Genomic DNA, 260,006 nt, shown 5'->3' with positions numbered 1-260,006 from the left:
CGCCGCCGCCGCCTCCCGGACTCTCAGACGTTCCTCGCGCTGCTCGGCTCTTCTCGGCTCCCGCCGCGTCGCTCTCCAACCTCCCGTGGCATCTCTCGCTTTTTACTCTGTTACTTTTTTTTAAAAGAATCGCCCTCCCCCCCGCCCCTGGCGGGAGTTGACAGACATAGAGCAGGTTCCTTCCAGTCGGTCACCGACTCGCAAACTACCTTCCCCGCCCCCTCGACTAAGGAGGGAAAGAAGAAAAAAAAAGTCCCGCTCGGGGGAAGCAGCTGCGCATGCGTGACCTAGGCTCCAGGCCCCGCCCCGATTCTTGAGCAAAAAAAAAGGAGACGTGCCTCAGGGCATTTTCCTGAAATAATAAATAACAGATAAGATTATCTCCACTTTAGCCACAAACAGAAAGACTCGCTGCATCTGAAGCAGAAAATAGCATCCTGGCTGATGGGTGAAAATTAAATAGACAACAATTATTGCTCCTAGAGATATTTTTTTTAAAACCGCGAAATTTCATTCTGCAGAAGATTGATGAAAAAGTTTTTGTAACTTGTTAATATCTTTTTTTCCAAATCTCCAATTGCTTTCAACTGTTTGCCATTAGTTTTCTATAAAGCATGGTATGTTCAGTCTCAACCTCCTCTCAAACAAAGTTGGTTGAATCGCAGAGGATAAAACTCGTCGCCCGCATGGATTGGATCCACGAATTTTAAAATAATCTAGGGAAGGGATAACAGAGGCATTGCTGTACATTTTTAATAACTTGTTAGAAAAAGATGTAGTGTCAGAGGACTGGCAGATGGCTAACGCAATACATATAAGGGGAATAAACCATCTCCAATCAACAACACAGGGGTAAGAAAAAGTAATGGAAATAAGAATAGAAAATCATTGAGAAAAGAAAAATATAATAATACATAGCATGGATTTCAAAAGGGGTGATCTCACTCAAGAAACCTTATTGAATTTTTTGAGGAGGCGATAGAGAGAGCAGACAATTGTAATGCAGTAGATGTAATTTATCTGAATTTTCATAAGTTGCCCTTATCTGAATAAGGGGAGAAAATGCAGAGCCGGAGAGAAGTGACAACAGAATAGATTTCTAGCTGAAAGCAAAATACTGTGGATGCTGGAAATCTAGAACAAAAATACCTGGAAAATCTCAGCAGGTTTGACAGCATCTGCAGAGTGGTATACAGTTAATGTTTTCAAGTCCAAATGACTCTTCATCAGAACTAAGGAAAAATAGAAAAGAGGTGAAATATAAGCTGGTTTAAGGGGGGGTGGGTGGATAGAGGGCCAGTGATAGGTGGAGATTGCCAAACGATGTCATAGACCAAAGGACAAAGAAGTGTTGACGGTGGTGATATTAGCTAAGAAGTGTGCTAATGACATTAAGGGTAGAAAGCAGGACAAGCAAGGGACAGATAGCCCTAGTGGGGGTGGGGGGGGATCGAAATAGGCTAAAAGGTGGAAATACATTTAAAAATAATGGAAATAGGTGGGAAAAGAAAAATATATATAAATTATTGGAAAAGGGGGGAATCGGAAAGGGGGTGGGGATGGAGGAGAGAGTTCATTACCTAAAGTTGAACTCAATATTCCGTCTGGAAGGCTGTATTAACCAGCTTATATTTCACCTCTTTTCTATTTTTCCTTAGTTCCGATGAAGAGTCATTCAGACTTGAAACATTAACTGTATCCCTCTCCACGGATGCTGTCAGACCTACTGAGTTTTGCCAGGTTTTTTTTGTTCTAGATTTCTAGCTGACCTCAAGACAGAAAGCAGAGAGTGGAAGCAGAGAGCATTTATTCAGAGTGGCAGAAGGTGGGAAGTGGTGTTCCACAAGGCCTTGCACTGGGGCCATTACTGTTCACAGTTTCCATTAATGGTTTGGACTTTGGAATCAAAGACACAATTTCTAAATTTAAGCATGACACCAAATTGGGGTTGGGCAAGTTGATAGTCAATACTGAGGAGGACTGCAACAAATTACACAAGGACATTAATAAACTTACAGAATGGATAAATAATTGGCAAACAAAGTCCAACACAGATAAATGTGAGATAGTACATTTTGATAGCAAAAATATAGAGGTCACATTTCATGGAAGGTGAAAGTCTAGGTGGGTTAGAGGAACTAAGGGATCTTGGTGCACAACTAAGTAAAAGTTGTGGGTTAGTGAGGCCATAAAAAAACAAACCAAGGATTAGGCTTTATTTCTCAAAAAATAGAATTGAAAAGCAGGAAAATTATGATAAACCTCAAAGGACTGTGTGCAATTCCGAATGCCATATTATAGAAAGCAGAGAGAGGTATAAAAAGCAAAGAGTGGCATTAGAGAGGGTGCAGAGAACATTTACAAGGATGATACCAGAAATGCGAGGGTATACATATCAGGACAGGATGAACATGCTGGGTCTCTTCTCTTGAAAAAAGGATGAGGGAAGAAAAGACGTAATGGAGGTCTTTAAAATTATGAAAGGTTTTGATAAAGTGGATGCAGGGAGAATCTTTCCACTTGCGAGGAACAGCATATCTAGAGGCCATCAATATAAGATAATCACAAAGAAATCCAGTAGGAAATTCAGAAGAAGCTTCTTTATCCAAAGAGTGGTGAGGATGTGGAAATTGTAACCATAGGGAGTGGCTGAAGCAAATAGTATAGATGCATTTAAGAGGAGGCTGGATAAACAGATGAGGGAAAGTTATGATGATAGAATTTCTTTTATTTGTTTATGGGATGTGGGTGTCACTGGCTAAGCCAGCATTTATTGCCTATCCCTAATTGCCCTTGAGAAGGTAGTGATGAGCTGCCTTCTTGAACCGCTGCAGTCCCTATGGTGCAGGTACACCCACAATGCTGTTTGAGAGGGAGTTCCAGGATTTTGACCCAGTGAAGGAATGGCGATATATTTCCAAGTCAGGATGGTGAGTGGCTTGGAGGGGAACTTCCAGGTGGTGATGTTCCCATGTATCTGCTGCCCTTGTCATTCCAGGCAGTATTGGTCATGGGTTTGGAAGGTGCTGCCAAAGGAAGCTTGGCGTGTTCCTGCAGTGACCTTGTAGATGGTACATTCTGCTGCCACTGTTCATCAGTGGTGGAGGGAGTGAATGTTTGGGGAAGGGGCCAATCAAGCAGGCTGTTTTGCCTGGATGGTGTCAAGCTTCTTTAGTGTTGTTGAAGCTGCACTCACCAAGGCAAGTGGAGAGTGTCCATCACACTCCTGACTATCACCTTGTAGATGTTGGACATTCTTTGGGGAGTCATGAGGTGAGTTACTCACCGCAGGATTTCTAGCATCTACCCGCTCTTGTAGCCACAGTATTTATATGGCTAGTCCAGTTCAGCTTCTGATCAATTCTGCCCCCCAGAATGTTGATAGTGAGGGATTCAGTGATGGTAATGCCATTGAATGTCAAGGGGTGATGGTTAGATTCTCTTTTGGTGGAGATGGTCATTGCCTGGCACTTGTGTGGAGCGAATGTTACTTACCACTTGTCAGCCCATTCCTGGATATTGTCCAGGGTCTTGTTGCATTTGAACATGGACTGCTTCAGCATCTGAGGAGTTGCAAATGGTGCTGAACATTGTGCATTCATCAATGAATATGCCCGCTTCTGACCTTATGATGGATGGAAGGTTATTGATGAAGCAGCTGAAGATGGCTGGGCCTAGGATACTACCCTGAAGAACTCCTGCAGTGATGTCCTGGAACTGAGATGATTGACCTCCAACAACCATCTTCCTTTGTGCTAGGTATGGCTCCAACCAGCAGAGAGTTTCCCCCCTGATTCCCATTGACTCCAGTTTTACTAGGGCTCCTTGATGCTACATTCGGTCAAATGCTGCTTTGATGTCAAGGGCAATCACTCTCACCTCACCTCAGGAGTTCAGCTCTTTTGTCCATGTTTGAACCAAGGCTGTAACGAGGTCAGGAGCTGAGTGACACTGGTGGAACCCAAACTGGGCATCTGTGAGCTAGTTATTGCTAAGCAAGTGCTGCTTGATAACACTGTTCGTGACCCCTTCCATCACTTTACTGATGATGCAGAGGTAATTGGCTGGGTTGGATTTGTCCTACTTTTTGTGTACAGGACATAACTGGGCAATTTTCCACATTGCCAGGTAGATGCCAGTGTTGTAGCTGTATTGGGACAGCCTGGCTGGAGCACAAGTCTTCAATACTATTGCCAGGGCCCATTGCCTTTAGCCATTTCTTGATATCACGTGGAGTGAATTGAACTGACTGAATTTGTGATGCTGGGGACCTCCCGAGGAGGCCAAGACGGATCATCCGCAGCACTTCTGGCTAAAGATTGTTGCAAATACTGGGCTCCAGCATCATTGAGGATGGGAATATTTGTGAAGCATCCTCCTTCGGTGAGTTATTTAATTGTCCATCACCATTCACCACTGGATGTGGCAGGACTGCAGAGCTTAGATCTGATCTGTTGGCTGTGGAATTGCTTAACCCTGTCTATCACTTGCTGCTTATACTGTTTAGCACACAAATCGTCCTGCGTTGTCTCTTCACCAGGTTGACACCTCATGATGATCTGTAAGGTATGATTCCATTAGTATGGCTGTGTCAGGCTGTTGTTTGACCGGTCTGTGAGGCAGCTTTACTGCACAAGTCGTGATGTTAGTAAGGAGGACTTTGCAGGGTCGACAGGGCTGGGTTTGCTGTTGTCATTTCCAGTGCCTAGGTCAATGCCAGGTGGTCCATAGAGTTAAATTCTTTATTGACTATAGCAGTTTAAGAGTCAATCACATTACTGGGGATCTGGAGTCACAGGACGTAAAGGATATTAGTGAACCACAATCAACAATGATATCATGGTCTTTTAATTCTAGATTTTAATTGAATTCAAATTCATCTGCTGTGGAGGGAATTGAACCCAGGTCCTCAAGCATTACCCTGGGTCTCTGGACTACCAGTCCAGTGACAATGCCACTACGCTATCAAGGAGGAGGCTTAAGTGCAACATAAACATCAGAATGGGCTGGAAAAACTCAGCAGGTCTGGCAGCATGGACGGAGAAGAAAAGAGTTGATGTTTCAAGCCCTTCAACAGAACTGAGTGAATATTAGGAGAAGGGTGAAATATAAGCTGGTTTAAGGTGGCGGTCGGGGGGTGGGGGGTGGAGAAGTGGGGGGGGTGTGGTTGTAGGGACAAGCAAGCAGTGATAGGAGCAGATAATCAAAAGATGTCACAGACAAAAGAACAAAGAGGTGTTGAAGGTGGTGATATTTTCTAAACAAATGTGCTGATTAAGAATGGATGGCAGGACACGCAAGGTACAGCTCTAGTGGGGGTGGGGTGGGGTGGAATGGCTAACAAGGCATAAAAGATATAGATTTAAAAATAATGGAAACAGGTGGGAAAAGAAAAAGCTATATAAATTATTGGAAAAAACAAAAGAAAGGGGGAAGAAACGGAAAGGGGGTGGGGATGGAGGAGGGAGTTCAAGATCTGGAGTTGTTGAATTCAATATTCAGTCTAGAAGGCTGTAAAGTGCCTAGTCGGAAGATGAGGTGCTGTTCTCCAGTTTGTGTTGGGCTTCACTAGAACAATGCAGCAAGCCAAGGACAGACATGTGGGCAAGAGAGCAGGGTGGAGTGTTAAAATGGCAAGCAACAGGGAGGTTTGGGTCTTTCTTGCGGACAAACCGCAGGTATTCTGCAAAGCGGTCGCCCAGTTTACGTTTGGTTTCTCCAATGTAGAGGAGACCGCATTGGGAGCAACGAATATAGTGGACTAAGTTAGGGGAAATGCAAGTGAAATGCTGCCTTACTTGAAAGAAGTGTTTGAGCCCTTGGACGGTGAGGAGAGAGGAAGTGAAGGGGCAGGTGTTGCATCTTTTGCGTGGGCATGGGGAGGAGCCATAGGTGGGGGTTGAGGAGTAGAGGGTGATGGAGGAGTGGACCAGGGTGTCCCGGAGGGAATGATCCCTATGGAATGCCACCAGGGGGGTGAAGGGAAGATGTGTTTGGTGGCGGCATCATGCTGGAGTTGGCGGAAATGGCGGAGGATGATCCTTTGAATGCGGAGGCTGGTGGGGTGATAAGTGAGGACAAGGGGGACCCTATTATGTTTCTGGGAGGGAGAAGGCATGAGGGCGGATGCGTGGGAGATGGGCCGGACACGGTTGAGGGCCCTGTCAACGACCATGGGTGGAAAATCTCGGTTAAGGAAGAAGGAGGACATGTCAGAGGAACTGTTTTTGAAGGTAGCATCGTCAGAACAGACGCGACGGAGGTGAAGGAACTGAGACAATGGGATGGAGTCCTTACAGGAAGCAGGGTGTGAGGTATTGTAGTTGAGGTAGCTGTTGGAGTCGGTAGGCTTGTAATGGATATTGGTGGACAGTCTATCACCAGAAATTGAGACAGAGAGGTCAAGGAAGGGAAGGGAAGTGTCAGAGATGGACCATGTGAAAATGATGGAGGGGTGGAGATTGGAAGCAAAATTAATAAATTTTTCCAGGCCCCAACGAGAGCATGAAGCGTGAAGGACGTCCAATCCCTCTACACCTCCATCCCCCACCAGGATGGTCTGAGGGCCCTTAGCTTCTTCCTTGAACAGAGGCCCGAACAATCCGCATCCACCACTACTCTCCTCCGTCTGGCTGAACTTGTTCTCACACTGAACAATTTCTCCTTTAACTCCTCTCACTTCCTCCAAATAAAAGGTGTGGCTATGGGTACTCGCATGGGCCCCAGCTATGCCTGTCTCTTTATAGGGTATGTGGAACATTCCTTGTTCCAATCATACTCCGGCCCCCTCCCACAACTCTTTCTCCAGTACATCGATGAGTACTTCGGTGCTGCTTCATGCTCTCGTCGGGACCTGGAAAAGTTTATTAATTTTGCTTTCAATCTCCACCCCTCCATCATTTTCACATGGTCCATCTCTGACACTTCCCTTCCCTTCCTTGACCTCTCTGTCTCAATCTCTGGTGATAGACTGTCCACCAATATCCATTACAAGCCTACCGACTCCCACAGCTACCTCGACTACAGCTCCTCACACCCCGCTTCCTGTAAGGACTCCATCCCATTCTCTCAGTTCCATCGCCTCTGTCACATTTGTTCCGATGATGCTACCTGCAAAAACAGTTCCTCTGACATGTCCTCCTTCTTCCTTAACCGAGGTTTTCCACCCACGGTGGTTGACAGGGCCCTCAACCGTATCTGGCCCATCTCCTGCGCATCCGCCCTCACGCCTTCTCCTCCCTCCCAGAAACATGATAGGGTCCCCCTTGTCCTCACTTATCACCCCATCAGCCTCCGCATTCAAAGGATCCTCCTCCACCATTTCTGCCAACTCCAGCATGATGCCACCACCAAACCCATCTGCCCTTAACCCCCCCCCCCCCCCCCACCCCCCGGCGGCATTCCGTAGGGATCATTCCCTCCGGGACACCCTGCTCCACTCCTCCATCAACCCCTACTCCTCAACCCCCACCTATGGCGCCTCCCCATGCCCACGCAAAAGATGCAACACCTGCCCCTTCACTTCCTCTCTCCTCACCATCCAAGGGCCCAAACACTCCTTTCAAGTGAAACAGCATTTCACTTGCATTTCCCCCAACTTAGTCTACTGCATTCGTTGCTCCCAATGCGGTCTCCTCTATATTGGGGAGACCAAATGTAAACTGTGCGACCACTTTGCAGAACACCTGCGGTCTGTCCGCAAGAAAAACCCAAACCTCCCTGTCACTTGCCATTTTAACACTCCACCCTGCTCTCTTGCCCACATGTCTGTCCTTGGCTTGCTGCATTGTTCTAGTGAAGCCCAACTCAAACTGGAGGAAGAGCACCTCATCTTCCAACTAGGTACTTTACAGCCTTCTGGACTGAAATTGAACTCAACAACTTTAGATCTTGAACTCCCTCCTCCATCCCCACCCTCCTTCCGTTTCTTCCCCCTTCCTTTTGTTTTTTCCAATAATTTATATAGATTTTTCTTTTCCCACCTATTTCCATTATTTTTAAATCTATATCCTGTTAGCCTTTCCACCCCACCCCCATTAGAGCTGTACTTTGAGTGTCCTGCCATCCATTCTTAATCAGCACATTCGTTTAGATAATATCACCACCTTCAACACCTCTTTGTTCTTTTGTCTGTGACATCTTTTGATTATCTGCTCCTATCACTGCTTGCTTGTCCCTACAATCACACCCCCCCAACTTCTCTCCCCCTACCTTAAACCAGCTTATATTTCACCCCTCTCCTAATATTCACTCAGTTCTGTTGAAGGGTCATGAGGACTTGAAACATCAACTCTTTTCTTCTCCGCCGATGCTGCCAGACCTGCTGAGTTTTTCCAGGTAATTCTGTTTTTGTTTTGGATTTCCAGCATCCGCAGTTTTTTGTTTTTATCAGAATGGGCTGGTTGGGCCAAAAGGCCTGTTTCTGTTACAGCTATCCAGTATAATCATATGTAATCCTACCGCATCTTACCGCACAGAAGGAGGTCATTCAGCCTGTCATGCCTCTGCTGGATCCTAGATCTATCCAATAAGTTCCACTCTCTCTGTTTTTTTCTTTCTCCTTTTCTAAGTATTTAAATATTCCACCACCCTAACAGTATTTTCCAGACCCTCACAACTCATGTATAAAGAAAAATCTCCTCACCTCCCCTCTACTTTTGCCAATTACCTTAAATCTTGGCAAGTGGTTACTAACCCTCCTGCCATTGGAAACAGTTTCTCCCTATGTTTTATTAAAACCTTAATAATTTTGAATATCTCTATTAAATTTCACCTTAATCATCTCTGCTCTAGAGAGAACAATTCCAGCTTTTCTAACTGTGTTTGTAACTGAAGGTACCAGGATGAAGGACACTATGTGTTGTTTACTCATATCTTGAAGATAATATCTTGAAGAAAAAAAATGCTATGCCTCAAATTTAAAATTCTTGCCATTGTATTTAAATCATTCAATAGCCTTACCGTTCCTATTTCAACTCTTCCAGTTCTCTCCATTCCTTGGACCCCCAACCTCTTTGTCTCACCACTGGTAGGAGCACCTAGAGCCTAATTATTTTCAAGTCAACTCCATGTCCTCCAGGTTGGGTCCACTATACAAATGCTGCCCAGCAGTGCCCGCCAATTATAAAAGACTTCTTTTAATTGGTGGACACAGCATTGAATGGACTGCAGCATCGCCTTCATTCAGCAAATCTTTGGACAAATTCAAGTTCATGCAGAGTGAAGAATGGGAGGCCAGCATGGAGAATGTTAAGATAGTTGAGTGAAAGTAGTTTAGACAGGGTTACATCCCTCAATGATTAATTCCAAACGGCAGAAATAATTGCCTTCTTATAATTGCCTATGAATTGTATGATACAGTCACTGCAGAATAGTACTGCTACATTATTGGTAAGATAATTAAATCAAAGTACATATATAGAGAATACCTGTAATTTGTTGGTAGTGTATATAATTGCTGTCATATATCATTGCTAATTAGTTTATTTACTTTCAATATAACATCTTATGATCTAAGACTTTAAAAGCCTGGTTACTATTTTCAACACCAATGCCAATTACTTTGTGTCATATCTTGAAATTGTATTAACAGGTCCGTGTATCTTATCTAATCATAAAATTTAAATTGTTTGTAAATAATCTTTTGCTTCACATCTCAAAATTGTGTAAAAGACACAGTAAATAATCGTCACACAATAATGTACAAAAAAGATCTGTACTGCTGTTTCTGTTTTGTAATTTTCCTTATTTATTTCCCTACATTAGATTCTATGTCCACGCTGCCTGCAGCAACCATGAAGCTAGATGGTTCTGTTTGATGATATCCCCAAAGGACACTGTCCGTCCTGCTTCTTGATTGTTCCACTGAAGGAATAACTGAGCAGTGCAGGAAAGAATTCCACCATTGGTTCTCTTTTTCTCCCCAAAACTGGCAAACCAGTGGAAAAAGGCAAGAACAGTTTTATTTTTAGCATTTTGTCCTTAGAAAGAAGGTAATCAAGCTCTAATATTTATTAACTGCCTATTCGTAAGTTAAAGACACACACTGAAAATATTGCATTATGACAGAATAATTTTAACTTTATGATTCGCATAAAGTTGAGCTCATCACATCTGCACCTATGAAGCGATATAAGAGCATTGGAAAATGCTCCAAGTACAGGAAACAAGGACAGTCAGCTGGCAGATTAAAGACTTATGAAGAGCCTAGGGTATTGGTAACTCTGTTGTTTTGAAATCATGAAAGGAATCAAAGGGTCAGCCTTGGGGAGGCATTTGTGTTACACCATCATCAAATAATCTGCTGATATGAACTGATATAGGTTCACATGGGTAAATTGCTAGCTGGGTAAGGTATTTAAAGGGCTGCTGGCATCCATGGTCCCATACCTCAGCACAGATCATTGTGAAGAAAGAAATTTGAAGAAGAAGCTTGTTAAACTATGGTTGAGATGTCTAAAAACTTTGCCATTTACTGTTGAGCAAAGGGACCAGGATACACAGAGAACACCAGAAGAGCACAGGAAGCATACTGGAGACAATTCCAGAGGTAGGATAGGGAAAAGCAATGAAGGGATTTGTAAAGGTCAGTGAGGATGGGGGGGTGGTGTAATGGTCAGGCATGATTTAATGTGGACATGGTGTCAGTAGCATTGTTTTGGATAAGTTGGGAGCTTGTGGGAGGTTGGAATACTGGATGAGTAAGACATTGGAGAAGTGAATCTAAAGATGATTTTTAAAAAGCCTGAATGAAGGCCTTCATTGTCGTGGGTGAGGAAATTGTGGAGGTGGGCAATGTAATTTTTGTTCAAATGAACAAGTAGCTAGGGAAAGGAATGGAGTCAGCGACAATGGAGTATTTTTTGGGGGGCTTTGAAGGACAAGCTGTGCAACGGAATATAGGTGGTTGTTAGTTTAGGGAAGTGGTGGAGAACTAAGTGTCATCCTCAAACATATTCAAGCTCACTGAGTTATCCTCAATGATGATGTCATTGAGGGGTAGCAAGTAGATGAAGAGAAGGCTGAAAATGGAGCTTAAGTGAAGTGAATTAGATTTATCTGCATAGCTTCCACAAATATATACTTTTCATTACATGGATTATTTTCATTACTAATAAGTTATTAATTGGAATAGTAAGTGCTGAGTTTTATTTTGGATATTATTGAAATAATTAGCAGTTTGACAAGTTATATTTAATTTTGGTTTGGACTTTGGCTCCTCCTACAGGATATTCCAATGACAACAGCCATGAAGCTATATTTAACATTATGAAAATATAATCTATTTCAGGGAAGGAAGAAACTGTATAACTGGCACCAGATACCTGTCTGCTTCCTTAACCATTGCTAACTATGCATGAGTCTATTCTTGCCAAAAAGATCAGGGAAAGCAATGGGAACATTCTTTTATTCCTTCTGTCGATCTTTTCTTTTTAATGCCAGAGGACAGCAGGATCTGCCTACTATTTTTAAACGTTTCACTATAATGTGTTCAGGAGTATTGTACAGCTGTGCTTCCTCAATGAAAACAGTTTTTCCCATCAGCAATTCCCATTATATGCCTGGTCTAGTATCGTTGTTCCAAAAGAATCTCTCTTAAATTGCATAATAGAAGCTTGGCAACCATAGTGGAAAATATGAACTGTACTTATAAAACTCCAGCATGAAAACTTCAAAAAGGTATTAAGTACATAGTAAAACAAGATTTGGGACCGCACTCATAGCACTTTCATTCTCTTGGTGTTCAGATGTCTTTTGTAAACTTTACTCTGGTATATAAAGTCATTCTAAACTTTTTTTGCACGTTATTTGCTTCTGATGCATTCATAGGCTTTGTTAATTCTGTATTTATTGCATGAAAAATTTGCTAATCAAAATGCAACTTGCAATTATGGTCAAAACTATTTAGTGCATTGGCTGGTTTTACACAGGATGTGCTGTTTCATACTTTATGAAGTGCATACTTTAACACATACACTCTATCTGCCGCCCACTAATGTGAGCAAGTGGGTGAATAAAATGGGTTTTCCCATTGTATATTTACAATTACTTTTTCTCTCATAATAGGCCAAAATAAAATCTAGCCTATGAAGATTATTCCACATTGCCACAAGACTGCTTTTCCAATTGGCCTTTACTTCAAACATCTCACTTCATTTTCCAAAGCAATAAAGCTGCTGTGGCAGTGACCTATTTACATTGTTTACTGATGCCCACAAGGTGTTGGTACTTTTGGCTGTATTGTAATGGGAGGTTCTGTGTAGAAGCCAAGTACTTGGAGAGAGGCTTGAATTACTTGGACTGGTCATGCACATCTCCAAGTTGTTATTTATTGTACAGAGGCAAAGGGCTGGGAACAGGTCACCTGCTTGTCTTTGCTGCTTAGAAAATACTAAGAAGATGTGAATTAATTTTGAAGTTAGAAAGGGAAGTTTCACCAGTTTCTATCTCGATGAGTTGCTGTTAATTCATTCATTATTGAAATATTGAAGTTGTAAGACTTGAACTTGTAACAAGAACTGATGCAGCTCCTCAATCATATAACTCAGTGAAGACTAGTTTGTACATAATGGAAAGTTTGCATACACATTAAACTTTCACCAAACCATTGAATTGAGATAGAAAGTAGTGCATTATTTTACAGAGGTATAACATCCCATCTTCTTTTTTTAATTTCTCCTTTCTCCTACCTATCTCTATTCCTGAAGGTGTTGAGCCTTGCTGGGGAATAATCTGACCATTCTTCATATGTGAACAACATTGTGAGGGATGGCAATTATCTTCAATTTCTCTTCTACTCATGTCTCTCTCTTTCTCTCTTTCTCTATGACTCATGTTTCTTTACAGATTTGTTCAAATTTGACATTTTTTAAAATGCAGCAAGATGGAAGTAAATATTACCAGGTCAGAGCTGGATTCTGTGTGCAAAAAGAGAGTGATGCCCAGGATGAGTCAGCGGATACTGTCCACGAATTGTTGCAATATACATGATTGAGACTAATTATGGGTTATGCCTTTGCTCGGCAGGAAGCATGGGTCTCAAACTGGATTGAGGGAACAGGGCCTGGGGATGGAAGGTAGTAGACACAGACTCTTGAATTTTATAACACAGTAAACCATTCCACATTTTATAAAAACAAAAAACTGCGGATGCTGGAAATCCAAAACAAAAACAGAATTACCTGGAAAAACTCAGCAGGTCTGGCAGCATCGGCGGAGAAGAAAAGAGTTGACGTTTCCAATCCTCATGACCCTTCAACTCGAAACGTCAACTCTTTTCTTCTCAGCCGATGCTGCCAGACCTGGTGAGTTTTTCCAGGTAATTCTGTTTTCATTCCACATTTTATGCCTTTTAAGTTATTTATTTAATCCAATTTCCTTACCCCTTTTCTGAAATTAAATTTTATTTCTTGAAATATTTACTAACTTCCTGTTATTTTGCATAGATCCAATATAACATTTTTTATGTCTGTAAAAAAGCTATTTACACTGTTAACAATGACAGGAGGTGGACAGAAAGTGAACATCTTGGCATTTTCAATCAACCAATATATTTAACACGAGATAAAAACAAAAAAACTGCGGATGCTGGAAATCCAAAACAAAAAATGAAAAATACCTGGAAAAACTCAGCAGATCTGGCAGCATCGGTGGAGGAGAGTACAGTTGACGTTTTGAGCCCTCATGACCCTTCAACAGAACTAAGTAAAAATAGGAGAGGGGTGAAATATTAGTTGGTTTAAGTAGAGGGGGTGGAGAGAGAAGGTGGGGGTGTGGTTGTTGGGACAAGCAGCAGTGATAGAAGGAGATAACCAAAAGATGTCACAGACAAAAGAACAAAGAGGTGTTGACTCCCAGCGCTACCTTGACTACAGTAGGCTTAAGCCTACCGACTCCCACAGCTACCTCGACTACAGTAGGCTTAAGCCTACCGACTCCCATAGCTACCTCGACTACAGCTCCTCACACCCCGCTTCCTGTAAGGACTCCATCCCATTCTCTCAGTTCCTTTGCCTCCATTGCATCTGTTCTGATGATGCTACCTTCAAAAACAGTTCCTCTGACATGTCCTCCTTCTTCCTTAACTGAGGTTTTCCACCCACGGTAGTTGATAGGGCCCTCAACTGTGTCCAGCCCATCTCCCGCGCATCCACCCTCACGCCTTCTCCTCCCTCCCAGAAACATGATAGGGACCCCTTGTTCTCACTTATCACCCTACCAGCCTCCACATTTAAAGGATCATCCTCCGCCATTTCCACCAACTCCAGCATAATGCCACCACTAAACACATCTTCCCTTCACTCCCTCCTGGCAGCATTCTGTAGGGATCGTTCCCTCCGTGACACCCTGGTCCACTCCTCCATCACCCCCTACTCCTCAACCCCCTCCTACGGCACCTCCCCATGCGAATGCAAGATATGCAACACCTGCCCCTTCACTTCCTCTCTCCTCACCGTCCAAGGGCACAAACACTCCTTTCAAGTGAAGCATCATTTCACTTGCATTTTCTTCAACTGAGCCTACTTCATTCATTGCTCCCAATGCGGTTTCCTCTACATTGGAGTGACCAAATGCAGACTGGGCGACCGCTTTGCAGAACACCTTCGGTCTGTCCACAAGCATCACCCAGATCTCCCTGTCACTTGCCATTTCAACACTCCACCCTGCTCTCTTGCCCACATGTCTGTCCTTGGCTTGCTGCATTGTTCCAGTGAAGCTCAACACAAACTGGAGGAACAGAACCTCATTCTCCGACTAGGCACTTTACAGCCTTGGACCGAATATTAAGTTCAACAATTTTAGATCTTAAACTCCCTCCTCCATCCCCACCCCCTTTCTGTTTCTTCCCCCTCCTCCTTGTTTTTTCCAATAATTTATATAGATTTTTCTTTTCCCACCTATTTCCATTATTTTTAATGTATTCCACGGATCATTTATCTATATCTTTTATGCCCTTTTAGTCTTATTTCACCCCACCCCCACTAGAGCTACCTTGCTTGTCCTGCTATCCATTCTTAATTAGCACATTCTTTTAGATAAAATCACCACCTTCAACACCTCTTTGTTCTTTTGTCTGTGACATCTTTTGGTTATCTCCTTCTATCACTGCTTGCTTGTCCCTACAACCACCCCCCCTTCTCTCTCCACCCCCTCCCCCCCCTTAAACCAGATTATATTTCACCCCTCTCCTATTTTTACTTAGTTATGTTGAAGGGTCATGAGGACTCGAAACATCAACTGTACTCTTCTCCACCAATGCTGCCAGACCTGCTGAGTTTTTCCAGGTATTTTTTATTTTTTATTTAACATGAGATCAGATCAATCTTCTGCTACAATGTTTTGGTTTTATTTATGCCTCTGTTGCTATCATACCTGCCTGTTTATGTTATGCAGTGACATGTTGATTCATTGCAGTCATTAAAAAAAAATCAGCTTTTGCAAAGTACAGAGCTGCACAAAATAGCTGACACATTTACTATATTATGAACAACATCTTTTTAATTGACGCCTTTGGTGATGACAAATGTTTAGCATTATTTGACCAATATAGACAGTAATACATAAGTATAGTATAAGTGATGACAACTGTGTATAAGATTAATACTACTTTAACTTAAACTGCAGCAAACTAGGGGACACAGCTTTGAATTGGTAAAAAGTAATTTTAGGACTGACCCCAGGAAATTCTTATTGATACAGAGTGATTAATGTGTGGAATAAAGTTGCAGATAGAGTAGCAGGGGCAAGAATTCTGGAATCATTTAAGAAGCAATTGGATTCTACAATGGGAGGATCTTAGGATCTCTTTTGGTATGACCCATCCCCAGGTGAGGTTCCCCATAGTTGTTGATCCAGGTGAGACCCCTCAATTTGTCACCATCTGGCTGTGACACCTCCAAATTGTTATGCCCTGGGTGAAGAGGGATGAACTGCTCTCCATCTTTATTCAGCGCCCCCCTCTACTCCTCCTCCTTCTCCTACACCCCCCCCCCCCCGCCAAACCCCACCACCACCACCACCCACCCACCCCCCCCCCCCCCCCCACCCCCCCGCCCCACCCACCATAGCAACAATTTGTAATCTCAAAAGGATTCTTTTCATGGATACCTTTTTCCCAGACCCAATCGTTCTGGTTTTGAAGGAGCCAATTTGATCAGGCTTCCTTGAGTTAACGTTAAGAGTAAGTTTATTAACTACTAAAGGCAAAAAAGGACAAAACACATGCATATACGGTCATACAGGTTAAAAGTAAGAATTTAGCTTGAAGTAAGTGAATATACATACGGAACAGTCCTTGACATGTGAGGAGTAGATGATTGGGCATTGCAGCTGTTGCAGTTCAAGATTCCAGTAGAATTGACTTTGGTAGGTGAACAAAAACAAAAAATTGCAGATGCTGGAAATCCAAAACAAAAACAGTTTTGTTGAAGGGTCATGAGGTCAACTCTTTTCTTCTCCACCGATGCTACCAGACCTGCTGAGTTTTGCCAGGTAATTCTGTTTTTGTTTTGGTAGGTGAATAGTCGGTTTCAAGGTTCCTGTAGTGTTCACTTCAGTAGGTGAATAGTCAGTTTTGAGGTTCCAGTAGAATTGATTTTGGTAGAGGCAGAGAGAGAGATCAGGATACCTGCAAAATGGCGATTTGCAGGGGTACTGTGTGTGGCTGTTATTTCTGAGTCAAGCTTCTAGCACTTGCTCTATCAGAACATCCACCAACAGGCAGACACCTGGGCAGCTTTTCAGCTCACTTTTAACCCTTCTGTATATTCCAAGTGGGAAGCAAATTCACAAATCTGTCAGGGCATTGCTCACAGGATTTCTTGATGAGATGATACTCATCATCCATTATGTCCTATTCTTCCTACTGGAAGGAGCAATTAGTTTCTGCATGTCTTTAGAAGTAGTTGGCGGACTGACCTCTACCTCGTGGAGGCTGAGCGTCAACTCACAGACACTTCCTCCTACCTCTCCCTGGACCATGACCCCACCACTGAACATCAAGCCATTGTTTCCAGGACTGTCACTGACCTCATCTCCTCTGGGGATCTTCCTTCCCAGCTTCCAACCTGATAGTCGCCCAACCTCGGACGGCCCGCTTCTACCTCCTACACAAAATCCACAAACAGAACTGTCCCGGTAGACCGATCGTGTCAGCTTGCTCCTGCCCCACAGAACTCATTTCTCGTTATCTTGACTCCCTTCTCTCTCCCCTTGTCCGGTCCCTCCCCACCTACATCCGTGATTCCTCTGACACCTTACGTCACATCAACAATTTCCAGTTCCCTGGCCCCAACTGCCTCCTCTTCACCATGGACGTCCAATCCCTCTACACCTCCATCCCCCACCAGGATGGTCTGAGGGCCCTTAGCTTCTTCCTCGAACAGAGGCCCGAACAATCCGCATCCACCACTACTCTCCTCTGTCTGGCTGAACTTGTTCTCACACTGAACAATTTCTCCTTCAACTCCTCTCACTTCCTCCAAATAAAAGGTGTGGCTATGGGTACCCGCATGGGCCCCAGCTATGCCTGTCTCTTTATGGGGTATGTGGAACATTCCTTGTTCCAGTCCTACTCCGGCCCCCTTCCACAACTCTTTCTCCGGTACATCGATGATTACTTCGGTGCTGCTTCGTGCTCTCGTCGGGACTTGGGAAAAATTTATTAATTTTGCTTCCAATCTCCACCCCTCCATCATTTTCACATGGTCCATCTCTGACACTTCCCTTCCCTTCCTTGACCTCTCTGTCTCAATCTCTGGTGATAGACTGTCCACCAATATCCATTACAAGCCTACCGACTCCCACAGCTACCTTGACTATAGCTCCTCACACCCCGCTTCCTGTAAGGACTCCATCCCATTCTCTCAGTTCCTTTGCCTCCGTCGCATCTGTTCCGATGATGCTACCTTCAAAAACAGTTCCTCTGACATGTCCTCCTTCTTCCTTAACCGAGGTTTTCCACCCTCAGTCGTTGACAGGGCCCTCAACCGTGTCCGGCCCATCTCCCTCGCATCCGCCCTCACGCCTTCTTCTCCCTCCCAGAAACATGATAGGGTCCTCCTTGTCCTCACTTATTACCCCACCAGCCTCCGCATTCAAAGGATCATCCTCCACCATTTCCGCCAACTCCAGTATGATGCCACTACCAAATACATCTTCCCTTCACCCCCACTGTCGGCATTCCGTAGGGATCGTTCCCTCCAGGACACCCTGCTCCACTCCTCCATCAACCCCTACTCCTCAACCCCTACCTATGGCACCACCCCATGTCCACGCAAAAGATGTAACACCTGTCCCTTCACTTCCTCTCTCCTCACCGTCCAAGGGCCCAAACACTCCTTTCAAGTGAAGCAACATTTCACTTGCATTTCCCCCAACTTAGTCTACTGCATTCGTTGCTCCCAATGCGGTCTCCTCTATTGGAGAGACCAAACGTAAACTGGGCGACCACTTTGCAGAACACCTGCGGTCTGACCGCAAGAATGACCCCAACCTCCCTGTTGCTTGCCATTTCAACACTCCACCCTGCTCTCTTGCCCACATGTCTGTCCTTGGCTTGCTGCATTGTTCCAGTGAAGCCCAACGCAAACTGGAGGAACAACACCTCATCTTCCAACTAGGCACTTTACAGCCTTCCAGACTGAATATTGAATTCAACAACTTTAGGTCTTGACCTCCCTCCTCCATCCCCACCCTCTTTCTGTTTCTTCCCCTTTCCTTTTGTTTTTTTTCCAATAAATTATATAGATTTTTCTTTTTCCCACCTATTTCCATTATTTTAAAATATTTTTAAATCTTTTATGCTCCCCCCACCCCCACTAGAGCTATACCTTGAGTGCCCTACCATCTATTCTTAATTAGCACATTCGTTTAGATAATATCACCAACTTCGACACCTATGTGTTCTTTTGTTCTGCTGTTTGTGACATCTTTTGATGATCTGCTTCTATCATTGCTTTTGCCTACAACCACACCCCCCCGCTCCACTTCTCTCCCTCCACCCAACCGCGCCCCCCCGCCACCAACCACCTTAAACCAACTTATATTTCACCCCTTCCTGGGATTCACCTAGTTCTGTCAAAGGGTCATGAGGACTCGAAACGTCAACTCTTTTCTTCTCCGCCGATGCTGCCAGACCTGCTGAGTTTTTCCAGTTAATTCTGTTTTTGTTTTGGATTTCCAGCATCCGCAGTTTTTTGTTTTTATTTAGAAGTAGCTTGTCTGGCAACAGGGTGAGGTTCCATTACCTCTTAGTGAGTCACCCTGCAGCATTCCAGCCAGTGGCTTGTGTGCATTTTTAAAAACTCAGGTCTTATTTTTAAAGTCCAATATTTCCGGATGCAATTCGATGTTTTATCCTTCATTATCATGACACTTCCCCTCATCCCCGGAATGAAATGAAATTCATTCTCATTTCATTACAAAAAAAGGAAAAACTTATAAACAAAGTGTCTGAGGGCAAGTACTGTTTCTGATGCTTGTTGAGCTTTTTAGGGAAGTACCCAATTGGTCTCTCTATCCCAGATTTGTCCTCCTGTAGAAGAACAGCCCCTACCCCGATGTCACTCACATCAATGGCTACTTTAAATGCCTGATTAAAGTCCAGAGCTGCAAGCACGGGCTCACCTATTGAAATGGCCTTCAGCTTTTCAAAGGCTGTCTGACATTTCGCTTTTTTCTCTAATAGGTCTGTCAGCGAGGAGTCTAAAGTGCTAAAAGTTGGAACGAACTTGCGATAGAACCTACACATCCCCAAGAACCTCATGCTTTCCTGTTTTGCGGTGGGAATGGGGAACTAGGCAATGGCTTGTACCTTGGCAGCCGTGGGCAGTATCTGTCCTTGACTGACAATGTGTCCTAGAAAAATCACTTTAGCCTAAGCAAACTCGCTCTTTGTGAGATTGACTACTAGGTCAGCTGACTGTACTCTCTGGAAGAGAGCTTCCAGTTGCTCTAAGTGGTTTTCCTGGGCGTCGCTGTACACGAGGAGGTTGTCCAGATACACGGCACAACTGGACAAGCCCGCCACTACCTGGTTCATCAACCTTTGGAAGATAGCCAGGGCTGCGGCTGATATGCTGAAGACTCAGTTAGGTCACATCCAGGTTACCCATGACTTCCTGGAATACCTTGGACATGTAATTTGGGCCCTGATCTGACTAGATCTTGGTGGGTAGACCATAGCTGGTAAGAATTGGGTCAATTCCCTCACCACTATTTTGGCAGATATGGTTCTCATGGAAACCGCCTCTTGGAAATGGGTAGCCAAGTCCATGATGATAAGGATATACCTGTGGCCCCCTTTTCTGTTGGGTAGGGCCCCCACACAGTCCATTAACACCTTGCTGAATGGTTCCCCAAAAGCTGGCATGGGAATCATGGGTGCAGATCTTATAGTAGGTTGGGGTTTTCCCACAACCTGGCACATGCGGCAGGTTCTGCAAAACCTTCCTACATCCTTGTGGAGGTGCACCCAGTAGAAATGCTGGCTGATGCAGGCTTGGTTTTTGTGTAAACCGACATGCCCTGCCATTGGAATTTTGTGAGCTACCCGCAGGATTTTCCCATAGTGCCTCGGCAGCACCATTACCTGGAGAATCACTGTCCAGTCCTTGATTGCAGGTCTCATCAGCACATCATTTTTAATGTAGTAGCATTTGGGGACTGCTTCTGCCTCAGCCGCGTTGCGAATAGTCTGAGCTAATGTTTTTAACTGTGGGTCAGCTTGCTGGGCTGCTACGAAGGAAGATTTATTTATCACCTCCTTAGGGTCTTCTAAACTCCTGAAAAAGGTTTCAGGAGGGTTTTCTGTCTGCAATGCCAGTTTAGCTTCCTCTGTTGAGGTCTGAGGGCCATAGACCGAGTTACCACACGGTTGGAGAAAACGCCAGGCACTTTCTCCTGCAGCTTTTCGGTATCCTTGACCTCAGTGGGCTTTCTGAGACCACTAGAGATGCTATTACCTTTGATCCTGCCAGGTCATTGCCGAGGAGCAGGTCAATCCCATCCACAGGCAAACAGGGATGAGTCCCACTGTCACCGGCCCTAATCCGAGGTCGCACTCCAGATGTACCCAGTATAGGGAAATGGGCATGTACCCTCTTTCAATCCCCTTTACCAGCACCCCGGCATTTAAGGCACTCTCTGGTGGGAAGGTCATGCCTTTTCCCAGCAGTAGATTCTGGCTGGCCCCTGTATCCCTGAGTGTTAATACAGGCTTACTCACCTCACCCTGGAGAAACGTGGCCACCCTTCCTTCGGATACAAAATCCTGGTAACACTCAGGGATTCGTTTAGCCTCATCCACACTTTCAGGAGTGCCCCTACAGGGATTCGCAGCCGCAGTCAGAGCCATAGCCTGGTCTACTACGCTCTCTGACTGACTCCCATTTTCTGTGCAGGGAAGATGTATCCTGATAAATCCCACTGGTTTTTCCTGTAGCGTCAGCAATTGGCCCGGACATGCCCTATCTTCTGGCAGTTAAAAGCCAGGCTTCTTGGCTTCACTTGTCATTTCAGCACCATCTTTTGTGTCCTGAAGAGTGCCCCCCAAATTTCGCTCTCTCCCATGGGTGCTCAGTTTCCTATCACTCTCCCTGCCCCACTATCCTTCCCAGTTGGTTGTGGGTGATGAGAAGAGGGTCTCTTCTGGAACAAGAGTTTGTGGGTCAACACATAATTGTCGGCCAGTGTGGCTGCCTGTCTGGCTGCTGTGGCCCCCTGCTCCTCTAGGTGTGTCCTTATTTGAAAGGGCAGGGAGTTTTTAAACTCCTCAAGGAGAATTATTTCACAGAGGTTTTCATAAGTGGCTTCTGTTTTAAATGCCTGCACCCACTGGTCAAAGGCAAGTTGCTTAAACCTTAAAAATTTCAGGTACGTCTGGTCAGGCCGTTTCCTGAGGGTACCAAATTTCTGATGGTACACTTCCGGCACTAACTGGTGCACACTTAATATAGCCCTTTTTACTGTCTCATAGTCAGTGACACCTTCCTCAAGCAGGAAGGAATAAACCTTATGAAGCCTTCCGTCTGCAGTATTAGGGACTACTGTTGGACTGGCCACTTTAACTCCTGTGCTAACCACTCAAAAGATATAAAGAAGGCTTCCACCGCTGCTTCATCAAACTTAGGGATTAGATGAGCAAACTGGGTTGCCTCAATCCTTAGGTGTGAGCTAGTGGTGTCCTCAAGGACTCAGCGAGATGCCTGCACGTCAGTTCAAGCTGTCTTAGTTGAAACTCTCTTTCCTCTCCCCTGAAAATCTCTCTTCCCTTCGTGCCCTTTCCTTTTCTCTCTCCTGAAATTCTAATTTCCACGTCTCCAATTTTAATCTCTCTACTGCTATGCTATCCATTTCATCATCCTCAATTTCCACCAGAGGCCACCCCTTGTAAAATTTCAGGTTTTCTGGCTTTCGGCCGAAATTCTAATCCTAAATGCCTCGCTGACACTTTTAACTGTTTGAGGGACAAAACTTTTAGATCCTCAAAATTAACTGCATCTGGTTCTGGTAGAAAGGTACTGGCATCAAAAGTGAACATTTTAACACTTCAGTAGTACAGACTCAAAAAAGTCATTTTGCAGTTTCTAAAAAATTGATTTCAAAGGGACAATTTACTTTCCCCAATCAAAATTTGCTAATTTGTCTGAGAGAAAAAATATTCCAGACTCCGAGCCCCCCATTTGTTCATATCCTGGACAAGCCCCCAGTCTGTTACAACCTACCTCAGGGTGAGGTTCCCCAAAATTGTTGATCCAGGCGAGACCCCTCAATTTGTCACCGTCTGGCTGGGACACCACCAACTTGTTATGCCCCGGCTAGAGAGGACCCAATCATTCTGGTTTTAAAGGAGCCGATTTGATCAGACTGTCTTGAATTAAAGGTAAGAGTAAGTTTATTAACTACTAAAGGCAAGAAAGGATAAAAACATGTATATAGTCATACAGGTTAAAAGTAAGAATTTAGCTTGCAGTAGGTGAACACTATTTTATATATATATATATTAAGAAAGGTATATGGAAAAGTCCTTGACTTGTGGGGAGTAGGTGATTGAGCATTCTGGCTGTTGCAATTTGACATTCCAGTAGTGTTGACTCTGGTAGACAAATAGTTGGTTTTGACGTTCCAATAGAGTTGACTTCAGTAGATAGAGAGCGAGCGAGAGAGATTAGGATACCTGCAAAATGGCGATTTGCAGGGGGTTAGTGTGTGTGGCTGTTACTTCTGAGTCATATCTTCAGCACTTGCTCTTTTAGAACACCCACCAACAGACAGACTCCAGGGCAGCTTTTCAGCTCACTTTTAACCCCTCTCTATATTCCAAGTGGGAAGCAAATTCACAAATCTACCTGGAAAAACTCAGGTCTGACAGCATCTGCGGAGAGGAATACAGTTAACATTTCGAGTTCAACAACTTTAGATCATGAACGGTCTCCCCCATCCCCACCCCCTTTTCCTAATAATTATATTTTTCTTTTCCCACCTATTTCCACTATTTGTAAATGTATTTCCATCCATTGTTTTATCTCTACCGTTTGGCCTATTTCGATCCCTTCCACCCACCCCCACTAGGGCTATCTGTACCTTGCTCATACTTTCTACCCTTAATGTCACCACCAGCACATTTCTTACCTAATATCACCACCGTCAATACCTTTTTGTCCTTTTGTCTATGACATCTTTTGGCAATCTCCACCTATCACTGGCCCTCTATCCAGCTCTGCCTGTCCCACCCACCCTTAAACCAGCTTATATTTCACCTCTTTTCTATTTTTCCTTAGTTCTGTTGAAGAGTCATACAGACTCGAAACGTTAACTGTGTTCATCTCCACAGATGCTGTCAGACCTGCTGAGTTTTTCTGGGTATTTTTGTTTTTGTTTTGGATTTTCAGCATCTGCAGTTTTTTGCTTTTAAGTTCGCAAATCTGTCTGGGCATTGCTCACAGGATTTCTTGATAAGGTGATACTCATCTCCATTATGTCCTATTGTCTCTACTGGAGGGAGCAATTAGTTTCTGGATGTCTTTGAAAGTACCTTTGTCTGGCAACAGGGTGGGGTTCCATTTCCTCTTAGGGAGTCATCCTGCAGCATTTCAGCCAGTGGCTTGTATGCATTTTTAAAAACTCAGGTATTTTTAAAGTCCAATATTTACGAATGCAATTCAGAGTTTTTCCTTCATTATTATGACACTTTGAATGGATGAATTTAAGGTGTATCCCAAACACATCCCCCACCTTCATAGAGTAGTTAACAAAATGTAATCTTTACAAATTATAGTCTAGACACATAAGAATTGATATAATTTTATTAAAAATATTCAACAGAAAACTAAACACAATGCAATAATCTTAATATAAGGGAGGATCATTTAACTAAAGTGGGTTTTGTAAATGCAGATCCTCCAGAAGTCAAAACCCAAATTTAGCTTAATTTCTACATCTTTGCAGACCTTTTGACAGAAGTCTATCAAATTGAATGAATCACATGTAATGAAAGATGCAAAGTACTGAACTTTTAGATTTCTTTTTTAAAAACCTTTTAACTCGTACACAGAATTAGTTTCGTATATACTACACAGTTATTTTTTCTAAATTAAGATGTTGCAGATCTGAATCTGTTCAAAGAGTTAACAATTCTATTGTTTTGAATCACAATCCCATATAAGCGTTCCAAGGTGCTACTTCTTTCGACCTCCTCGTTCTTTGAAGGCAAGGTGGATAACTGAACCACTGGTCACGTTGTAGTAAGCCAGAGAGTTTGAATCTTTAATAAAAATGCCCTAAAACAAAAAAAAACATATTTGTCAGATTGCGAAGAGAGTTTAACAAACCAGAGTTAAAATTTTGTGTCTCTGGACATCTTCTAAGAGTCATCTGGACTGAAAATGTTAACTTTGTTTCTCTCTCCACAGATGCTGCCACACCTGCTGAGTTTTTCTAGCATTTTGTTTTTATTTCAGATTTCCAGCATCCACAGTATTTTGCTTTCATCTTTGTGTTTAACAAACCAGAATTCAGCCTCTTCCTCAATTAGAAGTTACAGCAGCACCAAACAGTCATTCCAGGAAAGCTGTAAACTCTCTAGCAATTCAAGTGGGAGGCAGAAAACACAGTAAAAATGTTTCAAACTGATAATCAAAAAGCATAGAATCGCAACAAAAAACTTAATGTTACGCATTGAAATCCAAGTAAGAGTTAGGCAACATTTTATACTAACTCAAAGGGCATAGAGTAATTTCTCACTCTTGGATCACAGTGTATGCCACACATTTATGCCATAGGAATATTAGACTTAGGAGCAAGGGTAGGCTATTTGGCCCTTTCAGCCTGCTTTGCAATTAGATAAGATCATGGTTATTCTGGTTGTGGTCTCAACTCCATCTTCTATCTGCCCACCATAACCCTTGACTCCCTTGTCTATTAAAAATCTAACTCAGCCTTGAATAAATTCAATGACCCAGCCTACTCTGCTTTCTGGGGAAGAGAATTCCACAGACTAACAACTCTCAAGAGAAAAACATTTCTCCTCATTTCTGTCTTAAAAGGGAGCACTCCTATTCTTAAGTCTAGTATTGTCTCCCCACAAGAGGAACATCCTCTCGATCTTCATCCTGTCAAGCTCCATCCCAATCTTGTATGTTTCAATAAGAACAACTTTCATTTTTCTAAACTCCAATTGGTATAGGCCCAACCTGTTCAACCTTTCTTCATAAGCCCTTGAGTGAACCTTCTCTGAACTGCTTCAAATGCAATAATATCCTTTCTTAAATAAGGAGACCAAAACTGTGCACAGTACCCTAGATGTCTCACCAACACCCTGTACAACTGTAGCAAAACATCCCTACTTCTATATTCCATTCCCCTTGCAATAAATGACAATATTCCATTTGCCTTCCTAATCACTTGCTGTGCCTGCATATTTTGTGATTCATCCACCAGGACATCCAGATCCCTCTATGCCACATAGTTCTGCAATCTCTCTCCATTTAAATAGTATGCTTTTCTATTCTTCCTGCCAAAGTGGACATGTTCACATTTTCCCGCATTATACTCTGCCAAACTTTTGTCCACTCAGTAAACCTATCAATATCCCTTTGTAGACTCTATCTCCTAACAACTTACTTTCCTACCCATCTTGCTGTCATCAGCAAATTTAGCTACCATACATTTGATCCCTTCATCCAAATCATTGATATAGATTATAAATAGTTGACACCCCAGTACTGATCCCTGTGGCACTCTACTAGTCACATCTTGCTAACCTGAAAAAGACCCATTTATCCCTACTCTCTGCTTGTTAACCAACCAATCCTTTATGCATGCTAATTTAATACTTCCCTACGCCATGTGTTCTTATTTTGTGTAGTAACCTTTGATATGGCATTTTATTAAATGCTTTTTGGAAATCCAAGTTCACCCCATTTACAGGTTTCTCTTTATCCATTTAGCTTGTTCCTTCCTCAAAGAACTCTAATAAATTAAACACAATTTCCTTTTCACAAAACCATGCTGACTCTGCCTGATTCCATTATGATTTTCTAAATATTCTGCCGTAACCTTAATAATGGATTCTAGCAACTTCCCTATGTTAAGCTAACTGGCCTATAGCTTCCTGCTTTCTGTCTCCCTCCTTTCCTGAGTAAATGTGTTACATTTACTATTTTCTAATCCGCTGGGACGCCACCAGAATCTAAGGAATTTTGCAAGGTTATTACCAATGCTTCTATTATCTCTGCAGATACTTCTTTTAAGACCATAGGATGAGGCCATCCGGTTTTGGGAACTTGTCAGCCTTTAGGTCTAATAATTTTCCTAGGACCTTTTCTCTGGTGATGATTGTTTTAAGTTCCTCCCTTCCTTTCACTTCTTGATTTTCAAGTTTGTTTGGAAAGTTTTCCAAGTCTTCTACAGTGAAGACAGACAGAAAATGCCTGTTCAACACCTCCACCATCTCCTTGTTTTCCATCACCAATTCCCCAGACTCTCTGTCTTGAGAGTCAACACGAGATTTAATTACTTTTTTCCTACTTAAATACTTGAAGAAACTCAACACCTTTTTTTATATCTAGCTAACTTTCTCTCATATTCTTTCTCCCTCTTTTTAAAAAGTCATTCTTTGCTGGTTCTTAAAATATGACCAATCATCTGAAGTATCTTTGCAAATTTGTACAGTATTTCTTTCAATTTTATAATATTCTTAACTTCCTTATTTAGCCACAGGTGGTGCATCCTTCTCAAAGAGTCTTTCTTTTTCACTGGGATAAATCTTTGCTGAGTTATTAAATATCTCCTTAAAAGTCTGCCACTGCATCTCTATTGTGCTAGCTTTTAACCTAGTTCCTCAGTTCACTTTATCTGGCTCCAGCTTCATTCCTCTTTATTCAGGTTTAAAACACTAGTCTTGGACCCACACTTCTCCCCTTCAAGCTGAACGTGAGATTCTATCAGGTTATGATCGCTGTCACCTAAAAGCTCTTTTACCATTAGGTTATTGATTAATGCTGTCTCATTGTTCATTATCAGGTCTAGAATAGTGTGCTCCCTGATTGGCTCCAGAAAATACTGTTCTAAGAAATTGATCCGAATACACTTTATGAACTCATTTTCCAGGCTTCTTTTGCCTATCTGATTCGCCCAATCTACGTGTAGATTAAAGCCACCTATGATTAGTGGAGTACCTTTCTTATACACACCATTTATTCCTTCCTGAATACTCTGTCTTACAGCGTAACTACTGTTAGGGGGGGCTTATAAACTACTCCCACGCGACCTCTTACCTTTCCTATTTCTTATCTCTACCCAACTGATTCTACATCTTGCTCTTTTGAGCTATGGTCATCTCTCCTTGCTGTACTAATGTCATCCTTAATTAACAGAGCTACCTCGCTTCCTTTTCCTAGCTTCCTGCCTTTTTTAAAAGTCAAATACCTTTCTATCTTCAAGTTGGCCTTGGTCAACTTGCAACCACGTCTCTGTAATGGCCAACAGGTCATACATATTCATTTTTATCTGTGCTAACAATTCATACATTTTGTTACGAATGCTGCATGCATTCAGATACAGAATATTTAACTTTGTCTTTTTACCACGTTTGTAACCTCTGCCTTATCTGCTGGTGCAGTCTTAAGTTTTTATGCTCTGTCCCTTCCTGCCACACTCTGGTTATCATTACCCAAATCGCTACCGTGCTCTATTATCTCAGTGTTTCCCTTTGACTTGCCACACCTCCTCTCAACGATCCTTTCCCCACAAAGTCCTTTCTACCACCCTACTTATATATCACATATTTATGAATACATAGTCTTACAGTTATTATCTGACAACCATAAGTTACTAAATTTTAAATATACAAAGCTAAAAAGCCTCCAAAAGTATTAGCAGCAACAAAAACGTGTATAGAAATGCAACTAGAACCATTTTACCTCAAATTAAAGCTTGATGCTGTACATGAGATATGCAATACATACCTCATATTGAAGCTTCTGTTTGCCAGCAGGCATTCCTGTAGCCTCATGGATTTTCACCTTGACAACAGACACCTGTAAAAAAAATAAATAAACTGATAAGCATATCAAGAACACTTGATTGCAAGTCAAAAAACAATACCAAAAGTTCATGTAAATGACTGATATGACTGATGAAGCCAATTTTGGAACAGTGTGAGCAATCCAATAAGGAATACAGGAGAACCTTTTTCACCCAGAGTGTGTATTTAGAATGTGGAATTTGCTACCAGATGGAGTAGTCAAGGTGCATAGATACATTTATTGGGCAGCTGGATAAGTACACAAGAGAGAAAGGATTAGAAGGATGTACTCATAGGGTTAGATGAAATAAGATGGGAGGAAGCTCATGTAGAGCATAAATGTCAACATGGATTTGTTGGCCCAAATGGCCCAGTTCTGTACTTTAAACACTATGTAACTAAGCACAGTAGTGTGGGTGACAGGGCAAACAAATATGGAAGTGGTCACCTTGAAAGATCAAATATTTGTTCCTTTTTCAATGCATTTTAATTATTATTTAATTATTATTTTGCTACAAGAAATCAATTAGAACCCATAATGTCATTTTTTCACGTGTTCATAGCATATCCATACCTGGTCCGTTAGAGGGAGGGTGAAAACGAGGACCTGGCCATTCAGCTTCCATTCAGACTTATCCTGCATGTTAGGTACCTGTATCTTGACTGTGACCGGACCCTTAAAAAAAAACAATTGATCACATTTGGAGTTGCAAAGTTGCTTTATTGAATAAAAATGTAATTTTGTATGCCTTCTATTAAAAATGCAGTTACTTTCTGATATGCATGCAACAGTGTTACACAACTAAAAAAGAAACACCAAAAGCGTACATGCAATGTGCTCTTCATATTACTTTGAGAACGCTAAGTGCTAATCTTGAAATACAATGCAAGTTACTTGAAAACAATTCCCAAAATGAAACTGAACTGTTGGTAGAAAGCATGTATGTAGATATTGAAATAAACTAAAAATAGAAGAAAGTTTATATTAAAAAAAGATTAGTTTGTGCTAGTATAAACAACTTGGTCATTTTCATATGATGCATTTTTAGCATAATAGTGGAATCGCTAATGCATAAACAGAAACTTTTTTTTTGGGAAAAAAAACAAGTGAGTATACATTCAATGGAAAGACCTTTCATGGTTCAAAAACATACATCCATGAACAACAGAATGCTGGTAGAGAAAACTATCAATCTAACAGCATTTTAAATAGATGTTTAGTACTAAGTAAATGAAAATGATAAGTTTGTACAAAATTCTGGTTAGGCCAGTTAATGTGTACAGTTTCTCAATATAGAAAGGACATGAAATCCATAGAATGTGTACATTATAGGTTGACCAGAATGAGGGTAGAAATGGGAAACTAGTTAGAAAGACGGATTTGAGATATGAGACTACTTCAACTGCAAAAGAAAGGGGATTTAACAAAAAGAGTTTTTTTTTTAAATGAAGAAGGATTTTGATGGAGTGAATAGGGAAAGACTACTTCATTCAATTGGGGAGATCAGTGAGAGTCATCAATTTAACAATTACACTAAGTTAATGGAAGAGTTTCGGAGAAATTGATTTAAATGGAGTGTTGTTGGGAGCATGACCTGATTTGTCACAGAGAGTGGATGAAGTAGAGATAATTATACCTTTTAATGGAAAATTGGATGAATACTTGAAAAAGAATGAGGTACAGGATGGGTGGGAGTAAGAGATCAGAACAGTAGATTAGTTTTAGATTGCTCCAGCAAAAGGTCAGCATAGACATGATGGGTTGAATTCTATGGGTGTTTTTAAAAACAATGTGATGAGTCATTTTTAAAATTTGAGCAAGAACTTTTGATTAAAAGCTAATAAAGTCTAAATTATTAAATTCAGTATTATTATGGATTCATAAATGTATTCAGGTACTGCATGTTCCTTCCCTAATGTAAAAAACGTGGTGAGTGTGGTGATGAAAAAGCCTCAATTTGGTGAAAATTCAATGCAATGTTTTGTTGTTAACTAGTGCCAACTTAGGTGAATGAAAACATTTGTTAGCTCACTCAGCAACTGACAGATTAGACAAGCAAGCTCATGAACACTACCCAAACATGTATTTAAATTTGAATTGAACATTATTTGACTTGATTTTTAAACTGTGGTTAAAATATACCTTGCTTCTTCGTAGAAACTCTTCCTCTGGGATAAGATTATCCTCACTTTTCATCTTTTTGGCTGCAGGCTCATCTTCTAGTGGTGGTGGTGGACGAGGAAGTGAAGAAGGAATCGGGGCAGGAACCACTGGAGGTGCAGGTACAAAAGCTGAATGTAACAGCGAGAGAAAAGAGTCACTTTCCAACTTCAAAGTTCTTTTGAAACATAATATCCTGTCTAATATTAGAACATAAATAAACCATGTATGTGGTTCACATTTTGTACAATACACCTGAAGATGTCACACTTCATGTCAATTTTGTGTCATGTGATGAAACCCAGTTACCTGCAACCCATGGCTCAGAAGGCACCTCACCTCTAAATCTATATCAACCACGTTAATTTACCAAAAGCACCAATTTCATGAATGCAGAGCAATTATATCACCTTAAAGGGGCAATAAATGACATTTTAGCAACAACATACCTTGTGCATTACATGGTAATAATGTCCCTCCTCTCAAAACAATGCATTCTCTAACTTACTGTAAGAAACATTACAAGGAATGAATGTACATCTGTATAGCACCTTTAAGAACCTCAAGATGTTCCCAAGTACTTTACATTTAATTAAGTACCTTTGAAGTGTAGTCAACGCAGCAGCCAATTTATGCACAGCATGCACCCACTAACAACAATAGCATTAACAATCAGATAAGCTGCTTCTAAAAGTGTTGGTTGAAAGATAAAACATTGACCAGAACACCAGGTGAATTCCCCCAGCTGTTCTTTGCAAAAGTACCATGGGGTCTTTTATGCCCAACTGAGGGGGCAGACAAGGTCCCAGTCTATCACATCATCCAGAGGACGGCACTTCTGAAAATCATACACCCTCTCAATACTGCACTGAGATGTCAGCCTGGATAGCGTGGGTCAGTCTCTGCAGTGGGGCTTCTAACCTTCAAGAGGTGTGTGTGTAACACTGTCCCAAGTCTGACATCTTACAGCAGATTGCTAGTTTTTCTTTAAAAAAAACCCCTTTCTTTGTTAGTTTCCCTTGCTGCTGCTCAAGAGCAAAAACAAAGTATCTCTTCCAATCTGCTTCTGTTCTATTCCATAATTCTCAACAGAGATCCAATGAAGACCATTTTTCCATGTCAGATAAGCGTACTACTAATGCTGTCACGTTCCTTACATCGACATGTTGAGAGAGTGCTGGTTGGAAACTTTGGCTGAGAAATAAACAACAGAACATTTGGATTCATATTCACAAACAGATTTATAATAGAAAACTGTAAAATCTTTTAAATAATTTTACTTGCTGGTACCACCATTGGTGGTGGGCGTGGAGTTAAAACTGGTGGTGCCGATGGAGGCATTGGTACTACGTTGATTCGAGGTCCAGGGATCATTGGGGGCATGGGAGCTGTTAAAACAGGTCCAGGCGCTAATCGAATAACAGGAGACATTGGTGGCCTGGGGAGAACAGGCATTGATGACATAACATTCCGTACAGGAGGAGGCATCTGAATAATGAAAAAAATACTCATTACAACTGTACTTTGTGTATACAAAAATATTACATCTTCATGTTCTTCCTGTCTAGAGAGCCATAACTCTTGTCACTTCTAACTGTGTTAATAAAATGTGACAAATCAAAACATGCAACTACTGCATCACATTTTCTTTTGCAGTTAGGTAAGAGGCTAGGTAGAGGATTTTCAACAACCGTTGTTAAACATTTTCTGCTTGTGAGATAAGTCTTCTGTATTTTATGAAAGATTGAAAATCTGAGTGAATTCAGATAACTTTTTTAATGGCTCATTCTCATTGATTTCCTCTGCTGATGCTGGTAGAGGAAATCAATAAAATTCTTACTTAGTAAATGAGCTACATGATACCAAGTACTGTACGTATTGTAATAGAAACTTGATTCAGAAACAATCCTGTATTTGAAAGTACAAAAGACAAGCAGCAGATGGTACCGATCCATTTATTTAATATCGAAAGGCAAATCAACAAATAATTTGGTTTAAGTGTAGACTCCTAACTGGCATAAGACTTATACAGTAGGAAGCTATGATTTTTGTGTACATTATTGTTTCATGTAATCCTGTAACAGAAATGCTTGTTTTAACCATTTTTAAAACAGCTGCTAAACTTACAGAAGGTGGTCGGGGCATTGATGTGATTGGTGGAGCATTCATCGAAGAATTTGATCCAGATGAAGGAGGTGGAGGTTGGGGTAAATCAGCAGGTTTGCTGGGTCCAATTTTCTCTTTGGTATCATCCTCTGGAACCAATCCCTTGGCCTTGTGGATAGCTTCAATCTGCTCCTGTAAAGTGATGTTGGCTTGTGCAGCTTGTTGTGTACGTGCCATACTGCCAGAATGACCATCCCAAGTAACCTTTGTCACAAGAAAAAACAATGAATATAATCATTACTTATTGGCTTTTCCTAATGTATTTTGCAATTACAACCAATAAACAGCATGTTTGCAATATTGAATAATCAGTTCAGAGCAGACTTAGTTTGCCTCCAATTTCTGAATTAATCTTGATAAACTAATATTGCCACCTACTTTGACTGAGGCAATAGACAATTACTTTTATTTCTTAACGTTTTCCCAGACTGAACAAGCAGACCACGTCCATTATCAGCTTTCTGCATTACACCATCATAGCACTTTCCATAGTTTAATTTCCTTTACACAATGTATTCTGAATACAATACATCATTCCTAAAATTCAGAGAAGACTGTCAATTACAACAGTTACTCATTCCCATATAATCATTACTGTATCAGTGGGAGAGAATAGTTACTGAGCGAATTTATATGCATAAACTGCTAGGTCTTTGTATGCAGGTTATGCAAGAGAAAGATTACGGTTCATTTGTGAAATTGCAGTACCAAGAAGCAACAGGAAATTTGCTTACTCATCTGAGCAATGAGTAAGTTACCAAAGATTTTCTCAGTAAAGGGTATTTATACCTTCTCTTCTGGTTTCTGAATTTCTTCTTCCCCAATCTTCTTACCGATAGCTGTTTCTTCCACACCAAAAATATCAGTACGCCGTTCAGCCAGCTGCTTCAAACTACTTTCAATATCCAGACCTGATACAGAAAATAGCTCAAATCAGAAGATAGTTCTTTCCCAAAATATTATGTAAATACGATATTCAAAACTTTCAGAATTTTTCACTAAAATTACTGATTTTGGGACTGACAATATAAAGCTTTTCTCCAGTGATATCGGGAGGGGGCAGCATTTTTCATCATTAGTCAATGGAACAAAATTTAACATCACATCAGGGCAGACAAAACTGTGTTTCTATTAATTAGCCATTTTAAAGCACAGAACACATTAACAAGTGGCAAATAGCTAGAGTGTAAAGATATTTCAGATTGTTCAGTAGAATACACTTTTATCTTTAAAGGGGATTAAATGAAAGATTAAAGTGCTTGCGATGTAAATTTGGAGTTTAAACTATGATGTGGTGACCAAGTTCTCCAGTGGAAAGGACAAAAAACATTAAAAAGGTGCTGTTCATTAGCCGCTACTGGCTGGCTACAAATCGGCACTGGCAGGTGTAGGGTAATTTGCAAAATGTGTACTCTCAACCAGGTATGATATGGGAAGACCAAGAGGAAAAACTGGATTTGTGCCAAGACGAATCTTTTAGAAATATATATAAGTGAACTGAAAATAATTTTGTACTGCTTTTTAAAACAGTATATACATTATAGTAACAGGTGGAAACAAGTAGACTCAATTGTTAAGTATGTATGAGGGAAAGGAATTACCTAGAACAATAATTACAGTTACAACTGAGAAACAAAAGAAACAACTTTTTATTTTGACAAATAAATCAGAACTATTACTGGAAACAAAGTTCCCATTTTGGGCAGTGCTTCCTACAGGACCACCAGTGATACCTGCCTGGAGCATACACTTCATCTTCACTCTGTTTCTCTCTAATGGAACGTTCACGTTGCTCCAACCAGCGAGGATCCAGCAGCCCAATACGCATATGCTCTTGCATTTTGCTGGCAGGAATCTTTTCCCCAGTGATTGGAGAGATGAGATATTCATCAGGTGCGGGCGCACCAGTCACTGGTTTTGAAGCTAAAGGAATATAAAGACACATGTATGTTTATTTGTTAGTTTAATCTATTCAGTAATTGAGTAAAGGATATAGATATGGGTACACATATTGAAGTACAAAGTAGATTTATTTCTTCACATTTCAAAAGGTAAAGTACAGACACCTTGAATTGCCAAATCAAGCACAGGTCAGAAACAAGGCTGCAAAATTGTACAACTCCTATATTATTGTATTTGCATCTATAAAGTACAAATAATGCAGAAGCATTAATGAAACATTAAGCAACATATGTTTAAAAAAAATCACTTTTAAAGTAACTCAAGGTTATGCAGCTGCTTTACCCAGCATGTGATATAGTAAAATATGTAGATGTTTATGATATCAAAAAGCCAGTCCAGTATAGAAACCCTAAATTTAGCAGGTTTACACTTTAAGAAGCAACACTGAATTCTTGTGTCCTTATGCAATAAGGACTTTCTAAATAACCTAACTGACAATCTGTCAACTGTACAACTGAACATTAGATATGCACTAATGAAATAAATATTTTGAACTTATATAAAGCACCATGCCTTGTCTCTCATAAATATGTTAACATTTTTTCACATATACATATTTACAGCAATAACTTGCTTCAGAGTGATGTAGATATGGTTAAGCAGATTGTTGTAAAAGCCCAATTGGTTCATTAGTGTATTTTAGGGGAGGGAATGTGCCAGCCATATATGTTCTGGCCTACATCTAATTTCAGTCCCACTCTGCATGATTGACTTGAAATGCCTTAATGGCAATGAGAAATGGGAAACAAATGCGGCCTTGGCAGCATCACCTAACTTCTAAGAACAAACTGTTGCTTTAAAAACTGTAGATTGTTTGTTTTTCTGGTGGTTAGTTTCATTAACTATTGGTTTGGACATTGCAGGAGCTCACTCTTCTCCCAATTGTACCATGGTGTCCACCTGAAGAGATTGATGGGACCTTATTTGGTGTGAAAAACAGCATCTGCAGCAATATAGCAGAAGTGTCACCCTGAGCAGTGTTAATCAATACGTTGCCCACTATTCACATATGGATAATTAGGAACCCCAATGTAGCTTGTTGTATTTTTAATTAGTAAGTAACAGACATTACTGTTGGTCAAGTGACCACAATATTAATTTGCAAAGTGCATACTTGTGTACTTGAACCTTTGTGTGTTAGCTGGAAAATCGTTAAGATGAAAAGGGTGTGTAAGTGTTTCTCGATCTTTGTGAATACTTTACTGCCTTGGTTACTGAATGATGGCTGATGTTAAGTGAACGTACACATGAAATACACAAGCGCCTGTAAGGTGTATTCTCCTGTGGCTAGTCAGCAATATTATTAGCCTATACTCTCAAGTCATGTTAGGGGGCTTGAATCCATAACTTTCTGCTCAGAAGCAAGGGTCTTAAAAACTGAGTTAAGTTGACATGTGTTGATATTTTATATAAAATTCACCATTGCTTGGGGTGGAGGGGGTTGCGGGAATATCTTAGTGCACAGTATTGGCATTTAATCATTTGGAGCAACAAAGAGTGGTAGCAGCTGGGAACTGGAAGTGTGTGCTGAAGGCTGGGGAGGGCAGATAAACTGGGAGCTGTACCAAGAGGAGGTGAAGCCTCGAACCATGCAGGGGACAAAAGTTGCAGCATACAACTGGGGGATAGGGGAATTAAAGGCAACAATGCCAGCATGAATTTGGAGAGGGGAGTAAGAGTGCTGGGCTAAATACTGGAAACCAGGATTTATTATGTGACATTGCACCATGACAAATCATTTGCTCCAACACTGGAGTAACTTCAGAACCAAACAGCTGGAAATACCTCATTATCACACACAGATCCTTTGATCTCCAGCACCGAAAATATACACTTACAGATTAGTAGTTAATGAAAAATAAACCAGCATGGCGTCAGTTTTATGAAAGCAAAATACTGGATGCTGGAAGTCAAATAAAAACAGAAAATGCTGTAAAAACTCAGCAGGTCTGGCAGTATCTGTGGAGAGAGAATCAGATTCAATGTTTCGAGTCCATATGACTTCTTCAGAGCTAAAGAGTAGAAATGTGGTGGATTTTGTACTGTTTAAGAGGGGGTGGAGCAAGATAGAAGGTCAGGGATAGGTGGGAGCTAAGAAGAGATTGGCAAAGATGTCATGGACGCAAGACAAAAGGAGTGTTAACGGTAGTGGTAAAGACTAAAGGTGCTGACTGTGGCATAAAGGTAAGATGACAGAAGGTGTTAACAGCAGAACAAGAGTCAGTGCTCTGTGAAAGCACAACATAGAAACAAGCGACAGATGGCCCTGTGGGGGGAGGAGGTGTTGGGGAAAAGGGGTTAAAAAGTGAATAAAGGAATAAAACAAAATGAATTTTTAAAAATTGGATTAAATGGAGGAGAGTTCATGGTCTGAAGTTGTTGAACAGAATGTTAAGTCCAGAAGGCTCTATAGTGCCTAATCAGAAGATGAGGTGTTTTTTCTCCAGTTTGCATTGGGCTTCAATGGAACACTGCAGCAGACCAAGGACGGACATGTCAGTTTTATACATGAAAGTATGCAAGGTCCAAGTGGGTTTTATTGCTCATGTCAACGGCGGCTTATTCTCGATAAACTAATGGCTTTGGATGCCTACATTATTTATTTGAACAGAATGCTTTAAAATTCTGATTATATTCATTTTTTTCCTCGCTAACGTTGCCAGATTTACCATTGCGAATTTTGCAAGAGACTGTAGTGGCTCATGCCAATGGAAGTTGGCCCAGAATTAATGGTGGTAGGAGTAAATTATCGAAATTTAAAATGCAATAAGAGGTATTAAAATAAACTGGATATATTTCATCATAAATAAGTAGCATAAAAAATATAAATCAGTCCTGCCCCGACAGGTTTTTCACTTCAGAGACGTTCTGGTTGTAGCTTACTTGCAAGTAAGCACTGTGTAAAATAAAATACTTGCAAGACATGGCTTTTGACTTTTCAGAGTTCCTACTGTTTAGGCTGATATGTCTCAGTGATCACTGATTTCTCAATGTTTCTACTATAATTTTATGCTAGACAGATCAAATGGATAGGGAAATAATACAACATGATGGGGAAATATGATGCATGAGTAGTTGTAATATTAATTGCACAAGATTCAGAATAAATAAGTGAGTAACTTAATGATAGTTTTACAATAGAAGACAGACTATACTATAAACTAATTTTTAAAAAATGGCCAGTTTTGTAGGGCAAATGCATTCTGTCTCACGCTCCATTCCATTCACTTTTGCCAGGAAAATAATGCAAGAAAGTGAACATAACCACAGCAGATAAATCACTGGTTTTCAGACCAATCAAAAGCACATATTTAACTTAAAACTTCCCTTAGTCTTTGTACACTCACCTTTGGGATCATAGTCCTTCCTAATGATAACCTGGTCTGGAGTAGGAGGAAGTGGTGGAGGCATTGGGTTATCAGGAGGTGGTGGGGCTTTCTGATTTTCTTCTTCTTCATCTGATCCCTAAGTGAAACAATTGTACGTAAATTTAAATGTGTAAAAATAAACACCTCATTGACAATAAGTTAAACTATAAAGTTGGTATTTTCTCTACTGTTTTTCTGTTGTGTTCCTACTTCGGAGAAAGACTTACAGCTCCCATATATCTAGCAATACCATTCCTGATATGGTCACTGGAATATGGATGCCACACGCCTTACTGCTTTGAACCTTTGACCTAAGACACAGTTAAACTGAAGAACTCATTATATAGTGATCCAAATGCACAAAAAAATGTGCCATATTGTTTACTTTAAATTATGTTTGTGATTGTGTCATGCAAACTAAAGTTATCCCAAGAAATTTTAGGCTTGAGCTCTCCCTGAAGGAAACTAATACTTAATCACATTGACAACACCAATTCAATAATGCAGTCCCTTTGCTAGCAGACTCATTCTTTGGATAATATCACTCCAAAAGAAAGTTGCTTGGTGATCCTCCAGAGTTGGCATAGTGTCAAACATCCAGGTGAGAAAAGTTTTAAACTCACAATGTATCTAATCATTAAAAAAAATACTTGCAACAGAATCCACAAACAGAAACCTAGGCCAAGCAAAACTCCATGTTTGTTCTGCATTTGGATCAGCTTGTTTTCTAAACTTTACCATGTAGGTATATCAGGTATATTATGTTTGCTTAGAGACATTGAGCCACTTAACTGAAGTCTTAAAACTGATCTTAAAACACTGAATGATGAATTAATATAAACGTTTACTTGGCACCAGTGTCAAAAGAAAGATATATTTTGAAACACAAAAATCAACTCAGTCCTTTTGAAATACAATACGATTTGTGGTACAAAGTACATTTTCAAAAGGTAACAGGATTTCAATGTGACACCATAAATATCAAATATCTAAAATTTCAATGGGCTTTCAAAGTTTGTTACAAGTAAAATTCAACATTAAGCCAGTATCAGGTTCTCATAAAAACGTATTTATTTCAAAAACAACTCATTCTGTTAACAGACTAGCTCCTTGTGCTGGTTGACTCAATTGTTGTGATTTGAATGAAAGAGAATATCAGTGACTAATACGATCTGCTAATAACTTGAATGTATACCAGAATTGAACGTTATCACTATTACTTATTTCACGATTCACAAGATATTTTAAAACCAGATTAAACAAAACTTGGCATGATAAGAGTTATTACTTTTCTTCTTTTCCCAACTTTACCAATGGACAGCACCAATAGCTTTGCATCTTACTCGCTAATTCTTATTTTATAATCTGTAATCAATTAGATTTTCAATAGTTCGGTCAGTAATCCTAGTAGCGATTTGCAAAACTGACAGTTAACTTGCTAACATTCCCTTCTTAGGTAATTAAACTGAACAAGGAAATAATCATTAAAATTATCTTTGCATCAATAACCAGGATCACCTTTAGTATCATACCTCATCCATATCCTGTACTTGTGTATCTTGATCCAATTGTGATGGGGTCTCTTCTGGCTTATCCTCTGTCTCTTCAACTTCTTCATCAGATTCCACCTCCATTTCAACCTCCTCACTCTCCCCAAACTTCTCATATCTCTCCTGCATCAAAATACGAGCTCCAAGCTCTTCCGGTGTAGTTGGTGGAGGGAAATGCCCTGTAATTAGAAAGGTTAATTACCTGATGAACTTAGTTGCTTTACATATCTACTTTTTACCATCACTCCACCAACAAAAGAGTATCATTCCCACTGCAGAATTTCTACTTTAATCAGATTCACAACAGTATTTTCTTCTTCGAGGGGAAGACAGGGGCATAGTGGTGACATCACTGGACTAGTAATCCAGAGGCTCAGGCTAATGCTCTGGTGACAGGGGTCCCACCACGGCTGAGGTGGAATTTAAATTCAATTAATAAATCTGGAATATAAATTTAATCTCAGTAATGGTGACCATGACAACTGAAATCATTTGTTGCAAAAACTCATCTGGTTCACTAATGTCCTTTGGGGAAGGAAATCTGCCATTCTTACCCAGTCTGGCCTACATGTGATTCCAGATCCACAGCACTGCCCTTGGAAATTACCTAGCAAACCATTCCATTCAAGGGCAATTAGGATGGGCTACAAAGCTGGCCTTTCTAGCAACGTCCATATCGCATGAAAGAATAAAGAAAAGAAACAGAAGGAGAAATTCTGTCCCATTAATGGCCAATAGGAGTGCACTTCTGGTGATCAGCATTCAGTCATCCAAATTTACCAAAGAAAAGCATCATATGCAATGAATTACTTTAAAACGCAGTAACTATTGTTATATAGACAAATTTGGCCGCTACATTGTGCATGCCAAGGAGTTTGGTTGAGAGAATATACAGCAGAACTCCTACTATTTTTAAATATTGCCATTGAATCTTCACCAATGGAATAGGTAGATGGGACCTCAGTTTAAAATCTGATCTGAAGAACAATATCACAGCACTTACTCAGTACAACACTCGATCTCTACTGTAGTTTATGCACACAAGTCCTGGAGCAAGGCTCGAACCTATAACCTTCTGATTCACTGGCTAGTAACTAAGCCAAAATGACAGATAACAGAGTGCTCCAAAAACACATAGATTTCTTGAAAAAAAACAAACTATACTGATAGATGCAATATATTCCACAATTTGTGCTGACTGCAACAGCTACTTGTAATTATAAATAAAATGTAGAAAAACATCCCAAGGACCATCAGAGGCAAAAGGAAAAAACAGATCTTGTCAAAGAACAAATTAGGAGGGATGTCCAAAATTTTGTTTAAAGAGATGGTTTTTAAGGAAGGTCATGAAGGGAGGAAAATGAAGGTGTTTAGGGAGGTGTTGTGTAGCATAACATCCGGGTGGCTGAAGATATGCCCAAAATTGGTGTGATGAAGGGATGGGTGTACAAGAGGCCAGAATCAATAAACACAGTTCTGGGAAGGTAGGGGGGTGACATGGATGGAAGAGGTTACAGAGATGAGGAAATATGAGCCAGTGGCATAATTTAAACACAATGATGAGTAGATTAAGTTTGAGTTGGGAAACTGGAAGCCACATAGGCTGGTGAGGACAGGAACAATGGGTGAGCAGGTCTTGTTGTGGGATAGGTTGCAGGCAGTACAGATTTATATGGGTTGAAGTATATAGTGAGTACAGATCAGGGGCTGGCTAAAAGAGCATTGAGGAACTCATCATATATGATGGTTTCAATGACATAGGGGTTGAGGGAGGAGCGATGGCAAGTGATCTTATGGAGGTAGAAGTTGGAAGGCAGTCTTTGTAATGTGAAAGGAATGAGAGTCAATAATTCAGCTTGGGGTCAAACAGAACACTAAAGATGCAAATAATCCAACTGTAAACTTTAGGCAGGGACAGGATTGGAGTTACTGTTCAGCAGACAGAAGTTGTCCCAGGATTGAAGATGATGGTTAGATTCTTCCCAACATTTAGCTGCATGAAAGCATTATTCATCCAAGACTTGTGTTGAAAAAGCAGTCTGATAGCACTGAGACAGCAAAGGGCAAGAGAGATGATGGGGCCATAGAGCTGGGTATCATTAGTGTACATATGTAAGCTGATCCCATGTCTGGGATTTCAGCCAGGGCAACATGTAGCTGAGGAAGAGAAGAGCACCAAGAATGGATCTTTCATGGACTCTTGAGGTGACAGTGCAAGTGTGCGAAAAGAAGCTATTGCTACAAATAGTCTGGTTACATCTGATTAGGTTAAGAGTGGAAGCAGTTTCATCACACTGGACAGTGAAGGAGGAGGTCATTGGAGGAAGACAGTGGAGCAGGAGGAGAAGACAGGTTCAGAAATGACAATGCATCCCAATCACAGTGAACATCATTACACAACTTCATCCAAGGCTATTTTTGTACTAGAGGACGGGTGGAAATCTGATTGGAGGGATTCAAATAGGATGCTGTGTGAGAAACACACTCAAATTTGGGGGGAAAAATATATTCAAGGATCTTGGAAGAGGAAAGAGAGATGGGAATTATTTACAATGTCAGCTAGCATGGGAGGCAGGTGTTCAGTGGAAATGGGGTCAAGTGAGGAACAGGCGAATCTCATAGATGAGCTGAGTTTGGCAACAGCATAAAAAAATGGTGCAGAGAAACTGGAAATGGGTGGGGTTCATGGCTAGGATAGATGAGGTACTGAGGATAGGTTTGGCTTAGATTGGGAAGGGGCAAAATAAAGAAAAAAAACTTGAATGCATTGTTTCCATCTTTCTATGATCTCTGCATACTGTTGAAGGCAAGGTTGGAAGAGGTTGGAGACAGGGGTGTAAGGAGTTGCCTGGTCAGAGAGAAAAGGAACCTGGACCATCTAAGCACTTTAAGATTGCCAAAATTATCCATGACTCCAGGGCAAAGGACAGCAAAGCCCAGTAGAGCTTCACATGATTGAGACAAATCTGACAATGGTGGTTAAGTCACTTGTGTGCTAGATATGCTCAAGTTTGCACCCTTGGACTTGAGTGGTTTTATTGGAGGAATGATTGCGATGATACAATGAATGTTTTGCTGGATAAAGGCATTAAAGGTGAAGAGAGAGACTGGCTTAAAACATCAACTGCTGCAGAGGAATAGTGCAAACATAGGGGCAAAGGTTAAGCTAATTAAATATTTTCACCATTAATTTATACAATTAACTGCATACGAAAAATGGTTTGAAACATTAAATACTTATATGCAGATATTCAACTAATGCAGGTTTGACTATTTTTGTATTAGATGACTTGCCAATTAAAAATACTATTTACTTTGGCAAGAGCAACTGCCTTTGCAGCTGTTCATCAGCCTTCAAAGAATCAGTTTTCTTAAGGGCATCATTTCCTACTTCCTTGCTCAATGTCAGGATTGTCAATATCATGTTTGTTTCAATTATCCTCTTCAGAGTCAGCTCACTTTCATTTTCCTCTCACTAAACATTTTGGGGTATATGTGGTATGAATTACCCAAATTGTATATTATTTTGGCTTGCATATAACACTACAACAGATTAGTGTTGATACTATCACAAATTTACATTAAATTCAAATTGGGACATTTGAAAATGCTTGTTTTAGACAGTGATTCATTACAACAATATACATTACACAGGGACCATTGCTTATTAGTAATTTCATTCATTCTAAAAGTTAAATAACTGTTGCTATATACTCTGATTTTTAGAAAAGAAGTAATTTTTTCCCTTATTTGAACCATCTTCCCTGGTTACAACAATAATTTGTATTTAGAAGCTTAAAATGAGCAGCTTCAAAGCAACAGGAATTCAACTGTTATTTTTTATTAACATTTCAAACCAATTTACTGTAATTGCAAATGCAAAAAAAAATCAAAGGAAAGGATATTGGAAATACCGTGATCATGGAGTGAAAATGGTTAATCTCGGAAAGATTGCATTCAGTGTTTAAATCTAAATCAATATTACATTCTAAAATATAGTAATAATGTTACCTTGTTCATTGGGCTGGAAGTCAACAGTTTCCACCACCACAAAGTCATGCCAGTCAATCTGTGCATAGGCTACTCTCTCCCTTTCCCGCTCTTCCTCTTCTTTCCTCCTCTCACGCTCCTGGAATTTGGCCCATTCAACTCGGTATCTAACCTAGGTTATACACACTAAAATTATTTGCATGTCGATATTATGATCCATATTCCTTTTATGCATGGTTGACGGACTTCTTAGTCTCCTACACTCCTGAAGATGAAACTTTCAAAATGGCTAAAAAAATCAGATCATCAAATAAAATGGAGGCAGCAGAGGGGTTGAGTGAGATGGTGGATTGGTAGAGCTGGGTGTTGTTAACGTGTATGTGGAAACTGATCCCATAAAGGAGTAGAGAGCCATATATCAAGTTACAAATGAAAAGTTGCATATCCAGGTTTTTAGACGTGAAATTAAGTGACATAGTAGTGTAGATGAGAGTAGAAAGTTGCAAAGGGATATTGTTATGATTAAGTGAATGGGCAAAACTGTGGCAGATGGGAGCTTAATGTGGGGAAGCAGGTCATTGACATTTCGGACCTAAAAGATAGATGAACCTATTTTCTAACTGGTGAGAAATTAGGAACTGAGGAATAGGGAAATTTAGGGATCCAAGTACAGAAATCACTAAAAGCTAATGGACAGGTCCAACAAATAATTTAAAATTCCTGTGGAATACTGGCCTTTATCTCAAGAGGACTAGAGTACCAAGGGGTGGAAGTTACATTACAGCTATAAAAAGTTCTGGGTTAAACTCCATTTAGAGTACTAGGTTCAGTACTAGGCACCTCATCTCAGGAAAGATATCATGGCCTTTGATGGGGTTTAGCAGAGATTAACTAGAATTAAACCAGGCCTAAAAGGGTTAAATTGAGATGACAGGTTGTATAGACTAAGTTTGTATTCCCTTGTGTCAAAGATTAAGGAGTGATCTATCTGAGACATCAAAGATGATTAAAGAAGTTGACAGGATAGATAGAGACATACTATTTCCTCTGGTGGGTAAGTCCAGACCATGAGGACATAATTTTAAAATTAGAGCTAGGCTCTTCAGAGGTAATGTCAGGAAGCACTTCTTCACACAAAGAATCATGGAAATCTGAAACTCTCTCCCAAAAAGCTGTTGAGGCAAAGCCAACTGAAAATTTCAAAACAGAGTACAAAGTGATATGAACCCAATGCAGGCAGATGGAGTTAAGGTACAGATCAGGCATGATCTAAATAATGGTAGAACAGATTTGAAGGGCTAAATGGTCTAATCCTGTTCCTATGTTCCACATCTTGAATATTACCAAAGACAGTATGTGGATGAGGAAGAGGCAATAGGTTGATCTTTGGGGGTGGGAAGGCATTGGATAAAAACACCACATTATTGATTAACCCTTTGCAATATAAAGTTCCAGAATCTAAAAGGACTATTTATTGCCCCAAATAGTAATTTATAAAATTGTTACAGCAAGTCCTCATTTAAAGTTGTGGCTACGTTCCAGAAAATGAGTTTAAATGAAACAACTTTAAGTGTATCATAGGTTTCCATAGCAATCACTGTTAAAGCCGGAGTTAGGTTCCTTTGGACATTTCTCACCCAGAAAAAAAAAACATGTACAAGTTGAAATTCTTAACCATGCATGTGCAGCACTGTGCATTCCCATCTGAAATAACTTGCAAACTAAAATACATTACTAAATATAAAAATACAATATACAATTATTTTAAAACAATACAGTACAGTGCTCACCTCAGTACACATTACTTTTAGATTGACCAGGTTCTATTTAGTAGCAGAAGTTGGTTGGTGCAGTTAAAGCTAAAAGCCTGACTCCCTGTATTGACCAGCTTCTGCCACTGGATGGAGCCTAGGACTTGGTGCAAGTTCAGAAGCGAAGCCAGAAGTCAGGAGCTGCTGAAGAACAGACCCCAAGGATTAAAGTAAGAACAGAGGGCAGGAGTTGGCAAGGGCGGGAGCACTGCAGGAAACTCATGTAAGCAGCCAGGCCACAGCAGAGGAAGTCTACTGTAAACGATGTTAAAGTGAAACTTGCAATGCTAAACAGATATACTGACTATTAACAATGTTAAAATGAAACATTAAGTGAGTCGACGTTAAGCAAGGACTTACTGCATTGCTTTGTGATACACTTTATACAAATATTAATTAGATGTTACAGTTATGAAAATAATTAATTCAGCTAGTTTTACTTTTGCTTATTACAGTGATATTTACAGTCTCACCTGATCTAAAACTTCTTTAGGATTTTCTGCTTCTTTTTTCAATTTCTGAAGCAGTCCTTTTGGAGGTATTAAGATCTGAACAGAAGAAAAATATAAATATAAAACATGTAAAACATAAGTAAGCTTTGCCCCTTATAAAAGTGTCAAGGTTAAAATCAGTAGACATCTGTTTATAATATTGTCATTCTAGTATATCTGGCTAAGCCAAATAGTTTCTCAGTCGGGTATTGTGTTCCCCAGTACATCATTAACAAGTCCTGCTCAAATCAAATTCCAGAACTGAACCTCGATCTTGTCAATCAAAACTACGAAAATACTTGCAAAAATTGAACAAAATTTTGCTGCAACAACTTTGTTTTAAGTGTTGAATAATGTATTTTAAAGTTACTTCATTATAAAATTATAAACTTAACTAAATGTTAAATTCCCTTACAACTCTTCAATATTACACTACTCTCTGACTAGAGCTTTACAAGCATGGTTGTTTTTAAACATCTCAGGTTTGTGAAAACTATGTACTCTTTTTTCCCACAACACATGCCTGGTGCCCTCAACTGAGGAGAAAAGTAATTGCCTGTGACATATTACAATCCCTGTGGGGGAACTGTAAATCAAAATAACCAAATTTACTCAATGAGCCTAAATGAGAAATTACCAACAAGATTCCACTTTCTGTAGCTCTTACTTTAACATGACTCAGAACCAGCGCAAATTATACATAAATTAATAGTGTTATGTTCCTGAACCAGACCCCCAAGTTTTTGGGAAGATCTGGATAGGGACCAATAATTTTTTTGTTTAAAGTAGACAAAGTTTGAGATTCGAGACACTTGCTCAGAGAATAAAGCCACAAGATTCCACAGGTTTTGAACAAACAAAAATAAACTTTACTATAAAAAAGGTCAGAAAGATAAAACTATTTACAATATCTTATATTCAAGGGTAATATGAGGTACATGTGACTTAAGAGGCAAATTGTGGCCTAACACCCACACTATAATTTAAATACCAAATGCAACCAAGACAGGTCCCACAGATTTCTCAGCAATCCAGCAGGCGTCAGTCAATATTGAAGGTCAACCAATCTCACTGGAACTCTCAAGGGCTTGCAGTCTTCACCTTCAAAGACCTTGCCTTGGAATTCTCTCCAAATGTTGCTCCAACTCCGACAGCCTCAACAACATCCCACCTTTCAGGGTTTCAATCTCGTTTCTTAAGACTCTTATTTCCCTGGATTCCTGAATTTGCAACCCAGCACCAACTCACAGGCACAACGTCAGCCCTTCAGCCATGCCAAGCAGATCACTGCTGGCCCAAACGGATACCTTTGCCCCAACAGAATCGCCAGAGCTTCTCCCGTGCCCGCTTCCAATGCCGGGGCTTCTCCCGAGCCCGCTTCCAATGCCGGGGCTTCTCCCAAGCTCGCTTCCAACGCCGGGGCTTCTCCCGAGCCCTCACTACTTAAAGTCTGCCAACCGTAGCCTGGAGCCTTTTTCTCTGCTCCTCTTTAACTGGGACCCCTCCCTGTCCCCGGTCTAGGACTCCGCTCAATTATGGTGCTTTGCTCCCAATCACACGATTGGGGTTTTCATGCTCTTTTCTTTTTGCACAAGTGCACTGGGTCTGTCCTCGGCCTGAAAAACTAAAAACCCGAAACTCCCGAGATATAGCTCCCAGCCTCCGCGCTCGATGAGGTAAGTTTGGATCTCATAACAAGAGGCAAATGATACTTCAAATAAAAAGGTAAATTTCATTTTAAATTGTCAATACAACAAAGATGTGTCTTAGACAACCACAAGCATTTGCATCAATCCCCACAAACGTGGCAGTATGTAGCTACACAATTCCACAATATTTAATTTAAAAAAAAACTATGTTGATAAGCTTCAACAAGATATTTCTCATGTTGCTTTTGATGCACAAAGTCTGCCTTATAGCACTGCCCACAGATCAAAAATTAGCCAATTATTGCCTCTAATAGCTTACTGGAATTAAAAAGCCCTTTTGTGTTCTCTACAAAAGATGAATAAATGTTTTATTGAACTTCACGACCGTTGCACAAATATGAAGGCTAAACAGTGGCTTGAGGTTAATATTACACATTTGACCTGATTAAAAAATTGCAAATTTTATACCTTGTATAAGAAAAGGTGAACACTTTGGCAACTTTTTAGTAAATGCAACCAACCTAGTACACATAGCAAATGTATATTGGAAGTTCTGTCTACCTAAAGAGCTGTAGTACTGTGGCAAAAGACCTCAAGAGCTGGGAGCATACTGCCAGTGATGTGCCTCATATATCCCATCTGAAGCTCAAAGCTGGGATTGTACAGTGAAAATGTGTCTATCATAATTTTAAAAAGCTATCAAATTAAAGTGATGGGGTGACCAGCTGTGTGGAGTTCTGAAAGCCAAGTCCAACAGCCAGTAATACCTCAAATATATATGGAATTGTTACAAATGCAAGACTTTATAAGATGGTTATATTGCAAAAGAGAGAGACAGAGGCAGAGAGAGATGCTGCTGGGTGTACGAAACAGAGAAGCTACAGCTATGAGAGCAGGGTGCTTGTAAGAGTCGGTTTTCTGTTTAGAAATAAGTCGACAGAACAGATGGAACTTTTGGAGATTTAAGAACCAAAGTGGGTCTTGTGGCTGGAAATCAGTTTGAGTATACTCATGAAGTTTCCGGTTGTGTGAATTGGTTTATGGGGAAAGAATTTTTTCTGTACTTTGGTGTATTTCTTGCCTACTAAGTAATGTTTAGTATACATTGATTTTAATTTGATTGTTACAGTAAAAAACTTAAAATGTGAAATCTTGTCATGTGGTCCTTTGAGTCAGTCACTGGGAAATTTGTTTTTATTCCTTCATGGGATGTGGGCATCACCGGCTAGACCAGCGTTTATTACCCACACCTAATTGGCCTTGAGAAGATGGTGATGAGCTGCCTCCTTGAACCGCTGAAGTCCATGTGGTGTAGGTACACTCAGTGCTGTTAGGGAGTTTGTTTCAGGATTTTGACCCAGCAACAGTGAAGGAACAGTGATATATTTCCAAGTCAGGATGGTGAGTGACCACCAGGTGGTGGTGTTCCCATGTGTCTGCTGCCCTTGTCTTTCTAGATGGTAGCGGTTGTGGGTTTGGAAGGTGCTGTCTAAGGAGGCTTCGTGAGTTCCTGCAGTGCGCTTTGTAGATGGCGCACACTGCTCCCACTGTGCGTTGGTGGTGGAAGGAGTGAATGTTTGTGGATGTGGTGCCAATCAGCAGGCTGTCCTGGATGGTGTCAAGCTTCCTGAGTGTTGTTGGAGCTGCACGCATCCAGGCAAATGGAGAGTATTCCATCACACTTCTGGCTTGCAGATGGTGGACAAGCTCTGGGAGTCAGGAAATTAGTTACTTGTTGCAGGATTCCTAGCCTCTGACCTACTAGTCCAGTTCAGTTTCTGGTCAATGGTAATCTGCAGGATGTTGATAATGGGGGATTCAGCGATGGCAATGCCATTGAATGTCAAGGAGCAATGGTTAGATTCTCTCTTGTTGGAGATGGTCATTGCCTGGCACTTGTGTGGCACGAATTATCAATGAACATCCCAGCTCCTGACCTTATGATGAAAGGAAGGTCATTGATGAAGCAGCTGAAGATGGCTGGGCCTAGAACACTACCCTGAGAAACTCCTGCAGTTCTGTCCCGGAACTGAGATGACCGACCTTCAACAACCACAACCACTTGTGCTAGATTTGACTCCAACCAGTGGAGTTTTCCGTGATTCCCACTGACTCCACTTTTGCTAGGGCTCCCTCAATGGCAACCTCAGTCAAATGCTGCCTTGCTCTCAAGGGTAGTCACTCTCACCTCACCAGTTGAGCTCTTTTGTCCATGTTTGGAGCAAGGCTGTAATGAGGTCAAGAGCTGAATGACCCTGCTGGAACCCAAACTGAGCCGTCAGTGAGCAGGTTATTGCTAAGCAAGTGCTGCCTGATAGCACTATTGGTGACCCCTTCCATCACTTTACTGATGGAGAGTAGACTAATGGGGCGGTAATTGGCCGGGTTGGATTTGTCCTGCTTTTTGTATACATAACATACCCGGGCAATTTTCCACATTGCCGGGTAGACGCCGGTGTTGTAGCTGTTCTGGAACAGCTTGGCTAGGGCCGAGGCAAGTTCTGGAAGACAAGTCTTCAGTATTATTGCCAGAATGTTGTCAGGGTCCATAGCCTCTGCAGCATCCAGTGCCTTCAGCCATTTCTTGATATCACGTGGAGTGAGTTGAATTGGCTGAAGACTGGCATCAGTGATGCTGGGGATCTCCAGAGCGGACAGAGATGGTCATCCACTTGGCACTTCTGGCTGACGGTTGCTGTGAATGCTTCAGAATTCGCTGATTGTTGCGAAACATTCACAACAATCTTCAGCCTTATCTTTTGCACTGATGTGCTGGGCTCCCCCACCACTGAGGATGGGAATATTTATGGAGGCTCCTCCTCCAGCAAGTTGTTTAAGTGTACACCACCATTCACAACTGGATGTGGCAGAGCTGCAGAGCTTAGATCTGATCCATTGGTTGTAGAATCGCTTAGCTCTGTCTATTGCTTGCTGCTTATGCTGTTTGACATACAAGTAGTCCTTGTTGCAGCTTAACCAGGTTGACATTCCATTTTTAGGTATGCCTGGTGTTGCTCTGGGCATGCCCTCCTGCATTCTTCATTGAACTAGGGTTGATCCCTTGGCTTGGTGGTAATGGTAGAGTGGGGGGATATGCTGGGCCATGAGGTTACAGATTGTGGTTGAGCACAATTGTGCTGCTGCTGATGGCCTACAGGGCTTCATGGTTGCCAAGTATCAAGTTGTTACATCTGTCCAATTTAGCACAACATGCTGCACAACACAATGGAGGATATCCTCAACGTGAAGACAGGACTTCGTTTCCACAAGCACCGTTGGTGGTCACTCCTACTAATACTGTCATGGACAGATGCATCTACAGCAGGCAGGTTGGGTGAGCATGAAGTCAAGTATGCTTTTCTCTGTTGTTAGTTCCCTTACCACCTGCCACAGACCCAGTCTAGCAGCAATATGCTTTAGGACTCTGCCAGCCGTAGTGGTGCTACCAAGCCACTCTTGGTGATGAACATCGAAGTCCCCACCCAGAGTATATTCTGCGCCCTGGCCACCCTCAGTGCTTCCTCCCAAGTACTGTTCAACATGGAGGAATATTGATTCATTGGCTGAGGGGGGACGGTACGTGGTAATCAGCAGGAGGTTTCCTTCCCCATGTTTGACTTGGTGCCTTGAAACTTCATGGGGTCTGGAGTCGATGTTGAGGACTTCCAGGGCAACTCCCTCCCAACTGTATACCACTGTGTCGCCACCTCTGCTGGGTCTGTCCTGCTGGTGGCTCAAGACATATCCAGGGATGGTGATGGCGATGTAAGGTATCTGTTAAGGTATGATTCCATGAATATGACTATGTCAGGCTGTTGCTTGACTAGTCTGTGAGGCAGCTCTCCCAATTTTGGCACAAGCCCCCAGATATTAGTAAGGATGACTTCGCAGGGTCATATCACTCTTTAAAAGTTATTAGTCTCTACAGAGGTTGTAACAAAACATACAAGGAATTTCTGAATCTTTGAGATTTAACAGATTTCCAAACATTTACAATGGTAAGAAAAAAATAAGATTTTGGATTACAGAGCAAATTATATGCATTCAACTTCCATTTCTAACCTTCAGCATCTCCCCTTAGCCCTACAAGATTTGCTTCCCTTAATAAGCACTACTGCACAATTGGAGACATGTTAGTCTTGCACTTTAAAACTATTTACAACTGAACTTCCAAAAGTCAATCCTATCACGTGCAAGTACATTACTTTAGCTTGATCCACACACTTAACAATAACACACTTACACATAATAACTTCTATTGGTAACCTTTAAATACCTTTGTGTACTGCTCCACGAGTTTGGTGAAATAATTGAACAGACTGTGCTGCGGTCGCAGAAAGTCAAACTGATAGTTACGTTGTTCTTTCTGCATCAGCTGAGTCAAAAACTGTCGACCATTTCTTGCAACGAATTGAGCGGTTAGCTTCACAACATCCAAATCAAAGGCTGAGATTGATGGGGGATCAGCAATGAATTCAAATTCGGGTGGGGGTTCCTTTGGGACAATTGTTTCCTGAATCACCTGTGCTTGCACCTATTTAGTGTAGACGGGAGAGAAAATAAATTCTCAGAAATCATAATTTCGCAAATGTGATTTAATGGAATTATAATTTTTTTCTACTAGAAACTTGAAACTGCAAAAATATGATTTATTGAAGGATAATTTATAAAAATACAAAAGGAAAAAGAACATGTAATCTTTAAATGTTTGTGTGATAACACATCACAATAAATGTTCACAAACAGCATTTGTCTATTTGAATAAAACAGTTAGGTGTGCACTTCCCTCTTTTAATCCCTCTCTAAGTTGCCAGACTGCTTGTCTGACATCCAGTACTGGATGAGCAGAAATTTCCTTCAACTAAATATTGGGAAGGTCAAAACTATTGTTTTTGGTCTGTGCCATGCACTCTGTTTCCTAGCTACTGACTCCACCCTTCTCCCTGGCTACTGCCTGAGGCTGAACCAGACCATTTACAACTTAATTTGACCTAAAGATGAGCTTCCAACCATATATTGTCAGCATCGCCAAGACGGTCGACTTTCACCTCCATAACAATGCCCGACTCCACTCCTGCTTCAGTTCATTTGCTGCTGAAACTCGCATCCGCGCCAATTTGCTCAAGACGTGACCATTCCACAGCGTCCTCGCAAGCCTCCTAATTTCCACCCTCCATAAAATCCCACTTCCCATATCCTAACTCGTATAAAGCCCGATTCATCAATTACCCCTATGCTTGTTGACCTATATTGGCTCCAGTGTTGGGAATGCTTCAATTTTGATGTCGTAAGATCACAGTCCTAAAATGTTAGCTCTGTTTCTCTCTCCACAGATACTGCCAGATCTGAGTATTTCCAGAATTTTGTTTTTATTTAAAATTCTCTCCCTTGTTTTTAATCGACCTCCATGGCCTCACCCTTCCCCATTTCTGTATCTTCCTCCAGCATTACAAGCCTCCAAAATCTCCGCAGTCTCTCAATTCTGAGCACTCGACCATTCCCGATTTTAACCGTTCACCATTAGCAGCCATTCTTTCAGTTGTCAAGGCTTTAAACTCTGGAAGACCATCCCTCAACCTCTCCACCTCCTCAACTCTCTCCCCTTTAAGATGCTCCTTAAAATCTCTTTGACCAAGCTTGGACTTGACAGGGTGAACGTGGAAAGGATGGGAGAATCTTGTGGGAGAATCTAGAACTCAGGGTCACTGTTTCAAATTAAGGGGTCGCCCATTTAGGACAGATATGGGGAATTTTTTTTCTCTCAGAAGGTTGAGAGACTTTGGAATGCTCTTCCTCAAAAGATGGTTGAGGCAGATCCTTGAATATCTTTAAGGCAGAGGTAGATATTCTTGATAAGCAAGGGGGTCAATAGTTATCAGGGGTAGGCAGGAATATGCGGTTCAAATCAGATCAGCCATGATCTTATTGAATGGCGGAGCAGGCTTGAGGGACCAAGTGGCCTACTCCTGTTCCTAAGCTTTTGATCACCTGCCCTGATATCTCCTTAAGTGGCTCAGTGTCAAATTTTGTTTGATAATGTCCTGTGAAGAGCCTAGATACATTTTCTGTTCTAGGTGCTATATAACTGCAAGTTGTTGTTATTGTTAGTAAGGTTACTCACCTTCTGTGGCAGCTGTTGCTGCTGCTGCATAACCTTCGGTATAGCAGCTGAAGGTTCTTGTCCTTTCCCCTCCTTGAACTCGTTAACTTTATGCCGGTAATATGCATGGTAAGGATCATTTGGATTCAAGAAGTTAAACTTGGAGTTGTTTATTTCATTCTGACGGATACGGGCTTCAAATTCTGGGCCATTTCTATTCAATGCAAAATAATTTCCACAGTTAAACTCAGAGGATCATTGAATTACAACTACAGGCATCTGTCAGAATACGGTACTCACCTGGCTACGAAACTCGCAGTCTTGTCAACAATGTTCCTGACCTCAGGAGGAGGGTAGATAATCCCAACAATAGGTTTGGAAGTTGCAGATTCATCTTTTGTTTCTTCTGGCAACTTTAAAACAAAAGCCAATAATTGTCACCAATTTCTTCAAGCATCTTAAGATTCCTTTAATCAAAGTTTATGCCTGCTGATGACAGAGGATCAGAATTCATGTTGTGGAAAATGGTACTTTTGTGCCAACGAACCTCTACAGAACATTAACCTTTGAAGGAACATTCATGCTATGGTAAAATAGCAGCAATACACTCAAATTTTATGGTGACTTATGCTAGTGACCAAGCTGTTTAGGAGAAATTACTGGAAGCTGATATCCACCTGAGAGCTCAAACTTATGTTTGTCCACTGTCTCATTATCATGACTGGTGGCAGAATTGAGGTAAGCAGATTAATTTGGCTCCAAGATCTCACATTTGGTAATGGGATATTAGAACCTAGTTGATTCTCTGTGGCAATCTAAGTAAACCAATTTCTGTACCAGACAGGTCTACAGTAATTGTATTCCAGTACTTACAGTACTCCAGAGCACTACTGATAATTGGCCTGCCAACCTGTCTCTTTGATGGGCTAGGCCTGTCATTGAGGTATGGAATTCTTCCCATGAACTGCAGAAAATTCTACAGGCAATGCTCTATTTGTAGGATGGCCTAGCTGGACAAGCAGCAAAAAGTATTTCAATGCTTGCTGTGGTAGGCTGTGTGATTTTAGGTAATCAAAATTTAGCAGTGCCCCCGGAACACACCAGAGGGTCTTTCTTTCATATTCACAAAATCAGAGTTGTTACAGCACAGGAGGCGGCCATTTGACCCATTGTGTCTGCACCAGCTCTCCGAATGAGCAACTCACCTAGTGCCATTCCCCCACCTTCTCCCAATAACCCTGAACATTTTCCCTAATTCCCTTCTGAATGCTTCATTTGAACTTGCCTCCACCACACTCTCAGGCAGTGCATTCCCAAACCCTAACCATTCGCTGTATAAGTTCCTCATCTCACTTTTGCTTCTATTACTAATTACTTTAAATCTATTCCCTCTCATTCCCGATCCTTTCACGAGTGGGAACAGTTTCCCCTATCTACTCTGTCCAGATCTGTCATGATTTTGAATACCTCTATCAAATCTCCAAGATATCTGAAGATTTTTTTTAATTGATAATATTCCTCAACTTGAAGAATTTATGCAAAAATTATATGTGCATTCTCTTGGGATTTTATGTCTCTCCAATATTGGGCAAATGCAATCTCTACTTATATGGGTTGCCTGGTGGTCTGGTTAATAGACTCTTAATGATTTTTGTATGGGGTAGAGCACATTTGGACCACGTAAGACTCCAGGGTATGTAATTCCATTACAATTTAGTTGTTCCATAATATATTTTGCTCAGCTCCATCATCCCCATCCAAGACCCTAATGGACTATGTTTTCTGACAACATTTAACAGTATTTCTGTAAATTATGTTCTTAATATGATTGGTACCATGTGCAGGATACCATGCCAGGTTGATACCCTCCAAGTTTCCCTGGTCATTAAAGTAGATGCAGACAATGTCATAATCCTGCACTAATACTCAGCACGGAAGCTACACTGCAGTCTTCTAATCTCAATTGTTGTTTTACAATATTATATACCTCCTGTTTAATGTTACCCATCGGATTTCAAACGATCATTTAATAATGCATCTCCCATTACCAATTGCTCAGATTTGTGTGGGCTGGGGGGGTGGGGGTGGTGGGTTGGTCTCTAGAACTAATGTATAACCTTCCTCCTTGCAGTCGGGGTAGATTTTAGTGCAAATTAAACACAGCGCCTGGTGTCTCTGATCGACCTATGACTGAGATAAATCAGACGGACAGCCCCCGATGCGTGTATGTCTTTAACCATGTGTCCATCGGACTGTTTCTCAGTCCAGCTCGCATCACCAGCGGGAACTACAGCGGGGGAGGCAGGATAATAGCCGCTGCCCCGGAGTCCGGAGCTCCCAGGCCGACCGGGGGTTTGTGGTGGAGGAAGCGACGGCGGTGGTGAGTGCGACTGCCAGTCCCAGCCAGTGAGCTGGAGGCCTTGGCGGGGGGGGGGGGGGGCGCCACATTACATCGGCAGGAGTGACGACGGTGCCAATTTTTATTTCCCCCTTTCTTTTTAAAACTCACCTGATTAGTTTCGGCCTGAGGTGGCGGTAAGGCCTGCACAGGTCCGGCCGGCATGGCTCCGGTCCCGGAGGAGCAGAGGGGAAGCTTCAAATCACCTCAACTCCGCCAACAAAACTCGGGGTAAACAAGATGGCGGCCGTGGACTGCACCATCTGCCTCTTCATTACAGGGGGGGGATGAGGGGGGGAGGTTCGGCCTCCATCATAGCGCGCATTGAATTAGGTTAGCGATTCCAATCACAAGATATTTGAAGATTACTGTTTTTTATTTGATAATATTATTTTTGTCATATCTGAATGGGGAGAGTCCTTTTTTCTTCTGAACCCTGGTTTGCATGGCACAGCCCTTACGTCTTGAGATAATGTCACGCACGTAAAACGCGCAAGCAGACCTCACGCTACGTGCGTCCATGACAGCACGTTCTCAAACTAACGGTCGGTCGGCCGGCTGCAGGTAAACACGGCTCCCGTCACGTACTGGGCTTGGCCCAGCAGCTATTGAACGGTTCGTTGTTCCTCCAGTTCGGAGCAAAGAGCCTTATAACAGCGGCCCACGGGGAAGGGAACACTGGCTCCTACTGAAAATCCGAACATTCCGTGTGACTGTCCCCTCTCCTCAAGGCGTTGCTGGCACCGTGTGACGCCTCAACCCAAACAACTCCTGCTCCATGTTAACCATGCTGGACATTGCAGCCCAAACGCAGTCCTGTCCCCATTTTCCGTCATCCCCACACAACCCCTTCAAATCAAGGGATTAACGGATTCTCCTCCTCCTCCTCCTTTGGCAGCCCCTCGGGATTGAGGATGGGGGCTTGCTTCCATTCCAGTTGGGTGGGTTCTGAGATGGCTGATAAACCTGGTGCGTGACCTGCAGACCCTGCCAGGTGCGGGGCAGGTGGTGCCTGATGGGTTGAGGTGTTTGGAGGTTTGCGTGCTACCTCTGACGCCTCAGCTTCGCCTCTCGATGTGTACGGTGCCTTCCCGAATGAGCCTTCTCTGTTTTGGTCGATCACTAGCCAAGGTGTCCCATGAGTCGGCGAGTACATTTAACCTCCAGGGATGCTTTGAGGACTTCCCTGAAGCATTTCCGCTGTCCTGCTGAAAGTCTCCTGCTGCGATCAAGTTCCGAATAGAGCAATTGCTTTGGGACAAGCAGGAGCCTTGTCTAATTCCCTTCTTCATCCCTTCATCCTTCCTTCCTGCCCAATTGCTCCAGAAAAAAATGTAAAGAGGGAGCTTTTTAAGTACATGATACAAAAATGACCAAGCTACTTTTGTTTCTATATTTTGTTTTCAATGAAGGATGCAGACTTGTGTTTATCTTGTTACAACATTCTGTTGAAGAAATGATGGGAATTTCTGCATATAAAGCACGGTTTAAGTTATTTGCATATTCATGTACCATTAGTTTATTTAGTCATGTTTTGTCATCAAAACACGTATAGTAACTTTGTGCAATAATTTAAAAGTAACACGAAAATATCCGTAAAACAAAACCTGTGCACAATTTTTTTATTTATGAAATAGAAATATTAGTAATAGTGTGTACTGTGCAGATAGTTTTGTCATGCATAGTACTGGTGTGAAACATGAAAGTATTCACATTATCACTATGATTCACATACATTTCTGTAAAAACATTTGACAGCAATTGCCAAAACATTGAATATCGTAGTGCTATGTGTGTGAACTGATGCTTACACAGAATCTGTAGATTATTTTGTTCATTATGAAACATATTTTTAATCTGGTTGCAGAAATCTTATAATTGGAGGACAAAGTAAACAAAGTGCCATTTACATTAAATTAGGATTTAAAACTCCTTATTTATGAACTGTTGAAACAGCATCCTTAATCTAATTATTTTCTGTTTCTTACAGATTAATTGCAAATGTGGAGCTATTAAATTATTGTGGTGGCAGTTACTTTATGAAGAAATAGCAGTTTGAATTTATAACAAAAAGTTTGTAAGAAGATGTGTATAGTGCCTTGATTTCAGGACTTTCAAAATGACACTTCTTCTAGGAAATCAAAACTGTTTGGATTGTTTGCGCAAGGATATCACAGATGTACAAGGGATAATCATAGATGTGTTTTCACGAGTTGGTGCAGTTCGCTATCCATCATGGAAGTTTCCAGATAAAACATCATGTGATTTGGACCTTGTTACTTTGCTGAAACGTTTTGATTATGTAGAAGATGACCCAGAGTATACACAACATTCTCATATTGTGTTGTTTGAATTGGTGATTGACAGGTAAGATGCAAGTTGCTCTTTGGCTTTTCTCCAGGAAGCACTGACCATGCTTACTGGAACTCATGCTAGAAAGAACCGATTTACACTTTGTAATTCCTCATGGATATAGTGTCAGCAGATATTTACATCCTTCTAACAAGTTTAGCCCATTATTTTTGTGCCTTAGTTTTACATTAATAATGGTATTGTTGAAAAAAAAAGACACCTTTTCATCTTGCACTCATCAGGACAGAGGCAAGAATGTCAAATTTCAAAGGGAGCAACAATTTATATTGTATGAGAAAAGGGTGCTGATAGGTTGGCAAGTCGTCTTTGATTTCTCCATGACAATGATTCCACCATATACCAGGAAATGACCTCCTTTCATTTCTTAATTCTTACTTCTTACACTAACAACCAATTCAAGATTATCGGTCAGGCTCGCAATGTGGCTCACTTACACTTTCTGGAAGCTACATACATTCATACACAAGGACCTGTTCTCTGCAGGCAAAAGGAACATGTGCAGGTATTGCATCTGCTTTGAATTAAACAATGTACAGTCCTTCGCAGTACTATTTTGCTCAATTGACTTTGTTGATTTTTCTGCAGTGGTTACATACAGAAATCAGCACCTTTAAGAGTCTTCAAATCAAGCTACGGAATTGGTTTAGCCTTAGCTCAATAATAAGCTCTGTGTCTGATCTTAAGATGAAGCCTAACCCTTGAGATTTGAACATGTTGTCTAGGCTAACACTTCATTGCAATACTGAGTAAGTGCTGCACTATCAGAGATGCCATCTTTCAAATGCGATATTAAACTGAGGCCTCATTTAATTTCCAAGTGGACACAAAAAAAGCATGGCACCATTCGGCAATAAAGTACAGGGAGTTCTCTTGGCCAACAGTTGGCTTCAACCATCATCACTTAAAAAAAGATATTTTATCTCATTGCTGTTTGTTGGACTTTGTGCACAAATTGTTTCCCGCATCTCCTTACATCACAACAGTGAAACAGTACTTCATTGAATGTGAAAAGCTTTGGGATGTTGTGAATGATGCTATACAAATGTAAATTTTTTCCCTTTTTCTATTGCAAACTCTACACGTGTAGTAGAGTTGCTCTATTCCTGGCACAGAGTGCTCATTGTCTTCCCATGAGGACAGGTCCCACTTAACTAAGTGCAGAAAGCTATTATGAAGGCTGGCAGAGCGAAGCCTATAGACTCGCTATCTGCCTAGCAGTACTGCCAGAGTTTACTAAGCTTACCAGTACAGAAGGCCAGTGCTGTGTCATTTGAGTCTCAGCTACTGATTTTGAAGAGCAAAACTAAGAAAATACACAACTTTCTGAAAACACAACATAACAGGAGCTTGTGACCTTGAGAAGGCACAGGCCTGATAATCATAAAATGAGCCGTGACATAATTATGAATTAACCTAAGATAAAAGCAAAATACTGCAGATGCTGGAAATCTGAAACAAAAACAAAAATAGCTGGAAAAACTCAGCAGGTCTGACAGCATCTGCAGAGAGAAACACAGTTAACGTTTCGAGTCTGTATGACTCTTCATCAGAACTAAAGAAATATAGAAATGTGGTGAAATATAAACTGGGGGGAGGGGGGAACAGCTAAAGCTGGATAGAGGGCCAGTGACAGGTGGAGGCAAAGAAGGGATTGCCAAAGATGTCATTCACAAAAGGACAAAGGGGTGTTGACAGTGGTGGTTTATCAAAGAAATGTGCTAATGATGACATTAAGGGTAGAAAGCAGGACAAACAAGTGGCAGATGGCCCTAGTGGGGGTGGAGTCGGGGGAAGGGATCGAAATGGGCTAAAAGGTGGAGATAAAACGATAGATTTAAAAATAGGTGGGAAAAGAAAAGTATATTTAAAAAATATAAATTTTTGGAAAAAGGGGGATCGGAAAGGCGGTGGGGATGGAGGAGAGAGTTCATGATCTGAAGTTGTTGAACTCAATGTTAAGTCCGGAAGGCTGCAGAGTGCCTAGTCGAAAGATGAGGTGCTGTTCCTCCAGTTTGCGTTGAGCTTCACAGGCAGAAGGCCAAGGACAGACATGTGGGCTTGAGAGCAGGGTGGTGTGTTCAAATGGCAAGTAACAGGGAGGTCTGGGTCATGCTTGCAGACAGATGGAAGGTGTTCCGCAAAGCAGTCACCCTGTCTGCGTTTGGCCTCTCCGATGTAGAGGAGACGGCATTGGGAGCAGCGAATGCATTTGACTAAATTGAGGGAAGTGCAAGTGAAGTGCTGCTTCACTTGAAAGGAGTGTTTGGGCCCTTGGACGATGAGGAGTGGGGGGAAGTAAAGGGGCAGGTATAACACTTTCTGCTCGAACAATTCCCATCGACCACTACTCTCCTCCGTCTGTCTGAACTCGTTCTCTCACTGAACAATTTTTCCTTAAACTCGTCTCACTTCCTCCAAATAAAAGGTGTAGCTATGGGTACCCGTATGGGCCCCAGTTATGCCTGCCTCTTTATGGGGCACGTGGAACATTCCTTGTTCCAGTCCTACTCAGAACCCCCTCCCACAACTCTTTCCCCGGTACATTGATGACTGCTTCGGTGCCGCTTCATGCTCTCGTCTGGACCTGGATAAATTTATTAATTTTGCTTCCAATTTCAACCCCTCCATCATTTTCACGTGGTCCATCACTGGCACTTCCCTCCCCTTCCTTGACCTCTCTATCTCAATTTCTGATGATAGACTGTCCACCAATATTCATTCCAAGCCTACCGACTCCCGCAGATACCTCGACTACAACTCCTCACACCCCACTTCCTCTAAGGACTCCATCCCATTCTCTCAGTTCCGTCGCATCTGTTCTGAAAATGCCAGTTTCCAAAACAGTTCCTCTGACATGTCTTCCTTCTTCCTTAACCGAGGTTTTCCACCTATGGTAGTTGACAGGGCCCTTAACCGTGTCCGGCCCATCTCCTGCTCATTCGCCCCCACTCATTCCTCTCCCTCCCAGAATCATGATAGGGTCTCCCTTGTCCTCACTTATCACCCCACCAGCCTTCGCATTCAAAGGATCATCCTCCGCCATTTCCGCCAACTCCAGCATGATGCCACCACCAAACACATCTTTCCTTTACCCCCCTGGCGGCATTCCGCAGGGATTGTTCCCTCCTGGACACCCTGGTCCACTCCTCTATCAACCCCCACCCACGGCACCTGCCCATGCAACTGCCGAAGGTGTTACACCTGCCCCTTTACTTCCACCCTCCTCATCGTCCAAGGGCCCAAACACTCCTTTCAAGTGAAACAGCATTTCACGTGCACTTCCCTCAATTTAGTCTACGGTATTCGCTGCTCTCAGTGCTGTCTCTAAGTTGGAGAGACCAAACGCAGACTGGGTGACCGCTTTGCGGAACACCTTCGGGCTGTCCGCAACCATGACCCAAACCTCCCTGTCGCTTGCCATTTGACCGCACCACCCTGCTTTCGAGCCCACATGTCCGTCCTTGGCCTGCTGCAATGTTCCAGTGAAGCTCAACGCAAACTGAAGGAACAGCACCTCATCTTCCGACTAGGCACTCTACAGCCTTCCGGACTTAACATTGAGTTCAATAACTTCAGATCATGAACTCTATCCTCCATCCCCACCCCCTTTCCGATCCCCCTTTTTCCAATAATTTATATTTTTTAAATATATTTTTCTTTTCCCACCTATTTTTAAAACTATTGTTTTATCTCCACCTTTAGACCCATTTTGATCCCTTCCCCCCCCACTCCATGCCCACTAGGGCCATCTGCCACTTGTTTGTCCTGCTTTCTACCCTTAATGTCACCATTAGCACATTTCTTTGATAATACCACCACCGTCAACACCCCTTTGTCCTTTTGTGTATGACATCTTTGGCAATCTCTTCTTTGCCTCCACCTATCACTGGCCCTCTATCCAGCTTTACCTGTCTCCCCCCCCCCCCCCCCCCCCCCCCCCCCCCCCCGCAGATGCTGTCAGACCTGTTGAGTTTTTCCAGCTGTTTTTGTTTATGAATTAACTTAGTCAGGATCGTTAGTGGAATAAAATGACATCAAATTATAGATCACAAACATCATTGTATATATAATGTGGTCCTAAAACAAATTCAAAGTACTGATCCCATATAGCTATTCTCTTACATGACTTTCTCATTTGTTATTTTGATCAGAAAAATGTTATCTCTCTTTAAAAAAGGCTTTAATTTTTAAAATGCCATCAGTGGGCATTTTACTTTGGTGTTCATGGGTGATAAGAATTTTTGGTCAATGAAATAGCAATATAAAGAAAAGGTTTCTGATTTGATCACACAGATGCACTCACTCCAAATGTGTTTGCAGTTGTTTTTAACCTTGATTTGCAAAAGGTTTTGAATTTGTGTTGGGACCCATTACCTGGGTCTTGCTGAGCTTCATTCTTAAGACAATGGGTAGATTGCCTCTTGATTTCATGGAACAAGAACATGTGTGGTGCAGCTGTGACATTCTCAAACCTGTGTGAAATAAATTGTCACACTTGTGTTTGTTAACATTAGTGATTACCATAATTTCTGTTCACACATGGTTATTAGTAGAAGTTTTGTCAAGAGCTAGTATGGTTGGTGGTGACAAGAATTGCCTTTAAAAATGTGATTATGGTTTTTGACATTTGACTTGTATTATTTATCTCCACAATCCCAGAATACATATTCTGCAGTATAACTAATTTTAACCTTGCAGCTTGTTGGTAGAGATGAGTCTGTTTAAAAAAAAAGTATTCTGAGGAAGTCAAGAGTACACCTTTATCTTTTGATTAAGCAGATTTCCAATGGGAATTGTTCTAGACAGTGTAATTAGTTGTGTTTATAATAACTCTCCAAGCTGTAAATATTTATAAGGATGTGTACACGACAGTTGACTCCTGACACATTTGTTCAAAGATTATTTTAAAATGTTATTGAGCATATACTTAGTAGTGGGTCCCTCGATGGCTGAGCTGTTAAGGCAGATAGTAAATAGTAGATGAACCATGTGGACCAAGAAGATTCCAGTTTGATCCCTATTCTGTGCTGAATTAGCAGATATCAGCTGGGACAGTGGCAAGTGCAGCAGTTCTGGTATGGGAGTGGAGAACTGGCAAGAGTTGCTATTCATGTTTACTAATTAGCAATCCCTGCAGGAAGTGGGACAAAGAATTAGTTATTTCTTGGTTAATGTTTTCAAGCACATTAAGGAATCGATACTTAAAGATCTTGAGAAATGTTTTCACTGTTTAAAACACCTGTAACTACTTAAAACAATACCTTGAAGAAAAGTAGCTGGCTTTACTTATTAAATTGCAAAACAAAAACAGAATTACCTGGAAAAGCTCAGCAGGTCTGGCAGCATCGGCGGAGAAGAAAAGAGTTGACGTTTCGAGTCCTCATGACCCTTCAACATAACTGAGTGAATCTTAGGAAAGGGGTGAAATATAAGCTGGTTTAAGGTGGGGGTGGGTGTGTGTGTGTGTGTGTGGTTGTAGGGACAAGCAAGCAGTGATAGGAGCAGATAATCAAAAGATGTCACAGACAAAAGAACAAAAGAACACAGAGGCGTTGAAGATGGTGATGTTATCTAAACGAATGTGCTAATTAAGAATGGATGTAGGGCACTGTTGATAAAGTTCTAGTGGGGGTGGGGTGGAAAGGCTAGCAGGGCATAAAAGATTTAAAAATAATGGAAATAGGTGGGAAAAGAAAAATCTATATAAATGATTGGAAAAAACAAAAGGAAGGGGGAAGAAACAGAAAGGGGGTGGGGATGGAGGAGGGAGTTCAAGATCTAAAGTTGTTGAATTCAATATTCAGTCCGGAAGGCTGTAAAGTGCATGGTCCGAAGATGAGGTGCTGTTCCTCCAGTTTGCGTTGGGCTTCACTGGAACAATGCAGCAAGCCAAGAACAGACATGTGGGCAAGAGGGCAGGGTGGAGTGTTGAAATGGCAAGCGACAGGGAGGTTTGGGTCATTCTTGCGGACAGATCGCAGGTGTTCTGCAAAGCGGACCGCAGTTTTTTGCTTTTATCTTATTAAATTGCAACTTTTTGTGAAGCAACATCATTTTGCGAATTTATTACAAATTTTACCACCTATGGTACCACCCTTGTGTTCTCCTCTTGGCCCTTCCTCTAAGGTCCCCTTTATACTCTGCTTTTCCTCGTATACATGCCATCCCGAATGAATTAACTTTTGGCACATATATGTTGATGACACCCAGTTCGACTCCTTCATCACCATCCTTAACTCTAAAATCCCCTCAGCATTGCTTCTCTGACAATGAGTCAGTATTTCTTCCAGTTGACCATTAGGAAGACTGGAGCCATATTATTAAGTTGTTGCCAAAATTCATGTACCCTTACACCATCCCCATTCCTGGTTGCTTGTTTAGATTGAATCAAATAATTTACAATCTAAGTGTCCTATTCAGCTGCAAGCTGAGCTTCAAATCACATATCCATTACCAAGCATGCTTACTTCCATTTCTGAAGCAACACCCATCTCTGTGCAATCTTCATTCCAGCACTGTTTCTGCACTTCTGTTACTTCTGGAATCAATTTCTCCAATGCACTTGTTGGCATCTTCCCAAATTCCTTCCTAAACAAACTCATAACTCATTCAAAACTCCATTGCCTACATTCTTTCCCACATTGAAATGCAGCTCGTCTATTATGCATGCCCTTATCGGATTCATTTCCTCTCTATCCTACATTGTAATACATTCCTTATAGTCACCCTATCACTGCAACCTCTCCAGCCCTATATCCAAGCTTGTGCCCTTTGGCCCCTCAACTCAGTATCTGTGCAATTTTTCCTCCATCCTCTGCATTGTAGGTGGCCAAGATGACTTGTCCTTTCTCTCTTGGAATTCATTTCCTAAATCCCTCTGCATTGCCCTTTGCTGCCCACTGTGAAACCTATATTTTAAATCCCATTTTCGGTCTTCTCTCCTAACTCTTTTACTCGTGATTTCTGTATATTTCACCTCCGTGAAACACTTTGGGACATTTTCTGCATTTAAAATGCTATAGAAATACAAGTTATTTTTACTGTGTTCCTGATAGTATTACAGTAGAAATGTCTACCTTGACCACCAGATGGCACCACTGCATTTTGAAAGATTCCTTTTTTTTAGCTGAGTTGAGGTTGTCCAATGTCACAGGACAAACATCAGCACCAGATTAAATAAAGAAGAAACACAGCACTACTTGATGGGTTAACAATATCATGATTCTGAAAAATACTCAGCAACTCAGGCAACATCTGTGAAGAGAGAAACAGAGTTCATGTTTCAGGTCGATGACTGGGAAAAGGGACGGGCACCTTTTTAATACCGTCACTACTTCTGCCCTCACCCCTTTCCTCTCCCACCTAGCGAGAACCACAGTAGGGTTCCTCTTGTCCTCATCTTTCACCCCACCAGCCTCCACATTCAACGGATCATATTCCGTCATTTCCACCACCTCCAAAGCAATGCCACCGCCCAACACATCTTCCTTCCCCCTCCTCTGTCATCATTCGAAGGTGACATCCTGGTCCACTCTCCCGCCACTCCTAACAACCACTCCCTTTCCATGTAGGAGATATAACGCCTTTCACCTCCTCCCTTCCCATTGCCCAAGGCCCCCAAACACTCCTTCCAGATGAAACAGCAGTTTACCTCTACTTAGTTCAATTTAATGTACCGTATTCGCTGCTGCAAATGCAGTTTCCTCTACATTGGTAAAATCAAATGCAGATTGGGCGATTGCGTGCAATGATGACCCTTAGCTTCCAGTTATTTGCCAGTGTAATTCTGCATCCCACTCCCACTTTGACCTCTCTGTCCCCAGCCTGCTGCAGTGTCCCAGTGAAGCACAGTGGAAGTTTCAGTTAGACACTTTATAACCCACTGGTCTCAAAATTGAGTTCAACAATTTCAAGTCATAACTACTGCTCACATTTTTTTCCAGGCAGCAGATGCTGGTAATGATTCTATTATTGGCATTTACAGCTCCTATAAACACATCTTTTTATCCTTTACTTAACCAATTATCACCTCCTTTTGCCTTGCGCCATCATCCCTTTTGTCATTTAACCTCCCACCCTATCATGGACCTTCTCTTTTTTTCTTTCTTCCCCTCCCCTACTTCTCTGCCTGTGTGCCTGCTTAGGACATGTTACATCTGCTGCATCATCCAGTTCTGAGAACGTTTCAACCCAGTGTCCTTTTAAGTCTATTTCTCTCTGCACAGCGGCTGCCCAACCAGCCTGTATATATCTCAGATTTCCAGCATTCAGAGTGTTTTGCCTTTGCATGTGAAGAATGAATATTCAAAGCAAATGAGCTGCAAGAAAAATCCACAAAAGCAAAAAAATTCATAATGAAAATAATTTTTGAGCCTATATTCAAGAGTTTCTAAATCAAACTGCTAAGAAAGCAGCATAAGTAGTTTCTGCCCGATCAGGATTTCTCTTCCTTCCTATCTGCAGGGATGTAGCCCATTTACTAATTTCAGAAAACTTGGGCACAGCTTAACAAGCTTTGAGACTGAGGGATCATCAAGTTTACATAAAGGTAGCATTTAACCATCAAAAACTACTGCATTGCCTACTCAGTTACTTTGCTGATACCAGTTATGAACAGCATCTCCATGCTTTACAGAGCACCCCATTGAAACATTGGAGAATGTGACTTCAGACTTGAAGGTCACTCCGGAGGCATCCAAACCAATGAAAATCATGCTACAAGTTGGGATTGGAGACTTTCTGACTCATAGCATGGTTTCCTGGCAGTTGGTTAGCCAAAGCACTCTCAGGACATTTTGAACTCATGTCTCTTGCCTTATTTGCAATGAGGCAACACAAGGGATGATCTCTGCTTCTGACATCCCCAGAAAGGCATAACCAATCAATCTCTATTCCATGTCAGCAAGAAAATTGACTTTTAGAAAAAAAATTGACAACATTTAGGGTCCAATTTAACTCATTCAAAACCCATTCACTTAGTGTTGAAATCAGGCCCTTACAAATTAGTTCATTATTTTCTTCTATAAATAGACGGAGTTGGTTTATTTGTAATGAAAATATACCCCCTAGACTTGCCTCCCCTGTTGAGGTCTTTACATATAGCATTGTATGGACTAGATCAATGTGTACTAATTAGCTTTATTCGCATCCATCTGTGGGGAATGTAAATGCCATCTTGTATAAATCACGTTAAATGATTTTGAGACCTAAATTGCCTCCTGCAGTAGGAAGCTTTAAATACAGATAACAACCAACAAGTGAACCTTAGCAACTACAAGAAAAGCTGAAAACTGGCAAATCACAAAATGGGCATATGTAATTAGACATTAATTAGTTAACTAATTAATTAATAGGATAACAATGTGGCATCATCTTTGCCAAATCATCAATCATTATAAAACAATTCTGCAACAACCAGTTTTGCAAAGTGAACTGCTGTGTAATTTGTAATAAATTCTCTCATATATGCAAAATACTAGTTTTATAAAAGCTTTGAAACTTCAAATGTTAAAATGGAATTATACTGGAGTCGGCATAAAGAGTTAACAGTGATTACTATTCCATGTAAACCTTGTACTTCTTTCTGTCAGACTGGTGTTACTACTGCAGAGTTTCACACACTATGTTGACATTCTTACGAAGGAGCAGAGTATCCCTATTTCCAAGTCAGTAGGTCCATCCATGTCTGTTGGCCTGGTGGTGAAGAAATACTGGAACAGTTTGCTCAAACTTGGGACCCTCCACCAACAGGTAGGTACAGGGCTCACAATATTTAGAATTCATTTTCACTACATTTGTAAAACTGCTCTGCTTTTACTTCCTTGTTTGAAAGCATAATACTAAAATTAAACAGGCAGAGACAAAGAAATGCAATTTAAATGCTTTGTAATCTGAATTGTTTAAACTTTTTTAATATTTTACTCAGTTGACAATTAAAGACAGTCCTAGTCACTAAACAGACTGAAAAAGTACCAATCAACAGCAACCAAGGATTGTAAAACTATCCAATTAAATTAATCAATTTTTCAAAATTCAGCAAGTTGGAATCACAGAACAAACCAATCAGATCGTTCAGATAAATTCTTAATACTGTATGTAGCCACCATTTTTCATCTTTGTTTGGATTAGAGCATGTAACTAAAAACATTTACAACAAAAATATCTAAAAATAGGTATAATTCTGAAAAGAGGATGTTTAATGTTAGAAATGCCTGCAGGGAGATCTCCTCCCATACCTCTGAATAAGCCTGTCCAACAATCTGGGTGTAGAATTTTTCAGCTGTTGTTGACAAGTTGTGTGGGTAAAAGAACAAAGACTTGCATTTAGATAGCACCTCTCACAGCCTCAGGACATCCCAAAGTACAAATTAAGTTTTCGGAAGTGTAGTCACTGTTGTAATGCAGGGAAACGCAACAGCTGATTTGCTGTTTTAATGATGTTGGTTAAAGGATAAATATTGGCCAGGACACTAGGGAAAACTCTTCTTCAAAATAGTGCCATGGGATCATTTACACCTACCTGAGAGGACAGACAGGACCTCAGTTTAACATTTTAACTGAAAGATGACACATCCAACAATACAGACCTCCCTCAGTGTTGCACTGAAGTTTCAGCCTAAATAATGTGGTGAGGTCTCTGGAGTAAAATTGAATCCACAATATTCTGAAAAGCATCCTTGAAGTCTGTCCAGTAACTCCATCTGGACAACTCCTCTTTCATCAGAAATTTGTTCACCATTTCCAGTCAGGTTGACCAGCTCTGGCCAAGAAAATGTGGGAGACTGCCAGAGAAGTAGGAATGTAGGAGTAGGCTATTTGGCCCATCAAGCTTGCTGTGTTGTTCATTTAGACCATGGCTGATCATCTACCTCAATGCCTCTTTCCCACCCTATCCTCATATCTCTTCATGTTATTAGTATCAAATCTATTGATTTCTCTCTTGAGCATGCTCAATGATTGAGCTTCCACAGCCCCCTGGGGTAGAAAATTCTAAAGATTCACCACTCTCCGAGTGAGAAATTACTCCTCATCTCAGTCTTACATAGCCTGCCCCTTATTCTGAGACTGTGTTCCCTGGTTCTAGATTCACCAGCCAGGGGAAACATCCTATTCACATCTACCCTGTCACACCCTGTAAGAATTTTGTAAGTTTCAATAAGATCACCTCTCATTCTTTAAAACCCTAGAGAATACAGGCCCAGTTTCCTCAATCTCTCCTCATAAGACAATCCCACCTTCCCAGGGATTAGTCTGGTGAATCTATTGCACTCCCTCTATGACAAGTATATCCTTCCTTAGATAAGCAGACCAAAACTACACAACACTCCAGGTGTGGACTCACCAAGTCTCTATACAATTGCAGCAAGACACCTTCTGTACTCAAATCCCCTTGCGATGAAGGCCAACATACTATTTGTCTTCCTAAGTTGGGGGAGGGAGTTGCTGATGAGACCTGAGGGCTCGGGCGGGGGGCGGGGTGAACCACTATAATGCCCTGCTCAGACCCTCCGTCCTCCATTCAGGCCAGGACAAAACTGCCCCCCAGCAAGAATCCTCAACCACCCCTCAACAAGAATCCTCAACTACCCAGCTGCCGAGTCTGGACATCTCTCACAGGAGAGTGCTGGGCAGTGCTGCTGCTCCATCGTGGCTGAATGTCTGCACATTCACACTGTGCCGCCTCTGGACTGCACATGCACATCAAAATAGTGCGCATGCACAGACACATTGAACAGTTTCCTCACTCACTTCCAGGAGGAATCTGGGATGTGGCATCCCAGGAAGCCCAGGCCTGGAATGTGAAGCCAAATTCGGGACAATCCTGGATGGTTGGTCACCCATTCCCAGTGTCCACATTAAATTTCAGCAAGTTCCATTCTACCCAAGCTGCCATGGGAATTATAACAACAAGAACTCTTATTTATATATCACATTTAATGTAATAAAACATTCCAACATTCTTCACAGAGGCATTATAAAGCAAAATTTGACACCGCGCTACTTAAGAAAAGATTAGACAAATGCCCAAAAGCTTAGTCAAAAGATTAGTATTTCTTTAGGAGTGTCTTAAAGGAGGAAAGAGACGTGGAGAGGCAAAGACGTTTAGGGAGGGAGTTCCAGAGCTTAGGGCCTGGCCACCAATGGTGAAGCGATCAAAATCAAGAATGCTTAGCAGGTCAGAATTCAAGGAACATAGATATCTCTGAGAGGTGTGGGGCTGAAGGCGATTACATCAGTAGGGTAAGGAAAGGCCCTAGAGGATCTTAAAACAAGGGTGAGAATCTTAAAATTGATGAGTTGCTTGATGGAAAATCAATATAGGCCATCAAGGACAGGAATGATGGATGAATGGGCCTTGATGCAAGTAAGAGCACAAGCAGCAAAGTTTTGGATGACTTCAAATTTACAGTGGGAGGTCAGCCAGAAGTGCATTAGAATAATCAAGTCCAGAGGTAGTAAAGGCATGACTGAGGGTTTCGACAGCAGATGAGTCGATGCAGGGGCGGAGTTGGACGATGGCAAAGAGGTCCAAATAGGCTTGTGTTAGTGATTACATGGTTATGAGGTCGGAAGATCATCTTGGAATCAACCCCAATTCAATGAATCTACTGTGTGTCCTATGACAGCACCTATCTAATGGCAACCTGACAACTTGGGAAGAGTTGCAGTTGTTTGAATTTGATCTGGACGCTGGAAATAGTAAACAAGCTCCAGCCAACACTTCTTGGTGGAAGAGGAGTTCCCAAGGTAGGGTTACTTAGCAAACTTCAAGGATGTCTTTTCAGGAAGGTTTTGTTAGGTTTATTACACTGGTAGGTTTAAAAACTCTACTTTGAAATTTAAAAACAATCTTGCTTTGCTATTTTACAGAAATTTTGCCACAAATAATGATACATTAGCACCTGCCCTATATCAAAATCCTGTTTTATGCACTTGTTACAGTTTACTTGTTACATTTGAACAGCACATATTGCACCCAACAAAGCAGATTATTTAATCTGTTGAATTGTATTCTTATTTTAATAGAAAAAGTTGATGGCAGCAGATCTTTCTAAACTGCAAAGTGACCTGATTAATTCCAAGGTAGAGATTGAGAGGTTGAAGAATTGTTCATCCGTACCTTGTAACTCATCGTCACTCCCCAGTAGCATCAAACCTACAGGAATGACTCGGTCACAAGTCTCTGCTACACCCGCACACATTGGATTAGGTGAAGCACTAAGAAACTCTCCTAGTATAGCCATGGATACTCGGAACATTGGTTCACAGACAGTGGAATCAGCTCTTGTACCTTGTGATGCCTGTGCTTGCACACAAGCGACCCTTAAAAAGGTCAGCAATTTCATTATCAGCATTTGCCAAAACCAGAATATCCCATCGGCTCTGAGCAGGTTTCAGGAAGTGGTGAAAGAAACCCTGGGCAATGGAATGATGACAGCAACTGATGTGGCCTATTGGGCCTCTGAACAGAGCAAAGACCTGGCACGAATAAATAAACATCTCACTGAGCTCATGAGCAGCATTAGTCCACTAAAAGCTGAGCTACAGGCCACAACAGAGCAGCAAAGTCAAATGCAAAACAAAATAGATAATTTTAATAAAGAACTTGAAAAGAAAAAAGAACAGCAAAACTTGAAGATAAAAGAGTTTGACAAACAAATGGAGGAGATTAACAGAAATAATTCTGAGACAGTAACAAAACTTGAGCGTGATAAAGAGATGCTCAGGAAAGGTAATCTGAATTTCACATGGCACACTTACTAGGAAACAAAATATATTTTTCAATGATGTAGGCATCATTTGGCATTCATGCTAAGGATATACATTCATTCATTATTGAACTGCACAGGGCAAGTCTCCATGACTTAAAGCGTATTATATTTTTATTTAATCAGTCATCCCTTTCACCCTATTATGGATCTTCCCTTTTGTTCTTTGCTCCCTTCCTGTTTTCTCTGTCTGCTGTACTTGCTGAAAACCTATTACATCTCTAACTTTTTCCAATTCTGATGAAGGATCATTGACCTGAAAAGTTAATTCTGTTTTCTTTCCACAGATGATGCCTGACCTGCTGAGTATTTCCAGCAGTTTCTGTTTTTATTTCAGGTTTTCGATAGGTGCAGTATTTTGCTTTCCTATCTTATTTTTAAAACCATTTTCAGCTATCTTTGAACTTATTTAAAAATTTGATCACCAAAATCCTCCACTCATGAAATAAGAGTACTTCCCCTTTCAGTCATTGTGTTCAATGGGGCAGAGCTGGGGTGTGAAAAGCTGAGAGCTATTTTCCTTGGCTTTTTGTTGTTAATTCTGTAACTCTGTTTTAGGAAGTGCTACATTAGAAGAGAAACTATCAATCCTGAAGGAGGAAGTCAAAGGGCAGCATGTACTCATAAGAGACCTTGGTAAGCCTGGAATACACTCTTTCTGGCACTTCATTCATCTTTTGGGGATTGAGTTCTGGTTTAGTTGTGGTTGGTTAGGCAGGTTGTGAGGGAGCAGAGGAAAATGGAACTTAAGAAATATTCAGTTTTTAAAATCTATTCTTTCATGGTGTGTTAAGCGTCGCTGGCTAGGCGAGCAATTATTGCCCATTCCTAATTGCCCCTGAGAAGATGGTGGTGAGCTGCTGCCTTGAACAGCTTCAGTCCACATGGTGTAGGTACACCCACAATGTTGTTCAGAAGGAAGTTTCAGGATTTTGATCCAGGGACATAGAAAGAATCACAATATAGCTTCAAGTTAGGGTGGTGTGTGGCTTGGGGGGAACTTGCAGGTGCTGATCCAATGCATCTGCTGTCCTTGTCCTTTTACGTGGTAGAGGTTGTGGGTTTGGGAGGTGCTGTCAAAGGAACCTTGGTGAGTTGCTTACAGTTTTTACATTTTAAACTGAGGGTCCAAGTCAGATTTGAGGAATTTTCATCTTGTACTTGGATTTTATAGAGTCTCTGTGGGTGCCAGGATTGTGTTTGCTCCTTAATTCTCTCAGCACTACTTTGATCACAGCCCAGTTTTCCCCATTAACTTTCATCTTGTTGGCAGTCCCTCAGGCACTTCCCAATTGTTTTCTATTCATCTGGTCACTAGCTTTCATCCTGCACAGCACTTTTTTTATATGAAGCAGCTGGCAACATATCTGCTGAAATGCCAATAGGAGCCTTTATGTCTGGCAACTGCAGAACACTACCACTTTCAATTTGTCTCACTACTCCCCCACATAAAATGTTTAACAACTATAACATTATGGAGCATGTTCCAGGAGAAGTCCTGGTTTTACTGCAGAGTGAGTGGAAAGAAACCTGATATTTATAAACTCCATTAAACACTGGTTGTGGGTTATGTGTAGCCTGAATAAATGGAAGGTTTTACATTATAACTTTTTATAAATAAATACTGTACACTGCAGCCTTAAAGATAACAAATAGCAAAAGGTGAAAAGGCAATCAAAAGAAAATCAATTATACCAAATAATCCAAGGAATGCAGTAATCCAGAATTGGTGTGGGACACAAACTCCTAAAAAAACACTTTGGGATACTTAAAAAACTGGGGCATTACCAAGTTTAAGTACTTCCAAGAGCATGCTTGTTTGACCATCATTAGTAGAACCATCTGTGTAGTTGAGGCAGAATGAAGAAATTTGATGCCATGATGATCAAAATCTTCAAGAAAAGTTGAATTGTAGCAACTACAGGGACACTACATTGTTCCCAACTGTTGCCAAAGTACAGTCTCTCGTCAATTGCAGAAGAGGTCCTTCCAGAGTCCCAGTGTTATTTCCGACCCGCCAGAGGAACAACTGACATGATCTTCACAGCACATCAACTTCAGGAAAAGTGCAGAGCAGAACATCCCTTTATACATGGCTTTCTTGGATCTCACAAAAGCCTCTGACTTGATAAATTGAACTGTCATTTGGAAGGTGCTGCAGCGGTAGGGATGCCCAGCTAAGTTCCTAAACATTATCTGTCTCCTATATAACAATATGCAAATCACAGTACTATGCAATGGATCTACCACAAACCCCTTCCCTGTCAAACTTGGCATTAAACAAGGCGTGTGTCATTGCACCAATGCTATTCTCAATTTTTCTTCAGCAATGTTGCAACTTACTACTGGCAAGCTCACCCCAGCTGTGATAACCTGTCACACTGATGGTAAATTCTTTGACTTCAGCCAGCTGAAGGCCAAAACCAAGACAACAACCACTTCTGTAATAGAACTACAGCATGCTGATGACTTACAAGCCAGTGCTCACTCTGAAGAAGAACTACAATAGATAGTTGACGCATTCACCAAAGCCTACAAGAGCAATGTTCTTGCCTTGGATACCAGGAAAGTCCTCTACCAATCAGCCTTAAAAGTATCGAATCCAATGCTCTCAATTGAGATTCATAGTGAAGTGTTGGAAAATTCCCATATCTTCCTCTATCTTGGAAGCTATCTATCCCAAAAAGCCAACATCGATGAAGACGGACACACTGAATCCAATGTGTTTGCTCAGCCTATGGTAAATTACGTATTTGAGTCATACTTGCATACAAACATACATATGAACATATATGAACATTTTTAAGGCAGCGGTAGGTAGATAGATTCTATCTATCTAGATAGATAGATTCTTGATAAGCAAGGGGGTGAAATGTGGTAGGTGGGAATGTGGATTTGAGGTTAGAATTAGATTAGCCATGATCTTATTGAATGGCAGAACAGGGTCGAGGGGCTGAGTGGCCCACTCCTCTTAATTCATGTGTTTGAGTCTTTGAGAATTGAGATATCAGACCCGACACTAAATTCAAAGTATGTCGAGCAGTGGTTCTCCCCATGCTTCTCTATGGTACTGAAACCTGGACAGCTTTTACAGATGCCATATCAAAGCCCTAGATTCCTAGAATGTCATCAATGTTGTCTTGGCAGAATCTTGTGAAACAAATGGCGGGACAAAGGAACAAACATGACCATCCTTTAAGATGTAAACATGCCAAGTATAGAAGCCGTGATAATCACATTGAATGAGATAGACTGGACATGTCGTCAGAATGTCCGATTCAAGACAGCCCAAACAGTTGCTCTACTCAGAACGAGGCCAGGGACCCCGCCCATATGAGGGCCCAAAAAAATGTTTCAAAGACGATCTCAAAACCTCCATGAAGGCCAGCTCAATTAACATCAGCACATGGGAAACAGGCCCAATCACAACCAAAATGGTGATCCATCATCAAAAATGGTGTGACCTTCCAATCAACAACAGCAGCCACTGAGAGAGAATGGTAAGAGAGATGGAAAGAGAGCAGTTGCTTGAGTCAACAATCCGCTAACAATTCTACTTCTACCAGCCAAAAACTGATGTCCCCATTGTGGGAGAGCATTTAGGGCTAAAGTAGGACTCCTAAGCCCAAATCCACAGCCATCCATTAGGAAGAATCATCCCCGACTTGAGGGATTGTTGATGAGAATGTGAACCATCTACACGTTCCTGATCTCATTCACATGAATGGATACAGTAGGAAAGTGATTATATTACTGGATGAATGATTCAGAGATATAAGTTCAAATCCTACCATAACAACCTGAGAAATTCAGTTAATAAAAAACTAGTATTGGGAATGGTAACCTTGAAACCAAAGGATTTTTGTAAAACCCAACTAGTTCGCTAATGCCATTTAGGAAAAGAAATCTACTGTCCTTACCCTGCCTGGCGTATATGTGACTCCAGAGCCACAATGGTGTGGTTTAGCTTCCCACTGAAATGGCCTAGCAAACTATTTAGTAGTATAGGGTGAGCAGTAAATGCTGGCGTTGCCCACATCCCATGAAAAAACTTTAAAAAACACAAATCCATGCTTCAAAAATGGCTGGCAGGTTATTGCAGTGCCTTTAATGCACACTAGCACACCTCTTCAGGGGTGATTTCATTAATACTGAAAGTTGAATCTAATGTTATTTTAGTTTGGATTCTAGGAGACTGGTGTCTGTGAGCCAGCTCCTGGCATGTGCACTGCAAAATCTGGCAAACTCTTAGATCTAGTTATCACATCCATTATTCTGCCCTAGATTCAGAAGCCAGATTTAGTAATGTACATGTCACAAACTTGCTCACGGACACTAATCTAGAGTTCAAAAAAACACTAGTATAAAAGTGGCAAGATTATAGGAATGTGGTTTGAATTGTAATTCTGTTGCTATCTCTGGGTAGAGCTCTCTAAACAGATGCTGCTGGAAGAAATGAGAACCAAGATGGCAGACAAACGTGTGGTGCTGACTCTTGAAGAACAAGTTAAACTACTAACTAGTCAACTAGAGAGCACAACACAACAGCTCAAAATGATTAGCAGTGAACTGGACAAAGAAAAAGTGAAAATCAACAGCATGTTGAGACATGAAGAGGTAATGAACCTGGCAAATTGCAATGTAAAAAGCACACCAACCTTTAAGAACATGTACACATTTAGTCCATATTTGATCCTACATTAAGTACATGGTCCAGCTCCATTTCCTTATATCAGTAATACTGCATCAAATACTGGTTTGCATCAGTCAACAGTGAGGAAACGGAGAGTGAACAGGAATAGGAAGGCATAGAAAGGAATATATATTGTGCATCATAGCTGCAGTCCTTGTAAAGAGTGTGGATATGTTGTTTAAATGAAGAACATTTGTTATGTCTACAAGTTTCACCTATCCATTTTCTTCACCTGGTCCATTTTTGACTTCTCTTTCTCCAGCTCTGGTAATTGGCTTTCTACAGATATCTACTGCAAGCCCATTGACTCCCACAACCAACTGGATTACGCTTCTTTCCACTCCATTTCCTGTAAAAACTTCATCCCCTTCTCCCAGTCTCTTGCTATATCTGTTCTGATAACCTTGCTTTCCCACCAGAGTTTCTAAAACATCCTCCCTTTTCCCTCATCCAAGGCTTCCACTCTACAGTGAGACCCATGACTCTGCCACCTCATTTCACAAGTCCCAGCTTTTACCCCCTCCACTCCCATCTCTGGCTTTATCTTCAGTCTTACCATCAATCATTTCTATTAGCTCAAACATGATCTTGCCACCAAACACATTTTCCTCAACCTTCCCTGTTTTGCAAAGGGCTGGTCACTCTGTAATCCCCTTGTTCACTCTTGCATCACTCCTATTTCACCTGGAACCCTCCCATTCAAGCCAAGAAGATGCAAACTTGTCCTTCTACATTGCTGTCCAGAGCCTAAAATACTGCTTTAATTGGTGACAGCAATTCACGTGTGCTTCCTCTAACCTAGTGTACTGCACCTATTGCTCACTGTTTTATCTGGACAAGTATGATTTTGCAGTGCAAGTGAATTTAATAAGGAAAATGTACCAAGGTGCTTATCAGGCAAATTAATAAAAGAAACTTTCCTCTACACTGGGGAGACAAAATGCAGATTAGGTGACTGCTTTACTGAACATCCTTATTCTGGCTGCACGTGACCTTGATCTCTCTGTGAACTACCTTTTAACTTGTATTTGCTTTCCCACTCTGACATGCCTTTATTGTCCTAGACTTAAATGAAACTTAATGCAAGCTTCAACAACAGCATCTTAGTTTTCTATTGGGTACTCTGCAGTCATCTGCTCTAAACAACATCTTTAGTAATTTCACCTAGTTAAGAATATCAAAACAGGAATAGGCCATTTAACCCATTGAACCCATTCTGCCATTCAGTGAGATTTTGGCTGATCTACGATCTAACTTCATAGATCTGTCTTTTCCCCTTAGTATCTCAGTTTAACAAAAATCTATCAATCTCTAATGTAAAATCAACATTCGATCTAGGATAAATTGCTGTTTGCTGAAAAGAGTTCCAAAATTCTACCACCCTTTATGTGCAGAAGTATTTCATAGTCTCACTCCTGAAAGGTCTGGCTGTAATTTTTAAACCATGCTGCCTAGTCCTAGACTTCCCAACCAGCATAAATCACTTCTCCCTATCTACCGTATCTGTTCTCCTTAATATCTTGAAAACTTCAAACAAATCAACCCTTAACCCTATAAATTCCAGGGAATACAACTGACTTTTGTGTAATCTCTCCTCATAGTTTAATTCTTAGAGTCCAGGTGTCATTCTGCTAAATCCATAGAAACAACATCCATTCTAACAGGAAATTGCTGAAGAGATGGGTATGTATCCAGTAAGCAACAGCACACCTAAGGAGCTTGGAAAAGAAAGGGAGGTTGGGAATGGTGTAGTAGTTTGTGATTATTAATGTTTGAAGATAGATTTTTTGAGGAGCAGGTAATGATAGCAGTTTTTAAAGGGAGAGGAAAAGTTTCTGTGAATAGATTCAAGAAAAGTGGCAGAAGCTGTAGGGGGACATAAGGAAGAACTTTTTTATGCAGAAGGTAGTGGGTGTCTGGAATTTGCTGCCCAAGTTGGTAGTAGAGGCAGAAACTTTAAACTCTTTTAAAAAGTACCTGGATCTGCACCTAAAGTGCTGTAAGCTGCAGGGTTAAGGGCCGGGTGCAGGAAGATGGGATTAGAAAGGGCACCTGGGTGTCCTTGGGCTGGCATGGACAAGATGGGCTGAATGGCCTCCTTCTGTGCAGTAACTTTTCTATTGTTCTATGGAACCAGTTACCATGTCAATTAGCATGGCGTGAGGGAGGGAAGTTGTTTGGTAAATCTCATGACTGAAATGAGCTTGGAGAAGACAGGGAAAAAGAGATGGAAAATTAACTAGAGAGAGATAGTAATTAGGGATAGAAGCAGAATTGGCTTGTTGGGAAAAGGAAGGAGTTGAAACAGCAGAACGTATTAACTTTATCTTGGAAGGGGGGCATGTAGAGGCCTGAGGGGGGATAAAAGAGACTTGTATTTATACAGCACTTCTCATGACTACTGAACATCCCAAAGCACTTTGCAGTCAGTTAAGAATTTTTGAAGTGTAGCCACTGCTGTAGTGTAGGAATATAGATTCCTTTTGAAAGCAGGAAATTATAATACATTTTGTAATACCCTTCTTACAACAACAATGGCATAGCCTGAACATATTCACAAGGTAACCATTATAATGTATTGCTAACCAGAAAGAATCTAAGCTTCAGATTTTATTAAAGGGCAGTTTTAAGAAAAAAAACGGTTGATATTAATTGTGTTTTTCATTAATTAATCAAGTCTCTGAAAGCTAAGATTAAAGCTCTGCTACAACGAGTTAATGATTTGGATGAAGAATGTGAAGAGCTGAACACTAGGTTAGCTGAGTCCGAGGCTGGGACAGATAGGCTGGAAGAACAACTGAAGACAGTCAACATAGAGAAAAGTAACCTACAGGAGCAACTCCAAGAACAACTGGTGGGTCCTCAGAGCATGAGGAAATCTTTAACAATGTTGAAAGTCCTTCAGGTAGCAAATTACGAATACTGACTTCTTAACATGAACTGCTATTTCTGTCATTTTCTCAATTATTTTCCACTTAAGTCTTCAAAAACATATTCTGAATGAGCAGTTGGGTTTGAGTCTGTTCATCCTCTGCAATGCTGTTGTATTCCACTTCAGGAGCTTTGCAGTTATGGATGGGGTAGGTAACATTTTCATATGTTCCTTCTTTCTAATGTGGAAGCATTTGGATTTTACTTGATTACTCCTTACAGTGGAATGGCTTGGGAATTATGAAGATGGTTCCCCATGTTTATATGTGATATTGTGACCTGCAGCTCATTGTGTTGTGCCACCATGACAACTCTATAGGCATATTAAATGAAATCTTAGAAAATTAACCAGGAGTAAAACTACTTTAGTAAAGACAAATGTCCATTACAGGCAGAGAGAGGAGAATTTATAATGGGGAAATACGGAAATGGTAAAGAAGTTAAATAATTATTTTGTGTCTGTCTTCATGAAGGAAGATGCAAAAACCTCCAAGAAATAATAGAGAATCAAGGGATCAGCGGGAATGAGGACTGAAAGAAAGTAGTATTAGTTGAAAAGTAGTACTGGAAAAATTAATGTCACTGATAGTTGATAAATATCTGGGACCTGGTGATCATCCCAGAGTGTTGAAAGGGATGGCTAAAGAGATAGTTGATACACCGATGGCCTTCTTTCAAAACTCTATAGATTCTGGAACAGTGCCTGCAGATTGGAAGGTTGCAAATGAAATTCCACTATTTAAGAAAAAAGAGAGAGAGAAAATGGGGAACTATGGACCTGTAGCCTGACATCAGTAGTAGGAAAAATGCTAGAGTTTATTATAAAGGATGTGATAACAGGACATTAGAAAATATCAATGGGATTAGACAAAATCAATATGGATTTGTGAATGGGAAATCATGTTTGACAAACCTGTTGGGGTTTTTTGAGGATGTTACTACCAGAATAAATAAGGGGGAACCAGAGGATGTGGTGCATTTAGATTTTCAGAAGGCTTTCGATAATGTCCCACATTGGAGGTTAGTAAACAAAATTAGATCAAATAGGATAGGGGTTAATATACCGGCATGGATTGAGGATTGGTTAATGGACAGAAAATAGTAGGAATAAACAGGCCATTTTCAGGTTGGCAGGTTGTGACACAAGGATCAGTACGTGGACCCCAGCTGTTCACAATCTCTATCTCTATCAATGATTTGGATGTGAGGACCTAATGTAATATTTCCAAGTTTTTCAGAAGACACAAAGCTAGGTAGGTGTTGTGAGGATGATGCAAAAAGGCTTCAAGGGGGATTGAACAGGCTTAGTGAGTGTGCAAGAACATGGCAGATGGAATATAATGTAGATAAGAGAAGTTATTCAATTTGGTAGGAGGGAGGTGCAGATTATTTCTTAAATGGGTGTGTTGATGTCCAAAGCGACCTAGGTATCCTTGTTCATAAGTCATTGAAAGTTAACATGCAGGTGCAGCACGCAAAAGCAATTTGCTTTTATTGCAAGAGGATTTGAATATAGGAGTAAAGATGTCTTGCTTTGATTGTATAGAATCTTGGTTAGACTGCACTTGGATTATTGTGTACAGATTTGGTCCCCTTACCTAAGGAAGGATATTCTTGCCATAGAGGGAGTGCAGCAGAGGTTCACCATATTAAATCTTGGGATGATGGGACTGTCCTAAGAGGAGAGATTGAGGAGGTTGGGCCTGTGTTCTCTAGAGTTTAGAAGAATGGGAAACTTACAAAATTCTTAAGGGGCTAGACAGGATAGATGCAGAAAGGATCATTCCCCTAGCAGTGGGGTCTAGAACCAGGGGGCACAGTCTCAGAATAAAGGATAAGGCATTTAGAACTGAGATGAGGAGGAATTTCTTCACAGTGGTAAATCTTTTGAAATCTCTACCCTAGAGGGCTGTGGAAGCTCAGTCATTAAGTATGTTCAAGACATAAATGGATAGATTTCTGGATACTAATTACTTCAAGGGATATGAGGAAAGCATGGGAAAATAGTGTTGAGGTAAATGATCAGTCATGATCTAGTTGAATGGCAGGGCAGGCTTGAGGGGCCGAATGGCCTCCCCCTGCTCTTATATTCCTATGCTATTCTACCTGTGTCAGCTACAATAGCAACAATAATTACACCTCTAATGTAGAAAAATGTCCAAATACACTTCACTGAAGCTTGGTTAAAGTGATGAGTTTAAAACAGGATCTTAAAGGATTTGATACGGTTCTGCATCAGACATTATTAACAAAAATGAAAGTGCATATAATTGCAGATAGCCCATGGATATGGATTGGTAATTGGTTGGGAGGTAGGAGACAGAGAGAGGAGGCATAAAGGGATTAATCTGGCTGGTACATTGTAAAGAAGCGATTTGCCTAAGGATCTTTACTGGGGTCTCAGCTTTTCACTATATCAATAGTTTGGATGAAGGAATAACATATTGCATATCCAAGTCTGCAGATGACACTAAGCTAGAAGACACAGCCAAGTTGTGTAAATCAAATATGGATGTGAGGGAGTAGTTAAGTAAATTGGCAGCTGCAGAAACGTTGTGGTGAATGATATGCTAAGTAACTGGGTGTTTGAAAGTGCAGTTGTAAAAGACATGAGTGAGAGTTGTTTTTCCAAGGATAGACATAAAGGAAGTCAGATGGGGAGGGCATAGGGGGAGGTGGGTGGATAGATATAATGAAGTGTTCGAAGATGGCTCTGTCAGTAACCATGGGAGTAGACAGACTGCAGGAGAAGATAAGATCAAAGGGTGAATTATGGGTCATGGAGTTTAAATGGAGAGAGACATTTAGGGAAGGTAGGAGAACAGTAAATTCAGGGATAAGTGGGCAATGGGAGCCAAGGTGGATGAAATTTGCCCACAGACCAAGGGAGGAAAGAAAGATATCTCGGTGAGACTAGGGGAGTGGTAGATAATGATTTTAAATGAGGGTTGAAATGGACGGTACCAGATGATGTGCTTAAAGAAGAGAAGGTACCAGGGGAGTAGGGCAAGATACAAAGATATGATTTGGTGATGGCAGTTTGTATGGTGCAGGAGGTGGAAAGTATAACTAGGCAGGGAGGCTTTAATAAGGGGCTAAGTGTCACCATCTTTGAGTCAAGATTTAGTCAAATCCAGGATATCAGTTCATTGATCCACAATAAAGAATGTGGATGGTAAGGGCCTTGTTTGAGTAAACAGACATTCTAAAGGGAAATGTAGAGAATTTGCCTAAGGATCTTTACTGGGGTCTCAGCTTTTCACTAGCTAGTCTGCTGGTGGAATCCAGTGGAGCTAGAAGGCGGAAATGAAAGGTGGCATGACTATGTGACAAGAAGGAATGGAGGCAGCATCTGAAAACAGATGGAAGTAATGGGTTCAGCCATTTTCCAACACGGTAGTCAGATGGATCTGCTTCTCTTGGGCTCTATCAACAGAAGTTTATAAACATCCGCTGAAAGGTTCACTGGAACATATGATAACAGAGCACATCATGAAAAATCTGTGGGACACTTCAATCCTGGCCCATACAGTAACTGAAGACAGCCCTATTGTGGCATATACCTTGTGGTTTTCATGACATCATCTAAATAAATTAAAATAGAAGTGTACTTTAATGCCCAACTTGAGATCATGAACTACTTTCATTTATGTATTGCTGTTACACAGAGAGAATCAGGATCTAGAATTTGTTAGTCTACTTATCAATCCCTGGATAAGCTTTGTTCCTGTTTAAGTATAATTCAGATAAAAGCTAATTTTGTTTTTCTCTTTTCCTTTCTCATTATAGCAATTAACAAAACAGCTACAGGAAGAAAAACATGGTCTGGAGAAGTCCATGACTGAACTAAAAAAAAATCTGTCCCAGCTAGAGAGCCAAGTTCAAGAATATAAGGAACACCGCAGGCTTTTGGTAGCTTTCCCTGACTTAAACATGCCACCTGAAACACAGTGTGAGAGTAAGAAATTTCTATTATTTTAACATTTTGAATTAATCTAAATTATTCTGTTTGTATTAGCGGCACAAAACAAACCGACTGAAAATGTGAGAACAGTGTTCAAAATGAAATTTGCATTGTTATCCCTGTTGATTTAGGAACACTTTTTGCTGGTTTATCATTGAATACAGATGGCTAATAAGCAATTTAGGGTATAACAAGCCATTCCCATTGCAAAAGTAGTATAATACATCTACAAGCTGAAAGGGGGCTTGGCCTAAATAGCCAAGTGGTTATGGTACTGGGTTTGTAACCCTAAGCTCAAGAGTTCAAATCTCACAATGGCAAACTATGAAACAATGTAACTTCATCTGAAACAGATGGAAACGTGTTTGTACTCGAAAGAGTTACAAAGATACGTTAATTATTTAAAAGATTATCAAGAGTTCAAATCTCACAATGGCAAACTATGAAACAATGTAACTTCATCTGAAACAGATGGAAATGGGTTTGTACTCGAAAGAGTTACCAGGGGTTCTGATTCCAACATAGGATAAGCTGCATCTTTCAATATGTCCATCAATAGATGGGTAGTTATGATAACGACTGAGTTGTGACAGTGGAGATCAAGAGTTCAAATCTCACAATGGCAAACAATGTAACTTCATCTGAATAGGAACAGATGGAAATGTGTTTGTGCTCAAAAGAGTTACAAGCTGAAAGGGGGTTTGGCCTAAATAGCCAAGTGGTTATGGTACTGGGCTTATAACCCCAAGATCAAGAGTTCAAATCTCTCAATGGCAAACTATAAAACAATTTTAGGCTTGGCCTAAATAGCCAAGTTGGTATGGTACTGGGTTTGTAACCCCAAGATCAAGAGTTCAAATCTCACAATGGCAAACAATGTAACTTCATCTGAAACAGATGGAAACGGGTTTGTACTTGAAAGAGTGGCTTGGCCTAAATGGCCAAGTGGTTATGGTACTGGGTTTGTAACCCCAAGATCAAGAGTTCAAATCTCACAATGGCAAACTATGAAACAATGTAACTTCATCTGAAACAGATGGAAACAGGTTTGTACTCAAAAGAGTATCAAGAGTTCAAATCTCACAATGGCAAACTATGAAACAATGTAACTTCATCTGAAACAGATGGAAATGTGTTTGTACTCGAAAGAGTTACAAGGAAGAAAACCTTCAGATATTTAACCAGCTGATCGCCGCCATGTTGTGGTATCGGCTGGTCACTTTGACCCCTCCCCCGGACTTTGTCACAAGAATCCAGAGATTGTTAGTCGACTTCTTCTGGGACAAAAGATTGCACTGGGTCGCTGCCGAGGTTCTGAGTCTCCCGCTTAGGGAGGGTGGTCAGGCGCTAGTGTGCCTACGCACACAGGTGGCGACTTTCTGCCTTCAGACCCTGCAGCGATACCTCTACGTCGAGCCTCCTCCTAGATGGTGTGCCCTGATGACGTATTTCTTCCGTCAGGTGCACGGCCTGAATTATGACGTGCAGCTCCTGTTTATAGAACAGCTGGGCCTCGGTGGCTCCTTGCAGGCGTTGCCCGTCTTTTACCAGGACCTGATCAAAGTCTGGAAAGTGGTCGCCTCGCGACGCAGCTCTCCCCCGTCAGGAGTAGCGGCTATCATCAGAGAGCCGCTGCTCAGGAATCCGCCCCTCCGTCCTTTTCAGTGGTTGGCGGAGAGGAGGGCTGTGGCCACAGGGGTGACCAGGATCGGGGACGTGCTGGGTGGCGGAGGACTGGGCTGGATGCTCCCGCAGGAGTTGGCGCGACGCGCGTCTGTGAGTGTCCAGGTCGCAGCCGATGCCATCCAAGACCTGAGAACGGTCGTGCTCGGACCCGACGTTATTTTGGGTCTTGAGGTGGCCCAGGTGCGCGGTGGTCTTCCGTCTGAGCGTTCCCCTGTTCGGACGGAATTCCACATTGGCCCCAAGCCCCGAACCCTCCCTCGGGTGCTGGTGCCCCGCAATATGAGCCGCCTCGGGGACATGCCCTCTGTGCCTTTTGGCACGGCAAAGAGGGGCTTTTTGTACGGACTGCTGCTGCACACCTTCCATTTTCTCGCCCTTGTCCGTCGACCGGACACGCCCTGGCGTGCCTTGTTGCCGTCCGGCGGCGGAGGCCCCCGATGGGAGGCCCTCTACGGAGGTGTCCTCCCCCTTTCTATCGGGGATCTGGGTTGGAGGGTGTTGCATGCAGCAGTCCCTTATAATAAGAGGATGCATAGGTTCACGGACTCTCAGGACACATGCCCTTTTTGCGGTCTTGTGGAGTCCGTGGACCATGTATACATAGGGTGTTGTAGGCTGCACTCCCTTTTTAGTTATTTGAAAAACCTTTTATTGATGTTTTGTTTGCACTTCAGCCCCACGCTCCTGATCTGTGGGCACCCGGTGCGGAAGGGGGTCGGGAAGGAGGAGGACCTCCTCGTGAACCTGCTCCTGGGCCTGGCCAAGTTGGCAATTAACAGGTCCAGGCAGCGGGCGATCGACGGGGGAGTCCCGCCCGATTGTTTGTCCCTCTTCCGTGGCTACGTTCGCTGCCGGATGTCCCTGGAGAAGGAGCACGCGGTGTCTGCTGGCACTCTCGAGGCCTTCCATGCTCGGTGGGCACCGCGGGGACTGGGGTGTTTTGTTGACCCCTTTAATCACATTTTGATTTAAAGTTTGTAAGTTTCCTTTAAACTTTGTTCTTGGTTTTACAGCTGACCCTAATTAGGGCTGTGCCTGATTTATCCCAATTTTGTTGATTTGGTTTTCATTTAAAAGATTATCAAGAGTTCATCTTCTTAACGATCTTGTGGAGACAATTGTGGATTCAGTTGGTTTCCTGATACTGAGGAGAGAAGGTGTGTGGTGTTGCTGCTCCTCAGTGTTTCAACTGTTTCTGCTGCTGCCTTTGGGGTTGTTGCTTCTGCTGTGTGCTGCTGCTGCTGCTCCTCCAGTGCTGCTAAAGGAGAGAGAGGGAGAGAAGAGAACAGTTGCTACTGTTGCTACAGGACAGGAAGGCCAGGAGGCCAGGACTGAGTTGAAAAACAACATCCTAGGTGGGTGTCTGAACTGTGTATTTTTGTTTAAGGTGGGGGCAATTAAGGACTGTGTTTTGTAGGGGGAGGCAAGAAGACTGCCAGAGGAGTTGGGGAAGGAAGAGAGGGAGGGTGTGTGTGTGTGCTGAAACCATCTTTCTGCCACCCCTACCCCCCCAACCCAGCCCTTTTCCCAGTAAGGCCAGCAATAGCTGGTGAAGACATCGCCTCCCCCTGCCTGAAGAACATCAGGCCCCCACCCACCGTCCATCCCCCATCGAGGACACCCACCAGGACATTTACCTCTTTCCCTCCTGTGCCTCCCTGTCTTTTACTCCTCTCCCTCCTCTCCTCTCCTGCCTAAAAGAGGGGAGGTTGTTTCTACCTCTCTCCCCCACCCCCTTTCCTCCCTATATATATAAAAAGAAAAAAAACAAAATGGCCAATCCTTCCCGGGGTGGGCGTGGCTCTGGCCCTAAGGCCAATTCACCATCGCCTGTGGCCGGGCCCTCGAGGGCTAATGTGGAGGCGGTTTTGTCACCGGTGGCAGGGCCTCAAAAAAAGAAAACCTATGCGGGGGTGGCTGCTTCTGCGGCTCCAGCTGCTCCTGCTGCCCTGTCACCATTCCGCCTCCTCACCAGGGCCCTTGGGGTAAAGAGCTATGCTCACCCTGAAATGACAATACAGGCCTGCGTAAAGGCTATGGCTGGGGTCGTTGGCCCCTCAGCCATTGTAGCGGCCTCTAAAATGTATGGGAAGGCCATATTCTTCTTGAGGTCCGAGCGGGCGGTGCACCTCGCCCTGCAAAAAGGACTCACTGTGGGCGGGACTTTTCTGGCGGTGGACCCCCTTGAGGCCACCGCCCAGAGAATTATTATTTCGAACGTCCCGCCTATTCTATCCAGTGAGCTCCTCCTCCCCCACCTTAATAAATTGGGGGAGGTCAGGTCGGGGGTTGCACCAATCCCGCTCGGCCTCAAAGACTCGGCCCTCCGCCATGTGTACTCCTTCCGGCGCCAGGTATTTGTCCGCTTGGCCCAGGAGGAGTGCCTGGAGGGGGCCTTCGTTATCAATTTTGAGGGGACCGCCTATCGGGTCTTCTGGACCGTGGAGGGCGTGAGGTTCCATGCTTGTAAGGAGGCGGGGCACGTGAGGAAGAACTGCCCCGCCTCCAAGGCCACGAGCCCCACCCAAGCGGCCACGGCTGGCACCGCCCCTCCTCCCCCCGCCACCACTCCATCTCCCTCCCCGCAAGGGGAAGCGACGCCGGTGGCCACTGCCATCTCGGCTGCCGGTGAGGCGGGGGGAGAGCCCCCGCGCCGTAAGAAGGCGCAGAGGAAGACCCGCAACCTGGAGGCGGCCCCTGAAACGCCCCAAAACCCCCAAACACCTGCAAGCACCGGCTCGGGGGAAAAGACATCATCCGGCCCCGGCGTCGTGTCCGCGTGTGCTCCCGGGCCCGTGGGTGCTAAGGCGCCGAGTGCTGGGCCCGGCGTCGTCCCTGCGCGTGCTCCCGGGGCCGGCGGGGAAAGGACGCGGGACCCCGAGCCGGGGTATCTAACACCCAAAACCCAGAGGGTGGAGTGTCCGGGAGGGCTGGACAAGGAGGAGGGGGCCTCGGAAATGGAGGTCTCCCTAGCCCCCAGCCTGACCCGGAAGAGACGTCACGCTTCGGAGGAGGAGGTGGGTGATGCCCAAACTGAAGAAGTTGGGTGTGTCCCTTCCCCCGATGAAGAGGTGGTGGCGTCTCCACCAAGTAAAATCTCGCCCTGTCCTCTGGGGGAACTCAAAACCCCTGCACCGACTCCCACCACTGTTACCCCCGTCAACCTGCTGCAGTCCCCTGAACAGGGCCCCTCGGGGGTCACTGAAGGCACCTCCCTTGAGGTGGTGCCCGACTCAGGAACCCTCGATACCCCCGAGGTACCTTCTGGCTCGTCGGGGGACTGTAGCTTTCAAAATTTAAAAAATGTTAACGGGTCATTGGGTGGCGGCGAAAAGGAAGGCCTTCCCGCTCCCTCCCAAACCTTAGCACCGGGCGTTCTAGTTTTGGGTCAGGAGCTTGTCCTGAGCTCCCCGGACGACCCGGTGCCGGGAGGAGAGCGGGCATCAGAACTGCCGCTGCCCTCTGACCCAAAACCTTTAGAGGAGACCAGAGAGGACCCCTCTGGCCTTGATCCTGGGGGTGGGATCGAGGTACAGGTGGGGCCAGCTGGCAGCTCCGAATCAGCCCCCGTACTCAATGCGGTGGAGGGGTCGGAAGCTGGAGGCGACGACCTGGAGGAGGACGGGGTGTCCGTGGTGAGTGCTGGAGATTACGCTGAGTCGCTCTCAAGCGAGGCGGTGGATCCCCTGGTGCCCTCCACTGACTCCCCCCTCATCCCCCCAAGGGAACTCCGGGACTTTTTGGCGAGTCATCACGGTCGCCGAGACAGGGTTCAGTTGGCCTTGGACCGGTGGCATTCTTTTCCGCTGGTGTTCTGGTCCACTCGCGAGGCTCTCAAGTCTACTGAGTTGGATAGGAACGCGCGGCGGAGGGTCCAAACGTTTCTCGCTGGGCTCCTGAAGGAGAGGAAGGACTAAAAAGTCCTCTTCTTCTTTTTAATGACTTAAGGTGAAGGTTTGATGTACCTTTGACAACGAAGACGACTATAGCCAGCCTCAATCCGTGGCAGCAGGGCCGCACAGCGCAGGTTCCAGAACTTCTCGGTCCTCAGGGACGGGAAGTATGCGTTGTGCTTCCTGCAAGAAACCCATACCGTTCCGGGAGACGAAGCCACATGGCTCCTGGAGTGGCGAGGGGGGGTCTACATGAGTCACCTAGCCTCCAATTCTGGCGGGGTGGCTATCTTGTTGGCCCCGCATTTTCAGCCGGAGATCTTGGGGGTCAAGGAGCCGGTGCCAGGCCGGTTGCTGCACCTGACTGTGCGTCTGGGGGGGGCGGTGCTTCACTTTGTGAATGTGTACGCTCCCCTGGGCACGCAGCAGCAAGCGAGCTTCTTTGAAGAAGTGTCCACTCATCTCGGCTCCATCGACGCTGGCGAGTGCATCGTCCTCGGGGGGGATTTCAATTGCACCCTCGGGGTCCGGGACCGTCACGGTACCCCGCACTGCACGCGAGGTGTGAGTAAGTTGCGGGACCTGGTCAGGTCCTTCGACTTAGTGGACGTCTGGCGAAATCTCCATCCTGACTCCAGCGTGTTCACCTTTGTGTCACCTGGAGTCGGAGCGTCCAGACTCGACCGCCTTTACGTTTCGAAGGCGTACGTGTCCTGCGTTCCGGCTGCTTCTATACAGCAGGTTCCGTGCACGGACCACCGTCTGGTGTGGGCGGAGCTCACTTCGTTCTGCGCTCGGACGGGGTCCGCGTACTGGCATTTTAATAACCTGTTGTTGGAAGACCAGCGGTTCCTGGACTCGTTCCGTCGCTTCTGGGCCGGCTGGAGAAGGAAACGGGGAGGCTTCCCCTCCTTGAGGCTATGGTGGGACGTGGGCAAGACTCACGTCCGAGTTTTCTGTCAAGAGTACGCGAAGGGGTCGACAAAGAGACGCAAATCCAGGGTCGAGGAGTTGGAGAAGGAGGTGCTCGACCTGGAGGCACGTCTCCGTCAGCCCGACGCGGACCCGGCCCTGCGGTCGGTGTACGATGAGAAGAAGGGCGCGCTGCGGGACCTGCAACTGGTCGGGTCTCGGGGCGCGTTCGTGAGGTCGCGGATCTGTTTCCTTAAGGAGATGGACCATGGCTCTCCCTTCTTCTACTCACTGGAAAAAAGGCACGGGGTCCGTAAGCAGCTCTTTACGCTGCTGGCCGACGACGGATCCCTTGTCTCGGATCCGGAGGGCATCAGGGCCATCGCCCGAGATTACTACACTGCCCTGTTCTCTCCGGATCCGTCCAGTGAGGAAGCTTGCAGAGTTTTGTGGGAGGACCTGCCGCAGGTCGGCCCGGAGTGCGCCGGAAAGCTCGACTCCCCTATAAGTCTGGGGGAGCTGACCGGCGCACTCGACGGTCTTTCTAGGGGCAAAACCCCGGGACTAGACAGCCTGACCGTGGAGTTCTTCAGGGCATTCTGGGACATCTTGGGGAGCGACTTCGCGGGGGTCCTGGGGGAGAGCATTGCTACCGGGGAGATGCCCCTTTCGTGGCGCAGGGCCGTGATTGCCCTGCTGCCGAAGAAGGGGGATCTCCGCCTTCTTAAAAACTGGCGCCCGGTCTCCCTCCTCAGCACGGACTACAAAATCTTCGCCCGAGCCATGTCTTCTTGGCTCGGCACCGTGCTGGACCACATGATCCACCCTGACCAGTCCTACACCGTCCCAGACCGAACCATTTATGATAACATCCATCTGGTCCGGGACATCATCCACCATTCCCAGAGGGCTGGTCTGTCGAGCGCCTTCCTGTCTCTCGATCAGGAGAAGGCGTTCGACAGGGTGGATCACGACTACTTACTCGGAACTCTGCGAGCTTTCGGGTTCGGGACGCATTTTGTCGCCCGGATCCGACTTCTGTACACCGCCGCGGAGTGTCTAGTGAAGGTTAACGGGTCCCTGACGGCGCCCCTTCGCTTTGGGAGAGGGGTACGTCAGGGCTGCCCCCTGTCTGGCCAGTTGTATTCTATTTGCGTGGAGCCTTTCCTGCGCCTCTTGCGGAGGAGGTTGTCGGGATTGGTTCTGCGTGGGCTGGGCATCGGGGTGGTCCTTTCGGCTTACGCCGATGACGTGCTCCTTATGTTTAGTGACCCGGCTGACCTGCGGAGGATGCGCGAGTGCCAGGAGGTCTACTCTGCCGCTTCTTCTGCCAGGATCAACTGGGGTAAATGTTCTGGACTCCTGGTCGGTCAGTGGCAGATGGATCCCCTACCCGAGGAGCTCAGGCCTTTCACCTGGAGCAGGACCAGCCTCCTCTACCTGGGGGTCCATCTCTGCCCCGCTGAGGAATCCTGGCCGGCAAACTGGCAGGAACTGGAGACGAAAGTCACCGCTCGCCTGCGGCGCTGGACAGGACTGCTCTGAGTGCTATCTTACCGAGGTCGAGTTCTGGTCATAAACCAGCTGATCGCCGCCATGTTGTGGTATCGGCTGGTCACTTTGACCCCTCCCCCGGACTTTGTCACAAGAATCCAGAGATTGTTAGTCGACTTCTTCTGGGACAAAAGATTGCACTGGGTCGCTGCCGAGGTTCTGAGTCTCCCGCTTAGGGAGGGTGGTCAGGCGCTAGTGTGCCTACGCACACAGGTGGCGACTTTCCGCCTTCAGACCCTGCAGCGATACCTCTACGTTGAGCCTCCTCCTAGATGGTGTGCCCTGATGACGTATTTCTTCCGTCAGGTGCACGGCCTGAATTATGACGTGCAGCTCCTGTTTATAGAACAGCTGGGCCTCGGTGGCTCCTTGCAGGCGTTGCCCGTCTTTTACCAGGACCTGATCAAAGTCTGGAAAGTGGTCGCCTCGCGACGCAGCTCTCCCCCGTCAGGAGTAGCGGCTATCGTCAGAGAGCCGCTGCTCAGGAATCCGCCACTCCGTCCTTTTCAGTGGTTGGCGGAGAGGAGGGCTGTGGCCGCAGGGGTGACCAGGATCGGGGACGTGCTGGGTGGCGGAGGACTGGGCTGGATGCTCCCGCAGGAGTTGGCGCGACGCGAGTCTGTGAGTGTCCAGGTCGCAGCCGATGTCATCCAAGACCTGAGAACGGTCGTGCTCGGACCCGACGTTATTTTGGGTCTTGAGGTGGCCCAGGTGCGCGGTGGTCTTCCGTCTGAGCGTTCCCCTGTTCGGACGGAATTCCACATTGGCCCCAAGCCCCGAACCCTCCCTCAGGTGCTGGTGCCCCGCAATATGAGCCGCCTCGGGGACATGCCCTCTGTGCCTTTTGGCACGGCAAAGAGGGGCTTTTTGTACGGACTGCTGCTGCACACCTTCCATTTTCTCGCATTGTCCGTCGACTGGACACGCCCTGGCGTGCCTTGTTGCCGTCCGGCGGCGGAGGCCCTCTACGGAGGTGTCCTCCCCCTTTCTATCGGGGACCTGGGTTGGAGGGTGTTGCATGCAGCAGTCCCTTATAATAAGAGGATGCATAGGTTCACGGACTCTCAGGACACGTGCCCTTTTTGCGGTCTTGTGGAGTCCGTGGACCATGTATACATAGGGTGTTGTAGGCTGCACTCCCTTTTTAGTTATTTGAAAAACCTTTTATTGATGTTTTGTTTGCACTTCAGCCTCACGCTCCTGATCTATGGGCACCCGGTGCGGAAGGGGGTCGGGAAGGAGGAGGACCTCCTCGTGAACCTGCTCCTGGGCCTGGCCAAGTTGGCAATTAACAGGTCCAGGCAGCGGGCGATCGACGGGGGAGTCCCGCCCGATTGTCCCTCTTCCGCGGCTACGTTCGCTGCCGGATGTCCCTGGAGAAGGAGCACGCGGTGTCTGCTGGCACTCTCGAGGCCTTCCGTGCTCGGTGGGCACCGCGGGGACTGGGGTGTTTTGTTGACCCCTTTAATCACATTTTGATTTAAAGTTTGTAAGTTTCCTTTAAACTTTGTTCTTGGTTTTACAGCTGACCTGAATTAGGGGCTGTGCCTGATTTATCCCAATTTTGTTGATTTGGTTTTCATTTAAAAGATTATCACGAGTTCATCTTCTTAACGATCTCGTGGAGGCAATTGTGGATTCAGTTTGTTTCCTGATACTGAGGAGAGAAGGTGTTGGTGTTGGTGTTGCTGCTCCTCAGTGTTTCAACTGTTTCTGCTGCTGCTTTTGGGGTTGCTTCTGCTGTGTGCTGCTGCTGCTGCCCCTGCCCCTGTGGAGCAAAAGGAGAGAGAGGGAGAGAAGAAGAACAGCTTCTGTTGCTGCTTCAGGACAGGAAGGCCAGGAGGCCAGGACTGTGTCTGGAAACAACATCCTAGGTGGGTGTCCAACATTATTGTTTGTGTAAGGTGGGGGCAATAAAGGACTGTGTTTTTTAGGGGGAGGAAAGAAGACTGCAGGAAGGTTTGGGGAAGGAAGAGAGGGGGGGTGTGTGGGTGTGTGTGTGTGTGGTTAAAACCACCTTTCTGCTAACCCCCTCATCCCCCACAGCCCTTTCCCAGTAAGGCCAGCGGTGGCTGGTGAAGACATCGCCTCCCCCTGCAAGAAGATCATCAGGCCCCCACCCACCATCCATCCACCATCGAGGACACCCAACTGGACATTTACCCCTTTCCCTCCTGTGCCTCCCTGTCCTTTACTCCTCTCCCTCCTCTCCTCTCCTGTCTAAAAGAGGGGAGGTTATTTCCACCTCTCTCCCCCACCCCCTTCCCTCCCTAGGGAGGAATATATATTTAAAAAAAATATATATATAATATATATATTTTTTTTAAAAATGGCCAATCCTTCCCAGGGTGGGCGTGGCTCTGGCCCTAAGGCCAGTTCACCATCGCCTGTGGCCGGGCCCTCGAGGACTAATGTGGAGGCGGTTTTGTCACCGGTGACAGGGCCTCAAAAGAAAACCTATGTGGGGGTGGCTGCTTCTGCGGCTCCAGCTGCTCCTGCTGCCCTGTCACCATTCCGCCTCCTCACCAGGGCCCTCGGGGTAAAGAGCTATGCTCACCCTGAAATGACAGTAGAGGCCTGCGTTAAGGCTATGGCTGGGGTCGTCGGCCCCTCAGCCATTGTCGCAGCCTCTAAAATGTATGGGGAAGGCCATATTCTTCTTGAGGTCCGAGCGGGCGGTGCACCTCGCCCTGCAAAAAGGACGCACTGTGGGCGGGACTTTTCTGGCGGTGGATCCCCTTGAGGCCACCGCCCAGAGAATTATTATTTCGAACGTCCCGCCCTTTCTGTCCAGTGAGCTCCTCCTCCCCCACCTAAAAAACACAGTCCTTTATTGCCCCCACCTTACACAAACAATAAGGTTGGACACCCACCTAGGATGTTGTTTCCAGACACAGTCCTGGCCTCCTGGCCTTCCTGTCCTGAAGCAGCAACAGAATTGCACCAATCCCGCTCGGCCTCAAAGACTCAGACCTCCCCCATGTGTACTCCTTCCGGCGCCAGGTATTTGTCCGCTTGGCCCGGGAGGAGTGCCTGGAGGGGGCCTTCTCGGTTAATTTTGAGGTGACCGCCTATCGGGTCTTCTGGACCGCGGAGGGCGTGCGGTGCCATGCCTGTAAGGAGGCGGGGCACGTAAGAAAGAACTGCCCCGCCTCCAAGGCCACGAGCCCCACCCAAGCGGCCGCGGCTGGCACCGCCCCTCCTCCCCCCGCCACCACTCCATCTCCCTCCCCGCAAGGGGAAGCGACCCCGGCAGCAGCTGCCATCTCGGCTGCCGGTGAGGCGGGGGGAGAGCTTACCAGGGGTAAGAAGGCGCGGAGGAAGACCCGCAACCTGGAGGCGGCCCCTGAAACGCCCCAAAACCCCCAAACACCTGCAGGCACTGGCTCGGGGGAAAAAACATCATCCGGCCCCGGCGTCGTGTCCGCATGTGCTCCCGGGTCCGTGGGCGCTAAGGCGCCGAGTGCTGGGCCCGGCGTCGTCCCTGCGCGTGCTCCCGGGGCCGGCGGGGAAAAGACACGGGACCCCGAGCCGGGGAATCAAACATCCAAAACCCAGAGGGTGGAGTGTCCGGGAGGGCTGGACAAGGAGGAGGGGGCCTCGGAAATGGAGGTCTCCCTAGCCCCCAGCCTGACCCGGAAGAGACGTCACGCTTCGGAGGAGGAGGTGGGTGATGCCCAAACTGAAGAAGTTGGGTGTGTCCCTTCCCCCGATGAAGAGGTGGTGGCGTCTCCACCAAGTAAAATCTTGCCCTGTCCTCTGGGGGAACTCAAAACCCCTGCACCGACTCCCACCACTGTTACCTCCGTCAACCTGCTGCAGTCCCCTGAACAGGGCCCCTCGGGGGTCCCTGAAGGCACCTCCCTTGAGGTGGTGCCCAACTCAGGAACCCTCGATACCCCCGAGGTACCTTCTGGCTCGTCGGGGGACTGTAGCTTTCAAAATTTAACAAATGTTAACGGGTCATTGGGTGGCGGCGAAAAGGAGGGCCTTCCCGCTCCCTCCCAAACCTTAGCACCGGGCGTCCTAGTTTTAGGTCAGGAGCTTGTCCTGAGCTCCCCGGACGACCCGGTGCCGGGAGGAGAGCGGGCATCAGAACTGCCGCTGCCCTCTGACCCAAAACCTTTAGAGGAGACCAGAGAGGACCCCTCTGGCCTTGATCCTGGGGGTGGGATCGAGGTACAAGTGGGGCCAGCTGGCAGCTCCGAATCAGCCCCCGTACTCAATGCGGGGGAGGGGTCGGAAGCTGGAGGTGACGACCTGGAGGAGGACGGGGTGTCCGTGGTGAGCGCTGGAGATTATGCTGAGTCGCTCTCAAGCGAGGCGGTGGATCCCCTGGTGCCCTCCACTGACTCCCCCCTCATCCCTCCAAGAGAACTCCGGGACTTTTTGGCGAGTCATCGCGGTCGCCGAGACAGGGTTCAGTTGGCCTTGGACCGGTGGCATTCTTTTCCACTGGTGTTCTGGTCCACTCGCGAGGCTCTCAAGTCTCCCGAGTTGGATAGGAACGCGCGGCGGAGGGTCCAAACGTTTCTCGCTGGGCTCCTGAAGGAGAGGAAGGACTAAAAAGTCCTCTTCTTCTTTTTAATGACCTAAGGTGAAGGTTTGATGTACCTTTGACAATGAAGACGACTATAGCCAGCCTTAACATCCGCGGCAGCAGGGGCGCACAGCGCAGGTTCCAGAACTTCTCGGTCCTCAGGGACGGGAAGTATGCGTTGTGCTTCCTGCAAGAAACTTTGTGAATGTGTACGCTCCCCTGGGCACGCAGCAGCAAGCAAGCTTCTTTGAAGAAGTGTCCACTCATCTCGGCTCCATCGACGCTGGCGAGTGCATCGTCCTCGGGGGGGATTTCAATTGCACCCTCGGGGTCCGGGACCGTCACGGTACCCCGCACTGCACGCGAGGTGTGAGTAAGTTGCGGGACCTGGTCAGGTCCTTCGACTTAGTGGACGTCTGGCGAAATCTCCATCCTGACTCCAGCGTGTTCACCTTTGTGTCACCTGGAGTCGGAGCGTCCAGACTCGACCGCCTTTACGTTTCGAAGGCGTACGTGTCCTGCGTTCCGGCTGCTTCTATACAGCAGGTTCCGTGCACGGACCACCGTCTGGTGTGGGCGGAGCTCACTTCGTTCTGCGCTCGGACGGGGTCCGCGTACTGGCATTTTAATAACCTGTTGTTGGAAGACCAGCGGTTCCTGGACTCGTTCCGTCGCTTCTGGGCCGGCTGGAGAAGGAAGCGGGGAGGCTTCCCCTCCTTGAGGCTATGGTGGGACGTGGGCAAGACTCACGTCCGAGTTTTCTGTCAAGAGTACGCGAAGGGGTCGACAAAGAGACGCAAATCCAGGGTCGAGGAGTTGGAGAAGGAGGTGCTCGACCTGGAGGCACGTCTCCGTCAGCCCGACGCGGACCCGGCCCTGCGGTCGGTGTACGATGAGAAGAAGGGCGCGCTGCGGGACCTGCAACTGGTCGGGTCTCGGGGCGCGTTCGTGAGGTCGCGGATCCGGTTCCTCAAGGAGATGGACCGCGGCTCCCCCTTCTACTCACTGGAAAAAAGGCACAGGGTCCGTAAGCAGCTCTTTACGCTGCTGGCCGACGACGGATCCCTTGTCTCGGATCCGGAGGGCATCAGGGCCATCGCCCGAGATTACTACACTGCCCTGTTCTCTCCGGATCCGTCCAGTGAGGAAGCTTGCAGAGTTTTGTGGGAGGACCTGCCGCAGGTCGGCCCGGAGTGCGCCGGAAAGCTCGACTCCCCTATAAGTCTGGGGGAGCTGACCGGCGCACTCGACGGTCTTTCTAGGGGCAAAACCCCGGGACTAGACGGGCTGACCGTGGAGTTCTTCAGGGCGTTCTGGGACGTCTTGGGGAGTGACTTCGCGGGGGTCCTGGGGGAGAGCATTGCTACCGGGGAGATGCCCCTTTCGTGGCACAGGGCCGTGATTGCCCTGCTGCCGAAGAAGGGGGATCTCCGCCTTCTTAAAAACTGGCGCCCGGTCTCCCTCCTCAGCACGGACTACAAAATCTTTGCCCGAGCCATGTCTTCTCGGCTCGGCACCGTGCTGGACCACATGATCCACCCTGACCAGTCCTACACCATCCCGGACCGAACCATTTATGATAACATCCATCTGGTCCGGGACATCATCCACCATTCCCAGAGGGCTGGTCTGTCGAGCGCCTTCCTGTCTCTCGATCAGGAGAAGGCGTTCGACAGGGTAGATCACGAATACTTACTCTGAACTCTGCGAGCTTTCGGGTTCGGGACGCATTTTGTCACCCGGATCCGACTTCTGTACACCGCCGCGGAGTGTCTAGTGAAGGTTAACGGGTCCCTGACGGCGCCCCTTCGCTTTGGGAGCGGGGTACGTCAGGGCTGCCCCCTGTCTGGCCAGTTGTATTCTATTTGCGTGGAGCCTTTCCTGCGCCTCTTGCGGAGGAGGTTGTCGGGATTGGTTCTGCGCGGGCCGGGCATCGGGGGGGTCCTTTCGGCTTACGCCGATGACGTGCTCCTTATGTTTAGTGACCCGGCTGACCTGCAGAGGATGCGCGAGTGCCAGGAGGTCTACTCTGCCGCTTCTTCTGCCAGGATCAACTGGGGTAAATGTTCTGGACTCCTGGTCGGTCAGTGGCAGATGGATCCCCTACCCGAGGAGCTCAGGCCTTTCACCTGGAGCAGGACCAGCCTCCTCTACCTGGGGGTCCATCTCTGCCCCGCTGAGGAATCCTGGCCGGCAAACTGGCAGGAACTGGAGACGAAAGTCACCGCTCGCCTGTGGCGCTGGACAGGACTGCTCTGAGTGCTATCTTACCGAGGTCGAGTTCTGGTCATAAACCAGCTGATCGCCGCCATGTTGTGGTAGCGACTGGTCACTTTGACCCCTCCCCCGGACTTTGTCACAAGAATCCAGAGATTGTTAGTCGACTTCTTCTGGGACAAAAGATTGCACTGGGTCGCTGCCGAGGTTCTGAGTCTCCCGCTTAGGGAGGGTGGTCAGGCGCTAGTGTGCCTACGCACACAGGTGGCGACTTTCCGCCTTCAGACCCTGCAGCGATACCTCTACGTCGAGCCTCCTCCTAGATGGTGTGCCCTGATGACGTATTTCTTCCGTCAGGTGCACGGCCTGAATTATGACGTGCAGCTCCTGTTTATAGAACAGATGGGCCTCGGTGGCTCCTTGCAGGCGTTGCCCGTCTTTTACCAGGACCTGATCAAAGTCTGGAAAGTGGTCGCCTCGCGACGCAGCTCTCCCCCGTCAGGAGTAGCAGCTATCGTCAGAGAGCCGCTGCTCAGGAATCTGCCCCTCCGTCTTTTTCAGTGGTTGGCGGAGAGGAGGGCTGTGGCCGCAGGGGTGACCAGGATCGGGGACGTGCTGGGTGGCAGAGGACTGGGCTGGATGCTCCCGCAGGAGTTGGCGCGACGCGCATCTGTGAGTGTCCAGGTCGCAGCCGATGCCATCCAAGACCTGAGAACGGTCGTGCTCAGACCTGACGTTATTTTGGGTCTTGTGGTGGCCCAGGTGCGCGGTGGTCTTCCGTCTGAGCGTTCCCCTGTTCGGACGGAATTCCACATTGGCCCCAAGCCCCGAACCCTCCCTCGGGTGCTGGTGCCCCGCAATATGAGCCGCCTCGGGGACATGCCCTCTGTGCCTTTTGGCACGGCAAAGAGGGGCTTTTTGTACGGACTGCTGCTGCACACCTTCCATTTTCTCGCCCTTGTCCGTCGACCGGACACGCCCTGGCGTGCCTTGTTGCCGTCCGGCGGCGGAGGCCCCCGATGGGAGGCCCTCTACGGAGGTGTCCTCCCCCTTTCTATCGGGGACCTGGGTTGGAGGGTGTTGCATGCAGCAGTCCCTTATAATAAGAGGATGCATAGGTTCACGGACTCTCAGGACACATGCCCTTTTTGCAGTCTTGTGGAGTCCGTGGACCATGTATACATAGGGTGTTGTAGGCTGCACTCCCTTTTTAGTTATTTGAAAAACCTTTTATTGATGTTTTGTTTGCACTTCAGCCCCACGCTCTTGATCTATGGGCACCTGGTGCGGAAGGGGGTCGGGAAGGAGGAGGACCTCCTCGTGAACCTGCTCCTGGGCCTGGCCAAGTTGGCCATTAACAGGTCCAGGCAGCGGGCAATCGACGGGGGAGTCCCGCCCGATTGTTTGTCCCTCTTCCGTGGCTACGTTCGCTGCCGGATGTCCCTGGAGAAGGAGCACGCGGTGTCTGCTGGCACTCTCGAGGCCTTCCGTGCTCGGTGGGCACCGCGGGGACTGGGGTGTTTTGTTGACCCCTTTAATCACATTTTGATTTAAAGTTTGTAAGTTTCCTTTAAACTTTGTTCTTGGTTTTACAGCTGACCTGAATTAGGGGCTGTGCCTGATTTATCCCAATTTTGTTGATTTGGTTTTCATTTAAAAGATTATCAAGAGTTCAAATCTCACAATGGCAAACTATGAAACAATGTAATTTCATCTGAATAGGAACAGATGGAAACATGTTTGTACTCAAAAGAGTTACAAGCTAAAAGGGAAAGAGCAGCAGGCACATAGAAACACCATTACCTTAAAGCCAGATGACAACTTGACTTAGACATAAATATAGCCAGTCCTTCATGGTCACTGTGTAAAATTCTTGGAACTCCCCATCTAACAGCATTCTAGGAGTATTTTCACCACATAAACTGACTGCTTGAACTGCTGCAGTCAGTCATCACTTTCTCGAGGGAAAATAGCGATGAGCAATGCATGCTGGCTATGCTAGCAAGACCCATATCGCTAGATTTAATTTTTAAAAAATGCTCGAGAAGAACAGTTTTTCTTAAAATAAATCATGTATTCTCCCAGTGTCTCAATCTCAGAGCTATATAGATCATGAAGTTTGATGATCTGATTAGGTAGCAGATGTGGACAGGTGGGGTACCACAATCTAAATACCCCAAGGGCAGGGTTCACACTCCTTTTCAGAATGTGTCTTAGATGTGTTTGAAGAAAGGATCAGGCTCAATACTGTTATGTCCTGCACAATTGGATATCCTATTGACACTCAGGATCAAAGCTCAGATTTTGAAGTATACAATTGGACAAGGTATTGGAGAGTGACTGCTACCAGTGTAACTACACCACTAAGGGAATTGGCGTCTTCAAGACAATGAAGGGGTAAATAATGGAAAGAGGAAGAAAGTGAAACATGTAGATTGATCATGTAAGTTATCTTTGCCATAAGGGAATTTTCACTTACGCTTTAGAGTATTAGTGCAATTTATTTGTTATGTATTGACGCTCATAGGTACAGGTGATATTGCACAGGACATGGAGAAACAGTTACTAGCAAACAGCTTGCGTATCAGTATTCTAGAAGAGGAGAATTCGCGATTGAGAAGCACCCTCACAAAGTTGCAGGAAACTATGCAACAAGGAACTTTAAAGGTGAGATTTAGTAGAAATTAAATGGCTAAACCCTTCAGGCCCTTTTCCCTTTCTTCTGCCTGGTTTCTTAATTCAATCTCATTAAGTATTGTAGCTGAAGGTATTCAAACAATCAGCAGAGCCTAACTGCAGGAAAACCATCTGCTGTTTTGAAATGGTGCTGTACTGTCAAAGGCAATCTTTTTTTCGAGCAGAAACATGTCTGGCATGATACTGGTAATATTTGTAGTTCATGTGACATGATTTGCACAACAAAAAGTTGTTATACACTACTTTTTTTCTCTTTGTTTTAGATCATTCCTCAGACAAAGCTTTGGTCATCCTCAGGGCTGTCAGAAGATGAACTAAAACCTGATGGCAACGTGGGAAGGAACGAGCATAATATAGCGTAAGAGACGCTTGTCCAATATTTCCAGTGGCGGGGTGGGGTGGAAAGAAGGTGGCTTTTAATTCATCAGTATCAGTCCAGAGTAGGATTTGACTCTCAACATTACTCAATTAACCCCAACTACTAGAAAAATGGTAATGTTGCTAACCAATTTAAAAATGAGGTTTGCATATATATGAATACTAGAAAAGTAGCATGAGTAGTCATATATAAAATGTCCAATAGAGATTATTAGCCATTTGTGCTTAGCGAGGGATGGCTTGAATGTGAAAATTGCATTTGGTTTGTCCTCCAGTGTTGAAGTCTGTTTATCTGAAATACGGTGGAGAATTTTTTTTTATGGTGAAAGATAAACAAATTGCGTCACTCTTAAACATTGGGCCCTTTTACTCACACCCATGTCACTGAACCCAACGTAGCTCTTCCGCAAAATATTTGATCAAACTATACAGTGACCTTCAGTAAATCTGCAAATGTCTGTAAACATCTGAAAAATTACAATTATCTGAACAAAACCACGATGAGTCACTCTTAAACATTGGGCCCTTTTACTCACACCCATGTCACTGAACCCAACGTAGCTCTTCCGCAAAATATTTGATCAAACTATACAGTGACCTTCAGTAAATCTGCAAATGTCTGTAAACATCTGAAAAATTACAATTATCTGAACAAAACCACGATGAGAGTAATAAAGAGCGGGCATTGTGATTGTAAGAGTTCTTATGAAACTAAGTGTTAAAAGTTATGGAAAACATTGGAAATGAGTACATCAACCAGTAATTTATGAAAAAATTGTATTTTGGGATCAGATTATATTGTTTTCCCTGAAGAATTTATAACCAAATGGAGGAGCTGAAGGCAATATAGTGAGATCATGCTTTGGTTCTCTGATGGATCAGATGAGATGGGAGTTTATGCTCACCATTCTCTGCTCCATCCAGGATCCATGTATAATTATTCTATTACAGATTCCTCCTTATAATCAAAAAATGGCTGAATGGGATATTTAAATAAACAAAACATTCCTTTCCCACCTGCACAGCCCCTGTCTTCTTCTCTGAAAAAGGAATAGTTTTAATATCTCTCTAGTCCTCAATTCGCCTTTGCTCATTAGATATTGATCTAGATCCCTTAAAAAGGTGTCAGATTGATCCACATCTGCTCTCAGTATCATTTCCATAAATGTACTGGATCACAAGAAGCCAGTGCTGAAGGATAATGGTTGCAATGTGGGTCTGGAGCAGGTTGCGGAGAAGTGAAGCCAAAGAAGAATTTGTAAATGAGAAGTCTCAATTTGGAATGTTGGTAGACAGGGCTGCTGGACAAGTGGGAGCTGCTGCAGATGGCAGACTTCTGGATGAGTTGAGTTTGTAGCTCAGGCCCATGGCAAGAAAAGTTAAGGAACAGAGCAGAGTAAGTAAAGAAAATAGGGATAATGGTTTCACCATGCTGTGTGGGGGTTATGAATGGAAGAGGAAGATGTAAATGATTCTGTCGATAGACAGGAAACAGGATTTGAAACTCTGTTTTGGGTGAAACAATGCATGGTTCATCCTAAGCAAACAATAAGCCAGGGAAATTGAGTTTTTGGTGGGAACTAAATAAAATGGCTTCAGTCTTCTACATCAGTATATTCTGATGAAGACTAAGAAGGGCCATTGAACTCATATGTTCTTCAAGTATGTGTATGTGAGATGTCATGACTTGTGTAGTATATAAATATCGATAAATGCAAATCATGGGGGGGAAAAATGTTTTTAAACACAAGTTAATGAGGGTTTTAAAATGTAACTTTGGATCTGTTTTCTTCATTGAATGACTTTTGACAATATTCAAAAAAATAGCAAAAATCAACCTTATGCATGTCAACTTTACAGAGAAATAATGAAAGCCACAAGAAACATAGGTGCAAATATGAGACCCACATCCAACCAGAGGCCTTGGAGTGAGCCAAGGGAGACAACACCTTCTATTGAACGAATAAAAGAACCTGTAACAAGTGTCTTTAATTCACCAGAAATGTCTGCCATTGGTGTTTATGCAAGACTGAATAAAGCTGGGTCCTTACCGGGTATGAAAGCTATATCTGATAGCATGAGGAAGAACAATAGAAAATTACATTAGGTTTAGGTTGCATTGTGAACCATTCTATCCCATGGAGGTTGTGTCTGTGAAGCACTGCAGTACCACATTTTGTTTTAAACTTAGCAATTTTCAAACCTTGCTGTTTAACTACCAAGCCCTCTGATCAAAAGTCCAGAATGGGAGGAATCACTGTTTAACAAAATGCTAAAAAATGAACCGGGAAGAGGGGGATTACCCGTAGTACAGATCCTGATGTAATTGTTTATCATGCCACTGAAAATACGACAATCACATCAAAAAATAAAACCAGGAAATGATTCTTCCACATATATTGTAATCTACCGCCTGTATTGCTGGAACATTTCATCCCTGTTCTTCACAGCATTGCTTTTAGTGCAGTAACAAACCAGAAAGATAACGGAGAAACCATAGATTAGCCCTGCACCAACAGTAGTCTACAGGAGGTCTCTGCATATCGCAAGAACTTAAAAACATATTGACATTAAATTATTGTGTAGTATTTAGTTTGACGTTAACTAGTTTAGGAATTTTAACTAATTCACTGTATATGGTAAATGTACTAGGATAATAGCCAATTGATTTATAGGTATTTTAAAAGAACAAATGAACAATTAAAGGAGACAAGTTAACAAACCAATTGATTTATTAAAGCACTCATTAGTTATAGGTAAAATTGGCTGTTTGTATTGACATGACATCATTTTTGAAACTGGTCATCAAAGCTAAATTGAAGAGTTTTATTTGTAATAGTTATCTAGAGTGGCAATTTCTAGTCAATGCCATCTAGAGCTGGCTGGTATCAGCATCTTGTGCTAGAATCACCATGAGGCGTTTACTGAAGAATACACTGTTTACCAATACATAGTTTAAGTGTAATATAGTATATACAATGCCAACTAGCCTGTAAACATCCTACAAATTAATCTGTCAAAGTTCTACAGTCTGGTACTAGGAAAGTGTTTTTATAAATACATCACTTTCTAATTAAACATTTGAGTTGAACTTAATTAAAATGAGAAGGCAGTAAACTCATGATACTTTACTTTAGATTCTGCATTTAGTACTAAAATTGAATGTTTTACAACGTGATATAAAATTGCACTGATTTTGGTCCAAACAACTTGTGAGCGACTACTTAAATCCAACATGTTTAATGTTTAATTTTCACTTGTTAACCAGTGGCAAATGGCTGTCATGACCTGTGTAGGCAAAATTGGGTTTTTGTTTATCAATTAAAGGGCACAGCTGCATTGTTAATTAGAGATGTCTTAAATAATTATGTATAATATGTAGTGATATTTAACGACTATCAGATTCAAATCAATGATTAATTATGCTAAGATACATAACTATTGGAATCAAAAAGGTAAAATTTTCCTGTCTTCCACCATATCTTTGAAAGAACACCTGCAGAAATTCTACCTGCACGCTTCAGAAGTAGTGTCGGATAGAAAGTTTTCAGGGACATAGAAATGCATATAACTTATGAAGCCATGTAATATGCTATATATCAGGGGTGACTGGTAGCTGGTACACTTGGCAGAATTGCACAGAGACAATAAAGTTCTGTCCGGAGGAAGTCACTATACAAAATCCATTGAAAGAAACATTGGTGCTACAAAGTACAAATTGTTTACAGCACAGAAACAGGCCATTTGATTCAACAGGTTCATGATGGCATTTATGCTCCGCACAAGCCTCCTCTCCCCTGACCCACTTCATCTAATCCTGTCAACACATCCTTTTATTCTTTTCTGTCATGTGCTCATCTAGCTCCCCTTAAATACATCTACAGTTATTTAAAAATAAACATTTTTGTCCACCCACACACACCTCAAACTATTTTTTGAACAAGTGCGTACATTCCAAACTAGCGCTGGGGAAAGGCAAAATCTGACTGGTTGTATGTTCTTATTGCTGACTAGGGCTCACAAAATGGTTCACACCTCTGCAGCTGTTTTCATGCCTTCAAGAAAGGAAAAACAGGAATGTTAAAAAAAGATGGTGATGGAGGAAATTCGAAAATCTTTCTTCATTGGCTGACCAGTACAATTTTCTAGCCGTTGTCTGTGGAGTTGTTGAACAACAGATGAGCAATAGTATCTGGTCTGCAAGGTGAGGCAGAGAAGACAATACCTAATTGACCAACAGTGAACACGAAAGTGTTTGTAACATCAGCATCCTATTAATTCTCGATATGAAATTTCAACCCCATGTACTGTCCATCACAAAAACTGCCACCTGCATAGCATCACCAGCCTCCACCCCTATCTCATCTTTAACTGCTGCTCAAACTCCCTCAACTATTCCAGTGTTCTTCTGCTGGCCTCCCATTCTCCATAAATTTCACCTCATCCTAACTGTATCTTATTGTTTTCCCTTGTTCTTTCATGGGATGTGGGCATTGCTGGCAGGCCAGCATTTGTTGCCCATCACCAATTCCCCTTGAACTGAGTGGTTTGCTAGGCCATTTCAGAGGGCAGTTAAGTAGTAACCACATTGTTGTAGGTCTGCAGTCACATATAGGCCAGACCTGGTGAGGATGGCAGATTTCCTTCTCTAAAAGGACATTAGTGAACCAGCTGGGTTTTTACAACAATCGACGATAGTTGTCATTATTACCATCAACTGAGACTAGCTTTATATTCCAAATTTGCACCTGCACCAACTTGCTCCTGCTCACCTCTCACTATTGACCTTGCTGACCTCCATTCTACTCTCACCTCAAATTATAATTCTCAACCTTCATGGCCTTGCCCCTTTTGATTTCAGTGGGGAAGGTTTGATGCACTAGCTGACCTTTTCCTGCCCATCATTTTTGTATGTAACCTCCTTCAGCCTTACAATCTCCCCAGCCCCAAACTCCCAGTTCCTCCAACTCTGGTCTCTTGGATGAGATGACCTTCACTACTTCTGCTGTTACCAGCATTCCATATCAGCATTAACCTTTGGCTGGCAACATCCCAAATTAGCCCATTCCTTTGGCAAGACTTTCTTTCATTTACATGACTAATTAAGAGGCAAAAGGTGTCAGAGGAGTCACTGATAAACAGACAAGTACACATAGCACAAGCTTCCTGTATATGTTCTCATAATTAATGCTCATCCTCGGACAGGAAAAGAGACACAACTGCTTAACCTACTTTCCAAAAATGGTACTTGTTAAGCACCAGAAGACAATACAAGACTACTGAGCTGAGACAGTAGAGATGTGTAAATGACTGGTAGTTTTTTTTTACAATATGCAAAATAGAGATTACATTTGCCATTCAAGTGAAATGTATCATTTGCCTTCCATTGGTTGGTAAGATGTGTGTTGTATATTGTGTAGGAAAAGCTAGATCCTATCACTATGAAACATAAAATGCTTTAGTGTGAAGAGATGTAGGAAAATACAGGCTTGAGTCACATGACAAGATCGAGCCTCAGCTATGCTGTACAGGTGCACTGCTCATCAGGTCTATGATTTGCATCAAGAAAGAATGCAGAAGATGCATGGAAAAATGGAAGTCACTCTGAAAATTACTTTGCTTTTTGTACCCACCAGTTCAGAAGATTAACTGATTACATGTCAACCAGAATGAAACACAAACTTAGTGATGGAGAATGCAGCTTCTTTTGATGGCGATCAATGGAAGTTGTTGATAATTTAGGGGAAAGATTTCCTGTTCACTATTTGTAGTGAAGTAGTTAACGGTGTTTGTGAAAGTAATATGTTTTCTCAAGGAGGTTAACAGGGTTGGTAACTGCTGTATAAATTATGAAAAGAACAAAATAACCCTGTTTGAAGTACAATGAAGACTACAATCAGCCATTTTTTAAAATCAGGCACAGGCTTTTTATTTATGACTTTTGGAACAAGAACTACAAAGAAAATGTCACAATAAAGCATGTTTCTGAATTACTTTCAAACAGCTTCAGTTCAGAAAAGTTTTGCAACAGTTAACCACAAAAAGCTCTCATTGCCTCAGCACATCTTCCCCCCTCTCCACCACGGTTATAACATGGTATTTGTGCTTTTCAAAAAAAAAATTAAAACATCTTTCTAAACAATTAAGTTTATAGAATGACACTTTATAACATACGTTTTGTACCCACCAGTTCAGAAGATTAACTGATTACATGTCAACCAGAATGAAACACAAAGACTTAGTGATGGAGAAAGAAAAATGTGAAAAAAGTAACTTCACACAGCTTCTTTTGATGGTGATCAACCATTATTGTAAACTCATTATTGAAGCAAATTGCAGCATGCAAGTAACATGGTAGGTGGTGTATATTTTTTGATTCACTTAAAGCCCTTGTCTAAAATTTAAATAAACGATAATACACTGCAAAATAAATTAAATTTTGTACAATTGTAGTTAAACAGTACAAAGAACAAAATAACTATAAAAAATTCAAGTTATAGCATTTATATTGAAAAAGATTCTAATAAATAGACATAATACTACACTAAAGCACATTAGGTTTGTTAGTTATCTACTGACTAGTTGGGAATGGGGAAGGTAAGTGGCTGTCTTTGAGGTGAGTTAGCTCCATGATTACAAGCCTAATGAGATTGGAAAAGACTCCATAGTTAACCAAACTAGGCAGGTCTGTAGTACTTTAGGGCATTGCTATTGATTATCCAGTCATCCTTACTCACTGATGTTATCTGGGTAAATAAGGGCTAGGATTTTTCCTACTTGACTCCAGATAATTCGACATGCCAATTCCCCAACAGGGTGGATGATCCTAACTGAAGAACATAGCAGCTTGAAACCAATGCTCTGCAGGTAAGCAGCATAGTTCTAGCTGGTTATTTAGGTGTCCTTAGTTCTTACCAATTGCACTCAAGTTCTCTGAGCTTAAAAACAAAAAAACTGCGGATGCTGGAAATCCAAAACAAAAACAATTACCTGGAAAAACTCAGCAGGTCCGGCAGCATCGGCGGAGAAGAAAAGAGTTGACGTTTCGAGTCCTCATGACCCTTCGACAGAACTCTGTCGAAGTGTCATGAGGACTCGAAACGTCAACTCTTTTCTTCTCCGCCGATGCTGCCGGACCTGCTGAGTTTTTCCAGGTAATTCTGTTTTTGTTCTGAGTTTAGTCAAATGAGATGTATTTTTCAAGGAAATGAACTAGTTTATAATTATTTAATCCAATGTATTCCAGAGATATACCCATCTATAGCTTCTGTACCAATGATCCACAGAAAATTTAGCCCCTGATCCATATTGAAGACACTAGCCTTTCCATGTGCATCTATTTTGTAGTTTTCAGATTGACTATTGGCTTGATATAACAATGCCATTCCATATATATTTACCATAACAAACACTGAATCACCATTTGTTAACAGTATGTGAAATGGGTAAATTTCCGTTAAATGCTACAATCATCATAGTTGCTCATTTTTAAGAGTGTGTATCCGTAACTGGAACTGGACTAAAAGTGTAGCCCCCTGGGCAGAGAATGGTAGTTTGAATTTTAAATTTAGCTGATGTTAAGGAAAATTCTTTCTGCTAGATTTAAGCACCAGAGTGAGAAAAAGGCATCAACTCCTGGAACTCATTCTCTCACATCATGCTCAACTAATCCTATCATGAACTCTATCCAAATTAAATCATCTCCTAAGAAAGTAACCAAACGAAGTGAACTTCCAAGATAACTTCTCCCCACCCCTAAAGAGTAATCTACACAAACTATAAACGTACTGCCTAAGCTTACAATTCCACTCAATGGTCAGAATTTTATGGCCCTGTCATGACAGGGATGGAGCCGTAACATGTGGCAAGCTGTTCAAACGTCCATTGGCTTCAGTGGGACCGTAAAATCCTGCCAGTGTTAAATTCCACCCATTGTTTTCCATGAGCGATTGATCCATGATCCAAACAACAATAAGCCCTTCATGTTTTTTCAAGTTGGTTTGAGCGAGTAGTGATGTTCTGAGACAATTTTTGTTTTAAATTATTGACACAAGCAATAATATAAAAGTTTTCTTATGAAACCAAATTAGGGAGCATGACAAATATTGAAGACTGTGAGAAACTGCAGGACATAGGCAAATTAGGAGATTGGACAGACGGGTGACAGATTCGGTTCAATGTAGAAATGTAAATTTTAAGAGCAAGAACTGTGAAAGAAAGTATATCCCAAATTGTACTATCCTTAAATTTGAGGAACAGGGTGCAGATACATGGATCTTTAAAGGTGGAAGTGCAGCTAGAAAAGGCAAATAGGATACTGGGTTTTATATATAATGCCAACGGATGTAAAAGCAAGGAAGAATACTTGATTTTAGGATATATTTGGGGATATTGTATACAGTTTTGGCAACTATAATTGAAAGAATATCAGCAACGTGTGAAGACTACAGCAAATACTCTGGATGCAACACAGAAATAAAACATAGATGTAAAGAAAGGTCAATAAAAATCCAAGAAGTTTTTTAGATTATGAAATGTTTTGAAAGGGTAAACCATGAAATATTGGATGGGATTTTCTGCTCCTGCCTGCTGCTGGGATCTTCAGTCCCACCACAAGTCAATGGACTTCTGGCTGGGGGGGCCAGAAAATCCCGGCCATTGACTCTGCTGATTTGTATAATAGAAACATGGGATTAAGACTCCAGATTATCACAAGAACTAAATTTATCTTTATAACTTTCTGTATGAAGTCAAATACTGTTGACTACAGACACTATGACTTAATTTAGAAGTCAGGTGGATCAGTATTTGAAAAGGATGAAATTAAAAGGTAAGGAAAGGACAGTGAAATAGGATTAGAGTAAATAGCTCCACTTAAACAGTTAGCAATAATATTTTGCATCTATACTTATCATTTTAATCTACTTATCAAGATATTTATCCAGACTTTTAAAATCAAATCACAATTAATGCTTTTGCTCGGCTTTTACTGCATATTTGCACTGCTCTTTAGTGGACAGCAAAATCTCTAATCTCAATTTGCACTTGTTAATTCTGTATTCATGTCTTCTGCCCACATCCATGTTAATCATGTCTACTGGCATTTTAGACATTTGAACCACAATCCTTCAAACTCCTCTGTTCCATTGAAAATCACTTAAGCAACTTAAACCACTCGTCCTAAATTAGGGTGTGAAGGATATGAATTATTCTAGACATTCTCTTCTGGTATCGAATACAAAAATGTCTGTTTGAAGTTACCCCAAAATGCATAGTATTCTTACCAGTCTGTTGTACTTTTACTGTTTAAAAATATTGAAATCTTGGGAGAGTTGGAAGCTACACATTGAATGAACTAAGGAAACTAAAGGTTATGAAAAACAAGAACAGCAGCCTGCAACAGTGGGAGCTGGTGTTCAAAGGCACTGGAATGTTTAAGTTCAAGTATTTTTCATGGAACAAGAAAAAAAGTTTTAATGTTTTGTTACTACAGTCTTCACCTTGTTAAAAGTCTTTCCCCTCCCTATGCAAGAACATTTTACAATGCAAAATGCACACTTTGAGAATTGGATCATTAACATTTTCTATTAAAGCACATGCACTCAATTGTTACATTTTAACCCTCTGGGGGAAACACTTAGGTATATCCAAATTGCTCCAAAAATTCAAATTACACTCATTAGCTGTTTAAAAAAAAAACTACAGTGAGACTATTGCCTGTATTTTAAAAATACAGATTTAATTTGCAAGAACAGTGATCTAGCCAACTGTCATATAATTGTATTTCTACATTACAAGCACCTGATCACTTTATAGCAATAAAGTGCCATACATGTGTGAGGAAGATTTGAGTTAACAAGGTTTTTATTTATTTGATTAGGTGGAAAGGATTTCAGACTTTAAGATATATAAGCTTCTCAATAATTCATGGTTATTTTCATAATGAAAAATGCAATATACATTATCAGGGATAATAAATTGCTTGATTTAGACTCAACTGTTCTTAATACACCCGCAGTTTAATCGTGAAACGGGTTCCCACAAGCTGTCAAAAACTTTGAAAGGTTTTAAATGCTCCAAGTGCACATCTGTCCTGTGACCTATCTGTGAAGAACACAACTTTGCACTTATAGCTGCTCCATGAATAGCCTCTGTGATTTATAGGCCAGAAGCAATAATGACTAAATAACTATCAGCAGTGCTTTTTCACAACAGTTATAGATGTAAACTTTAAGGAGAATAAATATAGTCAATAAATAAAGAGGAAAAAAGCACTGTTACTTCAGCATGAACATATGAAGCCTACCAAATAGGTTTGGCCTTTAATGGTTTAACCACTAAATCAAATAGTCCATCTAACTAACTCATTGTTCATGAGTATACCAAAAGCAGGTTACCTCATGTTTGTGCAAGTCAATAAATCAATCAAATGCATGTTAAAGTCAAGTGTTCATTTGATTACCACAAATTTAACTAGTTGTGCAGAATGGAATGAATAAAGTGCAATATAGAAAGTCTTAAGATGTACATAGATTGAGCGGTGGAAGTCATCACTGTTTTCTGTTCTTGAGAGAATAAATTCAGCTGTTCTCATATGGATCACCTTTTTTAAGAAAAAAAAAGGATACAAGACAATAAATACAGGATAATTTGGTTCTATTTTTCCTTTCATGCACAAATTTAACCCCTGCTCTCTCCTGAACATAGTGATGCATGGTTTGGTACAGTCCCTTGGTTGAACCTATGTAATTTCCAGCCATTCTTCATCTGTTCTACAGATGTCAGGAAATTATGTGACCATGAAGACCTTCAAAACAAACCTGATGCTGTCCTCACTTAACTTATACATTAGCAGGGCTAAGTAGGCACCAATAAAGAATTATCCCAGGAATATTAAAGTTAAGTGTACATTTCAGAAATTGTCTTTTAAATTTGGATTAAAACATTTTAACAAGATTGCTCCTGTGATGTGTCTTAATACATCAATTCTACACATTTCTGTCTAGAAGATCTGTTAAACAGTTTATTAACTGATATATTTTTCTGCATATAAAGATGCAGAGTTATGGGGATTAAGTGGGTAAATGGGGCTCACTGACTAGCTCTAAAGAGAGCCAGCATGGATTTGATTGCCCAGGTGGCCTCCTTCTATACAGTAATGACTATTATTCTTACCTAGTGCATGTCGTTTACACAGGGGGCATGTCTGTTGAAGTAGCAGCCAAGGATCAACACAGTCCCTGTGAAACTCGTGAAGACAAGGAAGCACTCGTAAACACTACAAATAAAAATCATATTAAATATCTTCAAAGCATTTTTCCCTTCACCAAAAGAACTTAATCCAATGTTCTAAGTATAAAGTTTTCATTTTAGGAACAATTTGAATCAAGTGACTTTTGTTCAATTGTATTGTTAAAGCACACTATTAAATGACCCTCAAACATAGCATTGCTTAATGACTTATTAATAGGTGACATTAGCTCCTAGAATAGCTCATCTACTTAAGGCTGTGGACAGCTGAATTATACAGACTAAGGAAATATTAAGGAAAATCTGAATCTGAAATACAAGTAGATAGTGCTTCAAAGAGTGTCATGGGATCTTTTATTTCTGAACAGACAAATGGGACTTTGTGATTGTTTAATGTTTCATCCAAATGAAAGCACTTCTGACAATACTACACAACCTCAGAACTACACAGAAGTATAAGCCTACATTAGGTGCTTAAATCTTTGGAATGGGGCTTAAACCCATAACCTTCTGACTCACAGATGAGATTGCTACCACTGAGACACAGTTGATGCTTTTATTAATTTGTATTTAAAGTCACGATGGTTCAAAAACCCATTAACACATTTTGTAGTAAGAAAGAGATCCAAGCAAAAACAAACACAGTAAAACAGTGAAAGAGCATTTAAATAAATATCAGTTACTTTTATCACCCGCTTCCTTGCCTTGTAATTCAAATCACAAATGGAAATACACCTGATTTTTATGAAATTCTTCCAAGCACACTGCACAACTCTCAAGTTCTTGGGATTGTGTTTTCCGTCTTTTATTTGGATAATATTTTCTAGTTTTCAATGCTGATAATTGCTTTAAGATTTGTTGCTTCAAGTTTATCTGCAAGCAAATAATAATGAAGGGATCAATGATAGTACTTAAAATCGTGTTTAGTAATTTAATTTGTTTATAAAGCAAATTTCAATAACATTCTTTAAATTAAGTTAACCAAATTATAAAATATTAAATAGTTTCTAATCTCCACTTTTAAGTTATGATATAAAGTCCCATTTTCTTTGACGCAGCAAGGATATGCAAACCAATAAAATGCGACAAAAATTGCGTCAAAATTGGATCACTTGTTATAAAATAAAATTTCTTAGCCATTATATCATCAGTATAATTACTTGTTTAGACAGGCATGAGACACCAACCTCCATATCTTCTGTGCTTGGTTCATAATGTCTGTATTGCCACTGAGCCTGTACAATTACTCCAGTACTCAAGATTAAACCCACTAGCAAGATAGTGTTCCACAGCTGCTGCAGATATTTCTGTAAAGGAAAATGGAATTCATTCCTACTCCAGAGGCATGAGCAAAAAGTCTAGGCTGACACTCCAGTAGAGTTCTCGGGGAGTTTTGCGCTGTTGGAGTTGCTGCCTTTTGGATGAGACGTTAAACCGAGGCCTTGTCTGCTTTCTAAACTGGTCATAAAAGTTCCCATGGCACAACTTCAATGAGTATGGGAGTCTTGGCGTCCTGACCAATATTTCTCCCTCAAATCAACATCACAAAAAGGACAGATTATCTGGTCATTATCACAAAGCTGTTTGGCCGAGCTTGCTGGGTGCAAATTGTCTGCTGCATTTCCTACATTACAATAATGACTGCATCTCAAAAAGTACTTCATTGGCTGTAAAGGGCTTTGGGATCTCCTAAGGTCATGAAAGATACTATGTATATCTAACTTGTCATTTATTGTCTGCTTAGAATCTCTAAGGCCATTTATCTAATTTATGAGCTCTTGTGAGGCTTCAGTTTTTTTTTCATTTTATCACACAAAAAGGTTCTTCTGGTTCTACTGATTGTTTATTTCTCATTCAAACTTAAAGACTTTCGAACAAATAACTTAGTTTTCTGACTGAACACACTTAATTAACCGAGGCAGTGCATAATACAGTAGGTTGTGGCATATAAGTCGACCCTTCATATAAGATGTCCCCATTTCCTCAGCCCTGCCACCCACCTCCCCACTGCTGACCTTTCAGCCATGACATGCTATATTCACATTAGTAGTCAGACTCGATTTTTCACCCCACAAATGGATGTTTTCCTTACCGGTACCTTATAACTGGGCACAAGGGATCAAGCAGGTGATACCAGGCTATGTTGTGAAGATGCACAGGGGTTTAAGACATGCTCACACAGAGCAGACCCCACGCGGCGAATGACAAAGACAACGACCATCTACACCCATACCAGCAGTTCACTTTTATAGTCAGTGTATAACTCAAGCCCTGTTTTTGGAGGGATTTTGAGGTTTCAAAGATCAACTTATACACCCACATCTACAGTAACTAGATTTCTGACTTCTGTCAATGATAAATCTGAGCCAATTACTAGTTGCTTGATAGCAACATAAACTAGCATACCCTTTGACTTTCCCTTCCTCTTACTAAATGGGGATGGGTTGCAACAGAAAATAACAAATTTTTGAGTGAAACTGAAAGGGTATTACATTACATACCTGAACCTGTGAGCTGTTCTCTCCTGTACAAATCACTCCTTGCCATTCCCCGTACAGACCACCTCGTGAACGCCCACAGGTTGACCACAGTGTTAAAGTTACTCCCTGATGTTTAAAAAAAAAAGGATTTTCACTCCAAGATTCCTTCATAATAATGCTGATTTTTTTTAAGGATTCAAGAAATGCTTAATGAGAAATCTGGTGCACACTGTTGCACTTGCATTATTTTGGAATTGTTGAACCACTTTACCCACTAACAATTGGGGGTACTTTTTTTGTTTTTGGTAGTTCCAAAGCAGAAAGAATACATAATGACAACAAGGATGTAATTCCAATTCACAATTCCCACAAATTCCTGCTACATGCTCCCAGTGCATGACCTCTGTGCAATGTAGCTTGAATTTTTTCCCATTATTAATGCCTTCCTTCTGCTCCTCTTTAGATCTAACTGCATGACGTGATATTTCCCCAATCAAGAAAGCAGGCAAACTACTAGATTACAGCCTTCTACCAAGGTTGCTCAAATTCACTGTTGCAGGGTGCATGAGAGAAGTCTACAATGACACATCCTCCAATTACCCATAAATTCTCCATACTGGCAATTTGCTTGCTGGTCCAATGAGTTTAGTCATAAACCATAAAGTTCAATCTCTGGTTTCTGCTGGGTTAGCTGATCTCAGCCAGAGCAGTGTGGTAGGGTTTGACAATTTACCTTTGGACCCGTGGGTTAGAGAAGAGACAATTGCCCAGCGTTGTCATTCCTCATCATTATATAGTAACCACGCCTGAAAATTTGCATGGGTGCATATTTGGGAAAATCAGGGCAAGACTCGATGGTGATGTCTCTGGGGCTGAATAGACTGTCTATGTTCACCATCCAATATCACACAAACAAGCAGCAGTTGTGAAACAGTTGCACAGCAAAGAATCAACACCTTAAGAACAGAAGGGGAAAAACTGTGTGCAAAACCAAGAAAAGAACAAGTTTTCTTTTAGACCTTCACACAAGTATCATCAACTCAATATCTTTGGTATTGTCTTCCAAAACTGACATATTTACTTTATCCATATTAAAGATACTGTCTATCTTTGTCTGTATTAAAGACACCAACAGTAAAATTCCAGCATGAATTTTGCTTAGTTCACAAGCTACAAAGCTAGGGTCTGACTTATCAAATAATCTTAATGGTCAATTGGCTAGCCTCAAAGTCATGGATACATTTTATGATAACTCAACAATCACACTGCAGGCTCTCAAAATCTAAAAATAAAGTAAGATTTGACATACCAGATTATCCTGAATTATGTTTTTAAAGGTTATTTTGGCAGATGCGCGAAGACCACTGCAATGGAAAAGGATTTCAATGAATGTTATCTTTAGCATGCCTAAGATATGTATAGTTGTCAATCTAAGTAAAAGTAAACCTAAAGACATAGTGTGTACAATCAACCTTACTACCCCTCTTTTAAGATACCTGTAAAGAACAGCTGCACCATGAGTGCTACTTATATGCCTAGTTCATTGCCACTGCAGATCTTTAATGGAGTAAAGTATGGCAGTGCAGAGTGCAGCTTTAAAATTAGTATTTACCTAGGGCATTGATGTGGGTGAGTTTAAATATGACTGTACTTCAAAGAAATTCAGCATGAAGAGATTTGAGACCTTGAGGGATTTGAAAAGGTGCTATATAAGCAAATTCTTTCTATTCCTTCATGGATTGTATGTTATGATTTATGTAGCTTCAGGTTTGAATATTGGATTTTAGGACTACATGTTGAAAATACATTAATGAACCAATATTACATGACATGCAGGGAGGGCAAATAAACAATATCAGCAAACATTTTCTACTGCCCAGAGGTTTTGTCGCTATTATTCACTTCTCAGAATTTTATTATATACAGACCTAAAAAAGAGACAAAGTTCCAAGGTTTTGTGATGCTGCAATGTGCCTTGCTGTCCAATAGAAAGAGGTTTTCTACTCAGTCTCCACAGGGCAAGTTTTAGGAAGGTACAGAGCAGCAGGCAGGCACATTCTCACAGAGAATGGGGGAGAAAAATCAACATTGGCTGAGGTAATCTCACTCGCCTCTTAGATGGACTTTGTAAGGCTTAGGCACTGACTGTTGGGCCCTTAAAGCCTGAAATGGTAAGTGCACAGTGAGTCCACCATGTAAGAGGGAATGTGGAAAATAATGACACTCTTCCAAAAAAATCTTAGATATTCCAAATTCATTGTGATCATTAATAAATAAAAACAGTAAACAGCGCTTATGTTAATTTCACATGGTGAACTGCAGAACACACAGCCATAAGACAAGCACAATTTCCAATTGTTGAACAATTAAATTTAAAATTTCATGATTTCATTTGAGTTAAAATAGATTTTATCAGACACATTTTATAACAAAATGTTACAAAATGCCTTGAATGACTACAATCTGTGATGGTTGAATCAAAATGATACACACACTAAATAAAAATGAACATAATAATGCTTTGTCTTACTTTAATAGGGCTCCCAGAAGCTTCGTTACATTTTCAGAGCTTTGCATTACGACCACAGGTTTTGAAAGCACTTGAGAGATGTCCATCTTAGAAAAAATACAAATAATAATTCTTTCACTATAATAAAGATTCATTGTTGAATTATAAAATGCTCAGAAAAAGGCAATTAAAATAATATTTATCAGAGCAAAAGATAAACAGTGAATGTGGTAAAACAATTCACATTCACAATTATCTGGTTTTAAAAAAACTGCAGCCGCTGATACCCTTAACAATAGAAGGCGAGGTTGGACAATAAATAGTTGCAGGGTTTAGTAAGAAGCCCTAAAACAAAGAGAAACCTAAATAGCTGTAAATTTAAAAGGACTCAGCACAAATCTTTAAATCATTCTGAATAGACTCTATGACTGTGCAATATATGTTATATATTGTATGAGAGCAAATACACTTTTGAGTTACCTCAGTGAAGGCGTTTTGATTTAAAACCAGAATCAACAGTGCAGATGCTCCCAGAACAAGCGCTCTTTTCATCTGCAACAATAGAAGCCATTTTTACTGGGAGGTCAGACAGTAATTTTGGCATTAAGCATGTCTAAATGTGCATCTATAAAACATCAGAACAACTGGCAGTCTAAAGTTTGCTGTAAATCAGAAAATTATCTTAATGAAGTCTGTTATTAAATTATGAGCCATCACCTGTCATAATTTTCTATTGTGCCCTGCGTTAGTAATATATTGTATAAAATATATTGTGTTAGTAATATATTGTATAAAATATATTATTTACTTAGAAAATACCAATAGATTCTCTAGCTTTATTACTTCTGAACAGCAAGCTTAAATGTAATGTACAGTACATTAAATTCAGCACTGTCAACTCAGATCAGGCTTCACTGACAAATCCAACATTGAAATGAATTGCTCTCTGTAAAGCTGTGTGAAGTTACAGAGTTACAATCACCAAATCTCCAGGACTGTCCTGGAGTCTCCAGGAATTAAGGGTTAATCTCTTGGACATTGCTGCAAACAACCCAGGAGAAAAATCCACATAGGCAGTAACAAACAAGTGTGTGTATTTTACTTTCTTTAAGAAACTTTTGTGCATGAATTATAAGGATTTTGAGAGATGGTGGCTAGGGATGGTGAGGCAGTCTGTTTGGCTAGTTGGGGCATTGGAGGTTGCAGGAGATTTGATGAATCCTCCAGGGATATGTTCCACCAGATTGACAACCCTACCCAGTATGGGGATATGCAACAATAATTGTATTTCTGCACCAGCAGGATCAGCCATCCAAGATTACAAGCCTGCTACAAGGACATGAATCCATTTCTTCGCTCATTTTTAAAATGATCTTTTCTTCAAGTTTGTTTCATTATAATTATTTCTGTTAGTGTGATTTCTGCTACTGTTGTCAGAAGAGATAATTTCTTCATAACTCCAGTTGAAAACATCCTTTCAAAGAGTTACAATGAATTTCATGGAAAAAAAATGTACATTTTTTAAACAACTTTATAATGAAAATTTTATGAAACAAATTCTATCTTAGGAAAACATAATTCTGGTATTAAAATAAATGCTATGTGCAAAAGGTTTCCTTACTTGCAAGCTAAAAATTACTCTGCTCAAAATCCTTGCCAAAAAAGGGCTACACTTCCCGTAAACCAGAGTTAGTCAATATAAAATGTAGTTATGAATTGCAGACTTATGGAAGTATTCAGCTTTAAATGCACTAGGAAAACAAACATTGCATGTACATCATGAAAATATTAAAAGAACCTCAGGAATGCAACAAATACAGTGGCCTTTCCAGGAGACTGTGGTTATTAGCAGCTTTGAACTTAGTAACATTTTCCCAAGCAGCAATACTGAATATTGTTTGATTTAAATATGTTGGAAATCAATTAAAATATAGAAAGTAGCTCCAACACAACAGCTTTGTGTTTCTGTCCTGGAGGTTCAGGTTTGAAGGCCCATCTCAAATCGTACATACACTAGGGGTTTTCCTAGAATTTGCTATGGTCTCACGTGTTGTCTTTAGATAAGAGGGATAAACAGAGTGGAAAAGCAACTCATGGAAAATAAATTTCTAGTGATAGATTTTGCTTAAATGGAGACAAATTTTTAAAAAGTCTTTCACCAGTGGACTCCAGTTAACAGGTTAACTCCATTTAGTTTCATCTATAATGAAGATATTTGCGGGTAAACTTGCAACAATATGCAATTAAATTTGAGGTGATGGGAACCAAATGTACACCTGTGCCTCCAAATATTTAGATGGCTCTGCAATGTTATAAATGTTATATAATGTGCCCACAAAATGATTGCATATATTGATATAGACATTGCCTTTTTAAAGTGTATATTTGTAAAAACAGGAAGGGACTCATTTATCCAGATTAGGTTTCTCTGCATTATTGTGTAGATGCTTCAAAGAGTTATTTACCAGAAAATTAAAGTGTACACAATTTAAATAAAATGCATATAATTCAAGGTATCTTATTTTAGCCAGAATAATATATTTACATTGAATCTAATTACATAGCCTACAGCACTGATGGTGTTAATATCTTTGAAATAAGCAGTGTCATAAGCAGAACACAGGGAAAGACTGAAGATAATCTCGACAGGGAAGATGGCAGTACAGCATCTACCTGAGTACAGTTCAGAGAGATCATCACATAAGTATGAAAGGGACATTGGATTAATTCCTACAAAAGCAAACTACACTCCATAAGTGAGAGACACTAGCTTAGTAAATGGTGAATTAGATATTAATATAATTTTTCAAAAGTAAAGGCATATCATATTACTTGCCTTACTAACAACAGCTGCAGCAAATGATTCCTGCTTGTTGCTTCCTTTTCCTTCAACCTGATCTTCATCAACAGGCACAACTCCAATCCATTTCTCTCCAGTGTTTGGCTGGATGTCCAACTGTTCATCTTTAACCTTAAAAATAACCAGTAACTATGAATTTGCATCAACTAATTTTAACAGTACTTTACTAAAAGACTACATCTAAAACAGGAGTAAATTACAGATCACAGTTCTTAAAACAAAATGTATAAATGTAAAAATATCAGTCTTTTTGTGCATTTTTCAGGACTTGAGGAACTTTAAGCTCACGCACTTTGAGGAAACACATAGGTCACTTTCAATATGACCATCTTACCATTCGGAGAACTTTCAATCACTTCCTTGTAATTTGGTGATCTATTTTTCCAAACAGTATATGAAAAAGAACTGAACTTTTCTATTTAGTCAGCAATCTAAATTTAATCTGATGACCAAAAACTAATGACACATGGACTCATCAACAACATGCAAACTGATCATCCATTTATAGTTTATGACAAATGTTTGGACAGTTCCAATGTAGCTATCAGATCCAGAGAAAGTGGCACATTGCCCAATTAACCAGACAATGGTATTGCATATGCAATTCACAAAAATTCGAATGTAAGGTTGCAGCAAAACTGAATAAATAATACATGTGTCTCCCCTGCTGATACGATAAGATACTGTCGCAAAGTTAAGATTTTTCAACTGAATAGAGACACATAGCCCCCTAGAACTTTAATACTGAGAACTGAGAAAAAAAAAATGGAGGAAAATGTTTTTAGAAAGCATTTGAGTGACTGTTTCAATAATAGATCGGGACAGTGAAACATTTAAATCTTTGAAGGGATTTTTTTTTAAACTGACATGTAGGCATTATAAAAGGGATAAAACAGGAAGTAAAGTAAATATGTAATTGAAGTCCATGGCATATGTAAGATATAAGGTTGAGAGGAGATTTAATAGAGGTGTTCAAAATCATGCAAGGTCTAGACAGAGTAGTAGATAAAGAGAAACTGTTCCTATTGGTGGAGGGTGGAGAACCAGAGGACACTAATTTACAGTGATCAGTAAAAGAACCAAACGCGACATGAGGAAAATCTTTTTACACAGCAATGGTTATGATCTGGAATGCATTCGCTGAGAATGTGTTGGAGGCAGATACAAACATAGCTTTCAAAATGGAATTGGAAAAGCACCTGAAGGTGAAGAAATTGCGGAGCTACAGGGAAAGAGTGGAGGAGTGGGACTAGCTAAATTGTTGTTGCAGAAAGCAGTGCTGTAACCAGTCTATGCTTCAGTAACTTAACAACCACTTAGTACCGGTTACAAAGGAGGCATGACTGGACTGACAGATAGTCAAGTGTGGTCAAGGTTCCTTGCGCAGGCACAAGTGTGCATAAAAGGATTTTTTAGTTTCTATTATGCTAGCAGACCAACATATTCTTTTCATAACATCTGTGCACAACAGTCCCAGTGGTAAGTGTTTGGCAGTTTCTAGCAAGGGACCTTTCTTGTATATATAACCAATTAAAATAACATCTGGGTCTCCAATAACCCAGTTGTTTCATTGAAACCCTATACTTGGGAATTTTAAAATGACAGTCATAGTGGAGTCTACAGGGCAGTGTTTATAATTTAGAGTAAAATGACAGGGGTCATATGACCTGATCTGAAGTCTGCCGGACGGCAAGCATGGGTAGTTTGATTGTTAAAGATTAAAGGGGCCCAGATTGTTTTCCTGGGAAGGTGGTGCAAGATGTTTACACTTGGAGACAGTGGCAGCAAACTATGTGTTAACTACTGGATAGACGGTGAGTTTCCAAAGTCAGAGAAAAGTGTTGAGAATGATGGGTTCTAAAAATGTGCTTTAAAATGTCCATTTACTTCCAAGAAAAAAAGAGAGTTGGGATCTCAAGGATAGCTAATCAGCATTAATACCTAGATATAAGGCCAAAGTGATTCATTGAGATGGGATGAGAGGGGAAAGATTTCTAAGATATCTGTAAATTCACAAACAGACTGCCTGGGAGACAGAGAGCAGCTAGAGGCTGAAAGTCCCTATGGTTAAATGTGCAGGAATGCAGGTGGGAGTTCATGCATAGATTGAAAAGACCTAATTCGTGAGGAGTTAAAATGAAGCTGGCGCTAGAGGAAGAATCTGGTAGTTGAGTTGAGTCAGAAACTCTTGTAATATTTAAGAAGTATTTAGATATTCACTCGCGTTGCCATAGCCTCCAGGGCTAAGGGCCAAGCGCTGGAAAATGGGATTAGTGTTCTCAGATCTTTATTGACCAGTGTGGACATGATGGGCCAAGTGGTCTCTTTCTATGCTTGTAAACATCTATGAGTCTATAATCTCTGGGGGGAAAAAACCTCACTAGGAAAGACAGTTCTGAGATTAAAAGTTCCCAGGCTGAGAAATGAAAACAGCAGCAGCAAACCCTCTGGAGCTAAGAATCACCTTAGACTGCTTCCTGCAGAACTGAGTGTCTACTTTAAGGTGTTGCGAACATTTCATTCATATTTCCTATGTTTTAGGATATAACTTTTAGTTTTAGGAATTGAAGTGTTATATGTAAGACAAATGGAAACATCTGATTGCAAAACTGATACACAACTCATGAAGTAAATGCAAATCAAACAAGCTTGAGTTAATAACAGTTAAAAGCTAACCCATATTTATCTTACAAGGTCAAAGGCAGAAGTGAAAAACTTAAACAATGAATGACCCATCTGTGACCCATCTTTTTAATGGAGCTGGGAGATCTATCCTTACTTCAAAAAAAAAATTAAATTATTTATGTTGGTCCCAACTAAAAGAATCTAAAAGCTAGCAATTCTGGGAAACAGTTACAAAACTCAATGAGATATAAATTATTCATGAGTCATAGAATGAAACAGTTGTGTTGAAGGTAAAAGTGATTTATATTTCTGTTTGGAATATCCCTAGTATATAATGTTGTCATGGAGATGGGCTGTGGGGGTTAGAAGGTTCCTTTGTTTAATTTATCTAGGCATTACTCACAAAAGGCAGTTGCAGTTTTGGTCTATTGTAGGCTGACTCAGGGGAGCAAAAGGAGATAATTGTTAGTCAGGCCTGCACCTTAAGTAGAGAAAATACTACCTTTATTGTTCACTGCATGGAATGTGGGTGGAGGCTTGAACTCAGTTTGGAGACTTGGAATTCATGAGGTGAGGTGAGGTGAGGGGGGGGGGGGGGGGAAGAATCTGGAATATTTACTTAGCTTGAAGCTCAGGAAGAAATCTACAGTGGTCCTTGGTGAAAGGTAGTTAGCCTTGTGGCAGAAAGTCAGTCAGCTTAGAATACGCAGACAGAAACAATCTGCCAGAAGCTGGGAATCAGCTGTCGGATCAGCAGCTGAACTGTGGGAGCATAGAGAGCCATTAGCAACCAGGGGTGTTCCTGAAGTTTAAATCTCTAAGCAAGGATGCCATGAAATTTGAGCTGAGAAGTCCACAGTTGTGAGGCTTTGAAGAGAAGTTGGAGGATCACTTAGCCAAAAGCTAATGGAAGGATCTCCATGAAATTTCGTACCTCAGAAAATAGCTGGAACAAAGGAGAAATTAAAGTGAATTCTGGATGGCTACAGCATACCTTTGATTTAGTTCCAAGAAAAGTGAATTAACCTTCAAAATTTTGTAAAATAAGGGAACTCTTGGTGGGGGTGGGGGGGAAGTAGAAATAAAACTGGATTTATAACTTACATAGGTACAAACTATAGTATTAAGTTCATCATGCTTGCTTTAATTTTTTTAAATTCACAAAGTTTGTTTTTGTTTAAAAATGTATAGTTCTTTTAGTTAATTACTGGGTGTTTGAATTTCTATTTAAATGTTAACAGTCTCTAAAAAGATAGTAACATAGGACAGTGTAAAGTATTTCTGTGGTGTTTTCAGTTGTGCTAAAAGGTAAAGAAACAGAATGTTTTGTGGTTTGAATATAAGTTGTCTACAAAGATAGTGCTTGGCCAATAGTGCTTTTAGTCTTTGCTATAGTAAAAATCTTTAAAAAGGTGAAATCTTGCGTCATCCTTTCAGCTATTAATTGTATTTTTAAATTTCTCTTTAAAAGTTATCAGTGGCCATAATATCAAGAAAAGATTCTGTAACCAGCCATTGAAGATAAAATTATTCCAATTTGGATAAAAGTCCATTCAAAAGGCACAATACGCAACACGTTGATTTCTTCTATTAGTAATTGAAGCACATCTGGAATCACTTGGATCTAATAATATTGCATCAGGATATCAAATTACCATTTGCGTAAGTTAAAAGTAAATTGCACATATCTATAAGTGACTGATTGACGATAAATTACTCTTTGTTCAAAGCCAAATACAACGAATTATGCTTCGCCGATTAACATGCAACGCTTTGCGACTAGAAAACACGATTATTCAAAATAAAATGTCAACAACTGACATTTCTCAATTTGTTGCTGTCAACAGCTCAGTCAATAGTGGTGTATTTTGACAAGTGGACCCCGAACGAAAACACGTTAGTTCCGTCAGATCACTGGTTTTAAAAATATATCACACTGTCCACCTGGTTATTTTGCATTTATTCCCGAGCATTCCTGGTACCAACTTCAGGTCGCGGGGGGGGGGGGCGGGGGTGTTGGTGCGGGAGGGACGGCTGCTGTAGATGGTTTAGAAAGATTAAAGCATCGATGATAAGGTTTTATGCATCTGGCATCCACAAATGGACGCAATGCAGCACTTACTAATATTAAGCTTCCTTCTAAGCTGTCCTGGTTATGTTTGGGAAAGGCGTGCAGCCCCTGGTTACCTTGGCTGGGGCTCTCAGACCCGCTGCCAAGCGCCAACACGGTGCCCTGCAGGCGGTAGCTGCTGCCCGACTTGAAGCCGAACTCTGCGGACCAACCCCTTCGGGAATCCATCAGGAAAACATCTACCAAGGCCACCTTCTCGGCTGCCACCGCGCACCAGCGGAAAAAATAGCCGGCCAAGAGCGAGTAAAAGCCGAGCCGCTTCCAACAGCTCGTCGCCACCGCCATCTCCGGCCTGTCACTGCATCGTCTGTCAAGAGGGGGCAAGAATTCCTTCCGGGTCACGGGTTCACGTTCGCCCGTTACCAGGGCAACGCGGTTAGGCCCAGTGGCCGCGAGGAGCCTTCTTGCTCGTTGCTGTCCGCAGTCTGAGGAAGGGATTTTGCTGCATTGTTATCCCATTTTAAATACCTTTACTATACTTTTTGCGATCAAATCATGGCCCCGCATCTGATGAATACAGTTTTGGCCCATTTGATTTTACTGATTAGATAGGAAGATTCCCTTTATCAACTTTACAAGCTTACACATTTACAGGAGAGTGTGAACCCTGAATATGCCCTGGCACTTTTCACTATAGACGTACATTTATCTATGTCTTTCTAGTTTATATAAATCATTTCACAGACATTGAGGAAGAAGGAATGCCGACATAATCCGGGGAAACAAAACCCGTTGGAAAACTGCGAATTGATTTTTTTTAAGAGAACAGTTACATAAGATATTGCAAGATAGTTGATGCCACTACATTTTTCTAAAAGTGAGAGAATAAATTTGCAGCCCTCAGAGGGACCTGACGTCTGAAACCGCCTCTGTTGTTACAAATTTCTGTTGTTTACTTTAGCTGGGCAATTTTTATCAACTGTTCTAGCAAAAAAAAACCGATCCGTTAATGCATTTTGGTTGTGAGTTCGTCCTAGCTCTGAGTTCTATTGGTCCATGTAAACAATTAAGAACTGTCCTAGCGTAATTGTTAATGACAAAGCTGATCAAATTACCAGAATGTTCGATAAACCAGGCTGTGTAACTTTGTATTGATCATCGACATTGTTTGCTTTTTCAATGCAGTTGATTCCGGACAAATGGACAACGGATGCAAGCATATTCCAATGAAAGCATAGATTCCAGTGTATGAAACCTCTTCCCATTTACTCCCATTAGACAGAACTCCTGACAAAATTATTTTATCAGTTATGCTCTTGCATTTTAAAAATATTATGTTTTCACATGCGATTTTAAGGTAAAAATTATACAATAAATTCAACTTCATTTTTTGATCTGTTTATAAATTCACGTTTCAATGGTTCTTCCTAAACTATGAAGGTTTGCATTTACTTATGGCATAATAGTAACAAATCAGATTTATGCAAGTTTCTAAAATTATGCTGTGTCCCCTTTTCACACTGCATGTTTTACATTTGTTTATGTAACAGTCACTGCAATGCGAAATTTTATAGGTTAGAACCATAGAAAAGTTACGGCGCGGAAAGAGGCTATTCAGTCCATCGTGTCTGCTCTTTGTGATGTATTGGTGTGATAAGGTGTTACATAAATTTAAGTATTATTTATTGTTAACATAATATGTCAACTTGTTTTGGTTGTACTATTCATTGACAGAAGTTGCTTCTGGCGTTAATAAACGTTAATGTGCAAGTTTTCCAACAATAGCCATTTATAGTATTGCAATGAAATATGGCTCCCTCCAATCTGTGTTGTCAGATTGCTTGTCCAACATCCAGTCTTAGATGGGTCACAACTTCCTCCAGCCAAACACTGGAAAGACTGAAGCCATCATCTTCAACCTCTGCCACTGATTCCCTATCACTAATTCTTCCCTCCTGGTCTCATGCTGAGCAAAATTGTTCAAAATCTAAATATTATATTCAGTCTGAGCTTCCAGCTCATCTTTTTCATCCCAAAGACCACCTACTTCCACATCCATAACATCACCTGCTTTTTAAATTCCTCATTCTTCATCTTATTAGGTTATTTTGGCACCATTCATCGTCCCCTGGCTGAAACATGACTGCCTATCATAGTGTTGTCCAATATGATTGGCCACAGATGTGGCAAATTGATGCTGTTCATTTGCAGAGCCACACATATTAAATTTTGTTAAAGTTGCAGCGGTGGATATGAATATGGGTGTCACTCGCTAGACTGTTATTTGTCGTCCATCCCTAATTGAGCAAGGAAGAATCAACAATGTTGCAGTTAGGAGTCATATATTGATCAGACTACAATTTATGTTTATACTTGAGGAGGCGATGGCATAGAGGTATTCTCACTAGACTAGTAATCCAGAGACATAGGGTAATGCCGTGGGGACCCAGGTTTTAATCCCACCCTGGCAGATGATGAAATTTGAATTCATTATAATTCTGGAATTAAAAGCCTAATGATGATCATGAAACCATTGTCGATTGTCATAAAATCCTATCTGGTTCACTAATTTCCTTTAGGAAAGGGAGTCTGCTGTCCTTACCTGGTCTGGCCTACATGTGACTCCTGATCCACAGCATGTGGTTGACTCTTAAATATCCTCTGAAGTGCCCTAGCTAGTGACTCAATCGTTTAAAACCACCAGAAAGCCTAAAAGGGATGGAATTGGACAGACCACCTGGCATCATGGAAACGACAACAACAAACTCAGCTCATCAATCCTGCAAAGTACTCCTTACTAACATCGGGGGGTGAGTGCCAAAACTGGGAGAGCTGTCTCACAGACCAGTCAAGCAACGGGGTGACATAGTTATATTCAAGGAATCATACCCTACTTATAATGTCCCAGACACCACTTTCACCATCCCTGTCGGTGGGACAGGACATACCCAGCAGAGATGGTGGCACAATGGTATACAGTTGGAAGGCAGTTGCCCTGGGAATCCTCAACATTGACTCCGGAACCCATGAAGTCTCATGGCATCAGGTCACACATGGGCAAGGAGGAGGATAGCTGTAAACTGTAGGAGGATATCAATGGACTGGTCAGGTGGGCAAGAGCAGTGGCAAATGGAATTCAACCCGGAAACGTGTGAGTTGATGCACTTGGGGAGGGCTAACAAGGCAAGGGATTACACTTTGAATGTAGGACCCTGGAAAGTACTGAAGGTCAGAGGAACGTTGGTGTTCCACAGATCCCTGAAGGTAGCAGGGCAGGTAGATAAGGTGGTTAAGAAGACATATGGGATACCTGCCTTTATTAGCCGAGGCATAGAATGCAAGAACAGGGAAGTTATGTTGGAACTGTATAAAATGGTGGTTAGGTCACAACTGGGGTACTGCAATTCTGGTCATCACATTATAGGAAGGACGTGATTGCACTGGAGAGGGTGCAGAGGAGATTTGCCAGAGTGCTGCCTTTGCTGGAGGACCTGAACTATGAGGAAAGATTAGATAGGCTGGGGTTGTTTTCCTTGGAGCAGCAAAGATTGAGAGGGAACATGACAGAGGTGTAGAAGATTATGAGGGACATAGATAGGGTGGATAGGAAGGCATTTTTCCCATTAGTAGAGGGGTCAATAACCAGGCGGCATAGAATTAAGGTAAAAGGTAGAAGGCTAAGAGGGGACTTGAGGAGAAATTTTTTCACTCAGAGGGTGATGGGAGTCTGGAACTCACTGCCCGAAAGGGTGGTTGAGTCAGAAACTCTCATAATGTTTAAGAAGTATTTAGAAATTCACTTGCGTTGTCATAGCCTCCAGGGCTATGGGCTAAGTGCTGGAAAATGGGATTAGTATAGTCAGATCTTTGTTGACTGGCACGGACATGATGGGCCTCCTTCTGGGCTGTAACAGTATATGAGTCTATAAGGAAACCTCCAGCTAATTACCATGTCCTGCACGTTGCCCCTCGCCTCTCAGCTGATGAATCAGTACTTCTCCATGTTGAACATCACTTGGAGGAAGCACTGACAGTGGCAAGAGTGCCGAATGTGCTCTGGATGGGGTACGTAAATGTTCATCCAAGAGTGAATCGTAGCACCATGACTGACCGAGCTGGCCGAGTCCTAAAGGACTTAGCTGCTAGGTTGGGTCTGCAGCAGGTGGTGAGGGAACAAATGAGGGAAAAACATATTTGACCTCATCTTCACCGACCTGCCTGCTGCAGGGGCATCTTTCATGACAGTATCGTTAGGAGTGACCACCACACAGTCCTTGTGCAGACGAAGTCCCGTCTTCACATTGAGGATACCCTCTATCATTGTATGGCAATACCACCATGTTAAATGGGATAGATTTCGATTTTTGAGCAACTCAAGACTGGGTATCCATGAGGTGCTGTAGGCCATCAGCAGCAGCAGAATTATACTCAACCACAAACTGTAACCTCATGGCCCAGCATATCCCCTATTCTACCATTATCATCAAGCCAGGGGATCAACCCGGTTCGATGAAGAGTGCAGAAGGGCATGCCAGGAGCAACAGCAGGTAAACTTAAAAATGAGGTGTTAACCCGGTGAAGCCACAACACAGGACTATTTGCGTGCCAAACAGCATAAGCAGCAAATGATAGACAGAGTTAAGTGATCTCACAACCAACGGATCAGATCGAAGCTCTGCAGTCCTGCCACATCCAGTCATGAATGGTGGTGGTCACTTAAACAATTCACTGGAGGGGGAGGCTCTACAAGTATCCCCATCCTCAATAATGTGGTGCCCAGCATATCAGTGCAAAAGATAAGGCTGAAGCATTTGCAACAATCTTCAGCCAGAAGTGCAGAGTGAATGATCCATCGCAGCCTCATCCTTCGAAGGTCCCCAGCATCACAGATGCCAGTCTTCAACCAATTTGATTCACTCCATGTGATATCAAGAAATGGCTGAAGGCACTGGATACTGCAAAGGCTATGGACCCTGACAATATTCTGGCAGTAGTAAAGAAAACTTTTGTTCCAGAACTTGCCATGCCCTTAGTCAAGCGGTTCCAGTACAGCTACAACACTGGCATCCACCTGTCAATGTGGAAAATTGCCCAGGTATGTCCTGTACACAAAAAGCAGGACAAATCCAACCCAGCCAATTACCGCCCCATCAGTCTACTCTCGATCATCAGTGAAGTGATGGAAGTGGTCATCAACAGTGCTTTCAAATGGCACTTGCTTGCTCACTGATGCCCCCAGTTTGGGTTCCACCAGGGCCACTCAACTCCTGACCTCATTACAGCCTTGGTTTAAATATGGACAAAAGAGCTGAACTCCAGAGGTGAGGTGAGAGTGACTGCCCTTGACATCAAGGCAGCATTTGACCGCGTGCAGCATCAAGAAGCCCTGGAGTCAATGGGAATCTGGGGGAAAACTCTCCACTGGCTGGAGTCATACCTAGCACAAAGGAAGATGGTTATGGTTGTTGGAGGTCAATCATCTCAGTCCCAGGACACCACTGCAGGGGTTCCTCAGGGTAGTCCTAGGCCTAACCATCTTCAGCTGCTTCATCAATGACCTTACTTCCATCATAAGATCACAAGAGGGATGTTTACTGATGATTGCATAATGTTCAGCACTATTTATGACTCCTAAGATACTGAAGCAGTCCATGTTCAAATGCAGCAAGACCTGGACTATATCCAGGCTTGGGCTGACTGGTGGCAAGTAACATTTGCACCACATAATTGCCAGGCAATGACCATCTCCAACAAGAGAGAATCTAACCATCACCCTTAGACGTTCAAAGGCATTACCATTGCTGAATTCTCCACTATCAACATCCTAGGGGTTAACATGGGCCAGAAACTGAACTGGACTAGCCTTTTAAATACTGTGGCTATAAGAGCAAGTCAGAGGCTAGGAATCCTGCGATGAGTAATTCACCTTATGACTCCACAAAGACTGTCCACCATCTACAAGGCATAAGTCAGGGGTGTGTTGGAATATTCTCCCCTTGCCTGGATGAGAGCAGCTCCAACACTACTCAAGAAGTTCGACACCATCCAGGACAAGCAGCCTGCTTGGTTAGCACCTCATCCACAAACATTCAGTCCCACCACCACTGAAGCACAGTGGCAGCAGTGTGTACCATCTACAGATAGCACCACAGGAACTCACCAGGTTCCTTAGACAGCACCTTTCAAACCCACCACCAGTTCTATCTAGAACAAAAGCAACAGATAGATGGGAACTCACCACCTGGACACGCCCCTCCAAACCACTCACCATCCTGACTTGGAAATATATCACCATTCCTTCACTGTCACTGGGTCAAGATCCTGGAAGTCCCTCCCAAATAGCATTATGCGTGTACCTACACCACATGGCCTGCAGCAGTCCAAGGAGGCAGCTCACCACCACCTTCTCAAGGGCAATTAGGGATAGGAAATAAATGCTGACCTAGCCAGTGATGCCCGGATCCCATGAACGCGTAAAAAAAATCAGAATATAGTTCAGTTGTCGAGTGACCTGGAACCTGAAGGACCAATTGCTTAACAAAGCAAGAAAAATAGTCTACCACGTGTTACCTTCTCTGTTCCTGTTCTCTCTTTCTATCTCTAAATGACAATACATTTAAGTCTGATGGACCACTCTGAAGAACTGTGATGGCAGGGCCGGGCTTCGGAAGGACAGCAGTCCAACTGGTCTCAAAATTTTCTTGGGACCTAGTGACACAGGGAGTGTTAATTGAAGAATTTGGTTTTTATTTAGCTCACAGTTGTTGGTTTTCACAAAAAAATTGAGGAGTGAGTGCTGGACACACTACACGGCTGCCAGTGAGGGTTGAAATGTAAAACTTTGGCAAGCTGAAATGGGGATTTGTTTTTCTGAAATCAACAAGAATACACTGTCAAAAACAGAACACTTCTGTTAACAGATTATCACCACCCTTTGAGGGTTTTGTCGTGAAAGTATAATAATTTTCATAATATTTTTCTGGTTTATTGTAAAGTAGGCTTATGGGGGTAAGTAGCTGGGCCTGTCTGTGTGTGATTGAATTACATTTGGTGCAAGTTTTAGCTCATCAAAAGAAGCTGGGTGCTTAACATGCTAATGAGTAAACATGGTTGCTTTCTTAGCATGTAAGGTGTGAAGGGAATTTGCAATTTTAGATAGATGAAGGGAGATTTGGATCTCAGCCTATTTGCAAATAGACAGATAAGCAAGGCTAAGGAACATTTTTCCCAAAGGTTACTGACAATAAGTAGTAGCAACACGAAAGTTTTTATATTGTCAGGAAGATATGGTTTCAAAGACAGATGGAACAATAGAGTTTACATATCAAGAACAGATGAACATATGTAAAGGAGAATGAGGCTATGTGTCAGGAGAAGGCATTATGAGATCTAACAGAAGTGCGTGAAATAGCCTTAATGAAATCTGCAGTATTTGTGAATAAGTCTGTTGTCTACCGAAACTGAAGCTGGAGAAAAGCCATTTGGAACTCCCCTGTCCAGGGTGTTAATTTTCTGGATCTGTTTAAAATCTAAAACCTATCTTGGACTGTTGCCTTAAAGGGGGTGTAACTGGGAGTCAGGTTAATTAGGAATTTTAGGAGTTATTAAAGCTGTAATTTGTACTCCTATGTATAATGCTTGAAATCTTTTCTTTTGTTAATAAATATTTTAATTTAATTTTTTAAAAAATCTCTAAAATTCTTGGTGGACGTATTACTTCTGAATTCAGTAGATGCATTTTGAAATAAATACAGATTGCAAAACTGTTGTGATAGCGTGATCAAGTTTCCCTCATGGATTTTATCTGCCTGGCACACATCATCTACTGTGTCATAACAGGTTTATAGAGCAGACTTGCTTTGTGGAACAGTTGGATTTGCAAAACTCTTTTGAAGCGGTTCACCTGGCTCTGGCAATGAATGTATCAGCCTTGATAGCTGACGGTTTAAAACCTTAAACCTTTTTCAAAAGATTGCACATTTGTTTTATTAATATTGCACATATTTTGCATCATCTGGTGAGTACAGTGACCTGATTGCCACAAATTTGGCGAGCATTGAAATTCTATTGAACAATACTTACCTATCAGGATTGACTAAAAGGAAATGTACAAATGAGAAGCAGACTTTTGATTTTTCTTCACTCCATGTAAGAAGTACCTTGTCTCTGTTTGGCACATCTCCCTGATGATTTGGAGAGAAATTGTGACAATGAATGCACATCTTAGAACTCAAAGTACAGCATGCTGAAGCGCAAAAGCTCCATTCTGTTCCACTCAGCCAATATTTACCTTAATTGATGTAAAGTACACTGATGTACTCAATCTAAGTGTATAACGGTAAATATATTAAAATTCTTAAGTGTTTGGTTAACATTTTATATTTTTTAATGCATGCCACATATATCTTCAGTTTTTAAGTTTGCTGTTGCTTCCTGTGCTTTCTGTTGATATCAAAAGCAGGTAATGTAAGAATGGAAAATTTACAAAACTCAAGGGAAATCAAATTAAATTTGCAGAGCATATGCCCACCATATTCTTACAAGCAACAACACTCTGAATAATATTTTTAATTTTTTAAATTACAGAGAAGTAGTAATGCTTAAAACCTTAGGCATCAGCAGTTTTAACATAATATTAATTTATGATTCACTCAGGGCTCATCTGAATGTTTTTATTTCTCATTGGTGAATTAGTATTGATTGGGTTGACTTACAAACAGGTTTCAACAAAGAATCTAAGTTATAGTGCAGGGTAGATTATTTATCCTGCCAGTGGGTTTTATTTTTTATTTATGTAGACGGGTCAGACCGATGTGTTCAATGATACAGCAACCATTCATTATTCCTGCAAGTTGCCAGCCAATTGTGCTGTGGCAGCAACTGTATTAAAATATGATCTGCAATTAGTTAGAAATAACTTGCTTTCACATTGCACCTTTCACAACATTATACCGTCTTAAAGCACTTTACAGGCAATGAGTACTTTTGAAGTATAGTCAGAATTGTAATGTAGGGAAACAGAGAAGCCAATCTGCATGTAGCAAAGTCCCAAAACAGCAAGAGATAAATGACCAGATAATCTGTTTTAGTGAAGCTGGTTGAGGGATAAATATTGGCTATTGGCCAGGGCACAAGGGAGAACTCCCTTGATCTTCTTTAGTGCTATGAGATCTCCTTTACATCCACCTGAGAAGATGGATAGAATGTAATGCTTCATTTGAAAGATGGTGCAGCTTTGACAGTGCAGCAGTCCTCCTATACTGCACTGAAATGTCAACCTGAATTAGGTGCTCAAGCCCATGGTGTGGATCTTGAATGTACAACCTCTGAGAGAGTGCTACATCTGAGCCGAAAATGGACCGACACCTAAAGTTCACATAGCATTTTTACGTTTTGTATCAAACGTATCAAAAGTGGGACTGGAAAAGATCCAAGATCAAAAGCACCCGCTTAGCTGGGATATGGTGTGCAAGTACATGATGCAGATAGAAATGGAGCAAACCAATAAACAAATCTATATTTCTTTTTACATCACAACACAGTCCATTCCCATTCAAATGATTATTTTTTTTGTGGAAGATTTTCCCTAGTGGCAAACCACATTGGCATACCAACTTGGAGTAAATTTTGCAACAACAACCTACATTTATATAGCACATTGAGAGTAGATAAATGTCCCAAAATGCTTCACAAAAGCTTAATAAAACAAAATGGAATTCAAGCCAAACAGGTGACAGAAGCTTGGTTGAAAAGGTAGGTTTTAATGAGAAGCTAAAGGGAAAGAGGGAGGTGGAAAGAATTGCAGAGGGAATTTCACAATGTGGGACTTAGGTGGCTGAAGGTAGTGCTGCCAATGCTGAGGTGAAGGGAAAGGTAGAATGCGCAAGGGGCTAGAGTTGGAGTTCTAGAGGAAGCTGCAAAAATAACAGAGACAGAAATGGGGGAGGCCATGAAGGTATTTAAGATTGATAATTTTATACTTGCGATGTTAGGAGACTGAAGCCAATAAATGTCAGTAATGGCTGATTGGAAAATTGCAGGAACAGATATGGGCATTTGTATTACCTGAACTTTAGAGATGGTGAAGGATAGGAAGCTAGTACATGAGAGCATTAGAATAGTTTGGCCTGGAGGTGAAAAAGGCATGGAGGATGTTTTCAACAGTGGATGGACAGAGGTGAGGTGGAGGCAGGCAATTTATAGAGGTGAAAATAAGCAGTTTTGTGCTAGGGAGAATATTGGGTTGGAAGCTCAGCTTGGGGATGTATAGAATGTTGAGACTGCAAATGGTCCATTTAAATTTGAAACTGGGGCAGGGAGATGGAGTTGGGGAAATTTGTCCATAGTTTACAGTTGGGAATTGCAGCTCATCCAAGATTGAGCATTGGATACATATTCTGACAGCAAAATGTAGTGGATGCATTGGGAAGGATGCTGGAGAAGTAGACCTGGGCATTGTCAGTATATTATTTGGAAACTGACCCTGGAATCTAGGTTAAGTAGTTCAACATGATAGTTACACTTTAGTTCCCTCCAATACTTTTTGAAATGGAGATGATTGTTTTCAATGGGGAGCTTTTATTTTCCCCCTCGATGGTACAAGTATAGTTTTAAAGTCAGCTTCATTCAAAATACATGGCACTGTTCATGGTTTGAAACAAAGCCTGTTTCCATATAAATGGATCGATCGTACATGGATACATTGTCCTGAATATATTTCAGAGCAGCAGAGGGAGAAATGCTATAGGAGAGGCTTTGCCAAGCGTCAGGAGCGAGGCGGAGCATAGCCACATAAACTAGAAGCCAGTCGGCAGATCAGGTTTTGAAGCAGCGATGAGCGGAAGGGTCGGCGATCTGAGCCCCAGACAGGCTGAAACTCTCAGCAAGGTAAGGGACAGGGGAAGGGAGTGCACTGCGACTGGGTGAGGAATCACAAGCAAACCGGTCTGGCGCCCAGCAGGTCTGGGATATCCTAATAACAGATCCTCTTAACACTTGGCTTGTGAAGACCTGCTTATTTTGTGATTACCATTGACGGGTTAGCTCCTCTGTGGTTAGTTAGGAAGATCACTGCCGTGCCAACATAAACGTCGACTTTGCACTATAGGCCCCGTAAGGCAGTAACTGGGAGCAGTTACTGGACACAGCTTCAGACGCGGGAGTTATAGGATTAAAACGATTCTCTTCCTGCACCGATCAGAAATTGCGAGTTGCGGGGATAAAGCTGACTTTGTATCCAAGGAAAAGAAATACTGGAAATGTGCAAAAGACGAGGACGAAAGGTTATTACAGGTCATCTGAGAAACTGGAGATCCAATGTTTGACCACAATCTGCCCCGATTAGCTTTGAGGTGGTTTTGTCATCTCAATGGACAGGGACAAATAACCTCCCGAGTGATGCTGGGCTGGGAGGTGCCAGTGGAGATATCGCTGGCCCTCAGCTTTCAAATAAAGCTTTACATAATTAATAGAATAAGTGATTATAAACGTTTGTATCAATGTGACTGCAGTAATTGGAAATGAACATTTTGTTTGTAGATGATGCAGCAGTTACCAAATCTTTGCTGCACCATTGTGGGAGGGCATCAGATGAAAAATCATGTTTTCTTAGAGGGAAAGTGGGGGAAAAAAAGAAAGAATCACCCTCTTTGTATGCTTTCCCCCTCACCACATGGGCTGCTCAGGTAGCGTTCAGAGCTGCAATGGCAAAAGCTTGGGAGAAAGCTGCCAATGGAACTAATTACACAGGGCCAGAATTTGCTGGAAATGTGCACCATAGCGATGCCACATTGACTGTGCATACCAGGAAATTATGGCGCAAGTGACCCAGGTCTTTACTTAACACCATAATTTCCTGGGACCCTCTGCACCTGTTCCCAGTGAACCCTGGCAAAACACGAAGAGCAGAATCGTCCCAGATTTGCACAAAGTGCGGTAGCGGGCAGGATAAAAGCCATTTTAGGTTTTTGCGCCCTATCGTCTCATTCCCGCCTCATTAATTATGCAGCCACAAGAAACACCCCATTTCGCTGATGGGCGGCCTCAGATTTGCCTGCCATGCTACCTCGCTGCTTCCTCATGCAGGGCACCACATTTAAACTGCAGCCGTGCACACACTTCTCAATGCTTACAGCCCAGGACTGCTCCGGTGAAGACATGGCCCCAAAAGCCCAAGAAGAGCACAGCCCCTAGTTCAGTGACGCATCCCTGGGATGCCTTCTGGATGCCTTGGAGGCCCACGGCGATGTCCTCGACCCCTGTGGCTGCAGAAGGCCCATCAGTCTCACCACTGCAGCTTGGGAGGCGGTGGCAGAAGTGGTCAATGCCAATGGCGCACACAAGAGGTCAGCCATCCAATGCAGAAAATGGATGAATTATCTCATCCGTGCTGCCAGGGTAAGGCAACCATCTCATTCCTCTAAACTCACACACTCACAAGGCCATCACACATTCATTGGCATCTCACTCACTGCCAGCTCAAGAGACATCACCACTCACTCTATCACACACACCCTCACATCTCTGTCTGGTCTCATCTCCTCTGGAGTCTGCCTCCTCAGCCCTCACCATCTTGAGGGAACTTGCACAGCTAAAATGTGCCCCCACACACAGTGGGATACCCCCCCTTCCCCAGTGCAGCCCTTGCCCTGCAGCCTCTTCCCTTGCCTGAGGCCACTTCTCCCCCTTCCCCAAGCAAGCTCTAGCCCTGAGCAATTGAAAAGCCAGCCCCTGCCTTATGGCTGGTCTGGTAGGCAGAAACCTGCCCGTGAGCTGCCCTAAAAGTGATGTGGTGCTGCCTGTGAAGCCTGGTGCTGATGACAAACAAACCCCAAATTCCTGAGTGAAGTGTAGCTTGCCAGGTGTTTATCCCTTATGTACAGTTGTGAATCACATCGACTTGCCTGGATGATCCAGTGTGGGGGAATGATTCCGGTGAGCAGGGTTTATGATGAGATGCTAAAGTATTGAAATTAGGTTCCCATCGTGCGGCGGCAGGAAATGCAGCCCCACCATTGACGGGTGGAGCAGACAATCACAGATGGGTTTCACAGCAGCGTGAAGCCCGATGCCAATGGGGCCAGAAAATTCCGGCCTAAGTATTCCACTTTCAAAGCTCCACCTCAACTATAACTCAATGACCATGCCTCACTTAAAATAAAAATGGAAAATACTCAGCATCTATGGAGAGGGAAACAGAGCTAACATTTCTGTTTGTTGTCTTTTCATCAGAACAGGATAAATTTAGAGATGAAGCAAGTAAAGAGGCGGGGCAGGGGTGGATAAAGAACAAAAGGGAAGGTCTGTGATAGGGTGGAAGACAGGAGAAGTTAAGTGACAAAGGGATAATGGTGCAAGGCAAAATGGTAATGGGACAAGAAAAAAAACAAAAGAAGGGCCTAGAAGAGGTGTGAATGGAAATCGCGGAATCATCAGCAACAGCTGACATCCAAAAGCAAAAAAAAGAAGTGGCGGGGGTTGCAGAGGTTAAGATCTGAAATTGTTGAACCGAATGTTGGGTCCGAAGGCTGTAAAGTGCCTCATCTTCTTGCAGACTGAACAGAGGTGTTCCGCAAAATGGTCATGCAATCTGAGTTTGGTCTCCACAGTGCAGTGGTGACTGCACTGTGAGCAACATATACAGTAAATGAGATTGAAAGAAGTACAAGTAAATCACTGTTTCACCTTTAAGGAGTGTCGGGGCCTTGGACAGTGAGGATGGAGGAGGTAAAAGAGCAGTTGTATGGTAAGGTGCCATGGGAACGGTGTTGGGGTGATTGAGGAGTGGACCAGGGTGGTTTGGAAGGAATGTCCCTTTTGGAGTGCTGAAAGGAGAGGGGAGTGTAAGTGGTGTTTGCTGGTGGTGTCATGTTGGAGGTGGTGGAAATAGCAGAAGAAAATCCATTGAATATGGAGGCTGATGGGGTGAAAGGTGAGGACAAGGGGAACCCTGTCATGAATCTCAGAGAGAGGGGAAGAGATGAATGTATGTGTGGAAAGTGGACACACACGATTTGAAGGCCCTGCCAACAATGGTGGGGCGAGTCATCGGTTGAGGAAAAAAGACATATGAGAGGCAGAAGTAAAATACTGCAGATGCTGGAAATCTGAAATAGAAACAGAAACTGCTGGAAATGCTGAGCAGATTTGGTAGCATCTGTGAGGAGAGAGAAAGAGTTAACATTTCAAGTCAATGACCTTTCATCAGAACAGACATATTGGAAGCACTGATGTAGAAGATGGTAATGTCAGAACAGATATAATGGAGACAGAGGCTGAAAATGCAGTGAGCCATTCTGAACTTCATTGACTTTGCAGGACCGTAAAATCCCGCTGGCATAAAATTCCACCCAGAGAAACCAGAAACTTGTGGTTAAATGGGAACCCGTGGATGTGCTGTACTTAGATTCCCAGAAGGCATTTGACAAAGTGCCACATCAAAAGTTCCTATGCAGAATAAGAGCTCATGGTGTAGTGGGTAGCATACTAGCATGGATAGAGGGTTGGTTAGCTATCAGGAAGCAGAGAGTAGAGATAAATAAGTCTTTTTTGGCTTGGCAAGAATGGAGTACCACAGGGATCAATGTTGGGGCCTCAACTATTTACAGGACGGAATTTTATGGCCCATCCCACCGGCGGGATTTTCCATTCCCGCCGAAGTCAATAGACTTTTGAAAGGCTTGCTGCATTTTACGGTCCCGCCCCACCACAATGGGACCATACAACTCCGTCCACAATTTACATCAATGACTTGAATGAAGCAAGAAAATTTATGGTTGCTAAATTTGCTGATGACACAAAGATAGGCAGGAAAGTAAGTTGTGAAGATGACATAAGGAGTCTGCAAAGGGACATAGATAGGTTAAGTGAGTGGGCAAAAATTTGGCAGTTAGAGTATAATGTGGGAAAGTGTGAACTTGTCAACTTTGGCAGGAAGAATAGAAAAACAGCATATTATTTAAATGGAGAGAGATTGCAGAGCTTGGAGGTACAGAAGGATCTGGGTGTCCTGGTACATGAATCAGGAAAAGTTAATATGCAGGTACTGCAATTGATTAAGAAGGCAAATGAAGTGTTGTTGTTTATGCCAAGGGGAATGTCCTATACATGTTGGGATGTTTTGCTACAGTTGTACAGAGCGTTGGTGAGACCACATATAGATACTGTACAGTTTTAGTCTCTGTATTTAAAAAAGATATAAATGTGTTGGAAGCATTTCAGAGAAGGTTCACTTAGCAGATACTTGGGATGGGGGTCAGGGGTTATATTATGAGGAAAGGTTGGACATGCTGAGCCTGTATCCATTGGAGTTTAGAAGATTGAGAGATGTTCTTATTGAACCATCTAAGATCCTGAGGGGACTTGACAGGGTGGATGTTGAAAGGATGTTTCTCCTTGTGGGATAGACTAGAACCAGGGGACACAGTTTAAAAATAAGAGGACTCCCATTTATGACAGAGATGAGAAGAAATCTTTTCTCTCAGAGGGTCATAAATCTTTGGAACTTTCTTCCCCAGAGAGCAGTGGAGGCAGTGTGAGTGAATTTTTTAAGGCAGAGGTAGATAGACTTGTGACTAATGTGAAGAGTGGGTGGGAAAATGGAGCTGAAGCCCAAGATCAACCATATTGAATAGTGGAGCAGGCCCGATGGCCATATGGTCTACTCCTGCTCCTTCTTCTTATTTTTTGTGCTCTTGTAACAAGGGAGCCAAAGGTTATTGGAGAAAGATGGAATGTAGAGTCGAGGCCACAGTCAGATCAGTCGTGATCTTATTGAATGGTAGAGTAGGCTCGAGGGGCCAAATGGCCTATGCCTGCTCCTGATTAGTATATGACTTACAGGAAGCAGGATGAGAGTTACTGTTGTCAAAGTAGCAATGAGAATCAGTGGGCTTACAGTGAATATAACCTATTCTTGGAAAAAGATTCCCCAACGCCTGCCCTTTAACCTCCTTCCTTATCACCATTCAAGGCCCCAGAGTCTCCTTCCAGGTGAAAGTGATATAATTTTATTTCTTTTAATTTATGTGCTGCTCACTGTGCAGTCACCTCTGCACCATTTTGTGGAACACCTCTGTTCAATCTGCAAGAAGGTTAAACATTTCACAGCCTTCGCACTCAACATTTAGTTCAACAATTTCAGATTTAACCTCTGCCCCCCACACCCCATTTTGTTTTTGGATGTCAGCTGTTGCTGATGATTCTGCGATTTCCATTCACACCTCTTCTAGACCCATCTTTTGTTTCTTTCCTTGTCCCATTACCACATTCTTTGTCTTACACTATCATCCCTTTTGTCATTTAATTTCTCCTGTTTTCCACGCTATCAAAAGACATGTCCTTTTGTTCTTTTCTGTCCTCCTTTCTTTCCCTGCCTCTGTACTTGCTGAAAACCTGTTACACTAATTTTTCTGATCCCAGTTTTTCCAGTTCTTGTGAAAAAGTCAATGACCTGAAATGCTAACGCTGTTTTTCTCTCTCTGTAGATGTCAGACCTGTTGAGTATTTCCAGTATCTTTCTGTTCTTACCCCAGGTTTCCAGCATTCACAGTATTTTGCTTTTGTGTCAATCTCTAATTTGCTGGATTAACACCGCTTTAATTGTCACTGTCACTTAAAGCCAGAATGCTGGCAGTAACATGGCAGCGAGCTGAAGGATTCATCAGCTGTTCAATGTGCAATTTTGAGTTAAAAATAATTGCAGACACACACATCTTTGAATTCCTAAAGTGTAACTGACCAGTTGAAATGCAAGGAAACTTTGTATGAGTAAAATATTAATGCTTTCCAAAACAATAAAAAAAATGTAAACAGTGATTTATTTCCATTAGGGAACAATGATTGAAGCGATTTGTTTCTTGGAAGGGTCAGGGTGGGTAAAAATACCACTGACCTGATTGCTTCTTTGGCTAATTGAAGGATTAAAATACTGATTTTATCCTCTAAACCAGGGTCCTGCAAGCAAACTGCATTTTTGAACAGGATCATTGTTGGGATCTTTATTACCATGGAATCACAAGAACAAAGATCTTCAGTGCGAGGGAGAGATGAGCCCATCCACAACCAGTTGTGTGCAAATACTCAATGTATCTATAGGGAGAGAAATAAAATGCAAGCAAGTGCAAACATGGGATTTATGTTCAATAGATTACTCAGCGAGCATTGAGTCAGGGTCTCGGTATCAGCGCAACATTCTTCATTTAAAGCACAGGTCCACTCTGCAAAGATTTAATACATTAATCACAATTCTTTGAGTTAATCTGTTTGTCAAAACATAACTTGCTATATTTTCCCACACTGGAATATAAAACCGGTAAGATTTAGGCTGTAGCCATTTGTTACTCTGCCTACTTTCTCCAGTTGACCAGGGCTGTGGACGGTTTTCCAGTCCAGCATTTCAGGCACAGCAACAAAGTTCATTTACAACTGACCTAATAATAATGAGGTTCCCAATAAATGCATAAGATTCTGAATTTCTTTTAATTTCATTCAATGATTGTCTTAGGGAGGTCTTGTGGTACAGTGGTCACGTCCCTACCTCTGGGCAGAAGTTCAAGTCCAGTGCCAGGACTTGTTGGTCACGGAAGGAGTGTTGATGACACGATGCAATGGGCTGATAATCAGCCTGGAAATCCTTCCACTACCCCCCCGCTACTCCACAAGGGGAAAAACAGAAACATGCTTGAAGCTAAGCTTAAAAGAAAGTGAATGCCTTCTATGTTCTGGAACTTACAAAATACTAAAGGCTGATAAACATTGGTCGTTGCTGTTGAACCTCATTGTGGATAATTATTTTTCCAGAAAATTGTGGCACGAGTTCACCATTTGAGGACTGAGGAGCACAATAGTCCAACGTACAGAGTGCATCATTAATATTACCACTGCAATGAATCCCGATTTGTAAAGTTCTGAGTAATAGTTTGACAAAACGATTTGTGGCAAGTAGTTACTCAAGAAAGGAGTCTTAACCAAAAGAAAAAAGAGTTTACTAGTCTATGAAGAATAAAAACATGAACTTTGCACATTGCTAGCTCCCACACTCTCAACAATCCTGCTGTCCTGATAATGACATTTGTACAGGGATTGGCTTTATGAAGGAGAATTTTATTTATACTTTATTTTCTGTTATCTGTTTAGTGATATTAATGCTGATGAAGGTGAGAGATGACAATGTTGGGATTGGAACATTTTTGCTCTTTAAGACACTATTGAAAACTCCTAGATCAGTTATTGCATGGGTTACATTCTGTATGGAGTTCACCCTGCACTATTCCATCAGTTAGGTCAAACCTCCTGAGAGTACACTCACTGTACCTGTATGATACTTACTTTCCAAACACCATCAACCCTTATAGCCTTTCAGGGTAATGTGTGACAAATTATGTACGCCAGTGTCATGGTTCCGCAACAAAAACAAAAATTGCTAGAAAAACTCAGCAGGCCTGACAGCATCTGTGGAGAGAGAGACAAAGATAACATTCTGAGTCTGTCTGACTCTTCTTCAGATCTAAAGGGAGGTAGAGATGTGGTGAATTATATATTTATTAAGGGGGGTGGAACCGGTGAAGCTGGATAGAAGGCCAGCAATAGGTGGAGGCAAAGGAGAGATAGCAAAAGATGTCATAAACAAAAGGTCAAAGAGTTCTTAATGGTGGTGGTACTGGCTAAATGAGGGCTAATAGTGACATTAAGAAAGCAAAATGTGATGATGGCCAGACGAGGGTAAGCACTCTGGAAAGTGACAGATGATCCTATTGGGGGTGGAGTGTGGGTAGGGGGTGGTGGTGGGAAAAAAGATTGAAAACAGGCTAAAAGCTGAGGATAACACAATGAATGAAAATGGAAATAATTTTAAAAAAATAATAATGAAAATAAATGGGAAAAAGACTAATACAAATTAAAAAAATAAAAATGAATATGGACATCCAAGGCGGATGAAAAAGGGTGGTGAGGGTGGAGTTGGTCTGGTCATGGTCTGAAGTTGTCGAGCTCAACGTTAAGTCCGGCAGGCTGTAAAGTGCCTAATCAGAAGACGAAGTGCTGTTCCTCCAGTTTGTGTTGAGCTCCACTGGAACATTGTAGCAGGCCAAGGACAGACATGTGGGCATGAAAGCAGGATGGGATATTGAAATGGCAAGCGACAGGAAGGTCTGGGTCATGCTTGCGGACAGACTGAAGGTGTTTTGCCAAGCGGTCACCCAGTCTGCGTTTGGTCTGTTTATTGTAGAGGAGACCGCATTGGGAGCAGCAAATGCAGTAGACTGAAGCTGACAGCAAATAAGCTTATATTTCACCACATCTCTACCTCCCTTTATATCTGAAGAAGAGTCATATAGACTTAAAACATTATCTCTGTCTCTTTCTCCACAGATGCTGTCAGACATGCTGAATTTTTCCAGCGTTTTTTGTTTTTGTTTCAGATTTCCAGCATCCGCAGTATTTTGCCTTTATCATGGTTCCACAAACTCATTTATATTGAAAATGGGACTAAGTTCAGTTAAAACTATTAACAACTATCAGTGAGAGCAAATTTTGATCACCTTAGAAGTATTTGAACTGGATTAAAATCCAGATAATAGAGTTGAAAATGACAGTGAGATCAACAACTTCCATATTTCACTCACCGATTTTTTTTGTGTTGTGATTAGTAACTATTAGCAATTAATTAAAATTGACATTCAAAAATTTTAACACACTTACCCAATGACCTATAAGGAAATGTTGCATGAGACTTATGCACTGGAACTAACTCTTCGTTGAGCCAAAGGTAAACTTGAACACTGAGAACACATTCTGCAGACATAGTGAACACCCTGAATAATTTGTTTATCAAAGAAAATTTCTCTGACTCTTGATTAAATTTGCATTCAAAGTTAACAGATTTAGACCTAGGGAAAATTAATCCTCACATTTATTTGCTGGCATCTTCCAGTGTCCTTTCTCTGCATCAAACTGATCTGTGTTTAGTGCAATTAGTTTAAGACTCCAACACTGTTTTAGTCTAAATAATAATTTTAAAAAGTCAGAAACATTAATTATTGATTGATGTAATTTTCAAACTGCGTGTCATCTGTTTCATAAATTCGGTACTTTTCACAAGATCATATGCAGTCCACACAATTGAGGACTGGCTTGCAACAAATACCTGAGGCATCTTCCAAACATGAGTGGGTGTGTTTATTATACAGAGCTCTTTATGACCCTTGATATCAAGCATTTGATGATAGCTTCTGAGATCTATAGCCAAATAGTTCAAAATAAGGAAGTGCTAAGTACTGGTGAAGCAGTACGAGTGCTTGTTCTACACTCTTAAACTCTAGGTGTGCCCGACTATGTACTGCTTAGCAGTGTGCCATTTAAGTGCTGATGGACTTTCAACTGTATACGTGAAATCAGAGCAGTTACATTTATTTTCTATCTGTTCCACAGTTCCGAGAAAATATCGAAGATATCCTGCCTAGCCTTCCTGCTCAGGATGACCACTTCCTCCTGCGATGGCTTAGAGGTACTTTTACATACAGTAGCATGAAAATCTCCAGTTGTGTTTATTTCTTCCCAATTTCTGTTTTTCCATGCCTTACCCGTAAAGTTACCTTTCACCAGGATGCTTAGTTGGCAAGCAGGAGTTCTACAAGATCAGATCAATGGAGCCCAACCTAAACCGTGAGGCTGTTCTCCTCTCCCATGTCAGCAGTTGGGTAAACTAACAGAACGAAGTAATGCCCAGAATTAATGTTGATCTGTATCCATACAGTTTGAAAGAATAGACGAAAAGGGAAGACCAAGTACTGGTAAAGCCGTAGAAGTGCTCAATTTGAACTCCGAAGTTCTAGGGATGCCAAAACACTGCTTTGTTATGTTGATGCTAAGAAACCTATGTGTCACCCTCGTTCGAGCCCATCATTTTATTTCATTTTAAGCAAACTTACTCAAATGTTTGTTCATCACTAACATTTCAGCAACTTTGGTGGTTTGACCTTAAACTTCGTGAACTGTATCTTTGACAATCAGTCCATTTTACTGCGAGGTTTTCATTAGCATTGTGGAGTGTGTAGAAAATTCTTTCGGCATTGTTTAAATCCTTGTTAGTTGTAGGCCACTGAATTGTTTGTGTGAGTTTATTTAGCTGTTTACAAGCAATGATAACAAATCTGCTTATTCTACATTTCTGTTACTATGTAGTGATTTTGCAAATTGCATCAACATCATCAACATGTAGATTTTTCCTCAACAAATGTGGGTTTAGGAATTAAATTAGGACAATCTTTATGCCAGTTACTGAGCATCATAAAAACTGAGTGTGAGCGTGTGGGCCTAAGACATGTTTCCAGAATGTAAGCCTGTTTTTTGAAGAATACTCAAACTACCACGGTACTTTCATCAAAGAGCCTAATGAAGTTTCGGAATTTCAATCTGAGCCCTTTGAGTGCAGTCATGTGGCATAAATCTTAGGAGGATTTTCAACTTATCCCACATAGTAGTCCCCAGTTAACTCCGGAAAGAGTTGCTCAGATTAGAATAGGAACACTTACATGTGCACTGATAATGCTATGTAAAATCTTGTTCTTTTCTGGAAAATATAACACCCTTTGTTACCAAGTGGAAATTCCCGGACTCTTTGCTAAACTTGATCACTTCACCAGGAAGTTGTGAAAGGTGCTAAATAAATACAAGTCTTTCTTTCTTTTAAACAGTCCATGTATTGCTGTTGTTATGGGTTTGATACAACTTTGTTAAAATGGTTGATCTGTAAAATGATTGTTTAACATAGTGGCACTTCAAGGTGATGCACAATTCTATATTTGAAATAACTTCCTTTAATATCCGTAGCACACCCCAACTGTTTCACAGCCATAGAAGTACTTCTTAAAGGTCGCCACTATTGTAATTTAGGAAAATGCACTCAGCAAGGTGCCACAAGCAGCATTGAGATAAAGGACCAGATTATCTGTTATACTGCAATTGGCAGAGGGCTAATTGTTGGTCACTGAGAACTCCCTTACGCTTCTTTGAATAGTGTCATGGGACCTCTTATGTCTACTTGATAGCATGGATAGGGCTTTGGTTTAACATTTCATCCAAAAGATGGCACCTCCAACAGTGCAGCACCCACTCAGTTGCTGAGATTTTGGGCTCAAGTCTCCAAGAGCGGCTTCAACTTATGACCATCTCACTCAAAAGGCAAGAATGCTACCACCGAGCTGAGGCACACGTCTGAATAGCAGAATCATATAACCCAGGAAGGTTCTGTGCTGAGGTAGCTTAATTCATTGACAGGAACATTAAAATTTACCCCTGCATTTAGGGGTTAGGGAAGGGAAAGTTTGTGTATAGATTGTGCTCCTGACTGTTGTGTATGGATGCCTGCTGGAAGTGTGGATGCACAAGCAGTCAGATAGCCTTCCCACAGTTCTTGTCAAGTTACCGGAGGGCAACTGGAAACCATAGAATTGTGCTCCAGTAAGGAGTTGATGTCTTATGGAGAGAAGGGGAGGGAGAAAAATTTGGGTAAAGAAAATTTATTAGTTTGCAGTTTTTCTTATATCATTCAGTAACTTGTTACAGAATGTGTATAGAATATGTATATATGTATAGAATTAACTCTTGTCAACTAACTACAATAACAGAAGGATTTTATAACATAGGCTATTACATTCAAGCCTTCACTCCTTCATAGACGTAAACATGGTCTGGAATGATCTGGTACAACTTGGCAAGCCTAAAATTATCTTAAGCAATGTGTCAGCCATGGCTCAGTGGTCACACTCTTACCTCTGAATTAGAAGATTGTGGGTTTAAGCTTTGCTCCAGAGAGAGTACTAAGGATGTGCTGGCACTATTGGAGAAGCCATCTCTTGGATGAGGCATTATACCATCTCTTCTCTCTGATGCATGTAAAAGATGCCAAAGTGGTATTTGAATAAAAGCAGGGGTGGTTATTTATTTGATGATTGTTTGTGAGAGCTTGCTTTACATAAATTGTCTGCCTGAGGAGGCTGTAGAGAATTCCAGAGGAAAGGAACAAAGTGGCGAGCGTGTGAACTTAGTTTTTATTTCACTGGTTAGTCTCGTGATACTTGGTAAAAGATTTGAGCATATGGTTTGAGCACTTCTTGTCTATTCCGAACTGTGTATATAGCCACATAGTATGTAACTGCAGACAGAAACCTGACTGATTCTTGTTATCACTGCTGATGTCATTTAATTTGAGATTAAGCAGATAAACATTACTTGAAAGAAGAAAACTTAAGACAGGGACAAAGAGCAAAGATAGTTGGAACATAACATGCAGAAAACAACTGTGAAGTAGCAGAGGATAAAGGCAAGAAAAATGTGAATCAGAGAAAATGTTCCATCTCATTTACAGATTATTTGGAAACATCTAATAAAAGTTGGAAGTTTGACTTGCCAAAATATATACAAATGATCAACTTTTTGTAATTTCACTTATAAATGTAACCTAAAGGAGATATTAAATATATATATATATATAAATATTCAATTTTAGCTTTGCCCACCTGGCAGGAATGAGGTGGGTGGGTGGTTAAAATGAAAGCGGGTGCTTTTACTGGGCTCCTGTTGCCTCCATTTTAATTGCTGGTGCTGCCATTCACAGGCAGGCAGAAGCCTCATAAATAGTTGAAAACCTGGGTCCAATGACGCCATCCAGTTCTCAATGTGGTTTTAACTTCTAATCACCATAGTGCTGAGCCCCTTCTCATACTAAATTCCAATTCCTGCCCATCGACCTTCTTGGCATTTTTTCAGAACTTGGGTGGGAATCCATGCTGCAACATGGTAATGAAGCCCACGAGTTAAAATGGCCCAGGCCTAATGGCAATGCTGTCATTTGCGCTCCCCGTATGCTCTAGTCCCTGCACTTGTGCCCTGAGTTAAAATAGAGGCTTAAAAGTCTTGTGTATGGCATGTACTTCCTGTGTGTCGGAATCACTTACTGTCATTTGCTTCTTTCAAAGGGATAGTGTAACTTGGGGGTTGAGGGGAAGTCATTGCTATGCATGGCTGCATCATGTCTGAATGAGGTAGGTTTGAAGGGCAGGGTGGCTTTTTCCCCATTGGTCTTTTTCAATGTGCGTAGGTACATTATACTTTGTTTTTGCAAAACAATCCTGAAATATCTTATACATCTAGCTTTCAGCCTGAAACTGCCAAAAACATTTTCTTCATGGTCTCTGACCAAATGTTCTGAAATGCTTCAGCCACTATTTAAAGAAAGAACATGTACTTTTGTTGATAACAATAATTAGAGTTCCAGACTTTATAGGGACACAATGACTCCTTAGCTGAACAATACACTTTGCATCATTTGACACAATGTTCCTGCCATTATAATATGTATATAGTCGGACTTATTGTGAGCCACACCATGAGATACCTGGCAGCAATATAGTAAAAAGGACGCCCAGTCTGTGCAGGTATCATTTTCAGATGTCAGACTATGTTACGGATGCAAAATAATGTTTTAAACTTCTGACTGAAAACAGTAAACACTTTCTACTTTGTAAAGTTTCCTGACCAAGGAACAATTAATGTTTGATTGATCTAGCACTTCGCTTATTGAATTACAATGAGATTTGTGGCTTAAAACAATTTTAGATGCTCCTTAGCAGAATAAATCATTCTGCATTATAGAGTATAGCACTCCTGATGGGATGGGAGAAGAGAAACAAAATTTCTTGATACTGTTGTAGCAGCGGCATCTTGGAGGAAGCAAATGAAGGTTAATGGAGAGTTTATGGTGATGCAATGACAGTAGAGCAATAGAGTTTGCAGGATACATGAGTTAAATGGTTAGTTTAAAAGGGAAAGAGTTAGGAGTACTGATGGGAGTGTAGGGGTGGAATGAAGGCTATTGGGTAGTAAGAAGATGAAGGGGTAAGGGAAGTCATGGGAGCAAGGGAGGGGAAATCATGGGTGATTGGACGAGGGGAGGGGAGGGGAGGGGATAGGTAGGTAGGAGTGACAGAGGGCCACATTTTGCTAACAACTTCCACCTCGAATGTACCCTTCAGCTGTTGTTGGCTTCTTTCTGCACCATTGTCTACAACTTACCATATGCAATCCCATGGGTGATTGGTTAGTCTTTTCTCAAAAGAGAGACAGAAATTTATGAGCAGCTACAATTAGATCTGCTCATGATGGCGGCAACCCCCCCCCAACCAAGGAGCATGTTAAACCATTTTATGTACATACAAACATATGAATTAGGAGCAGAAATGGGCCACTTGGCCTTTCGAGCCTGCTCTGCCACTCAATAAGATCATTGCTGACCTGATTGTAATTTCCTGGCTATCCCCGATAACCTTTCACCATCTTCTTTATCAAGAATCTACCTCTGCCTTAAAAATATTGAAAGACTCTGCTTCCACTGCCTTTTGAGGACAACCCTCTGAGAGCAAAATGTGGTATTATGCTAAATTATCATGTGCATCAGCCATGACTCCATTGGTGGCGCTGTTGCCTCTGGAGGTCATGGGTTCAAGTCCCGCACCAGGACTAGAGCACAACAATCTATGCTGACACTTCAATGAAGTTCTGAGGGAGTGCTGCACTATTGGAGGTGTCGTCTTTCGGATGAGACATCAAAATATCTGCCTGTCAGGTGGACATAAAAGATCTCATGGCACTGTTTCAAAGAAGAGTAGGGGAGTTATCCTGGGTGTCCCAGCCAATATTTATCCTCTCAATCAATATCGCAAAAACAGATTATCTGGTCATTATCACATTACTGTTTGTGGGAGCTTGCTGAGCATAAATTTGCTGCATATGTCCTACATTAAACAGTTGCTACACTTCAAAAGTACTTAATTGACTGTAAAGTGCTTTGGGACAGCAAGTGGTCATAAATGGAACCATGTAGATGCAAGTGTTTCTTTTCTCTTTAGGTTCTTCAATGAAAGTTGTTAAAGGCATGTTTACATGTGTTTCAGCATTCCCCATCATTGTTGAAAGGAAATTTCTTGGCCTATTGAGAATTAGATTTTTATTTTTAGTAACTTTGGCGGTAAAGGAAGATCTCTTGGTGATTAAAATTTGGAGTGGAAATTCCCAGACTCTTTGCTAAACTTGATCACTTCACCAGGAGTTGGATCACTAATTGTCTGGGGCTGGGGTTGTAGAATCTATGAGGTAGCATCAGCTGCTGGGTAGGGTGAATACTGATGGGCCTGTTAGGCATTTCTATTTCTTTTTGTATATTTCATATCTAACTTACAGAGAGAAAAAAAATCTATAAATGAAGAAAGATAATTGATAGTGAACTCTCGATAACAAAGTGCTTCCTTAGTTGCATCTTGTGCTGTATCGGAATTATATGGTAACTCTTGGTTGAAGGATACAATCCCCAAAGTCAATTGTTTGAATTCTGTTCTTATGGAGCTATCGAAAGAAACAGGTTTATTTTAGCTCACCGCATTTGAAACCTAATACATTAATTTAAAGAGAAAATACTAGCAAAAATTCAAAATAACCAATTCATGAAGAGTTTTTGCTTAGCTTTTGATACTATATATTGTATGTTTTTTTTTATAAACTAGGTAGTTAACATTTGTTTCCACAATTTAATTATCCAAACTTTGGGTACTGTGAGCCTCATCATCTTTGTGCCATGGTTGTTCTCTACCCAAGGGCCAATGGAAGAAGATTAATCTACCTGGAGCCACACTTTAGCTATAGATTTCCACACTGCTTGACATTCTTTTCTGTTCGTAAAGCCAATTATGAGCATCTGTGATCTGACCATTCGGGAACAGTTGGGCACCTAATTTTCCAACCTCAGATTCCTCTTGGTTGGGATCAAGGATGGAACAGGTTGAAAGCTATGGAGTCATCTCCTGTTGTGAGCCTGTACCTGATACTATATACGGCTCCCTGGAAGAAGATCTCCAGCCAGGCCTGTGAGTAGGGAAGGTGAATGCTAAGGGGAGACAATTGTCAGAAAAATAGGGGAGGAAGTACATACATTGGCCTCATCCCAAAAATAACTTGCACATAGAAAATGCAATAGAAAATCATTATTTTGATTTATTCCTTTGTTTCAAATGTCCCTCCTAGAGTTTTACCCATTCTTTCAGCTGCAATGCGAATGTGCCGAATTTAAATCCAGGATTTAGAGCAAGAAGGAAGAAGGAAAGAGTCATGGCCAATGCAAAAAAAGGGGGACAAATCCTATTGATTGTAGCTATGTTTAGTGCTCCTAATGCTGAACAAAAGAATTGCACATTGGAATGACAGCTAGTTTATCTTACTAAGGCATAGCATTCTTTGCTTCAAAGTGGACCTCATATTTAGTGAGTTACCTTTGAAGTTTCATTTAGTCTTGTTTGCTTTACTTTTTTTTATATTTCTTCATTTCCATTGTTGCTAGTTTTATGGTTAGAATCTTTTGAATGATCTACATTGGGCCCCCAATCTGGTTCCATCAGGCTAATGTATCCTCTTCTGAGCTACTTAGCAAGAGTAATCTTAATTTCCAGTAATGGAAGGCTGCCCTTTTAGCCAGCTATGTTATTGAGTTCCAAGTCATCAATTAGTCCTATTTAAATTGGTACTCCAACTGAGTAGTTTTTAGGACACACCTTAGTTCCTTGCCAAAAATAATTTTCCCATTTTGAATAGACAAAAGAGATTGTAATCTCTTCATTCTACCAAAGTCCTCACAAATCAGAGTTAGAACATCACTTTCACCACGGATGGTTAAAGAGCTGAGGGTCCTGAACTTCTGTGTGGGTACATTTTGACCTCCGGCTGTAATTTCAGTGGGATATTAGCAGGGTAGCTGGAGAAATGGCCTAAACTACATTCTACATCGTTCTTCCAGGGGTTCCTCCTATTGCCTGCCAAAGTTAAGGTGGAAAATCAGGACAATTCCCACAAAAATATAGAGCAAAGATGTTTTGTACCAAATTACTTTGCCAGACACTATTTGCCATTAAAGGGCTCAGGACTTTGGTTTCTAAAGGGAATGGGTTATGGAATGCTTTCTCCATTGTTACCAGCTCTCTGGTAGGAATTTCCATGGTCCAGTAAAAAGTAATCTGACCCATTCCTTAGCTATTTCTTAGACACCCTTGGAACAGGAACTACTGCTAGTGTATGTAAAGGTGCCACATGGAGTAACCCCTCCATATTTTTATTAAATAGTATTATTTGGATTAAGCAACTTAGGTGAGAGAAACTAGAAGATCTGGTGGTGACTGGTAAAATTGAGGGTAGCAGAGCAAGAGGGAGACAACAAAGGAGGAAATGCCCCAACAGCTTAAGAAACAGAACAGGTACAAGATTTGAGAACAACACCAAAATGTTGGCTGCTATCAAAGACTGTGAAAGTTGGAGGGCCATGATTGCTGACGTTGTAGAACAAGACACCTGAAGAAGAATAAATCTGTCCTTGTAGAGTTATCTTCAGTACTGTGTGTGATATTGAATAAAAAAAAATCCTTAAATTGTAGTGCCTTCCTCATTCTTAAACAGGAATCTCCCCATGTAATGCTTTCATCTGGATATCTACTTAATTCTTCCAATGGACTCAGATCAACATTTTTGTTTTGCTAGTCTCTCTTGTATTGTTAGTAAAGACAAATGATTATTCTAACATCTTTTATATGATGTTGGTTGGGGCGTGTGGTGATGGTGGGGATTACCACTTGTGTCATTGCTGCTTCACATCATTTGATGTCACCCAATTTTGTTAGCATGCCAACATGATGGGCATTGACCACAGCTTGCTTTTCCAGAACATTTTGCAGCTTAGCTCAATTCCAGCAGTGTGTGGAGGATGCTTCCATTCTCAGAATAAACCCCTTAAGAGACAGTGGTGTTTCTGTCACTTTCCATAAGAAGTTCTCTAGTGACAATGCTGTGTAAGAAAACAGACAGGGTCTAGCAGATGGATTTTCTCTGCTGCTTGCTTTTGCTGAGATGATTGAGGTTTTGTAAAATAATGTTGTTTTCTGTAACAAGCAAACTTGAATTTTCTAAATACAGTAATTCCAATTCTTTCACAGGGGGAGACGATGGCATAGTAGTAATGGACTAGTAATCCAGAGGCCCAGGCTAATGCTCTGGGTATATTGGTTTAAATCCCACCATGGCAGCTGGTGGAATTTAAGTTCAATTAATAAAATCTGAAATTGAAGGCTATCTCAGTTTCATGGCCACCATTACTATCATTGATTCTTGTAAAAAAATCCATTTGGTTCACTAATGCCTGATCTGCCCTATATGTGACTCCAAATCTACATGTGGTTGACTCTTAACAGTCCTCTAAAATGGCCCACTCAGTTAAAGGTCAATTAGGGATGGGCAACAAATACCGGACTTGCCAGCAATACCCACATCCCATGAAAGAATAAATGCATTTTTTGCCACCTTCGTCACCAATTATTGCTCTTGGAGTGCTGGCATTAATATCCCATCTATGAGCCATTAGTCTAATCTAGTCACTCTCTGCTTATAGTGTTTCAGTTACTCTATTATTTTCAAATGATATAAAAAAAGACTTTATATAGAGCCTTTCCAAGCCGCCAGACACCTCAAAACACTTTACAGCCAAGTTTTGCAGTGTAGTCACTGTTGTAATGTAGGAAATGTGGTAGCCAAACGGTACACGATAAGTTCCCACAAATAGCAATGTGATAATGATTGGATAATTTGTTTTTGTGATGTTGATTGAGGGATAGCATATTAGCATGGATAGAAGATTGGCTGGCTGGCAGAAAGCAGACAGTGTGCACAAATGGGTCTTTTTCAGATTTGCAGGATGTGACGAGTGGAGTCCCACAGGGGTCTGTGCTGGGGCCTCAACTTTTTATGATTTACATCAATGACTTAGATGAGGGGAGTGAAGACGTGGTAGCTAAATTTGCAGATGACACAAAAATAGGTAGGAAAGTATGTTGTGAAGAGGGCATGAGGAAGTTGCAAATGGATATAGATGGGTTGAGTGAGTGAGCAAAGAGCTGGCAAATGGGGTTTAATGTGGGAAAATATGAAGTTGTTCACTTTGGCAGGAAGAACAAAAAAGCAGATTATTACTTAAATGGAGAACGGCAGCATGATTCTGAAGTGCAAAGGGATCTAGGTGTTCTAGTACATGAGTCACAAAAAGTTAGTATGCAGGTACAGCAAGTAATTAATAAGGCTAATGGAATGCTACTCTCTATTACGAGAGGGATTGAACATAAGAGCAAGGATGTAATGCTGAGTTAAACAGGGAATTGGTAAGACCGCATCTTGAACATTGTGTGCAGTTTTGGTCTCCTTATTTAAGGAAGGATGTAAATGCATTGGAGGTGGTTCACAGGAGGTTTACTAGATTGATACCTGGAATGAATGGTTTGTCTTATGAGGAAAGGTTGGACAGACTGGGCTTGTTTCCACTGAGTTTAGAAGAGTGAGGGATGATTTGATTGAAGTATACAAGATCCTGAACAGCCTTGACAAGGTGGACGTGGAAAGGACGTTTCCTCTTATGGGTAAGTCCAGGACTAGGGGACACTGTTGTAAAATTAGGGGCTGCCCTTTTAGGACAGAGATGAGGAGAATTTTTTTCTCTCAGAGGGTTATGCGACTTTGGAACTCTCTGCCTCAGAAGGTGGTGGAGGCGGGATCATTGAATATTTTTAAGGCAGAGGTAGATAGATTCTTGTTAGGCAAGGGAACCAAAGGTTATTGGGGGGTAGATGGGAATGTGGAAATCGAAACACAAGAAGATCAGCCGTGATCTTATTGAATGGCAGAGCAGGCTCGAGGGTCTACTCCTGTTCCTATTTCTTATGTTCTTGTAAATCTTGGCCATGGGTCCCAGACATCAGGGATGTCCCTTGCTCTTCTTTGAAATAGTGCCAAAGGATCTTTTCCATTCACCTGAGAGAGTAGAGGGGGCCTCAGTTTGATATCTCATTTCAAAGATGGCACCTCTGACAGTGCAGCATTTCCTTAGTACTTCCTGCACTGGAACATCAGCATTGATTTTTTTGCTGAGGACCTGGATTGGAACTCAAACCAACAACCATTTTACTCAGAGGTGAGAGTGCTACCAACTGAGTCACAGCTGACACTTGTTAACCATTCTGTTGAGCATGCTGGCAATGGTGGGGTGGTGACTTTTGGATGTTTTCTGCCAAGCTATTCATGGAGGTGGATAATAGTTTGTGGACCATCTGACTGGGACTGACATTGACTTCATTATTGAGGGTCAAAGTGCAGGTTGAGACAACGGTTAATAAGGCATTTCTTGAGCTTTATAAAAAGAGTACAAAAGCAAGGAAATTATGGTGAACCTTTATAAAACACTAGTTTGGCCTCAGTAGGAGTATTGTGTTTAATTCTGGGCACTGCACTTTAGGAAGGATGTGAAGGCTTGAAAGAGGGTGCAGAAAAGACTTCGGAAAATAGTTCCAGGGGTGAGGGACTGCAGGTCTGTGAATTGATTGGCAAAGCTGGGACAGAGTACCTGAGAGAAGAGAAGGTTGAGAGGAGATTTGATAGAGGTGTAAAAATCATGAGAGGTCTGGATAGAGTAGATGGGGAGAAACTGGTTCCCATTGGTGGAAGGGTTGAAAACCAGGGGACACCAATTTGAGGTGATTGGATAAAGAACCAGAGGCGACATGAGGGAAAGTTTTTTTTCCACAACAAGCAGTTAGGATCTGGAGTGCGCTGCCTGAGAGTGAGATGGAGGCAAATTCAATCATGGCTTTCAAAAGGGAATTGGATAAGCAACTGAAGAGAAAAGAATTGCAAGGCCACGGAGAAAAGGTGGGGAGTGGGAATGCCTGAGTTGCTTTTGCAGAGAGCCAGCGCGGACAGTACCGGCCAAACGGCCTCCTCCTGTGCTGTAACCATTCTATGATTCTATCATCTTAGGCCACATTGACTAGGTTGTCACGGTTATGAATGATACAGCAAGGCAATGTGCACTGAACAGTTATGGAATCAAGTTGCTGCAATGCTAAGCAATCCTAAGTAGTCCTTATAAAAGAAACTCATTTCAATTTCAAAGAATACTATAAGCATAGTCACAAACAAACATCCACCTCAGGATGCTACCTGAAAACTTGTTAGACAACATTCTGTACCCTATCAGACAAACAACAAACAAAAGGTTAGGCCTTTTAAAAAGACTTTCACCATTATGAAATCTATCCTTCACCAATATGCAATATGTCAGTTTGTCTCCACCTTCATGAAGAAATTGGCAGATGACATCTAAAAGTGTTCCCTGCCTGCTCCCCACCTCCCAACTCTTTTGTTTCCATTGTGTTCAACAGAGTAGTTAACACATGGCAGCTGTGGCATAGCTGGTCGCACTCTTATTGCTGAGTCAGAAGATTTTGGTTTTAAGACCCATCCCAGGAGTTGAGCATGAAAATCCAGGCTGATATTGCAGTGCAGTACTTAAGAGATGCCAATGTTTCGAATGAGAGGGATGGAAAGTCAAACTGGTGATTTATGTTTTGTTGATTTCTATCAGGCTGGATGGTCTGTTCTGTCTGATTCCTGTCTTGGCAGTGAAGATAATATCATGTAGTTGGTTGCCTGACATGGTCTGAAAATTTGGAGGAAATGTTTTATGGCAAGGAACTTAGTGTATAAGATCACTTTTAATCTAAACACAAGAACACTGAAGGCCAGTAAAAAAACTGTTTAGTCAGCTGAAGCTTGTCATATGAGCTGCTCGCCCAGCACCCGGCTGCTAATTGTGTGCACTGCAACTTCCTAAGGCTTAGCAACGCCACTTGTCAGACAACAATTGGATTGCTTATTTACTCAAAGGGAGATGCATATTTGGGATCCTCTGCCAGGCAAGGTAGTAAAGACAAAAGTTTAAACTTACACTGGGGACCATTGTCTGCTTCTCTAATGCATATGCATCCTTTTGAACAGCTTGGAACAAATGAAAAAGACAAATAATATTCATGTGAGACATGTTATGGCAATGAAGAAAATCCACATCCATGAATACGCAATGCTGGTAGGGGATGGAAATGCAGATATGTGACACACTGCATTTTTTCACACCTTCCAAAACACAAATTAACAATGGCGACAGAAGCAGAAATGTCAACTGAACAAACCTTTAGTGTGCAGAAATTGGGTGAACATGTTTTGCAGTCACTCTCACTGATGGTTCTAAAATCTGTAAAAATATGATCTGTGAATCAAAGTTCACAGTTGGTATCTTATATGTGTTTCACAATGCAACTGATGTTTTCACTACAGGTAAGGGGGAATTGTGCTATAATTCTAGAGATGGGAGAAAGGAAGTAGGAGTGCAGGTGAGCAAAATTAGGGAATAAACGAATGAACCTCTGGGGTGGGGAGCTGGATTTATAGGTAGAAGCAGGTTGTGACAGAGAGTTTGCTGAGTGGAAACATGAAGTCAACTCCCCCCCGGCTTCCATCTTATCATTATTCTACTCTGTTTAATGTCCTAATCCAAAGGTTTTGTTATATTGTTATATTCCAAAAGAGTTATGAGCTATATTGTTAGGTGCATGTATACATAGCAATCCAGCTTACCACCTCGCAGTATTGGACTACAGTCTGTGTACAGAAATAATAATGTATCATTCCACAACACATGGTGAAATCTGGGGAATTAGCCCCAATGTCAGCTCCAGCACATGTGTCTAAGGGCTGGATTTCCATCCTTGAGGTGGTTAGCGGGAGTCAGGAAAATTCTCAGCTCAGCCTGCCCACTTCGGAAGAAAGTGCCAGGAAGGACGGGATTTTCATTCTGGTGGGGTGGGGAAATGGGCTGTTTAAAAGGCCCGCCTTGGTGCTCTGGTACATCTTCCCACTTATAATAAAAACAGGAAGGCCCTCCGGGCCTCAACCCCCCCTCTCCCCCCCAACACTCCCCATGCTCCATCCATGCCAGGTTATGCTCCACAATCAACCCCTGTGGCCCTTCATACCCTCATGCATAGCTATGGCACTTCCATGTCCATTCATCCACTATACATTGTATGGAACCAATAAACTGTATTGTGACAATAGGATGTGTAATTAAAAACCTTTTAAAAGCCATTCATTGATAAATCTCCACTTTCTTTTTACTATTGCCTAACAAAAGTGCCAATCATCGAGGCCTTTTAAAGTATCAATAGCAGAAACCTGAAACCTCTTTATCTTGTATAAACAAACATTGTGCAATTGACAGCAACAATCGGACAGCCAGAACTGTCAATCAAGCAATATTCTCCCTGGGGCTCAAGTATTTCAACAGTCTAATGGATTTCTGGGCTTTCACCCAAGCCTCATTATGCACTCTTGGCTGAAAGCCCGGTCATTTTTATTGGACTGCAAAAAAAAGGGGGTTTATTTTTAAGAAAGTGGCAAGTTATCAATGAATGACAGTTTTTTAAAAAAACCTCCCTTTTACAAATCCTATTGTCACTAGAGGATTCATTGACTCTATACAGTGTATAGTGGGTGAATGGGCATGGAAGTGCCATAGCTTGGCATGGGTGACATGAGAGGCCATAGGGGCTGGGTGGGGGGCATACCGTGGCACAGGGGCATGAGGAGGACCATTTGAACTTACCTTTCAAAAGGTTCCCTCATGCAGACTAAAGGTTCACAACAGCTCTGAGAGGCCATGAACCACGGCTCATTGAAAACCTGGCTTGACTCCATGAAAATTGCCGAGGACTACTACACACCCATCCCCACAATGGAGCTGGCCATGTTGGAAATGCAGAATGTTATGATCCCCAGCTGAGATTACCACTGGACAAACCTGATATCCCAGGGTGGAACCCAGCTTGATAGCTCCTAATTTTTATTTGTTTGTTTAGATACATGGAGAGGGGCTACTGAACAGAGTCACTGGATTCAGCTAATGAACTTTTAACAAAAGCATAAAACATTTATTAAACAAGAAAAGATGAACTATATTACATTACTCCTTCACCTACAACTATACCTTTACAGATATATACAGATTTGTAGGGATAACACAAGTTACAAAAGCTACCTTATTCTCTAATGTTCACAGTAAGTACACAGTCCATGTAAACTAATAGGTGACCTGCGGTCAGACACACCACACTCTGAAACCAAGTGACAGATGCCACCTCAAAAAGATGCTATGGATCTCTCCTTAACTCCCCCCAGACACTTGTCACACCGTGAGTCAACCAGTCTCACTGCAATCTGTCTTTCACTCTCCAAGGACTCGCTTTGGAATCTTCTCCCAAACTGGCGCTTTCTCTCAGGTGTCTTCCACAAAGGTCTGCCTCCAGGGTTTTGAACTCTCCTTCCGATATTCCTGTCCCCTGGGTCACCACATGCATTCAAGCTGTCTTCCATGTACTCTCTCTCACTGACTCAACTGTCAACAGTACACCACTGCTTCACATGCCCATAGCAAAAAGTTACAGACCTTCAGCTGTCTCTTTGGACCTTCTGACTTCTCACTAGCATTTATATTGCTTTGAATCTGCTTCCTGCAGCTTTTGTCTCTTTAACTTGAATCTTGGAGCTTTTCTCTGCTGCTCACTCTTAACTTCCCTTAACAGGACCTTTTCCCAAGTTCCTATCCTTCCTTTGACTAGAATGTCTTTTTGGGACTTCCTCCTGTTTCTGTCTCATTCCTTTGGCCTAGGAACCTTTTGGCTTTTTTGGGAAATCTACTCTCTGTAGTTCTTTCCCCCAGTATCCAGTCTCTCCTGGTAGCTGTCTTCAAACCAACTAAACTCAAAGTGCTGTTTTTTAAAAAAGTTTTTTGTGTGTGTGCATGTGGGAGGGTCCTGCCTCTCTGGACCCCTAATGTAAGGCAACAGCCCAGTTTTTTCTATTCTTGTGTTGCTTAACTTAGCTTCAAGAGTTGTAAAACTCATTAGAAATGCAGGCACCTTTTAAAGTGAAATTAAAACTCAACTTGACCTTTTCTTAACACACAAATACAGAAATACAAATCAAACTTAAATTTTAAAGCTAGAACTCATCCATAATACCTACAAATATAAACATAACTTACTTAAACTGTCTCTATTTCATAACGCCTTTCTCTTTGGAGGAAAGCTTCACAACAGTGAACATTTCTTTACAATGGCCTTACATCTGCCTCACACAAACTTAACATCATAAACATCAAAAACAGCTTATTATCCATTATACAAATATATTTTCCATCTCCTTTCACAACACATCATACTGTACAATTACAAAAATGTATGTAAACAAAGTCAATAAATGTGACAAGATTAGTAGGATTCGTACATTATAGTATTATCATACTATCAGCTCTTATGTTTCTTTTTCCTCTTAATCCCAGTCTTTAACTCAGCAAAGAATGCTTCATTTAAGTCTACAGCGCAATCATCCTTTTCATTAGCTACTGGCGTAATTCCATCCTCAAGCTCATTTTCCCACCTCAAATGTGATAAATTCTCATTTCGATTTAGAAAAGTCAAAATGGCATTTTTGTGAGTTAATATCTCATTTCTCCTCTGGTCAGAATCTCTTTTTGCTGTTTCAATGGATGTTGTTGAGATGCTTCTTATGTTCACACAATTTGATGTTTAAACTTTTTTATGATATTGTTGTTTCTCACAATCCCATTTCAAACAGGTCTTTACTTCTTTTTGAGCAATGTCAATTATGTTCTCCTGGTGGAGTTTCATAGTTTGTTCCAACCCTTCAACTCTTTTGCATAATCCATGAAGTATATCATGCCTCTCCTCTACAGATTTTGAATGGCCTTTTGCAAACTATCCACTTGCCTGGATTCCAACTGCTGTATTTTGTGTATTAGCACCAGCAAGCACTTGTTAATAAGTGTCTCTGGCCATTGACTTTTCCAGGTCATTTTGCGCTTTCAGTCCTTTTTGTTGTCAATTCTTGATTTCCGATTCTGCATGTACTTTAGTTGTCTTCATATTGTTCATTACTGAGGTTGATATATCAGTAATTTTACTTGGATCAGTTCCTTGCTCAACTGGATCACAATTCAGCAAAGAGGTTTTAATTGACAGGAACAACTTTGGAACTGTGACACTCCTTACCACACACCTTATCCTTCATCTTCCCTAGTTTGCATTGACGTTTGAGAACCTCATTATTCGTTTCATGACAAAGTTCTAATGGTGCATTAGTCTTGGTTTTTAACTCTGTATTTAACCAATTATTCTGATTGACCATCAATTCCTATTCTTGTTCAACCCAGTTTCCATGAGATTTCAAGACTACTGATGCTTGAAGTTCATCAAATTTTAACTGAAGATTGACCTTTGTTAAATTTACTTCTACAAGTTTATCATTTAGACATTTCAAGTCCTCAGTCAAGTGTTCTACTTTCTGTGACTGAGTATCAATTGTTCGCACCAATTCGCTTCTTTCATTAGCAAATTTCTCTTTCATACGTGAAAGTTGGTTTGATACATTAATCAGGTTTTCCTTCGATTGTTCGTTATCAGTAATAAATGTTTCATTTTTGGCCACAGTAGTTTTTTGAAGTTGGTTAAGATCAGCATGATCAGCTGCCTGCTGCAATACAATCATTGTCATATTACTGTCTCCACTAGCCAAATCATTACGCAGAATAAAATCTACCCCTTCAATAGGTGATTTAGGAATAATTCCCACCATAACAATTCCATTTATAAAGTGACTTTGTAAGTTAACTTTACACCGAGAAACAGGTTCATAAATTCCATTAATACCACTTATCAATAGTTTTTCCTTCATAAAACTATCCGGAACACAAATTGTATCATCAGCCACCATCAATGATTGATCTGCCCCTGTATCCCTCAAAATTTTAATCTGCTTACTTATTTTGTTGGAGGAATAAGGGAACACTTCTCCCTTTGACACAAAACATCCAGATCCTCTAATAGCCTGACTTCCTTCACCAGCAATCAAAGAAGAATTCTCTGGATTATCCTGAACCATATCCCCTTTCCTGTATGTTCTGAGGGAACACATTTCACCTATACTACTGCGAGAGTTTAAACAACCATTTCCTTTTCTGATGCGATCTTTCCTGAGGATTCCTTTGGCATTCCTACTACTGCAATAGGTCTACCATTTAATTTCCAGCAATCTGCCAGAACATGTCCCACCTTGTTACAATGAAAACACTGAGGCTTTCGAATCTCACTTTCACCCTCAGCATCTTCCTTTCTGGTCTTTAATTGTCAGTCATCTCCGCTGCCTGTCTAGCTGTCTTAACCTTCTGGTCTTCAACGTGTGTTCTAACTACAGGAGGAATCTTTAAATTCTTCCAAGAGAATTATTTCCTTAAGACCTTCGTACGTCATCCCTACCTTTAATGCCCTTTTCCAACAGTCAAAATTACTTTGCTTTACCCTCTCAAACTCAATATAGTTCTGCCCAGGCTATTTCCTTATATTCTGAAATTTCTGCTTGTATGCCCCAGGGACTAAGTCATATGCACTCAGAATAGCCTTTTTAACTGCATCATAATCCATCGATACCCCTTCTGAAAGTGAAGCGAAGACCTCATGAGCTCTCCCTCTAACTGAGACTGTAAAAGTAATGTCCAGATTTCTTTTGGCCACTTCATTTGCCCAGCTACCTTGTCAAATGAAATAAAGAATGCCTCTACATCCATTTCCTCAAACTTTGGGTGAGCTTGCACAAACTTAAACATCTCCCCACTAGGTTTTGGGTTGAAGGCTTTTCATCATCAGAACTTTCCTCAGCATCTGAGATCTCTTCTTTATGGTCCAGCTTTTTAAGCCGGTATTCCCTTTCTTGTTCCTTGTCTCTTTCCTCCATTGCTAACATCTCCCTCTGGAGATCGAGGTTTCGCATTTCCAATTCTCCTTGAAATACTCTCTTTTTCCTTTTCTTTTTCTTCTGCCTCTAGCCTTTTCAATTCCAATTCTCTTTTTCGTTTTTTTCTAATTCAAGTTTCTTCAGTTCTTTTGCTTTTTCAAGTTCCAGCTTCTTCATTTGTAACTTAAGTCTTACTACCTCCAGCTGTGACTCACCCCCTGGGGAACGTGGTGTCTCTAGTATTCCTTCCAGTTTTAAATGCTATGCTATTACCTTAACTATGTCTGCTTTCTTCACCCCTTCGGGTAATTCTAATTCCAATTTATCTGCCAATCCCATTATCTTACTCTTGGTTAGTTTTTGTAAACCAGTCAGAGTTACTTTTCCACCTGTAAAAAAGTTTCAGCAACCTCCAAATCCATTTCGAATTCCGACTCGTATAATATACCTCACAGCAACTCCAATTGCTACGTCCTGTACCTCAGTTCCTCCACACACTCATTGTAAGGATTCACAGATCCCATCAATGTCAAAGATTTCCCACTTAATCATTGATAATCCCAGGCCAATTATTACTCCGGGTCCAATCACCCACTGTCTGCGTTTCAAATCCCGCAAGAGCCCCTGCTTTGTTATGATCCCAGCTGAAGCTACCACTGGACAAGCCTGATCTCAGAGTGGAACCCAGCTTGATAGATCCTAACTTTTATTTGTTTGTTTAGATATGTGGAGAGGGGCTACTGAACAGAGTCACAGGAGTCAGCTGGTGAACTTTTAACAAAAGCATAAAACATTTATTAAACAAGACAAGATGAACTATATTACAATACTCCTTCACCCACAATTATACCATTACAAATATATACAAATTTCTAAGGATAACACAAATCACAAAAGCTATCTTATGCTCTAGTGTTCACAGTAAGTACATAGTCCATGTAAACCTGTGATCGGATACACCACATTCTGAAACCAAGTGACAGATGCCACCTCAACCAGATGCTATGGGTCTCTAGTCAGCTCCACCCACACACGCACGCACACACACACACACACACACACACACATATCACACCATGAGCCAACCAGTCTCATTGATCTCCATCTTTCACACAAAGGTTTCTAATCTCCACTCTCCAAGAACTCGCTTTGGAATCTTCTCCCAAACTGACACTTTCTCTTCTGCAATGGTCCATCTCCAGGGTTTCGAACTCTCCTTCTGATGTACCACATGCATTCAAGCTGCCTTCCATGCACTCTCTCACCAACTCAGCAGTTAATAGTACACCACTGTTTCACATGCCATAGCAAAGAGTTACAGACCTTCAGCTGTCTCTTTGGACCTTCTGACTTCTCATTAGCATTTACATCACTTTGAATCTGCTTCCTGCAGCTTTTGTCTATTTAACTTGAATCTTGGAGCCTTTCTCTGCTGCTCACTCTTAACTTCCCTTAACAGGACCTTTTCTCAGGTTCCTGTATTTCCTTTGACTAGGAGGTCTTTTTGGGACTTTCTCCTGTTTCTGTCTCATTCCTTTGGCCTTGGGACCTTTTGGCTCTTTTGGGAAATCTACTCTCTCTGTGTTTCCCTCTCCCAGTATCCAGTCTCTCCTGGCAGCTCTTTTCAAACCAACTAAACTCAAAGTGCTGTCTTTTTAGTTTTCCTGTATGTGTGTGTGTGTGTGTGTGTGTGTCTGTATGGGTGGGGCCTTCCTCCCTGGGCCTCTGTTGCTAGGCAACAGCACAGTTTTTTCTACTCTTGTGTTTGTTTAGCTTATTTTCAAGAGTCGTAAAACTCATTAGAAATGCAGGCATCTTTTAAAGTGAAACTAAAACTCAACTTGACCTTTTCTTAATACACAAATACAGAAATACAAATCAAACTTAAACTTTAAAGCTAGAACTCATTCCTAACACCCACAAATACAAACATAACTTACTTAAACTGCCTATATTTCCTGATCCGAGCCAGCCTACACCCTTAAATGGTACTTCTGAAAATTGGAACCCCTGGACATGGGATCAAGAGTCCTGGAATCTGGTCTTGGCAACAATTTTCAACCTTGTTATGGCACAGCAGTTTGTAAAGGCTGAGTTTTTTAAAATCCCAAAGGGAAACTTTAAACAACTGTCATGACTATATTTTCAATTGGTATGTTTGAGATGCAGCTCTGAATTCAGCAATGAAACCACCAGGCCTCCAGAGGTTTTTTACATAAATTAAATTAAACATTTATTAATTTAACAAGGTTTTAAACACATACAGATGTCTGTCTACAAATTAATACCATAATAACTATTAAACAAATCCCCAAATTTAGCACTCTCAGGTAATCTTCCCCAGGCAACAATAACCCATAGACTTAAACAGACACCAGGCAAAGCATATTTTATCTTACGAATTCAAAATGAGGTTCCTTTCAATTTGTTCCTTCGCACAATTGTAGGCTTACAGGTGGCTTGCCTCTGACCCACACACAAAACTCTTTCTATAGATACCTAGCCTTCCTTTTGAATGTAATTTCTCATTGTATCACCAGGCCCTTTGAACTCCACCTCTTCTAACAATAAAACCCCCTTTCATAGTACCAGTTTTGTTAGTAATACAATCATATTGCTTGGTGTCTCCTAGCTAGGTGTAAGAGTTCACCCCCAGTCTTTGAATGGTTTATTCAACAAAATGCAAATGTTCCCTCTGCCTTAATTTTTGACCTCAAAACTACTATACATCAAAGCACCCAGACTAGCTGTCTTTAATTCAAGTAAGATATACACACTCACACCCACAGGCACAGACCCTACTACAAGTCCAAGTTAAAATAATTTCCAATAACACTATATTCATTAATATCTTCATGACACCTTCCACTAAGTCATCCAGCTTTATGAAAATCCAGTCCTAAAAGTGTGATCATTTCAAGACTGTTGTCAACCACAAGACATAACAGATTCCATAACTTAAAAGTTGTTTTTCTGCTCAAGCTTCATCTTGTGTGTGTCCCTGATTGTGAAATATATTCTAAGTTGAGAATTTTTTAAAACAATGACAGAAAACTTTTCTCATTTGCAGCCAGGGGTTTCAACCTTCAGAAAGCGGAGTTTATGATTCGCAAGGTAGGAAAAACTGCTGTATTAAAAATTGCAATGAATATAAGTAACCATTTTATCTACAATATAAACTACCAGTCAAGCCTTTTCTCTTTCTAAAAAATGTGTTCCCACGTCATTCCCTAGATCAGATGTTGTTCCAATGTTTCTGCCAATGTTTCATATGATGTGAGTGAGAATGCCCTGGTTGCTTTAATTTTCCATTCCAATCTCTGATTGAAATTTTTATCAATGACATGGCCAAAATTTTTACATTTCTGGTTAAGGAGTTTCAGCTGCAAATCTGATCCTATTAGTGCCTGAAGCAACAACACTGGCTAGATTCACCTTCTGTGTAATCGTAACATAGTGATGTCTTTCCCATTGGAGCTCTGCCTAACAAATGGGCAGTTGATTATTTAAATGATTTCCTCCATATTACAATATATTTTGATGGTCATGCAGATACTATCTTGGTATCAAGGTGTTTCAGAATTTTGTTTAGTAATAGTTGATGTTCTGCACTGCACCACCAACATCCTGGGGGTTGCAATTGACCAGCAACTCATCAGCATCAGCCATATAAATACTGTGACTACAAGAGACGGTCAGAGGCTGGGAATTCTGCGGCGAGTAACTCACCTCCTGACTCCCCAAAGCTCGTCCACCATCTACAAGGTACAAGTCAGGAGTGTGATGGAATACTTTCCATTTGCCTGGATGAGTGCAGCTCCAACAATACTCAAGAAACTCAACACCATCTAGGACAAAGCAGTCCACTTGATTGGCACTCCATCCACCACCTTAAACATTCACTCCCTTCATCACCGGTGCACAGTTGCAGCAGTGTGTACCATCTACAAGATGCACTGCAATGACTTATCCAAGGCCCCATTGACAGCACCTTCCAAACCCGTGACCTCTACCTCCTGGAAAGGACTAGGGCAGCAAATGCTTGGAAACACCACCATCTTCAAGTTCCCCTCCAAGTCACACACTACTCTGACTTGGAATTATACCTCAATTCCTTCATCATCAATGCGTCAAAAAGCTGGAACTCCCTCCCTAACGGCACTGTGGGTGTAGACTGCAGCGATTCAGGAAGGCAGGTCAACACAACCATCTCAAGGAAAATTGAGCATGGGCAATAAATGCTGGTCTAACCAGCAATGCTCACATCCAATGAGCAATTTTTTTAAAAAGCCTCAGTCTAGTCAGATTGTATTTCATTGTCAGTTGTTCCCCTAAAAACTACTGAATATTTCACATTGCGTTGGTTATTAAATGGTGTTGAAAGAAATGCTTGTCAAATGCTGTGGTATGCTCAACCTCTGTTATTTAAAATGGGGCGGAGTTTAATCCAGCCTGTTGTGGCGGGAAACATGGTGACTGGGCTCACTTAATCAATGCTGGGGACTTGCGTCAGTGCCCCAGCAGTGAGAAAACCTTGGATGATGAACAGGCCTATGGGGGGAACTTGCCTGCTCACAGCAGGATGTCAAATAGGGTCCTTAGTGGGCCAATTGACATCATTTTTCCCTGAGCTCACTGGAATTTGGTGGTGGCTCAGGGATTAAATGGGAGTCACGTGGCTTTCTTGTACCTCCTGAAGGCAGTCCAGCAATCCCTGTCAGGTTTGCCAGAGGCCTACTGTGGGCAGGGAGTGTTCCCTCATTGCTAGGCACTCAGTGCCTAATCGAGGGACCCGGTATTGTGCAGGGATGTAGCCGCTGAAACTGACCCCCTGCCCTTGCCTTCCTGCCTCCCTGTCTCTCACAATTCCGCCCCGCGGACCCCATCCCTCCCTCACTCACCTGTGTCCAAGGACAATGGGTCCTGGTTAAGTCCATGGAGCATTCCCGACAGCAGCCACCACTCACAGTGGCGCTGATGGCAGTGGAGAGCTGCCGGGCCTCTGATTGGTTGACAGCTCTCGGTGAGGAGGCGGGGGGTGGGGGGGGGGGTGTTTTTGCTGCGGGCTGGGTGCGGGGGGACAGGATTTCTGCCGCAGGGGTCTTAAATCATGGGGGAGGCCTGATGCTGACCAGTTAAGTGCCTGGTATGCACTTAATTTGATTGGCCTCTCCCATAGGAGCGATGTGGGTTTCCCACCGGTTCTCGAACCAGTGGGCAAGAATCCTGTCACTAACGTAGGGTGGAATTTTCTGTGCCCCCTGGCAGCGGGCGTGATAAGGTGGTGTGCCCAGAAAATATGGCGTGACCTGCTTCACAACAGCACGAAGGCAGGTCGTGATCGTGGTGGACCGCGTTTCCTGCCATCTGTACGCGGGGAGCTAATTGTAATACATCAGCATATACTTAAAAGACCAACCCGCCAGGCTCCTGGGACCCCGACGTATCGTCCGTCCATGTCGATTGGGAAAGCACGCCGATGTGTTTCACAACAGCACACAGGCCATGTGCACTTGGCGGCCTTCACCTTGGGGGAGCTGAGGTGAGTGAGCAGCAGCGTTCTCCACAGCTCACCCATTGTTTACAGGCCTCAGGGGTGCCAGGGGGCGGGGCAAACTGATGCCTGGCCCCGGAGGCCACTGCTGAGGGGTGGGGGTGGGGGTGGGTGTCAGGGGACAAGTGCTGGCCAGCTTCAGAGGCGACTGTTGTCGGTGGTGGGGGTTCAAGTGCTGCCCTGGCGCTGCATCCTGCGCACAGGCAATCGAGGTGGGGGTCAGGGTAAGCGAGGGGAGTGGCCACGCAGTAGGGACACTTGTATAAACTGACCATGACTCTGTAACTGAGACAGATCAGGCGCAGCCACAGTGATATGATTGGGGTTGGGGTCCTAGCCTGGCCACCCATGCAAGCAATACGGAGCCAGCAAAGGGCCACCAAGCGCTCCACCAAGCGCTCCATACCTTACACCCCTCCCCCACCAGCCTCCCCACTCCCCCGGCACAGACTTCGAGTCCGCCACCACTTAATTGGACCGCGGAGCAGTTGGGCTGCACACGTTGTACAATCTCCTCGCCAACGCTGGCCATGTAGCAGTCACTGCTGGAGGCGCTCACAGCCCCTTGCAATCTCAGCATCCCCGTTTGTCCCCCATGTCGCAGGTTGACAGGGCAGCCAGGCAGCGCACTCATCTCTGGCCATCTGAGGGACGACCAGCATTAAGGCACGGTCACACAGGGCCAGGAAAGGTGCTAAGTACAGCCATGATAACCACTTCTCTCTCTCTCTTTCATGCTGCAGGAGGACCACGTCAGGATCATGGATCCTGGTGACCTAGCTGTATGCCTGATAGCCTACAGAGACCATCGAAGACTCATAAAGAAGGGGCAGCAGGTGTTCCCGCACACGCTGCCCAGGAGCGACAGCGAGTCATGGCTGGTTGGCACCTAGTGACACCCAGGGTCTATAGACGCCACCTGTCATTCCTGCGGATGACTGAGAACCAGTGTTACCGATGACTGTGCATGTCTAGGGACCTGGTAGCTCACACCTGCCACTTACTGCAGGACTTGGAGCCAAGGGTACATGGAGGGCATCCTCTGCCAGTGACTGTGAAAGTGACTGTGGCGCTTAATTTCTATGCCAGTGACTCCTGTCAGAGCTCCACAGGTGACCTCTGTGGGATTTCACAATCCGCCACCCACAAATGCATCCATGAGGTCACGATGCCATCTTCTCCATGACACACAACTTTGTGTATTTCACCTGGGACCGGGACAGCCAGGATGCAAGTGCCATTGGATTCACCCTGATCCCGGGATTCTCACAGGTGCAGAGTGCGATTATCAGCACTTATGAGGTGCTCAGGTCTCCGTCGCTACACTCGGTGGACTTCATCTACCGCAAGTGCTTCCACTCCCTGAACATGCAGCTGGTGTGTGACCACCAGAAATGCATTCTGCAGGTGTGCGCACAGTTTCCAGGGAGTGTGCACGACGCCTACATCCTGAGTCACTCACAGATCCCTGTAGCCTTCCAGGGTCCACCGTTGCTGCAGGGTTGGCTCCTTGGGGACAAGGGCTACCCCAGAGGCCGTGGCTGATGACACCCATGTGGCAGCCTCAGACTGCAGCAGAGCGACACTATAATGAGGCTCATGCTGCAACTCACAACTTGGTGGAGCAGACCATTGGGATGCTGAAGATGCGGTTCCAGTGCCTGGACCGGTCTGGTGGAGCCCTGCAATACAGTCCGCAGAGGGTGTCACGCATCATCATCATCTGCTGTGCCCTTTGCAACCTGGCGTTGTAGCGGGGAGAGGAGCTGGCTGAGGAGGAGATGGAGGGGCTGCATGTCTCCCCCGATGAGGAGGATGCTGACGGGGATGAGAGCGAGGGGTCCTCAGTGGTGAGAATGATGTGGATAAGGCTCTTGCACTGGCTAGATGAGGCAGATGCACTCAGGAGGCCCTCATAGCTGCCAGATTTGTGGAGGATGATGACAACATGCAGTGAGGTGACCCCGTAGATCCTCACATCACAGTTGTGAATGTTTGACTCCAGTCTGGCTTATCACAGCGCCAATACCCTCTGTGAGAATGCTCCTGTCATGGAGATGCAGTGGAGGCCCTAATAGTCACTCGATTGCAGGAGGAGGATGATGACAACATGCAGTGAGGACACGCCATAGATCGTCACATAGCCTCTAAGAATGTCTGACTCCTGTCTGGCGAAGGGCAGCTCACTTGCGCTCCATGATCAGAGCCATCTCAGAGATGCAGCCATGAAACTTTAAATGTATTTGATGCTGTGTCCACCTTCAGCACCTCAGCCCTTCAAGAGCTGGTGTACAGCATCACTGGTTGCAGATGCTGGTGTGTTGGGGGTCAGCCCCACCTTAAAGGTGCTGAGATCCCACAGAGAGAATGAGAGAACTCTCTGACACCTGCCTACTAGATTCTGGCAGCAATGACCAGCATCACCGAAGTGCAGACATCAGTAATGTTTCCAGGGAGCATGAGGTTGGATCATCACTGTGGTCTGAAGGCTGCACAGAGCACAAGGAAGAGGCCCTGGACTGGGACACCTGCCTTTATTTTGTCCAGAAAGGTTTCACATCTGAGTGACAAGAACACTGCTCATCAGAAAAAGGAGCCACAGACAGGAAGTCAATCTTAGGAGTTTATTGACAATAGTGAACAGTATGTACAAGTGATCAACACCCATGCCCAGGCTGTGCAACTACTTTTACCTAACTTTCCTAAACCTGCCACTATGTCTTGGTGCTCCCTGGACATCCACAGCAGAGGTGGAGGCAGCCTGCTGACTGTGATGCCCTGTCTGGGGTGACTTTGGTGGAAATCTTCTGGAGGGCCAAGGCTTGGAGGGCCCCGGCCTGCTTTCAGGGTCCTGCTGTGTGGCAGTGGCACCCTCCTCAGCCTGTGAAGCTGGAGCTGCAGAGCTCACAGGAAGAGGGGATTCGGATGCAGGTCATTCCCAGAGTTACCTGGGTGGATGGCCCCAGAGTGTGCACCTGCTGATCCCCCTCTCTATGGGTGTCCAAGGGCCCCTAGCTGACTCCAAGAGCAGAAGGGATTGCTGGAGTGAGATTGAGCTGCCCAGCACCCCTCTCGTGTAAACACTGTTGGAGGCCAACTATGGCAACAGCGCTGGAGTTAATTCCACGCAGCAGTGCAGGAGTGATGTCCTGGACCAAGGTCTCCATGGCAGCCGCCATCCTGCCAGTGTTGACCTCAGTGTGTTGCAATGCTGGCGCTATCACCTCAGCCTGAAGATGGACGGACTTCTGCATTGTGCCTTGCAATCTGAGGAGTGCAGTGGACATCCCTACCTGATGTTCCTGAGCTTGCCTTTGAAGCTCTAGCATCTGTGTCATGACCGAGTCCAGAGGCTCGGACTCAGCAATGTTCTGGCCTCCAGCAGTCCTCTGAGTGCTGGGAAGTCCCTCCCTCTGCCTGCTGTGGATCAGACAGTGCAATGTGCTCACCAGATTGTGATTCCGAGGCTACTCTAATGCTAGGTCCCACCAAGGTGTGTGTCTTTGCGCTGGTAGAGGGTGTGGGGGAGCGCTGCGACGGGACTTCAGGGAGGGTGCCTTCAGATTCCTCTTCAGAGGTTTCTTCGGGGCTTGATTGGAGGCCCTGGGTCACGGACTCTGTCAGCTATTTGTCAGATGTGCCTGTGAAAGCAAGGGGAGATAATTAGTGCATGGCAGTGGCCTGTGAAAGAGGACACATCACTCATGGCATTGTTATCTGATGGATGTTGCACTGCTGGATCCTTAGTTGGTAGAACAGCGCCAACCTCACTGTCAGCACAGGAACGGTCCTGGTCATCGCTGGCTGGCTGGACGGCTCTGTTTTCGAATTCTGTCAGAACTTTGATCTCCGGCATCCCTCCACCTGTCTGGAACCTTTCCTTCCTGTTGTGAGCCAATTTATCCTACATAGATAGGGATGGCGAGAATGTATCAGGACACCTGCTGGGCCAGATGATAAGTATGCCTGGCTTGTGTGGGTGGTGAGTGGTCCCATGGACGGGATGAGAACAATGCCGGTGTGTGTGAGAGAGTGAATGGTGATGTCCCTTGCACTGGCAGTGAGTGAGGGCCCTGTGGAGGTGTGATGGATTTGTGAGTTGGGAGCGATGAGAATAGTGACTTACCCTGGTGGAATGGAGGAGATCATCCATCCTTTTGCGGCACTGGGTGACTATCCTTCTCTGCAGGGCGTTTGCGCTGACCACTGCTGCCACCGTCTCCCAAGCTGGGTTGGTGACATTTTGCCCATCCTATGACCAAAGTGGAGGTACAGCTCATCCCGGCGGGTCTCCACGGCATCCAGCAGTGGCTCGAGGGACCCGTCGTTGAAGTGGGGTGGGGGGGTGGAGCTGCAGTCTTTTTGTCTTTGCTGGCCATGTCTCCTGGACAGCGGTGGTGAGCTGGTGGCAATGAGCGCTTTGCTTGCGGCTGCCTTTTAAAGATGGCGGCTGGCATGATGCAACAAGTGGGGTGATGGCAGTTGGGTGAATGAGAGCTCGCTCGCCATGGAAACAGCGTGTTTCACGGGAGTGAATAAATAATGAGTCAGACTCGGCATGGTACGGGGTGAAAACCTGCCATTTTTGTTGACGGGTAGGACCCCATTTTACCCGCCTGCTACTGCACCAAGTGCAATTCTGGGAAAATTCCGCCCATTATATCCAGCCCATGATGCCAATAATTAAGTATGTTCAAAGAGTTGACAATGATGCTGTGTGGATGGGGAGGTAACTTTTCTCCCGCTTTATTTTTAGCATGTAGAGTTCAGGAGACAGATGAAAGCTGACACGCTCAGGAGTGACTGGGAACCCCCTGAGGTAAGACTGTACCTGTGCCCATCTTTGAAAATAAAACTTTGTGATCTGTCTCAAATCCGATTTAATAGATGGATGAACCCTGAACTTCGCATTCAACATTATAAACATGAACATGTTACTGACAAGATAGGTTTGTATCTTGAGAATACTTAAACTCACTTCCTCTCGCCTTCTTCCAGAATACTGTCCCCACAGTTGGGAGACTGTTGCAGAGGAATGGGACCCCCCCCCCCCCCCCCCCAAGCTTCTTAATGTGCTAGTTTCTCTGGAAGGGAGCAGACTGTTCTAGGAATGCAGGGGGCGGTGGGGGTTAAATTTGAAGGAAGTAAGTTCTATAGAAGGGGACAAAAGCATCAGATCATTTAGAAAAGAGGGGGAAAATATAATAATGGAGTGGCATTATAAGCTGTTTTGCCTTCCTAACTGAACTAAGTCAGCTAGACTAAGATTTATATATGTGGAGAAACCGGATGATAATTAAACAATTAAAGAATCATAGAATAGTTGCACAGAAGGAGGTCATTCAGCCCATCGAGTCTGCACCTGCCCCTTTGAAGAACAATCCAGTTAGTCCTACTTCCCATTCATTCCCTGCTCCCCTGTGCTATTTTCACCATCAAGTATTTATCCAATTCTCTTTTCAAGGCTACTATTGAATCTGTGCCTATCATCCTACCAGTCAGTGCATTCCAAATCCGAACCACTCATTGCGCAAACTATTTTACTTCATGTCACCCCTGGTTCTTTGCCAATCACCTCAACTCTTAGTCCTTTTTTCAATCAAGCACTCAGCCATTGGAAACAGTTTCTCTTTATTGAATCTATCTAAACCCTTCATGATTTTGAACACCTCTATCAAATCCCTTCTTAGCTTTTCTGCTGAGGAGAACCCCAGCTTTTCCAGTCTATCCATGTAATTGTATTCCTTCATTCCTGGAACCATTCTGTTAAATCTCTCCTGTACCATCTCCCAAACCTTTATGTCCTTCCTAAAGCATAGTGCCAGAATTGGACACAATATTCCATTTAGGGCCGAATTCGTGTTTTCTATAGGTTTAGCAGAACTTCTTGGCTTTTGTACCCTGTGCCACTATTTATAAAGTCTAGAATCCCAAAGGCTTTATTAGCTGCTTTGTTAACCTGTGTCATCTTGAAGTCTGTTAGTATCTTCCTCAGTGTTTACTACATTTACAAGTTTCAAGTTATCTGCAAATTTCAAAATTGTGTCCCGTACTCCCAAGTCCAGCAGTGAGGATTGATAAAGAGAACAGACCAAAAAGAGAGAAAATGTAACAATACAAAGACCAAACAGAAAAGGAATGTTGGGAAGGACAAACTAAACATATAGATGTGCAATTGTATTGACTAGAACCACTTGCAATAAGATGATTCAACAACAACAAGCTGACTCAAGCCTATTATCACAATTGTGATGCCCTAGGGATCTCAGAAACAATTTTAACCACTGCTAAACTATTGTGCAATACAGAAGAAAATTAAAATATTCATTAAGGACAGACTAGGCAGTGAACAAAATGGAGTAGCTCTATATATCAGGGTTACCTGGAAAGTAAAGGAAGTAAATCTGTTGGTACAGGATAAGCTTCCCAATGGGATAACCTGGCCAGACGTACGTAGTGTGAAGGGAGCAATGATAATTCTTGGGGTTTCTTATTGAACACTAAGTGAAAATAAACAGGATAGAATACTAATGAAGAGGTAAGGGAGGTATTTGCAAACTGAAAGGTCCATACTAATGGGGGCTTTAACCTAACCTACAATGAGTAAACAAAAGCACTCCAGAATCCAAGCTAAGTGACCGAGATAGCATAATGGAAATAGAACCATGACACCTGTGGTAACAACATCCATAAAATGGTTCAATTTGACATAAACTGGGGTTAACCGGTATTGGAAACCAATTTTTAGGTACACAACTTTAAAATTACCCACGCCAAAGCAATGAGAGAAGAGATTAAATAAATCGACTGGTGGCAATATTCAATTCAGGATATCCATTTCAGAATACTATGAGACAACACTATGAACCAAACAATACTATGAGCAATATTCCAAGCTTAGCTGTGATCTGAGGACAAGGAGACGTAGAAAGCAACTGGTGAAAGGCAAGTTCAGAACTGATGTCCAGCAACATTTCTTCATACAAGGAGTAATTCAGGCTCTTCAGGAATAATGGAAGTTTAAAACTCTGGAGGCAATTTTATGGAGAGCCGGATCTTAGGTAATAACGGAAGCATTGGCTGGATGGGTCAGATGTGCCTCCTAATTTGTACATATCGTTGTGATGTTATTGCTATCACAGTTTGTTTAGTTTTACTGCAGTTCTTTGGCAGATTTGAACAACATCCATTAATTGTTTAGATCAGCTGCTCCATTTTGAAAATCTGGCAGCAGCCCAAATACAGGAAAAGTTATTCCTTTTTTTAGAAGAAAGAGGGAACTAGAGAAGATACTAATCAAGGTAGCTCCTGTACACACTCTACCTAGGGGTACTGAGACCCACTTTTGGATGACCTCTTCTCTCCTCTGTGCTGTGGGAGTTCTTGGGAGAGGCAAAGAAAATTGGAAACATGGAGGGAGATTAGATGAAGCATTTCTAGGGAACATTGACTCTGGGAATTGAGCTCTGTGTCCTCTGCCAGGTCATTACTCGTTATTTCGCTGGAGGGATGTGCGGCTATGACAAAGAAGGCAGCCCCATTTGGTATGACGTGATTGGCCCTTTGGATCCAAAAGGTTTGATGCATTCGGCATCTAAGCAGGATTTTTTAAAGACAAAAATCCGAGACTGTGAGTTGCTGCGAGAGGACTGTGTTGAACAGTCTAAAAAGGTAAGGGGCTATGAGGAATTTTAAAATGGGAGACATGCTGGATGAGCAGCCGCTGAGTCCTGAATCTCTTGGCTTTTTGGAACTCAGAATACAAAGTTTTTCCTTGTTGAACTCTTGGGCTAGGATTTTATGGCCCCTCCCACCTGGCAGGATATTACGGCCCTGCCGAATTAAATGGAAATTTAAATGGCTGGCTGCATCCGTTGACAAGAGAGACTCTACGGAAGGGGCCATAAAATCCTGGCCTTGGATTCTGAAGATGAATTGCACTGTTACCAGTAATAAAATTCCAGGTGCCTCATTCTTATTTGACTCTCCCTTTATACTACTGCATTGAAAATGATTTTGATATGGTTGGTCCAGTTAAGTTTTGAACACCCAAAAAACAGCTGAGGCTGGGTCAATTGAAAATTTTAACACTGAGATCAACAGATTTTTATAGACAAGAATATTGAGGCTTATGGAACCAAGGCGGGAAATTGGAGTTAAAATACAGACCATCCATGATCAAATTGAAAGGCAGAATAGACTCGGGGGGCTGAATAGCCTGTTTCTGTTCATATGATCCTATGAGGCATGGTCTATGACTGATAGTTTACAACAGCTGTCTGCTTTCACCACCACCTGGTATTTGTTTCAGTGTTAAATCTATATATTTCATACTATAAAGGGTAAACTCAAATGAGGAAGTCCTGTGGTAATAGTGCTCAGGCAGATATGAATCAAGCATAACTACAGAAGGAATGCAACTTTATTTTTGTAAAATGATCTGTCTCTGTCTCCACAAGGGAGACTCAAACTATTGGGTTTTCCCAAGTGCTAACAACTCTCAAGTACTAGAAGGGTGGTTTCAGGGTGGAAATTCCATTTTTGGGTGAGAATGCATGCTGGAGGCACCAGGCTCATCAGAAATTGGGTTTCATACTCATTTGATTAAATGCAGTGCACTGCTAGCACCTGTAGCACCCTCCAGAGATACCATGCTGGTCACTGAGAAACAGTTTGAGCTGCTTGCCTCGCCAGCAGCTGTACATCTTTAGTGCTGACGGACAGGTTTCTGCTTCACGCTCCTGGTAAAGTTAAGGACAAATACACCCTTAAATAAATGCTGCCTGCTTAGTTGCATTGCAAAGATCTGGCATAGTGCTCCCAAAAGCAGACACCTCTGGTCACGATTACATTGTTACTTTCAATGTCAATAGTGATTTTATTTCCTGCCCTTAGTCAGATGGTGCTTGTGGTCTCTGCCTGAGAGGCAGGTGTGCAACCTGTTTGTTGGCTCTATACAATGGCAAGTTATTTCATGCCAGTAGGAGGTGGTAAGAGCAGGTTGGGTTTACCCTTCCAATTATTTCTTTGTGTCCATTGTTGGGAACCATCCAACCCCCACCCAGCCTCTCTCATTGCTCACGTAACATAGACTAGAATTTGACGTATAGGAACTGAGGCACAAACCTTTGCATGTACCATTGTGTTATCTTTAGTTCAGTGCATTTTAATTATAGATTACAGTTTGAAATTCAATGCTGCAAAGGAATATGTCAACAGTTTTAAGGTTAATTTAATTGTAAGTCAGGAAACAAAACTATTTGTGTATGTTTAGCATGTAAGGCCATTGATTTCTGGAGCAGTAAGTTTAATTCAGCACTTGTCCTGGACTAGCAGAGTGTAAAGATGTTTATGTCCTGTCACAAAAATATATGAAACATATAGAATAAAATCATAGAATCATTACAGCACAGAAGGAGGCCATTCAGCCAGTCCTATCTGTGCCAGCTCTCTGCAAAGAGTGACTCAGTTAGTTCTACACTCATCCCCTCTCCCAGTAGCCCTGGAAATTTTTATTCAGGTACCCATTGAATGGGACTATATTTTCTGGAGTTTAGAAGAATAGATGGTGATCTCAATGAAATGTATGCATTCTTAGAGAGCTTGACAGGGTAAATATTGAGAGACTGTTTTCCTTCATTGGAGAGGCTAGAACTACAGGTTGGACACTTGGGACTGAGATGAGGGGAAATTTCTTCACTCGGACAACAGTGAATCTTTGGAATTCTGTATCCTGAGGGCTGTGGATGCTCAATCATTGAGTTGATTCAAGACTAAGATTGATGCTTTTGGGACACTAAGGAATCAAAGGATATAGAGATAGGATGGAAAAGTGGAGTTGAAGTTAAAGATCAACTTTGATCTTATTGAATGGCGGAGCAGCTCGAGGGGATGTGTGGTTTACTCCTGTTCCTGTGTCTTGGTTCTTTTCCTCATCAGGCACTTCTCACTCAGGCAGGTCACCAGGAAGCACTAAATACCAACAGCAAATCTCTGGGCAGCCCCAGTGTTTTCCAGCTTCCTGTTTAATGATTATTTCAGCTTTAGGCTAATTTCAGCAAAATTGGGTTACACAATGTACAGAACACTGTCAGCATTACGGCTACACAGATTGTCAATGTACATTAAAATGTGGTACAGGATGACATTGTGAAAAAGAAAAAGAACTTGAAAAATAGGAGCAGGAAATAACTACTTTGTCAAGGCACCTTCCTTTCTATCCTTTTCGCCCATATGTGGGCCTGCATCTTCTTTTTGATCTGCTGTACAGATTCCATAGGCAGAATTTTCTGCCTGTCGGGCAGGCGCGGGCGGGCACAGACCCAGTCGGTGCCCCCGATTGGGTCCGCGCTGCCATTTTAAATAGGCGCTGTGCGCTCCCGGTGCGGGCGGTGGGAGAGAGGCTGCCTGAGTCGGGAGTGCACTCTTTCACACATGTGTGCGAAAGAGCCTCAGGGAGATAAGTTTTAAGGTTAAACAGTTTAACGAAGTGGCGAAAATTTTTTTATGACATGTCCCCTCATGTGAATTAATTTTAATAAAAGTTTTTGTGAAAATTTAAAATCATTCATGAAACCTCATCCCCGCCCATGGATGAGGTTCCATGAAAAATGTGAAGGCTGCCTAGGCTCTTCGCCTGCCCACTAAGCGGTTGAACAGGCAGCTCAGGTGATTGTTTTATTGGCTTTTTAAATGGCCTTAATAGGCCTTTGACTGTTTGGTGGGCGTGCAGCCAAGTCAAGGCTGTGTTCGTGCCGGACTGAAAATCTAAATGACGCGCGGTGACGTTGGGATGCACAGCCAACATTACCACGCGTCATTTTACACCTCGGCGAGCGGGCCCCGCCCCCACTCGCCAAGCCGAAGATTCCGCCCTTTAGAGTTAGCCTTTTGCACACTAGATTGTGATCTTGATACATGAGATATGGCAATGGTATAATGACATCAAAGATAGTTTCCTGAGCTAAGAGCGGTTGCTGAACCACAAAATGTCAAAAGGAAGTTATGAACTCAAATTATGCATTGGTCTTAAGCACTTAAAGAAGTTAGTTAATGTTTATTCATCTCTCTTTTGGAATAATAAAATATAAAATGACTTGGTTGACCATAACCTAGCTAAACGTTGATTCAGTGTTTTTCTTTTTGCAGCACAATAAACAAATTGAGGCAATCACAATGATCTATGATTGTGAGAATCTAGGAATGAAGCATTTATGGAAACCTGCAGTTGAACTGTATGGAGAGGTAAGGCAGCCATACTTTAGGATTTACAGAATCTTTTTATAGAATATAATACATATCGGAGAGTGATTAAAGGACAGTAATCTCATGGAAGGTTTCAGGTGGTTCATTATATAAAGCATAATGGGCAGAATTTTCTCGGGTCCATGGTGGCAAGCTTGCAGGCATGAGGCCCAGGAAAATAGGGGAAGAGGACGGCTTCCCACCCATTCTTGCTGCTGGATAAATGTCCCAAGGGTGGACAGGGGCACAGTTCGGCTAACCACACCATGGAGGCAGGCAGCAAATTTACCTACTCAAGACCCCAACTGGGGGTAATTGGGAGAGCTTGCAGCATTTTGCCAGTGCCGGAGCAGCCCCCTGCCCTGTGTGGAGGCGATCAGCTAAGTGGAGGCTGTCTCCCAGCGGCAGTCAGGGTTGGAGGGGCCATCAGAGCCAGAGACTCCTAAACGAGGGAACTGCAGGCATTAAAGGACGCTCCAGTCACCCCAACATTCCAAGCAGAGGAGCTTCCCCTCTGCTCCAAGGGGTTCGCCCCTTAAATGATTATCTTTACAGCTCTGAGGGTGCCTCATTTTGAGGCACCTTCACAGTCTCCAACCTGCCTCAGCAGCACCCATCTTTCCCGATGGGGTTGCTGAGGCTCCAGAGCTGCCGGCTCTCTGATTGGGCTGGTAGCAATGGGAACCTGGACAGCAAGCACAGAGATGGCCAATTAGGGGGCCACCTCTGGGAATATTGCTGAACCAGTCTGGCTTTTGGCAAGTACGGGCTCAGGACCCCATTTGGTCCTGACATTGGGGTCCCAAAGCCCGTGGAAAAATCCTGCCCAATGGATCTGGAAGAGTGATGTGATTACAAGCAGTAATCCAATAGAGGTTACCAATGATTTCTTATATAGAGATACGTAGGAGTGATTAGAAGTGGTAATCTAATTGCGTGAGCTTGTGAAATAATAAATGCTATTGGTCTATACCATCATCTGAAGCTGGAGGCGGAATTACAACCATGTTATTAACTGATGTTATTTTCAATTTGCACTGTTTGAATTAATTCTGCTTTAAGTAAGTTTATGTGTCAACAATGGCTATTAGTGTGAAGATCTATGCTAGCTACTTGTGGTTTCACCTCCCTGTTGCATATTGAAATACACACAAGAGGCCAGCTGTGTAATTACTGCTGGCATAATACTAATCTGTAGATAATTACTGGGCAGCTCTAGGTCTAGTGTAGAATCTGAAGCAATAATGAATGGGTTGGACTTTTAACTTTTCAAATATTGACTGAAACTTATCCACATCTTAAATGTCATTACTTAACCAGGTACTTACCATGTTTGAGGATAACTACCCTGAGGGTTTAAAGACATTGTTTGTTATCAAAGGTAGGCAACTTTGGTTAAAACCCATTTGTAAATGTACGGAAAATGATTGGCTGTGGGACGTGATTGGCTGTGGGACGTGATTGGCTGTGGGACGTGATTGGCTGTGGGAAGTTGAAAATATTCTGAGTTGATTATATAGATAAGGCTAATAGTGGAATTTGGGGTGTTCCATCAAAAACATATAGCTCTCTGTTAAGTGTGAGCTTGGCTTAGTGGTAGCACTCTGGCTTCCAAAAGCAACAACTTGCATTTATGTGGCATCTTTAATGTAGTAAAACTTTCCATGACTCCAGGAACGTAAACACTTAACCTAGGCTTACATTTTAGTACAGTACTGAGGGAAACCTCCATTGTTTGGGGTTTAACCAGTCACTTCCATCTGCTTAGGTGAATCTAAAAGGCCCACAGGGGCAGGTGTTCTCATAATGCCTTGGCTGACATTCGTATCTCAACCAAAACAGGTTTAAATTTCATGGAGCCTCGCTATGTGCAAATTGGCTACAAAATAACAGTGATCATCACACTTCAAAGTATCTTATTGGCTCATGGCTTTTTGGGATGCCCTGAGGATGTAAAGGCATCATGTAAATGTATGTTATGCCATGACAGGCTACCTAACTTTAAATCTTAGATGAATTATTGCGACTTAATTAAATGTTTTCACCTGGGCCTGCACATTATAAAGGTGATGTGGCACCCAACAGTGTCGGGTAACAACAAAGGTTGCAGGATTGAACTGTTCATTAGAGCACTCTTGCTCCTGCAAAGACTTACCTGGGCCTCTTCTGGCCACAATCCCCACTGTTAAAACCGGGTGCATGCCAGAACGATGTCATCAGACTGCAGTAATGCCAACCCCCACTGTCCCATAAATCACGAGACCAACTCTTAGGAGAGAGATTTGGTATAAAAGTCATGAGGTAATCAATGTAACAGTTAAGATTATTAAGTTAAGGTAAGATTAACAGTTGCTTTTTAAACCCCAGTAGTGGCCTATTTAAGACTTAACTAGTCAGAGCTCTTTACAAAAACTATACTGCTGCATCTGAAAATGCTTTATAAAAAACTTTAAAAAACCCATACCTATTACCCACAAATGTGTTCATAATGAAGAATCAGCCCTTCCACCACAGTCTGTATTGACTGAAACAGCTGCCCCCTTATAAGATGAAACCCTACCTACATGTCCCAGCTTAATGCAGTAATATATTAAAATACATATATCTACAGTGGAGTAACTATTATCACTTCCAAATTTGACATTCAAAATATTAAAGCAGCAGTTAAATTAATGCAAACATATGCATAATAACTGAAAGGTAAAGACCCTCTGGTCCATTCAGCCTGTCCCACACAATTACCAATAGACCTTATGCAGGGACACACATCAAAGTGCTTTACATTGAAGAGCGCAAAACAGTGGGTGTTAAGCTGGAGGGGAAAGTTTAAGAATAAAGAGTAATGTGGAAAATGAAGGCACAACAGAAGAAAAGTGCTTTAGAGAGCATTTTAAAGCAGAAAAGATACAGAGAATTGAAGGGAGAGGGCAAGATTGTGGTGACCACATGAGAGGCCATCAGTTGTGAAGAAGTGAAAAATGAAGAAGCTCAGTGTTCGAGGAATTTGAAAATTGGGCCAAAAGCTTAACTCAGATCCTCAGGGCTTCCATAGTGCCTAAGCCAAGAGAGAAAGATGGCACGAGCACTCTGACCCCAACCCCACCCCCGCCCCCTCCAACTTTTTCTCTGTGGGATACTTACCCTTTTTAAAAAAAAAAGCAATTGGCAGCTTCAGGGCCTTGCAGACCTGCAACCTGTAACCAAGTCACCAATCATCAGACCAAAGGGCATCATTTTGGATTCCCGTCAAAAGTGGGGCCATGTGTGGAATTTCCCAGTCAGTTTCTGAGACCCTCCGCTGAGGCCGAAACACAGCCAGGGGATGGAGGTGGTCTTCTGGTGACAGACTGGAGTGCCATTTAGGGAATCCCCCTTCCTTGCACCCACCATTGCCATTGGGCAACAGCTGTAGCCACTGGCTATCCAGTGGAGGGATTACCCCTTCACAATGACAGCCTCGCAGCTGCAGCCTTTTTCAATTGAAAATTAAATAAAATCTCTTCAGATGACGCCTCCATCCTGAGACACCCTGTCTCTTACTTGCATCAGCAGTTCACACTTCTTAGGGTGGGGCTACTGATGTGTCATTGCTGTCAGGCCTCCTATTGGCACTCTAGCCTCAGGAGCCTGCCCAGTATACTGAATTTGATGGCAAGTGGGCTGTCTCTTCAAAGATCGCATCAGGCGTCTGACACCAACTTAATGTGGGGTTGGGACCCACAAATGCACCTGGCATCATGGTCCCGACCCAGGAACAAAAGTTCTGCCCAGGAGTCCAAGCAATTGTCAGCAGTAGAAAAATCCCAAAATTTCACAGGTCTCTCACAAGATCATGAACGAAGTTAGGTTTGGCTGAGAAATCATTTCTCTGACAATTCATGAGAACTTGCATGGTGGAGTCTGGGACTGTGCACCTGTAAATAGGCCACAATGTGTATTAAAGAGTATCAAGGCCAGGAATGTGCTTGTTGAAATGGCATGCACCTCATCCAGTTCTGGGATGTTGCCAAAACCAACTTTAACTCCTGGACAGCCTGGCTTAAAATTGGGGCTAGTGTCTATGCTCACATGGAGAAGGGCCACTTTGGAAGAGTGCAGGACGACAGTTGTTATTAATGGGACAATAGCAACAAGAAAATAGAGAACAGTAGCATAGTGGCAATGAAACCATTCGATTGTTGCAAAAAAACTCAGCTGGTTCACTAATGCCCTTTCGAGAAGACAATTTGGCATCCTTATCCAGTCTGGCCCATATGTGACTCCTGACCCACAGCAATGTGGCTGACTCTTAATTGCTCTAGAAATAGCCTATTAAGCAACTCAGTTGCATCCAAGGTGGCGATCCACTGCCACCTTCTCACATAGGCAATTAGGGATGGGCAATAAATGTTGGCCTTGCCAGTGATGCCCACAACCTGTGAATGAATGAAAAAAAGTCAGTGCTTTCAGGAGAGGAGGGCAATAAAATGTTGTATTGGTTTCTACCTCTGCTTCTGATCATTGTCTAAGAGAATGATAAATGGATTTCTCAGTGCACTAGTCCTTTGATCACTGATTTATTTGTGGTTATTACAGCACCAAAAATTTTCCCTGTGGCCTACAATCTCATAAAGCATTTTCTCAGTGAAGACACACGCAAGAAAATTCAAGTATTAGGAGGTAAGTTCCTTCTGATTAGTTATTATAACTTGTAGTACACCTGGCCTTTTCTTTCTGTTGAATAAACAAATAAACCTGCAGACTGCACAGGGTGGCACTGTTGCTGCCAGATTCAGACTTGTGTTTTTGTTGTGATATTCACAATGAGAATAACCTTGAATGTTTGCATGCAGTTGCATTATTGTGTTTATGTGTGTGTTTAAGCTCAGAGGTCTTCCTGTTTTAACTTCATTATCCTACTCTTTTTCTATTCATTCATTCATTCTCGGGATCTGGGCTTAGCTGGCAAAGGTCAGCATTTGTTGCCCATCACTAATTGTCCTACAGAAGATGGTGGTGAGCCACCATCTTGAACCGCTGCAGTCTATGTGGTGTAGGTACATCCACAGTGCTGTTAGGGAGGGAGTTCCAGGATTTTGACCCAATATTAGTGAAGAAGTGGCAGTGGAACTTAGAGGTGGTCGTGTTCCCATGTGCCTGCTGCCCTTCTCCTTCTCGGTGGTGGAGGTCATGGGTTTGGATAGTGCTGTTGAAGGAGGCTTGACAAGTAGCTGCAGTGCATCTTGTAGATGGTACACACTACTGCCACTGTGCCTCAGTGGTGGAGTGAGGGAATGTTTAAGGTGGTGGATAGGGTGCCGATCAAGCATGCTGCTTTGTCCTGGATGGTGTTGAGTTTCTTGAGTGTTGTTGGAGCTGCACTCATCCAGGCAAGTATTCCATCACAGTGTTGACTTGTGTCTTGTAGATGGTGGACAGGCTTTTGAGAATCAGTAGGTGAGTCACTCACTGCAGAATTTTCAGCCTTTGACCTGCTTTGATAACTATGGGATTTATATGGCTGGTCCAGTTAAGTTTCGGATCTGTAGTGACCCCCAGGAGACCGATGGTGTGGGCTTCGATGACAACAATGTTATTGAAGATCAAGGGGAGATGGTTAGATTCTCTCTTGTTGGAGGTGGCCATTGCCTGGCACTTGTGTGACACATGTGTCCTTGCCACTTATCAGTCCAAGCTTGGATGCTGTTCAGGCCTTGCTGTATGTGGGCATGGATTGCTGCATTATGTGCAAATGATTAGACTGAGTTAAAAGTTCAATTGTCAGAGAAAACAATCAAAATGAAGCTTTAGTTATATTATCAAGGGACAACCACATTGAATAAAATAAGGAAACGTTTTGCTTATCGTTATAAGCTCAGAAACAGGAAGCAGCTTTATTGTATAATTTTTCTCTAACAATTACAAATGGCTGGAGCACAGGCTAGTCATAAATCTGACAGTGATTAGCTAAAGCAGCGCTAGAATATCTAGCATGGTACAGAAGCAATAAGTAAGCTGTGTGTAATGTAGGATTCTTGGATGCATTACTGTCCTTTTCTCACTAACAGACATCTTTTACTGGGGTTTAAAATATAGGTTTATTCTGAAGTGAATTGGTGTATGTTAAGAATGATACATATTTATATTCTGTTACATGATTAATGCTATATCAGCACAATAAAAACACTCCAAACCCCTTTAATATTGTAGCAACGACAGCAAACTCTGCTAGACAACCCAGCCTAGATAGACAGCTCTGGTAAAACCTGAGCTAACACGAGTGGCAGCCTTAGAAAACACTACAATTGGCTGAAATAAAAATAGAAATTGCTGGAAAATGTCAACCTACCAGACAAGGCTTTTCAATGTCTGCAGGGCTAGGGCTTGCTTGGGGAAGGGATAAAAGAGGCCTCAGGCAAGGGAAGAGGCTGCAAGGCGAGGGCTGTGTTGATGAAGTGGGGTATCCCAGGGTGTGTTTGGGGGCACATGTTGATCTGTGCAAGTGGCCTCAAGATGGTGTGGGCTGAGGAGGCAGTCTCCAGAGGAGATGAGGCCAGATGGACACGTGAGGGTATGTGTGTGAGAATGGGTGATGATGTCTCTTGAGCTGGCATTGAGTGAGAGGACAGTGAATGTGTGACGGCCTTGTGAATGTGTGAGTGTAGAGATGAGATGGTTACCTTACCCTGGCAGCACGGATGAGATTATTCATCCTCTTTCTGCACTGGATGGCCAATCTCTTCTGTGCAGCACTGGCATTGACTATCTTTGCCATTGCCGAACAAGCTGGAGTGGTGAGATTACTGGACCTCCTGCGGCCAGAGCGGGGGTGGAGAACATCACGGTGGGCCTCCAAAAGGCATTCCAGTGTCTGGAGTGTAAATTCAGTATGAAGTCAAGTCAGCTGGACTTGCCCTATGGGCAATTTTTTAGTCTACGTAATCTAAATTTATGCTTAGAAAGCATGAGCCCTCATGTCCTACATTAAAACATTTAAATGTTTAATTATGGAAAATGATCTTTTCCCACAATGGGATTTGGACATGTGCACTGCTGTCCCCTGGACAGAATGGTAACAGTTAATGTAAAGTACTATGTGAACCTACATCAGTTGGCTGGAACCTGATCTCCAGCTACTGGCCCCTGATTACTAACTGCTTTGTGAATAAACCATTAGACTTCATATTATGTCCACGAAAAAAAGGACTCAAGCCTAATTCTCTCTGCACAGACCTGTTACAAATACTTTTGCTTGGCTTTAATTTACTTTATTGTTGATTTGCAGGTAATTGGAAGGAGGTGCTATTGCAATATATTGATGCGGAACAGCTCCCTGCTTATTATGGTGGAACTCTCACAGATCCGGATGGGAACCCAAAGTGCACAAGCAAGGTAAATATCGCTGTTTATGTTGGAGCTCTTTATGGACTGAAGGAAACCAAAAGATTGTGAAAGTTGTTACCAGCACCACTTCCTTTTAGCACCTAACATAACAATAAATTTCCCTTCAATATAATCTGTGGCACTGTGTCACTGAGGAACCATTTGATTACTTTGCATCTTCTTTCAATCTCCAATATTCCCAAAGAAGTTGTTGAATCTGGTTTCCTCCTACCTTGTTTAAATAGTAGGCTCCCCTTATGCTATTCTTATTATTTGAGTGCACTATGTTTCAGTGCCAAGACCAATTCTAGTGAAGATTTCCATTATAGATTTGCAGTGGGACTTCACTATGTATTTCACTAAGAAGTGGCCAATATTAGTGTGGCACATATAAATGCTGCCGGTGTCAGTATGGGGGAAGTTTGTGGAATGAGGCTGGTAAGCAAAATACACTCCCAAGATCTTGGTTGTCACAGTGTAGCACATCCCAGACAACTCTTGTGTCATATTTCAATATGCTGTCTCTCCACTAAAGGCTAACAAATATCATTAGCCCTTTGGTGACATTTTGATGCTTGTATCTGTGAAGGCCCATTACATAGGAAAATAGCATAGAAACAAACCATTCAGCCCAACTGGTCTGTGCTGGCGTTTATACGCTGCAAGAGTCTCCTCCCATTCCAAATACTTCATCTCAGCCTTTCAGCATATCTTTCTATTCCCTTTTCTCTCATGTACTCACGTAGTTTCTTAATGAAAGTGTATTCCATATAAACAGGCTATTTATTAGATTGTGAGAACTTGTTGATATTGTGAGTGTTTAGTGTTGCTTCTAATGTCAGGAATTGCTTTATGTTGCTGTTGATTTGGCACCTGTATAAAATCTGTGGCAACAATTAATCTTTAGTAAAGTTTAGTTGCTATAATATAATAATGACAGGGGTATCATGAACGTGCTGGTTACAGGGACTCCAACACATTGAACAATGAAGTGGATTTACGCCTATTATCACCCAGTTAGAAAATTCCTGATCTCAACTGTGCCACTGGGCGAGTAGAGATCTGATGCTTCTCCGCAATAAGTTCGGGAAAGATGGAAAACCTTGCCAGTTCCACCTCAGTCCCTTCACTTCTGGAGGACACAGTTGTCAACATCAGGAAACTCTTGGCATCAGATTTATAATGAAAGAGAGTAAGATTGGTCACAAACCCACTAAACACACGAGCAGAAATGCATCCAATGGAGTTGGATTTATTTGTTAAAGCTACGTCAAAACAAGTTACATTTTTAAACCAAAACATATGAAACTTTCTCCGAAATGAGTGAGATACTTATAGACACTTCAGAATGGACATGTTTAGGGAACTGCAGCCTGACCTCTAAACTAGGGAAATGCGGAATGGGGGAGTCTAAAAACAGAAAACAGGAAGTTATAAAATTAACTACAAAGGAACAAGAACCTTTTGTAAATGTCCCTCACTTTTCTGTCAGCACAGTTGTATTTGAAAGTAGTGGCTCAGAACCAAATTAGAATTGAATCCAGCCTTTGGTATTGTGATAAGATTGATTCACTATGTGAGCCAACTGATTCTCTGTAACAAAAATAAAAATACCTGGAAAAACTCAGCTGGTCTGGCAGCATCTGCGGAGAGGAGCACAGTTAACGTTTCGAGACACCTCTTTGTCTTTTTGTCTGTGACATCTTTTGGTTATCTCCACCTATCACTGGCCCTCTATCCAGCTCTACCTGTCCCAGCCCCCCCTTAAACCAGCTTATATTTCACCTCTCTTCTATTTTTACTTAGTTCTGTTGAAGGGTCATTCGGACTCGAAACGTTAACTGTGTTCCTCTCCGCAGATGTTGCCAGACCTGCTGAGTTTTTCCAGGTATTTTTATTTTTGTTCTGGATTTCCAGCATCCGCAGTTTTTTGCTTCGATTCTCTGTAATATCAGTAACTGTAGTATAAGGGTCTGCCACATACAGGGTTAATGTTGGACTGAGTACAATACTGCCCACATAGCGATGTAAGAAGGCACATGACCCAGACCCAGGGTCAGTGTGGTGTTGAGCAGAGATGGATATTCCAGTCTTTTTAATATAATAGAAGTTATATTTTTTGAAAGTTTATGATATTCCTGCTTCTAATGTATATGTCCAATCTTTATTTTGCTGCCTGTGAAATTTATAAAATGGAAGGGTAATCAGTGCATATCACCCCTGGTTTGCTGCCTGTGAGAATTCTTCAATGCGATTGGCTGCATACCATGCATGATGACATCTCTGTCGCCGGATGCCTAGATGTCCCCTTGACTTGGCGCCAGATTCTAATTAACATTGGAGAAGATGAAATCCACAGCGCAGAGATTGCTTGATCTTTGTGGGCAACTTTCTTCAGGGTCAGTGGTGATCGCATCACTTCACTGCTGACTGTAAGATCCAAGCTATTGCTTAGGTAAAGTACTTCACCATGTTTGCTACCAGACATGGATAGTTATTCAATGATAAAATGGTGTCTGGACAGAACTCAACCTAGCAACAATAGCTGTTCACTTCTAAGCCTCTTATGAAATAGCAAAATGTATTCCAAATCTTAGAGATGCCTTCCTATTAAAAACTCATTGTGTCTTTTATTAGATAAACTTTGGTGGTGAAGTACCAAAGTCGTATTACATCCTTGAGTCCATTAAGCAACAATATGAAAACGTAGTCACTGTCAACAGGGGATCCTCTTTTCAATCTGAATATGAGATGCTCTTCCCTGGCTGTGTTTTAAGGTGAGGCTGAGTGTAAAACAACATTTTTGCTGGAACGTTGGGGTAAGAAACATTACAGTTTTCAAGATACATATGTTTTGTACTTGCTGAATATCTTATAATCAAAGCAACGAAGAAACTCTAAACTTGTTTGGGATTGTTAGAAATTTTTTCTCCAAGAAATGGCTTGTTAACTCTGGTGAAAGAGTATTGAGCTCTCGATCACAAGGGTTGAGCCTCAGCTGGCACTTGAATCTTACTGCCTCCACTTGTTAAGTTCTCATCAAGCCATTAGGTCTGTCAGCGGTGTGCTGGAATACCCTCCACTTGTCTAGATGAATGCAGCTCCAACAACACTCAAGAAGCTCGACACCATCCAGGACAAAGTTTGATTGGAACCTTGTCCACCTCCTTAAATACTTACTCCCTCCACCACCAATGCACAGTGGCGGCAGTGTGTACTACATACAAGATGCACTGTAGCAGCTCGCCAAAGCTCCTATGAAAGCACCTTACAAACTCATGACCTGTACCACCTAGAAGAACAAGGGCAGCAGATTCATGGGAAGACTACCACCTGCGAGGCCCCCTCCAAGCCACACAACATCCTGACTGGGAACTGTATCACCGTTCCTTCAATATTGCTGGGTCAAAACCAGAATACCCTCCCTAACAACACTGTGAATGTACCTACAAAATATGGACTGCAGTGGTTCTCAAGAAGGCAGCTGACCACCACCTTCTCCATGGAAATGGGAAACAAATGCTGGCCTTGTCAGTGATGCTCATCTCCCAGGAACAAATAACAAAAAGCTATTGGGGTGGAGCAGTCGTTAAGGAGTATAAACTGTCTGGCACCCTTGCTGAAGGAATCACTGTCAGTTGTTTAAGATTCCTGGTTAAAACTCTTTGACCCTCCTAAGTTGATGAGGAAGGCTAATAGTGGGAAGAGGGAAAATAGAAGTCAAATAGGCAATTGTACTAATTTCTTATTTACTACATTTAGTTCTGATTCATATCCAAATATATATTTTAGAAATAGTTTGTTTTATATAGTTAAAACATGTCGTATTCCTTGCTGCAGTGTAGTGTAAGGAATTAAAATGTTTGCAGTTTTCCATTATTCAGGCAATAATAAAATTATTAATGATGGAAAACTTGGGGCAAAATTTTTTGCCTGCCGGGTGGGCCCGATCCAATCTCCGGCGGGCGGGGAGCCGATCCCCGCTGGAGAAGTGGGCCCGGCCACCATTTTAAGTGACGTCCACCATCCCGATATGCACTATGCACTCCCTGTGCGGGCGGGGAGGGGGATTCCCCAAATGCGAAAGTGCTTTCTTTCACGCTTGCGCTCAAAAGAGCGCACATCTCCCTGAGGTTAAATGCTGCCTCAGGGAGATCGCTGACAGCTGTATAAACTTTAAAAATAGAAAAATAATAAAATCCTTAACATGTCTCCCTCATGTGACAATGTCACATGAGATGGGATATGTTAATAAATTTCACTGAACCTTGAATAAACTTTTTTAAACTCTACACGAAACCTCATCCCGCCGGTGGATGAGGTTTCATGTTTTTTCAGAAGCCCGCCAGGAGGGCCTGCCTGTCATCCTTAAGGTTGGACGGGCAGGTCCTTTAATTGTTTTAATTATCCTGTCGATGGCCTCAATTGGCCATTGACAGGTCGGCGAGTGGACAGCTGATTTGGCTGTGCCCGCACCTTCCTGAAAATTTAAATGGGGCGGGATGACTTTGGGGGCTCCCCCCCAACATCATCCTGCGTCATTTTGCCGTCGGCGAGCGGGCGGCACAATCCAGCCCTTGATCTTTTGAAAAGCATGCCTTTGTTCAAGTTGAATCAAAACAGACATTGGACTAAATTTTTTTAATGGCCATGGAGGTGGGAACAGAGGTGGAATGGCCCACAATCTCCCATCACCAGCTGGCATGCCAGTTTGATGGCATGTTCCTGCCTCAGGCCATTTTGGAACATGCCAGTTTAGGGAAGGAAGCAGCTACTTGCCCGCAAATGGCTGGTAGCCAATTAGGTATTATTAAGGCCCTACTAAGACCTATCTGCCAATGAATTTTACAGTAGCCATGCCGGCCCTCTTGCCAAGGCCAAAACACGGCCCAGGGATGGAGGTGGCTTCCCGATGGCAGAACGGACAGCCAGCACTCCTCCTACATTTTCTGACTCCCTCCCAAAGCTGCAAATGCAGGATGCCCACAGCTGCAGTTGTAGGCTGCTCTGCGGAGGGCTGTCCCCTCCACAGTACACAGTAATGGCCTGGCAGTTGTAGCCAGTTTTAATCTCACCTTCTAAAAGTGGGAGCCTCCATCTTGAGGTGTGTTCTCTCTCTCTCTCTTTCAACATTGTCAGCTCCTACCTCTGATGGCGCTGCTGTCAATCTCTCAGGGCCAGAGGACCTCCTATTGGCCCTCCAGTCCTGGGAAACCACCCACTGTCATTAATTGGATGTTGAGTGCACTTCCTGGCCACTAACTGACAAGTTCATATAAAAATCAGGTCAGGCGTCAGGATGGACATGATGCAAGTTGGGATCCTGAAATTCGTCTAACATCAGGATCTCGACTCCAGCCAATTATAATGGTGGACTGGCCTGATGCTTCATGAAAGAAAATGTGACAGCTCCAACATGTAAATGCAGAAGGAGTATTTGAACAACGTTAAAGCAAGTCTCATTCCCCTATCAGCCCTGTGCTCACTGACCTCCATTGGCTCCAAGTCAAGCAACACCTTGACTTTAAGCTTCTCAATCTTGCTTTCAAATCCCTCCATAGCCATACCTCACCCTATCTCTGTAATTTCCTCCAGCTCCACAACCCTCTGAGATTTCTGTGCTTGTTTAATTCTGGCCTCTTGTGCATTCCCAATTATGATCGCTGCACCATTAGTGGCCATGCTTTCAGTTGCCTAGGCCCCAAGCTCTGGAATTCCCTCCTGACATCTCTCTGCCTCTCTTCCTCACTTTCCTCCTTTAAGACAGTCCTTAAGGCCTACGTCTTTGACCAAGGGGAGAATTTTCACGTCGGTGTGCGGGGGTGGGCTCTGCACGCCGACTCGTAAAATGAAACACGGTGATGTCGGGTGTGCGTCCCGATGTCAGTGCGCATCATTCCGATCTTTCGTTTTGTGGGCACGTGCTGGAGATGGCTGCGTGCCCGCCAAACTGTCAAAGGCCTGTTAAAGCCATCAATGAACCAATTAAACTAATTCTCAACGCTGCCCATCCAACCTTAAGGTTGGTGAGCAGGCGAAGAGCCGAAGCGGCCTTCGCGTTTTGCATGAAATCTCATCCACGGGCGGGATGAGGTTTCATAAGTTTTTATTAAATTAATAAATATTTTTCACACAATTCATAAACATGTCCCAGCTCATGTGACACTGTCACATGAGGGGACATGCCTAAATAATTTTATTCTTTCTTTATTTGAAGCTTTAATTTGAAACTTAATCTCCCTGAGGCAGCTCAGTGCGTCAAGGAGATTTCTGCGCTCTTTTGTGCACATGCACGTGAAAGAGCGCAGGCCCCAACTCTCCCTCCTTCCCCCGCCCACACAGATAGCGCTGAGCTCCACACCCACTCCCGACCGGTCTGCTCGACAGGGAGAAAATTCTTCCCCAAGCTTTTGGTCATTTGACCTAATATCTCCTTATGTGGCTCAGTGTCATAATTTGTTTTATAATGCTCCTGTGAAGCACCTTGGGGTGTTTCATTATGTTAAGGGGCTAAATAAATATAAGCTGTTGTTGTATTAGCACCTTTAGTGTAGAACTGACCCTAGACACAGAATTGCAATCATACAAATACAGACACTCAGCCAAAGAAGGAGATAGTAGGAGGGTAACCAAAAGCTTAATCAAAGAGGAGAGTCTTAAAGGAGGAGAGGGAGGTATAGAGGTGGAGAGATTTAAACAGGGAATGTTTAAGCTTTAGGTCCAATGGCATATTCACCAACGCTGGGGCATTCCCAATTATAATCGCTCCACCGTTAGTGGCCATGCTTTCAGTTGCTTAGGCCCCAAGCTCTGGAATTCCCTCCTGACATCTCTCTGCCTCTCTTCCTCACTTTCCTCCTTTAAGACAGTCCTTAAGGCCTACGTCTTTGACCAAGGGGAGAATTTTCACGTCGATGTGCGGAGGTGGGCCCCACACGCCAATATGTAAAATGAAGCACGGTGATGTCAGGTGTGCGTCCTGATGTCAGTGCACATCATTCCGATCTTTAGCTTGGTGGGCACATTGAAAGATTATAGGGCTGAAGAAGGTTACGAAGTTAGGGAGTTGTGAGGCCATGAAGGGATTTAAACATGAGAATGATGATTTGAAATATGAGGTGATTCACATTTTCTACATTTCCGAATTCTGATCTCTATTTCTAGGTGGCAGTTTATGACTGAGAGTGCAGACATTGGGTTTGGTGTGTACCTGAAGACAAAGATTGGCGAAAGACAAAAGGCTGGTGAAATGGTCGAAGTGGTTCGCAACCAACGATACAATAGTCACCTCGTACCTGAGGACGGAACACTTACCTGCCAGGAACCTGGAGTCTGTACGTTAAGCTTAATTACTAAACTGCCTCTGTTAAATTCGTAATTCCATAATGTCAGGTGACGTTTCCCTCAATGATCCCTAACTAATTATAACAGTAGTAGATCATCTATGGAATTGCTTGTGGTTACTCTGGGCCTACAGTGAATTATTATTTACACCCATGTTCCACTGCAGTTGGACAGTATCTATTGCTGTAATGTGGAAAAAATACTGAAGCAGCATATCTTGTAACCAAACTGAAGTGAAATATTACATAACAAAAACAGAATTACCTGGAAAAACTCAGCAGGTCTGGCAGCATCGGCGGAGAAGAAAAGAGTTGACGTTTCGAGTCCTCATGACCCTTCAACAGAACTCAGTTCTGTTGAAGGGTCATGAGGACTCGAAACGTCAACTCTTCTTCTCCGCCGATGCTGCCAGACCTGCTGAGTTTTTCCAGGTAATTCTGTTTTTGTTTTGGATTTCTAGCATCCGCAGTTTTTTGTTTTTACCTCTGTGAAATATTACATAGCTTGCTGATACTGAAAAATACTGGCCTGCAGGTATTTAGCTCCAATTTTAACTGGCAGTAGTAACAGGGTAGTTAACATTAGTAACAGGAGTGAAAGTCAATCTCCCTTGATCTTGGCAGCATGACCCCTGGGCAATTTTAAATCCTGGGCTTCATCTGCATTCTGCCAGTCAGCTGCCCATCTGAAATGGGTGAGAGTGGTAGCCGCGTGGAGACAAGAATGGAATTGAGCACATTAGGAAGCAGCTAGCTGGCACCAAAGGATCCCTTGTTGACAACAAGGCAAGTTTTGCCCCAGGCAAGCAGGGTTAAAATTGGTCCTATTAAATTTCTATGATACTATTTACTAATGATTATACATAACTTTCTTAGAATGCAAGTAACTTTGTTCTTTCCCTCCTGAAACCTCTTTTCAACAGTTACCATCACTCTTCACATTACTCTGACTTGCACTGTGATTTGCAGTATTTACTTAAGATTCAGGCATTTGATCTATTTGTGCATTTCTCTCTCAGCTGTACTCAAAAATGTAGTTATTTTTTTCAGTCATTTACATTTTTTTTTCTGTATTTACTTCCCAGAGTAGATTTGTTAGTCCAGTCAAAGTTGTTGGACTAGCAAGTGCCATTGGTGTAAAGGAGAGATTTTCCCCACAGTGACCATCACCCAGGGGCAGTTATACCCTATTCCTTGGGCCTGGTTCACAGACCAACTCACAGATTGACTTTGGCTCAGATCAGAATCAAAGCACCTCATGAATATGGATGGACAGGTGTATGAAGGGAGAGAAAATAAAACAACTGTATTTGCTTCACATTAATACCAATGATTTAATGGTTAGGAAAGCTGTCCTCTTAGAGGGATATTACCAGAGAATAGTCAATACACTCAAGCACAATTCCCTAGGTTGGTGGTCTCTGGACTGCTAACAGTTATTGGGGGTTCATAGAAAAAACAACAGAACAATCATTGTAATCAGTAAAGGGGTGGAGTAAAGAAAATGTTGTGATTGGTAGAAAACCGGAGAACATTTTTTGGGGCAGAATAAATTTTGCAGGAAGGACGTGATTAAGCTGAACAAGATGGGGAATAATAGACTAGTTCGGGAACTAGAAGGTGTCTTTGGGAAATATTTACACTGCTTCAGATAGGGAATACTAGAACTCAGAATGTGTGTGTTTCCATTTGGATTTGCAATAGCAGGGCAGTTGATATGGTAGTAATAATTTAATTAACTTTAATTATGGTGATTAAGGTATTTGAAGTGGAGTGAACCACCAAGGATAGGCACAGAATTCTTTGGAATGTTTAATGTTAATACAAGCAACGGTATTGAAAATAAAACACTGGAACTACAAGCAATGTTTCAAAGTGCAGTTGAAAGGCTACATGGGATTCTGATAAGATAGATTGCGTCACAAAGAAAATTTATTATTATAAAAGAAAATGCAATTCAATAAAGGAGGGGAATATTGTTCAACAAGAGGCATTTAGGGTACAGTTGGAGCATGGAGTTGATTCAAGGTTAATCCCTGGCACTCATTATTAGCCTCTCTGGACAAAATAAAGTGGGACGGGAAACTCTGTGGTCAAATCAGAACAAAGTTGTCCAATAGAAATTGCTGGCTAGCCATAGTAGTGACCACAGCAACCTCGGTTAATTCAGCCACATGCACTAACTTTAGTTAAAGCATCTTGCACAATAAAGTACTTCACATGTGCATATTTCTTAACAAAGGTCTACCACCATGCGGTAACCAAGGAAGTAAAGCACTCACAACAGTCAAAAAGCACATACATGCTATGTTTTTCTTCTTATCGTCTAACAAACATCCAAGCATGTTCTGTGGAATATGAGTATAGAGGCCACAAAGGTGGTGTCCATTGCTCATATTTTATTTAGTAATCAGAACTGCAGTTAGAGAATATAACAGGGCCTGTAGGGAAGGTAATCTAAAATAGCAATTCAATATGTGTAAAAGATTCCATTCTCAGGAAAGCAAATAGAGAAAGCTGATGATAGCAAGCATTAAGAATGTTCAAAAGATAAAATAAAAAGGATCGCAGCAGTGGGGATAATGTTTGATCACCTGTTTGTATTGTACAAGCTGTGTGAATTGATAGCAAACAGGATCTTGTGTTGTATTTCTAACACCACTATACAAAATTCAGATAATCGTATTTGGCTATGCAGGATACTGGCACATCTACACTTTGGGTGGAATCATCCCAGATTTGCACTAAGTGTGGTAGCAGGCAGGAAAAAAGTCATTTTGCCCACATTGGCAGGTTTTCGCACAGTATCGTCCCATTTCCGACACATCCCACCTCATTAATAATGCATTCACAGGAAACAGTCCAGATCACTGGCAGGCAGGCTCAGATTTGCCCGCCATACCATGACCTCAGTGGTTCCTTACTCTGGGTGCCATATTTAAAGCTCACCAGAGCGTATGCCTACTTCATGTCCAGTGACCAGGACTGCTCCAGGCAAGAGATGGCCCTAAAAGCAAAGAAGACGGCAGCCTCCGAATTTAGTGACGCTTCTCTGCGGTGCCTGCTGGTTGCAGTTGAAGGCCACCGCGATGTCCTCTACCCCTGCCCTGGCTGCAGGAGGTCCACCAGAGTCACCAATCCGGCCTGGGAGGCGGCAGCAGCGGCAGTCAATGCCACCGGAGCACAGAGGAGGTCAGCCATCCAGTGCAGGAAGAGGATGAATGGTCTCAGCCGTTCCACTAGGGTAGGTCAACCACCTCATCACTCTCAACACACACACTCATAAACCCATCACACATCCACAGGGATCTCACACCTCAAGCGACAACACCACTAACTCTCACACACACCCTCACATCTCCATCAGGCTCATATCCTCTGGAGCTTGTGTCCTCATCCCATCCATGGCTCCATTCACCACACAAACATTCCACGCAGTGCCATGCGTTCTGCTCACACTCTCTCCATCTGTTTTCAGGCAGAAGAAGCTGGCTCACATCAGCAGGGAGAGGTCCCAGACCAGGGGTGGAATGGCTCAGCTTAGGCCCTTCACTCACTTTGAGGAGTGTGCCATCACGCTGACTGGTGAGGACACGGACCGTGCCTGTGGTGACATTGAGGCCACCGGTGAACACCTACCTGAGAATCCTGCACCACATTATTCCTCCCTAAACGCAACTGTGAGTGCTCTCTCTCCTGCTTTTGACTCTGCTGCCAAGCAGTAATTATCTCTACTTTGGTTCACAGGGAGCCCTGCCAAGGGACCGACACCCTCAGCCAGCCAATCCCCCAGCTCCATCCAGCTCCTCACCTCCAGCAAAGAGGACACCTCCTCCATTGAAGAGCTGGAAATAAGCAGCCTGGAAGACCCCCATCACAGCACTTACACATACCCTGCACCAGCGCAGAGACACGCACCTCGATGGGACCTAGATCTGGAGCAGGCTTGGGTTCACAGTTTGGTGGTTACTGCACTGACACATGTCTGCAGTAGGAGGAGGCAGGTTCAGCCGAGCATCCACAGCACTCGGAGGACTGCTGGGGGAGAGGCATCTGTGAGGTCCGAGTCAGATGACAAGCCTCTGGATTCAGCCTTCCAACTTATTGTGGAGAATCAGCAGAAGGCGATGAACATCACGCAAGGCTGTTAGAAGCCCTCAACAGAGTGGCACTCAAGTCAGAGGGGTGGCTCCGCCTGCTCTCTGATGAAACGGTGCTCACATGTGCACGTATGGAGGTCTCCATGGGAAGGATGGTGGACGCCATGGAAACCCTGGTCCAGCGCCTGCACTCCATGGCAATAGCTATGTGTGAATTCCTGCAGTGGCAATATGAGAGGGAAATGGGGCACCTCAACATCCCTCTAGGTGCTCCTTCCCCTCAAGGAGTCAGGCCAGGGCCCTTGGGCACCAGAACGGAGGAGAAGTGGCAGCTGCAAACCTCAAGACACTGCTCAGGAACCTCAGAGGCTGTCCGCTCCCTCTGAGTCCCCTTTGCCTGTGACCCCCTCAACCTCTTCCTCTGTCACCACAGAGAGGGAGCAGCTGGCCTACAGGAGGACAGCCAAAAGAAGCCAGGGCCCTCAGGGCCTCCATTCTCAAGAGGACCCATGCTGCATTCATCAGAGGCAACAGGGCCAATTGTTGCGCAGGCTGACTCTATCCCTGCGCAGATGTCAGTGCAGCACCCAGAAGAAGTGGTAGGCCTAGAAAAGATAAGAAATTCTGATCACAAGTGGTTGCACGGGTGAATGCATTTTGACACTTAATAATCTGGAAATATATTCATTTTCACTGAATAACGTGTAATGGTGTCTTTCAGCTTCATTCGCCAATCCTCCTACTACATCCCCCTCTACTATCAGTTCAACTGCACACAGATGGACCATGAGTGATTCTGGAGAGAGAAGTGTGTGTGTGGCAGGGCCTTTCGGAGCCTCATGCAAGCACCCTCCCACATAGGCACAGCCTTCATCCATCACACTCATTTCACTTTCCAAGCATTCTCAGTGCTGCTTGCTGGGGTTTGCTTTCAGTCGGCCTTCTGAACTGACCTGCATCTCCGCCCACCCACTGAGTGCTCTCCCATGAAGCACTTGTGCCCGTACAACATGAGGCCCTGCTCACTTTCAATTTCAACAACGATGGTCGGAGTCAAGTTTTTGATCAGCTCCCCTGTCCTTTTCCCTCCCCCAGTCACCCATGTCCTTTGCTCTATCGCTATTGACACCCCTGGCATCACCTTCCATCTCCCCACTGTCAGTCCAGGATGTCCAAATGAATGTGCATGTACCCTACCTTCCTGAGAATCCCACCGTCTTCCACATTGATCTCCCCGACCTCCTCCTTCCTGCCCGCAAGGTCCATGTCACCTCCGAGTCCCCACCAATCACTCTCGCCATCCCTTCTATCATTACTGACACACCCTCACCTTCCCATTAAAAACTACAAGTTGTTATTTTTAAAATGAAGACGGGATTGGGCGGTCAAGTTAAATAGGTTATTCAAAATGAAGGAAGACGGTAGCACCAGAGGGCATGCATATGTAATCTGAAGACCAAGTAATTAGGCTAGACGCGAGGAAATGAATTAAGAGTGGTGTTGCTCTCCAGGATACAATGCTGAGATATGAGGTGAATAAGGATTCACTCCAGTTCTTCAAAAGGGAATATGATGAGTTCCCAACTAGAGAGGGCACTACCTCTTCCAGGAGGTAACGAGCTAATTAATTGCAATTATGGAGAATCCAGGGAGTGCTGTAAATGACATGGGCACCCACACCTGTCTGTAAATGACCCCATATCCAGGATTTGGGACAGAGTAAATTCTGAGCCAGAATGACTGTAGAAGACCTGCCTCCACTGTACTTCTGGCAATGGAGCAGGTTATCCGGAATTTCTGAATCAAAAATCTTGTTTCTCTTGTGCCTCAGCGTCACTTGTAATTTTGCCTTCCACATCTAGAATTATTTTGGTATTTTGTAAATTTTAAACTGATCACCCTTTGACACTGACTCCTCAGTTAAAGAGAATCCAATCAAAGCTCATAAAAAAATTGCAGGCCCAAAGTAGGAGATTGTTGCTGAAAGCTGGCATGGATGCAATAGGTTGAATAGCCTCCCTCTACGTCGTAATCATTCTATTCTATAACTTGGAAAAGGCACTATGAAAACTCTTATTACATATGAACATACAAACATACAAAATAGAGCAGAAGCAGGTCATTCAAGCCTATCCTTGAGCCTGCTTTGCCATTTATTAACATCATGGCTGATATGTTTCTGTTTTGAATTCCACATTCCCATCTACCCCTGATAACCCTTGATTCCCTTGCTTAACAAGAATCTATATATCTCCATCTTAAAAATATTCAATGACCCCACCTCCATCGCCTTCTGAGACAGAGTTCCAAAATTGCACAACCCTCTGAGAGAAAAAATCTCTCCTCGTCTTAAAAGAGCAACTTCTCATTTTAAAACATTGTCCCCTCGTCCTGGACTCACCCACAAGAAGAAACATCCTTTTCATGTCTACCTTGTCAATACCATTCAGGATCTTATATACTTCAATCAAGTCACATCTCACTCTTCTAAACTCCAGTGGAAACAAGCCCAGTCTGTCTAAGATAAAAGCAAAATACTGCGGATGCTGGAAATCTGAATCCAAAACAGAAAATGCTGGAAAAACGCAGCAGATCTAACATCATCTGTGGAGGGAAAGAAAAAACAGAGTTAATGTTTCAAATCCTTATGAATCTTCTTCAGAGCTAAAAAGAGGCTGTCTAACTTTCCTCATGAGACAACCCGCTCATTTCAGGTATCAATCTAATAAACCTCCTTTGAACCACCCCCAATGCACTTACATCCTTCCTTAAATAAGGAGTCCAAACTGCACACAGTATTCAAGATGTGGTCTCACCAATGCCCTGTATAACGGAAGCATAATATCCTTACTTTTATGTTAGATTCCTCCCATAATAAAGGATAGCATTTCATTAGCCTTCTTAATTGCTGTACCTGCATACTAACTGTTTGTGACTCATGCACGAGAACACCTAGATCCCTCTGGAGCTGGAAATTATGCAGCTGTTCTCCATTTAAGTAATACCCTGCTTTTTTATTCTTCCTGCCAAAAGTGAACAACTTCACATTTTCCCTCTTTATACTCCATCTGCTGTAGTTTTGCCCACTCACTCAACCTATCTATATCTGTCTGCAACCTCCTTATGTTCTCTTCACAACATACTTTCCTACCTATCTTTGTGTCATCTACAAACTTAGCTACCATGCCTTCACTCCCCTCATCTAAGTTATTAATATAAATTGTAAAAAGTTGAGGCCCCAGCACAGACACCAGTCGGACTCCACTCGTCACTTCCTGCCAATCAGAAAAAAGACCTCCTCTTCACCAGTGGAAATACTCCAGCAACTCAAGTGTCTCCTGATAAACATTGTTTCCAGTTCCTGACATTATCCAGCTGTGTGTTGTCCTTTCTATAACAGGGCACCCAAAGCTACACACAGTACTGCAACTGTGAACTAAATAATACCTTGTGTAAATTTGTTATGACATCTTTACTTCCTCGTTCTATGCACATATTTATAAAACCCAAAATTCTGCTGGCCTTTCTTTATGGCTTTATTTAATTTTTTTTAGGGGATGTAGGCGTCACTGACTCAGTCAACATTTATTGCCCATCCCTAATTGCCCTTAAGAAAGTGGTGGTAAGCCGCCTTCTTGAACTGCTGCAGTCCATGTGGTGTAGGTACACCCATGCCATCTCCATTTCCAACATCATTGATCTCCTGGATGCACTACTCCCCCTGGAGTTGGACTGGGAAGGTCTCCCTGTAATGGGTGCATGACCACCAGTGGCTAGCCTCCTGGCTGTCTGTGAAGTTAAGTTTGCAGGTACAGCATTGTTATCAACTCTCCTCTGTCCACCTTCTGAGCTACCAGGCTCTTCTCGGTGAACTCTTGGGCTGAGAATGGCCATGGGCTGTTAGGAAGGGAGTTCCAAGATTTTGACTCAGTGACAATGAAGGAATGGCAATATCATTCCAAGGCAGGATGATGTGTGGCTTGGAGGGGATCTTGCAGGGGGTGGCATTCCCATGCACCTGCTGCCCTTGTCCTTCTGGGTGGTAGAGATCGTGGGTTTGCAAAGTGCTGTCGAAGGAGCCTTGATGAGCTGCTATGTATCTGCACTCACATTATTAATAAGCAGCAATATCAACATGCTATTCACCTGCATACATGTATAAAACAAAGAAAGGAACATAGAATGCAAGCTTAGAATAATACTCCTGCTGTTGAAAAAACTTGTGTTTCTTTGTCATTCGTTCACATCTTTTTCAGTGAAACAACACTGAACATTTATATTTAATGTCAAGCTGCCCAAGAATGAGGATAAAAACAGAAACTTCTGTGGAGGGAAAAGATGAGTCATCATTGTTATGAGATTTTCACACTTGAACTCCTGAGTCCAATGTTCAAGGATTCAAATATACAAAGCTTATTCTAGTGACATCTAGGGATATAACATTAACACTGCACCAACCTTTACTTTTAGCATCTTAACTGGAGTTTCAATTGGATATCAAGTGCTCATTGACTGCTCAGACACATGGTTAAATGACTTAACCCATTGTGTATTTATGGTTGCTTTTTTTAAATCCTGGATGCTGTTTATTTTTCCTCATTTCTCAGTCCCTCCCAGTTTCCATCCCAAAACCATTATGTTATTATCCTTGACGAGGAGCCTGGGTTAGCCAAGGCTATGATGGCCATTGGACCCTTTCAATCTTCCTCAGTCATTCTACTGAGAGGTGTTCTTGAGTAGCACAGGAAAGTACATCTCCCCAAGACATCCCAGTCCAGATTATAAATTCAGCTACAGGAGTTGTCAGTCACAACTGGGCTTCAGCTTGCAAACAGTCTGATACTGCACAATTCCCCTGACTTTTAAAAAAATTCTCTCCTGCCTCCTTGAGTCCCCATGAGCAATGGACAATTTTTCAAAATCTGGTGATAAGCTGCACAAATCTGACTTTTGATTTCACCTTTTCGCTATGTGGAATCTCCTCCCTTCAGAAGCTGAGCTAAGATTGAAATGCATCTTTTAGGAATATCTCTTTTTACTTTTTGTAGTGAAATATTACGTGCATTCTTCACACATGTGAAAAAATAAATTCTGATGCAAACCTGTAATCTTAGCATAGCATGCTGCGTCACATCATTGGGCAGTCCAGGCTGTGGTATTTTAGTGTAAATAGGGACAATATTTGCACATTCTCCTTTGAACAAAACTGAATCATAAAAGGTTGCACAATGTAAATGTTTCCAACTGTGCTCTTTTGATTTTTTGATAGTGAAGGTAAATATGCTGGAATTAGTGGATGTTAGGATCCTTCTGGATCAATAAATTAAGATGGGCTGAATGGCCTTCATCCTGTGTAGCTACATTGGTGAATTTCTGATCTTGTCATTCTGAATCACACTTTAAATGTACCACCAGAACAAAAAGAACTGTTGCTTTTTTGATTGGTTCTTGGCTCAAAATTCTAATGAATCAATCAAAAATAACTTCAGCGCTTGCTTCACTGTCTCTAAGCTGAACCTCTCACCCAATTCTTCCCAAGTTTCAGGTCTGCTTTGCCACTTTTGATCTCTCTATTTTACCATATATTACATAAGTAATGAACTAGTGCTGGAACCATGTGCTGGAGTTCACCATGAACAATGAGGGAGGGGATCCACATTTTCAAAAGGTGCAGTGCTTCACAGCTGCTCTTCTCTGATCACTAGAGCTAGGTTTGATTGGGTTAAGTTTGCAATCTTCACTTAAAACTGACTTTCTAGGGAGAAATGCAGAATGGGTAGTTACCAATCTATATTGTATCATTCTGTTACCCTGAGAACCTGCATGGTGCTTTCCATTAAAGATAAACATTTTTCTTCCCAATTTTCTCTCTTTATCCCCTCCTCACCTGCAAGCATGAACTCAGACTCTGAAGTGGAAGCCTGAAAATCTCCAAAAGGATATCCAAGATACAGCTAATTTTTCACCCTGATTTTCAGTGCTGTATTGAGTATGTATTGATTGCAGGCTTTGGTATGGAGTTCTGGCCCACAACCATTGGGCAAACATGCCAATAGGAACTCCTCCTTATTAACATGGCAATTACACTTATTGAATGAAATCAGCAGTGACTTAGCAAAGAGAATTAGCTGAGCCCGACATGAATGCTCCTCCAACTTCCGCCTTCTCCAAACACAGCTTTTGACACAAATTATATGACTGTAACATTATCTGCCAATGTAAATGCGCTGCTCACAATTTTTTAGACCGCAATTTATCATCATGAACTATACACTTCCCATTGCTCTTTTTTTTACTGTTTCATTTGTGGTCCTGAGCAATAGGTTCCACTGTGCAGAGACATCACTAATTCATCTTGAGTATTGCTGAAAAAAAGAGACATTTTTTGTCAATGCTTTTCATCTTGTACTCATCAGGATAATTCACAAGAAAATGCCAAAATCAGGGAGAACAATAAATTTATACTGTATGAGAAGAGAGTGTTGATTGGTTAGCAAGTGGACTCTAATTGGTAGAGGCATTGCCATGGAGAATGCACCAGTTGATGGTGACTGACAGTCAACTGCCAAGCATTGTTTGAAATTTAAAGCGGGCAACTTGACCCTGATTGGTCAAGGCATTGCCCTGAGGAATGACTCAGTGAATGGCTGTCACTTATTTCATTTAGCTGAAACAGGTGCAATGTGTGTACATGTTCTTTCTGTCTGCAAAAAACAGGATCCTGTGTATTAATATATGTAGCTTCCAGTACACACAAATGCACCACACTGAGAACCCGACTGATAATCTAAATTGGTTGTCAGCATAATTCTTAGCATATTGAGGATTATTTAGAAATTACTGTCCAAACGAGGAATCACATCTAATGTTGGGCACTGTGTTTTGAGTTTTGCAAGTATGGGTTGGTTGTGTATGGTTTGTACCTTGCCCGTTGTGAACAATGGTTGGGACATGCTGTTTGATATGATCTGCAGGTCTTTGGGATGTATGGCCTACATACCTAGCATCACACTGGTACTGAAATTCATATACCACATGACTCATTTGTATGATAGGCAGAACGTCTTTTTGGCTTGACGGCAGCCTCCTGTTAGTGGAAAACACCACTTGTGTTGCTATTGTATAGTAGCAGCGTGAAACAGCTAGCTTCACCTGTTGCTCAAATTTTTGAGATACCTTCCAGGGTAATCTAAGGTAGATTGGGCACTTTTTAGGCCTGAGGGTGACGGTCTTGCACCTGTTCATGAGTTTGTGTGATATTCAGCATGAAATTATTTGCTCAGGGTAGCCATTATACCATAGGATGCACCCTATTTCAGCATCAAGCTTGCATGGTGAGCAAATGGCTTGAGCCCTATTTACGATGTTGCCGATAAGACCAATCTTGTAGCATGTGGAACTGTAAGAATTCCAATGCGTATATTGACCAGTGAAGGTAGGCTTGTGGTAGACTGCAGTAGAGAACCCCCTGGCTGATTTCTCAACTGGTACGTCAAGGAAAGGGAGTTAATTTGACTGCTCCATTTCAAATGTGAATTTGAGCGCAGGATGGAGCCCATTAAGACATGTAAGGAGATTATTACATGCAGCTGCGGATTTAAATATAGCAAACGTACCATCCACATCTTGGAAATATGCAAGGGCTAGGAGGTTAGGTGTTATTCTGTCAAAGACACATTTCTCTTGGAACCCAACAAAGATGTTTGCAAGACTTGGGCCTAGAGGGGATCCCATGGCAACACCATCTATTTGGGCATACGTGGTGTCATTAAAACGGAACTCACCTGCATGAGTTGCCGGGTTCATAAGTTCAGTGAATACTGATTTATGCAATGGTGGTGGGTCTAGATCGCCATAATATAACGCTGCAGCGCAAATATCTATGGCTTCCTTAATTTGAACATTGGTGAATAGGCCAGCAATGTCAGATAAGCACATGGACACAGCATTGCTATGGATATGCAATTCCTGTGTGGATTTTGCAAATGTGAAAGAATCCTTCGTTGTGTATCCGGAAAACTTGTTTAAAACTGGTCGTAACAAGTAATTTATCTGGATCAGTTCACAGACTATAGACTGTAGATCTAGTTCTGAAATGTTTATGCAATTGTCATTTTGATTTTATTTTCCACAGATGTTCTAAGATTTGACAACACCTACAGCATCATTCATTCCAAGAAAGTTAGCTACTCGGTGGAAGTGCTGCTGCCAGACAAGGGATCAGAAGCACAGATGGATGATCTTGGGAAGAAGATAAAAGAAGTGGATGTCAGTAAAAAATAACAACATTTTGACCAGAGATGTGAATCTGTAAGGCAACTTTTCAGTGAGGTGATTTCAAGTTCTGTGAGGTGTAAGCAGTGTATGCACTGAATGCAATGGCATGTGTTAATCTCTGGCTATATTGTGGACACAGCAGAGCCACCTGTGGTGTGTGCATTTTGTCCAGTGTGGGACCCTGTTGAGTAACCCATGGATTATCATGATCCAGTGAAAATTGGGATAAACAGGGTGCCTATTAAGCATGTTGCTTTTTACCATAATGAGGGTATCAGACATACATACACGCAAAGCCTTTTTAAATAAGACTTTCTCATCTAATATTCAGTGTTCAATTTTTGTTTATACAAAAAAACGACATTAATCTTATGTATTGGTATATTTGGCTGCTGTACTGTCCAACGGACCTAGTAGTATTGGACAGAAGGCCACATCTGTGGTATATCATCAGACTTTAAAAGGATCAAAAAGGTTAGTATAAAGTGATGTGTATTACCTTAAGTCAAATTAAATGAACAATTATTAGATCTTATGGTATTGTAATTTTAATCAATGATAAAGCTACAGCTGATTGTTTTCAATTGATGTTAATGGATTTCTAATTATTTTGAGTAAAAGTACTATTGCACTTAGTTCCAATTATGAATTAATAAAAAAACTCCTAACAATATAGCTTACTCCCCCATTCTATTTAAATGTCTTCTGTGACAATCCCTTGTCACTCTCTGCATTCAGATCAAGAATAATTGGAGCTGCCTTGTTTCTATTTATCTGCCACACTTGTAAAATTGATAACACAAAGTAAACTCACTTATTGCAGCCTTGAGGAACTGAACCACTTGGAATTTGCAAAACCCATTTGAACGTGAATTATCTTGGTTCTATAAAATCTTCAGATTCTTATACTTAGCCTCTACTGTAATTTGAATCCATTTTTATATCCACAGTATGAGAATGAAGTGCAGCCAATGCCTCAATAGATAGGGACAAGTGTACAATCTTTGAGTTTGCAGTCCCACAGCTTCTGTTTATAAATGTGATGAATCAATCACCACAACTTTGTGACTGCTTACTTTTATGATTCAAGCAGGCTGAGAAAGGCAACAATGATCCATGCCTTCTCCTGAGAAAAAGACAAATTAATTTGCTGCTGTGTCTTCCTGGAGCCTCATAAAGAGTTAACAACAGCTCCATATATTTCTAAAATTATATTCACTCCCAATGGTTTATTGCGCTGTCTGCTACAGTACTAAACCATACAGACTGGAAAGATTCCTAATTTTATCCCCAGCTTATGTTGAGGTAGTTAACCTCATACAGGAAGGTAGTACAGTTGGTTAGGCTCGGCTGCAGTGCTCTCATTTGTTTAGTTTGCTAACCCTCCCAGCTAGATTCATGATTGAAGAATGACCATCTAGGCATGATACTGGAGGATTGATAGTATTCATGGTAATAGACCCAGCATGTGTCCATAGCATCAAGATATGAAGAGAGATAACTGGGCAGAAATGATATTTAAAACTATAAAATTCTCTCTCTGTTTACAATAATTTCATCCCAATCATCTTATTCTTGAAAGTGTCAATGTGTTAGCAATAATTTTTTGGCTTCGCTCTCCAATGCTCGGCTCACCTGTCAGGAACGCAATTTCGGAAATTTGGGCAGTTTACTAGTGATTCATTTTCGTGATCAGAAAGTGATGCACATTATGTGTCCAGATTCCTGATAAGTTCTCCCATCAAAGACAGAAAAATTAAATTATTTTTGGCAGTATTTTCTGTCAAGGACAGATTTTATCCGTTTTACTATTGTCCATAATCAGCTTGTTTTGTATGTGAGATGTGTGTGCATTTTCTTACCCTCAGTGATTGTCCCAAGTTAAATAATTCCAGCAGCAAGCTTTATAGTGAGTTTTAAAATAAAGGAGGTTCTTTATTATTCCACACTTGTCCTGGAGGTTTAAAAATATGATACCTCACACACACTAGCACTCACACAAAGATTAGATACAGAGGAAGAAAAAAAATGATTACAATATATAATTATCTCAGTCTCTCTTTTGTGGCAGGCCTGTAGTTTCTCAAATGAGTTGATGCTTTTAGTTGACACGAAGGACTTGTAAACACAGGATTCTCAGTAAGCTGTGAAGCTTCTTGTAGTTGAATTGCCAGGAGGTTGGTTCTCAGGTGAATTTGAAGGCGGAACAGGTTGGGAGAGTCCTTTTCCCATTTTCAAGATATAGCTGTTATTACTTTGTCTGTGTAGTTGTCTTGCAGCTGGTTCTTCCATTTTCAGATGGTCTGTCTGCCTCTGCAGAGCTGATTCTTGCTGTCTTAAAGTAGGCAACAAACACACCTGTCTCACTCATTTGTCCTGTTACAAAACCAAAGTCCTTTAGAAAACAAGGTGATGTGTTAGACCTATAAAAATTCCATGTTGTGGCTTTTCATGCTTTGAGAGTTTGAGACAGCCAAGGTCTTTGAGCCTGGATCACAATATAATGAAAGCCAATGGGATACATTTCACATTTGCCTGACACCCATTGAGTTTTGATGTCCTTGGTGAAACATGGAGCTGGGCTGTCTGCAAACCCCATTGCCTGTAGACTTTGGCCCCTATTTAATCAGGTATTGGCTGCAGACACTACTGTCTACAGTTCAAATACCAAAAGTCAAATGGAATGCTGCAGTCATCTTAACAACTTTTGTATTCACTTTTTAAAAAATACAGCTTTAACATTTGTAATATCTTCATGCCTGTACAGGACATGACATTTCCTTATTGGTAATTACATTTTAATTTGAACCAAAAGTTTGCTTCTGTAGAATTTTTAATTTATGAAACTGAGTTTAAATTAATAAATGTACTATTGGAAAAGAAGTGCCGCAGCTTTAGCATGGTTGGGTCCTGGTCAGCACATTGATTTACAGCTGCAGCCATGCATTGCACACCAGTGGCAGGGTTCCATTATTTGCAATTGCTTTCATTCTAGTACAGCTGCTGTTTGAAGTGCCATTAATTTTAGAGTTTATTTAATTGCAAGATCTGCTGCAGAGTGTGATAAATATCTGTGATGTTTGTGTGTCTGGACTGATATTGTTTAATATGCAATTGAATGTGCAATTATTCAGGGAAGAGAAATTTTTAATTCAGTTTTGGTTTAGAGAAAATGTAAACCCGCTTCAGATCTACTTCCTTGCTTGATCCCACGAATATCAGTAAATAATAGGCATTATGTAATCATTAGAAATGATCTAACCTTGGTTCATGTGAAATCACACATAGCAGGAGTAATTTATTAAAGTTCCAGAAACCTGAGTTTGTATTCTCGCCTTTTATTCAACTCCTTACATGTGTTATTTATAATATGTGCTAGATAATATTGTCTGTAATTGTTAATGTATGTCATACTGTTGTCATCCTATACCTGAAAGTTGCACGAGGGAATGAAGATGTTTTCTTTTTGAGTATTTTGCAGGTCTCATTTTGGACTAAAAAGTTTCTTTTCTCCATGTTGGTTACAAAGACAATTTGAAGTTAACCAAAGTTGATTTTATCTAAAATATAGAATTTCTGAACTGCTGATTTGTGTGATGAATGTGAGTATCTCAGTGTGACAACCCCAGAAGGGTTTGAAATCTGCGATGTCAACACTGCTGTTTACAGAGAAATAATATGTCATCGATCGGAGTAAATCATACATCCATTTTACATCTGATTAACAAAATAAGAATATAGAAACAGAAAAAGCTGTTCAGTCCATCTAACTGACTTTTATCTCCTAACCATATGAAATCATATCTGACAAACCTTTCAACACAATTTCTGTATTCTAAACAGGAAATGAATAAATTCTAATTGTAATGCTTCTAGATCATTTTGTCCTTTAGATTGATCACCATTGATTGAACTTTATTAGTTTCTTCTTTTAGCTCAGTAACTTAAACCTGGGTTCTTCTATCACCCACTTCTTCCTGCAAACTTTGATCTTTTAACATCCCAGAAAGGCTGATTTCACCAGCCTCGGGGGTCACCATGCACTATGGTTGTTGGATCTTCTTAAAGTGTTTTGGAACCTCTGGTTCGAACTGAAAATAATTTGGTTGATTCTTTAGTGGTGGTGTAAGAGTTCTTGTTTAAATTCTCACAAGCTGTGGATAATCAGTGCAAGGTACTGTCAGATGCAGCATGTAATTCAGTAGTTGCAAATAGTTACTTAATTGACACAGTGTCTTGCACAATTCCCAAAACAATTAGCTGGTAGTGATCGCTAGACTGCACAGAGCTTTATTTATTTATTCATAAATCAGTTGAGTTACTATACATTGAGACAAAAAGAACAAACAATTTTTTATCAAGAACAGATCCAGCTGCAAATTAGCAGCTACTCTTTTACCAAAAATATAGCCAAAATGTTTTGGTATGTTCAATAAATTACTAATACAATTCAAAGGCTCTTTCCCTTTGAGGCAATTTTTTTAATATACTGTATAACACGTGGGAAATGGGATGAACTCCTCAGCTGCCACAGAGAGTTGTACGACAATTTTACAGAGTTCCATTTTACCATAAGAATGATTAAGAAATGTATTTTCCTGCATTTGTGGTGGATACTGTGTTTGTTAACTCCTGAAATGTACATTGTATGGATGATTGTGATTCTCCACCTCCAGTGGGAAGCCAAACTTGCAAACAACACAGGTTGGACAGTCATGGCTATAATGTTGTTGCTGTATCTCTGCCTCACACTCCCTGTGAGTGCAGATCCTTGCCGGAGCCTTGAATCACAAAATCACTGCTGGTCGATAAAAGTTTAACGTCAATAAAAAGCACTAAAATTTTTTTTTCAAATAATTTTGCATTTGGATTTGTAACTATTGTGAAAAATAGATGTGAGGCAAAATCAATTGTGTATTTTGTGGGAAACAATAAAATGATCTGTTTGTTTCAAGCTAAACCTGTTTTCTTAGGGTGTTTTGTTTTGACAATGTTTTGTTTTACTGGAATTTTTTTGGTTATTAGTATAATCGAAACCACAAGTCAGACTATGCTGTCTTTTGTCACCCGGATGCTCACTTAAACATTCACTTTTATATAAGGAGTGTCAGTTGGACTGGGAATGTTTATCTGCAATAGTACTGAAGACTTGTGCTCCAGAACTGGCCACGCCCTTGGCCAAGCTGTTCCGGTACAGCTACAACACTGGCATCTACCTGGCTATGTGGAAAATTGCCCAGGTATGTCCTATACATAAAAAGCAGGACAAATCCTACCCAGCCAATTACTACCCCTTCAGCCTACTCTTGATCATCAGTAAAGTAATGGAAGGGATCTCAACAGTGCTATCAAGCAGCACTTGCTTAGCAATAACCTGCTCACTGATGCCCAGTTTGGGTTCTGCCAGGGCCACTCAACTCCTGACCTCATTACAGTCTTGGTTCAAACATGGACAAAAGAGCTGAACTCCCGGGGTGAGGTGAGAGTGACTGCCCTTCACATCAAGACTGCATTTGATCGAGTAAGGCATCAAGGAGTCCTAGCAAAACTGGAGTCAATGGGAATCAGGGGGAAATCTCTTCACTGGTTGAAATCATACCTCGCGCAAAGGAAGATGGTTGTGGTTGTTGGAGGTCAGTCATCTCAGTTCCAGGACATCATTGCAGGAGTTCCTCAGGGGAGTGTCCTCAGCCCAACCATCTTCAGCCGCTTCATCAATGACCCTCTCTCCATCATAAGGTCAGAAGTGGGGATTTTCGCTGATGATTGCACAATGTTCAGCACCATTCCTGACTCCTCAGATGCTGCATCAGTCCATGTTCAAATGCAGCATGACCTGGACAATATCCAGACTTGGGCTGACAAGTGGCAAGTAATCTTCGCGCCACACAAGTGCCAGACAATGTCCATCTCCAACATGAGAGAATCTAACTATCGCCCCTTGACGTTTAGTAGCATTACCATCACTGAATTCCCCACTATCAACATCCTGGAGATTACCATTGACCAGAAACTGAACCGGACTAGCCATATGAATACTGTGGCTACAAGAGCAGGTCAGAGGCTAGGAATCTTGTCATGAGTAACTCACCTCCTGACTCCCCAAAGACTGTCCACCATCTACAAGGCACAAGACAGGAGTATGATGGAATATTTCCCAATTGCCTGGATAAGTGCAGCTCCCACAACACTCAAGAAGCTTGACACCATTCAGGACAAAGAAGCCCATTTGATTGGCACCATATCCATTTTGCTTCCTGCAACACCAACACACAGTAGCAGCAGTGTGTACCATCTACAAGATGCACTGCAGGAATTCACCAAGGCTCCTTAAACATCACCATCCAAACCCATGACCACTATCATCTAGAAGGACAAGGGCAGCAGATAGATGGGGACACCACCACCTGTAAGTTCCCCTCCATATCACTCACCATCCTGAATTGGAAATATATTGCTGTTCCTTCACTGTTGCTGGGTCAAAATCCTGGAACCCCTTCCCTAACAACTCTGTGGGTGTATCAACACCACATGGACTGCAGCGGTTCAGGAAGGCAGATCACCACCAGCTTCTCAAGGGGAACTAGGGATGGGCAATAAATGCTGGCCCAGCCAGTAAAGCCCACATCCTGTGAATAAATAAAAAAAAATCTGGATGAAGCGTCTTTGAAAGAGTTACGCACAGGAAAATAAGAGGGAAGCAAATAATAGAGCACAAGGTGTAATGTGTGATTTTTCACACGGTGCACTTCCTATCAGTTCTGTTGAAGGGTCATGAGGACTCAAAACGTCAACTCTTTTCTTCTCCACCGATGCTGCCAGACCTGCTGAGTTTTTCCAGGTAATTCTGTTTTTGTTTTGGATCTCCAGCATCTGCAGTTTTTTGTTTGTTGCACTTCCTATCCATTTCATATTATCACGGGAGGCCAAGTGCTTCCCTGCAGGAAAGGAGAATGGATGAAAATAGCGAGATCACTGATCCCAGGCTATTGTTGCACACATCTATCTCCATAGCAAGCTGAGAGTAGAACTGGCAAGGGGCGAGGAGTAAGTCTCCAATCTACCCCCTCTACCAGGGAAGGTGTGCAGCAAAGAGAGACTTCGGGGAAGAGAAATAAATGCAGGTGAAAGAGTGATTTTTCTTTTCAAGCTATTGAAGGACTTAAAATCTTTTCTGGAGCAACCACAGAGGATTATCTGTTGAGGTCTCCAGTCCTTTGCAGAGAGTTCACCAACACCACACTGTTGAAGAAAGCTAGCAGGATGAAGGTTTATTTAGAAGGGAGTTTGCTCCAGTAGCAGGAGTACATCTGAATCGCGATTGTAGAGTTACTCTGCAGTTGCTGTGGGTAAACAGCGCGAGTATTTTTCACGGTTATTAAACATGTGCTTGAATGTTGTTAACTATCCCAGCCTTGGGCATGGTGCCGCAGAATAAATGGGAGAGTCTGTGATTGGCCAAGGCTAAGCTGATGGGGGCCTAAAGCAGCTTTCGAAAGCGCTATGTTGCCCATCCCTAGTCCATTTGCTGGTTACAACCACCGCGGCTTCACCGAATCTGGAGATATCACAGTCAGGGAGGGAGTGCCCCAACTGTTTAAAAAAAATCCCTTTAGAACAACAATATTGTTGGGGTGGATTGAGCATCTTTTTTTAATAGTGCCCCACCTCTGCTGTCTCTGCCTGGTCACTAGAGGCGGATGTTTCCTGATTTGTCTACAAGGCCGAGCCTGACAGTGGTTGGTTACATTCAGTGGTTACTTTCCTGGTGAATGTATCCGCTGTTGCGGCGCGGCGACCGGAGGAGATCGGGATCGGGATGGACGAGCCAGGAAAGCAGGACAAGGTCGACATCTACCGGGACACCTGGGTCCGCTTTCTGGGTAAGATCCGGCGAGGAAATCCTCAGCGTTTCGGGGGGAGAGAGAGAGAGTGTGAAAGCCGGGCTGGGATTAGCCGCTTGACCCCCGAACCCACTCCAGTTTATCTCAGTCCCCGAGACTAAAGGAGCAAATCCCCGCTTTTGAAATTAAAATATTATTCACGCTCCAAGAATTTTGGTTCTCAGTGCAATAAATGACCTTGAAATAAAGTTAGTGCAAGTTCACACCCCAGCTAATCAGGGCAGGGTGATTCACACTAACATACATGGTGATTCAGAGAGAAGTCATTTTACAAACTGCTTCTCCAAAGTTACTTTCGAGTTCTGTGAAGCTATTAAATGTGTAATGATAGCAATGTGGGCTCCCCTCTTACTCTACCAAACATGGGCTCCCAAGTCTCAGGCAAAAAATAAGAGTCCCTTTAAAGTTTAAACGAACATGGTTAGAAAACGTCAAGTCCCAAGAGTAATGGCCATGAATTTACTGGATAAGTTCTCATCACTGTTCACTTGGCTCTTTGAAGTTACGTCTCCAGAGGCCCAGCTCATCATCCGTACTTGGTGTGGGGGGAGCCAGATTTCACTAGTTGCTTACAGTTGGCTCTGCCTCGCCCCCAATCTGTTTGTATTACCAAAGCATTTTTACTTTTTTAAACAATGTTCACAAACGTAAGGAAATCTGGAAGATTCCATATTCAGTAAAGATTGCAGAGAACTATCCTCCACAAAATAACATTTGAAGGATTAGGTCTTGATGGTGGATGCCTTTTCTTAAATAAAAAATCAAAACAAAAAGAGAAGTCACATCAGATTCATGATGTTTTTGGTCATCTGACTTTATGTGGCTTGATGTCATATTTTGTTGTATAATAGTCCTGTGATTTTTTTTTCATATTTGTTCAGGCACAGCATTTATTACTCATCCCTAGTTCAAAGGGCATTTTGGAGTCACATGTAGGCCAGACCAGGCAGCAGATTTCCTTCTGTAAAGGGCATTAGTGAACCAGCATTGGTGTAAAATGGATTCAGCATTTCACTGCTGCTGAAGTTGAGGGGTATGAATTAGGTGTGAAGATCTGCAATGGAATAGTGAGACTGCCTATTCCAGGCAATCTTTCTTCATTTTGTTCTGATGTACATTCATCTTTAACTCGGGATTCAAGCTATATTCACAATATAACGACTGCATTGGTGCAAAGCTTCACATCAACACTGTAGTTGCCTCCTGAGCATCCCTGATTTTAATCGCTCCACCACTGGTGCACGTTACTTCAGTTCTTTGGTCCCATGCAGTACCCTCTCTGCCTCTACCTCACTTTCCTCCTTTAAGGCATTCCTTAAAATCTGCCTCTTTGACCAAGCTTTTGGTCATCTGACTTTATGTGGCTCGTGTTGCTACTACATAGAAGCTGCGGGAAACAGCTAGCTTCACCTGTTGCCCAAATTTTTGAGATATTTTAACCTTCCACAACAAAGTTTTTCCCCATAATACTGAAAATTAGTCCTCAAGTACATATCTAATTGCCTTTTGAAAGTTCCAACGTAATCTGATTCATCACCATTTCAAGTATTGCATTCCAGATCTTAACACGGTGTGTAGAAGTTTCTCCTCATTTCCCTTCTGGTTCTTTTGCCAATTATTTCAAACATATAACCTTGTTTACTAATCAACTTGCCAGAGGAAACAGTCTCTCCCTTCCTGATCTATCAAAACCCTTGTAATTTTGAATACCTTGACTGGGTCTCCCTTTTAACCTTCTCTGCTGTAAGAACAATCCCAGATTCCCCAATCCCTTCACTGAATCTCCAACTGAAATCCCTCATCCCTGGTATTATCTTGGTAAACCTTCTCTGTACACCCTTTGGGGCCTTGGCACCCATTCTAAAGTGTGATGCCCAGAATTGTACACAATACTCCAGCTGAAGCCTAATCAGAGATAAGAACATATGAACAAGGAGCAGGAGTAGGCCATTCAGCCCCTCGAGCCTGCTCTGCCATTTAATAAGATCATGGCTGATCTGATAGTGACCTCAAACCTGCATCCTGCTTACCCCCGATAACCTATCACTACCTCTTGCTTAGCAAGAATCTATCCAGCTCTTTCTTAAAAATATTCAAAGGTAGTGCTTCCACCATCTTTTCAGGAAGAGAGTTCCAAAGACACTCAGCCCTCTGAGAGAAAAAAAATTGCCTCATCTCCCATTTGAATGGGCGACTCCTTATTTTTAAACAGTGACCCCTAGCTTTAGATTCTCCCACAAGAGGAAACATCCCCTCCACATCCACTCTGTCAAGATCGCTCGGGATCCTATATGTATCAATTAAGGTGCCTCTTACTCTTCTAAATTGCAGAGGATACAAGCCTAGCCAGACCAACCTTCCCTCATAAAACAGCCTGCCCATATCAGATATTAGACTGCTAAACCTTCTCTGAATTGCTTACAACATATTTACATCCTTCCTTAAATAAGGTGACCAATACTGTACACAGTTTCCAGATGTGATTTCACTAGTGCTCTGTATAACTGAAGTATAACCTCCCTACTTGTGTATTAAATTCCCCTCAGTATAAATGGTAACATTCTGTTAGCTTTCCCAATTACTTGTTGTACCTGCATACTAGCCTTTTGCAATTCATGCATTAAGACACCCAGATCCCTCTGCTTTTCAGAGCTCTGCAATCTCTCACTATTTAGATAATATGCTTTCTTTTATTCTTCCTGCCAAAATGGGCAATTTCACATTTTCCCACATTATCCTCCATTTTCCAGATCTTTGCCCACTGACTTAACCTGTCTGTCTTTTTGTAGCCTCCTTTTGTCCTCTTCACAACTCACTTTCCTACCTATCTTTGTGTCGTCAGCAAATTTGGCAACCATCCCTTCAATTAGTCATTTATATAAATTGTAAACAATTGAGGCCCCAGCGCTGATCCCTGTGGCACACCAGTTGTTACATCTTGCCAACCTGAAAAAGACCCACTTATGCCTACTTTCTGTTTCTTGTTAGCCAGCCAATCTTTTATCTATGACAATATGTTACCCCCAATACCATGAGCTTTTATTTTCTGCAATTGCCTTTGATGTGGCACCTTATCAAATGCCTTCTGGAAATCCAAGTACAGTACATCCACCGGTTCCTCTTTATCCACAGCATGTATTACTTCCTCAAAGAACTCCAATAAGTTTCACAAAACCATGTTGACTCTGCCTGATCACATTGAACTTATCCAATTGCCCTGCTAAAGCTTCTTTAATAACAGCTTCTAACATTTTCCCAAGAAAGGTGTTAATCTAACTGGCCTGTAGTTTCCTGCTTTCTGTCTCCCTCCCTTTTTGAATAATGGAGTTATATTTGATATCATCCAATCTAATGGGATCTTCCCCAAATGTAGGGATTTTCAGAAAATTAAAACCAATGCACCAACTCTCTCACTAGCCACTTCTTTTAAGGCCCTAGGATGAAGTCCATCAGGTCCTGTGCTCTTGTCAGCCCGCAGCTCCAACAATTTACTCAGTACCACTTCTTTGATGATTGTAATTTTCCTGAGTTCCTCCTTCCCATTTCCTGATTTATAGCTGCATCTGGGATGTTACTTTTATCCTCGCTAGTGAAGACTGGTGCCAAGTACCTTTTCAATTCAGCTGCCATTTCCTTGTTTTCCCTGTTTCAATTCTCCACTCACTTTCTATAAGGCCAACGCTCACATTGTTAACTTGTTTCGTTTTTAAATATTTATAGAAACTTACTATCTGTTTTTATATTCCTAACTAGCTTTCTCTCTTACTCTACCTTTACAAAGTCAAGTATCACATAACCTTTCCTGACTGCTTTGTCAACTTGCCCTGCCACCTTCAGAGATATGTGAACATGCACCCCAAGGTCCTGCAGCTTTTGCAGCCTTAAAATAGTACCGTTTAGATTATGTTGCCTCTGCATGTTACTATTCCCTAAGTACATCACTTCACAATTATCCACATTAAATTGCATCTGCCACGTGTCTGCCCATGTTACCAGTCTGTCTTAAGTCCTCCTGAAGTGTGCTACTGTCCTGCTCACTAATCACTTTGTCAAGTTTCATATGATCAGCAAACTTCAAAATTAGTCTGCCAATACCCAAGTCAAATCATTTATATACAACAAGAAAATGCAGTAGTTGCAATCCTGACTATTGGGAGACCTAACTGCATACTTTGCTCCAGTCAGAAAAAACATAGGTTTACCGTTACACCCTGCCCCCTATCCCTTGGCCAATTATGTTGGCCTCAAACCTCAAAGTATACAATAAATACCACTCAGGCAGGTAGGCCCATAACTTCAATTGCTAGTAGGCAAGAGCGTGCAATGTAGTAATTGTTTCTCATTTGTTCAGCAATGTATATTTTAGACCATCTCAAGCTGTTTTGGGTTTAGCTCATTTTTATATTGTAGAACACATTTTTAAAGTAAATATAGCCAAAAAATATGAATACAGCTGGTAAGTTAACTCTTATGAAAGGTTATATCCTGGGACATTAATTTGTCAATTCTCTCTACAGATGCTGAATATTTCAAGCATTTTCTGTTTTTATTTCAAATTTCCAGTATCAATAGTTTTTGCCTATTATTTACATTGAAAACATTTCTAGATTCTGATTTGAGATGTTTATCTTCCATTAGGAAACTAAGCTATCTGTGGCTAAGGTTTAGTATTAAATTCAATGTAAAAAAAAAAGTTATTGTGTTTTACACAACTGCATGTTTTCTCCTTCTAAGCAACAAAAAATTACATTATGAAACTGATAATGTGGTCCGAGCCAGCTGTACTGTTGGCACAGTGAGTATTGACTGAATTATCTGGGAAGAGACAGACAAGCTGAGGCCTACTGTGCACCAATAGCGCACAGAGTGGTACGATGTGATGGGGAAGTGCCTGTGGTTCTGAGGGCTTGCACACTGGCCTTAGATAAGCCTTGTTAAATCTCAAACCGTAATGTGCAACTTTTTCAATATTTGCTTAAATGTTTTCAACGATATGAAAGAAGCTGAAGCAGTTTGAGCCATTTTGCTCTTTTTTTCTCCCATAGCGTCTGCTTGCATTGGGAGGAAATGAAGCTAATTTCAATGCAATGTTGATAGAAATTGCTAATACAGAATTCTACCAATAGCATTCATTAAATATGACTTGCATGTTATCACCATTGATCATATAAACCCAGGGAATTAGAACCTGCCCAAATCCCAGGACAGCAATCCAACATGACAGTGAATTTATCACATTGGTTACAGTACCTGACTCAGTGCACCAGCCTCCTGGTATTTCTATGCAGAGGGTGGCCTTGTTAAAGACTCTTAAACATAATGATAGCAGGGGGTTTGAAATAAAAACAGAAAATGCTTGAAATATTCAGCATCTGTAGAGAGAATTGACAAATTAATGTCCCAGGATATAACCTTTCATAAGAGTTAACTTATTATAACACAAACCTGATTTTTGATCTCTTTGGTGGACTAAGGATATGCTAATGAAGTTGGTGAAGCATTCCGGGCACTAGTACCTGTGGGATTGGTCTGGGCCAGTTATGGGATATCAACTGCATATGTGACAGCTGATGCAGTCGACAAGGGGAAGAAGGCGGCTGCTGTGAGTACAATTTTTCACATAATGAATAATCCTGCCCTGCTTGCTTTACATCTATTGGTGTTACCTTTTGAATTAGTATGTTTAAGAGCACCTTTCAGCATATTCTGTTAGAGAACTATTCAGACACCTAAGATTGATACACAATGTGAGGCTCCTCGTGTTTGCGTGTTTGTTTGTGTGTGTGTGTGTGTGTGTGTGTGTGTGTGTGTGTCTGCTGTTCCACAAGATCCAGGGTTAAGCAAAGAAGTTGCCCCCATCCGTTAGATGATCTGCTTCACCACTGATGTTCTAATAGCTTTATCTTTCTTCTGGCTAAGGGGTTTGGACACACAATGGTTACCACACAGAGGGAGGCCATTTACCCTGTCACATCTGTGGCAGCATTCTGTAATTGGGTATGTGTCTCTATGGTTGCTGATCAATAATGAGGAAAGATCTTCAATGTAGTGGGGCTAGTCCTCATACCATTTCCATGCCTTCCAGTTCCTTTCCCTCCAAAAAACTTATACTGAAAGCCGTTGTTTCATTTGACCAGGATTATTTTGGCTTTCTGTTCTTAGGACTATTGAGACACTATTCCATGCACTATCAGAGATCATGATGAGTATTTTCTTTAAAAAAAAAGTAAATATTTTTCATTTAACAATAAACCTTTTGAAGCAGTATTATAGGATAGGTTTCTGCTTGTGCAAGTGACAGTTCTATTTGTGACTTCCAACAGCCAGCAACTGGTTTGTGTAACCGAACATTGTCTAAAATTTACTGTACCCTGGATAAGGTGGTCCTCCTGTCACCAGAGCTTGATCATGGTGGAAACCAGCACTACAACCCAGGAGTAATGGGCTGAGTGATAAAAATAAAGTATGAATAATAACTAACTATGAAACAAATTATATTTATTATGTAGAAAATACCCCCATAAGTACAACTAAACCCCAGTATAGGCTGCATTTAGAGTTTTGATACCAGGTGGGCAAAATACTTAAAACTGCAGAATAACATTTTGAATAAAGATGCTCAGCATATAGGAACTGTCAGTCTGGAACTTTCCTTCCCACAAAAGTTTGAACTCATCATAATTCTATCAGAGGTTTTTGCCATTGCTGGAATCCCTGCAGTTGCTATGCTGCTCCCAGCGAGAAGGGTCAAATGCTATAATTGGCATCGCCACAATTTTTTAATATATCCACATTGTCCAGAGGCTGGCCTGATGGTACAGTTTGCTTCTCCATTGAATTCTGCATTCAGCCCAGGTACAAGTTGCCCGAGTACCCTCACAGCAAGGAAATTGGCACTGGGATAGCAGAATTAGGGTAGGTTATCAAGAGGAAAGCCACTGTGTGAAAAGGAAAGAGGGAGGGAGGGAAGTATTAAGCAGGTATCAATCAACTCGGCAGGAGAAAATAATGACAAGGTTTTTATCAGCAGTAAAGCTGAACAACAATAAACCCCTGCAGTGTGCCAAAATGTGATGTAGGATAGAATCTCAATCTTTCTAGTCATAAAGGACCCCTGAGATTTAAAAAATGCTTCAAATGCCTAACAATCCTCCTTCTCACCCACCCCCCTCCCCATCCCTGACTTAGGCTCATGGAGACAAACCTGGAAAATCTTTGACTGTCGGTGTAGCGGTGGTGGATACTTTCATATGGCAGGCATTGGCCTCAGTTATAATTCCAGGATTCACCATCAATCGACTATGTGCAGCTTCTCTTTTGCTACTGGGGAAAACTACCAGATGGCCACTCCCTGTGAGAAAGTGGACAACAACTGCTATTGGCTTGTCTGCCATCCCAGTCATTATAACTCCTATTGATCGGTAAGACCTTGTCTTGGGTGATACAGTTTAATGTTTCAGTCTCTCTAATTGGTTTAAAAAGTCATGGTGGTACATGTATTGATCCCCTATTTGAACAAATACAACTTTTTGGTGAGAGTTGCTCGGTTGTGCAAATTTTTGAAACTAATTATGAAAATAAGCGGAGAAAAAGAGGAAAAGAATTGTATAGAAGCCAAAGTGATGTGGCAAAATGGAGAAATACTCTGGTCAATGTGTATAGCAAAACCAAAAATACACTTTCTCCTGAATCATCGACTGATAGATAGCAACCAGTGTTTAGTTTATTGGTTTGTATAACTCACTGTTGACCTTCAAAATAGGAGAGTTTTGAAAACTCTTAATTTATTAGGTTGGACAGAACACATTACATACTTGCATTGTCAAACCTGTTGGGCTTTGTCTTTATTCCAAGGTTATAGATCCAATGAACAATGTAGTCTAGTAGAATTAATCAATGACTTTACTGAGGCAGTGGTATGAACCACTGAATGTCCATCAGTGTGGAAAGTTAATGAGCCTAAGTTGTAAATTTCTGTTTTGGGCCATGCAAATGGCTTTGCAAAGACCCAAAGTTTAAAAGTGGCACAGTCTTCATAATGGGAGTGTTGGTGAGCAGCACACTCAGATCAAAAGATTTGTGGTCACATTTCACAATTTTTGTGTTAAAAAAGGACAAATTTCTGCAAGTAAGGTTTATTTCTCAAGTTATTGGTAATCATAAAGCTGTATTCATAAGGACATTGAAACCTCAAATACCACACGGAGCCTTTCCCACCATTGGATTAGTAATTTGGCTTTTCAAACTCAGTAGGTTATCTGTTTAATGTTAGAAACTGCCACTCTTGCCCGGGAACTGAGCTTCACAGTGTTATCCAAGTACTCATGATTTACCTTTTATAGTTTGGTGCAGCCTGCAGCAAGGCACAGACAGCAGGGAACTCTGGGCTTCTAATTACACTTTGCACTATACAAACTCTGATCTGATGAATTACATCTGTACTACAGCGATAGGTCTGTCAAGGAAATAGCATATTCTCGGCTTTGGATCCAGTAAAAGTTAAAGTACAAAACAAAAACAGAACCACCTGGAAAAACTCAGCAGGTCCAGCAACATCGGCGGAGAGGAGAACAGTCGACGTTTCGAGTCCTCATGACCCCTCAACAAAACTGAGTTCTGTTGAGGGGTCATGAGGACTCGAAACGTTGACTCTTTTCTTCTCCGCCGATGCTGCCGGACCTGCTGAGTTTTTGTTGTGGATTTCCAGCATCCGCAGTTTTTTTGTTTTTATCTCAAAGTTAAAGTACCACAGACTCATGGTTACAGATTGAACTTCAACCATTTGTCCTTACATATATTGTAAACAAAATAGTTCACAGAAATAGAAGTCACTCATGGTTTTGTGTCAAATCATTTGACCATTCTACCACTTTGTATACATGAGGTCAATTTTAACCCTATCCGTCTGGTAGAAATCAATCAACAGCAGTTAACACCAACCACAGTAGTTATCCCCTCAGAACTTGCCCATTCCCATTACTGGTGATCCTACCCTGCAGGATTAGATAGCTGCCTATAACCAGTAATACCTTGTGAACTTCCAAAAACTGGAATCCGATAAAGTCACCAAGAACCTGGGCCCCAGTGAGGAGGCTTTCCCGGCAGGTAAAAGCCGGTTGAGAACTGTTGAAGGGCGATAGAGGCTCAAAGGGCAAGTCAGAAACTTTCTTTTTGGTACCAGCAGGACTTGCATGGTTCCATTATGCCATCTATCAAGAGTATACATTAAGGAGACAGCCCTGGTAAGAGAGCAACACTCTCGGTGGTTATTTCATCTTGTTCTGATAGGATTAAGTTTTCTGTGAGGCATTTTCCAGTTCATTAACACAATCCTATTACTCTTTCCAGGTCTGTGGACTTTCTTTTGGATTCTACGTTAAGAAAGTTGTATGGAGAGGAAGAAAAGCACAAACCATAACCAAAGGCAATCAGAACTTTAGCCAGTTTAATATTCACATACAGTATAGCTTTAACTTATCTTGCAAGGCAATGAACTTTGTACTCCAACTCTGGAGACAAGTCTCCATTTTTAAAACAGTGGGCATAAGATGAAATTCTTCTTATAATGGGAAAAAAGTAGGTGCTTTTGTTTATCTTGTTCGAAAGCTGCCAGGAAAATGTAGCAACATGCAAGCTTGATATCGGGGAATAATTTTGTTCGTGGATTGATATTTACACAGAAAATGAAGCATTTTCCTGTTTAGGTGTCAAATAGGCTAAGGCTGGGTTACCCGCTGAGATTATTGAATTGTGCATCAGCTTTCTTGAATACTGTGGAGAAAATATACATCAATGATATTATTGCACTGCATCATAAAAGTGATTTGAACCTGTAGGCCGTTCATTGCGCATAATCCAACACTTATGCTATCTAAGTCTGAGGAGAGAAACAGTTTAAGGAAACTGTTGCTCAGTCTCCTTGACCTTCACATCACGTCCAAATCCTATGAAACATTACACTTGCGTTGCCTGGAGATAGGAATTGGATAGGTCTGATCTGCAACATCAACCTTTCTCTTTTGGAGAAACTAGATATAGATGTGTGCTACAGCATAAGTAATGAAGCACATAAAGTGAGTATAAAGCAGCTGGATGTAAAATGTAGTTAGTTGTTCAATGCATTAGCAGCTAATGATTGATTAATCAAGAGGAGAATGAACCATATCTGTGCTGTTTAATTGAGAAAGTTATTTTCTCACCAAGGACATGTAGGTAGGTATGCCAATTTATATTAATTCCTGTTCAAATATTTTGGATTTTCTTCTTATTCTAAATTGAATTGACCTAATTTGCAAAACAGTTCTACCTCTACTAACCTGTCAGGAAATTGTATTGAGATAGTATAGCATTTTTATTTTACATTTGCTTTTGATGCTGCACCCATCTTCTCAGCACATACCAGCAAGATTACAGTGTCAAAGGAATAGGTTCTAAGTGGAAAAGATCCTTCTCCCCTCACTTTTACATATTAAATTTTTGGTCATTTCCAAGACTGGAAGTTGGTCCCAAAGAAAGAACAGGTAACTTTCTCAAAGCTGCACATAACGAAACGCAGAGCAAATTTGCCCAGCTTATATTATTAATCTCTTGGCGCAATGACCTAAAACAAGTTCAATTAAGACATACTAAGGAAACCAGTGAACTAGAAGAAAGAAACCACCTCTTGTATTTCAGATACAGTTCTAAGCCTTTGTCCTAAATAAGTTATTTCCCAGCATTGTTATTCCATCTTTCTCATGAAAAAGATTCTCTCTGCTGCAGATCATGCCCCCTGTGTTAGAATAAAAATATTGCATGTTAGTTTATTACACAGTGAGTACGTGTTACCTGTGGAAAAAATGTCAGGGTATTGGCTAAGACCTGAACTCAAAATAAATAGGTATCCTATCAGTGCTGATCTCCTATTGTCCAGATGCATCAACTATAAACTAGAATTAACTATTTCTTCACAGCTGAAACATTCAATAGATATGTTGTATAACTGCACCTAAAATACAAATACAGAATCTTGCCCACAGCAGCAGTTAGTTTTTTTTCTTCCTTTTTTGGCTGACACAGGCATGGATGGGCTGAATGGCCTCTTTCTGTGCCATAACCTTTCTATGGTTCTATGTGCTATCAAAATCTTGAATATTCAAAACTGGTGTCACAGTGGCAAAGAGTCCCTGGAATTGCAAGATACTCACTGCCTAGACTTAAGAAGAACACTCACTTGGGTGAGATACAAAAAAGACCCTGTGATTCTTACTCTCGCAACAACCACCAGTGGCTAATGCAACAGAACTTGACTTCAAGCAGCTATTGAGGGGAATGACTGCAACAGCATTTAAAATGGAGTTGGATAAGTATTTGAACAATATAAGACAATATGGTGAAAGAACAATGGGATCATGTAGAGATATTTAGTTGAAGAACTACCACTGGCAGGATGGACCAAATGTCCTCCTGTTCTGCAATTTCTATGATGGAGGATGAATAGAAAATTGGCAAGAAAAGAAATAAATAATAAGTAACCATTGTTTTATCACCTTGGCTACCTGGTTATAGAATGACATTGACAACAAAGCTGACCAGGATCCAGCTGTTCCTTTGGATAGAGATGCTGCTTGGTACAGTGAGAGTTGACTGGAAGAATAGCCTGGCTACTGGTATCAGCCTTCCAGCTATAGCATGAGGGGAGGGTTGAAATTATGCTGATGTTGACCAGACTACTTTTGCATTGCATCAGCAGCAGCAGGTGTTATACTGAAGCTATTGCAATGCTCAGAGGGATTGAGAGCAAGAGGTGTGTGTATTGATACAAGAGGGACTTGAAAAGCCTGACATCCGATCAGACAGGTGTCCACCAACACCTGGCTAAATTTGTGGTTATGATGCTATTCGATATCTGTTATGGGCTTGATTTTTCCAGACAGGTTTCTCATTAGGAGCATCTAACTTTATTTACAGGCTGCAGCAGCAGTTACGAACTTCCATCAAGCTCCACAACTAGAAGAAGGGCTCTCACGCAAAGGTTCCCCTGCACTTAGAGCTGATTCATTCACACTATCACATGATACCGTACAACACAATGAAGTCTTGAACCTACAGTCACTATATTCCTTAAAACTACCATTACCACATTCCTCCTCCTTTAAATTTTTTGTACATTTTGTATTTACAAGAACATCTACTTTCATGACATTACAAATATATACACAGGTCATGGAATTATAGGTTCAGTCTCTCAATGGCTTCCTGATCCAGGAGGAATATCGTAGCTCCATGACTTTTGAATCTCTTACAGGATCCACATTTTCTGGAACTGCAGTAACATCAGGTGCCTCTTTAGGCACAGGCAGTTCTGTGTTATCTGCTCCAACAGAGACATCTGGTATGTCTATTGTAAAGAACATATCTTTTTGTTTTCTGTTGGACTGGGGATTAAAATTTCAATGGCTGCAGGTTGAAAGATGTCCACTGAAACATGATGAGAGATATATACAATGTTGCGGTCCTGGAACAGAGTATGCCATGAAAGACAGGATGGTGCCAGAAAGGAGTCCTGGACCAAAGGAGCTGCCTGACAACAGCATTTTAATTGGCTCCTAACCAGGTGACCAGGGTTGTGAGAGAAGCAGTGCAGCTGAATAGCCCCCAGCCTGAAAGGAACAAGACCTAAAACCGCTTTCTCCTACGTGTGGAAGATTCCAGTAATTCCACAATAATAGCTAGCTGGCTTTTCCTCCTCATAATCTCTATAACCTGCTCCCTCAAAACCCCTGTCAAGAGGCAAAGGGGAAAATCATTATTGGAGACATTGAAAAGCAAGTTCTCAACCAATGTACTAAACACAAAGTGCTAGAACCACCTCGTGTCATCAACAAGAACAAAGGAATTTGGAAGGCATCAATCAAAATGAACCCATTGAATCCTGTGCTCTGGATTGGTGCTATTGAACTGTTTTATCCCACCCTTAAAATGCATGGTGTGTATGCCTGTGTGTGTGCAGGGATTTAAGGGGGTAGAGTTTAAATTTATAGTGTTAGAAGTTAGCAGTTAATATTTCTTTCCATTGCCACTAGTTGAAGACAATTTGTTCAATAAACAGTTATTTACTTATTAAGTTTACAAACCTGGTGCTCATGTTCTGTTAACCTAAATTAAACAGCTAGGTAGAATTGGGGAAATCTGGTGGTTTGATCAAACTTTTTCACATTTGTCGTGGCTCAGGGAACAGTGGGGCTTGATATTACAGCGCATTATCCCCAGTGAGTCATGACACCATCCTTGGTTAAACAGTTTCAACAGGGACCACAGGCTCTACAGTGGTTGCCGGTGGAACATCACCTTGTTGGGGCTTCTCCCTTCTTCCCAAATGATCCACGTGTTTGCAGGTGATCCATCCCTCCAATTCTACTTGATACACCAAGGGTCTGGTCACAGAAGCTATTACACCTGGTAACCAACTTGATCCACCACCGAAGTTTCATGCATATACTGCTTCTTGTTCACAACTATGCAAATCATGAGTCACCCTTTGATTCCCTTGACTTTTCTCCACCTTCCCTGGCAAATTTGGAAATACGAGGCTCAGTCTCGTTTATTTTGGTTTCACAGATAGCTAGACTTCTCTCGGGTGAAATCTTCACTTGTGTGAGTTTGTTAGTTGAGCCACCCATAGCTTCATTATCCACTCACATCTTGGAAAGTTCTATGACTTTTTTCTTTCAAGGCCTCATTAGCTTCATTCAACTGATTCTTCAACCCTTTGCTAGATAGCTAGCTTCACTGAGCTGGATCTGCCTTGGAGTTTGTACAAACTCCTCTCTCCTGGCTGTATCCAGCTGTATACCAGCCCCAGGGCTTCCCCTGAACCCTCTAAGTTTCATCTGCTTTGCTTCAATTCAACTGTTTAAGACAGTCTGTTGCTGAATAATTACACATTCCTTTTGCATTTGATTGTTTTCTTGTTGCCCTCTGCAGAGTTGCCCCCTCTCTGGGGTTCTCTTGTTGCCAATGGACCTGTATTGAGAGTTGCCCTCCCTCTGGCATCTCTTCTAATTTTCTGTCCATAGCCACTTTTCTTGTATTTGCCATATTAAATGTATTGCTACTTTAAGAGCAGTCACTTTTTTTTTTACTCGGGCTGTCACTGCAGCTGTCGGCTTTTGTGTTTTTTTAAGTTTCCCACACTTCTTGTGTTTTGGCAGGCTCACCAGCAAACGTGGGCTGCTTTTTTTTAAACTTTGAAAAGCTTTGTTCCTGTTTGAAAAAACACAGCAGCGATTTCTTCTCCTTTTTGATGTTAGACATCCCGCACTTCAGAAGACCCAGCAGCCTCATGGTCCAAGTAAGGCTATTTTTTTAAATTTAAAGCTGCAGAACTGCTTTCTGCTCTGATTGCCTTTTTTTTTAAACTTGCAGGCTGTCAACTCTGCAACAAGCACTTTTTAAAATTTTTAACTCTGCAGTCTTTTTTTCCTTACTGTGCACTGCAGATTGTTTTTAAACCTTTCTACTTGCAGCTGTGTTCCAGCTTCTCTAACCTACTCAGCCTGCAGGGCTGCCACCTACCTTACAATGTAAGTACAGATTCTTTTTTCTTATTTTTGTCTCTGCAAGTCCTGTTTTTTACTTAAATGTCGGGAGTGCTCCGGGAGATTTCTCAGCCATAATTTGGCTTGCATTCCATTTTAAAAGTTGAGGAATGAAGTGTTTAAAATGATCAAAAGTATTTGATAGGATAATAAACAGAGAAACCTCCTGGAACAAGACAATACAATAGCTGCTTCCAGCAGCAGCAGCTAGCATCAGCAACAACTCAGTCTCCCATTGGATTGAGTAGGTCACCGAGGTTCTCTACACAAAGGATACCAACATCTCTTTCCCTATGGACAGGGTGAAGCAGGACAAGAAAGTCTCATTGCATGTTTCCATAGGGTACCAGGTACCCTATACTGTGCACACATGGGCTTGTGTGCACCCACCTTCACCATCCTTGTATCTTTCTGGATAGAAGGTAATCCACTCCCTTAGCAGCCAGCTTCTGTGCCCAGGCAGCACTCACATGGATCTGAGCCAGTTTCCTCACAGCAATCACTGGTCATTCATCCTGCATCAATCCTGTGTGCTTTATTCCAACCAGGCTGTCAGGTTACAGACTGGCTACTGGATCAGATTACTGAGTGACAACAGCTATCCCCTTTAGTCTTGACTCAGGGCTGTGATCATGAGTCCAAGCACAGCTGTAGAGCCAGCCCTACAACAAAAGTCACATTTAAATATTTATCAATGCATGGGGCACAGGGTGGTGTCAGATTTGCTCAATGGTCATGTGTCCACCTCATTATAAAGCTCATGGAGTTCAGGCCTCATTTCAGGACTTCAGTACCTAATCTCAGCCAACACCACCTTGACAATTAGTTGTTTCCTGCTCCTATTTTTCCAGTTCTTTTTCACAATCCTGTTCTACATTCTAATGTACATTGTCAGTGTTCTGTATGTTGTGTAATTCTAACTTTGTGATACTAACTTTCAAACAAAAAGCTGTTGGTATTTAGTGCTTCCTGGTGACCTGCCTGAGTGAGAAGTGCCTGATGAGGAAAAGAACCAAGACACAGGAGCAGGAGTAAACCACACATCCCCTCGAGCTGCTCCGCCATTCAATAAGATCAAAGTTGATCTTTAATTTCAACTCCACTTTTCCATCCTATCTCCATATCCTTTGATCCCTTAGTGCCCCAAAAGTATCAATCTTAGTCTTGAATCAACTTAACTGAGCATCCACAGTCCTCGGGATACAGAATTCCAAAGATTCAGTTCTCCGAGTGAAGAAATTTCTCGTCTGAGTCTCAAGTGTCCAACCTGTAGTTCTAGATGCTCCAGTGAAGGGAAACAGTCTCTCAGCATTTACCCTGTCAAGCTAAGAATGTATACATTTCATTGAGATCACCTATTATAAACTCCAGAAAATAGACCCATTCAATAGGCACCTGGAGAGAAATTTCCAGGGCTACTAGGAGAGGGGATGAGTGTGGAATTAACTGAGTCACTCTTGCAGAGAGCTGGCACAGATAGGACTGGCTGAATGGCCTCCTGTGCTGTAATCATTCTATGATTCTATTCTAAATGTTTCATATATTATGACAGGACAACTAGTTTTCCACTCTGCTAGTCCAGAACAAGCACTGAATTAAACTTACTGCTCCAGAAATCATTGGACTTGTGTGCTAAACATAGATTTGTTTCCCGACTTATAATCAAAAGTAAAACTGAACATTCCTTTGAAGAATTGGATTTCAAGTTGTACTCTATAATTAAAATGCACTGAACTAAAGATAGACAATGGCACCAAATTGGTGAGAGGAGAGTTGATCGAAGGCAGTGGGGATGGGGTGGGGGGGGGGGGGGGGTGCAAAGGATGTCTTTGTTTCATTTTTCTATCTCTCATCCCATAAAAATTGGATGTTGCTCTACCATGGGGAAATGAGCTAGCTGTTTGGTGAGCATCTGGTAAATGGTTAAGTTATGTTCTATCCCTAATGTTTAGAATAGTACACATTGCTGGTAAAGTTAAAATATATAAGAAAGCAACATGAGTGATTAATATAACTAAGCAATTATTTAAGACACATTAAGGATAGCAGGACAGTTTGTGTCGAGGCGGCAGCATGTGGGAGCTCCTACAGAGTGCTGCTTTGAGTTGTATTTGAGTGCTTGAGTAGAGTTTGGTGAGTGAGGGAGTTTGGTGAAGAGGAAAGGTAGTGATCCTTTCATTTTCTACCTTTCCTCAAAAAGAAGTACAACTTGCCGAGTATTTCTACTGTCCTTAATATTCTCTAAACTAGAGAAAGTAAAAGTAAAGGGAGTAATTTAAGGGTAAGTCATGATAGGACAGCTTGGTAATGTGGAATGCTCCTCCTGTGCGATATGGGAAGTCAGAGACACTCCATGGTGACCACATGTGCACGAAGTGTCTCCATCTATGTCTTGGATCTGGAGCAGCAGCTGGAGTCACTGGAGCATCTGCAGGACTGAGATCTTAGTGGATAGCAAATAGTGAGGTGGTCACACTGCAGGTAAAGAGAGTGTACAGGTAGAAAGGAATTTGGTGACAGCCAGACAGAGTAAATGCACCAGGCAAGTAGTGCAGGAGTCCCCTGGATCCATCTCCCTCTAACAGATTTTCCGTTTTGGATACTGCTGGGGGGGATTGTTTCTCAGGGCACCACGAGTGGCTCAGCCGCATGGGTTGGGGGAGGGGATGAAAGAAAAGAGTGGGAGAGCAATAGTGATAGGGGATTCTATCGTAAGGGGAACAGATAGACTTTGCTGCCATTTGTGGCTGCAGACATGACACTAGGATGGTATGTCACTGGTGTCAGGGTCAAGGATGTCACTGAGCCGCTGCAGGACATTCTGAAGGGGGAGGGTTAATAGCCAGGGGTCATAGTCCATATCGATACCAATGATGTTAGAAGAGGGATGAGGTCCTGTGAGCAGAATATAGGGGGCTAGGAAATAAATTTAAAAACAGGACCTCAAAGCTAGTAATCTCAGGATTACTCCCAGTGCCATCTGCTGGTGAGATCAGGAATAGGAGAATAGACCAGATGAATGCATGGCTGGAGAGATGGTGTCAGAAGGAAGGATTTAGATTCCTGAGGTATTGGGACAGATTCTTGGGAAGATGGAACTTGTACAAGCTGGATGAGTTGCACCCCAGCAGAACTGGGACCAATATCCTCGCAGGGGTACTCGCTAGTACAGTGGGGGAAGTGTTTAGAGTGGCAGGCGGATGGGAACCCAAGTGGGAAGACACGAGAGGGAAACAAAGATCAGAATGAAAGACAAAAGTAATGAGTAAAAGTGGAAGGCAGAGGGAATGGGCTGGCAGCAAATAGGGCCATTGGACAAAAAAGGTGTAAAAAGACAAATCTAAAGGCACTATCTGAATGCATGGAGCATTTGCAATAAGGTAGACGAATTAACAGCATGTCAGAGATATTAATGTCTATTATGTTACTGGAAATTTTAAAATTGGAATTGTAATAGGATGTGTGTGTGTGTGTGTGTGTGTGTGTGTGTGTGTGTGTGTGTGGTTTAACTGGATTAAAGCCAGTTAGTCTGGGTGATTTGATGTATAGTAGTTTGAGGTGTTAATTGGATAAATAGTAAGTAAAGATAGAAGGTAAAGAGTACATTTGCAGTTGTTGAATAAACCATTCAAAAGGATGGGTAAAATCTTGCACCTAACTGACAGACGCCAAGCAATGTGTTTATATTACTAATAAAATTGGTGGAACGAAAGGATAACTGTAAGGAGGTAAAATTAAAAAACCTAGTAATACAATGGAAAATTTACATTCAAAAGGGGAAGCTAGGTATAAACAGAAAGGTGTGTATATATATAGGTCAGAGGCATTTAATATCTAACCAGCCTGTAAGTCTACAACTGTCTGCAAAGGAACCAAATTGCAAGGGACCTCATTTTGAATTTGTACAGTCAAATGTACTTTGCCTGGTGTCTGTTTGAAGTCTATGGGCGAATTTCACCCATGTCAGGCGGGGATGGGCGGTGGTGGTCAGGAAGTCATGGCATTGTTGGGGATGAAATTAGTGCGATAGAGAGAGGATATTGGCTCAGAAAATCTAGATGTAGAATCAGACTGGGTGGAGCAAAGAAAAAACCAAGGTGGAAAATATTAGAGAGAGTTATATATAGGGCCCCCAAACAGTAGTGGTAAGGGACAGTATTAAACAGGATGCTGCAGTATTCATGGGTGACTTTAATCTACATTGACTGGGCAAACCAAATTCACAATAATATTGTGGCAGATGAATTCTTGGAGTGTACAAGATGGTTTTTTTTTTAAAGACCTGTACATCGAGGAATCAATTAGGGAACAGGCTATCCTAGATTTGGTTTTGTGCAATGAGAAAGGGTTAACAAATAATCTTGTTATGCACCCCGCACAAGTGCACCATTTAGGGAACAGTGACCATAACGTCATAGAATTCATTAGGATGGAAAGTGAAGTAGTCTAATCTGAAACAAGGGTCCTAAATCTAAACAAAGGAAACTACAAAGGTATGAGGCATGACCTGGCTATGATAGATTGGGGAACTTCATTAAAAAGGAATGACAGTGGATAGGCAATGGCTAATACTTAAGGCATTGCAACAGTTATATATTTCTTTCTAGTGTAAAATCAGAACAGGAAAAGTGGCCCAACTATGGCTAACAAAAGAAATTAAGGATAGCATTAGATCCAAAGAGGAGTCATAAAATTGCCAGAATAAAAGTAATAAGCCTGAGGATTGGGAGCAAAGGAGGACCAAGAGATTGATTAAGGGGGGGAAAAGGGGCATGAGAATAAACTTGCAAGGAACATAAAAGTGCACTGTAAAAACTTATGTAAAAAAAAATTAGTGAACACAAATGTATGTCCCTTACAGTCCGAAACAGGAGAATTTATATTAGAGAACAGGATACGGCACAGCAATTAAACAACTACTTTAGTTTTGTCTTTACAGAGGAAGACAAATAACTTCCCAGAAATATTAGGGAACCAAAGGTCTTGTGAGGAGGAATTGAAGGAAATTAGTATTACAAAAAAAGGCTGGAGAAATGAATGGGATCAAAAGCCAATAAATCCCCAGGGCCTGATAATCTACATCCCAGGGTACTAAAGGAGGTGGCCATGGAAATAGTGGATGCATTGGTTATCATCTTCCAAAATTCTGTAGATTCTGGAACAGTCCCAGCAGATTAGAGGGTGGCAAATGTAACCCCACTCCAGACTGATTAGTCTGACATCAGTGGTAGGGAAAATGCTAGAGTCTCTTATAAAGGATTGATAACAGGACATTTAGAAAATATCAATGGAATTAGACAAAGTCACCATGGATTTATGAAAGGGAAATAGTGTTTGACAAACCTACTGAAGTTTTGGGGACATAGCTAACAAAATAGATGAAAACACCTGTGGATGTGGTGTATTTTGATTTTCAGAAAGCTTTTGATAAAGTCCCACATAAGAGGTTAGTGTGTAAAATTAAAGCACATGGGATTGGGGGTAATATATCGGCATGGATTGAGAATTGGTTAGCAGTTAGGAAACAGTGGGAATAATTGGGTATTTTTTCAGAATGGCAGGTGTGCTTAGGCCCCAGCTATTCACAATATATCAATAATTTGGATAAGGGAACTAAATGTAATATTTCCAAGTTTGCTGACAAAACTAGGTGGGAATGTGAGCGATGAGGAGGATGTTAAGCGGCTTCAAGGCAGTTTAGACAAGCTGAGTTGGCAAATACATGGCAGATGCTTTATAATGTGGATAAGTGTGAAGTTATCCAATTTGGGAGGAAAAACAAAATGGCAGAGTATTATTTAAATGGTGCTAGATTGGGAAATGTTGATGTACAAAGGGACCTGGGTGTCCTTATATACCAAATCACTGAAAGCGAGTATGCAGGTGCAGCAAGCAGTTAAGAAGGCAAATGGTATGTTAGCTTTTATTGCGAGAGGACTTGAGTACAGGACCAAGGATGCCTTACTGCAGTTATACAGGGCCTTGGTAAGACCACACCTGGAATATTGTGTGCAGTTTTGACCTCCTTACCTGAGAAGGGACTATACTTGCCATAAGAGGGAGTGCAGTGAAGGTTCACTAGACTGATTCCTGGGATGGCAGGATTGTTGTATGAGGAGAGATTGGGTCGACTAGGCATGTTTCACTGGAGTTTAGATGAATGGGGGGGGGGGGGGGGGGGGGGGGGGAGAGAATTTCATTGAAATATATAAAATTGTGACAGGGCTGTACAGACTGGATGCAGGGATAATGCTTCCTCTGGCTGTGGGGGGGGGGGTTCTAGAACAAGGGGTCACAATCTCAGGATACGGGGTAGGCCATTTAGGACTGAGATGAGGAGAAATTTCTTCACTCGGAGGTTGGTGAACCTGTGGAATTCTCTACCACAGAAGACTGTGGAGGCCAAGTCAGTAAATATATTTAAGAATTAGATAGATTTCTAGACTCAAAGGTATCAAGGGGTATGGGGAGAGAGCAGGAATATGATGTTGAGATAGAGGATCAGCCATGATCATATTGAATGGAGGAGCAGGCACAAAGGGCTGAATGACCTACTGCTGCTTCTATGTTCCCTGGATAACATTGTAATCCAGGTTACACATGTCTGAAGCGTTTGTAGTTTGAGGAACTTTGGCTCAAGTCATTGAGCTGGAGGCTGAGCTGCAGACTCTGCAACACATCAGGGAAGAGCCAATTTACCTGGATGCTTTGTACCAGGAGACAGTTGCACCATTTAAGGATAGGGTCTTCTGATTTGGTCAGTGGCCAGGGACAGGAGGTGTGACTGCAAGGGAACCCAGCGAGTAGGAGTGCAGGAGTGTGAGCCTCTGCAATTGTTGTCCAACTGGTTTGAGGTTCTCTCAGCTTGTTTGGATGAGAGCAGGGGCTGCAGGGTGAATGAGTAAACTGATCATGGCACTGTGGTACAGGAAGCCATTCAAGACAGGGGGTTGTGGTGGGGAGGTGGGGGCAGCAACAAGGATTGTAGTGGTAGTATGGGTCTGTATAGTGGCAGGGGGGTTAAAACTCTTTTCTGCAGCAAAGAGTGAGAGTCCAGATGGCTGTGTTACCTGCCCAGTGCCAGGGTTTGGGACATCTGCTCAGGGCTGGAGAGGAACTTGCAGTGAGAGGAGGATCCAGTGGTCGTGGTCCATGTAGATACCAATGACATATGCAGGAGGTGGCTCTACAGAGTCAGTATGACAAATTGGCACCAAATTAAGAAGCAGAACCTCAAAAGTAATAATTTCTGAATTATTACCCAAGCCACATGCAAATTGGCATAGGACAAATCAGATTAGAGAAATGAATGCGTGGCTCAAAGACTGGTGTGGGTGCAGGTTTGTGGGGCACTGGCACCAATATGGGGGAGTGTGGGATCTGTACCATTCTGGGGCTGTTGCATAACTAGGGAAGCAGAGAGGGGTTTAAACTGGATAGTGGGGGCAAGGGATTAAATTTAGGAAGATGTGGTAAACCAAAGAATAAAGACAAGGTGAGAGAGAAAAAGGTACTAATATGGGAAACGATAAACAACCTGTGACAAGGGACAGAGAGTGTAATTCTAAGAATAAATCAGCAGATAAGACTCAACACTACAAAAATAATAAAAAGGACAAAACTAAGGGCTCTGTATCTAAACACACGTAGCATTCAAAAAACAGGTGAACTGATAGCACAAATAAAAATAAATGAATACAGTCTAATAGCCATTACAGAGACATGGCTGCAGGATGACAGGCTGGGGCCTGAATATTGAAGGGTACATGACATTTAGGAAGGACAGGAAGTTAGGAAAAGGTGGAGGGGTGGCTCTGTTAATTAATGATGGTATTAACCTATGAGATGGGGGCTGGAAGACCTAAGTTCAGGAAACCAGGATGTAGAAGCATTTTGGGTTGAGATGAGGAATAATAAAGGCAAGAAGTCATTTGTGGGAGTGGTGCACAGGCTTCCAACTGTGACTACACAGTAGAGCAGAGTATAAAAGATGAAATAATGGGAGCTTGCAAGAAAGGTACAGCAATAATCATGGGGGATTTTAATTTACATATAGACTGGAAAAATCAAATGGGCAAAGGTAGCGTAGGTGAGTTCATAGAATGTTTTCAGGATAGTTTCTTAGAACAGCATGTTCTGAAACCAACCAGACAGCAAATTATACTAGACCTGGTACTGAGCAACGAGATAGGATTGTTAACCTCACTAAAAGAACCCCTAGGTAGCAGCAATCATAATATGATTGAACTTTACATTCATTGAGGGAGAAATGAGTGTCCCCAAAACTAGTATTTTAACTTTAAATAAGGGCAATTGAGGCCATGAAAGCAGAGCTAGCTAAAGTGGACTGGCAAATGAGATTAAGGGATGGGTCAATAGAGGTTCAGGGATTTTAAAGGGATATTTCAGAATACACAGGATAGATACATTCCAATGGAGAACAATTCCAAAGGGAGGGCCCTCCATCTGTGGTTAACTAAAAACATTAAAGACAGTATCAAACTTAAAGAAAAAAAAGCATATAATTACACAAAGACAGGTGCCAGGTAAGAAGATTGGAAAGAATGTAAAGAACAGCAAAGAATGACAAAGATTAATAAGGAGGGAAAAATTAGAGTATGAGAAAGCTAGCTAGTAATATTTAGACTGATAGTAAGAGTTGCTATAGATATTTAAATAAGAAATGAGTTAAAAGTAATCATTGGTCCTATAGAAAGTGCATCTGGGGAATAGATAATGGAAAGCAGGGAGATGGCAGATAAATTAAACAGATATTTTGCTTTGGTCTTTACTAGAGAGGATACAAAGGGACATCCTAGAAATAGCTGTAAATCATGAAATGGGAGGGAAGAAGGAGTTTAAACCCCTCTCTGCTTCCCTCGGGAAAATTATAATCAATCACCAGGGAAATGGTATTAAGCAAGTTGTTGGGGCTGCGGGCTGACAAATCCCACCTCCAGATGGACTTCACCCTAAAGTATGAAAGAAGTGGCTGGTGAGACAGTTGATGCATTGGTTTTAATTTTCCAAGATTCCCTTGATTCAGGGAAGGTTCCATTAGATTGGAAAATAGCAAATGTAACTCCTTTATTCAAAAAAGAGAGACAAAGCAGAAAACTACAGTCCAGTTAGCTTAACATCTGTCATAGGGAAAACGTTAGAAGCTATTATTAAAGATGTTATAGCAGGGCACTTGAATAAATTCAAGGCAATGAGGCAGAGTCAATGTGGTTTTGTAAGTGGGAAATCATGTTTAACCAATTTATTGGAGTTCTTTGAAGGAGTCACATGTTTTGTGGATTAAGGGGAACTGCTGGAAGTACAGTATTTAGATTTCCAGAAGGCATTTGATAAAGTGCCACATCAAAGGTTATTGCACAAAATAAAAGCTAATGGTGTAGGGGGTAACATTGGCATGGGTAGAAGATTGGCTAGCTAACAGGAAGCCAAGGGTTGGCATAAATGGGTCTTTCTGGTCTGTAGGATGTGACGAGAGATGTGCCACAGGGATCAGTGCTGGGGCCTCAAATTTTTACAATTTATATGAGTGAATTCGATGAAGGGGCCGAAGAAATGGTGGCTAAATTTGCTGATGACACAGGATAGGTAGGAAAGTAAATTGTGAATAGGATGTAAGGAGGCTACAAATTGACATAAATAGATTAAGTGAGTGGCAAAGATCTGTCAAATGGAATAGTATAGCATGGACACGTGAAATCATTCATTTTGGTAAGAAAGCTGATTATCCAAATGGTGAGAGATTGCAGAGCTCTGAGATTGAGGAATCTGGGTGTCCTAGTGCATGAATCACAATCGAATTTAAGAGTAAGGGGTGATTTAATTGAAACCTTTAAGAACCAGAGGGGTCTTGACAGGGTGGAATAGGAGACAATGTTTCCTTTTGTAGATTGCTGTTTAAAAGGGGTCAATCATTTAAGGCAGATGAGAATTTTATTTGAAATGAGCATGTTTGGAACTCTTCCTCAAAAAGGCAGTGGAAGCAGGGTCTTTAAATATTCAAAGGCAAAGCTAGATAGATTCTTGATCAACAAGGGGGTGACAGGAATGTGGGGTTGAGGTTACATTCAGATCAGCCATGATCTTATTGAATGATGGAGCAGGCTTGAGGGACCAAGCGGCCTACTCCTGCACCTAATTCGTATGTTTGTGGGGGTAAATCCAACCTGCTTTTACCACCTCCTACTGGCAAGAAATAACCTATGGTGGCTAAATTTGCTGATGACACAGGATAGGTAGGAAAGTAAATTGTGAATAGGATGTAAGGAGGCTACAAATTGACATAAATAGATTAAGTGAGTGGCAAAGATCTGTCAAATGGAATAGTATAGCATGGACACGTGAAATCATTCATTTTGGTAAGAAAGCTGATTATCCAAATGGTGAGAGATTGCAGAGCTCTGAGATTGAGGAATCTGGGTGTCCTAGTGCATGAATCACTATTTCATAGAGGCAGGTTGGCTCCCAGGCAGAGACCACAAGCAGCATCTGACAAAGAGCAGGAAATAAAGTCACTATTGGACATGGTTAGTAACGATGTAATCGCAACCAGAGGTGTCTGCTTTTGGGAGCATTGCACCAGACCTTTGATGTGACAAAGCAGGCAGCATTTATTTAAGATAAAAGCAAAAAACTGCGGATGCTGGAAATCCAAAACAAAAATATCTGGAAAAGCTCAGGTCTGGCAGCATCTGCTGAGAGGAACACAGTTAAGGTTGAGTCCGAATGACCCTTCAACAGAACTGAGTAAAAATAGAAGAGAGGTGAAATATAAGCTGGTTTGGGGTGGGGGGGGGGGGGGGGGGGGGGGGCGTGAAAACAAGAAGAGCTGGATAGAGAGCCAGTGATAGGTGGAGATAATGAAAAGATGTCACAGACAAAAGAACAAAGAGGTGTTGAAGGTGGTGATATTAACTAAGGAATGTGCTAATTAGGGGTAGAAAGCAGGAAATGCAAGGTACAGATAGCCCTAGTGGGGTGGGGTGGGGTTTGCTCTCATCTGGACCTGGAAAAATTTATTTTGCTTCCAATTTCCACCCCTCCATCATTTTCACGTGGTCCATCTCTGACACTTCCCTTCCTTGACCTCTCTGTCTCAATTTCTGGTGATAGACTGTCCACCAATATTCATTACAAGCCTACCGACTCCCACAGCTACCTCGACTACAGCTCCTCACACCCCACTTCCTGTAAGGACTCCATCCCATTCTCTCAGTTCCTTCGCCTCCGTCGCATCTGTTCTGATGATGCCACTTTCAAAAACAGTTCCTCTGACATGTCCTCCTTCCTTAACCGAGGTTTTCCACCCATGGTGGTTAAAAGGGCCCTCAACCATGTCCGGCCCATCTCCTGCGCATCTGCCCTCACACCTTCTCCCTCCCAGAACCATGATAGGGTCCCCCTTGTCCTCACTTATCACTCCACCAGCCTCCGCATTCAAAGGATCATCCTCCGCCATTTCCACCAACTCCAGCATGATGCCACCGCCAAACACATCTTCCCTTCACCCCCCTGGCAGCATTCTGCAGAGATCACTCCCTCTGGGACACCCTGGTCCACTCCTCCATTACCCCCTACACCTCAACCCCCTCCCACCGCACCTTCCCATGCAACCGCAGAAGGTGCAACACCTGCCCCTTCACTTCCCCTCTCCTCACCGTCCAAGGACCCAAACACTCCTTTCAAGTGAAGCAGCATTTCACTTGCACTTCCCTCAATTTAGTCTACTGCATTCATTGCTCCCAATGCGGTTTCCTCTACATTGGAGAGACCAAACGCAGACTGGGTGACTGCTTTGCAGAACACCTTCGGTCTGTCCACAAGCATTACCTAGAACACCCTGTCGCTTGCTATTTCAACACTCCATCCTGCTCTCATGCCCACATGTCTGTCCTTGGCTTGCTACATCTGCTTGCAGTAACTGGTTACATAAGAGCAGGCTGTCCTCTCTGGGCCTGAAAACATTAAATACTTGTACATTTTTCTCTATTGTGTTGAAAAAAATTTGACTAATTACAATTTAACCAGTGTACAATATAGAGACACTGACTTCTCTTCTGGAAGATATGCACCTTCAGGTGAGCGGAGACAATATAGTAGGCACCAGAAACTGCCAATTACAACATGGCCAGCAGAGGGTGTCTGAGCAACATGTTATCCTTTTGTAAATTGCTTCAATAAGTGAAGATCAAGGAAAGACAATTGTTAAGCCTACCTATCTTTTCAATGTTCATACATCTAGAAGATGACACTTATGGAATGGCCAAATACAACCCCAGGTACACCTGCCAATTCAGGGAAAGCTGAAAAATCTTTAAATAACCAGAGAAAATTGATCAGGAATCAGGACTTTTCAATTCTATCAAACTACAAATGGAAATGTCCATTTGTTGGTAATAGACAAGTTTGCTTTTAGGTTTGCTACACTTTGGATTGAAATGTAATCATATACTATAGGTCCTACCTGGTTTGCTGTAGTCAGGTGACCTCTGCAATTAAGCACTGACAAGAATACTTGTAACAAGGTTGCTTCCGAAGAAAAACATACAAGCAACACCATACTCAGAGCTCGTAACACAGTATCAAATGTGGAGCTGAGATAGAGTTTGAAGACCAGTATAGATGCAGCATTCACAAAATCAAACAACTAGTGACGACAGTGCTGTAGTACTATGTTAATGAAGTCACATTGCAGTGCCAGCAAGATGGGTCTTATCTGTGCAGACTTGATGGGCTGAAGGGCCTCTTCTGCACTGTGATTGGAGCAAACCTAATGCAGCAAGGACAACCAGTTACATTTGCATCCAGGGTGTTAAGAGCATAGCATCATCCAGTTTGCATTAAGTGCCTGGCTATTGCTTTTGCTTATGATCATTTTCACCAATATCTGCTTGGGAGAGATAAATTGACTGGAATCAGACCACAAGCGGCTTCAAAACATTTTCCTCAAACCCATCTGCTCCAAAGTGTTTGCAAAGAATATTAAATTTACAGATATATAATCTGGACATGACATACAAGCATGGGAAACTGATTCACATTGTGGGCACGCTGTAGAGATCAGTACTCCGATAAAGAAAGCGGACGATGCTAAAACAAAATGAAATCTTCCAGGTTTAATGTAAAGCAGCAGCTCATGTTCTAGAAGTCATCAACCCTGGAGAGACATTGAACCTGACAGACAAGCACATTGCTCAAATCAAGCAAGCTACACAAGATGCAACTCTCCAAGTGCTGCAAGAATGACCTGAAAGCATCAAGGACATCTGTGGTCATGTGTACTGAGCACACATAACTTGACAGCTTATGATGGCATCCTGTACAAAGGAAATAGTTATTATCTCCAAGGAGATGAGATGCTGAAATGCATCCATGCAAGCCAAAAGAATTGAATCAAGTCTGAGGAAGGCAAGAGAATTGCTCAACTAGCCAAATAAGAGCAATGAATTAAGGATTAGTCAGTGCAATGCTTGTGACAAGTACCAAGCTAGAGAGCTGCTAATGGCAGACCATGGGTGAAGCTAGGAGTAGATCTCTATCTAGCAGGAACTGATTATCTTGTTACCAGAGACTACTATTCTGACTTGTGGGTGTTAGACCAGCACAACTACTAATTGATTTTAGAATGCCTGAAAAAGCATATTTTGGTTGTTACAACATTCCAGACATTGCTCAGTGACAGTGGTGCTCAAGTCACGAGTGAAAGAGTTCAGCTGCTTCATGAAGGATTGGGAAATTCACTGTCTCCACACCATCCCAGTTGAATGGAAAGGCTGAGGTGGCAGTGAAAAAATCAGCTTAGGAATAAAATCAAGTAGGTCTAGCAGGTATATATACACAAAGCAATCTGAGTGGAGAAACATACTGAAGGCATGAAAAGTATGTCTCGTCTGAAGACTAAATGTCACATCACACCCAAACTACTCTCCCAATAGCAATAAGCAACAGAAGCAGTAATAGGCATGAGTGAAAAAAACCAAAGGTGAAACAGCAGAAAGCCAAATTTCATTTTGCCAAAACTGCCTAACCATTGCCAGAATTGAATATCGGAGAGTCACTCAGGTACAAACCTTCAATGCTTTCAACAGGAGTCAGTCCACATGGCAACTGGACATGTTTAGAACAATTATAACCTTAATCATGTGGTGGATGTGAACCACCAAATATACCACAGGCACAACCAGTTGTTCCTTCATTGTAGGTGGCCATCAGGAAGATGGGATCTCACCAACTACACATGACCAGTGAGGTCCACCAGCCCCCAATGGAAATGGAACAGCTACCACAGCAACTCGTGCCATGGGAATAATACTCCTGAGGGAGAGCATAACCCAGACTAAAAAGCAAATGACAACATACAGGCCTCTTAATCATTAAATCATGCATGTGTGCCATTATGTATTCAATGAAGTGCAGAGACTGACTTGAACAGATGATGTAGTGGGTAACTGGGGCACATGCATTCACAGGTACACGGTTTTGCATGCAAATTTGTTTCATTTATGAAAAAGGGGCGTTGGGTTGAAATGCAATCGTGTACTAAAGATCCCATCTGGCTTGCCATATTCAGATGACCTCTGCCCTGAGGCATTGATTGGAAGCAGCCACATATGACACAGCTGATGGTAAAGATTGAGTTGTTCAAATCCTGGAGAGAAACTTGAAATAACTGTCATAACAATTGTATGTTTTGAGATGCAGGCTTTGAATTTAGTAATAAGACCACTGAGTCTCAAAAAAGGTTTTTAATAAAAAAGTTAAAGATTGTAAACACATACATCTACAAAATTACTATATTTACAAAAATCTCTTAATTCTGTTACATCCTTGAAAAGGCAACAGTAAAACTTAGGTTTAGCATACTTCTGGCAAAGCATATCCTAGACAGTTACATTCAAAATGAGTTTCAGCTCTGGGTCCTTGCAAACAGACTTGAGGCTTATAGGCTGGAGGCTCCTCACTTGTTGGATCTTAAAATGCCTAGCCACACGTGCATGCACACACTTTTATACATATTTCTCTTGCAAAGAAAACTTTTCACCCCATCAACTTTATTAGTAACCTAAAAACACTACATTACTTGGCATCTTCTAGTAGGTGTAAGATTTCACCCAGTCTTGAATGGTTTCTTTTAACCAATACAAAGAAAAACTTTACCTTCTACCCTCATGTTTACCTAATTAACATCTCAAAAGTACTACACATTAAAGCACTGACTAGCTGAGTTTAATCCAATTAAGCCAGACCCTACTAGAACTAAATTACATTGACATACCCTCTTCAAAAATGAAGTCATAATTCTAAAAATGTCTTCATTTTTTATTAACCTGTCATACAACATCTCCATGCTTAACATATTACATTAGCAGATGCATGCCTTATACACACAGCCAAGGATTGTGCGCATCAGCAGAAATCATTCCAGTTGTGTCCAGGTTTTAAAGTTTCCAATTTTCCCTTTAAGCTTCAAACTCAATAACATCTGTAAACATTTCCTCTACCAGCAACATGTATAATCTGTAGATTAAATGGTTGCAGTAATAAACTCCATCTGAATAGACTTGCACATCTGCCTTCAAATTTGGTCAGAAACTTAAGGATGGTGGTCTGTATAAAATTGTTTGCCAGATTTCAAAATGCTGAAATGCTAACATTATACCTAATGTCTGCTTTTCATTCGTTGAATATTTTCTCTGCTGTGCATTCAACTGTCATGAAAAATACCCTATTGGTTTTTCAATTCGTGTCATTTTGTTAACAGTACAGCCCCGATACCTATCACTTGTGTCAATGGCCAACTTAAATTGCTTGGCATAATTGAATACTGCCAAAACTGGTTAATGCAGTTCTCAAACTATCAAATGAACTGACGTGTCCATTGAAACTTGTTTAATAGTTCAGTCAGTGGAGCAACCACACTGCTCAAATAACCTGTTAAAACCCATTCATGGCCAGAAATCAATACTTGTAGGCACTGGGAAATCCATGATAGCTTTGACTTCATCTCTTGGAGCCACCTTACCATGTCCAATGGTACGACCTATAGACCTAGCCTGTGCTTTTGCAAATTCACTTTGAGCAAATTAGCTTCCTGTAGTTGAGTAAATAATTCTTCCAGATGCTGTTGTTAAGTGCTTATCCCACATCTGACTGAAATCTATTAAATCAATATAAACAGCAGTTGCTTATACCAGCAATTATTTTTGCCTTTGAAATGTCACAGGTGCATTATACCAAATGTGTCACAAAATGAGATCTTTGCTCTGATAACTACTTGCCAGTATTTTTTTAATCAAGTCAACCTTGGTGATAAATTTTGATTGTACCACATTCAGTTCTCCAACCATGGTATAGGGTATGAATCTGCTTTTGTCACTGAAGTCACCTTTTGATACTTCACATGGTCTGTGTTCCATCTAGTTTCACTACCAGTGAAAGTAGGTGAATTCCAGTGACTGCAAGTTGACTAATATCATTTTGAAGCATGAAATCAATTTCTCTACTTGGTGATTTCCAGATTTAATCCAGAAGGATGTTGCCTTACCAAAGATTAAACTGTTAGACATCATGTATGGCTAAATCTGTTCAACTTATTCCCACAAATAGGTGTGTGACTGCAATGGCTTTTCCAAATCACTGACACTTAATATTACATTTAAGTTCAAGTACTCCCTCATTGTCCTGTAATCAAATTGGATAATCAATTTTAGAGTCTTGCATTTCTACCTCTATCTACCACCAGTAATACTTCTGACAGGGAAGAACAAAGTACTTAAGCATCTTTAAAATGCCAAATCTCTGCTTTTATCTGGGAAAAGATAATTTACTTCACTCAATTTTTCAATCCTGCAAGGCCCACTAAACCTCACCTTTGAGTCACCTGTGATATCTTTAAATGCTCCTCGTCAAATCATGCTGTCTAATCTTTGAAATTTGACACTTAGTCCAGAAGAGCAGTTTGAATTTTAACCCATTTCTCTAATCCCCCTACCTCATGATCATAAACTAGTTCAAAAGGACTAAAACCAGCTGATGCATTAGGAGCAAATAGCAAGAATGGAACTGAGAGAGTCCTGACAGTACACCATGGAACTGAGAGAGTCCTGACAGTACACCATGGAACTGAGAGAGTCCTGACAGTACACCATGGAACTGAGAGAGTCCTGACAGTACACCATGGAACTGAGAGAGTCCTGACAGTACACCATGGAACTGAGAGAGTCCTGACAGTACACCATGGAACTGAGAGAGTCCTGACAGTACACCATGGAACTGAGAGAGTCCTGACAGTACACCATGGAACTGAGAGAGTCCTGACAGTACACCATGGAACTGAGAGAGTCCTGACAGTACACCATGGAACTGAGAGAGTCCTGACAGTACACCATGGAACTGAGAGAGTCCTGACAGTACACCATGGAACTGAGAGAGTCCTGACAGTACACCATCATAGTTTTTAAAGTTTGATGCCACCTTTCCAAAGCTCCTCGTGACTCTGGATATGCTGTTGACTGTTTATTACTTCATTAAACAGTTGACAATTTGAACCCTGATGACTATTTCCTTAGTTAAACCATATCTTGTAAAGAAATTTAGCTAACTCTTCCACAATATTCTTTGTAATATTTGAGGTTTTCACTTCAGGAAAACTGGTAGACACATCCATTGTCAGTAGGCACTGATTTCTACTTTTAGCCTTAGGGAGGGAGCTTTAGGGGGCGGGGGGGTGGGTCCTTCACAATCAATGACCCTAGTAAAAGGTTAATCAAATGCTAGTATTGGTATGGGCTTAAATCACTGCTTATGGTTTCCCTATCACCTGATGTGTAAAACATTCTACAGAATTTGACTACATCCTATGCAATCTTAGCCAAAAAGTATACTTTTGTCTGTCTATAATTCCCAAATGCCCTCCATTGGAATTTCATGAGCAACCATCAATCTCATTTCTATACCCTAATGGGATAACAAGTCTGATGTACCTCCTTCCAGCTTTCGTTTGCTAAAACATGATCTGGCCTCCATTTTCTCATTAAAATACCACCTTTAAGTAATGGCATTCTGGAATACATTTGCCTGTTCGAGTAACCTGTCTGATATAACTTTTAATTGCAAATCCTTCTGCTGAAACTTCAGCTGAATGAGATGACACAGGACCAATGATATCAAAAACAGTGCCTGCTAATTGGATTTCAATACCCTCTTCCTGCCTTTGAACTGCCTGTCCTCGTTTTTCTTGCTTCAACTTGCACCTGTGATCTTGTTATAACTCAATCTGGGAACAATCCAGGATGCTTTTGCAATACCCCCATTGAAAACACTACAGGCTGCTCAACTACCATAGGCATCACCCACATTTGTGATCCAGCTATAAGACCCAGAATAATTTGAACCCCTGCAATGAGCAATTTTTCCACTAACACAATAGTCACCGTCAGTTTTCCCATTTATTCAATTTACCTTCCACAATGGAATAGGTTTAGCATGTCCATGAACCCCACTTATCACCACCTGTTCCCACACAAATATTACTATCCCCACAACATTAAGGATTGACTAGCCTGCCTCAAGATCTTTACCTACTCCAACCTGTACACATGAAAGACTTCCCCTTCATGCACAACCTTTAAACATTTGTGCAACCTGCTCAAGAATTAGAGTAAACTGAACACATTCCCAGTTTACCCATTACTGATTCTTCCCGTTATACCTGTACACAAACCACTAGTTTCTCTTGTGCCTGAACCTCAGAACCCACAGTACTTCCAGAACTTTTCTGCACCCCAATAATTCCAAAGGATTTTCCCAGCGATTTCCAGACTTCATGTGTCTCACTTTATTACAATGAAGACACCTCGACTTTTGAATGTCACTTCTCTCAGCACCTTCCTTTTTATTGAAGAGGTTTCCCAGGAATTTTTAGCTACTTCTCTTCTGACTACCCACCTTCCTACTTTATCATTTTTGGATTTAAAAGGGTGATGAGAAACAAGTTTAGCTCTATGCACTAACTCAGCTATCCCTGCTGTTTGCCTTATAGAATCAACCCTTTGTTCCTCCACATGAGTTCTTACTACTGAAGAAATTGAATCTTTAAAAAAAATTCCAAGAATTACTTCTAAGAGCTGCAAAAGTTCTCGATGCCCATATTCACTGGCCAAAATTACTTTGTTTTACCTTCAAACTCAATAAAGGTGGCTCTGAAGGGTCATATGGACTCAAAACATCAATTCTGTTTCTCTCTCTCCACAGATGCTGCTATCATACCAGCTGAGTTTTTCCAGCATTTTCCTGCGCTTGTTATAAGTTTAAAAACAAAAAAACTGTGGATGCTGGAAATCCAAAACAGAATTATCTGGAAAAACTCAGCAGTTCTGGCAGCATCGGCAGAGAAGAGTTGACGTTTCAAGTGCTCATTACCCTTCAGAGTTCTGTCAAAGGGTCATGAGGACTCGAAACGTCAACTCTTCTTCTCTGCCGATGCTGCCAGACCTGCTGAGTTTTTCCAGGTAATTCTGTTTGTTTTGTTAAGTTTGTCCAGGCTGTTCTCATTCCTAAAATCCTGCCTGTATGCCTCAGGAACCAACTCATGCACTGAAAAGTAACCTTTTTCACCATGTCATAATTCACCAAAACTTCTTCAGACAGAAAAGTATACACTTCATGCACTCACCACCAACCTGGATTGTAACCATAAATGAGCAGTTCTCCTATGATTTAACTATCTTCTCAAAATGATATAAAGAATGCTTCAACATCCTTTTCCTCAAACTTTGAAAGAGCTTGTACAAATTTAAACATCTCCCCACTGGGTTCCACCTTGGTGATAAGTCCTTCCTCACCTCCCAGTGTCCTTAGCTGCCAACATTGGCACTCTTTCCTCCTCCATCTTCACAATTTCTAACTCTTGACTTTTCTCTCCTGCCTGTTCCTTTTGATTGCCCTTTTTCTCCCAAATTCAATTGTTTATTTGCAACTGAATTTGAGGCCATTTAAATGAAACATCCCTTAGGGAACATGTATTCCTTCCCATTTCAAATGCTATGCTATCACTTCAATTAATGTCCAATTTCCTAGCCTCTGCAGGTAACTTGTAATTTATCCACCAACTCCTTAAAGAAACACATTCTTGGATGCTTTATAGCCAAGAGTCATGATTCCCCAGACAAGTTTTAGCAATTACCAAAGCCATCTTGCAGTCTCACCACTTCAAAAAAAATACCCCTCACGCATTCCTGAACTCAATGCTTCTCATAACCTTAAGATCCACCAATCAAAAAGCTTCCCCCCCCCCAACCAAATTATGACAGCTGATGGTAAAGGCCGAATTGTTCAAATCCCAGAGAAACTTGAAACAACTGTCATAACTCAATGTTGCAATTTGTATGTTTCAAGATGCAGGCTTTGAATTCAGTAGGCCACCACCCATTTGACGTTTTTATAAAAAGTCAATACAAGATGTAAACATATGGGTCTACAAAAAAAAAATCCCCTAATCGATTCAGTTACACCTCCCTTTAAGGCAACAGTAAAAACTCAGATTTACCAGACCTCTGGTAGAGCACACCCTGGACAGTCACATTCGGAATGATTTTCTTTCAGCTTTGGATCCTTGTAGACATTCCTTTTGAATGCAAATTTTCCATTTATCACTAGGCTTTTAACTCTAACATCCTTTAATTTTATTAGTAAGCTAAAATATAGCTAGAAGATGCAAGCTAGGTGTAAGATTTCATCTGTCATAAATGGTTTATTTTCAAATGCAAATGTTACAAAGCATCCAGATTTTAATCCAATAAGACAGGCCCCACTAGATCACCATTTTAAAATAACTCTGATAACTATATCTTCTTGACACAATGTTACAAGCATTTGTAATAAAGAGCACAAGCAGCACTGTACAGAGCTTTTAACACTAGTACTTCCATCCATATCAATAGGCCAAGTCCAACCCTTCATGCTTCAGATCATATCTATACACAAAGTATATTTTTTCCTGGAGGGGAAGAAATGAGTTACCTGAAGGAACAAGTTGGAGATCTCAGTTCAAAAAGGAACTAAAGGCAGTTGAATCTCATCCTCCCTTGTCACCCTCCTCCATAATACCCTACTTTTAATAGCACCAGATCCCAACAACCCCCAATACTGCCACTGTTGCCCTCAACTCACCTCCCAGATCCTGAGATCCCCATCTGTGCAGGCTTTTGTTTCGCTGATCCATGAGAAGCCAAGACACAACACTTGATTAATTTGGTCACTAAGAATCTTGCTAAATGTAAACATCCTGCTGTGTGTACAAGAAATAGGAATGTAAGGGTTAGGGAAACTGAACTGTCTTTTTTCCAAACTTTACTAGATATACTTGGCATGAAGAATGAGGCATAAAAACAGAAGCATGTTGCAAATCCTGCCAAGGCAGAGATAAACAGTTAAAGTGACCTGCAGGATTAAGCTGTAAAACCAGGGGAAGCTCCATCCCATGGAGTTCATGGGAAAACAGTAAGACAATTACAAGAAAGGCTATGTTTAATAAATTGTAGTTTAGCCATGTTTAATGATCATTTAATCAACCTTATCAGGTCTAACAGCATCTATGGAAAGGGAAACAGTCAATGTTTTGAGTCTGTATGACCCTTGAAGTGGAAATGTGATGAAATTTATATTGTTCAAGGGAGGGGTGGGGCAGATGGAGCTGGATAGATGGCCAGTGATAAGTGCGACTGATAAATATGCCATGAACTGAAAGACAAAGGGAGTGTTAAAGGTAAAAGCAAAAAACTGCAGATGCTGGAAATCCAAAACAAAAACAACCTGGAAAAACTCAGGTCCGACAGCATCTGCTGAGAGGAACACTGTTAACGTTTCAAGTCTGTATGACTCTTCGACAGTTCTGTTGAAGAGTCAGTCATATGGACTTGAAACGTTAACTGTGTTCCTCTCCGCAGATGCTGTCAGACCTGCTGAGTTTTTCCAGGAGTGTTAGTGGTTAGTGCTAAAAAAACTGCTGATAGTGACATAAAAGGTAAAAAAGCAATAGCAGAAGGGTGACATGGTGAAGTAACAGCCCTGTAGGGGGATGAAAAGGAATAGAAAGTGGGATAAATGAAAAATAATGTGGATAAAAATAAATGAATGTGGAAAAGTTTCAGCATCTGCAGTATTTTGCTTTTAACCTTATGTTCTGTGCAATTATGGTCAATATATGACACTGAGCCATGACTGCAGAGGTAATCTACCTCGCCCAAACGACACAAGCGGGGCCCAAACGACACAAGCGGGGCCCAAACGACACAAGCGGGGCCCAAACGACACAAGCGGGGCCCAAACGACACAAGCGGGGCCCAAACGACACAAGCGGGGCCCAAACGACACAAGCGGGGCCCAAACGACACAAGCGGGGCCCAAACGACACAAGCGGGGCCCAAACGACACAAGCGGGGGCCCAAACGACACAAGCGGGGCCCAAACGACACAAGCGGGGCCCAAACGACACAAGCGGGGCCCAAACGACACAAGCGGGGCCCAAACGACACAAGCGGGGCCCAAACGACACAAGCGGGGCCCAAACGACACAAGCGGGGCCCAAACGACACAAGCGGGGCCCAAACGACACAAGCGGGGCCCAAACGACACAAGCGGGGCCCAAACGACACAAGCGGGGCCCAAACGACACAAGCGGGGCCCAAACGACACAAGCGGGGCCCAAACGACACAAGCGGGGCCCAAACGACACAAGCGGGGCCCAAACGACACAAGCGGGGCCCAAACGACACAAGCGGGGCCCAAACGACACAAGCGGGGCCCAAACGACACAAGCGGGGCCCAAACGACACAAGCGGGGCCCAAACGACACAAGCGGGGCCCAAACGACACAAGCGGGGCCCAAACGACACAAGCGGGGCCCAAACGACACAAGCGGGGCCCAAACGACACAAGCGGGGCCCAAACGACACAAGCGGGGCCCAAACGACACAAGCGGGGCCCAAACGACACAAGCGGGGCCCAAACGACACAAGCGGGGCCCAAACGACACAAGCGGGGCCCAAACGACACAAGCGGGGCCCAAACGACACAAGCGGGGCCCAAACGACACAAGCGGGGCCCAAACGACACAAGCGGGGCCCAAACGACACAAGCGGGGCCCAAACGACACAAGCGGGGCCCAAACGACACAAGCGGGGCCCAAACGACACAAGCGGGGCCCAAACGACACAAGCGGGGCCCAAACGACACAAGCGGGGCCCAAACGACACAAGCGGGGCCCAAACGACACAAGCGGGGCCCAAACGACACAAGCGGGGCCCAAACGACACAAGCGGGGCCCAAACGACACAAGCGGGGCCCAAACGACACAAGCGGGGCCCAAACGACACAAGCGGGGCCCAAACGACACAAGCGGGGCCCAAACGACACAAGCGGGGCCCAAACGACACAAGCGGGGCCCAAACGACACAAGCGGGGCCCAAACGACACAAGCGGGGCCCAAACGACACAAGCGGGGCCCAAACGACACAAGCGGGGCCCAAACGACACAAGCGGGGCCCAAACGACACAAGCGGGGCCCAAACGACACAAGCGGGGCCCAAACGACACAAGCGGGGCCCAAACGACACAAGCGGGGCCCAAACGACACAAGCGGGGCCCAAACGACACAAGCGGGGCCCAAACGACACAAGCGGGGCCCAAACGACACAAGCGGGGCCCAAACGACACAAGCGGGGCCCAAACGACACAAGCGGGGGCCCAAACGACACAAGCGGGGCCCAAACGACACAAGCGGGGCCCAAACGACACAAGCGGGGCCCAAACGACACAAGCGGGGCCCAAACGACACAAGCGGGGCCCAAACGACACAAGCGGGGCCCAAACGACACAAGCGGGGCCCAAACGACACAAGCGGGGCCCAAACGACACAAGCGGGGCCCAAACGACACAAGCGGGGCCCAAACGACACAAGCGGGGCCCAAACGACACAAGCGGGGCCCAAACGACACAAGCGGGGCCCAAACGACACAAGCGGGGCCCAAACGACACAAGCGGGGCCCAAACGACACAAGCGGGGCCCAAACGACACAAGCGGGGCCCAAACGACACAAGCGGGGCCCAAACGACACAAGCGGGGCCCAAACGACACAAGCGGGGCCCAAACGACACAAGCGGGGCCCAAACGACACAAGCGGGGCCCAAACGACACAAGCGGGGCCCAAACGACACAAGCGGGGCCCAAACGACACAAGCGGGGCCCAAACGACACAAGCGGGGCCCAAACGACACAAGCGGGGCCCAAACGACACAAGCGGGGCCCAAACGACACAAGCGGGGCCCAAACGACACAAGCGGGGCCCAAACGACACAAGCGGGGCCCAAACGACACAAGCGGGGCCCAAACGACACAAGCGGGGCCCAAACGACACAAGCGGGGCCCAAACGACACAAGCGGGGCCCAAACGACACAAGCGGGGCCCAAACGACACAAGCGGGGCCCAAACGACACAAGCGGGGCCCAAACGACACAAGCGGGGCCCAAACGACACAAGCGGGGCCCAAACGACACAAGCGGGGCCCAAACGACACAAGCGGGGCCCAAACGACACAAGCGGGGCCCAAACGACACAAGCGGGGCCCAAACGACACAAGCGGGGCCCAAACGACACAAGCGGGGCCCAAACGACACAAGCGGGGCCCAAACGACACAAGCGGGGCCCAAACGACACAAGCGGGGCCCAAACGACACAAGCGGGGCCCAAACGACACAAGCGGGGCCCAAACGACACAAGCGGGGCCCAAACGACACAAGCGGGGCCCAAACGACACAAGCGGGGCCCAAACGACACAAGCGGGGCCCAAACGACACAAGCGGGGCCCAAACGACACAAGCGGGGCCCAAACGACACAAGCGGGGCCCAAACGACACAAGCGGGGCCCAAACGACACAAGCGGGGCCCAAACGACACAAGCGGGGCCCAAACGACACAAGCGGGGCCCAAACGACACAAGCGGGGCCCAAACGACACAAGCGGGGCCCAAACGACACAAGCGGGGCCCAAACGACACAAGCAGGGCCCAAGACAGACCACAGTCAGAATACAGCATGAGAGTGCCACAGTCAACTGGTTGAGCCAGAGAGAACTAATTGTATATCACTGCCTTTAAGTATTTTATTTGCGATTAAGTTTGCAACCAGCATACCTAGAATCCAAATATGACCCCCAATGTTGATAGTGTACATGGTAATACTTAGAACAACACCCCTATACTGATTAAAAAAGGATGTCAGATCTGGGGATAAATAACCCCTGTATCAATTTGTCAAAACTGATATGTACTCCTTTTTGAAAGGGACACTATACCTATTGCTTTCCATGACTAGGTAGCAGATTCAGTGCCAAGATCAACTTTATGGTGGGATCACATCTTGAGTTGAATATTGATTATGGGGAGGGCAGGGGGCAGCACAGCTTAGAACTTCAATACAGTTGCCAATTGAAATTAGACTATTTCACTCAAATCTGCAGGTTCAATACTCCAGATTGGTACTGTAAAAATACTGCACTAGTGCAATTGATATTAACCCAAAAAAGAATGTTTACTAGTCTATTACTCCTATAATTTAGGAGTGTGTTCAGAGGGAGTTTCTTTTAAGTGGAGATGGTACCAGTAGAAAGATTAATATAAATTCCAAAGTCACAACTCAATTGCTTCAGTGCAAACATTAAGGTAATAGTTCACCTAGAGCCAGCCAACAAATCCAATTCATTATATGAAATATTAAAGTAAATAGAAGGAATTTCAGACCAAATAAATGAGTTTGGTATCAGCTGGTTAGTCTACCAACATTGTGCTTTTATAAACCCTGCTTTTACAGTATATTAAGTCATTCATACAAGGAAATCTTCATGAAGTCTCATGTCTAGTATTTGCCCAAAAAGGTATTAATCTTAAATTTGCCCATTAAGTCATGATTGGCTGAAATATCACTGACATAAGCATGATGCAATTAAATTCATCTCATTCACTATGAAATGTCACTAAATCACATTGATCATACCAAAGCTAACAATGCTTTTAGATCATGTCAGAGACCAGCAAGGCAAAAAGATATTTGCAGTACACTAGAGATAATGGTACAGAAGAGAAATCATTTGGATGCAATTAGACAAGAATGGACTAAGGCAAGAGCAACTCCATCCAACAGTCAAAGCTTGTTAATGTCATCATCTTCTGTAAATGGATATAGATCAGTTAGGATGGAAGAAACATGGGTGACATACAAAAGCTGGGTCAGGTGGGGAGGTTGAATGCCTATGTTAATAGACTGGTTCAACAGGTTGCTGTTCATTTGTCAAGGGAGACCAGCCAAGATGAGATTTTGGTATCAAATTAGCAGGATTTTTTGACATAAGATGGGGACACCCCAGAGAATGTCCCTATCAGATTGTCACAGTCTAATATAAGGAGACCTGGCAAAAACTGCAGGCCCTATCCATTTTCTGCAAAATGTGTGTTTGGAAATATGCTCAACTAGGTGTTTCCAGCCAGATTATGTACTTTAAATTTAAGTAATTGGTATCAATTCAAAGCAATGTTAATAAGCAGACTAGCAATCTTTTACAACTGGTTCCTTGCACATGAATTCAAGGATCAATAACACCAAAGTGTGTGGCATTGTAAACTGCCAGCAACAAGGACTTGCATTACACTTTAGGCATTAAACTAGATACCTGATGAGGATGCTCCCTATAATTAAAAAAGGAGCCAAAAAGTACTACATAGAACACTTGGGACCATGCACAAATTTGCAAAATTTTAGTTTTATTTGAATCAATGCATCTTTTAGAAGTACATTTGTCATCTACTTGCTTTAGTCCAGCACCTATTTCCTCTTCTCCAGTTAATGTACATGCTGGATCTTCCATTTGTACAGGAATAAGAACAGGATCCCAAAAAAGCAAGCTAGTAGTGGGGTAGCCAAAAGGATTGCTCTTTGATTATCTGTGAGGAGAAAGGCTGTTAAGATTGTTCAATTCTCATTTTGTCACAAGACTAGTTCGTTAACTGCAACTTTTGTCCAATACGAAGTGTTCATTTCTGGGCAAATTTATAGTGAACAAGGCTACAGGTTGAGAAGTTAGAGTCCAGCATGATTTGACAATTCTTTAAATTGATTAAGAGGCTGCTGTTGCATTAGAAAGAATAGTCAAGTGGTCTGGATCCTTGCACTATAAATCAATGTAATTTGGTCAAGTCTCAGGATGTTTTGACTTCAGGCATATATAGTAACCAAATGGCTGTGTACTTAAGTTTACCTGTTGGAATCTTGGCTGAAGTTCTGGGTTCAGACTGAACACTCTGCACTCTCAATGGACCAACTTTAATTGTTTGAGTAATGCCAGTTTTCAATTCTGAAGAGATTTTGAAAACAAAATGAGCACAAAAGAAAGCTCTGGCATATATCTTTTCAGCTATTTAATGGTATTTGTACCTGTAGCTCGTTTATGGCGAGATTGGATAGGCTGGCAGATTGTATTACAGCAGTCACATAGGGAACTTTGCAATGGAGCATCCAAAAGCTGCCAACTAAAGAACAATTTATACAGTTAATCAACATCTCACTAGAAGGGAAGTTAATTTTGTTTAATAGAATTACAGGGAATGGCTTTTCATGTAGGGACCAAATGGATGGCTGCTAAATTTGCTGATAAAAATTTAGGTAGGAAAATGAGTTGTAATGGTGACAATGATGACAGTTTGCAAAGGGACATAATGGGCAGAAAGTTGGCAGATGGAGTGTGGGGGAAAATGTGAACCTGTCCACTTGGAAGATTAGAAGTGACTATTATTTAAATAGAGAGATTGCAGAACTGAGGAATAGATCTGCATGTCCTAGTACATGAATCAGGAAAAGTTAGTCTGCAGGTACAGAAAGTGATTAGGAAGGCAAATGGAATTTTGTCATTTATTGACCTAAGTTACTATAGCAGTACAGGAGAGGATAGGTTGCTATAGCTGTACAGGATGTTGGTGAAACATGGAGTATGGTATTGGTCTGCTTGAGAAAGGATATGGAAGCAGTTCAGAGAAGTTTCACTAGACTGATACCTGGGATGGGTGTTGGGTTATCTTACAATGAAAGATTGGGCCTGTATCCATTGAAGTTAAGATTGAGAGGTGGTCTTATTGAAAGAAGACCCTAAGGGGACTGATAGGGTGGATGCTGAAAGGATGTTTTGAGGAAGAGACTAGAACTAGGGGGAAGGTTAAAAATAATGAGTCTCCCATTTATGAAAATAAGATTCTTTTGAACACTTCCCCAGAGAGGAATGGAGACAGTCATAAGGCAGAAAATGCAGAGGTAGATAAATTCTTGACTAACAAGGGAATCAGTGTTAGGAGGGACATAGGCAGAATGTGGAGCTGAGGCCACAATCTGATCAGCTATAAATCTCATTGAGTGGCAGAACAGGCTGGATGTGAATGGCCTACTCTGGGTCTTAATTGCTATGATATATTTAGGCAATGATAGAAAGTGCTAGAAGATTATGGAAGCACAGTAGGTTCTCTTCATTCTTTAGGGCAAGGCAATCAGCTGTATATTTGTCAGTTAGGAATCCAAGTAGATTCATGTTACTGAGTGAATGTTCTCTATTCATTATCTTCATCAATGGAAGCATCAATGGAAGCAACATAGTTGATTCTGAGACTAGGGTCCTGAATCTTAATAAAGGAAACTACAATGGTATGAGGTGCAAGTTGGCTATGATGGATTGGGAAACATTAAAGGGATGACAGTGGATAGGCAATGGCAAACATTCAAAAAGTGCATGGGTGAACTGCAACAATTGTTTATTCCTGTCTGGTGCAAAAGTAAAACAGGAAAAAGGTAGCCAAACCATGGCTTGCAAGGGAAATTAGAGATAGTATTAGATCCAATGAACAGGCATACAAATTGGCCAGAAAAAAAAAACCTGAGGATTGGGAGCAGTTTAGAATTCAGTAAAGAAGGACCAAGGGATTGATTAAGGGGAAAATAGAGTATGAGAGTAAGCTTGCAGGAAACAAAAACTGACTGTAAAAGTTTCTATAGGTATGTGAAGAGAAAAAGATTGGTGAAGACAAATGTAGGTCCCTTACAGTCTGAAAGATGGGAATTTATAATGGGGAAACAAAGAAATGGCTGACCAATTAAGTACATACTTTGGTTCTGTGGTCACAAAGGAGGACAAATAACATACCAGAAATGTTGGTGAACACATGGTTGAGAGAGGGAGGAACTCAAATGAA

General features: G+C 42.5%; 6 protein-coding genes across 8 annotated transcripts; 4 read left to right on the top strand and 2 right to left on the bottom strand.

Moving 5' to 3' along the window:
* Positions 1 to 24,291: 24,291 nt before the first annotated feature.
* On the bottom strand, positions 24,292 to 56,585 carry sf3a1 (splicing factor 3a, subunit 1). Its single transcript, XM_041202854.1, has 16 exons — positions 56,283 to 56,585; positions 54,074 to 54,186; positions 53,795 to 53,987; positions 51,950 to 52,207; positions 46,007 to 46,081; positions 43,744 to 43,894; positions 39,715 to 39,911; positions 38,162 to 38,279; positions 34,590 to 34,775; positions 33,642 to 33,763; positions 32,814 to 33,056; positions 31,967 to 32,174; positions 30,669 to 30,817; positions 29,100 to 29,201; positions 28,467 to 28,538; positions 24,292 to 24,779 (listed from the first exon to the last, which is right to left on the bottom strand). The coding sequence occupies exons 1-16, from the start codon at positions 56,334 to 56,336 to the stop codon at positions 24,678 to 24,680; spliced, it is 2,343 nt and encodes a 780-aa protein (XP_041058788.1). The 5' UTR covers positions 56,337 to 56,585; the 3' UTR covers positions 24,292 to 24,677.
* Positions 56,586 to 58,161: 1,576 nt separating this feature from the next.
* Positions 58,162 to 107,763, top strand: LOC121285915 (coiled-coil domain-containing protein 157-like). 2 transcript variants are annotated; one of them, XM_041202857.1, is made up of 9 exons: positions 58,162 to 58,538; positions 72,872 to 72,949; positions 76,740 to 76,930; positions 79,684 to 79,860; positions 83,727 to 83,895; positions 101,231 to 101,370; positions 101,664 to 101,758; positions 103,639 to 103,832; positions 105,793 to 107,763. In XM_041202857.1, the coding sequence occupies exons 3-9, from the start codon at positions 76,754 to 76,756 to the stop codon at positions 105,873 to 105,875; spliced, it is 1,035 nt and encodes a 344-aa protein (XP_041058791.1). In that variant the 5' UTR covers positions 58,162 to 58,538; positions 72,872 to 72,949; positions 76,740 to 76,753; the 3' UTR covers positions 105,876 to 107,763. The 2 variants fall into 2 exon arrangements, with proteins under 2 accessions (XP_041058791.1, XP_041058792.1); XM_041202858.1 differs by lacking the exons at positions 58,162 to 58,538; positions 72,872 to 72,949 and adding an exon at positions 74,959 to 75,053.
* Positions 58,291 to 58,542, top strand: LOC121285916 (coiled-coil domain-containing protein 157-like). Its single transcript, XM_041202859.1, has one exon. It carries the CDS (start codon positions 58,291 to 58,293, stop codon positions 58,540 to 58,542), a length of 252 nt encoding a protein of 83 aa, XP_041058793.1.
* A 1,924-nt stretch (positions 107,764 to 109,687) lies between the features above and the next one.
* On the bottom strand, positions 109,688 to 125,930 carry rnf215 (ring finger protein 215). 2 transcript variants are annotated; one of them, XM_041202855.1, is made up of 10 exons: positions 125,625 to 125,930; positions 120,854 to 120,988; positions 118,498 to 118,569; positions 118,039 to 118,124; positions 116,818 to 116,872; positions 115,530 to 115,634; positions 114,216 to 114,335; positions 113,764 to 113,901; positions 112,954 to 113,056; positions 109,688 to 112,381 (listed from the first exon to the last, which is right to left on the bottom strand). In XM_041202855.1, exons 1-10 carry the CDS (start codon positions 125,916 to 125,918, stop codon positions 112,359 to 112,361), a joined length of 1,131 nt encoding a protein of 376 aa, XP_041058789.1. In that variant the 5' UTR covers positions 125,919 to 125,930; the 3' UTR covers positions 109,688 to 112,358. The 2 variants fall into 2 exon arrangements, with proteins under 2 accessions (XP_041058789.1, XP_041058790.1); XM_041202856.1 differs by lacking the exon at positions 115,530 to 115,634.
* A 10,445-nt stretch (positions 125,931 to 136,375) lies between these two features.
* On the top strand, positions 136,376 to 213,182 carry sec14l8 (SEC14-like lipid binding 8). The gene is made up of 12 exons (XM_041203222.1): positions 136,376 to 136,460; positions 146,001 to 146,076; positions 167,416 to 167,459; positions 174,656 to 174,718; positions 177,382 to 177,570; positions 181,048 to 181,143; positions 182,464 to 182,524; positions 185,719 to 185,802; positions 188,408 to 188,514; positions 191,143 to 191,282; positions 195,670 to 195,839; positions 208,083 to 213,182. Exons 1-12 carry the CDS (start codon positions 136,407 to 136,409, stop codon positions 208,229 to 208,231), a joined length of 1,233 nt encoding a protein of 410 aa, XP_041059156.1. The 5' UTR covers positions 136,376 to 136,406; the 3' UTR covers positions 208,232 to 213,182.
* A 2,554-nt stretch (positions 213,183 to 215,736) lies between these two features.
* Positions 215,737 to 227,146, top strand: mtfp1 (mitochondrial fission process 1). The gene is made up of 4 exons (XM_041203459.1): positions 215,737 to 216,108; positions 221,604 to 221,731; positions 223,318 to 223,550; positions 225,478 to 227,146. The coding sequence occupies exons 1-4, from the start codon at positions 216,045 to 216,047 to the stop codon at positions 225,545 to 225,547; spliced, it is 495 nt and encodes a 164-aa protein (XP_041059393.1). The 5' UTR covers positions 215,737 to 216,044; the 3' UTR covers positions 225,548 to 227,146.
* The last annotated feature ends 32,860 nt before the right edge of the window (positions 227,147 to 260,006 follow it).

Source organism: Carcharodon carcharias, chromosome 13 (genome assembly GCF_017639515.1).
Source record: "Carcharodon carcharias isolate sCarCar2 chromosome 13, sCarCar2.pri, whole genome shotgun sequence".
NCBI lineage: Eukaryota > Metazoa > Chordata > Chondrichthyes > Lamniformes > Lamnidae > Carcharodon > Carcharodon carcharias.
Note: the sequence above shows the minus strand (reverse complement) of the source record. Positions and strands in the feature narration are given on the sequence as shown.

Bases quoted from the DNA above. Each gene is read 5' to 3' on its own strand.
- sf3a1 (XM_041202854.1), bottom strand. From the start codon at position 56,336: ATGCCGGCCGGACCTGTGCAGGCCTTACCGCCACCTCAGGCCGAAACT. The intron at 39,912-43,743 runs GTAACATTATTA...TTCTAATTACAG, and splicing joins CTTCCAGCCCAATGAACAAG to GGCATTTCCCTCCACCAACT. The intron at 32,175-32,813 runs GTAAGTTTAGCA...TTCATTATTCAG, and splicing joins CAATGCCCCGACCACCTTCT to ATGCCTCCTCCTGTACGGAA.
- LOC121285916 (XM_041202859.1), top strand. From the start codon at position 58,291: ATGACACTTCTTCTAGGAAATCAAAACTGTTTGGATTGTTTGCGCAAG.
- LOC121285915 (XM_041202857.1), top strand. From the start codon at position 76,754: ATGCTGCTGGAAGAAATGAGAACCAAGATGGCAGACAAACGTGTGGTG. The intron at 101,371-101,663 runs GTGAGATTTAGT...TCTTTGTTTTAG, and splicing joins TGCAACAAGGAACTTTAAAG to ATCATTCCTCAGACAAAGCT. The intron at 103,833-105,792 runs GTATGAAAGCTA...ATTGCTGACTAG, and splicing joins TAAAGCTGGGTCCTTACCGG to GGCTCACAAAATGGTTCACA.
- rnf215 (XM_041202855.1), bottom strand. From the start codon at position 125,918: ATGGCGGTGGCGACGAGCTGTTGGAAGCGGCTCGGCTTTTACTCGCTC. The intron at 120,989-125,624 runs GTAAGTGCTGCA...GTTATTTTTAAG, and splicing joins TAGAAGGAAGCTTAATATTA to GTTAAAGATGAACAGTTGGA. The intron at 115,635-116,817 runs GTATGTCAAATC...TTTAAACATCAG, and splicing joins ACATAATTCAGGATAATCTG to GGAGTAACTTTAACACTGTG.
- sec14l8 (XM_041203222.1), top strand. From the start codon at position 136,407: ATGAGCGGAAGGGTCGGCGATCTGAGCCCCAGACAGGCTGAAACTCTC. The intron at 146,077-167,415 runs GTACTTTTACAT...TCTCATTTGCAG, and splicing joins CCTCCTGCGATGGCTTAGAG to CCAGGGGTTTCAACCTTCAG. The intron at 191,283-195,669 runs GTGAGGCTGAGT...CTCTATTTCTAG, and splicing joins TTCCCTGGCTGTGTTTTAAG to GTGGCAGTTTATGACTGAGA.
- mtfp1 (XM_041203459.1), top strand. From the start codon at position 216,045: ATGGACGAGCCAGGAAAGCAGGACAAGGTCGACATCTACCGGGACACC. The intron at 216,109-221,603 runs GTAAGATCCGGC...TGGTGGACTAAG, and splicing joins CACCTGGGTCCGCTTTCTGG to GATATGCTAATGAAGTTGGT. The intron at 221,732-223,317 runs GTGAGTACAATT...TCCCTGACTTAG, and splicing joins AGGGGAAGAAGGCGGCTGCT to GCTCATGGAGACAAACCTGG.